The sequence below is a fragment of the Sminthopsis crassicaudata genome, chromosome 6 (genome assembly GCF_048593235.1).
Source record: "Sminthopsis crassicaudata isolate SCR6 chromosome 6, ASM4859323v1, whole genome shotgun sequence".
Taxonomy (NCBI): domain Eukaryota; kingdom Metazoa; phylum Chordata; class Mammalia; order Dasyuromorphia; family Dasyuridae; genus Sminthopsis; species Sminthopsis crassicaudata.
Genome location: NC_133622.1, coordinates 38,072,864 through 38,361,221, shown reverse-complemented (window position 1 = coordinate 38,361,221; position 288,358 = coordinate 38,072,864). Strand labels below are relative to the sequence as shown.

Sequence of the window (288,358 nt, the reverse complement as noted above, 5' to 3'; positions counted from 1 at the left end):
TCATTTATTATTTATCAAATAAAAGAAAGGAAAAACTTGCAATCTATCACTGCCTTGGGAGTGTTGTCTGTTAGTTTCATTTTTCCAGTGGATTAATGGAATTCTATTTGGTGGCGGTGACCTTTCTGTCCCAAATTATATTCCTATATTGTTGGTAGTTTGGTTCTGTTCATAATTCACTCAAGAAAGATGCTCCCATTCCCAAAACTCAAGGAAAATATGTAACTCCATTAATTGCATTGTTTGGTTCTGTATGTGACTCAAATGACTAAGTTTGAATCGCAACTCTCTCTAGATAGTAGCAGCTGGTTTACTGTTCATCACAAAACCAAATGGCTCACAATGAGCCACCCTGTGGCTCAATGAATATTAAGCTAAGCAGATTGCATAAAATTAATTTCTAATCTAGCCAAAATATCCATATAAAATATTTCATGGAGGAAAAAAGTCAACCCATCTCAATTTTCTGAACCTGGAGTTCAACTGAATTTTCTTGAAAACAGTCTCCCCTTCAAATACTTGAGATATTGTGTCTCATGAAGCATAGCATGGGGTTTCTCAGAACCAACAAAATTGTAACACAGAAAAAGATTTTAGCTTATTTTAACAAATTTGCTAGAAAATAGGAAAAACCTAAATTCTGTAGAGTTTTTATACCCTCAAATTTTGGGGGGTCTTATAACTCTTGGGATTTTTTAGGCATTGGTATAACATGCTTGCAAAATAGAATTATATAAAATAATTACCAAATTTTGATTAAGAAAGATTAGAGAGAAAATAATGAGGAACTGTAGTCTATTCTTAACGGGATGATGAACATGCCATCTTATCCAAATAGAATCCTTAGCAAATAGTCCCAAAACATGAACAGCACAATTATTTTTAAAGAGAATAGTACCAGATTATAAAAAATATTATAACAAATAAAAAGGCCTGCCTGAACATAAAAACATGGAGATTTCTTATCTATTTAAAGAGAGAGAGAAGAAGAAGCAGAGGAAGAAGCAGAAAAGCAAACAGAAGAGAAAGAGGAAGAAGAGGAGAAAGAAGAAGAGACAAGAGTCAAAAATCTTAACTAAAAAGTAAGAGGTTTTTAATTTTAATTATGTTATAGTCTTTAAAATCTTTCATTCCCTGCTCTAAAGATTATTTTAAAACTCCACCAGTGTCCTACTCTTTCAATAGTGGTCAGGCAAGAGGAAAAAAAAAAAGGAAGCAGAGTCAGAGAGCAAAACTACAGAAGCCCTGGTCACTAATTCCATTGAACCATAGTCACATGGTTTCCTACTAAGTCCTGTTTTCCTGTTGAGATCCAAGACTTTGTTTCATTTTCACCCCCAAATTTATCCATGTTACCTTTAGTTTCTCTAAGCTTGGACCATGAATGACATTAGATCATCAGAAAGCTATATACCTAAAAATCTTACATTAGCCCCCTGCAGATTTTATATAGGCCATCTGATACTCTTTACAATTTGCTCCCAATCTATTTTTCCAAACCTTACATGAATTCCAACCACAGTGGTCTCCTTATCATCTTCTCAACGTACCAGGTACTTTTTCACCTTTGTGCTTGTGCCCTCCACTTAGAATAAGACCCTCTCCCTCTCCTCTCTGATTAAATACTCTCTACTTTTCAAGGGAAAATGAAAATCTCATTCCCTTCCTGACACCCTAATGATGGCAGCCAGATGTGAGCTCTCACTTCTGTGCACTAATATAAATGATTATCTATATTATTCATGCCATTAAGCTACTGATACATTACCTTGAGCCATAAGATGGTGATTATTGTTTTGTTAAGTGCATCATCTCTGTTGCAAGATGGTCAAACTTGAAGTCAATGACCATATCTTAACACATCATTGATTCTCTTACGATGCTATCTACCTAGCAGATTTTTAACAAATGTCTGTAGAATTAAGGAAAAGAAAATGCAGTAAAAGTAAAACAAGTAGCCTCATAGATATAAAGCATGAAAACTAGAAGTCATGGTAGTTGTGAAGGAAAATATTAAATTTCTCTACAATATAACTGAAGGAACCATTCTCCCAGCTTATTTTGTCCACTGTATTATTTGTATCGTGATATGTGTGAATATACACATATATGCATATATATATATATACACATACATATGGAGAAGAGAGAGAGAGAGAGAGACAGAGAGAGAGAGACAGAGAAACAGAGAGACAGAGAGAGGTCCTTAAAGGCAAAATTATCTTCCCAGGGGCCCACCAAAAATTGCAATGAAACAGGATCTCCTATCCTGATTCCTCACGTTAGCCGTTTTCCAATGTCCAATTTCATTGGATTGAATTCCAGAGGAACTCTCCATACAGATGGCTCCTGGCTGTATTTGCAAGAGACTATCAGCTTGCTAAAAATCCTAGTCCCTTGTGGACAGTGGAAAACCTTTCTCATTTTCTGTTCTCAAAAGTAAGTTGGAATTAAAGCTGCATACATTTTTTGTAGAAGATAAAGACTAGCATAAAGAAAATTACAGCAGAGCACCAAAAATTGCATTAACTATAACTATTTTTAATTTTAATTTTTTCATTCTGAACTTAAGAAATAAAATAAGCATTTCCATAAGAAAGTAGAGAAAAAAAGAACATTGCATACTAAACTGCAAATACATTATTTACAACCTGTTTTTCCTTTTAAATATAAAATAAAGTTATCATGAATGTAATTTTTCTCCTTCCTCCCAACCCATTTTTTAAGGTAATAAAATTTTATAAATACATAGACAGATCTTAGCAGGGGTCAATCTGTTATGGTTTTTCTTGTATTGTATTGCATTATTGTTCTTATTTATTAAGATGCATACTCTATTATTTTTAATTAAAATATGACTAGTTTGGACTTTAAGGCTTTTAAGGTTTAATTTAAAATAATAAAAGATATATTTTTTCTTTTTAAAATCAACAGTTTTTGTAAGAGTAACCTACAAGCTCAGATTCAAGGGTCAAGAACTGGTTTTGTGCCAACACAGGCAGATGGCATTATTAGCATTTACTTGTATTCCTGAATAGCATGCCTTGTACCCATTTTGTTGACTTTAATTAGAAATATTCCTCCAATATTTCCTCCAATGCCCAATTTTTAAATATTCATCATATAATATTCTGCTAAATTTTTCAGCCTATCAAGATATTTTTCTCTTTCATTTTTTATCCTTCATCATTTAAACTATCATTCCTAATTCTATTTCACATAAAAATCCAATAAGCATTCTATTTATTCCTTCACTCAGGTCATTGGTGGAAATATTAAATAGAATAGGACCAAGGACAGTACTCTGTGGCATTTTTGTGTATTTCCCTCTAAGTTGATTCCAATCACTACTTTTTAGCACTGAGCATTCAACCATTTCAGAATCCACCTAATACAATGTCATCTATCCCAAAGCTTCCTAAAGTGTGGGCTGCAACCTCATATGGGATCATGTAACTGAATGTGGGGGTCACAAAATTGTGATTTATTATCAGTAAATTATTTGTATACCCATTTTATATAACTATATATCTGTATTATGTAAATATTTCTCAGGTGAAAAGGGAGTATGAATGGAAAAAGTTTAAGAAGCCCTGATCTAACCTACATTCTCCATCTTATCCAAAGCATATCACTTGAGACTTTGGCAAATGTTTTGCTGAAATACAAACCATGTTCTATTCTTTTTGAACTTTTCTTTGATATCTTCTTCTAGATCACCCAATATAATATTTTGCACACAGAAAGCATTAAAAATAATGCTCCTTAACAGGCTTCACAGAATGCAATCTTGTAGTTAAATAAATAATAATAATAATTATAATAATAATAATAATAATAATAATAATAATAATAATAATAATAATAATAATAACTACACTTTCCAGGTGTGGGAATTTTACTATTTTGTCCTTTAAAATTTATGTTGGGAGCAAAGTGTGTGTGGGGTGTGTGTGTGTGTGTGTGTGTGTGTGTGTGTGTGACAGAGACAGAGACACTGACAGAGACAGAGAAAGAGAGACAGAGAGAGATAAAGAAAAAGACAGAGACAGAGACAGAGAAAGAGAGAGAGAGACAGAGACAGAGAGAGAGAGAGAGAGAGAGAGAGAGAGAGAGAGAGAGAGAGAGAGAGAGAATTGAGAACACCTGGTATCCTAGATTTGCCATTGCTACAATTTTTTTCAAGTGAAATTATAATTTCATTTGTTTTCCCAACATTGTAGATTTTTATACTGGCCTGTACAGTTAAACTCTGCACCTGGTAATTTAAGTCAAGTATTTGCCTCTTTCACTGAGTTCAACTAAAATTCTGGTACGTTTTATACATTTTTACTACATGATTACATTTATTGATATGAACACAATTCCTCTAGGGGAATAATTTAAATAGTCAAATTTCAGTGGACAAATTAAATATGAGAACTGGCCATCTTTGTCTCCTAGCTGACTTCCTCTCCCTTCTGATCTTTACAACAAATCAAACCTTATCTTTTTTCTGTTTTATTTCATGAGGCAGCTGAGACAGTGAACTGCTAAAACATGGAATGTTAGCTCCAGGAAGTCTTCCAACCTAGCATCACTTAAGTTTGAGACTTAAAAGTGTACCAGTCCAACTTCTCTCAGCCTAGAGAGGTCCTTCGTGAATCCCTGAAGTCTTGAGTTTTAGAGATATGAAAGAATTTCATGATGATCTAATACCATTGTTTCATTTTATAGATAAGAAATTCTGCCACTAGATCCTTACAAAAAATCTTGCAAGGTAGAATAGACTGGCGTTAGCATCCACACTGTGTTTCTCAGGATTACAGTTAGGAAGCAATGACAATTAAAAGAGCATCTATTTACAGCTGGAAGGGACCATAGAGATTAATAAGTCTAAGCTCCTATTTTTATAGATAAGAAACAGAGGCCTATAGAAGTAAAGCAACTTGCCCAAGATAAGACAGGGAGATCCAGGATATTCAAAACCATGTCCTCCTACTACAGACCCAGTATCCTTTTCAATTGGCCACTTTGGAAATTTAAGCGCCATAGATTATGTTTAGGGAGCTGTGGGCTGAAGCAGACAACCTCATTCAACCTTTGCTTCTCAAGATGTTCTAATCAAGTTTCAAAAGGCTAACTTAGTCCATAAAAGATAACTAGAAATGGAGGGAAGGATAAAAAATGGAAGTGGCTTTCAGCCTGTTCCTTAGTTGGGAAAGATCAAGGATGTCAAAATGGATCCATGAACGTCTAGTTCCTGTATCTTTTCTATCTGCTCACAGATGGGTAACATTTATCTAAATTTTATTGAATATTTGTATTCAGTTCATAAAATAAAAACTAATAAAAGTGGAGAAAGCATTCAGTACAAAATAAGTCTTGGAGTTCATGAACTTTTAAAAAATGTTGATAATTGTCTTTTGATACAATGGAATTTTTTATGTAATCCTATATATTTTAGATCTAAAACATTATTCTGAGGAGTTAAAAACCTTATCAAATCATGAAATGGACTATCATCTATAAAGGGTTAAGACTCCTTTTTTCTAGAGTTTTTTTTTAAAGTATCTTAAGAAAATACTATTTTGACCTTCTATGGAACCCATGCAATGGAAGGCTTGAGTAAGGGAAAGAGATACAAAGGAACATTCAGCAAGCCAAGATACAAAAATTACCTAAGTTTAGATCACAGTGGGTTAGGGACTCACCTACCCAGTTTTGACTCAATTATATATATATTAAAAATAAATCCCTTGAGCTGGTTCTATTATTTAAATTCACACCATACATTTTCCATTAGTCTGGAACCTATTATATTTTATATAATTAAAACAATGTAAATTCTAGTCTAGGTGATATATTTCAGGACTTTCATTATTTGCACTAATCAGGACCTAGCTGAACATACTAAGTAGCATTCCATAGCAAGGCAAATTCCCTCTTGGGAATGACTTTCTGAAGCTATTCGAGGCTTACAACACACACAGGTACAAACCCACATTCTAGATTCACAGCCTTGGGTTATGAAGTATGAGATCAGGAAATATCCATGATGCACATTTTCTTTTACAATAAGACTCTGGTGTGCCCCTTGTTGATTTTTCTGTTCCTTAAGCCTGATCCTTTCTCAGCGAGTTGGAAATGCAGCAGGAAATACACCCCAAGCTTTCTTAGCTAGCTAGATTTCCATAAGCCTCTGTGGCTACTTATCACAGAAATGCTGGTTTGGTAAATATTTTAGCAAGATGGTGAAGCAGGCTGTTTAGTCATGGCTTTCTTGATGAGAAGTGTGAAAGTAAAATTACCCTGCTTGATTTTTCCTATTATACCTATTGGAAGTCTCTGCAGAAGGATAATTCATTTAAGCTATAGGAGAGAGATACTCAATGATCCCATTTTTGTTCTGAGATTTTCTGAGTAAAATAATGGCCTGTGAGCTACTTAAATTAAGGCCATTTGTACAGTTGTTAAAGTATTTATTGTGCATAAATTGTGCATTAAATGCATAATCTGTGGTTCTCTGGAGGAAAGAAAGTAAAATTTTAAAAAACCAACCAAATAACACTTCTTTCTTTATTAAATATTATTGCACTCTTCCTTTTTGTATGGCTTACACAGAAGGTCAAAATGGTGTCTTCTTGAGATTCTAAAAATTCTAGAAGGAGAGTTTTAAACCTTTTTTTCTAATAAATTTATTTTTAATACACATTACTTTATGAATCATTTTGGGAGAGAAAAATAAGAGCAAAAGGGAAAAACTATAGGAGAGAGAAAAGAAAAACAGAAAAAAGAAGGGAATGCATTGATTTATATTCAGTCGCTTAATTTTTTTTCTGGATTTCTAAAGATCACTGAACCACTGAGAAGAACCAAGTCTTTCATAGTTAATCACCACACTTTCTTGCTGTCATTATGTACAATGTATTCCTAATTCTGCTTGTTTTGCTCAGCATCAGTTAATATAAATCTTTCCAGGTATTTCTAAAATCAGCTTGTTCATCTTTTTTTTTAATAGAATAATAATACTTCATTACTTTTATGTACCACAGCTTGTTCAGCCATTCCCCACTTAATGAATATCTACTCATTTTCTAGTTCTTCATGTACCACAAAAGGAGCTGCCACAAACATTTTGCACATGTGGGTCCTTTTCCCTCTTTTAAGATTTCCTTGGGATTCAGACCCAGTAATGACACTGCTAGGTCAAAGGGTATGCAGTTTTAGCCCTTTGGGCATACTTCCAAATTGCTCTCCAGAATGATTGATCATTTCACAATTCTACCAACAATGCATTAATATCCCAGTTTTCCCACATCCTCTCCAACATTTATCATAACCTTTTCCTGTCATCTTGGTCAGATTTGTCTTAATTTGCATTTTTAAAAATCAATAGTGATTTAGAACATTTTTTTCATGTAACGATAGATGACTTTAATTTTGTCATCTGAAAATTATCTGTTCATATCTTTTGACCATTTATCAATTGGGGAATGACTTGTACTCATAAATTTGACACAGTTGTTTATATATTTTAGAAATGAGACTTTTATCAAAAACACTGGCTATAAAGATTCTTTCCCAGCTTTGTACTTCCCTTTTAATCTTATTTCTATTAGTTTTGTTTGTGCAAAAACTTTTTAATTTAATGTAATCAAAATTTCCCTTTTGCCTTTCATGTTGTACTCTAGTTCTCCTTTGGTCATAAATTACTCCCTTCTCCAAAGATCTGATAGGTAAATTATCACTTGCTCTCCTAATTTGTTTATGGTATTATCCTTTATGCCCAAATTATGTACCTATCTTAACCTTATTTTGGTATGGAGTGTGAGATGTAGGTCTATGCTGAGTTTCTTTCATATTATTTTCCAATTTTCCCAGAAATTTTTGTCAAATATTGAATTCTTATTCCAGAAGCTAGAGTTTGGGAGTTTATCAAATGCTAGATTACTATAGGTCTTGATTATTGTATCATGCCTATCTAATGTATTCTAATGATCCACCACTCTGTTTCTTAGTATCAAATGGTTTTGATGACTGCTTTTTTTATACTATAATTTTAGGTTTGGTACCACTAGGCCTTTGTATTTTTTTTTCACTAAGTCTCTTGATATTCTTGATCTTTTGTACTTCCAGATGAATTTTATTATTTTTTTCTAGTTCTATAAAATAATTTTTATAATTAACCCTTTTAAGTAATAGACACATTTGATGATTTGATAAAGCTTTTAACTCCATATCAGAATAAATTTTTTTAAAACACAAAATAAGATTGTAGAATTACATAAAAATTCAATTGTATCAAAATATAGTTATCAATTTTTTTTAAAGTTCATGGACTCCAGGGCTAGTTTTATACCAAATGCTTTCTCCACTTCTATTAGTTTTTCTTTTATGAATAACTAAAAGCAAAAACAAAAAAACCCCTTCAAACCATTTTCTAATGTTTTCAGAAGTGGAAATGTATTTGTTTTTCCTTGAAATTAGTCAATTACATTTTGGAGTAATCTGTTATATCTGGTCCTCTTGTTAGGATTTCACAATATGCTGTTTATTATTTGACTTACATTTGTGCACAGGAATATTTTATTTATTGAGTCTTGAAATATGTGACTTTCTTGAATTCATTTATTAGATCAGAGATTATCTTTTGCCAGACACTTTGTATTGGATACAATGGAGAAACAAATACATACCATTGAAAGACTACAAGAGTAGGAAATCATGATGAAATTGTCTAGAAAACAGAACAACAGAAATGTGGTAACCTTGGGAAATTATGTAAGAGGCAATAGGGCATAATCAACTAGGTTTGATGCCCTCCTCAGGCATTTACTGGATGTGTCAATAAAAGTTAACAAGTACTTATTACATACTAATTTGTTCCAGGCACTGTGGATTTGAAGAAAAGTAAAAACAAAACAAAAAAAAAAAAAAACATGGTAACTTTGGGAAATCACGTGTGAGAGGCAGTAGGATATAATAGACTGGTTTGATGCCCTCCTCAACTATTTGCTAGATGTGTTAACAATAGTCTACAATAGCAAAAAATGTTTATGAAGCATCTAATTTATGCCAGGCACTGTGAATTTGAAGAAAAGGGGGAAAAAAAAGGAACCCAGAAAAAACCAACCCACCCCCTGTTCTCAACAAACTCAGAATATAATGGAGAAAACAAGAAACAACTATGGACATACAAGATGTAAACAGGAGAAACTGGAGAAACTTAATAGCTGTCACTTAATTAGCCACAGTGAATTTCAAAAATTCTCTGAAATTTAGCCACTGAGTTTTTATCCAGGTTGCTATCCCTGTTAGAGGAGGGTATTCCCACACTGGGCTTTCCCCATATTGAGGAAATCACTGATACTTTATGTATTTAGTGTATACATCAAGTAAAGCTATTCCCCTTTCCATCTTAAATGAAGAAAAACAGATAATTGGCCTCCTCTGAATATAATTTTTAAAAATATATATTAATTAAAAGGAGGGAAAGGAACACCCCATGTGCAAAAATGTTTGCGGCAGCCCTTTTCATAGTGGCTAGAAACTGGAAACTGAGTGGATGCCACTAAATTGGAGAATGGCTGAATAAGTTATAGTTTATGAATGTTATGGAATATTATTGTTCTGTAAGAAATGAGCAACAGGATGATTTCAGAAAGGCCTGGAGAGACTGACATGAACTGATGCTGGGTGAAATGAGCAGAACCAGGAGATCACTGTACCCAGCAACAACAAGACTATCTGATGATCAATTTTGATGGATGTGGCTTTTTTTTAGCAATGAATTGATTCAGACCAGTTCCAATTGTTAAATAATGAAGAGAGCCATCTGCACCCAGGGAGAGGACTGTAGGAACTGAGTGTGGACCACAATATTGCATTCTCACTCTTTCTGTTATTGTCTGCATGCATTTTTTTTCCTTTTCAGATTTTTTTTCTTTCTAGATCCAATTTTTCTTGTGCAGCAAGATAACTGTATAGATATGTATACATATGTTGGATTTAACATATATTTTAACATGTATGGGACTATCTGCCCATCTAGGAGAGGGAGTGGGGGGGGAAGGAGGAGAAAAGTTGGAACAGAAGGTTTTCTAAGGATCAGTGTTGAAAAATTACCCATGCATATGTTTTGTCAATAAAAAGCTATAATAATAATAATAATTACACACATATATATATATATATATGTTGTTCTTTCTGGGTTTCATTTGATCTAAGTTTGCTCATCCTTACAAAATTCTTTAGAACTAAAACACTTATCTTGATGAATAATGAACAAAATCCTTGGTCTCATTATTTGAAGATTTCATTTAAAAGAGGGAATTTTCTTTAGTTTATTCCTTTTAAATAAATCTTCATCTTACACATATAGACACTTCACACATAACCTAAAAGACAATGTTAATACATTTACCAATGTGCATATTAAAATAGCACTTTTATTTTAGTAACACTTTGGTTCATAAAGTATTTGTCATGGTGAAGAAAACATCAAAAGAGTAAAAAGAAGCCAGATTTTCATTTTTCACACATATATATCTTTTAGCTCCAGATTTGAAATCTATAGTTTCCTCCTTTCAACCAAAGCTCAGGTAAGAAGGGTTTAGTATTTCATAGTTATTACTTCTCCAATCCCCCAATCCTCCTCTTTAATAAATTTCATAGAAAGAAATATGACCAAAGAAAATCCCAAACCAGAGAACATGAGCAACCGTGAGACCCAGATGGAAGAGCTGGGGCCATTAGGATCTTTTCATCATGTTCTGATGGTAAAACCAATTCTGAACATACAGTTAGGACATGAATCTGTGTCCCCAGGGTATGCACAGTGGGGCCTGAGGCTTATTTCTGTGACTCCATCTACCTGGTGTCACTACCTCTCCTTGTATATACACGATCATGGGGAAAAAAAATCTCACCTTAGGGGAAAACCCAAATTGCCTCATTTTTCATTTATTCCGTTACTGTTAGGCGTCTTTTCCAGCTGGGAGCTCCCTTCTAATCTCACTAGGAGTCAAGCAAGTTACTGTACTTTCTCTCCCTGGGATAGCCTCTTCAGTCCATTTTAGTTCTTTGTTTCTTTGAGTATCTTCAAAACTTTTTTTGAGACAAGAGATAGAAACATCAAGAGACTCTGAAAACTATGGGCAAAGTCAAGGTCCATTCTCTTCAGGGATGTTCCTCTTACATCATCCTCCCAACAAATAGCAATTAGTTACCCTTTTTCCAAGTCCCTGGGACATCAACCCAAGAGCTATGACTTGGTTATCACACTATCACACCTCAACTTCATTTAATTTGGGGTAATTAACTTGTTTTGTGCTGGGCATCCCTTTGGCAATCTGCTGAAGCCCGTGGGGACCTCTTCTCAGAAATGGTATTTTATTTTTCCAAATGTATGCAAAAACATTCACCCTTGAAAAACCTTGTGTTCCAAATTTTTCTCCCTCCTTCTTCACCTTCCTCCTCCCCTGAACAGAAAATAATCCAATAGAGGTTAAACAGGTGCAATTCTTCCATTCATATTTCTATATTTATCATGCTACTCAAGAAAAATCAGATCAAAAAGAAAAAAGGAAAGGAAAGGAAAAGAAAAAAAGAAAGGAAAGGAAAGGAAAAGAAAAAATGAAAGGAAAAAGGGAAGGAAAAGGGAAGGAAAAAGGAAAGGAAAAAGGAAAGGAAAGGGGAAAGGAAAGGGGAAAGGAAAGGAAAGGGAAAATCATTTTTCCCTTATAATTTTACACATATCCTGACATTTATCCATAGACTCCTAGGTAAAAAAAACCTGTAGCAGAGTTCTTGAGAGACTAATAGTATTTAGTGAGATATGATTCCATTCCACTTCAATTTATTTCCCCTCTGTGGCATGTGACCTGGAAATTTGGGGTCTGAGACAGGTTAAATTAGAGCTATGTGGAAATACTTTCCCAGATGTAAGCTGCACACTTGGGTTTAATCCTCATTCTAAAAAGAATTGTTAAGTGCAATTTGAATTAGTGAGTTTACTAGCTGCTGAAGGTATCCCTTGTTTATTGACAACTAATTTATGCTATAAGAGAGGCAGCTAGGTAACACAATAGATGAACTACTGGATATGAAATCAGGAAGCTCTGAGTTTAGGTCTGGCTTATGTGCCCTGGGCAAGGCACTTAACCTATATTTGCCTCAGTTTGTTCACTTATGGAATAGGGATAATAATAGCATCTGTTGTAGTAATATATATTGATACACATGAATTATTACACAATTGTATTTCTGTTTTATTATTATTTCCTAGTTACATTCATTTGGTTTTATATTGGCATTATGTATTGTAGATAGAGACAAAATTATATTTCTGTTTTATTATTTTTCCTAATTACATTCATTTGATTTTGTATTGGTATTATGTCTATATTATAGACATGTAAATGGTGATGTTGCATCAGTGTGGATTAGAACTAGATTGAAGAACTGGAATTGCCATGAAGAGATATGCAAGGTATAGTATGTGGGAAGTTTTTGTTTCGTTTTGCTGAGGAAATTGGGGTTAAGTGACTTGCCCAGGCTCATACAGCCAGGAAGTGTTAACTGGCTGAGGCCAGATTTGAACTCCAGTCCTCCTGACTTCAAGGTGCTCTAACCACTGCACCAACTAGCTACTACATGTGGGAAGTTTTGAAAGAGAAAGAGCAAGAGACATGACAACAATTAGGGGTTCCTTGTCATTCCCTAACCTGCAGTGACAGACTAGGGAACTTCTTGCTTTTCTAGCTTGCACAAGTAGGCAGATATACAGAAGCCAGGTCAGGGAGCAAAGAGTACCAGTGAGTGCCATGACTGGTGTGGGAAGACAATGGAAGAGAAAATGGACTAGGATGCTTGGCTTATGGTGACCAGTATAAACTACTTTGTCCAATAAGAGTAAAAGGATTAACTTCAAACTGCAATTTCTAGTCATGAGTTAGCTAGCATAAATGACTAACAAAATCTCAGTCCTCTGTACATGAATTTATAAAGCTTATACTAATAAATGAACCTGTGAAATGGTTCTTCTGAACTGTAGTAGTCTCAAGAGAGAGAAGATGAATCCAGCCTGAAATAATCATTTTTGCCTTGGGTTTCAGAGCTGAAAAGTGATTAGAAAATTTCATTCTGTGATACGTCTATTTCTTCTTGATTTTGCAATGATCGTACGAATCTAATTCAATTATTTATGCAACTATTCAATTCAATTATTTACGCAACTAATAGCTTGAGATCTGAAGAACTTCTAACAATCTTGTTTTATCCAGCAGAGAGTATAATAGTCAGTGTGGGTGGAGGCATATAGAAAGCAAACATTGATAAAAAATGATTGGCAATTAATTGAGCCAAGATTAGGACTGGAGCTATTTTTAAACATAGGGTTAGGTTTCAGGTTTATCATGATTTTTATCTTTCTGTTTTGGTTTACGTTGGTGTTATACAGAAATGCCAGTGGTTTTTATTAATTTATTTTTTATCCTTTTAGTTTAAACTATTATTTTAATTAGGTTTTTTGTTGATTCTCTTGTGTTTTCTGAGAAAATTATCATATTATCTGCTTGACAATGTGCCTCTTCTTTACCAATGTCAGTTTTTCACCACTGTGTTAATGTGCATGCATGAGAGAGAGAGTTTTTTCTTGATTTCAGATAAATTGTTTTGAATATATCAAAGAAAGGTACTTCCATTCCTGTTTATGATAGATTTTTTAAAAAAATATAAGTGAGTAATGTAGTTAGTTAAAGGCATTTTTTCTATATCTATCATAATAATCATGAGTTTTGTGGTTATTAATGTAATGAATTATAATAATTATTTCCCAATGTTAAATCATCTTTTCATGTCTGGTATAAATCCAACTTGCTCAAAATTAATATTTTTTAATATATTGCTGTTGTCTCTTTGTTGATGTTTTATTTAATGTTGATTTCAATCTTCATTAGCTACATTATTCTAAAGTTTTTTTCTCTATGTTTTTCCCTGGATTCTTTCCATGTCAAAACCATATTTTTCTAATAAAAAGAACTTGACAAATTACATTTGTCTCTAAAAACAATTTATGTAGCATAAGGGTTGGTCGCTCTTTAAGTTTTTGATAGAATTTCCTAGTAAATCTATCTTACTTTTAGATTTAAAGCAAAAAAAATAGAACCTGAACTAGAAATGGAATTGAGATTATGGAAAAGTCTAGAATGAGTAGAATTGGGGCTATGGTAGTGTTAGGGCTGTGGTCAGGGCAAAAGTAAGGAGTTATGCTTAAATTATGTTTAAAATTAGAGGTAGGAGTAGGGATTAATTAGGACTAGGGCTAATATTAAAATCTGGGTTGTATATAAGTTTAGGACTGGGTAGCTCAGTAAGATAATGGATAGATCTCTTCTTTGAGTCATGATTTAACTAAAAATGCTGCCTTATCCATTTACTAGCTGTATGGCCTTACATGAGTCACTTTCCTCCTCCATGCATTTTTTTTCCTCTTTAATAAAATTGAGGAAGTTAAACTTAAGTCCATAAAATGAGGAGGTTAAACAAGGATACTTTCACCTTTAAAACTTTGATCCTATAAGTAGATAAATCAGACCGGTCCTTCTTCTACCCTTGCAGAGCACATTCACTTCAAAGACTTCATAATCTCTGCAATCATAATATCTGTGATAGAATCTTGTATTATTTTGATATGTAAGGGAAAAAGAGATCTGAAAAGATTTTATGAATTTTATTAACTATTGCCAAGCAAAAAAAGGACAAAACTAGAAGTAGAATATATAGAAACTATGATCATTAGAAGAAAAAAAATATGAAAAGAGATATACAAAGAATTTGGAAGGAAGCTGGGAGTGACTGAAATAGTGAGATGTTATTTTTATGCAATGAAGTTAATTATTGTTTTTAAAAAAATGACAGCCTAATTAGCTATTTGAATTGATGTACTATGTTGTTTTTAATGAAACCTTTTCTCTCATTTACAAAAAGAATTCATACAGATTGAATAGCAAATTTGTGGATAGGTAGTTATGGATATTTCCTTTGATTGACTTTTTTAAAAAAATCAATTATAAAATCCAGATCACTTTTCAATAGTTAGAATTTTAGATATTTTGAGAACTGATTCCTTCAATAGCCTCAAAATTATGTTATCTCAAGTTTAGACTACATTTTCCCATCTTTGCTTTTTTTAAAAAAAAATGGCACTACTACACACTGGCGATTGAGTTCAGCACTTTTACTGAAGTTTTGCTATCATTGAAGGATAAAATGGCTTGTTATAAAAATTTTGACAGATTTTTTTTCAATTTTTGGTCTTTTTTATGCTCCTCATAGTTTTATCCTTAAATTCTTTAATAGAAGAGAGATTTGAAAGTTAAACTACCAAGTCAAGAAATTTTAAAAAAATCAACAGACAGAAACAGTATAATCTTATTTTTTCCAAATGCTTTTCAGGCAGTTAGATGGCTCTGGAGACATGTTTTGCTCTAAAAATTGTAAAAGAAATTCTCAGTACAAGCATAGAGCATTCTCACATATATTTTCTAGAAATAAGAAAGTCATTACTAAAGTTTCTTGTTCATTTTTTTTTTTTTTGGTAAAAATACCTTCTGAAATTACACATGTTTAACCTATATTGGGTTACTTGATGTCTTGGGGAGGGGGAAGGAAGGAAAGGAGGGAGAAAATTTTGGAACACAGGTTTTACAAGGATGAATGTGGAAAATGAGCTTTGCATGTATTTTGAAAAATAAAAATCTATTATTGATTTTTAAAATATCTTCTGACCTTTTCCATTCTTTGGAATAATATATTCCATTAATATATTTTGAAAACAAATCTCTGAGGATCACCAAAATTGTTTTATCACCAATATATTTCTCTTGTATTTTATTGGTAAGAGTAAGCTTTGCTTCCTGACTTTACCTTCATAAATGCTGTTATCACCTGTTAATGTGGTGCATCAGCTACTAAGGAACATGTTCCACATGTAAGTTTCATTATTTTGCTATCTCTGAGAATAGATCACTCTGGAAACAATAGCAGATTTCATACATTTCATGGTTCTTTGCTGATCTTCCAATTTGAACTTAGGATGCTTTTAGGATGAACTGGAATCTCATGTCAAGTTTTCTGCTGCCTCTCTTTATACTCAATTATGTGGTTTTCTTTGTATTTTTTTTATTGTTTTTTATTATATTGTTTATAATGGTTGTGCTGATTATAATTATTCTCCATAACACTTTTACAACTTATGTGCTATTGGTAATAAAATTGAGCATCTATTGTCTAAAATAATTTTAGTCACTTTTTTTGTGGTGATTATTTTTCAAATAATTTTTATTGTTTTTTTGTATTTTAAATAATCAGAATTTCTCTCAATGTTCTACCCCAGAAACTTGTCCTATTTAAGAAAACAATATTTTTAAAATAAAAAAGGAAGAGGAAATAATATCTACTGATACATCAAAAAGGTCTAAAAACATATGTACTACTTTACATCTGTATACTTCCACCTCTGCAAAGGATTACAGAAAGGGAATCTTCTCAAACCTAATTCTTTGAGACTGTTTGCCTTTTATAATTTTACAACATTTACTTTTGATTTTGTTGTGGTTATTGTTCTTTTTATTTATATTATAGTTATTGTATATATTCTTTTTTGTTTTGCTTATTTCACTCTGCATCATATCAGTTAAGCCATTTCATAATTCTTTGCATTTATAATCTTTATGATTTCTTGTTGTTGAGTTATTTCAGTCATGTCTCTTTATAACCTCATTTGGGATTTTCACAGCAAAGATATTGGAGTAACCTGTCATTTCCTTCTCCAATGTGTCCCCATTTTACAGATGAGAAATTGAGGCAAATAGGATTAAGTGATTTACCCAATTTCCAAGCCAGATTTGAATTCAGATTTTCCAGATTTATCCAGTGTACTATCTAGCTGTCCATGATAATTTCTTACATCACTACAAGATATCATTACATTCACATAGAATAATTTATTTAGCCATTCCCCAATTGAGGAGCATCTACTTTATTTCCAGTTCTTTACTATGTAGTGTTATTTTATATAGATTAAAATTCCATGTGGTATGTTAATAGGGTCAATGCCTTTATATAGAGGCCACAGACAGTGGGCAAACTCTCAGTGAGGTATAAGACCTTTCAACCCACAGGAACCTGCTGACAATGTCTGGTTCAGCTCTCATCTTCCCTTGGGGATTCAGCCTTCCTGAGAAGTCAGGGGGAAGTGACAACCTGTGTTTTACTTGAAGCAGAGATACTTGCAGTAAAGAGGCATTTACATAATAATAGGGTGCTTATAGTTAGCACATGTGCAGTGTGCTGTGGTGGTGCTTTATATTGATTTTTTAGTTATTTCTCATTTGTCATGATCAACATATTTCTTTAATAGGTTGGGTTGGAGCTATTGTAAGCATATAAAGTGCCTTTTTTTCCAAGTTAGCATTGATTTTTCTAAAGTTGGCTGATGACCAAATTGCACAGACAGCTGATTTCAAAGCAGTTATTCCTAATCTTTCTAAGACATGGTCATTCAATACTTGAAATATAAAGTATCCCCACCTTCATCTTTGAAATAGCAATATTTCTAGAACAGTGACCATAGGCAAATCACTTAACCTCAAATTTTTAAATTATAGTCAAGGTGCTTGAAATTCCTGAATTAATAAAATCAGTACTGTACTTCTTTCCCTTCATGTTTCCTATATATTGTAAAAATACTAAGTAGCTTAGTATTCTCAGGGATCCTTAAGAGCACCAATCCCCACTCTGTATTCTATTTCTCTGCTTCCCCACAACTAACCAACAAAGATAAAGGGAATTCCTAAGATATGAAGTAAAATTGACCTATTACTGAAGCCCAACTCTTAAACTAGCCCAGCTTTTCCAACATAATATTTTTGTCTTACATTACAAGGATCTTTTGACCTTTGAAACCAAGGGAGTTTGCAAATCTTTTTTTTTTTTTTTTGCCAGTGGATGAAGTAAATCCTTTTTTTTTTTCTTTAATGATAGCATGTGGTAGCAGCTATGAGTATCTCCTGACATAAACATTGGGAATTGGAAGTTCAGAAAGTCCTTTGTGTCCTGGATATTGACTCAGTTGTTCAGAGAAGCTGCATTATCATCCATCTTCTCAAGTAGCCAGCCTTCTTCACTCCTTTCTGGATGCCCCAAATCTCCAATTTCTTTACTATTTTGCTTGAAACAGCATAGGATACTTAGCCAGATGGAACAAATATTAAATTACAGCTCATTGGATCATTTAGATGAAAGTTTAAAACACACACAAATAAAAGTAATTTTTTTTCTATACAATTGTGTTTCAAACACACATGCTGGGCTTATAAACAATGCAAACTAAGGGGGAGAGAATGTGACTTGAGTCCTTTCTAGAAAACAGAGCTGCAGACCATATGCAACCATTAGACTCCTGCCAAGGTCTGCTTCATGGTGAAATCACTTACAGCTGTTCGCCTGAAGTGCCTGGCTACCCTCAGCCGGGCTCTGATGCAATTCAGTTTTGACTTAAAAACGTGTGTGTGGAGTGGGAGAGGCAAAATGTGGTGCCAAAGACTGCCTTTTTAAAAGTCCCAAACAGGGCAAAGCAAAATGTGTTCCAGCTTGCTCTGTCCTTTCAAGGAATGCTGTTGTATTGATCTCTTGGTCAGTTTTATAGAAAGTTTCAAATTAGAGAATTTCAGGCTGTTCTCCAGTTTCAGAACAAAGTGTAAATAAGCTGACAAATGTATTTTAAGTGAATGCAAATTTTTTATCTTGTGAAATTAAATAGATGATATTTAGCATCGTATGACAGCCTGGAATGGTATGTATGGGGAAGGGGGGAGATCTGGGGATTACAGAAGTAAATGTTTCTGGGTTCTGTTCTATGGGTGCAATTTAACAGGTAAGAAGGTCATTCAGAGAAGACTAGGACACTATTTCGTCTTCTAATAAGAAACAGCTGGAGAGGCAGTCGAGGGAAATGGAGAAATGACTGACCCCAGTTAAATAAGAAAACTAGCTCAAATCCTGCTGCTTGCCTATGATCCAGGACAAAAAAAGTCATTTCTTAGTGTCTCAGGAAATCTCTAGTTTTCTCATGAGTTACCCAGTCCAGATCACTGAATGGGTATTGCCTTAGTCAAACTGAGACCCGTTAAAGACCTTAGCTTAAAAAGACTAAAGTCTCCCACCTCATCTAAGACAATTTCTAGTCCTCCTGATCTCTGTTGGGCATTGGACCCAGATGACTATGGAGGAGAAAGTGAGACAGGTGACCTTGACCAGCCCTCCCTCACTGAAATGCAACACACTCATATGGCATGGCGTCACTGCCATCCCATCATGTCTAGGTCTTCTTTCAGAACAAAGGTTAAACAGCAAAACCAACTGATCTTCATTTTCATAGAAGGTTTCACTCTAGAACTTCTTCATACTAAGAGTCTTACAGATCCATTCTCACTACTTTTGTTCTCCTCTATCCTCTTCCTCCCCACACACACATGAACCTCTTAGAAATCAAAATAAAATTAGACATATTAGTGGACACATTTGAGAATAAATTTAGAATTCACAACATTTTCAAGAATACCTTTTAAGAGAATCTGAATGAACATTAAAAGTATTCCATTATTTTCTATTTACCAAGTGATATTTTCCTTGAAATAAATACAAGAAGACAAGTGAATTCAAGAATTTATTTTTTATTGAAACTTTTTTGTATTTTCAAAACATAAGCAAAGATAAATTTTCAACATTGACCCTTGCAAAATCTTGTGTTCCAATTTTTCCCTCCTTTCCCCACCTCTTCCCCTAGATGGTAAGTAATCCAATATTTGTTAAACATGGTAAAATATATATGTTAAATCCAACATAGGCATGCATATTTGTGCAATTATCTTGTTGCACAAGAAAAATCAGACCAAAAAGGGAAAAAATGAAAAAGAAAATAAAATGTAAACAAACAACAACAAAAGAAGTGCTAGGTTATGATCCATACTCATTTCCCAAAGTCCTCTCTCTGGGTGTAGATGGCTCTCTTCATCACAAGATCTTTGGAACTGGCCTGCAATTCAAAAATTTAGCAAATAATTAGTAAGTACTTCTTGTGTGCTACTCATCAAAACAACAAAATTAGAAAAAGGCTGCTTCTTTGTTCTCATGGGATTCACTGTCTAATAGGATTCACTGTCTAATATAGACTTAAGTGGTCTTTAATGAGTTTACAATAAAATGGAAGGAAAGAAGCCAAGCAGGAAAACAACTCTCCAAGAATATATGATATCAATTTGTATAAACAAGTGGTAGGAAATGATCATCTAAGTATGGGGGATATGACACATCAGACAAATGAAGTGAGGTTTGGGGAAAGAAGAAGTGGATGGGGGGTAATGGTAGGAAAGAAAAATGATAAACTTTTCCTAGTCTAACAAATGCATAAAGAAATGGAGAAAAATTAGTATAAATGAAAGCAACAATTTAGCAACAATTGAACGAATGTGTAAAAGAGCTTTTTAAAATTGTATTGTGTCAAGGAAATAAAATTTTTCAAGTGAGGCAGTCTTTGCTTTTTAAAAACATTATTTTTTTAAAAATACATTTTATTGATCTCTTTTGCTTTTCCATTCCTTACATTTCGAACATATTCCTTTCCCTCCCAGAGAATAGTACTTTATAATGAATTTAAGAAAAGAAAAACAGTTCAGAAAAACTAACCACTAACACTTTTAGGTCTTTAAAGCCAAGCTGATTTATAATTTCATTAGCACTCAATTTTTATTTTGTTGTTGTTGTTGTTTTTTCCATTTGCATTATTGTAGTCATTAGTCCTATTCATTTCCTGGTTCTATATAGTTTCACATTGCATCAGCTTGTATAAGTCTTCCCATGCTTCTCTATATTTACCTATTGGTTTTTTTCCCCTTCCAATATGGTAATAATCCATTGCATATGTGTACTATACCTTTGTTTGACTATTCTCCAGTCATTGGGAATCTACTTTGTTTACATTTCCTTGCTACTACAAAAAGCACTGCTGTAAGTACTTTTCTGTACTCCTGACAGATACAATGAACAAAAATATAAATAAAGGGACATATTTTTGGTCATGGTCAATCTGGAAATTTATTTTGCCTGATTACATATGTTTGTTGAAAGCATTGTGTTGTGTTTTTTTTCTTTCTAGTGGAGAGGGAGGATTAGGTAAAGAGAAAAATAAATGATTCAATTTTTTTTTTTCAAAAACGAAATTTAATTTGAAATAAGGTAACAATATGTAGAACTTATGTACTTTTTTTCTGAGGGAATTGGGGTTAAGTGTCAGCACTAGATTCAGAATTTTTAAAATAGCCTTTTTAAAATTTAAAAATAAATATTTTGAGGTATATTTCCCTTTGTCACAACAGCATGGTAAGTTTTCATCCCACTAATTTAAGTGTATTTTAAAAGGCTTTCAACTAAGCAACTGATGTCTTTGAATTTTTTTTTAAATTCTTTCACATATTATCAATCCTGCTAAGTTATAGCTATAAGCTCCAATGGTCAGGACAGAGCTGATCTATGTCCATCAGTCACATGCATGCAGTGTTTAGGCTGTACAGAATGCTATATCACAAAGATCAAAATAGACCAATTGTTGTAATTATAGGTTAATCACATCACACTCTTTGTGACCCCACTTGGGGTTTTGGTGGCAGAGATACTGGAGAAATCAGACATTTTCTTCTCTGCCACTTTTTAAGAGATGGGGCAGCTGAGGCAAAAAGGATTGGGGGCTTGTCCAGGATCACATAGTTAAGTATCTGGGGCCAGATTGAACTCAGGAATATATATGCTTTCCTGACTCCACATACCCACATACACTTTATCCACTGTTTCACCTAGGCAAATACAGCAATAAATAGATTTCTGACCTTGATGTTCCCTTTTGTCCTTTGTTCTCGAAGAGGACCATGACATCAGAGAGGTGATGCCAGGATATGCAAGTGAACTGGATTTAAGGGAGCTCTGGGAAAGGTCACCTGCCTCATTTTCCCCTTCAGAGTCATCTGGGTCCAATGGCCAGACATAGATTAGGATGCCTGGAGATGGCCCTGGGTGCAATGGGAGATGTTGGCCTTTTTAAGCTAAAGTCTTTAGCAGGTATCAGTCTGACTGAGCCAACATCCATTCTGTGAATAAGGCTGGGCAAGAACTGAAGCAGAGATTCACATTGGGTAACCAGTCTCACAAATCTGAGTGCTACATAAATGTTGGTGACTCTGACTTTCACCCCGAAGCTTCCCATCTGGAGTTCCTCCCCTTCTCCCACTCCCATCCTCAGTAGACTACAGAGTTTTTGTGCTGACCTTATTAATCACTTACTTTTTGTAAAGCATTGTGCTAGGTGCTAAAGACAACTACAAAAACAGAATTTATGACATTCTGTGTCTTCAAAAGACTTAACATTTCTTCATTTAGAGACAATTGGAGGTACAGTGGATAGGCCACTGGGTCTGGAACTAGGAAGATTGAGTTCAAAATTGACCTCAGACCCTTACGAGCTATAAGGCACTTAAGCTATTTCTTCAGTTGTCTTAGATGTAAAGTGAGTGTAATAATAGCAGCTATTTTGCAGGGTTATTGTGAGGATCAAGTGAGACACCATTTGCAAAAAGCCAATAGCACAGTGTTTGCTATATAGTAGATGCTTTATATATACTTCCTTCTTCCAACATTTACTATGTGCTGTTACTGGGAGTTTTCAGTCCAGATAAGGATTTTTATAGTATAGGAAATTCCTTTCAATAATTATCTGCAACTTCTAAGTCATGGTCTTAGCTAGTCACTTAGGACATGAAGAGAGAGTGGCTTGCTCGTGTCCACATAATAAGAGTTACAGGTAGGATTCTAATCCAGTTCTTTCTCAGGCTAAGGCCAACTCTCTTACAAGCATCAGGAGTAGAAGCAGAAGCGATGGTTTCGTTGTATACAGAACAACAGGATGAGGAGCTCCATCTGTCAATTCAGGTTGTTCCTGGCTCTGCAGCTCAGACACTTAGACATGTGCTTGGTGACTTTCCCTTGGTCACAAAGTCAGTGATATATCAGAGAAAAAGCTTGCACCTGGATCTTCCAGGCTCTGAAGGCCAGCTCTCTCCAGAGAGTAAGCCAATGGAACCATCAAAACAGAAAAAGGAATCTAAACCACCAACAACTCAGGGGATCAGGAGAGACCTCTTAGGACATGACACCTGGTTGTCCCTGGGATGAAGCCAGAGCAAGGTCCACTTCTAGAGTAAGGAGACAGAGCTGCCTCTGTCCTTCCTCTGTGCTCTCAGCTGAGCAGTTGGGGCCTGGGTATGGAGACCAGAGCTCAGAGCAGTGTCTGTAGATCAGCATTCTCCTCCCTCACTGCACACAGGGGCCCTGATCAACTGGTTTGTCTGCCAGGGGGCAAGTCAGCGTGCATTTGAAAAGCTTTATTGCACTTTTTTGGGGGGGTGCTTGATTGAAAGAAGATGCTCGCAAGCTTTTGTGCTCTTCTTTGAAAAGTCATCAGAATTGAGAGTTTGCAAGCTTGTGCTTTGTGGGAACAGATTTATTTCAACCTCCCATCCAAAAAGAGAGTCTGTCAGTTTTCTGGGCTTTATGTTCCACGACCCAATTTCAGATTCTGTTATGTGCCAATCCGGTGTGGTTTCCTTCTCTCCCGAGGCTTTCCAAATTTCATTATCTAGTGATACTTGCACCTGCAAGATGCATTAGAACTAAGAGAAAACAGTCCTCCTCCGGTCATTGTTTCAATGTCAATATTCTTGGCAAAGGAGAGAATAAGGTTGTCAGAGAATTTGCTTCATGCCTTTTCCATTCTGGAAATCAAGAGGTCCCATCTGGGCCAGCACACACCGGAAACTGGACTAATGTGGGAGCCAGCTGCCCTTCAGAGGGGGAGGGCCGAGCCTTCCTACCATCATGGCATCCAAGACAGGGAAACTGAGTGGGTTTTCTTCTCATTTGGGGATCAAAGAAAGGCTGTTTAGTGCTGTGGGTAGTGCATACAGGACTTGGAGTTAGGAAGACGAGTTCAAATTCTGTCTCACTGACTGTAAGGTCGGGCACATCAATATATGCCTGTTTCTCCATTTGGAAAATGGTGTTAAAATAGTACCTACCCTCAAGGGTTATTGTGAGATTAGCTCTCTGTAAAGTCAAAGAGAACAGGGGCAGGTAGGTGGCTTAGTGAAGAGAGCGCTTGGAGTGAGACACACACACAGACAAAGACACAGAGACACAGAGATGAGACAGAACAGAGAGAGAGACATAGAGACAAGACAGAGATAGAGACAGAGACAGAGAGAGGAAAGAAGAAGAGAGAGAGAGGAAGAGAGAAGAATAAGAAAGAAAAGAAAGGGAAACAGAGACAGAGAGATAGAGACAGAAAAACAAGACAGAAAGACAGAGACAGAGAGTGACAGAGAGACAGAAAAAGAGAGAGGAGAGAGAGAGAGAGAGAGAGAGAGAGAGAGAGAGAGAGAGAGAGAGAGAGAGAGAGAGAGAGAGAAACCTTTCTGTTTCCCTATCAATAAAATGGATGTGATAACAGGTTGTTTTGTGGTAGCCCCCCAAAAAGGAAATTAAGGACTTATCCTCCTACTGGGGAATGGACAAACAAAATGTAGCATACTCATGGAATAGAAAATTATTTTGACATAAGAAATGGTGAAATAGACAATGTCAGAGGAAAGTGACAGGCTTTTATGAACTGTGACAGGGTAAAGTGAGTAAAACTAGGAGAAAAATATGTGCAATGGTAACAACATTGTAGAGAAAAACCCTTTGAAACATTTTAGAATTCTAATCAATAGAATGATAAACCAGGAGTCAAAAAGCATGCAGATGAAGCCCCTTCCCTGCTACATTTCCTGGCAGAAAGAAACATGCTTTTTCAGACATGGTCAATGTACTGATTTATTTTGCTGAATTATGTAAATATGTATTAAGGAATTTTTTTCATTGGTTCTTTTAAATTATTTCTTCATCCTTTGTTTTTGAAGAGAACTACTCAGGTAGGGAGTTGGGGCGCAGATTAATTTAAAAAAGCAGTTACTTGAAAACTAAAAAAATAATAAACTGCTATTTAAAAAACCAAATAAATACAAACTAATACATCCATATGGAATAATGCCCGCTTATTGCAAGGTGGAGTGACTAGAGAGAGGGAGAACTGTAGTTTATACTGATCAAATTTGGAATGGTGTGTTTCATTCTGGGCACATTTTAAAAGAAGCATTAACAAACTAGAAACCCTGTCATTCCAAGAATAACAATAACAATAATGAGAGTAATAATAATAATAAAAAACAATAATAATGGCTTTTATATTGTTCCTTAAAGTTTAGAGATAGTTATATCCTTCGATCACTCAATAATTATTTATCAATTGCTTACTACGTTCCTTCTAGACATTGTGCTAAGTTCTGGAAATACAAAAAGAAACAAAAGACACCTTATGGCACAGATCTGTGCCCTAGACTTTTTACAGGAAGCAGAAGGGGAGAAGAAAAGTCTGTGTCTCTGTCTCTGTGTCTTTGTCTCTCTCTGTCTCTGTGTCTCTGTCTCTGTCTCTCTGTCTCTCTCTTTCTGTCTCTCTCCCCCATCTCTCTCTATGATTGTCTCTTTGTCTCTATCTGTGTATGTGTCTCTGTCAGTGTGTCTGTCTCTTTGTCTCTATCTCTCAACGATCGGGAGGATGAGGGAGAAAAGGGGGGGGAAGATGGAGAAGAATAAGGAAAAGGCTCAGAAGGAAGAAGAAAGGAGGAAAAGAAGGTGGAGGGAAGAGGAGGAGGAGGAAGAGGAGGAAGAATAGAAGGAGAAATCATTTCTTATTTTAAACGACCTTAGAAATGTAAGCTCATGTTCATTCAAGACTATCCAGTTAGTTCATTTTCCTCATCTGTTAAATGAGGGGATTGGAGCAAATGTCTTCTAAAGTCCTTTTCAGTTTAACATTCTGTGACTTTAAAAAATCATAACTAAATTCATTTTGACTTTAATTGCCATTTTCATATTTATAGCAATTGCAGCATCTTTTCACTTAAATGCATAGCTCCATGATGGCTTCTATCTGAACAAAATCTAGTCAACTAGTTTTAATCGTATTTTTTCATGTCAAATTTTGTTTACACTGCAGATAAGGTTGGTCATGTATGATCAGGTGGCAGATTTCTTTTTATTCCTCTAAGCAATCCTTGTTTAAATGGTTCTCTCTCTCTCTCTCTCTCTCTCTCTCTCTCTCTCTCTCTCTCTCTCTCTCTCTCTCTCTCTCTCTCTCTCTCTCACACACAAAGAAGCTAACCAGGATGACCTCATGAGGTGAGTGGGCCAGCTGACGCTTTCCAGAACCTCGCCTCCTTCCCGCAGCTGGGTCTCCCCAGAGTTCCTCTCCACAGCCTTGGGCCTTCAGGCTCAGGCTTGGAGAACACGTGTTTGGAGGTCTCACCAGCCTCCTGGGCGCCCTCTTTTCTACCTAAAATAAAACCATATGGTGACCCAGGGATGTCTGTTCTACAAGTCAGCCAAACTGGGGGCACGCAGGCAGAGAGGTTCACAAGAAAATAATGATATCTAGAGTGATGATATAGCTTAGCAGGATGCTGAGGGGGGAAGGGGGAAATGAGAGAGAAAGATGGAGAATAGGAGAGAGACAGAGACAGAGAGACAGAGAGAGGGAGACAGACACAGAGAGGGACAGAGACAGAGACCGAGAGAGATAAAGAGAGAGAGGAAGGGAGAAAGGGACAAAGAGAGAGACGACAGACAGATTCAGAAAGACAGGAATAGAGACAGAGACAAGGATAGAAACAGAGGAATAGAGATAGAAAGATAGGGACAGAGACAGACACAGACAGACAGAATTAGAAAATAGGAGCCTGATGCTGAAATTTTTAGTCCTACGTTGGGGAAACAGTAGAGGGAGGAGAAACAAACCCTCAATGACAAAGATTCCAATTAGTAGAAAATGGGTCCAGAAGCCTGCCTGGGCCCCCTTTACCCACAGCTTTCTCAATCAACACTGGAGTCTGTGCTTACTCCCAAGTGCCTGAATACCTAGAAATATCCCTGGATGTGGAGAACATGGTCCAGGCAATGGGGGCAGACGCTTTGAATGAAAGGATGCGGTGGGAGGACTGAGGGCACTATGGGAAAGAACCATCACAGGAGTGGTGAACTGATGGTGACAGAAAGCAGGATCCAGCAAGGGCAGAGGGGAAAATGATTAATGCCACAGGAGGTCAGGAAAGGAAATGCTCCCGGCTACATTTTGGTGGATAAGGAAAGGAAAGATACACAGCAATACCGAACCTAGCCCAGAGGCCCCCCAAGAGCAGTGTGTGGACAACTGGGAGCCAAATTATAATTGGTTTGGAGTAGTCAAAGAGAAAATCTGGCAACGGTTAGGGCACTCAGAAGAATATTAAAGGTATCATCATGGGAAGTAGAGAGTAGAAATGAATCAGTCCACAAAGAGTGGATGTTTACCTTAGTGTCTGTGGCCTTGTGCTTTGTGCCATGATAGAGGGAAATATAAAACATGGCCCTCCCATCAAGGATCTTAGGATTCAGTTGGGAAGTTAGTATACACAAAAAGATAACTTTTGACTGCAAAACATTATACAGACATTGACTGAATAGTATAATCCAGAAGGGCTATAAAAGTATTGAAAGGGAAGAGAAAGTTGATTATAAGCTAAGGTGATCGGAGGAAAATGGAATCAGAGCTGCACCTGAAGGAAAAGCAGAGAATTCAGAGGAAGGGCCGAAGGGCATTCTGAACCAAGGGGAACATGTGCTCAAAGATTTTGGACATGAGACAAAGTATTATAGAGTCATAGATTCAAAACCACAAGGCACCTTAAATGTTGATTTAAGAAATTGAAGCCCAATAAAGTTATAGGACTGTCCAAGGATAATTTGAGTAGTACTATTACAGGCATATTTCTTCTTGTTCTTGTTATTATTATGGAGAATGAATTGATGCAGATAATGAATTGATGACAAGAGATGCAGAGTAAGCAGAGCTAGGAAGCCCAATGATTACAACAATATAAGTGGAAATAACAATAATTACAAATAGGTGAAGAACATTGAGAAATTAGGAAGACCAAAGTTAGACCCAAAGCAGAGATAAGAAACCCCTCCTTTACCATTCCTTTGTGGCCATCCATGGGTGGGAAAACTAATACAGAACATTATTTTTTTTCCTAATAGTTTTTATTTACCAGATATTTGCATGGGTAATTTTACAACATTGACAATTGCCAAACCATTTATTCCAATTTTTTCCCTCCTTCACCCTCCCCCCCCATGGCAGGTTGACCAATACATGTTAGATATGTTAGAGTATAAATTAAATACAATATATGTATACATGACCAAACAGTTGTTTTGCTGAACAAAAAGAATCGGACTTTGAAATAGTGTACAATTAGCCTGTGAAGGAAATCCAAAATGCAGGTGGACAAAATTAGAGGGATTGGGAATTCTATGTAGTGGTTCATAGTCATCTCCCAGAGCAGAACATTATTTTTAATGGGTTGACTGGTTTTGTTGATTTGTTCTTCTTCCTATTGATTTTTTGGTTGTTTTTATAAGGGATGGCTCTTTGAAAAGGGGAAATGTAAGTGATGCGAAATATCACTAAAATTTTTAAGAATCTATTGTAATGGTCCCTGCACCTGGTTTTACACGTTTCCACTAGTGCGGTGGGAATGGAAATGAAGGGACAGGTATGAGGTTAGCACAAAGGAAGAATTATTAGGGCTTCATAACTGATTGAATTTGGGCAATAAATAGCAGAGTAGCATCAGGGAAAGACTAAGGGGAAAGAGGACTATCACTGAGTCACTAAACCATTGTGGAAATGGAAAGAGAAGGAGGCAATTCTGGGCCTTCTCCTCACTCTTGGGCAGAAATGTATCACTCAGACCTTAGGATAATGGGAAGCCTTTGCCATGAGCCAGCCCTGGACGTAGACCAAGAGAAAGCTCTTTTAAATGACCGGTGTGTTCAGTGTGGCAGCTGAAGACTCTCTGCTGGAAATTTAATTTAATTTAATTTAATGTTTCCTAAATCTCCCTAGCCTGGGTCTGTCTCTCACAGCCTGGTCAGATGCTGAGGTGCTGGGGCTTGGAAAAGCATTTCCTCTGATGTATTTAATGCATTTTCTGTTCTCATTATTGAACTGTCTTTTATAGAGATGAGCTAAGATTTTGGCCGTCCCGGAGAGATGGAGGCATTGGGGGACAGGATGTTACAAGATTCCCTCTGCCTCTGAGATTTAAAAACCCCAATTTAGACATGAACTGATGCATTTCAATTGTGTTGTCTGTCCATTAGAATGTGAGCCTCTTCCGAGCAAGCAGGGACTGTCTTTTATTGTCTATCTAGTACTTAGTACAAAAGTAAGCGCTTGACAGCTAGATGGCACAGTGGATAGAGCTCTGGATCTGTACTGAGGAAGTCTCATCTTCCTAATTTCAAATCTGGCCTCAGACACTTCCTCACTGTATGACCCTGGGCAAGTCACTTAATCCAGTTTGCCTCGGTTTCCTCATCTGTAAAATGAATTAGGGAAGGAAATAGCAAACTATTCCACTATCTCTCCCAAGAATGTCCCAAATGGGGTCACAAAGAGTTGGTCATAAGCTAACAACAGAATAAATGTTTTTCATTCCTAAGTCTGATGTACTACAAACTCACTTGGAAGCCACATATCCCTTAGAAGAAAAAAAAACACCCTGAAATTTAAAAAGATGAGCATTTAGCAAAGTGGATTTTCATTGAGAAACAACAAAATGATATAGGACACAGCAATGGAGCTAAATATTTGGAAGATCTGGCTTCAAATACTATCTTTGATCCTTATCATCTGTGGAGAAATAGCACAGTACAATGGAAAGTGGTTTCAATTTGAAGTCAGAGATAGCAGATTATCTCCACAAATGTTTTTTTAAATTAATGTTATAGGGTTCTCTATTTTTTAATTGAAATTCTTCTATGTATGTTTCCACAATTATAATGCTGCACAAAAAGTCAGATCAAAAAGGAAAAAAATGAGAAAGAAAACAAAATGCAAGCAGACAACAACAGAAAGAGTGACCCCATTTAAGGCCTTATAAATGAAGATGGGAATCACAAAATTTGATATATTATCCATAAATGTTTGAGTCATATACCTATTTTATATACCTGGGGGTCACATAAAATTTCTTTTTTAAAATATTTATTTAATTAATTTTTACAAAAATTTTATGCATAGGTAATTTTTCAGCATTGACAGTTGCGAAACCTTTTGTTCCAACTTTTCCCCTCCTTCCCCCCCCCTTCCTCCAGATGGCAGAGTGACCAATACATCACATAAAATTTCTTGGGTGAAAAAGAAGTCACAAATGGAAAAAGTTTAAGAATCCCTGGTGTAGTAGAACTTAATTGGTTTTGGAATCAAAGCACCTAGTCAGAGGTTTGGGATTCAGAAGAGCTGCCTCTGATGTTTATTACTAGTAGGATCCTGAGGACTCAGTTTTCTCATCTGTAGAACGAATCGAGTTGGTCTCCATGATCTCCGAGTTCCTTCCAGCTGAGTCTAAGATAACCTGATCCAAAGGAATGATCCCCCAAAGAAAGCCAGGGAATGCCTGGCTTACAGAGCTCCCCAGTTGCCATGGTCAGGCAACCACAGCTGAATTCTGAGGGGGAGAAGGGGAATTAAGGGCTGTATTTCATTTTTTCCTACAAGAGAGGCAGAGGCCAGGGGGGCCAGACAGGGAGGAGCTAACGGGTCCAGGGGAGCCAATACAGCTGGAAATGATTACCAGCCAAGCTCGAAGGCAGCAGGCAAACAGGTAATCATCTTGGATTGGTGGGACTCCAGAAAGCAACCTTTGCCCCAGAAGAGTTTTGGCTGGGGTGCTCTGTTTTGTTTTGACTCGGGTTAATGACATGGCAGGGAAAGCCTCCCCCACTCTGAATGATGAAAACTGCCCCCCCCCAGCTCTTTTAGTAGCTGGGACATGCACTATTCCTCTTACCTTCCAGACAAGCTCAGAGTCACACTCTCCTGAAGGCAGAGATGGAATTTGGGGTTTGCTACTAAGTCCTGTCCTTGCTTGGGAGGTGGAGGCTTGGGTTCCCTGCCTGTGCAATCCAGCTGAACTGCCACTTTATTCATGGGGCTTCAAGTTTCTCAAAGATGTGCTGCTGCTCCTCTCCCCTCGAAGTAGATTTGCTTTATCTTTGGTCCAGGCTAGACGGGGATCCCGAGCTAAGATCATTTAGAATTCAGCTCCTCTTTCCCAATCCTTCTATTTTTGTCCACCTGCATTTCGGATTTCCTTCACAGACTAATTGTACGCTATTTCAAAGTCCGATTCTTTTTGTATAGCAGAACAACTGTTTAGATATGTATACATATATTGTATTTAATTTATACTTTAACATATGTAACATGTATTGGTCAACTTGCCATATTGGGGAGGGAGGGGATGGAGGGAAGGAGGGGAAAAATTGGAACAAAAGGCCTGACAATTGTCAATGCTGAAAAATTACCCATGCATGTATCTTGTAAATAAAAACTATAATTAATTTTTAAAAATAATAAAATTAAAAAAAAAGAATTTAGCTCCTCCTTCATACTCATCCCCTTTGCTGACATTGAAATGGACAACTAAGGGTCAGTTTCACACCTTCCACAAATCCCTGAAAACGCCTTCTTCTTACATATTACTTTTCTATATCTCCGATTCCTGGCATTATAAACCTAAATTCTCTGCCTCCTCCACCATGACAATTCACACTGCAGAGAATCTAGCTGTGTGCTTCTGCCTTGTACTGGAAAAACGTGCTACGTGATATACTTGCAACGGTATACAGGAGAAGAATTCCAGCGGAGTCTGCAATAATTCCCTTAACATAATACAATCAAGAGGAAGGCCAACAAAAATGGATTAGGTCTCCGTCTTGCATATTTTCCCTCACAGATGTCCAAAAAGAGAGACTTCACCTCCAGGGCAGAGGCATTTTTGTTGAGGCAGTTAAGCCTACTTTGCAGAAACACATAATCTGCGTACTATTATCCATAGAAGCATAAATTGTAACTGTCCTTTAGGCCACCATTATTGTTAAAGGTCATTTTAACAGCTAAGCAATGTAAATAGTCAAATTTAATTCATGTATGTGTGGTATCTTCAGCATTAAAGGCAATGCACCAGGTTTTGGAATATAAAGATAAAAAAATTAAGCTATCCCCCACCTTAGAGCATACAAATTAATGGAGTAGAGAGAGGGACAGACTTAGAGAGGGAAAGTATTAGTATGACCCAAATAACCATGAAAAAATTAGAATGTGATAGGGCAAATGAAGGAGCCAATAGAGTCTAGAAAAATTTGAGGAAGGAAAGACCACTTTCGGTTAAGGAATCCAGGAAGGTTTCATAAAGTTTTTTTGGTTTTGTTTTATTAAAACTTTTTATTTTCAAACCATATGAATGGGTAACTTTTCATCATATTTACAATTTTCTTTTTCCTCAGTGACAAGTAAAAACAATTTAAGCATTCATTTTTAAAACTTTGAGTTTCAAATTCTCTCCCTTCTTCCCTTTCTTACCTTTTTATTGATAAGGAAAGCAATTCAATTTAGATTTTTAGATGTGTAATCATGCAAAAAATTCTATAATAGTCACGTTGTAAAAGAAAACATAGATCAAGAAAAATTAAGTTTAAAAAGTATGCTTCAATCTCCATTTGGATTCTGCCAGTTTTTTTTTTCTGGGAATGAATAGTATTTTTCATCATAAGTCCTTCAAAGTTGTCTTGGATTCATTGTATTGGTGAGAGCAGCTAAGTCATCCACAGTTGATCATATAATATTGTCACATAGTACAGAGTACATTTTACTTTGTGTAAGCATAAGCTCATGGAAGTCTTTCCAAGTTTTTTCTGAGATCATCCTGCTCATCATTTCTCATAGCACGAAAGTTATATAATTATAATCACATACCACAATTTGTTTAATCATTCCCTAAATGATGGGCATGGGAAGAATTTCCAATTCTTTGCCCCCAGAAAAGAGCTTCAATAAATATTATTTTGTACATAAAAGTCTTATTTGTTCTTGTTTTAAAATCTCTTTTGGGCTAGGTCAAAGGATATGCATGGTCTTATAGTTCTTTGGACATAGTTCCAAATTGCTCTACAGAATGGTTGATTCAGTTCAGAAATCCACCAATATTACATTAATGTCTCATTTTTTCCCACATACTCTCTACCATCTGCCATTTTCCTTTTCTGTCCTATTAGCAAATCTAACAGATATAAGGTAGTACCTCAGAATTCTTTTAATTTGTATTTCTTTAATCAATGGTGAATTAGTCATAAGGCTATAGATGGCTTTGATTTGTTTTAATTTGCATATCTCTAGTTAATAGCAAATTTATAGATATATATGGCCAACGGCAGAGGAGACAGATTTCTAATGCCAGGAATCCAGGGTTGCAAAAAAGTGCATGGAAAGATATCTTCAAGAATTCCTGAAATTGATCCTCTTATCTTCTCCTAGCCTCAATGGAAGGGTCCGGTGGTGGGTGGTAGACTGTTTCTCTCAGAACCTCTCAGTACAAACAAGATTCTTAATAATCATAATGATGTAAAGATTCTTTTTTCTTCCATTATGGCATCCTATTTTCATCTATCAAAATGTCTGACTCTCTTATTCTCCTATAGCAGATCTCATTATAATTCCTCAGTATTAGTATATAGCCAGAATAATCTAAAGTGCTTACTTGTTAATGTCAGTACTCCAATCAAAATTCTTTAGTGGTTTCTAGATCTATAAGCCAAAAGCATCCCCCCAAATGGAAAAAGAACCTATTTGTATGAAAATATTTAGAAAATATTTTGTGGCAGATAAGAATTGGAAATCAAAGAGATATCCATCAATTGGGGGAATGGCTAAATAAGCTGTGGTATATGATTGTAGTGGAATATTATTGTGCCATGAAAATGACAAATAGGATGATTTTAGAAAAACCTTGAAAGCCTTATATGAATTGACACAAAGTTAAATGAGCAGAACCAAGAAAACATTGTACACAATAACAGTGATATTTTTCACTGTGAACGAGTTAGCTAGTTTCAACAATACAATGATCCAAGACAATTCCAAAGGACTTAAGATGAAGCACACTATCTACCTCCAGAGAAAGAACATATATTATTTGAATACAGATTAAAGCATGCTATTTTTCACTTTCTTTTTTTTATTCAAGTCTTCTTGTACAAAATGACCAATATGAAAATGTTTTATATAACTGCATGTGTATTACCTATATCTAATTACTTACTGTTTCAAAAAGGGGGAGGGGAGAGAGAGAATAGAATTTGGGATTCAAAATTTTGAATAAAAATGTTTTAAGAAATGTTTAGAAAAAAGAATCGTTAGTGATGCTCTATTACCTATCAAGTAGTTTTGTCAGGAATCAAATTTTCCACTGCCTGATGCCTCCCAAGAGAATTAATTTCAATTCAACAAACATCTAGTAAGTGCATATTGTGTGCAAGGCACACAAAAAGTCCATTTTAATTTTTTCCATGCACTCCATATACACTCCAACCAAATTGATTTTTTAAACACTGACCACACCCTGCTCTCTTCTCCTTCTATGTCTCTGCTCAAATTGTTCCTCCCTTTCATCATTTGTTTAATTTAATTTGTGCCCCTTTAAAACAGTACTCACACTTGCCAGAAAGTCTTCTCTGATTCCCCTGATTATTTATGACTTCCCCTAGATTTCATGGGACATTTGTTTTACAACTGTCTAATGCATTTGCCCTGTGATATTGGGTATTATAGTTATCCATGTTTACATGATGTAAGTTTAATGAAGGCAAAGTATTAATGTCTGATAGTTATGTAATATATTAAGGTACTAAAAGCACTTTAAATACATTACCTAATGCTTAAAGACATTAGATAAGTTGGTCATGATCATCCAACCTATTAAGTGTGAACGGTAGAATTCGAGGTGGGTTTGATCTAATGCTAACTCCAGTCCATTTTCCATGATTGACATCTAACTAAATTATTTATCGTAAGCTACTAATACATACTCTGTACACAGTAGACCCTTAATAAATAATCTCTTAAAGAATGAAAATATTCCAAAATGCCAGGAAGTTACTAATTTGTACCTTATTTAAATATTACTGATTTGGTATAAATACAGGTAGAAATTCCTGCTCTTTCTCCATCCAATATAATATTTCTTCCAGCTCCTGATATTTATAAATACAAATTAGTTTTTCCAACCTGAAAAGAGATTTCCATTTATCTTTTTGCAGTTTGTCCCAATCTTGGATTCAACACATCTCACAGCATTTCTTAGAAACCATATTTGTCCTTCAAGTCACTGATGGTTCATCCCTCATTCTCTATCCTGATGTCGATAATAAGAATAGAAGTTATTAAACTTTGGAATAGATACCTAAAATCAAGTACAATCTTTCCTTCCCTATGAATCCCATAGCTCTTTATCTGTCTGGAATGAAAGTGAAACAAACTTGACTTGAAGTATAGATTGAAATGTATAGAATGCAAAGAAATATCTCATAGACTTTCCAGAAAAGGGAGTTTCAGAGCTAGCCAGAACCAATCAGTCCAAAGGGAGAAATGATACCTAAAGGTCAAAAGAGTTGAAGACAGAGATCTGTGTCTCTGCTCCTGGAATATAGATTTTTTTTTTCTTGGTCTTTCTTCTTCCATAGTTCTTGGTCTTGGTCTTTCCCTACATACTTCTAGCCAAAGGCAATCCATTTGAAAGATCTCAACTTTAACTAGTATAATATGTTTTTTCTCAGGATGGTATTTATTTTAATCAGGAGTAAGCTGATAATGGTGAGGAGGCTGAGTTCTATAGCCCTGATGGGGACTGTGCAAAAGCCCTTCCCAAATGAAGGGGAAATGGCCAATATCCTGCTTCTTCAATTTGCACGCATAAAGACCTTCCTACAATGCCAATGGAGTCCCATAAGGAAAATAAAACAAAATCCCTCAGAAGATGAAAAATTATCATTAGCTTTCAATCCTGTACATTTCCTGTCTTTTCCAAAGCTGAGACTTCAATGTCCTACCAATGGAGAGGAGGGATTTTTTTTTCTCAATCTGAAGTATTTTTAGCATTCTTTTTTATTTTTTTTAACTTGTGGTCTATTTTCTTTCTTTTTTAAAAATTTCTTTTATTTTAATAGTTTTTATTTACCAGATATATGCATGGGTAATTTTACAACATTGACAATTGCCAAACCTTTTGTTCTAATTTTTCCCCTGCTTCCCCCCCCATGGCAGGTTGACCAATACATGTTAAATATGTTAGAGTATAATTTAAATACAATATATGTATACATAGAGTTTTTTTTTTTAAAGTAGGAACTTAATTTGTTACATTCTTAAGCTAATTCCATACTTATTTCCTTCTTGGCCTGAGCTCTCACAGGTCCAGTCCTAGAGAACACAACATTCTAGGACCCAATTACTTCCATTAATTTGGTCTCTTTTCAGGTTCTTCTATTCACAGATTCCAGAGCATTTTGCAGACATTATCTGCTTTACCTGATTGAATGGAAAGACATATTATTCCCCAGTTACAGATAAGAAAATTGAGTCCCTAAAATTCACAAAGTAAGTGAGAGTCCTTCTTGCCCCCCAATTAATCACAGAAGGCCTAGGCATTAAATCAATGAACCAAAAGTAAAGTGGTATTCTGGAATTAATAAACCAAGGAATATTGTGGTGTATAACTGCATGACAAGCAGCACTATTCCTTTCCACTGGGGTGAATTTGGATATTATCTAAATCATTCCTTCAGTCTCACTCTGACCCGGTCTCCTTCAGCAGTCTGACATCTGCCAGTCTCAACAAGTCTTCTCCCCCCATTCTGACTTTGTCCCCAGTTTAAATACCCTATTACAATTACATCATTACAGTATACTGAGTATGTATGCACTAGAGAACCATTATATCACCATACTAAGTACTAAGTATATATGTGAACTAGAGAACCATCATCTCATCAATTCCACTGAATTAACGCCTTGTTTCAAGTATACTTCTCCCAGAGTTCCAGCTCTCTACAGGTTTCTATAATATTTCACAAATAATTCTTGGGTTTGAGACATAGACAATGCCAACAGGTTGATGAACCAGTTAAACCCTGAAGACAAAAAGACATTTAACAGAGATGTGAGACAATTGCACCAGGGAAAATATAAAGAAAAACTACTGCATGGGAACTAAGAAATACACATCCAGTAGAGAAATGTTGGGTCTCTCTCCAGCATGGAAACACCTGAACAAGTTGAGGAACATACAATATGGATTTAATACTATCCTTGTGATTACATTTCTGAAAAGTTCATAATCAAAACATAGATAGAGAGGATCAGAGAAGACAAATGGGCAATTTTTATTGTATAAAACAAACATTTTTATACAAATAAAACAAATATAGTTAGGTTAAAAGGTAATAGAATATTTGCAGTAAGCTTCTCTGATAAAATTCTCATTTCTAACAACCATGTTAAAAAGTTCTCCAAATCACTAATAATTAGAGATTTGACAGTTAAAGCAACATTGATGTTTCACCACAAATCCATCATATTGGCAAAGAAACAAGAGTAAAATGACAAATATTGGAAGGGCTGCAAGAAAACAAGAAAACTAATACTCACTTGATGGAGCTGTGAATGGGTCTAGTCATTCTGAAATGCAATATAATTAAAACCCCGAAGGTCACTAAACTTTATATCATTTGGTTCAGTAATACTACTAATCATATGCCTCTAAGTCCCTAGTTTTACAGGGAAAGTACTATTGCCCCCATTTTGCAAAGGAGAAAACAGATGCAGAAAAGTCAAATAATTTATCTTAAGACAGCCACTAAATAGCAAAGGCAGGACAGGCTCTTCTGATATTGAAAGCCCAGTCCCATTTTATTCTGCCATATCTCCTCTTAGCCAAGGAAAAGTTACACAGAAATTTAGCAAACTCAAAAGCATATTGCTACTTATTAAAGAAAGCTTTGGCAATAGGGTAAGTTTTTGTTTTGTGACCCTTTCCCCTCACTGCTTATGACCTTTCATATGTGTTGAATTGTAGAAAGATTTAGCTTGCTTAACTTTGTAACGCTTGATAACATATAGCTTAATCCCATAAAAGTTTATGCTTTTTTGAGGGAAAGGAATATTCTACTTTAATAAACATTACTGCCAATTAGAAGGCTGAATCCACTCTGCCAAGCCTTGGACTGGTGCAATGATATCCCCAGTGCTCGTTGTCATTTGCCTTTGACAATGTCTTGCTTTTTTTTTGTTTTTGTTTTTGTTTTTAATCTTTTATTACAGCTACTGGCACACTATTGGTTTACAGAATCCTTTCCACCTTACAAAATGAACCTCTTGAGAACATATCTGGGGAGAACTGAATTCTCTTGGACTCTTTAACTGACCATTTTCTATCCTGTCCTGCATCATTCTCCCTACTTTCCAACTCTTGCTCTGAGCAATGTGTAATCAAATCAGAACTACTGTTGTCCCTAGAAAGGGCATCACTGCCCTGTAATTTCACTCACCATTTTTGTGACTATAATTCCCTTCTCTGTCTACCATGTCCCTATATAGGATATTTCCCCCCTCCCTCCATTATAATGTGACCAAGAACTCTCTGGTTCTTATATTTTTATTTTTTGTACTTAGCATAGTACTTGGCACATGGCAAGTGCTTAATAAATGCCTTTCATTGAATATCTGCAAGTTACATGCTGCCAGCCTGGGAAGAATGTCCTGTATATCTTGATTCTTGATACCTGCCTTCCCTAGAAGGTCCAGATGAAAGAATCTGCTCCTGGTGCCTAAGGTGATATGAATAAGTAATGTTCTTAGGGACTCAGGATAATTGGAGTGTTTGACAACTTTGAAACCAAAGATGAGGGATCCCCAGGTATCTGGCTGGAAAAGAACAAGGAGATATATCCTCAGCAAAACTCAGAGAAGGAATCATTTTTTAGAGACAGAGTGGCAGAGTCCCTGTCCCCTGGGGAAGCTTTTATGAGACTAAAAGTTAGAAGATACAGTAGAAAGGAGATAATTAGAGTCAGCTATATCATGATTTTATTTTAGTCTTAGCAGACTTTTTTTTAAACAAACTCCAGAAGTTATTACCTCATTTTAAACTAATGTAGATGGGACAAGGAAACAATATTTCCATTGGCCAATATCAAAAAGATATATAAATGCAAGAACTCTTTTTAAAGATAACTGTTAATAACTGTTTCTGAATCCAATTTGAGTAAATAAGCTACCATTGCATACTGGTTTTTACAGACATCCAATGGCCTTCATTTTGTTCCCAAGATGGCTTTTGAGGATTTCCAATAGTATCTCATTCACTCAGCCCCCAAAATGATTTGAGATATTTCCTAATATGGAGATAACTGAATATGTTCATTTTTAAATGACATCCATGTGAGTAGAGAAATGGAGTGAAATTCACCTATAGCAAGGTAGCTATGTTCCAAACTTTGTTCTCATATAGAACATATCAGAATCTACTATTGGTTCAGGAGATGGAATTAGTCGGTGGGAGTAACCTTTTGTATTGGAAACCAAATCTATGTGGTTTCTTTGTTTTCTGGAGAACATGGGAACTCTGGCTAGGTTCTTTCAGACTCAGCTGGAGAAAGAAAGGATCCCATCCAGTATCTCCAACCTGCCAAATAGTCATAGAAATATTCATAATTTTTGCCTATGTCAGTAAGCACATGGGAGATAAAAAAAATCTGTGATTATCTTCTGAGGAAAAATTGCTAGGCTAGAGCCAGCACCTTAAAGAGGTCATAAATCATGATACCTTTGAAAAATAATTGGATGCTGAATCTCACTTAAGCTTTTTTCAGCCTCGTTTTGGAATTTGGACAGAATTTCTTTGCACTGTAACTTAGTGAGTTAGGACGTTTGGGGACTCCAAAAGCAGCATCTGGGCTTTGAAAAACAAACCCTGAGGAACTCATTCCAACTGTTCTTAAATTATCTGTTGTCGTGACCCACTTTTTAGTACACATGTAAACATTTCGAAGTTGAAAAAGAAATTGAGGTTACTTCTTTCATTTCAAAAAATTGAAATATTTTAAATGTTCAGAATAGAGAACATAAGTAGATTTATCTAAATCATGTCTGGGAGATTTGACCACTCTACACCAATGAGTGTATTCATTTATTCAGCAAGTATTGAACAAATATTTATTAAATATTTACTAGTTGATGGGTGTGCTAAATGTTGTTTGGATAGGAGCATGGATAGAAAGAAATATAATTAATGGTCAAAAGAACGTAGGACCATAGGATTTCACAATTGAAAGTACATCAGAGATCATCTATTGCAATCTACCTATTTTGGAGATAAGGAAAAAGATACCCCAAAAGACTAAGTGATTGTCAATTATTATTATTCAAATCCAAAGGCATTTATTAGATTTCTATTATGTGTGATGTGCTAGAAAAGAAAAAAAAAAGTCTCTGATATCAAGAAGTTTATGTTTTCATGAAGATACATAATTAAGCAAATACTACAAGTATATATTCACCTGATAAGTTAATATAAATGAATTTGCCTAAATTAATTTAAAATAATTTCAGGAGAGAGATAACACTAACTTGGAGAAGCTTGCATCAGGAATGATCTTTCATTTAAGGTCTCTGAGCTGTGCTTTGAAGGAAGATAGAAGTTCAAAAGGGAGAGAGGATGAGGGAATCCATTTATGGGGAGATTACCTCTTCAAAATTTACAAAGCAAATGAGGTAACATGGGATTTTAATCCAAAACTTCAGATTCTACTGCAGGAGTTTAGGCTACCACTAGATGATGTGGCTAGCCACGGTCTTGATTCTATTCCACAAAAAGCAGTGAGATGCTGGGATCCCCAGGCTCATCCATGAGTTTCTGTATACTTCAACCTTCTGAGCAGAAATATTGAAGGCAAAATAATCAGAGAATGAATCAATTTCCCCACTTCTGCCTCTCTGTAGGCACTTTCTAAGGCAAGTAGTCAACCTAGAGTCAGTGAATTTGTTTTTTAAAGATATTCTGATAACTGTATTTTAATATACTTGGTTTCCTTTCTCATCCCAATATTTTATTTTATTTTATGCATTTAAAAACACCAGCATGGGGCAGCTAAGTGGCACAGTGGATAGAGCACCAGCCCTGAAGTTAGGAGGATCTAAGTTCAAATCTGATCTCAGACACTTAACACTTCCTAGCTGGGTGACCCTGGGCAAGTCACTTAACCCCACTTGCTTCAGCAAAAAAAAAAATTTAGCCTGAGAATGGATCTGTGGGCTTTACCAGGGATCCATGACACATAAAATGTTAAGAACTTCTGGTTCAGGAGATAGGGTTAGTGTGAATTTTCTCAATCAGAATCAGCTCTATTACATGATCTTGGCATAAAGGAAGCTACTCCCTACAGGAATGAATATACTCAACTGTATACAGTGCCTTACTTCATCATAGAAACAATAAAAATAAGAAAATAACAGATACACATTTGCATACCTGTAGTTTCTCCTAGACCAAGGCAACTCTCAAGCAGCATAAGCTGCTCTAAACTAAAACCCTAGCAAAAAATAGTTAAATTTAGTTCCTCATAGCTACTCTCCTTTGAATAAACAGAACCACAAAATCTCATCAGTTTTATCTACTTTCAATTCATGCTTTCCATAGGAAAGATTTACATGAACTGATGCTGAAGAAAATGAGTAGAACCAGGAGAACATTGTATGTATGCAGTGATAGCAACATTGTGTGATGATCAACTATAATATACTTAGCTCTTCTTAGCAATATAATGATCCAAGACAATTTCAAAAGACTCGTGTAGGAAAAATCCTATATATATATTCAGAGAGAGAAGGGAAGAGAGGAGAGAAAAAAATTGGAACTCAGCATCTTACAAAAATGAATGCCAAAAACTACTTTTACATGTAATTGGAAAAAATAAAATAACATTAAATGTAAAAACCAGAGAAAAAGGTTCAGATTTTAGATGGAGCCTCAGGTGCTCTGTTCTCAGGATTCAACTCTTCTCCACTATACTGAGCCATGGAAAATGCTATACATATCCAGAGAAAGAACTATGGAGTCTGAATGCAGATCAAAGCATACTATTTTCACTTTTTATAATTGATGTGTCTTGCTCGTGATTTTCCCCTTTCATTCTGATTCTTCTTTCACAATATGACTAATGTGGAACTATGTTTAATAAGATTGTACATGTATAACCTATATCAGATTGCTTGCTGTCTTAGGGATGGGAGAGGGAAGAGAGGAGAGAGAAAAACTGGAACTCAGAATCTTACCAAAATGAATGTTGAAAATTATCTTTACATGTAATTGGAAAAAATAAAATAACATTAAATGTAAAAAACAAACAGAGAAAAAAGGTCCAGTTTTTAGATGAAGGCTCAGATACTCTCTTCTCAGGATTCAACTCTTCCCCACTGCACTGAGCCATGATTCAGGATCATAATACAGACTGAAGTTCCCTATGGTCAGTGTTTTTCCTTCATTATCCTGTCTCTGGCAGAAACCTCCAACTTCCTCTTGCTGTGGTTAGTTCATCCCCATGGAGCAAGGGTATTGGCAATGGCAATTCAGCTGTGGGGAGAAACTATCTCCACTCACTCCCCATATTGCCTCCTATGTTTCTCCAATTTTTTTTTCAGGTCAAGTTTCCAGTGGCCAAAAAGGACACCACATCCTTCAACTTCTTCCAATCAGCTGAAAGAGTAGGAAAGGGTGACATCAAGGCATTATACAAATAATTATAATATGTTGATATGTAAATACTATAAACAATACGATTTAAGATCCTTATCTTTAAATTGCTTTGTAACTAGTGTCTATGAAGTATCTCAGATCTGTGAAAATCCATAGAGAAAGATTATTTCTGGCTGAAATTATATGGAAAATTTTTACTAAGTAGGATATGAGGGATGGCTTGAAGATACTGGAATAATGGATAAGACTTCTATAGAACAGAATAGGCACTTTAAAAAGCATAGAAATATATTGTTGTTGTTTTTTTTAAGACAATTCTAAGTCATATTTGTATAATATATAATACTATTGGAGGTTTTGCTGCTCAGGCATTTCAGTCATGACTCACTTTTTGTATTGTTACTTCATTTGGGTTTTCTTGGCAAAGATACTGAAGTGGTTTGCCATTTCTTTCTCTACTCATCTATTATTTGACAGATGCGGAAACTGAGGCAAATAGGATTTTTGCCCAATATCACATAGCCAGTAAGTATCTGAAGACAGACTTGAGTTTAGGAAGATGAGTTTTTTCACTCCAGGGCTGGCACTCTATGCACTGTGCTGCCTGGCTTCCCCCAACCAATCTATGACTACCAGTAACGCCTAGATCCTGGGCAGTTGTGAGACACACAGAGAGGCTGATTTTCTCAGGATCATAGAGCCAGCAAATTATCAGAGATTACATTTGAATGCAGGTCTTTCTGATTTTAGGCTCAGCTCTATCCACCACACCACACTACCTCTCTACTCTGAAGATTTAAGTAATCAAACAAACATTACTTTACCTGACTTGAATAATGCTATGGCCAGTCTAGTCATCATCATTTCTCCTCTGATGCACTGCCAACTGAAATAAACAAGATATTTAGGTCCATTTATTTTCAAATCTGAAAAATACCGCCAATTAAATTGTAAAAAGCATGCAATTTTCTGAATGTTTATAATCTAAGTGGGTGTACTCAGGGTGCGGTTCAGAGGAAAGCTTAACATTGTACTTGAAGTCAAGCCAACCATGAGCAAAGAAGGTGCATGGTCTGCTTATTTTTCCCCTGGAACTGCATTCTTCATGGAGTGCATAATGTGTAGGTCCAATTTCATGACCACTCTTCCAGGAAAGACCATTTCACATGTTCCTCGGTACCTATTGTAAGTTGGACTGCTGGCTTGTGAAGAACATATTAGCCAATACAGCCATGTTCCAGAGATGGAATGGTAGCAGGACAGAGTTTATCATGCTGTAACTTTATCGTGCTATAACCAAAATTTTGCTGGATGAACTGTGTCCCACAAATGGAAGAAAATATTTTTTTCCTATAATCAATTCTATGATTCAAAACATTATTTAACAAGGCAAAGATTTCCTCAGGGGCAAACTTAAGGATGTTTAACATTTGCCAATACTTTATGAAACTTAGTAGAGAAAATTTGCTATGTGTATGGCAGGGGAGTGGTATAACTATTTAAGGAATCAGGCAACAAAGAGGAACTGGAAGAGACCAGCAAAAAGCAAATGTATCAATAACAGAGTTCCAGTGGGGCATCTTTAGATGACACTGTGTTTCCAAAGCTGGATGGTTATTTACTTCCCACAAATCATCTTTGGTAAGAGGTTATAGCTTCCTTATATACCCTTGGTCTTTTTTGTTGCCCTTTGGCAACAAATAATTATTTTTACTTTGAAACTCGGAGTGCCATAATTGGTGTTAAAATCATAATAATAACTTAAATTTATTTAGTGCTCTAGGGCTTCTTGGCACGAGTTCCATGAGGGAGGTGTGCAATTATCTCTCCTTTGTAGATGAGAGAATTGAAACTCAGAAAAGTGAAAGGACTTGCCCAGTGGCATTCAAACAGTAAGTGCCAGGCTGGGAGAGAACGAGAGAAAGACAAAGATAAAGGTAGACAAAGATGTAGATGTGGATGTAGACATTGAAATATAACTACAAAGATATAAATATATCTATTTATGTGTATGTGCTTACACTTGTATATGGATGTATGTGAAATTGCACATATGTATCTACATATCTATATCTAAATATACATAGCTATATCTCTCTACCCATCCATCCATTTATCTATTTATCTACCTACCTATCTATTCTGTATGTCTATCAATCTATCTTCTCTCTATCTGTCCATCCATCCATCCATCTATCTATCCATCCATCCCCTATCTCTCCTGATCCATCTATCCATCCATCCATCTATCTACTTACCTCTCTATCCTGTCTGTCTGTCTATCTATCTATCTATCTATCTTCCTTTCTTTCTTTCTTTCTTTCTTTCTTTCTTTCTTTCTTTCTTTCTTTCTTTCTTTCTTTCTTTCTTTCTTTCTTTCTTTCTTTCTTTCTTTCTTTCTTTCTTTCTTTCTTTCTATCTATCTATCTAATATATCCTGCCAAGTCACCTCTAAGTCTCAGTTTCTTTAACTGTAAAATGATGGCCCTGAAGCTCTCTTCTAGCTCTAGATTTATGATCCTATGAGTTTATAAGTTAATCAATTGCTATATATATTCACACACATATGTATTGTACACATACACACGTGTATAGCATACATAGTTCTTGTGCTCACACATGAATACACACACATACATGCACAATACATACTGTAAGTCCATTAGGGAGCGAGGAAGAGGAGGAGCAGATTTGTAATGGTTGTTTGAAGCTTAAAAAAAAAAAGGTGGTTCTTTCTCAGTATTATCTGAATGTAATACAGAGAAGAGTCATGGTAGTCAGTAGTAACACAAAGATTCATTTGTCTCAAACAGCCTCCTTGCCTGATACAATGTTCTTTTATGGGGTTACTTTGTCAGCTCCATCCTCTCCTCCATAATGTCCACCTCGCCCTTGCAGCTGGATCACAGAGCTCAGGAAGAAAACAGTGAGCACATGGGAATTTTCTTTTGAATACAAGACCTTCAGGGGACATTCTTGATAGAGTGCCAGACCTAGAATCAGGAAGATTCATCTTCCCAAGTTCAAATCAGACCTCAGACCCAGAGTAAGTCACTTAACCCTTTTTGCCTCAGTGTCCTCATCTGTTAAAAAAAAAAAAAACTGGAAAAGGAAAGGCAAACCATTCTAGTGTCTTTGCCAAGAAAACCCCAAATGGGGTCATGAGGAGTTGAACACAACCCAACAGCAAAACCGCTGTTTACTCTTTTCCCCTAAGCACAGGACAGCTGTACTTAGATATAGCAAATAACATGTTCGACTCATCCTTCAATTCAATTTCCCTTTCAAATTGCCTTGCAGAGAGTCATGGTTCTGAGACCTGATTGCAGGACAGAGGGGTGTACTTTTAAAATTCCACCTACTAGCTCTACCCTGGCTTTCTTCAATGTTGAATGCTTATTGAAAATTATAAATATGCTACAACTAAAACTTTTTTCATGTGAGTAAAATATGAAGTTAAAAGCCATAGACTAAATTAAATTAGTAGATTGTGGTCTATTGCCTAAACAAGCAATTAAAAATATGGAATTGCTGCAAAAACTGCTGTGATCTACAGCTCTCTGATCATTAGTTTTCTAAAGTAACTCTCCCACGGGATGTTCATGAGGCCAAATATCCATGGGCTGCAGCTTGAACTTTTGAGCCTTTTCCAGGACTAAGAGTCATACTTCCAAGAGCTCCCCACCCTTAACCCCGCCAACTTTTTTAGAGACACAGTCAGCACTTAGAAAAAAAAAGATTTTGCCTCGTAGCATTCATTTTCTGTCCCCCTTTATATTGTTATGATTGCTTTCTTCTGACTGCCAGATGATGGTAGAAACACAGAGAAAGAAAACTAATGGTGATGGGAGGGGTTTGGGATAGAGGAAAACAGTGTACTCTGGCCTAAGGATCAGGAGTGAGTGATCTGGATTCAAAACTCACTTGTTAACCATGGGGTTAACCAAAGACAAGTCCGTTAATACCCCCCTAACCTCAGTTTCCTCAAGTGTAAAATGAAGTTGAAAAAAACACGGTATGAATACCTCCCAGAATTGTTGCAAGGAAAGCACTTGAAATGTCAGTATGAGCAAGTGATGGATGATGATGGTGTGTTAAGATGAACACTGGATTTTAAAAGCATCAAATCACCCAGCCATCTTCCTGAACTGTTTCCTGAAGGCTTCCCTTATTATAATCCGATTTTCAACTTTTCTAGTGTCACAATATCTCTTTTCTTTTTCTTTCTTTCTTTCTTTCTTCCTTCCTTCCTTCCTTCCTTCCTTCCTTTCTTCCTTTCTTTCTTTCTTTCTTTCTTTCTTTCTTTCTTTCTTTCTTTCTTTCTTTCTTTCTTTCTTTCTTTCTTTCTTTCTTTCTTTCTTTCTTTCTTTCTTTCTTTCTTTCTTTCTTTAATAAACCAAGATGTCACACACACACACACACACACACACACACACACACACACACACACAAAGAAAAAAAATGAGAGAAGTGAAGGACTTGTACAGAAAATTAAGATTGGGGGAGGGATAAGAAGGGAGATAGGCGCCCTCCTTAAATGTATGCAACCAGTTAGGGTAACTTGCAAAATCCACAAAAGTCCAAAATGGTCTTTGGAAAGTGGCCCAGTTCTCCCCAGAAACAGGGCTGGTCCAAACCAGTCTGTGAGCATCAGAAGAAGCATGTGACTTTACTGACATCTAGTGGCCCCATCATGCAATATTCTTCTATGGAATAATACAGCCTTTTGCTTATTAAATCCCAGAATTTGAGCTGGAAAGGACCTCAGAGACAATCTTGTTTAATCCCCTAGTTTTACAGAAGGAACTGAGACAGATGGACTTGACTAATGTTACACAGGTATTGGATTTCAGTGCTGGTGCTTTTTTCACCATCCCCCACTTCCTGAATCAGAAATGCTACTTTTGTTTATCAGTGTGGGCAATGGAAAATCATTTTCTAGTCTTCTAGGTATCACTAGCCTTATTAGGATCAACCCAGACCTCCATTTCCATCTCTCCAGAATCCAGCAAGGTACCCTCTAGATAAGGGAGAATGCTCTCAATGAATTGGCAATCTATTGGCAGATAGACAGGCAGGTAAGTAGATAGGTAGGTAAGTAGGTAAGAAGAGAGATAGATATATAGATGATAGATAGATAGATAGATAGATAGATAGATAGATAGATAGATAGATAGATAGATAGATAGATAGATGGGAAAACAATGTTTATCATCACCAGGCAAAGATAAGGGAAGATTCATCATCCTGGCCTCCAATTCTAGACTTGGAAATACTGGTCATTTGAAGTAGAAGTAATATTCAAGAAAATTAAAGGGAAAAGACTTCAAGCATATGAAAAATTAAAATATTTCAAAGTTGTAATATAGTTCAAACTTTTCAAGAAAGAAAAAGAGAAGAAAGAATAAAAAGGAAAAAAAAGGAATGAAAGAAGAAAAAGAAAAAAAAAGGATTTAAACTTCTAAGAAACTTTCTAGTCCAAGTTATAACTAAGGTGGGATGACCAAAGCTTTGTCAAGTGGCACAAAGTTTAGAAGCTAGTGACATTATTTATATTCCCTAGATAGAAATAGTTGTGTGAAGTACATAATTAGCAAAAATAATTAGTTAAAATAAGATTATGCTAGACAAAGAACTTTCTATCTCATAGATGCTACACCTTAAGTGAGCTCCTCTCAGGATTGATCTCTGGCGGCCACCTCCAAGAGTCTCATTCTGTCACAGAGCATTCTGTTTCCCAAGTTCTAAAGCCTATGGCCAAGATGTTTTAACATCCACAACATCTCCCCAGCTGAATGTGTTTTGTTTTGGGTTTTTTTTTTTGTTTTTTTTTTTAAATATCACCTATGAATGGAATACTATTTGTTCCAAAAGGAAATGTTGAAATGGATGGTCTCAGAAAAACCTAGGAAGAATTATATGAGGCAGGATAAAGCGAACAGAACTGTAAGAATAATTTATACAATGACAACATTGTAAAAATTAATAAACTAGAACGATTTTACAACTCTGATCAACCGGTTGCCCAATCACAGTTCTAGAGAACTAATGATGAAGAATGTTTTGCACAGAAAGGTAATAGATTAAATATGCAAAATAAGACCCATTTTTCAGCATGACCAATATGGGGATTTTGTTTTGCTGAAATATGTATATTTGTTCCAAAGGGTTTCTTTTCCTTTTTCTTCAGTAGGGAGGAGGTAGAAGAGAGAGAAAATAATTACATGTTAATTGAAAAAAAAAAATTGGTACAAAAAGGTTTATTTAACTATATCCCATTCATGTTATACTTGCCCCAAAATGTTGGGGAGCATGTTTTGTTTTGTTTTTGGGTACTTGCAGATTTGCTGCTCTTAGGTCTTAAGGATTTCTTTTTTACAGAAGGAAGGAAGGCACTACCTTCTCCTGCTCTAATTGGCTTTCAATTTGTCCATTTTATATCCATAATAATAATAAAGCAGAAAAGGGGGGAAGATATAAGGAAAATAATTCCAGGAATGGGATCTTTCATATTTTGGTATGAGAAACTTGCCTGAACTAGAGATGAGCTAACGGGTTCACCCAAACATTTATTTTCAATTAAATTGCAAAAAGCATTTATTTTGGGACAGCTCTACCCACCAAATCTGACTTCATTTCTTCCAAAATAAATGAAAATTATAAATTCTTATACTAAATAATAAAGAAAGTCAACTTCTAAATAAGAACTGATTTTGACTGAAAGAGAAAATGAATATAAATTAACAAGGCAAAACTTTGGGGGTAAGGGCATACTTTGCATATTTATTTGAGAAAGAGCCATTTGTAAATGAACTTTATAAAACCTCTTTCATTGTTGAGTCATTAAATATGCCCTCAAATGTTCTAAGTAGATATGCACAGTTCTCTTGTCTGAAATTTGAGAGAACAAGCAAAGATAGCAGGCATTTGCTCTCTGTTGTTTTTGAACCAAAATTTGTATTGAGAACACATTATGAAATCTGATCATTTCTTCTTGTGATGGTCAGGAGGGTAAAGTTCTCCAGAGGGGAGTTAAAATGTGAGACAGAGGGGTCAGATTACTAAGAGTTGTAGTATTTTCCTAATCTTTTAATATTCTCAATTTGACCCACAAAAGTATGTTGTCTTATTGTGTCCTAAATTGTAAAGATTATTTTTTAACTGAAAAAAAATTATAGTTACTTGCTAAAGTAAAATGGCAATTTACTTAGCCAGGAAATCACTGTAATTGTTTAAAATCCTATCCAGTTGAAGATCTAATTTTTTCGTATGCGTTGACATTTGACACAGACAAGGATGGTCTGGAGGGCTGCTGGGAAGGGGGTCATTGGAGACTCTCTAGTGAGAAAAGAAACAATTGAAGTGATTTTCAACCAATTCCTGGATTTCTGGATTTGAGATATAGCTTTTAGCAAAGACATTTGCTAAGACAGTATAATGGAAAAACAATACACTAGCTATAAAACATTCCTCCTATAAACTAGGGTACATTTTCCCACAAAGGCAAGCAGGATTTGTGGAAATAGTAAGTTCAGAGCATAATACAATAAAGGTAACTCACAACTCCTGGTACTGAAGAACCTAGAAGTCCTTTCTCTCTCTTTGTAGAATTCTTATGCACCTCCTATCAAGTGTTCCTTTCTGCTAGGTGGGTTGCTCAGCTGTGCTCCAAGGTCTGCTCTTTTCCACAACTCAATTCTCAATTACTAAGTCCAGATCTTTTTGGTTCATAACTGGCTCTCTTCTCTACTGCCAGTTCTCCCTTGAGGAAGCATCTTTTTGTATCTGTGTCTATTTTGGTTATAAATCTCTGATCTTCCACTTGTACCTGAAGCTTTCTAGGGTCACCAATCTTTCAACTTGCAAGATAGAATATCTCTCTCTCTGGACAGGATCCTGCTAAACATCATGGCTAGAAGACTTTCCTCCAAAAAGCTCTTTTCAGCCTATATTCCCTAAGACTCCTGGTCTTAGCTATTTGAAACTCCTAAGGGTATAGTTAATTTATCTCAATTAATCAGCTTTTCTCTGCTTTATATATTGATATATATTTATATTTTGATAAATATATGCAAAATAATTTGAGGGGGAAGTAGTATGGTAGAAACTAGTAGCTGAGACTAGTAAAAGTCTCCAACAGGGGGTGATATTTGAGCTAAGCCTTGAAAGGGCAAAGTTGAGGAGAGTCTGCTTTTCTGGCATAGGTGTGAAGGTAAGAAATGGAAAATGGAATAGGTTTTATGGGGAATAGCAAGTAGCCAGCTTGGTTGAAATAGAAAGTATCTAAAAGAGAGCAATGTGTTATAAGCAGAGCCAGATAATGATGGGCTTTTAATGTAAAACAGAAGATTTATATTTGATTCTACAGGCAATACTAGAAGTTACTAGAGTTCTTGAACAAAGGAGTGATATGCTTTTGACTGCTGTGTGATAAATGAGAGAGAGAGAGAGAGAGAGACAGAGACAGAGACAGAGAGACAGAGAGACAGAGAAGAGAGACAGAGAGAGAGAGAAGAGGGAGAGAGAGAGAGAGAGAGAGAGAGAAGAGCGAGAGAGAGAGAGAGAGAGAGAGAGAAGAGACGAGAGAGAGACAGAGAGAGAGACAGAGAGAGAGGACAGAGAGACAGAGAGAGACAGAGAGACAGAGAGACAGAGAGAGACAGAGAGAGGAGAGCAGAGAGAGAGAGAGAGAGAGAGAGAGAGAGAGAGAGAGAGAAGAGAGAGAGAGAGAGAAGAGAAGAGAGAAAGAGACAGAGAAGAGAGAGAGAGAGAGAGAGAGAGAGAGAGAGAGAGAGAGAGAGAGAGAGAGAGAGAGAGAAGACTGGAGGTGGGAAGATCAATTGGAAAAGTATTGCAATAGTGCATGAGAAAGTTAATGAGGGTCATTGACTACTTACTTTCTCAAAGTCTCAGTTCCTCATCTATAAAATGGATGGAGAATTTGGAGTTCAAAGTGACCATCCAAGGTCTCCAACTAGCCCTAAATCTTATTATTCTATGATCTCTGAGCATGAGTTATCTAAATCATTTCAATTCTCCCACTTTTTGTGTATAGATGTAGCCTCACATATCCTAAATCTGAACTGAGAAAAATTCAATTGACAGGTGAGCATAGTGAAGGATCTAGAAGCAATGGTCAAAGTGGAATGAAGATGATTCTTGGTGGAAACCAAGCCCAGCAAACTTAGCAGCCTCATTCTATATTCTCATTATCCTAAACACAGCCTTAGACTTAAATCAACATCAGGCAGAATTTCCATACACTCTCCACTGAAACAGTTCCATGTTCCATGTCACTGACAGTATGAGAAATATTGCAAAGGTTCTATTTGTAGGTAGCAAACTTACCAGATCATAACCTTACAGACCTCAGTTACTTTGGACATTTTAATGATTCATCATGACTGATTCCGTGATGGCCCATCCATCAAATAGAAGGATCAGAGTGACCTGAATTTCTCATTGCTTTCCTGCTATGGTCTATTTGTTGCTGTCATACTGACACAGCCTGAATTCATTGTCTGCCCTGTAAAAACAAGAGCCTCTTTCCAAATTTCCCATTACTGTCAACACTACCATCATCCTTCCAATCCCCAAGCTCCCAGGCTCAGAGTCATTTCCAACTTCTTGTTGTCCTTTATCCCTCACAACCAATCCATCTCTGACTCCTGCCAAATTTTTTCCTTCTTCTCATAATGTCTCTCCAATTCTTTTTTTTTTAATTTCTTAAATCATCATCAGTCCAGATCTTTAACCATCTTCGCCTTGGATTTTGGCATTCTCCTACAAATTGGTTTCTTTGTTTCACTCTTCTTGCTGTCCATCCTTCACTAAGATGATAATCTGACCTGAAACTTTTTCTAGAGTATTTCTCTACATGAATCACCACAGAATCTTGGGATGATAGCTTTAAAATTGAAAGCAACATTAAAGACCGTCCTATGCAACTCCTTCATTTTGTAGATGAGGAAACTGAGACCAAGAGAGGTCAGTATAACCTTCCCAAGTTAACAAAGTAGTAAATATTTGGACTCAGGTCTTTTGATCTTTCCCCATGTACCACTCAGTCTTCCTAGACCAGAATCAGAGTTGGAAGAGATCTTAAAAATCATCTTATCCAATACATATTAAGAATCTCCTCTGTCATTTTCTACACTGAGAAACTTTCAACAATTTGAGAGCAGAGATTGACTTTTGCCTTTTCTCATATTTCCAATTCACATTACCCAGCACATAGTAGGCTTGTAATAAATATTAGTTGATTGCCAGATCAACCGACTATGATAAGCCCAACCAATGGTCATACAATTTTTGCTTAAGGACCTGAAGTGATGAGGAGCTCACTGCCTCGTGGGGTTATCCATTTCACTCTTGGAGAACTTTAATTGTCAGGAAAATTCTTTCATCAAAATTAAATTGGCTTCTTTATAATTTTCCTTTCCTTTAGGGCTCCTAATTCTGCCCTGTAGGGCTCAGCAGGAGCCTAATCCCATTTCCAAATGCCAAATCCTTAAACAGAATTTCCTTATCCCTCCTAACATCCTAAATCTTGACCATCCCTGTAGCTCACACCTTTCCAACTCCTACTCTTTACTCACTTCTTTCTCCCACCCATCCCAATCCCTACCTCCATTATGAAAACTTCCTTTTCTAGGGAGTTAGGTGGTTTCAGTGGAGAAGAAACGAGTTGGAGTGGATACTATCTGTTTGCCAATGGGCAAGTCACCTTTGGGAGTCTCAGTTTCCATATTTCAAAATTGAGACTTATGATAGTACCTACCTCAGAGGTTGTAGGAACATGAGAATAAATAAAATCTTTTAAAGACCTCAAGTGCTAAATAAATATTAGATTAAATTAAATATCATGCTCATAAAATAAATTACACACACATATAAATATATATGTATTATCATCATTGTCCTTGTCATCCACATATAGAAGTGTTTCACTTCCTCAGTTCCCATAGACCTTATTATGTCTGCCTGTCAGTGGATACATCATTTGCCAATTATTAATTTGTTATCTGTTTACAGGAACATATCTTATCTCTCTTCAGATAGGTTTGAGAAGTCTAAGGTCATCTTATTCAATTGCCTCATTTTTATAGAGGAAGAAACTAAAGCCCAAGAATTTGAATGGCTTATTCAACTTCACACAGATAGAATCAGAGACAAAATTTGAAACAAAATTCCCCAACAGCAAATTCAACATCATTTCTACTGTATCATAAGCTTGCTCTTCTCTTCCCTGAAGTTGAGCTCCTTCTGTCAAAAAGGAAGCTGAGCAATAGTAAGGGGCTAGGGCTGGGTTAGGAGGAGAAAGAGTCTAGCGCCATGCTTCTCGGAAGTACCAGAGAGCAGTCGGGGCTCCCTGGGTGTCCCTTAGACATCCATCTTGGAAAGTCTGACCAAATGATAGCTAGCTGAAAATCTGCCACTCTGCATGCAGGGAGAGTAGAAAGTTTGTGCTTAGGAAAACTGGAAAGCAAGTGGCTCATCATCACATGGGGGGAATAGTGGGATGAATTGTGGGATAGGAATTCAATAGAATATTATTGTTCCATAAAAAACAAGTAATGTGAATGCAGAGAAACATGGAATAAGATACAGAGTGAAATAAACTGAACCAGAAGAACAATATACACAATCACAATAATATAAACTAAAATAACTCAGAATGACAGCCAAAGTCTGATTACTTATAATGACCCGATAGCAATCTTAGCCTTAGGGGAGGGGGACTACAACTAAAAATGGTGGTATAGACCAGGACTTCTTGCCACTCACTACCCTTTTTCAACCTGAGAAATTTTTACGAGAGCTTGGATAGATTAAGTATATAAAATAGGTATACAAATCAAACATTCACTAATAATATAATTTTGCAACCCCCACATTTGGCTACAAAAGCCCATATTGGGTCTTAAACCACAGTTTCAAAAGCTGGGGTTGATATGATCTCATTGATTATGCTTGCATTTTTCTTGATTTTCCATTTATCCCTTTTCATTCTCACCATGAAACCCAGCTTGAGGCAGGTATGATGGCCAGGAGTGATGAGATTGAAAGTGAGGGTGCTAATTCAGGCTCAGCAGAACCCCTGGGTCCTTCTGCCCTGATATTGGTGGCCTGTGTAAACATCCCAGATAGGGAAGGGAGAAGGTAACAATCATGTGGTCTTGCCTCCCTTTTTGTGTGGTAAAGGAGTGGCAGAAAAGGGCTCATCCATGCCAGGGATATGTGGTCCAGGGGAGGAGAAGTACAGGCTCTCATTACTGCCTTCCATCTGTATTTATCCAGCCCTGAGCATCCTAGCCTGTTCTTCCACCCAGCTTTAGGAGGGATGATCTGGGATTGTTATAAGGCAGGAGGATAGAGGCTATACGGCAAAAGCACACTGGACCTGTTGGTGGATCTTTCCAGATCCCATGCCATCCCATCTGACTTGGAGACATAGCAATAAGGTACCAGGATGTTGCTGTTCCTCAGCTTTCAGTCAATATCCTGTTTCTACAACAACATCCCCATCCAGACTGAGCCACATTTCTGTTTCTATAAGGAGAAACTCCAGGTCAGAAAAACTCAGGATGAGTAAAGAGATGGATGGAATCCTGCCACTTGGGAAAGTAACAGCTTTCCTTTCCTGCCACATGCCCAGCCAGGCAAAAAAGTTTTAGGATGGGGATGGTATCTACTGTTCTAATTTCTACTCATACTTTATGCCCTCAGCTTGAGTGAAATCACAAACTAATACAGAGAGAAATGAGAAGAACCAAGAAAGTATAGTATGAAAGAACAGCACTATCATTTTAAGAATGACTTTGAGGGGCAGCTAGATGGCATTAGCCCTAAAATCAGGAAGATCTGAATTTAAATCTGATCTCAAACACTTAATACATACTAGCTGTGTGATCCTAAGCAAGTCACTTAACTCTAATTGCCCCCCAAAAATGACTGTGAGAAAATAAGTCACTTTGATTATTATAAATACTCAGAAAAAGAGCTGACAAATAGAAGTATGTATAGAATAATTTTATGTATATCTATATATTTGTATTTAATGGTAGCATCTCTACGGCAGGAGTTGGTGGGAGGAGAAAAGAAAAAAAAAGAAACTTACAGGCTAACTTTATTGTATATTCAAAAGGAATAGTAGGTTGTACATAATAGATTCTTGTGCAGTCATCTTTTTTATTCCACTGTGTTATGGAAATGCTTGTTTTGTTTCATAAATTAAAAAACAATTAATTTAATTTAAAAAACTTGAGCAGGAGATGCCCAAGGCATGGTAGGATTAATAAACTCCTATGACATAATTGATTCATGAGGATCCAAGAATTTCTGGTAGATCTGGGGGGGTTATTGATACAGGATATAGAACAACATTTACAATTGATAGGTACGTGGGAGGACATACCTTCTGCTATTACACTCTTGTAAATAACCCTTACCTGCTCCCCCATGACTACTGGAAGGGTAGATTGAGATAAAGTTCTGGCTTCCTCATCCTATTAATAGTTCTCTTTGTCCCTTACCTTCTTGAAAACCTGGCCCCAAACTCACCTCTTCCAGGAAACTTGCCATAAATGAACTAATTTGACATCTTACTCCCTCCTATCATCAACACTAATGCACTCCACTTAGTGCTGCACTGATTTGTGATTTTTGACATGTTGCTTGGCAATAGCATTCCTCAGTGATCTCATGTGAGTGTTTTCAACCTCCCCAAATGAACTTCAAAGTCCTTAAGGGCAGAGACAAGGATTCTACATATTGTAGATACTCAATAAAACTTGTTGATTGAGTCAATCTGCATTGAACTTTGGAAATTTCAATTTTCCTTTGGTGTTAGGATGGCTGATGAGAAGTATAATTAGTGAGAAAGCCATGGAAAATGTCACATTTTACCCAGCACTGCAAATAAGACAGGTCTCTAAAATATAGCCCATGCCTAAGCCATAAAAAATGACACATTTATTACCTTAAAATCAAAATATGGAGCTTATGTTTGCCATATGGAAGATTGGAGAGACTTAAATGACAAGTCATTTTTAAAATCGGCCTTTCTCCTTCATTACATAGGAGCTTCAGGTAAAATGAGAATTCTCAGTGAAAATCCTCTTTTTGAATTTGACAAAAAAAATCACTGGGATCATTAAGAAAAAAGTCTTTTCACATTTTGAATTTTTATTACATGCATTTTAATATAGAAATTGGGGAATCATCATAGAAATATATGTTAATCAGTCAAGTCTGACTTTTCATGATTAGGGTTTCATTTAGGGTTTTCTTGGCAAAGATACAGAAGTAGTTTACCATTTCCCTCTCCAGCTCATTTTACAGATGAGGAAACTGAGGCAAAGAGGGTTAAGTGACATGCCCAAAGTCCCATAGCTAGTAAGTGTCTGAGACCAGATTTGAATTCAAGAAGAAAGCGGGTCCTCCTGACTTCTATCCACAGTGTCATCTAGCTCCCCCAAGATAGCTAGCGAAGACTGAAATCATTTTAGGACCAGATGAGAAACATTATTGCTCCTGTTGTCCTTTCTTCTACTGGAGTTATATTGAAGGAGTATCGTGAGCCTGCAGAAGATGAGTTCATATCTTAATACATTTATTCAGGTACATAAAGCAGTCATTTTGACCACTTGTGCAATAGTCCATAGAATACATACACACATACATAAATTATATTATATATTATATATAATATTATAATATTATATAAGATTAAGTATAGAATAGTGATTTCTATCCCTTCAGAAAAGTTGACAAGATGACCATAATGATAATAATAACATTATAACATATAATACTTTGAGATTTGCAAAGTGGTTTATAACACTATCTCAAGGTGATAACTATAACTATCCTATAGAGCAGGGTTATTATTATCCTCATTTACAAAGGAGAAATTTTAGGTTCAGAGAGATTAAGTGATTTGTCCATTCATACAGAGCTTCTAAATATAAGAATTGAGAATCAAATCCTTAGCAAGTCTAAGACCTTTATCACCTCTGAAATAACCATAAATTCTGTTATAAGTATGAATTTTAATAAACTTTCTGTCACCTTCCTACTTCATCCCCCCCTTCACACACACATACATACACATACCCTTCTTGTAATTTATTGCTGATAAATTTACACCTTCAATTATTATTGGACTTTTTAGAGTCTACAACACTCTTTAGAAGGTCTACCGATATGTCGCCAATCCCATTTGTTGAGAATGATGTCACTAACTCTCATGAGATTCTATAAAATAGTGGTGGGATGTGCCAAAAATGCACTATAATTTCAGAAGTTCCTCCTAAACTTTTTAAGTGCAGCCATGAAGTTGAAGAAAATAGATGGAGTATTCTTTCCAAACAGTATATGTTCCTGGATCTTTCCATCTGTTGTGCCTTAACATGATGAATAAAATACAAAAAACAAGTCTGCCAGAATATGTTTTCAATGTAGTTTTCTAAAAGACCACTATTACAGGACAATGTACTAAATGTAGATTGGATGTTTGGTTCTGACTGTACTTGTTTTTTTCAAAAATTATTGTTTCCATTTTGGGGTCAAGGGGGCGGTGACATTGAGTATTTCCGCATGGATTTTATGATGTATTTTCCACCAAGGAAAACATCAACCATTTAGGGCTTTTCTCAATTCCCTTCTTTTTCTCCACATCTTCTCCAATGCTAATGACTTCTCTTTGAGATTTTTTTTCCATTTATACATATATATTTGGAATAAATGAATAAAACATTTATTGAGTACCTAATATACACAAAGCATTGTACTAAGAAGTGGGGATACAAATAGAAAAGTCAAATAGCCTCTGCCTTTAAAGAACTTACATTCTAATGAAAGAATTGACACATATGGAAGGTTTCCCCTAAAAATTAGATGGAAAGGTCCCATGATCCTTAGGGTTAAATGGCAAAGCAGTTTGATATCTCTTTTTAAATTATATTTTCCCTGATAAAACCCTTTCAGATTTCAATGTTGAGCCATTTGAGAGTGTCATGGACTTTGGGGACAAGAGCTTTTTTCTCTGTCTTCAGAAGCTATGGTTGTAGCCCCTTCCGAGCAGTTGCTGATCTACATTTTTCATGGGGATTTCCCAGGATGCCTGAGGGCACTGTTCTGGAAACGCTGTTATTCCCAAGGTTCTTAGGTTCTGAGCTCTGGGCTGTCTCCATAAGGATCTAGAAGACACAATGGTCAAGGTGGTAGTTTGATTTGCCAGGGGGGTGTTGCCTCCTGTCTCTCCCATGGGGTGACTTGCTGCTTTTGCCAGCCCTGTATGTGGAAATTGGTTTCTAGTTGGTCAGTACGACTGGCACCTTCTTCAAAGGAGATGCTTTCCCAGACTATTTTTCTTCTCCAATAGAATAAGAGCTCCTCACAAATGGGTACCATGTTTTTACCTTTCTTTGTATATCCGCTTTTTAGTACAAGTTTTAGCACCTTTAGGCTGGGAATCAAATTTGTCTCCCCTTCCAGAGTATGAGCCAGTAATTGCCATCAAAGGCTGTTCTTAGTTGCATGGGGAGGCTAGAAGGCCAAGGATGACTTAGAAGGTACTTGAAAACTACATCCCTCCATCCATTTTTGCAGACAATTTTCAAATTCCTGGTCAAGATGCCTCAACACCATGGGGTGGAATATATCCATCTTGGGTAGAATTTGCCCCTCGTGTTTTTTATCCAATGAGGCAGATATCAGTGAATTTGGATGCTAGGAGAAGACATACATTTTACATCAGTGCATTATTGTGGACATTTAATGGAGAAGGGGAAAGAAAGGAAGGAAGAATTTATGTAGCACCTATTATGTGCCAGATGCTGTTAAGTAATTTTTACAAATATTCTCTCATTTGATCCTCACAACAACCCTGATGGGTAGGTATCACTATTACACCTATTTCACAGTTGAGGAAACTGAGGTAAAAGAAGTTAAGTGATTTTCTCAGAATCACACAGCTAGTTCAGTGTATGAGGTTGTATTTGAACTAAGGTCTTCCTGTGCCCTTCCACTGTGCCTCCAGCTGACTCAAAACTCCCTCTCTTCATGAACCTTTTCTGGATTTCTTCAGCTATCACAAATCTATTTTTTCCTTCAAACTCTTATTGTATTTAGAGTTAGTCGCACCTACTTTGCCATCTAATTCAATATCAACAAGATATACGTATTTGACTCATCACTGGAGAGACGACAAGCTGACACAGAGACTACCCAAGTGTTGTATTTTGAATACAAAAAATATTAAAAGACTGAGGGGAAGGTCTTCAGGATTTTTGCTTGAAATTCTGTGAAGGATTTTTGGAAGATTAAAACCAAAAATAATCCAGTCTCGGAGGCCCTGGATGGGTTACATTATGTGCTGGGAAAAGGAACACCCATCTCTGGGAGGCCATGGCTTTTTTTCTACTTTACATGTAACAGTCTTGTCTAACCAAAGGAGGCCATAAGCTGGTGGTGAGCAAGGCAAATAGTATATATTCTTTTTCTCAATTCTTTCAAGACGCCACGATGGCCTTGGCTTATAGAAGGTGCCCAGCAAAAACAAAATTTCACTGACTATAGACCTCTCCTAGGAGGAAAAAACTCTTAGCAAGAAAATATAGCTTTCATTATCCCCCTGTCTTTGGACTTTTGAACTCATAGTTAATTTAATTGAAAGTAAGTTTAAATACATTTGCCAAGTATTTTTTTTCCTATCAATGATCCTCCTCCCAAACCTCAGGTCCCCTCTGAGAGCACTTGAATGTAAAGGGCTGGAAAATCCATGCTTGGTTACAACCTGGGAATTTTCCTTTAGCATGTTCTCTTCCTCCTGCACAAAGGAACTGATATTTCATCATTCCCGTTACAGGGAAGAGACTGACCAGCACCTGCAAGCTAACTCTCTTTTTCTTACTATAACAAATCATTAATTATTAATAAATATGGCTAAATTGTTTTAACATGCCACCAAGCTCACTGAATCCCCCTCTCCTTAACCCTATCCTTCCCTACTCTGAACTGGGGAAGATAAAAAAAGAAAAAATACTATTTTCAGCCTGTGGATGCCCCAAAAGCCACAGATCTAAATGCCATCTGTAAATGGTAGGAGAAGACTTATCATATGATCAAATACAGAGCCTATCAACCTTGGCCTTTTAGGAGCTCCTTTCAACTTTCCAGGGATTTGGCAGGACAACAAAGAGTTCACTTTAGCCCTGAACATTACCAGGAGGCCACAGAACATTGTCCAGGGTTTATCTTTTTGGATGTCACCCTAGAATTGGATCAGATTTATATGCAGCTAGAGCTTTCCAATGGAAACAATAGCTTCCTCCTACCTCGGGCTAATGGAACTGTGGTATGCAATGGAAAACATGCCTCTTCAAGTATACTTTGATGCAGTCATAGAAAATTAGAGGATGGTTGGAATATGAAATTCTGGCCATTTGGGGGTGAATGGTTCCGTGGTAGTTTTCATTTAGGGTATTCCTTGGGGGTCTGATGCCATGATTTTCCATTTGTACCTGGAAGGCTGGAAGAGCTGCTATGTTTGACTTACAGTCTTCATGTCCCAGATGGTATGAACCCTGTCAATGGGCTACCATCCTCTGTCTGATATACGTAGACATGTCAGCAAGGGAGCTTCCATAATTGAGGGGAAACCTTCAAAGAAATCAGGCTAAATGATCAGATCACATCTAGACTTCTAGTGCTCAATATGACCAAGGGTCTACTAGAACCAGCTCAAACCGGCTTGCAAGAGCTGATTGATAAATTTTCAACATGAGCATTTATATCTCAGAAGTAAGCAAATATTACAAATGAGCACTTAATTTTTTGTTTCATTGATTGTCTAGATTTAAGGCAGTGATGAGAAAATGCAAATCAAATTTAAAAGAATGTTGTTTTTTTAATTTGTAATTTTAATTTAATTTTAATTTAATTTTTTAATTTGTTAATTTTGATTTAATTAATTAATTTTTTAAATTTTAATTTAATTGTTAATTTTAATTTAATTTAATTATTCCTCCCCTCTGAAGAGCCAGTTGTTAAACATTTACAAAAGGGCAGGGACTAGCACTAGTCACTTAGGATGGCATGGCATGAATAAATTACCATCTGCATCCGTGGCAGAAATATCCAAAGCAGTGACATCACTGAAATCTTTTACTACTAGAGCACCATGTGGAGTAGGAACCAGTAGGAACAGAACAGGCTTGTTCTGTGTGAATCCACAGGACAGAGCCAGAATGGTGAAAAGTTCCATAGAGGGCAGCTTTTGATTTCATATAACTTTCTAATAACTGTAGCTGTCCACTACTAGATTGGGCTGTCTCATAAAGTAGTGAGTCTCCCATCACAAGAGATATTCAAGTAGAGACTGACTGGTTACTTGTCAAAAATGTTTTTTAAAGGATTCTTGCATTGGGTGGGGAGGCTGGACTAAAAGCTACTTAAAATCTCTTCCAAGTGTAGATTCTATTATTCTAACTCATGGCATGTTTGCAGAAATGTTTCGAATCCTTGACAAGGAGACAACTATGGTCTAATGGGACCAGTATTAGACTGATTGGGATCAGATCAGCTCTGCTGCTAGTTGAGTGATCTTTTAGCTCATGAGGTCCCAGCTTCCTCAGCTGGAAAGTGGTGAAGTATTAGTAAGGTAGCATGGCATTTTGGATAAAGGGCTGCCCCATGGAGCCAGGAGGACGTTACTTATAATGACTGTGGGCAAACTGCTTAACCTCTCAGTGCTCTAGGAAGTTCTAAAAGATGATCTTTAACAGATGAGATACCTGCTTGCATTCATGGAAAGAGCTTTTATGTCAGGGAATTCCCCCAGATGGATGAAATCACAGGTCTAAGTAGGAAAAAAAATGACAAATGCTGGAGAGATTGTAATAGATCATTTATACTCTTGCTGGAGCTGTGAATTGGTCCAGCAGTTCTGGATACCAATTTAGCACCACACCTCCAAATTTATTAAACTATTTGCTCCCCATCCCGGCTATTATTAGAATTACACTCCAAAAAAGTAAAAAAAAAGAGGAAGCTACATTCCTTCCTTGTTATTCTGAAGATCAATGATAACTGATGTTTCTATCGCATTTTGAGGTTTACAAAGCATTTGACATCATTTCATTTAATCTTCACAATAGCCCTGTAGAATAAGTGCCCTTATCTACTTCACTGTGTGGAGAGACTCAGCAAGGTTCTGTAATTGCCCAGTATCACACAGCTATTAAATGATTTCAGGAGTATTTCAATCCTGGTCTTCCTGAATCCATGTCCAGCACTCTATCCTCGGCACCCCTGTAGTGATCCCTAAGTCAAGATAAGACAATGCATGTACAGCATGAAATGAACAATTGTTTTTATTTTTATTGATGTATACTCAATATAGCTATAAATAGATATCACACATCAGCTCTTCATTCATTCGACAAACATTTACTGAGCATCTCTCATGAACCAGGCACAGAGTAGGTACAAGCTACTAGTTAGCAGTAAGGTGGGAAAAGAGATTGAAAGTCTCTACTCTCCGGGAGCTTTCTGAAATCAAGATTATTTTAGAGGTCAGTAAACAAGTTCCCAGAAGAAAGATTAATTAGCAAACATGAGATATGGGCAAAGTGATTTCTATCTCTTGTCAAAAGTGTATGGAAAATTTTCTTTGGCATATGCTAAGATCTGAGGACATATGTAACCCAAAGCACATGAACACATGCTTTCACCCTTCAGAAAGCCTCATGGTTTTAAGTAAAAACTATATGGTGTTCTATTTGCCAGCAGCATTACAACCTAATATTAAGCAGTAAAAAAACATGCCATAGACATGGGAAGAACAAAGGACGCAGTTCTACGCCTGCACTTTGTTTTGTCTCAAGGCATCCCTAGTAATTGCTCACAGGCTGTTTTTATCTGTAGTTTCATCATTATTATCCCATCTCCATCTGGACCTCATCCTATTTCTACCTTCCAGAAAGCAAAATTTCAGACTGATCTCTGAACAATCAGTTACCCAGAACTATTCAAAATTCATACCTGCTGGAAACTATCAGAATGGCTAATGAGCTGCACAGAATTTCTGCCAAGAGCTCATGCTTAATGGGTCAAGAAGACAGACTTTGTTTTGGGACCCTTTGCTAGTATTTCATATGGTTGTTCCAGATGTCAAGGACAGCATCCAGCAAGTCCTGTTGATGAGCCAGGAACAAAGCCAACAGCATTCATTGGAAGCACTCTACAAGACAGACTTCACACATGGATCAGCAGGCCAGTGGATGCCAGTGGTCCAATGGAGATTGCTGCTGTTATTATTGGGCTAAAGGGAAAGACTTTGCAGTCAAGTAACTTCACCACTTTGAAATCTGAGCAAGACTGTATTTGAATTACTCTATGAAATACAGTGGCAACCTACCAGGCAGTCTGAAAAAACAGAACATGAAAGAAAGAGATTGGAAGCTTTTTTTTTTCTTACAAATGACATTTACTTTCCTCACAAGACTTGTTGTGAGGTTCAAACAAGGTGCTTCATAAATTGAAAATCACTATAGAAGTGTCAGCTATTTTTTTCTTATACTTCTTTGTCTGAATGTTTATTACTTTAATGGACCTGAAATCTGTGAGCTTTGTTTCTGGTGAGGTAGCTCATCAATGCTTGTTTGCTTTTTTATGAAAGACCCTTTTTTTTAAATAGGAAAAGATGCATCTAAAATCAAAAGCCAGCATTATTTGCTATGAAGAAACACTAAGAGATAATATAACCATAGGTATGAAGTAGGAACAACCCCATCTATACTACATTTTGACATTTTTCTTTATGTACTTGTTAAAGCAACAAGACAAAGAGAAATAAAATAAAAAGCATAGTCTCCAATAATAAAGAGACAGAATCATCCCCAATCATATAACACAATGACTTGCAGAGAAAACCACAGAGAAGCAGTAAAGAAATGAAGTGAGGCAAGAGTTTCTATTTTTAAAAAAGTATAATAGACAATAAATCCACAAAAATCATTAGCATTTCTACATAATAACAGCAAAAACTGTGAGAATATTACTGAAAGAGAATTGCTAATTGAAAATATCACAAAATGTTCAAAATATGAATATATCAATCTATCAAAAATCACCCAAAACATAAAATATATCTATAAACACTCTTTGTAGGATCAAAAAAAGACGCAAACAATTGAAGAGACATTCATTGCTCAAGGCCAGACCACACCAACCTAATAAAAATGATATTGCCTAAAAGACTGTATGGATTTAGTGTTATACCAATAAAACTAATGGTGGGGGGTGAAGGTAATATACACATATATGTGTATATGTATGTGTATATACATATATATATGTATCTGTCTATTGTGGACATATATATGTGTATATGTATATGTATATACATGTATATATATATATATATATGTCCACAATAGACAGATACATATGTATATAATCATGAATTTAAAAAATTGAATATACTATATTCATACGTTTTTAAATTTTTATTTTGTTCTAGCCATGCTTTATCATTCTGAATGACTCTTTCTATAAGAGTTTTATCCAACATTCTAGAGATCTTCTTTTATATGGAAGTTCCAGTATATAGCATGTAGTTTCAAGTATAATACAAGGAGTATCTAATGGACCATATGATTTACAGCACATCCATCTTCCATTTGGACTCCGAACTGGCAATCTTCCATGATAGGGGTAAATGCCATTGGTAAGCATGCACTTCCCTTTATTTATATCATCAGAATGTCACTGAACAAACATGGCTCTGCTGTATCTTTCAATGAATCTCATGTTATTTTAATGTATACACAGGTAACAATTTTTAGAAGAGATCTTTTTTTTCCTGAGACAATTGGGATTAAGTGACTTGCCCAAGGTCACATAGCTAGGAAGGGTTAAGTATCTGAGACCATATTTGAACTCAGATGCTCCTGATTTCAGGGCTGGTATTCTATTGACTGCACCATCTAGCTGCCCCTGGAAGAGAGTTTTTGAAATGGCATCTTGCTCTACCAAATCAAATTCTTCCAATACTTTAAAAAATAAAATCTTGGATTCTCTTTATTTTTCAGTAAATCGTATAACTATAAAAATATGGTCTATTGTATAATATTGTATGAAAGTCCACCTATTTCCTTCTCATATTCCCATCAAAAATATCCTCATTAAATATGTAGATTATTCTTTAAAATGTTTTATAAAAATGAGAAAGTAGCCTTATTGGAAAATAGTAATTAATATTTTCATTTGTTATGGGAATTTTGACAATTCTTGGTGTACTTTGTTCTTCCAGTTTTATCCCTAATTATTATTGGAATGATCTGGTTTAACTGGGTCTCTCACTAAGCTTTCTACAAATTTATTGTTCCTTCTTACTATTTCTTACTATCTTTCACTGTGATACACTCATAATCTTCCTGGTGGAGTCCTACAAATGTGCTTATTTTCTACATTGGTGTTACTTTTGACTGATAAATCTCTTTGCTTGTCAAAGAAAAGGACTGATTTGTATTTTGATTTGTTTCATGAATTTTAGCAGTGGCTAAAGTAAAGCCCCTAGAGGCTTTTTTACTACTTTTTTTACTACTGGTGAGCAGACTCTGATCACCCTAGGATGGTCCTCAGAAAGCTATCTTTTGCCAGGACAGTCTTTCTAACATAGTAGAACTTATTCGAACTTTTACTTATTCAGCATAGTTTTAAAAACTCAAAGTCCCCTTCATCCCCTTTTATCCGAATAAAAGCTTTGTGACTCTTATTTTTTTTTAAATCCTGTCCTAATTAATTGTCTCTCTGAGCCCATTTCACTCATAAGGAGGTTGGAGTGAGCTGAATCAACTCACATTTTTATTCAGAGTATTTATATTTCATAGGCAATTAGGTGGCATAGTGCATAAAGTTCTGGGCTTGAAGTCAGGAAGTCATTTTCCTGAGTTCAAATCTGGCCTCAGACATTTCCTAGCTGAGTGATCCTGGGCAAATCAATTAACTCTGTTTGCCTCAGTTTTGTCATCTGTAAAATGAGCTGGAGAAGGAAATAGCAAACAAGGAAATAGCAAACTACTCCAGTATATTTTTTCCAAAGGAAACCCAAAAAATAGGAGCTCAAGGAGTCAGATAAAACTGAACAACAATGTATTTATAGCTAAGAAATGGGCAAACACTACAAAATAAGGGTTTGATTTATTGTTTTGCTGACTGCCTAGATTTTAAAGGTATTAAATTAATTATGTATTATTAATAATGTAGAGTAAGAGTGCATTTTGCATACATTTGTTTGTTGTTGTGATGAGGGTTGTTAAATATTCACCAGAAAACCATCAAGAAAGTATGAATTAGCAAAATAATGAACCAAAAAAATTGGACATTAGGGAGAAGCAGTTCACCTTAGGAAAGACTGGGAGAATCAAGAAGTGAATGAGAATTATCTTTGAGTCAGATTGAATTGAGGAACAAGATACCAAGTCCTCTCAGCTTTCCTACTCAGAATGTTGTTTATGCCTACCCCCTCCCAACCAACCTCCCCCCAAATGCCCTTATACTTCAGGAAAACAGTTTGTGCTCTTTAAAATAGTTCTTTGTGCTTTTGCCAAAATGCAGTAGACATCATGGTAGAAATTATTAAGAGGGAATGACAAGGGAAAAGCTGTGAATCTTTGAGATATCATCTTTGGGTAACTTCTTCTGATCTTCTGAGTAGGGGCTAAGAAGTATTATGCAATCACTTTTGGGAATAAGTTGGAAAGTTTTCTTTTTGGAGACTGTCCTGGATAATTTTCATCACTAAGGTCATTGTCTAGTCAAGAAATGTTCTTTTTTATCTGGTCATCTCACTTCTTGAAAGATTTTGATGTCTTTCATGTTTTCTCAGTGCATGAGAAAAATATGTATTAATTGTCATACTATTAAGCTTGGGGAGCCATAATGACATGCTTTCTTTATTTTTTGTATTTCATAAATAACCAATTTCTCTCCTAGGTTATTATCATCATAAATAATCAGTATGTCTAGTGGCTTTTTTCAGCAATAAGGTGATTCAGGGCAATTTCAATAGACTGGTGATGGAGAGTCATCTGCATCCAGCGAGAGGACAATGGGGCTGAGTGTGGATCACAGCATAATATTTTAACCTTTTTGTTGTTGTTTGCTTGCTTTTTGTTTTCTTTATCATTGTCTTTCCTTTTTGATGGGATTTTTCTTGTGCAGGGTGAAGATTGTGGAAATTTGGATAGAAGTATTACACGTTTGATATATATTGGATTACTTGCTGTCTAAGGGAGAAGGTGAAGGGAAGGGAGGGAGAAAGGATTTGAAACACAAGATTTTATAAGAGTGAATGTTGAAAATTATCTTTGCATAGGTTTTGAAAGTAAAAAGCTAAAAAAATTTTGACATGTTTAAAATGCAAAGTTCCAGGCTAGACATCAATATTTGGATGTAAGGTAAGTACTCATCACACTGAATTTAGTTACTTAACTATAGAAAAGAGACAAGATAAGGATGACCAGATCCATCTATTGGAAAGGGAAAAATCTATGCCCTGACAATGATAGAATGTTCCCCTGTATGCCGTGGGATCCAAATTTTAGGCTTCCTATATGGTTGTTGTGCTTCTAGAAGTTTGACAATGCTGCAAAGGCTTGTGGGAAGGCTGGACATATTATTAAACCTGAATAATTAGATGGGATTTTCTTTTCTTTGGGAAACTTTGCTTCTTCTCCATTTTTTATAACACTCTTGTTAATATGTTGCTTGTTCCTGCCATATTCCAATAATAACAACATTATTCTCCCTTCTTTCTTCCAACTGTACTGATTTATCCTTTGTCTTCTCAACCCAGTGTGTAAAAACTATAAATTGTTCAACCTTATCCACTTTAGATAAAGAGCCTGACTATTGCATCTATTAGTGTACCTGTAGTTTCCACTCTGACTAATGAGCTCCCTGGCTTCCTTTATTTGTTGTTAAATCATTTTTCAATCATGTCCAATTCTTCATGACCCCATCTGGGGTTTTCTTGGCAAAGATATTGGAGTGGTTTGCCTTTTCCTTCTCCAGCTCAGTTTACAGTTGAGGGACTGAGGCAAACAAGGTCACATAGCAATCAAGTGTTTGAGGCTTGATTTGAATTGATGAAGATGTCTTTCTGATTCCAAACCCCTGCACTATTTAGCTTTTCTTTAAATCCCAACTAAAATCCCACCTTCTACAGAAAGCCTTCCCCAAACTCTGTGACTTCCAGTGCCTTCCCTCTATTCATTATCTCCTGTTTATCCTGTATGTAACTTACTTTGTATGTATTTGTTTACATGTCATCTTCCTTCATTAGGTTGTAAGGTCTTTGAGGGCAAGGACTGCCATTTGCCTCTTTTTGTATTCCCAGCACTCAGCACAAAGTTTGTCACGTAATATGTGTTTATTGGCGGTTTGATTGAATGATAGCCTGCATCTTTCCCTTGAAGCTGTAAAAATAAAGAATGCCTTGGCCAGATAAGAAATGTAAAGTTTTGGATCCATTCTTCAACAATACTAATAGGGTTATAGAATTTTAGAGTTTGGCGGAAGTTAACTTGTTATTTAGGCCAATTCCCTCATTTGGAAGATGTGAAAATCAAAGGTCAGACAAATGAAATGACTTCTTCAATGTCAGGAAAGGACAAGGTAATATTTCACTGTACTCTCCCTTTCTTAACTGTGTGACAACTGAGACATTTTTCTTATACACTAAGAAAACATGGAAGACATCAGAGCATTTTATGAGCTTACAAGCAGTATAACAGAATAAGAATCAAACCTAGAGCTGGGAATGTAGGCTTTTTCCTCAAACTACTATCAGATGGTCTGATGACCACTGTCAGATTTCCCCTCCACTTTCTCCTCTAGGTAAAATAAACTGAGTTCCTTTGCTCTTCTCTCATAGGCTGATTTCTAAGATTATTAATTATACGCATTACTCATCAAAATTTTTCCTTATTCTCCAGATATCATTACAGAGATCTTCCAAACCAAATAAAATTGTTCAGTGAAGTTCTAATGAAGTACAAATCTAAGATTTCTTTGTAGCTCTTAAGGTAAAATGTTTATTAGTAGTAGCAGTCTCTGTAGACTGCTGCAGAGAGGCTGTAAAACTTTAGAGTGGGCCTGAACCAGATTAAAATGTTTTGGGGAAGTTTTTAACACAATAAATAACAATACATAAACACACATATAAATACGAACATATAGGTATATATACAGAGAGACATATATACATACAAATGCAAATAAAAACATAAATAACACAATGAAAACACAAAATTTTAACACAACAAATAAAAATACAATGCTACATAGATCATGTTGAGTTGTGATTTTGTAAGCCAATATGTTCCATTTCTATTTGAGTTTGACATCACTGTTTTAAACTAGGTTAATAAAAAAAAATAATGTCTTATTCATGAACTAAATCTATCTGGAAGTTTGAAAATAGCACAGCAATTTGACAAGAACTTTGCCTTTTCAGCTGTGACAATATGGCCTAAAAGATCTATTAGATTATTTTCTATCTTCTATTTTTCCATTCCTTTAAATACACACACACACACACACACACACACACACACACACACACACACCACACTTTTGCCACCTTAAAAAAATTAGCCCATCCCAATTCTCAAGTAGTCAATGATGAAGATCTGCTTTAGCAAAAATATAGGAGAAATATAAAGATCATTTTAGAGAATTTGGTGCAAGCAGTTGGGGGATAAAGAAAAAGCCTACTGAAGGATGTGGTACTTGAGTTTTCAATTAGATTAGAGATTAATTCTGACAACATTTTTATTTACTTATTCTCATCTGTGCCCAATGTACAAAGCATCTTTATCTGCATTAGTTCTAAAGGTAAGGTAAGAAAAAGTGATAAAATCTGACCAAATACTTGAAAAATGAATTTTTGATGGAATTGACATCACTTAAAAGCATTAAAAGATTAATTTTCAAAATATCTCAAGGAAGGAAGATTTCAAAGCAATGTAAAGGGTTATAGTTGATACTTTTACATGAAAAAAAATGATTAAGAGCATACTATAGCTACTGAGAGATTGCCCTACATGTAAATATACACATACATATGTATATACATGGAGTCTGATGGACAGAGAAATCTATATAGATTTAGATATAAATCGATCTAATATAGGGAGACATTACATATAATTAACATATATAGGTATAGATGTAAGGTACATAGATTATATATATTTATATAAATATATAGATAACAAATAAACAAATCTAAACCAATTTATCTATATCTATATGAATTTCTCTCTCATCTATATGTAGATCTAAATATAAATCAACCTATATTTCTATCTATATAGATGTCTCTGTCCATTGGTCCCTATGTATAAACACACATAGAAAGAGAGAGAAACCAAGAGAGAGACAGAGACAGAGACAAAGGAACAGAGCATTAGAGACAGACAAATTGATTCCAGGAAGAGTATCACAGGAGTAGGGTTGAAAAGGAGAAAATGAAGATGGACTGGATTTGGGAAATTACACAGTATTTTCATTTACCTCAAGTGTCTTGCTAGCACAAAAGCCAGTTTTTCTTACAAGTGATGCTGTATGGCTACATACAGCCATGTATGCCATGATTTGATTTCAGAAAAACAAAAACCATACGTGACCCAATAGGCAATAAAAAAGTTCATGGTCAGAATTAGCCAGACATGAGAGAATTGGATTTAAAATATTTTTTTTCTCACCGCCCAGGTGATGCAAGGATCCCACAATTTAATGTAAATAAAAACATTTATCACATTCATACTATGTGCAAAAAAAGAAAAGGATGAGCTCTAGGGTATTGGGTGGATCCTCTTCTAGAAAGGATCTAGAAAGATTAATTTTACCTTATTTCTAAGTCCATTTTTTCTTGTGCAATAAAATAACTGTATGGATATGTATACATATAAAGTATTTCACATATACTTTAACATATTTATCATATATTGGTCTACCTGTCATCTGGGGCAAGTGGTGGGAAGAAGGAGGGGAAAAGTTGGAACAGAATGTTTTGCAAGGGTCAATGCTGAAAAATTACCCATGCAATATCTTGTAAATAAAAAGCTATAATAATAATAAAAATAGAAGAGGAGAACCACACCAGTTGAGAAACCAAAGAAGTTTGGTGTTCTTTATTAATTGAGAGACCTTCTCTATGGATGAGATCAAAAACTCGTTGAAATGTGGAAGTATCAGTTGTCTTTTATCTTATAATTATAAATGAGGTTCTGTTTAAAAGTGTGTTCCATTTCTAGTAAAATATTTATACCTGGTTTTTTTCTGACCACTACCTTTTTTACCTGTATGTGGCTATCAGCGCTCTATGACCTGCAAATCTTCTCAACAAGAAATCATTTTATGCATAATTTGTTGTCTCTATATACATACTATTTAAAATCTGTTTCCTTTCTTTTAAAAGTGTTCTTCTTATTATTAAGAATCCAGTAATAAAAATTTTAATAAAACAGAGAATAAAAAGATGATTGTATAAGAAACTTCAGATTTTTGTTCCATATAGATTTTTAATATATATTAAACTTGACTACAGTGCAATAAAGCTGTCATTTGTGTTCCATTCTGATCCTGTTTTAGATTGTTTAATTAATGCTCATTTTGCATTTTTCTATCATTGTCACTGCTCAGTAGTCCATGCCATCAGACATTCGTTGTAATAAATAAGTACAGTCAACCAAAACAAATCAACTCATTGTCCAACTCATTGTCCCTACTGAAAATTCATGTCTCATTCCTCACAGTATCATTTCTCCATTAAGAGGTGGAAACGTGCTTCTGATTCCATGATTTCTTTAGGAGAGTATATCATCTCTTAATTAATAGTAATTATGCCTTCTCTACTCCTTAAAAACAGTGTTTGTGGATTATTGTGTCTTAGAGGGTCTATCACTCAGTGAATGGCTAATCTTTTGCTGTTTAATTTGTCTAAACTTAACTAACCTGCTGTTTATCAGATAGCAATAGACCATTCATTGCCATATGTATACCCATCCTTGTTTACCTCATACATTCTAGAACATGTGTTCCATTGGTCTTTGGAAATCCAGAGTCACTTATGACTCTGGCACAATGGTAGGTCTTTACTGGGGGATTTATGTGTGTACAAAATCAGAAATAGCCCAATTCTTCCCATCTGCAGCAAGAGTTGTCAGTGGAAAAAGAATGGAGGATCAAAGAAATTCTTTAGACCACTGAACCATTTAGCTCATTAGTTTTTCCACGATAAAGTTAGTGGAGAAAAAGCAAAAAAAGACATAAAATTCACATCAAACCATTTGGTTAGTTAATATTATATAAATACTATATTTATATATGACTATATAATAATAGTATGCAATATATAAATAACATAAATTTGACTATTATTAATTCTTGAAAAATTTAGATGGTGAAATGAATTGAATTCTTTCAAAATTTCAATTCTCCCCAGTTGCCCATTGGTATCAGTAATGATGAAAAATTGGTCACTCTTTCTTCTTAGTTCCATGGATCAACTTTCTATTACAAAGCTCTTTCTGTTACAAACAGCCAATGCAATTGAAAAAAAAAATCATAAAAGTATCAGATTGCCTAGTATCTCAAACTCTATATAAAATTTCTGGATTTAAGTGTCCATGACAATAAAAGGAATAGCCCACTGTGAAAGGGAGCCAAGGCCTACAGGACTGTAATAATTCCTATATTAGACAATTTACAATCATACAAATGACCTCTGAGTTGAGCACTACCATATATTTGTGCCTGGCTGTAAAAAGGGATTTAATCTGTTCTGTGGATTCTTGGTTTCTCTGGTTTCTTACTAACCAAGAAATACCACTTTCCTCCATAGACACACAACTCTTATTTTAAAAAATAGAATATGATGAAAGGAGAAGAAAAAAAACAAACTCTCTGCTCCAAATAAAAGATACTTGTTCTCTAGAAAATACCCTGTGCATGGCCCCTTTCCCTACCCCTCACTTCCAGAAGAAAATGTCTACCTATAAATCTAAATTCTCAGCACGTACTATTTCCTAAAATTAATGTCCAACTGGAGATAATGGTGGAACTCCTTCCTTTTGGTTTATAATCATTAGGAAAAACCCTTTGCTGACTATATTTAAAGCATAATAAACATAGCTGATATAAGCATCTAAATCCCTACATCTCTTTTCCCTGGGAAGGATGTGCTTTGCACAGGCCACTAAAATTGTAAAAGAAAAATATCTTTGCTCAACAACCTAAAGAAGCCTGCACTTAATAACTTGTTTGCTCTCCAGTGAGAGGCATAAAGGTTTGGGGCTATTCCAAAGTTTAAGACTAAATTAAAAGGAATGAGGAGCACCAATAGCAAAATTGGGGTCCTCTACATACCATAGAGCTCTGTCTCCCCTCACTGTCTGTATATGAGTCCCCCGATAACTCTTTGATCTCCCACTTGCTGACAATTCCACATTTGGCTTCCTTCTACATGGGCACAAAGGCAAGGCTCTCTCTGCATTTTCTTGTCCCCACCCAACAGAATGCAGACAGATGACAAGGCAGGCAGATTGGGACCACTTCTTGACTGCTCCAGGTGCAATGTAAAGATTGGACTAACTCAATCCAAGGGATTCTAACTCACTTCTTCCCCAGCTTTACTGACCAAGGTAGAGGACATGAAGATTGAAAAAGCCCTTTTCCAAGAGATACAAGAAATAAAAGAGCTGCAGGGTCCTGGTGATCATAACTCAGATACTATATAGCCCAAGAATTTATACAAGACCGCTATCATTGGCAAAGTCTCTGGAGATTATCTCTGCAATTGGGGACTTTGAACATGTGTGTAAGGATTTGTTTTCAGATGTCAAATTTCATGGAAAAAATGTTTTTAATACCCCAGGGCCCCTTGGGTAGGAATTTAGTAATGGCAATGGGAGCGAATAAGGAGGAAGAGAGAGCTGAGTAATGAAATATAGCCAATTCGTAATTAGTTCTGGAAACAGAGCCAAGGAGAGTTTGGATAAATTGTGTTCACAGATCTATAAGGCTGCCCAACTTATAAATTGAAAACCTATTAGACATGTCTAAATTGTAAAGGGCCAATGCTACAGCTGCTGGCAATAGGCTTCCCTAAGGACAGAAACTGGAAGACCAGCTGGTACAATTCAGGTAAATAATGTTGGCTCTCTGTGAATGCCATTCCATTTATTAAATGACTACTATATGTAAAACATTATGCTACATGATGGGCGAAGACTGACAAAAAACAACAATTCTTTCCCTCAAGAAATAGAAGTCATTCTTAAGGAAGAAAGAGGTAAATATAAAGAATATACAATTGCAAGAGGGCAGGGGGATTCAGAAAGCTTCATGTAGAAGCTGGTCCCTGAGCTGGGCTTTGAAAGCTTTGAAGTGAAAGATTCCACAAGGTGAAGGGGAGGAGTGAGTGCCTTCCAGGTATGAGAGATATTTAAGCAAAGACATTGATATGGGAGATGGAGTGTAACGTACAAGGAACAGGTTGCTGGACACTTAGACTCAAATGTATAGAGGGGAGATAAGGAAAATGTTGTCAAGGAGAGACTAAAAAGGTAGATGAGAGCCCAACTGTAGAGGGTATTAAATGCCAGATTCTGAGTTTTATTTATACAATCAAAGACTTGTGAGTCAGGAGACAATATGGTCAGTTAGGGTTTAAGGGATATCAACTTAGCAACTGTGTACAAGATAAGAGTATGGGCAGTTAGGTGGTGCCATAGAGTATAGAGTGCTGGGCCAGGAGATAGCAAGACTCATCTTCATGAGTTCAGATCTGGTCTCAAACACTTATTAGCTGTGTGACTCTGGGCATGTCACTTAACCCTGTTTTTCTCAATTCGTGGATAGAAGAAGGATGCTAATCTGACAAAAGAAACTGATGCGGAATGACTGGAGAAGTAGAAAAACCAAGACAAAAGTTTCTTTGATACCAAGGAAGAGACATCCTTGAGGAAAAGGTCAAAAACTGTGGAGAAATTAAGTTGTATAAGCATGAAGGGAAAAAAACTCTAGTATTTGGTAACTATAGAGAAAGAAGTTTTAGTAGGCCAGTGGTATTAGAAATCAGACTGTGAGGGATTGAGAAGTAAGTAGCCAATGAAGCAAAAGAAATAAACAAATTACTTCCTGTAATGGGATGTACCACATGAGAGTATTAAAGCACTAGAAGGCTATAGTCTAGACTAACAGACACCTGAGAATACCCTCCTCATTTCACAATAATGATAACCCAAAGGAAAGGGAATAAGGAACAAGAATGGGTGTTGTTACATTGTGCTGCTAGTCTCTATCTGGATTTCTTTATTCCTCATTAAATAATCCACTCATGCCAGTTAAACCATTCTCTGATCATCAACTCTACAAAACCAAATAATGCTTTATCTGTTTTCACCAAATAAATTGTCTATCTCCCTGGCACTATAAATATTTTGATATTCCATTGACTCTATAATGGTCTTTAGAAAGACTACATTTGAAGACTGTCTAACGTGGTAGAACCTTCAAAAACTTGTACTGTGCTCTGGTTAATCATTTTCACATCATGGTGAAGTACTGGAGAAGGACTTTGGGGTGTCCTAAATAAGCTTGCAGAAATGTAGTCCCAGCCAATCACTCTCTCACTGCAAGATCACCATAGGCTCTTTTCTTGTAGGCTGTGAACAGTAGCACCTCTGTGCTCCTCTGGCCTCTTAGCAGAATGCCTTGAGACGTCCCAACCCCTAATACTACCAGCCAAGAATCTCCTTCGAATTGGAAGTTTATATGATCATCAAAACGGTAGGCAAGCAGTTAAACCAGCTGGTTTGATTATCACCTCTTCTCTCTGTCTCACTCCTTTTCATGTGGAGATATTAAAAAGCAATAGGATTAACTATAAAGCCAGAGGAAGAAGTAGAAGGAATAGAATTAATCCCTTGAATGATCCACAACTGGACGCTTAGCTTCCGGTTAATCATCTTGACAGTAAACTCTGAACTTCAAGGCTCAGGTCATGCATGATTTTAGAACAATTCCATTCTAGGACCTCGGTTTGTGGCTATGAGCAGAGAGGGCTGCCAGAGGGAGAAGGAGGCTAGCCTTCTTTGTTTGTCTGTTGTTTTTTTCTTTCATGAAATTCTGATTTGTCAGATGTGCTTGAGCTCTTTCCAGCCCAGACTGTGTGAAAGGCGAGACGACCAGCAAAGCCGAACCTCACATCCAAGTTCCAATATCAACCTGGAAAGAGATTCACAGGAAACTAAAAATCACTTCACGTTAAGAGAAATAATACCAGGACCAATTCTTCAAAGATTTCAGCAGATCATATCTGATTTGAAGAAAGCTGTGCTGAAAATCACCATGGGCAAAATTTGGGCAACTTTGATGAGTTGATCCAACAACTTGGGGAAACTGAAACTGGAACAATTTTGTGATTTTATCTTTTTCTTTAAAAAAAGACATGGCTCATTTTCAAATATTCATCTTCTAGGCTATTTACAGAAAAACTAAGTCCTTGATCCCTTTTATTCTAGTAGAAAGTCTTCCATAAATTTTCTCTTTGTTGAAGTACAAAAAGTTGGAAGAAAGCCAATCATTCTGGTACCATAATTCCCCCATCCCATGACATGGGCCAATTTTGATTTTCAAAAAATGGCATTCCTTATTGGACAGCACTTTGTAGAATTATGTTAAAATCAAAATAAGCCTGTTTCACTGAACTCTACTAATCCTGGAGTCTGCTATTTTTTGAGATTTTGCTCTATAGAAAATTGAAGATTATGCTCCAGGATCCCCTCCAGGTAATCATTGGTGCAATGGAAAAGATGATGAACTCAAAGTCCAAAGACCATAATCCAAATCTTGGCTTCAATTCTAGCTGCCTGTTGAGCCACCCTGTGGCATACTGGGAAGTTTGTGTGTAGAGTAAAAACAAACACATTTAAGTTTGATAGATAGTTGAGATCTCATCTACTCATTCAACTACTTCAAGCCTCAGTTTCCTCATCTAAACAAGATTAATAATACTTGTAGTGTCTACTTCAAAGGGTTGTGGGGAAATCAAAGATTTGAGAACATAAAGTGCTTTGCAAACTTTAAGATCTTATTTGAATATCAGTTATTCATCTTACCAAAAGTCCATGTGTGCAAAGGCATCTGGCTCATAAACAGCAATATGATAGAGATGATAGATGGATAGATGTAAAAGTACATATGTATCAGTTTATATATAAATAAAGTTAATATTTAATATATAAATAAATATAGAGAGCTTAGCTATATGGGTGTATGTTTGTATGGGTCTACATGTAATAGACAGATAGATAGATACAATGGTGTCCAAGGCCCACTTCAACTAGGATAACTAGTGTTAATCATTTGCTGCCCAATTCTTAGGATTCTATAGTTCTCCAAGAAGAATTAATTATTGTTTATGGGCAATTGTTTCACTTTTAGTCAAGACTGTAGAAACACTGGGAAAGGCCATGAGTTCCTTGGGAAATGTCTGGATTGTTAAAATGTAACAACAAATTTGGCTTCAAACATGTTCTAACATAATCTCTGTTGGATGAATTAATGGTGTAGTGGTCCAAGGAGGACTGGTCTGATGGGGAGATAAAAGTGGAAGGCCATTGTTATTATTCATTAGATCATCAAGAGCAGCTTTCAGACCAATATAATAACCCCCAAAGTGAGGACTTCTAAATCTTCAGCAGCCAAGGCAATGAGATTTCCAATCTTCGTCTCCATAACTCATCACCTCCCCTCCCCCAATCTGTGTGAGTGTGAGAAAAACCTAACTAAAAATGTCTTCCAAATCTATGTCTACTGGATGTGTACTGGATTGTACAAATTCACACACACACACACACACACACACACACACACACACACACACACACACAACTCACTCATGGAAAATTTTGCAGCATAATCCTATACATGAGACAGCTGTTCTATTTCTATGTTCATTTTGGTTTTTATGAGGACCCCTTGTTGGCAATACAAACATTATTTTTTCTTCAGAACAACCAGCTCAGCAAGATACTACTGCTGTCATGGGTCTAAAGATGCATATTATCACCATTGTGTTAGAGAGATGGAGAAGGGAGGATGCTTCTTTAAAGAACGCTTACAATACAAAACCCAAGGAAGTCTCGACTTAGAAGAAAATTTGCCCAATTATTAATGATACTAATACCTTACAGTGCCAAGCTATTTTTCCAACAGTCCAACAATGTATATTTCTCATGATTGTTTTAGGAGACTTTTTTTTCAAACAAAGGCAAGGAGAAATAAAATGACTTATCTTGAATAATTCGGTCTTTCAATAGGATTGTATGGGATTTTGAGCCAGCTGGAAGCAATGGAAGATATTGTGATCAACCTCTTAACTTTACAGATGAAGAAGTCCAAGTCCCAGAAAGACCAAAGACTCATAGCTTGTGATTACTGAGGCAGGATTCAAACCTGGATTATCTGATTGTAGATCCATACAAAGTCATCTGACTGCTACTCCACACAAGTTTTTTACTTCTTGTAGTGGGGCTTCCTCTTCTTCACACATATTGCCAGAATGGGAAATGGGAACTCTTTGGGTTAAAGACAGACCTAACAGAGGCTGACTGCGGCAATAAGAGCATCTTCAAATTGCAGCTGCCAGTTTAATATGAGAAGCCCATGCATTATAAAATATTTTCATTATTATGAACTTAATCAACACTAGAAGAATGTTTCCACATATAAAATGAACCAGAAAAAATAATACAATATGAAAATGTGGATCTCTATTCTGTAGTTTGCTTTTTTTAAAAAGTACTAATAAATTCAACATATTGCTTTCAAAGCTATCCTGCTTATCCGTGTTCCCTTCTGAACTTCATTAAGTACTCTTCAATGCATTTTAAAATTTAAAAGTGATTCTTTTTCTTATTATTGTTATTTTATTATTATTAATATTTACAATCCTACACTTTCCCACCTTCCTATGTCAATTAAAAAGAAAAAGAAAAGAGAAAGAAAAAAAGCAAAATACATAGTCAGGCAAAACAAATGTACACATTTTCCATGTCCAAAAATGTGTATCTAAACTTTGGGGTACCACTACACACCTTTCAGATTGACAAAAATGACAGGAAAATATAATGACGAATGTTGGAGGGAATGTTGGAAAACTGGGGCGCTAAGGCATTGTTGGTGGAGTTGTGAACTGATTCAACCATTCTGGAGAGCAATTTGGAATTATGCCCAAAGGGCTATCAAACTGTGCTAAGGCATTGTTGGTAGAGTTGTGAACTGATTCAACCATTCTGGAGAGCAATTTGGAATTATGCCCAAAGGGCTATCAAACTGTGCATACCCTTCAATCCAGCAATGTTTCTACTGGGTTTGTATCCTAAAGATCTCATAAAGGAAGGAAAGGGACCTATATGTGCAAAAGTGTTTACAGCACCCTTTTTGTAATGACAAGAAACTGAAACTGAATGGATGTCCATCAGTTGGGGAATGGCTGAATAAGTTATGGTATTTGAATGCTCTGGAATACTATTGTTCTATGAGAAATTATCAGCAGGATGATTTCAGAGAGGCCTGAAGAGACTTACATGAACTGATGTGGAGTGAAATAAGCAGAACCAGGAGATTGTTATTCACAGCAACAACAAGAATAGATGATGATCAATTCTGGTGGATGTGGCTCTTCTCAACAATGAGGTGATTCAGGACAGTTTCAATGATGAACAAACCCATCTGCACCCAGGGAGACTGTGGGTACTGAATGTGGATCAAAGCACAGTATTTTCTTTTTTGGGGGGAGGGAAGAGAGGGGAAAAATTAGAACATAAGGTTTTATAGAGGTGAATGTTATGAATGTTAAAAATTATCCATGTATATATTTTGAAAATAAAAAGTAATAATTTTTAAATGCCTAATTCTGTGCCTTGAGTCTATCTTCCTTCTTTCTGGAAGAGAGGAGGGTTTATTACAAAGTTAAAGAACCTATTCTTCCTTTTTGTTACTGCCTAAATCTGGCCTCAGACACTTATTGCTATGTGATCCTGGGAAAGTCACTTAGGCTCTGCCTCAGTTTCCTCTTTTGTGAAATGGGTATGATATCTTCCAAGATTGTTATAAGGATCAAATGAGATAATAATTGTAAAGCACTCAGCATTATGCTTAGCACATAGTAACTACTATACAAATATTAATTACCATCATTATTATTTCTGCTATTATTATTATCCACTACATCACCTAGCTGTTGTAGAAATGCTGGCTATTATTATTATTATTAACCTATAAAGGCAGAAAGGCACAAGGACTAGAAATGGCAATAACACTATTAGAACAATTTGTCTTAATTGATTTTGTAACTTTCTAGAGTTACGTGTTAGACTATGATTAATATATCAAAACAAAATATATCAATACTAATTTTTAAAATTTAAAGATTAAACACATTTGAATAGTCACAAAGTTTACCAGGTGCTTTCATCAATCTATTGGTATACTTGGGGCAAATATTATTATTCTAATGTTACAGATGGGGAAATTGAGTTCCAGAGAGGTTATGATTTAGAATCATCAGTATATACCAAAAGAACTGTAAGGGACAAAAGGCCATCTAGTCAAGCCTCTTACTAGAAAACTTAGAGCCAGGGGAGTTAAGGGACTCAGTCAAGTTGGCACAAATAGCTAGCATCAGAGAGGGCATTAAGAGCTCTTCCTCTTTGCCCACACACACACCCCTAGCAAATGGCAGAATCAGGATTGGAACCAAGTTTTTAATTAGTTGGATTTTTTAAAATTTCAAAACAAAGCTATTTACCTGATTTTTTCTCCTTAAAGAAAGTATCTAATAGAAAGAAAGTACATAGACAAAGTACTTAAGTAGAAAGCCCAATTGTACGCTCATGGAAACTCATTGTGAGTTGGCCAGCTGTCTTCCACAAGAATAGGTCTTTGCTAGACTTACATGAGCTGATGCTGAGTGAAATGAGCAGAATCAGGAGATCATTACACACTTCAACAATGATACTGTATGAGGATGTATTCTGATGGAAGTGGATATCTTTAACAAAGAGAAGATCTAATTCAGATCCAATTGATCAATGATGGACAGAATCAGCTACACCCAGAGAAGGAACACTGGGAAATGAGTGTAAACTGTTTGCATTTTTGTTCTCCTTCCCAGGTTATTTTTACCTTCTGAATCCAATTCTTCCTGTGCAACAAGAAAATAGTTCAGTTCTGCACACATATGTTGTATCTAGGATATACTATAACACATTTAACATGTATGGGATTGTCTGCCATCTAGGGGAAAGGGTGGAGGGAGGGAAGGGAAAAGTCGGAACAGAAGTGAGTACAAGGGATAATGTTGTTTAAAAAATTACCCATGCATATGTACTGTCAATAAAAAGTTATCAAAAAAAAACTTCCATTAAGTTGTATATGGAAGGATCAGCATATGTTTCCTAGAAAAGCCTTCAGAATTCATGTTAGATTGACTGAGCAAATATGTAGCAATATGCTCTCTGATACTATCATTTGTCCAGTGTTTTATCTGGAAATATTATATTCTTAACAACTGAGTGTCATAAGAATAAATTTTAAAATTAAAAAAAGAATATGTCTTTGCTAAAGACTAATACAAAGTTACCCCTGAATATAGTATATATCTGCATGCACGTGTGTATGTAAATTGTCTGTGACTACTCAAGTTTCAAGGAAAAGTAAGACTTTATCACTAAATGACTAAAGTTTCTTTCTTGCTATTGAACACTCAGTATATGTATTAAAAATAAGATTGGATTATTTCACTACATATGTAAATAAAAATGTATGTAGGGGGGAAAAGGTAGGAAATTTAAGACTGGTTTGGAAAGGAGGCAACGCTGCAGCCCTGTCAGTATCAATTTTGTATAAGAAATAGCCTCAATTAGACTGTTGTACTCAATGCAGAGAGATCCCTAATTGCAATGCATATTTATGATGGATCTTTGGCAGCAAGGGTAAAACTCTCTGGGCTTTGCTCCTGGGACCTTGAGATAACTAAGTCATTAGATGTATACAGAATAGATATGGCTGTCTAGGCAGGGTCCTTGGTGGATTGAAGCATGCATTAGAAATAAAAATCTCAGTCTGCATTATTTGTCTGGGGAGGGACTAACCAAGTTCAAGGTTCAACTGAAAGCCCCATGAGCAGACTGGTATAAAGAGTGAATGGATGCCCATTTCTAAAAGAGATGTCGTGAGAAATTATTATAGGGATCACTTCAGAGAAACCTGGGCAAACTTTGTGAAGTGAGCAGAACTAGGAAAATGGTATAGACACAAACGATAACATGGTAAAGAAAAGCAACTTTAAAAGACTTAATGGCTGACCAATGAAATGACCAATTTGGAGAGAGCAATGAAGTGAAATTCAAAGGGAAAGGGCCACTAATCCATATATAAGGATGCTTGAGGGTCATATAGGGACTTAGTTTTAAAATACAATAATGTCTTAATGAAATTTTTTTATTTGCTTTGATAAATATTTCCCAATTACATTTTAATATGGTTTCAGATCCATTTGGGAATGTGGTAAACCCCATCAGGGCATTTGATATCTATTCTTTAGAGTACTATTGAGGAACTTTAACTTTGAAACTACATAACCCACATTGTTCATGGCATTTGGTCTGAATTGGGTTGAACTTAACACTGTCTTTATTTTCATTATTGTCATTGTTTATGCAGATTATTCTTTTTGGTTCTTCTTTCCTCACTCTGCATCCCTTAGTATTGTTCCAGGTCAGTTCTTAAAATATATTGCTGCCCATTTGGCTGAAAAAGTAACCTGAAAGGTCTCAAAATAGAGTTCAGGATCTTCTTTCTATTCAACTTGCTTTTCCTAAACTGCCTCTTGACTTGTTTGATTCTTTACCATGGACTAGGCTTGTGAATCAGAAATATGTTTTCTAGCTAAATATTTCCAGATGAGAATTTTAATAAACTAAAACTCACTATCTGGTCCAGGAAAATATGGATAATGGTTGGCTCTGAAAAGTTTTGCAAGAGAATCTTTATCTATTGAGGCAATTGGCAGCCTTTAGCTCTGCTGGAGACAAGTTTGTCAAGGAATAGAAAGAGAAGTGAGGAAAAAATGGGCTTTCTAGTTGCTTATCAAATCAGACTTGCTTATGGGTGCTGGATGATGGTGGGGGAGGAAGGAGAAAAGGATATAGTATGGATGAGAAAAAAAGAAAGAGAGAAAGAAAGAAAGAGAGAGAGAGAGAATGAAAGAAAGAAAGAAAGAAAGAAAGAAAGAAAGAAAGAAAGAAAGAAAGAAAGAAAGAAAGAAAGAAAGAAAGAAAGAAAGAAAGAAAAAAGAAAGAAAGAAAAAGAAAGAAAGAAAGAAAAAGAAAGAAAGAAAGAAAGAAAGAAAGAAAGAAAGAAAGAAAGAAAGAAAGAAAGAAGAAAGAAAGAAAGAAAGAAAGAAAGAAAGAAAGAAAGAAAGAAAGAAAGAAAGAAAGAAAGAAAGAAAGAAAGAAAGAAAGAAAGGAAGGAAGGAAGGAAGGAAGGAAGGAAGGAAGGAAGGAAGGAAGGAAGGAAGGAAGGAAGGAAGGAAGGAAGGAAGGAAGGAAGGAAGGAAGGAAGGAAGGAAGGAAGGAAGAGAGAAAGAGAGAGAAAGAAAGAAAGAGAGAAAGAAAGGGAGAAAGAAAAAGAGATTCACCAGCCTCATCCTTCCCAGAAATTGGGACTACAGACATGTGCTATCACACCCAGCTCACACTAAGATTATCCATTGTCCTATATTAGATTAGAAGTCTTACTAATTGCTTAAAATATTCACATCAACTTAATTTATATTAGTAAAAACTACAGGAAGAAGCATCTTTCCAATGACGGAAAGGGAAATGGTTGAACAAACCATGTCATATTAACTGATGATGTATATTATGATAATATCCAGGACTTTGTTTTCTTCAGTCTGTAGAATTCCTAGGGTAGATTAACAAGTCATTTATAATTTATAATCTTTGAAAACATTTCCTGGGCCAATGAAAAGCGATTTACCCAAAGTCACAGCTAATAGGTATCAGAAACAAGTCTTGAACCCATGTTTTTCTAACCCCTAGACCAGCTCTGTTTTGACTGTGCCACACTATTTCACATTGAGATATTACTGAACCATAAAATGATAGAACATAATGGACTATACATTTATTAAGCACCTACTATGTGCCAGACACCCTGCCAAGCTTTTTATAAACGTTATGTCACTTGAAACTCAATTCAGTCCTATGAAGTAAATTGCTATTATTATCTTCATTTTAAGGTTGAGGAAATTAAGATTAAGTGTCTAGCACAGCTAGTAAATGTCTGAGGTCATACTGGAACTCAAGTTTTCCTAATTTTAAGTCCTGCACTCTGTCCAAAAAATCACATCAGTATGCACTCTTACTTATTTCTGAGATGTCTATGAGGAGATTAATGATCTCACTGATGTGAATTTGTCTTTTAATAATCCAGATTACATGGAGAGATCCATTTGCACCCAGAGAGAGAACTGTGAGGATTTAACGTGGATCACAACATTTTCATCATTTTTGTTATTCTTTGCTTCCTTTTTCTTTTATTTCTCATTTTTCCCGTTTTGATCTGATTTTTCTTGAGCAGCAGAATAATTGGGGAAATATGTATAGGAGAATTGCACATGTTTAACATATACTGGATTATTTGCCATCTAGGAGAAGGGGTGGGGGAGGGAAAGAAAAAAATTTGGAACATAAGGTTTTGCAAGGGTGAATGTTGAAAATTATCTTTGCATGTATATTGAAAATAAAAAGCCATTATTCAAAAAAAAAAAAAAGAATCCAGATCACAATGAATGCAATGTCTTCTTATCTTTTGCAATTCTTGTCTTATATTCGCATAAAGCCTTCATGGGTCAGTGAACACAGCTGAATCTCACATTCCCATCTGGAAATTTGCCATCAGTTACTTGGTGACCATTGGAGTATAGGACAGTCCATTGGTCACCTCTCACTGGCCTCCATATCTCCTCTCCTCTCATCATATGTCGTCATGGGTCAATCCAACTCACAACTATGATTATATAATTTACAATATTGATACAAACAAAAAAACACAGAGGAAAAAGAGAGAAGGGAACATTGAATCAAATAGGATGTTTTACAATCATTTTATTAAATAATTATAATATTTTGTTACTTTTTAAAAATAAATTCTATTTTAGAGTTTATGATTTCATGTAGGTAATTTTAAACTGTTCTTTAATGTTTATTTTTATTTTCAATAATTTTTTATTTAAAATATTACTATGTAATACATGATGTACATTATATACGGAATATATAATATATGTCATATAGTATGTATTATTATATGATTATAAAATTTTTATTTAAATTTTTTACTAATTTAGAATTTTTTAAACTACTAACAAATAAAGAGCTAAAGGTCTTCTTATTCCAAGCACTGTGTGCAGCCCTACTATATCAAAGAAGGAATTAAAGCAAACCAGGTAAGGAAATTCACCTGAGAGTGGGAAGAACATCAGCCTGGTGAATGAACATTTGTCAGGACTGTATTTGAATATGTAGACTCATGAGCAATTGTAATTTCCTAGCGGTCAAGCTGGGATATTATACAGAAGAAACAAGCAAGGAAGGCTGGTCAAGAAAGTGAGCACCTGTTGATAAACTCCTCCCAGTGATAATCTCTATTCATCAGTTTGAGGTTCTGCAGGTCATGCCATGTAACAAGACATTACTTCATATGATAATTGCTTACATTTATCTAGATCCTTTCTCAAAAGAACTCAATGATGTAATGCACTGGTCTTTCTTAGCCTCTTGAAGTAAGCCAAGGAAAATAGTCCAGGGAATGTGGAAATGATTTAGTAAAGGTGCAGGGAAGGTATCTTTAGAATCCATTAAAATAGCTGGGTTCACCCTTTAGATTGCCCATAATCTGGATGTGACTTCTCACATAAGAGAAAAGTCTTCAAAGAGTAATAAGAGGCCCATGGCATTGGTTATAGGTCCGCTATCTCTGACAACTGTCTTCTAATGGCTTGGGTGTAAATGAGTTGGTAACACATGGACTCGATTTCCTGTAGACTGCATGTGGGTTTTTAAATTAAGGGGAGGGGTGCTTGCCAAAATTAGTTTCATAACAATCAGAATAATAGTGGATGGTTCCCCGAACTTAAAACATCAATGGCTCATCTGTGATGGTCATTAAATCCACTAAGAAGCAGGTTGAAATACTCAGGAAATATTTAGAAATAGATCAAAGAGTTTGCCTTGTACACATCAAGGCTTGAATAGAATTGAGGAGATGAAAAGCTTATTTTAAACTTCACTGAAGTTGGGTTTTTAGGGCCTTCTCTACAACTAGTTAGCTAAGTGACCTTAGGCAAATCAACCGGGCCTCTGTTTTCACATCTGTAAAATAGGTGTTTGGACCATATGTTCTATCTGATTTTTTCCAGCTTTTAATATTTTAAGAAATCATTTACAATAAAAATATAGCAGGGGCAGCTTGTAAAGCAGAGTTTCCATTAAATCATACCATACAGGCTGTCATCTATTTTATCTCTGAATAAGGCTAGCCTATCATTAGAAGCATTGATATTTGGAGTTCAGTTCTCCCCAATATTTAACTTAGAAAGATAATGTTGTGATTTTTAAAAAATCATCAAACTTTTTCTATTTAATTTAGATCTAAATGGAATTTTATGTCTCAATGGGTTCAAAACTTTTTAAAGCTTAATATGATCTAGGAAGGTTTTGGCCATGTCCAACTACCCTGACATGAAATTGATTTTGTAGGGCATGTTTTGGAGGAAAGTGATACCATTTTAAAGATAATTAGGGTCTGATTTTCAAGATAGCTGAGCTCAAAAGAATATACAATTAGTTTCCTATTACGTTTTTAAAAAGAAAAGCATGAAGACTTCAATAAATAGCAAAGCCTATGTGTACTTTTTCATCTCTAGAAAATCTTCATGAGAAAAATGTATATACATGGGATGTCCTTAATAAAAATATGAGATAAGGTTTTCCCAAATGACATTCTTTGCAGTTACACAGTTAACCCAAAGATGTATAAAATGCAAGATCTCACCTTACTTAAAAATCATTTGATTCAGTACAGCACAGTAATAATAGCTGGTACTTATGTAGTGCTTAAAAATTGCAGTTTTATATCTATTATGTCATTTGAGCTTCATGATAACCAAGGAAAGCAGTTCTTTAAGGGATTATTATCCCTATCTTATAGATGAGGAAATTGAAGTTGAAAGGTTAGGAGCCTTGTTTGTGCTCATAAAGTATAACAGATCAAACCTAAGGTAAGGTAGTTTGGACTTGAGATTGGAATGAAGTGAGATTCTCATAGGACATTCTTAAATTAACAAAAGAAGGTTTGTGGGAAAATAATACCCAACAAGGATGCATAAGTTGGCTGAAGATAAATATTGATCCCACCTTATCTCCATATAAAAACTTGTCTGGGCAGCAAGGTGAGATATGGTAACTGAGCATCTCCCAAGTCCAAAGCACTGACTCCTTTTGCATAGTATGTCATCAGGTGACCAGAAGTTCCCTTCTGAACTGGAGTCTTTGGTCTTGGACCAATTAAATCTTAAGTACAGTTTTCTTTCTTTTATGGGAGGAGGAAAAAAACAACAATCTGGTCTTATGATAGTGATCCAGGTAGACATTGTTCCCTACTGTATCCTGTTCCTGTTCCTACTATATCATGTAAATGTCATTGACAAACTCAAGTATTCCTGACTTCAATTCCAACACTCTAATCACCATGCCATATTGTCCTAAAAAGGAACTTTTTTTAAACAAAGTATTCCCCATGCATAGACAAAAACAAGTGTAATAAATTTGTTTGTTGATATTCTGTTTATTGACATCAAAGAGGACATAAAAGAGAGGAGACCCATTTGCCAAAGATGATTTCTGTTGACATGGAGGATATCCAAAAGAGATCTTGGTGAGATCTAGATACCTATTTGCACAGGACATGATGCTGACTGTATCATGTCCTGAAACACTTTAAAAAGCCTCCTAAATAAGATATATAATTACTGAAGAGTTCAGCCTGACTCTCCACCTTGGGAAAAAAACAGATCAATGAATAAAACAAAAATCATGATGAATCTTTTTTCACCAATAAATCATGAAATTCCACAAGGCAAATATCATTTGGGATTATACTAAGAGAGATATTCCAGGAGCAAGAAGGTTATCACTATGCTTTTACCTGAGTATTGTATTCAATTCTGTACATCATAGAAAGGACATTGAGAGACCTGAGAATGAACATTTTCGAGATGAAGGGCCTTAAATCCTAATCTAGTAAGACCATTTGGAAGAAGGAGAGGTCTTTAGCTTGCAGAAGAGAAGATTAAGTTTTTAAAGGGCCATGTTGAAGAGGAATTAGGCTTGTTTTGTGTTCCTAGAAAGCAAAATCAGGAGGTGTGGGTAGGAGCTGAAAAGAGACAAATGACTTGAGCCTAGGATTCACCAGGAGGAAGTCAGACTGCTTTACTTTTAGGAAATTACAAAGTTTATTTAATAACACATGAATACTCCCTGAAGGAAAAGCCAACCTTTTTCTTTTGCTGTTATTATACAGCTATAATTTATGAAACATTATAGTCCCTAAAGAATTGAAAATGAATATCCCCCAAAGCCTATTGAAGAGACCCATGGTAGGTGTGAGTGGACTGGAAAATACATTATGAAAAATAAATTACAAAAGAGAAGAGGGATAGAAACTCTACTAATTTGGAATCTGTGAAATTATTCTTGAGTTGAAGTAAAAAAGACTCCAGAGCAAACCTTAGGAAGCCTGAGGCTACTTTGTCTTTATTGTTAAAATTTTTTCATGACATTAATCAAATCATTTAACCTCTCTATATACTTGGTTGATGAAAATGAGGGAATTGATGTAGATGAGATGAATTCTGAAGTCCCTAGTTATAAGGGAACTTGAGAAAAAGTAGAAAAGAAATAAAATTTGAATAAGCATTACGGACCTCTGAACTTTTTACTTCCATGAGTCTATGAGTATATTATCTACAAAAAAATTAATTTGCTAATCAAGATTTAAGCAAAATTATGGAAAACTTACTTGCCTACTTAATTGAATGAACTGTTTTTATGCATTGTTAAAGCAAATTAAACAGGACCTATCCATCCACATGGAAACAAAGTGGCAGTTACAAAAGTACAAATGGTTCCACTGGTTGCTTTATTAGCCTTGACATTACTGTATTCAGGTACCAATATTATGTTTCTTTACCAATTTTTCAAAAATTCAGTTTTTTACCACTTCAGAATAATTTTCCACAATTCTTCCAAATTGGTGATTTGCACTATAAGCTCATGCTCAAAAAAAGTAAGGGAAAAAAGGCAATTTTAGAATTGGGACAGAATAAGCTTGGGGACAGATAGATAGCTCAAAGCAGGAAAAATTTTTCCATTTGAACAGTTTAAATATGCATAGAATAATTCAAGGATGAGGAAAAATATGTTTTCAGTTCTCCTTTCAATGACAATCTTTTGAGCAGAATTGTTTTAACAATTACTTTACATTCCAAAGACCAGGCCATTTCTGATTTATTAATAGTGAATACTCCAATGCATGCAACTATAATATGTCTCCCTTCACTTTGGAATGCACACTTAGAAAAGCAGGACGGGGTCAGCCTGGAGCTCTGTCTTCTGGCCTTGTTCTGGATTTAACAAGCGTTCATTCTACTTGGAAGGCTCTCTGTTCCTGTGGAAGAATGCCCACTTCCCAGAAGTGGTTGTGAATTTTGAGGTTTCTCTAGACAAGAGGAGGGAGAGGGCAAAGTTTCTGGATTAAGGTGAAATATTACTACTTATGAATTTAAAATTCCTAAGAATTGCAAAATATTATAAATGGAAGTCCACAAAAAGTAGACTCAGTAATGAAGGTTCCTTTTAATAAACAATTGACTCCTTTATTAATGTGTATCCTTCCAAAGGGTTGAAATAAACTAGTCCAGATGAAGGAAAACAAGGAAGTAGGTTTTTTTAAAGCCTCGAACCAGAAGAAACCAGAAGAAAAGAAAAGAGACAGACAGACAGAGACAGGGACAAGGAGAAAGAGAAACAGAAAGACAGACACAGATAGAGAGAGGCTGAGAGAGACAGAGAGATAGAAAGAGAGAAAGAGAAACAGAAAAAGAGAGAGAGAGAGAAACAGAGAAGGCTGAGAGAAAGAAAAACACAGAGAGAGAAACAGAGACAGAGACAAAGGGACAGAGAGAAAAAAAGAGGGGAGAAACAGGCAGACAGAGAAGGGAGAGAGAGAGAGAGAGAGAGAGAGAGAGAGAGAGAGAGAGAGAGAGAGAGAGAGAGAGAGAGAGAGAGAGAGAGAGAGAAAAAGAGAGAGAGAGTGAGAGAGAGAGAGAGAGAAGCAGAGAGAGAGAGACAGAGAGAGAGAGTGAGAGAGAGAGAGAGAAGCTGAAAGAGAAAGAGAAACAGAGAGAGAGGAGAGACAGTGAGACAGTGTCAGAGTCGTTAGAGTCCTCAGATCATCTAGTCTATTTGTAATGGACTTAACAAAGATCTCCAGTTGTAATGTCCCCAACAAATATTCATTCAATTATCCCTGAAGATCTCAGCAACTTACATTCATTTCTCCCAGATTTGTTCTTTTAGGACAAGCAAAAAATAATAATTTCTGCCATCATCTTTCAAGATCCAATCAGCCTTGTACTCATCTGAAATATATTGTACCTTCTGCCTCTATGATTAGAAGATAAAGTCATGAACTCAACCTCCACTTAAGAAAGGCAAACAAGATAACTCTCTCCTTCTTGTTTCCCACTTGGCTGCACTCATTTGAATTTCTTTAGCTTTTCCAGATTATCACCTCTCCCCCTTTTAAGTTTTCTTCTGTATTAAATTGTAAGCTCCTTGAGGGCAACAATTGTCTTTCTTTTTCATATTTGTATCCCTAGCACAGTGCCTGCACATAAGAGGTGCTTATGAAGTATTTATTGATACAGCCTTTCCTATATATGAAGACAGCTATCATATTTACCATAAATTTACTTCAGCTACAAGTCCCTGATCTCTTCCACTATAACTGTTCCTCTTACCTGACATCCCGTGCTTCATGCCTTCATGCCATACTGGTGACTCCTGATGCTTCGAGTTCCCACCCTAATTACCCTTACTTCACAAAATCCCTAGTTTCCTTCAAAGCACAGCTTAAAAGCCACCTCCCAATGATGCCTTTCTGATTTTTCTAGTTGTGAATGTACTCTCCTTTCTGAAATTATTTTTTTAAGAGCCAAGCCTTTTATTTTCAAAATATATACTTGGATAATTTTCGACATTCACCTCTCTAAAACCCTGTGTTCTAATTTTTCCTCTCCCATCTCTTCCCCAGTTAGCAAGTGATCCACTATATGTTAAACATGTGCAATTCGTCTATATATATTTCCACATTTATCATGCTACACAAGAAAAATCAGATCAAAAAAGGAAAAAAATGAGAAAAAAATGCAAGCAAACAACAGCAAAAAGAGTGAAAATACTATGATGTGGTCCACATTCAGTTGCCGCAGTCCTCTCTCTGCATATAAATGGCTCTCTTCATCACAGATCATTGGAACTAGTCTGAATCATCCCACTGTTGACAAGAACCATGTCCATCAGAATTGATCATCATATAATCTTGTTGTTGCAATGTACAATGATGGTTCTGCTCATTTCCCTCAGCATCAGTTCATGTAAGTCTCTCTAAGCCTTTCTGAGATCATCCTGCTGGTCATTTCTTACAGAACAATATTCCTTGACATTCATATACCATAATTTACTCAGCCATTCCCCAACTGATGGGCATCCAGTCAGTTTCCAGTTTCTTGCCATTACAAAAAGGACTGCTACCAACATTTTTGCACATGTGGGTCCTTTTCCCTCTTTTATGATCTCTTTGGGATTCAGACCCAGTAGAGACAATGCTAGATAAAGGGTATGCAGAATTTGATAGCCCTTTGGGTAGAATAGTTGACTCAGTTCATAACTCCACCAATAATGCATCAGTGTCCCAATTTTCCCACATCCCTTCCAACATTCATCATTATCTTTTCCTGTCATCTTAGCCAATCTAGGAGGTGTGTAATAGTACCTCAAAGTTGTCTTTATTTGCATTTCTCTCATCAATAATAATTTAGAGCACCTTTTCATATGACTAGAAATGGTTTTAATTTCTTCATCAGAAAATTGTCTGTTCATATCCTTTGACCATTTATCAATTGGAGAATGGGTTAAACTGAAATTGTTTTGCATTACATTTGAATACACCTTCTATTTACTTGTCTGTCTATATGATATATTCTGCTTCCCACCTACCCCCAATAGAAGGTAAGTTCCCCAAGAACAGGAAATGTTGCATTTTTGTCTCTATATCTCTTACATACCTTTGCATGGTGCCTTGATAGATTGATCATTGAGTCTGGCAGGAATTTGTGTCTCTTCATTCTCCTCTAAATGGGCTCCAAACCTTTTGATGTCTTTCCTAAAATAGGATGACCAGAACTGAACACAATAATTCAAAAGTAGTCTGCCCATGAGACTATACAGCAGGATTTGAGTTTTCCTTCACGTTAGACACTTTCCACGTACTCATGACTGCCATGTCATATTGATGTCTTCTTTGCAATCCATTAAAACTCTCAGATAGTTTTCATCATTTTATAGTTATATTTTATAGTTAAAGAAACCTAAGGCCAGAGATTGTGACTTATCCAATGGTGACCATAACTTAAGACTGACTTGTCCAAAGGTCAGGTGTAGAGGTGTAATGTATTTACAAGTGGTGGGTATTGAAACCAGATCCTTTGACTCTAGAGTCACATTGCCTTTGATTTGTCCAACCTTCCTGATTCTTTAAAGGTAAGTCTTTAAATTTATCCATATATATGATCTGATCTTATTAAATCTGGCCGTTTTCCAATTATCAAGAACTTTTGGGATCCTGATTTTGTTATCTGCCATATTAGTTAATCCTCCCAGCTTCATTTCATCTGGATGATTAACATCTATGCCTTCATCCAAACCATTGCTAAAAATATTAAAGAAATCGGACAAAGGATAAAACCCTACTTGACACTTCAGTGAATCATTCTCTTTTTAAGTTGACATTAATCTGTTAATCACTACTTTTTGTATCTCATCATTCAAACATTTCCCAAATCCATTATACTATTATTCCTTCTTCAATCTTCTTCACAGGGAAATTGTGAAAAACTTTTAAAATACCTCAGGTACACCATAGCTACAATATTCTTCTCATCTAGTAACCTAATAAAAAAAAGAATATAATTTTTTTTCTGGCATGAATCCATTTTATCTTCTATTGTTCTCTGATTTGGAGATCACCTCTCCCTTTCACTATCATTTTTCAAGGATCACTGAGAGTTATTTGGCAATCACATTTTCTGGGATATAGGTTCACATGAGAACTAGGGTTCATTGATGATCCTTCAGAGTTTTTTTAGTTCATTTCTTAGTGATTCTGAGCCATACCAGAGTCTTATGCATCAGAAAAATGGGTGTTCTCTTATTTGGAATTTTAAGAATATCCTCCCACCCTTCTTGGGCCAATTTCCCCTTTTCTCTGAACTCTCTGAAATATATTTTCCCCAAACCAATGTGTATACCAGAACATGTCCAGATTTCCCCTCCTTATCCATCATGAACTCTGGGATAGTTAGGTCATTTCTTCCCAAGGTTCCTATCATTTCTCCCTTGGCAAACACTTCCTGCTTGTTAATTAGAATCCAGTCCAGAGTATCAACTTCTCTTTTCACTTCTGCTTTCAGGAAAAATAAAATTATCAATAAGATATGTCCGAAAAATGTGTCTGCTGCTCTGCTCTTAACAGACAGACATCCCAACAATGTCCTTCATTACCCTTCTGCCTTTTCTAAGTGCCACTTGTGTGTTTTCCACCAAGAACTCATCAATCCATTTCCTCCTTCTAGTTGAATATTATGTAATGCACTCCCACCATACTATATTTCTCCCTCCTTTGAATCTTGTCCAAATACTTTGATGATTCCTTCATTTGTTTGGCTTTGTTCTTGAACTAAGTCTGTGTGATGGCTTATAGGGTAGGAGAGGTGCTTATAGAAGAAAAGGTAGATACAGGGCTCAAAAAGGTCTGGGATTTAAGAATGAGCTAGACTTGATAATATTTGGTCAAATAGCCAGCTGATAATCAATTGAAGATGAGAGAAGTGACCATAGAGGTAAGCTCTTAGAAGAAACAGGAGGGTGTAAAACCAAGGATAAAAGCAAAAAATCTCGAAAAGGAGAAGGACTGACTCTTCCTCTGAGATAGGAGTGAGTGAAAAACAATATAATGAGGGTTTGATGTGGAAAAGTAGAGATAAGAGTTCTGAATTAATGATCTCTTTTTTCTATTGAGGAGAAGATAGTTTTCTGCTAAGGGATAGGAGGGGAGAGATAATAAAAATATATGGCTTAAGGAAAGGCAACACAGTTTAAGGGAAAGTTCACTAAATGTGGATCAGATAATTGAAGCTCAAATCCTTCATCTCCAAAATAAAGAGATTCGCTAGGTAATCTCCAAGATCCCTTTCAACTCTTCATTCCATTAGACAGTAGAGGTCAGGACCCCAAAAATGTCATTTGGGTAAGTCATAGAAAAGACTGAACTGAGATCTATTAATCAGACACGTAGAACCCTTTTGGAATGTGATGCTGTGCCTCTAATTTCATCACATTTGTATCACCTGGAAATCTCCATGGAGATCATTAAACTACCATCACCAAGTTTTATTTTGCTTATCCTTCATCTATCAGCTTTATTCCCCATTCAGAGCTGTCTCAGAAATAGATTCAGAGGTCTGCCCCAAGCACTATGCAATCAAATTCAACTCAACATTCATTAAGCACCTACTCTGTACATATCACTACATTTTGCAAAGAGTTAGAAAGTTTAGGTCAAAGTAATCTGTCTCAGATTTCGTAGAATCTAGAACTAGAAAGATCCTTGGAGATCATCTCTTCTAATATCCTCATTTTCTAGATAAAGAAACTAAGACCTATAGAGGTTAAGTGGCTTCTTCCTGAGATGGCAGAGCTGAAACTCAAACCCAGATCTTCATTCTCCAAGTTCTTTTCATACCTCCAAGTTAGAGCCTCCATTTCAATTATTTTTTCTTATATAATCTGTATTAAAAATAAAGTGTATATTAAAAAAATACGTTTGTCTTCCAGCCAGCCTCAATCCCAATTACTTGTTTCAAAGGAAACATTCATCTGCCACCCTCAAACAACTTTAGAATGACTGGTAATCATTGTGCTAAAAGCAAATTGACTTGTCAGAAGAGATTAGCCAAACAACAATCTTAAATTTACCCTTACAAAGTCCTCTGGAAAAATCTTAGGGTAAATAAAGTTAGATTTATTCCTTTAAGCAAGATTTAAATTGTCAGCTTCCCAGCCGCATTTGTTGTTGACATTGTAGTCTTTTTCTCATAGCCTGATTTGACTTCAGTGTTTGTCAAGAAGTAATAAGAGCTCAAAGGTTTCCTCATTTGTGCTAATGATAGTCTGGGAGTCTGAAGGCCTGAATTCTAGGCCTGAATTTGTTGATAGCTAGATGGATGGATGGAAGATGAGAGGTACAGACAGACAGACAGACGGACAGACGGACAGATGGGCACAGAGGCAGAGAGACAGAGAGAGTCAGAGACAGACTTAGAAGGAGTGAAGGAAAGGGAGAAAAACAAAGAGAGACAGAAAGAGAGGGAGGAGGAAAAGGGAGGGAGAGAAAGAGAAATAGAGAAAGAACACAGATTTCTCTATAAATAGATAGACAGACAGATGGCCAGAAAGGATAGATAGATAGATAGATAGATAGATAGATAGATAGATAGATAGATAGATAGATAGATAGATAGATAGATAGATAGGTTTATTAAGTGATTATTATATGCCAGGCACTGGGCCATCCATCATCTGAGGACAAGCTAGCAAGACAGTCCCTGAACTCAAAAAGCCTACATTCTAATGAGAAGGAACAACATTAACGGGAGAGGAGGGAATGGCAAGGGGGAAGATGAATGTGTATCATTATATAGAGAACAGAGGTCTGGAGAAAAAAAAAGGCAGAAAGCTTAGGGCCAGGGCAGAAGACATGATTACTCAGGGAGCCAGATGAGGTGATAACCAGAAAGCAGGCATGACAAAGACAAGCTTTTTTAGGATTATCACAGCATTTTAGAATGGACAACCTTAGAGTTCCAGGCTAGAGTGAAACAAGAATTCTCTCTAGAACACATTGGAAAGGTCAAGCAATCTTCCTTGAAGACCTCCAGATTTGCCTCTTTGCCAATTCCACACATTACTCCCCAGAGCCAAATCTCTTAGAGCCAAGAAGAATAAATCTACCCACTTTCCCCTCTAATAGCCTTTCAAATACCTCAAGCCATTTATCATATTCTCCTCCCCCCAATCCCTATGCTACACATTCCCATTTCCTTCACTTTGTCTTCATGTGGCATAAATTGAAGCTTTTCATCATCCTGTTTGCTCTTTTCTGGAATCTTCAGTTTATTAATATTCTTGCTAAAAAAGAACCAAATCCTTCAGATGTGTCCATCTCAATGAGATGCTCACTCCTTTGTTCCTGGAAACTGTGCCTCTGTTCAGGCCGCCTAACATTGCCCTAGCTGCCAACTGTCACGTGTTTGGCTTGTATCGGCCTTGTAGTTTATTAAAATATTTTTTAGACAAATTGCTTGTGACCTTTGACAAATCATTCTACCCCTTTAAACATCAATTTCTTCATCTGTAGAACAGAGACTTTAGAATAGCTAAGGGGCCTGCAAACCACTGCCTGCAGACCAAATCAGGTCCAGTTGTCTATTTCTGTGAGGTCCTGCAGCTAAGAATGATTTTTTATATTTTTTATAGGAAAGTCTGAAGATCGTGGATCAGATTTGTCTGTGGGCTGTAGTTTGCTGATGTCTGGACTAAAGGATCTTTAAGGTCCCTTCCAGTTCTGACATCTTATAATTGCACTCTCCAAAATTTTGCTGAGAAATTGTAGTAAAATATTTCTCACCATTTCAACAAGAACTCTACGAAAGCTTTACATGGACTGATGCTAAGGGAAGAAAACAGAACCAGGAGAACATTGTACCTAGTAACAGCAACATTGGGCAATGATCAACTTTGATAGAGTGTTCTTCTCAGCAGTGCAATGATCTAAGACAATTCCAAAAGATCCATAACAGAAAATGCTACCCACATTCACAGAAAGACCTATGGAGACTGAATGCTGCGCAAAGCATACTATTTCCACTTTGGGGTTTGTTTTTTCTTCTTCATGGTTTTTCCCATTTGTTCTGATTCTTCTTTTGCAATATGATTAATGTGAAAATAGGTTTAATATGATTGTATGCCCATATCAGATTGATTGTCATTTGGGGGAGGGGAAAAACCAGAAAGGGAGAAAAAATGGAAATCAAAATCTTATAAAAGTAAATGTCAAAAACTAATAAAAATTATTTTATATTATATATTTGTACTATATAAATTATAGAAACACAATATAATAATAGCATTTCCTAAATGAATTTCTTTTATTAAGATCATTTAATTTAATAGAGATAATGACTGGGACTTGTGATTTTATTGATGCAAGGAATTTCCAGGTTTTAAAAAACTCTTTTACCAATATAAATTGACAGCTTTTTCTTTAAAAACTGCCTCTAACACTTGGGGGTTAAGTACATTGGTCCTGTATACCATATGTTCCAGAAGTCTAAGACCTCCCACCTTTGAGCTCCCTACCCACACCACCAATTTTTTTTTAAATTTCCTTTTGCCTTTGAGTTTAATATTTCATGCATTCAATGTAAGGAGAATTGGTTAGCAGAAGACCACGCTACTTCCCTTTTGATCTGGACTTGTGTTTTCATTAGTAGAGAAACTCCTGGGAAAGGGTTATACAGTCAATATGTGTCAGAGATCCGTGCTCTATCCATAATCCTATAATGCTTTTCTGTTAGAAAGGAGTTATAGCTTGTCCCATGACATGAACACACACATAAGCAGAATGAATATAACCAGTTCATATCAAAGAATCTTCTTTTTCTTTCCTTCTGTTAAAGTCACAAATTATTTCCTCACAAATTAATCCCAACAAACTTTTATTGCTTCCTGACCCAGTGCACCCAGATGCTAAGAGCATTCTCTAGGAGGAGAGTGATAAGAAAAAAATCCTGTATCACTCCAAAAGGACCACTGCCAAGAACATTGTATTGTATTTCTGTGTGAAATAGATGTTCCTTCTAATTTGATAAAAACTTGAATAATAGTGACTTGTAGGATTTGTCTGTTCCTGAATATTTAGACACTTAAAATATAAAAATTGGAGCATATCCCAGGACCTTCTTGGCTTTGAAAAGTTTTGAGGTCCCACCCCCATCTACTCCAGGGTCTGTTAAACCATTTTTCCCCTTCCAATGATTTCATTTGATGATGAGAAATTGGCACAATTTGAACTTTCAGGATTGATTTAGGATACAAAAACTCCCTAGATTGAAGGGCCCTCCATTTCAACTTTTGGCTACAGGTGATAATGCCTTTGAAGGGTTTCTCCCTGAAAAGATACTAGCTTTCTCTGAAACAAGAAGCTAAAAACAAAAGCTGGACATCATTGGATATTCCTCTGCAATAATGCCAAATAAAACTTTAATGCAAATTAAATAACAAATGTCATACATGTTAATTATTCTGTCCTCCAACATTCTCTTATTTCAGTCAGACCATTTTCACTTACAGAAGTCTCTGGAAGAGTTTTAGAGAATGCTAGCTTGTCTGGTGAAGGAAAGAAAGAATGGAACAAGCATTTATTAAGTATCCAGTATGTGCTAGGCACATGATAAGTGCTTTACAGATGTACTCTGCTGCTCACAATAATCTCCAAGGGTACAGGCTATTAATATTCCCATCCTACGATTGAGAAGACTGAATCATACAGAAGTTAAGTGATTTGCCTAGAGTTACTCAGCTGGTAAGCATTTGAGGCCATATTTGAACTTGGGTCTGGACTCCAGATCCTATTCTCCATCCACAACACAACTTAGCTATTCTAGTCTTACCTCAGAAGTATACACTGTGAGGACTCTACTCCCTTATCCAACCAGTAGACACAATGCATGGATGGAAAGTCTCAAAATATTTCTCCAATTAGAAATGTTTTATTTAATTTCCTGGTGTAATATTTTTATTATAAATTAATTAAAATAAAAAATAATAAAAAGGGAGTTTTAAAAATATTAGTCAATTAGAAGACAGAATTTTTTTACTACCCAGTGTTGAGTGATTTCAGTTTGTACTCAAATCATAAATACCTGTCACAAAGACATTTATAGGAGCTGAAATGCCTTCTTCCCCCTACTCAGTTACATATTTAACTTGACATGCCTCAGCTCCTAAGTTCATTTGCTTTTTATACACTTCTCCTTAAAGTCCTGATTTGATTTACATTGGCAATGAATAAATATGGAAATGTGAAAAACAGGAATCCCATCTCTCCCTACTTCATCAGATATTCATTTATCCTTTCAGCGTAGTGTATATGCAAGATGAGGTATGAGTTGATTAATAAGAAGGGTGAAATGTTATTTTTTAAATTAAAAAACAAAAACACAAACAAAAAAATAAGAGCTCTTTCATATCCCATCCGAACAAATGTCAGCTGATAACATGAGAACAGGACTTTTATGGGAATACAAAGAACATTCTGTATCTATCTTTTCCCACCCACATGAAGAAATTATCAGGTCAAAAAGTTGATGACATCAGAGTTGAAGAGCATTTAAATCCCAGCTGGAGGCAGCCTTCCTATCTGGTCTCAAACCCTTTGCCTTTAGGGTCTTCCTGTGACAAATTATGAAAAGGGTCACCTCTATCTGTATGTGGCCAAAATAATAATAATATTTCTAATGTTAATGTTTTTATATGCTTTTTATCTTTGGATTTGAGATAGAAACAGTTCTAGGATGCACTGTTATTGTTCGTTTGTTTAATGTTGGGCAAACTTTTGAGCAGATGGGCAAAGTAACTTTTTTAAACAGAGTGACTTAGAATGCAAGTTTATCTTCTGTAGTCTTCTTGAAAGCATCTTTGGGATGACTCCAATAGGCGATAGGATGAGGGGATCAGCACTTCTTCCTGTTCCCATATGATTTGATTTTTTTTCCATTAGGTCTCTATATTTGGAAAACTTCATCCCAGAGAGCCTGGAGGTTATAAGTATTTTATATGGTAATAACTGTTTAAAGTTCTGTTCAATTTTGGTGGGGGTTACATCTAAACAATCATAGGTTATTGTTTATGTCTATAATTATGGTCCAATTCTACTATCATTTATTTTCAAGGATATTGGGGGGATTCTATTTGTAATATGGGAATTTCCTGCCTGTTAATTTATGAAGAGTGAGTTGGGGTGCATAATTCTGAATAATTGTGTCTTTTTAGGTATTCAGCAAATGCTAGTTGTTGAGCTTTGAAGTAATGTTATAGTTTCTACCATTTATTTTTGTTGATCTATAAATGCAGAGATAGTTAAGTGGAATAATGGATAGAATCAGGACTTGAATTCAAATTCAGCTTCAGACTCTTATCAGTTGTGTGACATAGGACAAATCACTTAAAATTAGCTGTAAAATAGAAACTCAGCACCTATATACTAGAGTTGTTAGGATCCAATGAGATGATATAAAATGCTAAGCATTTTAAGAATAATATAGAGGCAGCTAGCTGGCACAGTGGATAGAGCACCTGCCCTGAAGTCAGGAGGATCTGCCACAGACGCCTAAAACTTCCTAGCTATGTGACTCTGGGCAAGTCACTTAACCCCAATTTGCCTCAGCAAAAATAATAATAACATAAATGCTAGCTATTATTAATTCAGGGATCCCTGAGGATGAATTTTCTTCAGTTTCTAGTTAGCAATGAATATTCGTGTGTTGTTATCATGAATCTATCTGTGTCTATAAACAAATCTGTTTGATTCAGCTACTTATTTGACACATCTTTCCTGACATATTGTTGGATGAGTTCCTGTGAATGTCCCAGAAGACACTTTGGTTTCCATTTTTAAACCTTAACTGTTTCATAGGCTCCATCTGCTGCTAAATCAATATGAGTTATATTTTATAAGTAGACAGCTATTATCAGCCTTTACTATTGCTCTGTAAAGTGATACCTATCTGTTCAGAAAGCATTTCTATAAAATTTTAACCTGACATGTAACCTGAGGATATCTCTCAATGCTCTTCCTCATTTTTGATGAGCAAATGTTTGTCTTTTTATAGCCGTCTTAGGTACTAATGAGTTCTCTATTTTTATCTAAAGTTTTGTTTGAATACTTCCAGATTTTTTTTTCTCTCCCTCCACTCCTGGGGGTGAAGGGCAAAATTTGTAACAAGTGTCCATCATAAAAAAAACCAAATTTGCATATTGAGCATCTTATTGGATGCTCTCTAAATCTGCTATTATTAATGTTATTATTCCAGTGGACATTAAGACTCATATTAAGAACATGTTCTACCCATTGAGTTTTGGCTCCAAGATGCTAATGAGTCTCTTGATACAAACAGCTATAATTATGTCCTTAATAACTTTGTGATCAGTATGATCACATCTGGAGAAGATCAAGATATTTGTAAATATCACTTTCATCCATTAATTCTGTTGGACCTCATGATTCAAATTCAGTGTCTTGAATTTCTTTTCTTCCATGACAGACTAACATAGGGTGAGTGTTTTACACTCATTTATTAAAATTATTATCTTGGTCTCATCTTTTTGTTATTGTTGTTGAAGTTCACATAGAATGGACCTAGAACAAGTTGCCATTTTACTCTTTTTCTTTTGTGTTTAATATTTTACATATTATTGCACAATGAATTAAATTTAGTTGAATAAAAGTTATCAGGAAAAGTATCACTATTGGCTTATGATATTTTCTGAAATTAAGCATAACAAATGTATCTTAGCCTGTTCCCTCCTGATTTTGCTCTCCTCTGATGGGTCTCTATATTTTGAAAGCTACGTGTTCCATATAGTTGGAAACTGTGAATATTTGACTCTATGACATCCATCATCATTATCATCATCATCTTCTTCATCATCCTCTTCAGCTTTCTCTAGTGCTCTATTCTTGCCGTATTGACCTCTCTACCGATACAGATCATCAAGCTCTGTACAACTTAAAGACTTAGAAAGTTGTTTCAATAACAATTATTATTATAACTATAAATTTATATGATTTCTGGTCTCCTTACTGTTCCTTGCATAAGACACATCATTTCTATGCTGTAGGCATTTTCACTGACTATTCTCCCATGCTTAGAACACTCTCACTTTTTATTCTGACTCCTGGCTTCCCTGGTTTTTTTCAGGTCCCAGCTAACATTTGACCTGGTATAGAAACCTTTTCAAATCCCCCATAATTCGAGTGCCTTCCCTCTGTTGATTATGTCCAATTTATCTTGATATCATTGATTTGTCATAGTTCTTTTCATGGTATTTCCCCCTTTAAGCTATGAGATCCTTGAACTCAGAAAGTATCTTTTGCCTTTTTTTTTTTTAGCATTATGTGTATGATCTTGGAAAAGTTACTTACCAATTCTGGGTCTTAATATTTTCTCCTGTAAAATGAAGGGATTAAATAGCTGGTGTTTGAGGTCTCTTCTATGATACTATCCTCATTTTTTAAAAGAAAAACTGCCACTTGGGGATGGGAGTTGAAAAAGATTGAAAATAAAGGGAGGAACAAAAGCAAACAGAGAGTTTGGAAAAGTAATGTCACTTTAAATTCTGGGACCCCAAAAGAAATTTCAACTAAAGTTTTCTTTCCTGAAAGAACATATCCCAGAGAAGGAAATTAAGTTATTTATAACAGTATCTTTTCCATTCTGTCCTCTAAAAAGTTTCCATTTTAATAAGCCAGTTATTCCCTTTTTCAACCTTATCTAAATTAAGGGTTACAAAAATGGTAAATTTGAAAGAGATAATATAGATGATCTAGACCCACCCCTCATTTTAAAGATAAGAAAGCTGATGCTTGGAGAAATTAAATTATTTGCTCATGGTCATATATACATAGTATATAGAAAAGTCTAGACCTAAACTCTTATCCTTTATCTTCAGACTCAAAAAAAAAAAAAAAAAAAAAAAAAAAAAAGGAAAAGGAAGGAGGAGAGACATTACTAAAAAACCCTCTCCAGACTTCTTTTCTTCTTCTCTGTCCCAAGAAGTGGAAATAAGGGTAAGGAAGAGAATGAAGGGATAAACTAAGGCAATATCAGAATTCAGGCTGGGAGAGGGTGTTTTATCAGAAGAAATAACCCAACTAAACTTTATGCAAGGATTTGTTGCCCCTGATTTCTCACAGGGAAGTAGGACTTTTCACTAAATCAGATTTTGAAAGTACTTTTGAAGATCATCGAAAAGCATTTTTCTTCTTTTGGGTCAACCTGTTTTTATGTAGAGATGCCTGATTCCACCTTTTTTCTACAATACAATAAAAATCTGTTTTTTTAATTTTTAATCTACAAATTATTTTTCCTCAATTACATGTAAAAACAATGTTTAAGATTTCTTTTTAAAAAGTTTTGGCTTCCTCTGTGCCCAAAGGCCAATCAACCTGCACTTACCCTTTGACCCAATAAAACCATTATTTCAAAAAGCATTTTTCTTCTTTTGAATCAACCTGTTTTTATGTAGAGATGCCAGATTCCATCTTTCTTTTTTCTACAATACAATAAAAATCTGTTTTTTAAATTTTTAATCTACAAATTATTTTTTCCTCAATTACATGTAAAAACAATGTTTAAGATTTCTAAAAAAAAAAAAAAAAAAAGTTTTGAGTTCCTCTGTGCCTAAAAGCCAATCAACCTACACTTACCCTTTGACCCAATAAAACCATTATTAGGTCTATATCCCAGAGATCATAAAAAAGGGGAAAAGACCTGAACATGAAAAATATTTATAGCATCCTTTCTCATAGTAGCAAAATATTGGAAACTGAGGGGATGCCCATTAGTTAGGAAATGGCTAAACAAGCAGGTATATGAGTATAATGGAATACTATTCTACAATAAGACATGACGAACAGGCAGATTTCAAAAACTGAAAAGACTTGTACAAATTGATGGAAAGTGAAATAAATAAGCAGAACCAGGAAACACTATACACACTATCAGCAATGTTGTGTGATTATCAGCTATGACTGATTCAGCTCTTCTCAGTAACTCTTCTCAGAGTACAATGGATTCACCAAAAAAAAAAATTCTAGCCACAACCAAAGAACTGATGGACTCTGAATACAAATTGAAGCATATTTTTCCACTTTATTCTTTTTATCTGTATCTTCTTTCACAACTCTGATTAATATGGAAATCTTTTACCTGATACCAAATATATAAACTATATTAATATACCTACCATCTTCAGAAAAGAGGAGGAAGAAAGAGCTGGTAAGAAGGAATTTTGAAACTCAAAATCTTGTAAAAATGAATGTTAAAATTTTTCTGGATATGTTACTGGAAGAAAAAAAATGCTAATAATAACTTACTTAGAAAAAAAAAAAGTATAATCTATGAGAGATGAGAGTGAGGTGGGGAGGAAGAACAAATTTTTAATGAGGTAAAGGAGTTCCAGGCAATACTGATGAAAAGATCAGAACTGCAGACACCTTGAAGTGCAAATACAGTGGTCACAAGAAGCATAAAAAAGTAAAAAGTAGCAAACAATTATAAGGGACTAAATAAGGATAAACTGCTAACATTCTAAGACGGAGAGATGATATACGTCTTCCCTCAGAATCATATGATCATCAGGGACCATAAAGGGAATCTAATCAAAGGACTAACCAAACTAAATTGTACAGTTGTGTTTTGATGATCAAAAAAAAAAAAAAAAAAAAAAAAAGAATGGGACAGGGAAAAAGAAGAAAAGAGGGCAAAGAAAAGATAAGGAAAATTATCTCACATAATAAGGGTAAAAAAGTAGAAATATAATCAAAAAGGAGGATTGGAAAAGTGGGTAACATTTGAATCTCACTCTCATCTGAACTAGTTAAAGAAAGAATGCATAGATGCATACATATATAAACACATACACACAAAATTGGATAAAAAGATACATTTCACTCAGCAGGGAAATGAAAGGAAAGGAAGAGGAAAAAGTAGGGAGGTAAGGGATTCAATAAGGGATTCAGTCCTAAGCCAAAATAAATTCAAAATAAAATGTACAAACATATTTTCAGCAGCTGTTTTTGTGGTAACAAAACAAGAAACTGAGAGGATGTCTATCATTTGGGGAATGGCTGAACAAATGGTATATAACTGTGATGGAATATTACTGTGGTATGAGAAATTACTACCAGGACAGTTTCAGAATAATCTGGAAAGACTTTTATGATCTGATGTAGAATAAAGTGAGCAGAACTAAGCAAATAATTCACCCAATACCAATAATCTTGTAAAGACAAGCAACTTTAAAAGATTTAGGAATAACCAGTCATAATTTTGGAAGACCCTTGATGAAGCCCATCTCCTGAGGGAGAAATGATGTACTCAGTACAGATTGAGACAATTTTTGAAGATGATCAGTGTGGGGATTTGTTTTGTTTGACATGTGTACATGGTGTACATGTTTGTAACAGGGGTTTTGTTTTTCTTTTTCAGTTGTGGGACATGTGAAATAGAAGGAAGATGAATTTGTTGTTGATTGAAAAAAATAATATTCAATTTCAATAAATATTCTAGTGAAGGAGATTTTACAGCCAACCCAGATGCTACATTGAGCACTGAGAAGACAGATATGAGGGTGATGAATGGAACCCAAAGAGGAAGTAAGTTTAGGGAACTGTGTTTCCTTAAGGAATCTCCCCAGTTCTTTGTTATAAATTTCTAAGTAGAATCTGGATATCTTAATGGAAAGGTTGTGGAAGGAATTCAGCTGTGGGTTGAACTCTCTGAGGTCTTTTTTAATGATAATATTCCACCCTAAATATTTGCCTCTTTGTGTTCAAAGTATCATTAAGTAGGGGGGATTGATTTTTGATGACAGTTTGCTTAATTTTTTTTCCTCTTTATAGAATGCAAAGATAACCTAACAACAGAAGATTCATAGTTTTGAACTCTTCTCCAAATAGAAAGTAACTTCCCTCATTTCCCACTCTGCTTCATTCATTTTGCTTTTGTTTAACTTCTCTACCATTCCCCCAAAATCTTATCATTGGGAAACCCCATCATCCTGCAAGATCCAATCAGCCTTAGTACTCAGTCTTCAGCAATACCCTCTACTCATCAAATTGGACACAAGAGATGTGAACTCATCAATCTTTGTTAAGCAAAAATGCACAGGAAAAACATCTCATTTCTCACCCAGATGCACTCATTTTGAATTTCTTTGACTTCTCTACCATGACACCTTGTGTGGGGTATTTCCCCCTTTTTTTTTCAGCTTTTTTTGTGTGTTGCTTTCTCCCACAAAATCATCAGCTCCTTGAGGGCTCAAACTGTCTGTTTCATACTTTTTTTTTCCCTCATCACTATGCTAAAACAACAAAGCACTTAATAAATCTTTATTGACTAAAACTAACCTGAGAAAGGAAGCCTAGCATTGAAAATTAGAAGTAGAAGATGAAGAGAGATCCAGGTTGTTCCTCCAGAATCATTCTGATCTCTCACCATGAGTATTTACATTTTTCAAGTGACTTATTTTTGAGGTGAAAAGGAAGAATAACAGTGATTTATAAAGTTGCCAAAGTTCTTCATTTTTCTGAATGAACTTCTCTGTTGCAGAAATTTTGACTGTTTGACAAATATTCTGCAGGAAGCTGCATGAAAATTCATGGCAGGAAAAAAAGTGTTTCTTGATATCCACTCAGGTCCTGAAAAGTGTGGAGCTGGCAAGCTTCCCCAGAACTCAAAAGATTATTAGCACAAACCTACACTAAGTCAATCTTTTGCTTCTAAATATCATAAACCTACATTTTTTCCACTTGAGCTTAAACTAAATTTGGAGGATCAGACCACAGAAATTCAAAAGAAGGCTCACATAGGAAACAAAAGACCAACTAAGGATGTTTTATAAGTAAATATTGGGAAATGCCCAAGGAAACTATTAGTTTAGGATCAAAAAAAGATTATGTTAATCATTTATCTCATTTTATTATATCTAAAATGTCATTATGTCTTGAATTTTAATATTTACAAAGTATCTGTGCATTGGATTATAGAAAGGGGATATTTATTGTGTTAATAGTTTATCTCATTTTATTATATCTAAAATGTCATTGTGTCTTGAATTTTAATATTTACAAAGTATCTGTGCATTGAATTATAGAAAGGGGATATTTTGAGGAATATAAACTTCTTGAGGGAAGGAAACATTTCATTATGATTTTTTATATCTTCAGTACTTAGTCCAGTGCCTTGCACAAAGATGGCAGATAAAGCTTGATGACTGCTTATTAAAATGCATAGTAAAATTTTAATTTCCCAGTCATAAATCTTTCACTAATATAGTATGCCATCTCTAGTGCAGAGCATTTTGCAAAGGACCCTGTGGTATAAAAGAAAAGAACCTAACTGAATAGAGGGGGCTGGGATGCAATAGCCAAAGCATCCCGGAGGTTATTCTCTGAACTGCCATGCCAAAAAAATCTTCGGGTACTAACTCAACCTGCCATAGCATTTTTTTTTATTTTTTATTTTTGCTGTCACAAAGAAGTTCAGTGTGCTCATTCCCCCAAGATTGAATGTTGGAGTCACTGTACTACTTCCCCTGCCTTTCTCCTTCCCATCGGTTCTGAAGGTCAAGTGCTATATTTATGTCAAAAATCCAGGGAGGGGGGAGTAAGAGGACACAGGAAACAGATATTGGTGATCCAGAGGCAAAAACAGGAAGAGAAAGAGGAGCCTCCAGGACTGAATGTGCAATAGACAAACTCAGCAGGTATAGAAAAGAAAGAAAGAAAACAAAACATACATCTAGCCCCTCTGACAGAGCCACATTGTAATCCCTGGGAAGCAGCAATTGCTCAGTAATAGTTCTGTCACTATTCTCTTTCCAAAAAAAGAGCCAGCCATTCCACTTGGAGCTCCGGGTCGGTAACCCCTGAGCCATCAAATTATTTTTCTACACAGGTGTCACTGCATTTCTGTCTGCCTGGTGTGCTCCCAGATGTTCCCTTTTGGCTCGGGAACCAATTCCTTTCCCTCCACAGAGATTTCCATTTTGTTTCAGGCTTTCAAGTTGTGCCTCCTATCTATCTCCCCCAGCGTAGCCTCCTTGTTTGTTGTCTTCCATTTCAGTAGCAAGATCCTTGGCCAAGAGAAGCAGCCAAGAGGTGCCAATGAAAACAGTATGGTCTGAGTGACCCACTTCTCTGCATCTCTCCCTCAGCTTGCAACCAGCAAAAAAAAAAAAAAAAAAAAGGATTGGCTAATTTCCACGGCTCCGCCTTGGACAATGATATCTGATATGTGGATCCTGATAGGGATGTCCCATAGATCATGTCCTAAGGCAGAGGAAGACTTTTAAACTACATAAGCTAGTTGCTTCATCTTGCTTTCCTTTCCATTGCTTTTTCCAGCTTTTACTCTCTCAGTTCATCCATTCTTGAAAGTGTTTCTGATTTGGGGGTGGGGATTTACAAGAGGAAAAGCATTGGGGGAAATGGGTTTGAATTTCAGCCATGGTTCTTAATGGTTGTGTGATTTTGGGCAAGTCAACACGTCTCTAAGTTTCAGTTTCCTCACCTGTGCAATTAAGATCATTGGACCAAATGGCCTCTGAGGTCGCTTCTCTGGCTTTAAATCTGTGATATTATGATGCTGTGATTTTATAGGATCTTCAAATTCTGTGAAATAAATGGGATGTGGAGAATATAAAAAGTCAGAGGACTTGAGGTCAAATCCAAGCCCTCATATACTTACAGAAAAATGACATTGAGTGAATCCCTTTGGTCTTCAGTTTTTTCTCTGAGGTCCCTTCCAGCTCTAAATCTTATGATCTATAATTGTAACTTTGGGGAAAAGTGAATCTTTCAATGACCTCAATAAACTGGGTCTCTAAAACTCATTTTCCTGATTTCAAACCCAACCTCAGATACTTCCTACCTGTATTGACTCTGGGTAAGTCACTTCACCCTATTTACCAGCAACTTCCTCATCTATAAAATGAGTGGGAGAAAAAAATGGCAAACAGCTCCAGCATAGTTGCCAAAAACAAAAATAATCTACATGGGCTCATGAGGAGTTGGACATAACTGAAATGAATGAATAACAAGAAGAAATTGCTGATGAATTCCATAAAACCTAATCAGTGCACAAACACAATGTCCTAAACACCAATAGGCCTTTACATGCATGGAATATAAGAAGGGCCACAGACATTACTCTGTAATACTCACCCTCCCTTAGATAAACCCACAGCAACAGAGCCAAAGTTACTCTTTGCAGTTACAGTTACAGTTACTCTACAGCAGTAACTAAATCCACACCTGGGATCAGAAAGAGAACCCTTGTATCTAATGATTCATGGCATGCCCAGCCAGTAGAACAAGACCCCTTTGCAAAGAGGAACAGCCTTACAAATATTGTCTAAAGTGTCAAGACAAGTTCTACTACCCTACTCCAGGGCAGCCTGGGTTTGAAGTGAATCCAGAAAAATTTTCGTTGGCTCCTCCACTTCACTATAATTACACTGGTGGCATTTTTAGTATTTTGAATTACAGATGGCCTAAGAAAAAGTTCTTGCTATTTGTCCTTCAGCTACAGTGAGTTCCAGATGTGCCTTGTCAAAAGAAAGATTTAGGGAAGGGGAAATCATAGACTTGGACTCCAAGGCAGGATCTAAAAGCTTTATTTGGACTAATTTAAGGGTCACATAATACATGACCTTGGAAAGAGTCTTTCTTTAAAATCCTTTGACCAAGAATTAACAGTCATGCCATCTTGATAAATGCCAGGATACAGGTACTTTCTTCTAAGTGGTACCCATGTGACAAATGTATAAGAATAAGTAATGGGACCAACTGGAAGAGGCCCTAACAGAGAGAAAATTCCACTTTTCTATTACGGATTCTGTTACTACCAACCCTTACCTTCTCTAAGGCTCTCCTCCACAGAAGGAAAAATAAGCTAAATCAGTGGTGTCCTCTTTATAATTTATTCTAGTCTAAATAACAAAATGGAATCATTCCACTGTTTTGTGATTTCCCCTCCTTGGGAATGGGAAAGAAGGAAACATTTCTATAGTGTCTACTTCTTGCCAGACATTTGTGCTACATGCTTTACAAACATGATCTGGATTCGATCTTCCCGACCACCCTGGAAGGTAGGTGTTTTTATCATCCCCATTTTATAATTGAGGAAACTGAAGCAGAGATTAAATGACTTGCATAGGGTCAAGGCATTTGAAGTCAGATTTTCTGGACCCTACCGGCTTTACACCTTTACACCTATTAGCTTCTTTGTGAGGTTAAGGTCTATGAACTATAGAGAAAAGGTTATCATCATCTTTCCACTACTAATTAAGCAGCAAAAGAAAAACATCATCACCTGCTGCTCCTACTCTCAAAGAATTTATAATCTAATGGAGAAGATAATAGCCAAACAGCTATGTACAAACAAGATAAAGAGATAGACAAGATAAAATGAAAATTATCTCAGAGAGAAGGCTCTAGAATTAGGGAGGACTGTGAAAGTTTTCTTATGTAGAGAAGCTGGGTGCTGGGGCCTCTGTTCTGCATCTGTCTTTGAAGGTCTATGGCAGCCTGTGCTGCCCTAATTTCCTTGATGGCTGTATCTGACCTCCAGCAGAATCTTCCATCTTTATATAACTTGCCCCTGAATCACAGCTGTACCAAACAGGAGAGCTTCAAGGGCTTCAACCAAGTGGAGTCATTGACCTTGTCTCTTTATTCTTTTACCTCATTATATTGATTCGCCCAACTGAGCTTATCTGCTTTCTTTCATTCAGCTCTTGGCAAAACCATTACTGTTCATTTTCTCTATTTTTTCTACTCTTCAGACTGCTTTTATAGGGAAACTCTACCTAGGTCTGTTTCTCACTGGTTCCTGGGGGACAGAGAAGAATGTTAGTCCTGATGCTGGATATCTCTTAACTTTGCCACTCTCTAGCTATGTAATTTTGGATAATTCATTTAATTTCTCTGAATGTAGATTTCTTCACATTCACATAGAACATTGAAATATTACCGGCCCTGCCTCTCCCCTCTTCCTATGGGATTGTTGGAAGGAAAGAAGGAAAAGAAGAAAGAAGAAGAAAAAAGGAAGGAAGGAAGAAAAAGAAGAATAGAAGAAGAAGAAGAAGAAGAAGAAGAAGAAGAAGAAGAAGAAGAAGAAGAAGAAGAAGAAGAAGAAGAAGAAGAAGAAGAAGAAGAAGAAGAGGAGAGATTGATATTTATAGATATCTGTACAACAGAATTGTAAAAATCAAAAAAGTTTAGATCATTAGATATCTACATTAATGATATATAATATAGATATGATATCTATATCATATTATATAAGTGTCTATATACATACATCTATTAACGAGATGTAGAGATAGTATTATCAATCTATATCTACGTGGAAGTCCTTTGAAAGATATAAAGTTGTATATAAATGTAAGGGATTTTACTTTTTGCCAATAATATTATCTCAAGCTTCTTTTTCTTCCCCCAAACACTTTTCTTTCTATCACATACCAGAATATTTCCCTTTCCTCAATGACATGATGAATGATATGAAGACATCTATTGTTCTTCCCTTAGTTCTCATTCCATTCCTGTCTCCCATATCTCTAGCCTCTGTTCTCAAAGATGCTTTTAGAAGCCAGCTTTTCTTGGATATTTGGGACACTGTTATGGTTCAACACTAGACGTATAAGATGGTAAGACTGTCTAATGGAAAGAATGCTGAGTTTGGAATCAGAGCAGCAAGGTTCAGGTACAGGCAGTGCCATTTTCTAGCTGTACATTCTTGAGCAAGTTGCTACTGTTTCCTAACTGTAAAACGAGATTGGATTATAAAAGGGCTTCTTAACTCAAGTTTTACGGACCTTCAAGGTCAATGGACTTGAATGACAGCTTTATTTTCATTCAAATTTAACTGAAATTTGGTATTTCTGTCAATTATATGTTCTCAGTATAATTAACATATAAACTGTGCATAAAAACACATCCCAGAAATTTGAGTATATTGTCCATCAATCATTTTCATCAGTATTTTCTGTGATTTTTATTGCTCAAAAAGACACAGAAATTGCTAACTATGATATTTTGTTACTTACATTTATAATTGAAGAATTCTCAGCACCATATGGAACTTTTACAAAAATTGACTATTTCAATTGACGTAAGGGGTTTTTTGCCCCCTCTTCAGTGTTAACAAAAAAAAAAAGTTGTTAGAGCAAGATAGAGCTTAAAGAATATAAAATGTTTCTTAACCATTTGGGTTCCCTAGCTGAGCTTTTAATTGGTCATATATAACATATGGCATTGAAATTAACACAATCTTTAATTTAAAAAAAGGAGTCTGAAATAGTAAACACATACTTTATATACAAAAGCAATAGAAATAGTAATTATTTCAGAGATCACAAAGAAAAGAGTGAGACTCAAACAGAGACTTAAAAATGAAATCCTAGATAATGATGGGTCAAAAAATAAATCACCATGGCAGCTGCTATATGAGTTTATAAGTTTAAAGTTGGAAGGGACTATCATATCTAGCTCGGGGGTTCTTATTTCAGCCATTCCCAGGAAAATAAATGCAACTGAAATGCAAATATTCATTCAGAACCAAATATATCATACCCTGCCCAGAAATCTGACTATAAAGCTCAATGTTCCAGCTGAGCCTTATCTCACAGTCTGGAAAACATGTCTTCGGGCAGCAAGAGCTCATTCTTCCAAAGCATAGATACAGATTTGTCTGTATTGTGTATTTTAGCTGCAATGCCTGCTCTATAATTTGCATCTGAGGATGAAATTAATTCTAAGACTTCTGATTGGGAAGCGCCTAGATGAGTGTCTGAGAGAAAGAATTCCCAAAGGAACAATTCCACTTTACATGGAAGAATCTCTTTTCCTTATCAATGAAAGGCTTACATAAAACAGATCCAGCCTCTGGAGTCAACTGCTATTCATGGTAAGCCTAGAAGAGAAGGGATATGAAGTTAATGAAAAACAAATGTCAGCTTTGGCAGTAGATAAGGTTGACGTAAGGGGGTTTTTGCCCCCTCTTCAGTGTTAACAAAAAAAAAAAAAAAGTTGTTAGAGCAAGATAGAGCTTAAAGAATATGAAATGTTTCTTAACCATTTGGGTTCCCTAGCTGAGCTTTTAATTGGTCATATATAACATATGGCATTGAAATTAACACAATATTTAATATGTCATTTTCAAATTAATGGATATAGTTCATAAAAACCTGTTGGCTTGAGAAGAAAACTCTTAGATTTTTTGAACAGTTAGACTTTTTCCTAATTGCTTACACAATAAATGTTCTTTTTTTTTTCCTTTTGTCTAGAGCCGTGAATTTATGGATCAAATAAGATCATTTATATAAAGAATGTTGCACAAAACTAAAAATACTATATAAATGCAAATTATTACTATAATCCACTACAACACAGGAAACTCCTGACCTGAAAACTCTCTCCACCCATGCAAAACTGCAGTTTGCCTCCTGAGGATCCTAAATTGTCAAAGGGCTTACCTTGGGGAAAATTGCATCTATATCAGAGGTAATCCTCGAACCCAAGTATTCCTGACTTAAAAGCAGACCTTCTATTGACTATGCTATTCTCTCTTTTTTGAAAAAAAGTTAGAAATCCCCTTATCTGATATCTGATTTCCTCATTTGACAGATGAAATTTGAGATACAGAATAATTTCAGAAAGCTAATTAGGATTTTATAATAGGTGGTTCCCCCAAAAAGCAAGAAAGAGAAATTGAATCTTACATGCTTGTGAGGAGATTATATTGAAACATTAACATGAAATGGTAATAAATCTGTGCACTAAAAGATGCAAATAGTCATGGCTGAGGAAGAAAGGAAAGAATTGATGGTTTTAAATTTTGAAACCCATATTGAAATGTCATAATGTTTAAAGTATCTCAGCAATAACAGCAATAACAACTTGGTTCCCAAAATAGTCTAGGCTTGTGTCTGGCCATCTTTAAAAAAAACAAAAACAAAAACAAACAAACAAACAAACAAAAACTCTTCCTGACTTCATAACTGAGTCTCTTGAAGTAACAGCACATAGCTTGAAGTTGAAGGGAAATTTCACTGCTTTTGTGAAATAGAGATAAAGAGACCCTTCCAATCAAGAGCTTGTGCAAAGATATGGAAACAGGAGATGGAAAATAATACAGGGGAAAAATAAATAGTTCATATCAGATAATTAATAATTTGCCCCTTTGAGACTTAGAAAAACTGAAGGTCAGAAAAGAGCAAAAATGGAAATATAAACACTGAAGCCAGATGCAAAAAAAAACATTCCACACCTTAGACAGAATTGGGGATTAAATAACTCAATTGCATATAAAAAGGACAAAGAAGCAATGGATAAAGACTGCATTAATAACATTTATCCCTAGCTTCTCATCTGCATAAAACCCAGTAGGATTCTTAGAAGTATAATTATGTATTGGTAGTAATATACTTTGTTTTTGTCATGCTATTTGAGTAAATGCCTTTGCTAAAGAACATCCAGTTGACTAGTTATTAAAAAAAAAAAAAACGCACACACACACACACACACACACTGATGGGGGCTTGAATGTTAGTATTAAAAGGATTAACTACCCAAGGATTTATTCTAGAAACAGGGATTTATTCTAGAAACATTTGGATTCTTAATGTGCTAATATTCCTCCATGTAACCTTCAACAAATCCTGCTCTCCAGGGACATCAGATTCCTCCTTTGTGGAATGAGGCTGAGTTAGAAGATAATAACAATAGCTAGCATTCACATAACACTTCAATATTTGCAAAGCACTGTTTATTTGAGATCACTAAAGCCCCACATAAAGGTAGATACTTATATCCTCATTTTAAGTGAAACTCAAAAGAGATGGGACTTGAATTTAAGGCTCATTTGTTTCCAATTCCCTCTTACCACTATACCACACTGCCTCTCACGGTCCAGTCTGACCATTTGCTTATTCTATCAACTACCTCATATTCTAGTCTATGTTGTTTCAGATAGCTCTGGACATTGCACAAAATGTAGTCAGATGAATGTTGTTCTGAAAATATCAGTTTTGACATCTTCTGACTTATACATCTTCCCTCAAAAAAGACTTTTCCAACAGGCCCAGCCAGAGTAACCCATTGAGAAAAGGTATAGCATGACCTTGGTGGATGCATTGCACAGCTTGTGTTTCATTTCAACTATCTCTTTCTTTCCTGTGAACATCATTTGATTTATTACTGCTGTCAGAAGACCCCCTTGGTTTGCAGTAAAAAGTGGAGATTGCACGGTCGACATCCCAGATGTCCAGTGGCTTGGCCGATGTGGCATCTGTGAAAACATTAGTGGTGTGTTTCTGTTTTCCAACTTTATATGAGAAAAAATCTAGACTGGAAGTTTTCCTTTCCAGCATGAGGTTTGGTCTCTGTTGACTTTCAAATATCTAGGTTAAAAAAAAAAAAACTTTAAAAATTTGGAGCAAATATTGCCAAATGTTACAATTATCGTTTGAGTTATTGAAGCTTTGTCAAATAGGACTAATTATCTGAAGATCTTAAAATAGTTTTAAAATGTTACCTTGTCCATAAAGGAAGTCTTCCTTGGGGGAACAACTGCTGGGCTTGGAATCAGCAAGACTTGGATTCACAAACTGCCTCTGATGTTACTAACAGCATGATCCTGGGCAAGTCAACCATCTGAATGCACTTGCAATGCCCTTGGCAGGATTTCTTAACCTAGAGTTTGCAAACTTATTTGGATTTCTATAATGACATCCCAGCATAATCGCTTTTCTCTGTTAATCCCAAATATTTTATTTTATGCACTTAAAAAAAGCACTATTCTGAGAAGGTTCACTCAAGTGTGTCCATTATATTATAGTTTCTTAAACTGTGGGTTGGAACCCCATGTGGCTGTCACAAAATGATGATTTTTAAGCAGTAAATATTTTATTTGTATACCTATTTTCTATACCTGTATCCTAGGGTAGCATATAAATGTCTCTGCAAAAAAAAAAAGTATCATGAGTAGAAAAAGTTTAAAATAAGGTTCAGAACCTCTGCTTATTTTCTAAGTAAGAGACAAGTTGCTATGGGCATATTGAAAAGTATTCCTTATCATGTGATTCCCCAATATTCGTGAGAATTTGATTCAGTAAAATTTTCTGAAAGTCACCAAAACTTGCATATAATTGGCTTTTTAAAAATGGAAACCTAAAGTCTACAGAACAGGTAAAGATCTGACATTTTGTATTCAAAAATTACCCACTTGGAGAAAAGAAAAAGTTATAGAAATTTTAAAATGTTGGATAATGTTAATGAGTCCTTGAGTAGCCTTAAAGCGTAGCTCAATAGCCATATGGTAGAATATTTAATAAATAGAATAGGCACTCAAATATTTGCTTGAATGAGTGAATGAATGAAATCTCATATTGTGTCAAAGGCGCAGATCATTTGGGGTTTAATTTCTTCCCTTTGGAGTGAGTCTCTAAGCTGTGTTTTGATGATTATTTCCCATTAATTTGGTTCTTCAAATCTACTTGATGCTATTTCTCCATTTCAAGATTTCTTCCTATAACTAAAATAGACTCAGTGTCCAGATTCAGCCTCACGTGTGCCTGGGTTGACACTGGGAACTCCTACTAGCTCAGTGTGTACCTTCCCAGGATTTGTTGACTGGAAAGATATCCAGCTTTTTCACGTTAGACCACAGTTAACTTGATATCTGGTTGACCTTGATCTAGGGGCTGGCTGACTGGTGTCTCTCAGAGCAGCCCTGGAAATAGATGGTCCCAATGAGTATGAAGAGATCAGATATGCTAAGGCTACCCCAGCTAAAATGCAGGTTCTATTCAAAGGAGAAAAACCATTGGTTCCTGAGGTTCTAACACTTGGGTTCAAATTCTGCCTTTTAACTTTATTAGCTGTGTGACTTTGAACAAACCGCTGGGTCTCAGTTTTCTCATCTGTATGAAGAAAGAGAACAAGATGGTCACTTAAGATTCCTTCCAGTGAGTAGAACCAAGAGATCATTGTATCCAGCAACAACAAGATGGATGATTAGTTGTGAAGGACATGGCTCTTTCCAACAGCAAGGTAATTCAGGCCAATCCCAATAGACTTGTGATGGAGAGATCCATCTGCACCCAGAGAGAGACTATGGGAACCAAATGTGGACCACAGCATAATATTTTCATCTTTTTGATGTTATTTTTTTCTTCCTTATTTTTTTCCTATTTGAATTAATTTTTCTTGTGCAGCATGATAATTGTGTGGAAATATATATATATATATATATATATATATATATATATATATATATATATATATATATATATATATATATATATCAAAGATTTGTACATGCTTAATGTAGATTAGATTACTAAAAGAGGAGATGGGAGAAGGGAGGGAGAAAAAATTTAGAACACAAGGATTTTGCAAGGGTGAATGTTGAAAGCTATCTTTACATATGTTTTCAAAATAAAAACTAAAAAATTTAAAAAGAAAACCATAAGTTAAAAAAGATTCCTTCCAGTCCCTGTTCTATGATGCTAAAATCCCCCCAAAAATGCCTTTGGAAGAGTCACATTCACTGACTGAGAGGAAAGAGCAGAGAAGACTACAGGATTCCCCAAGTCAGAAATGAATTTGTTCTGAGCATAGAGTCCTGTGCTACTACAAAGTCCTTGCCTATTCTCTAATTTACAAATTAGTGTTATAAAAATGTGAACGGAAAAGAGCCATGGGTTTGTAGTTTGATAATATGGATTTAAATCCTCTTTCTTCTACTCACTCCCTGTGTGGTTTGGGGTAAATAATTTTCCCTTCCTCCACCTTGCTTTCCTCATCTGTGAAGTTAATAAGAATAGATGATCTGCTCCCTTCCTGTTCTTGATGCTCTGTGACCTCTTAGGAGAGTGCTCATCCACTGTGACTCAGTCATACTCCTCAGGGAAGGCAGAGCTGGAATAGTAGAAATCAAAGACCAAGGATTTTCATTCCATCAGAAAAGTGAGAAACAGAGAACTATCCCTACTTTTATCTTTCATTACCAAGTTAGCCCAGAAAATCATGCAAAGCAACTCAATTCAAATGGAATCATAGGATAAGGAAAAATACAACTCTCTTTTGACTTCTTATAAACTGTTTCCTAAATTGGGTTTTTCCCCACATTGACAAAGTGCTGAGAGTGATCTTAGCATGCTCCAAATAAGAAGTCCTGGGTCAAAAATTAGTCATCCAACCCTAAGTATAGTTCAACAGGTATTTTGTATGGCGGTGGTTCCAGTCCTAGCCAATTCTTTGTGACTTAATTTTGGGTTTACTTGGCAAGGATGCTGGAGTGGTTGGCCATTTCTTTCTCCAGCTCATTTTACAGATGAGGAAACTGAGGTAATCAGAGGTGAGTGATTTGCACAGCATCACACAGCTAGTAAGTGTCTGAGGGTAGATTTGAACTTAGGAAGATGAGATTTCCTGACTTCAGGCTAGATCCTAACCACTGTACTGCCTAGCTGTCCCTCAGCCACTGTATCTAGCTATTCTGACTGATTACTCTTGATAACTAGGTGCTAAGCTCAGCTGTCCAAGCTAGCATGAGAATGCTATCAGCACCCTCTAAATTTCAGAATCCTGAAACAGAGACCTGGTCTTCTCTCCCTAGTTAAAAGTCTGACTGTGAACTCAGTGAAAGGGGCCCACCCAGGTATTGCAAACAGTCTTCAATTTATGTGTACACCAAGTTTTGCCATTTGATCTTAGTTCCAAAAAAGCAGAATGTCTGATTTAGAAAAATGAATAAACAAACATATCTTCTGTAGACTAAATAATGTCTCTCATATATGGAAATTAAGTTGCTCAAATATATGTAGTGTTGTGATTAGTAAAATATAAACTCATTCTAAAATGCCTATGATTTCAAAATAGCATTCACCATCACATACTTATCATTCAGCCCTAATAATATATGTAGGAGTGTGAAACTTTATTTTAACTTTAAAAAGGGGATCTTCATATTTGAAAAGCTTGGAGGATAGAGGCAGGTGTTTCTGGGAAATAAGAGGTGTTTTAAAAGGGTTCATTAAGAGAACATTTTAAAAGAGAAAAAAGGGGAGTGAGAAGGAGGAAGGGAGAATAGGAGAAAGGAAGGGAGAGAAGGAGGGAGGGAGGAAGGAAGAAACAGAAAGGGAGGGAGGAGAGAGAGAGGGAGAAGGAGAAAGAAAGGGAGAGAGGGAAGGAAGGAGGAAAGAAAAGAGGATGAGGAAGGGAAAGGTAAGGAAGAAAAGAAGGACAAGGAAGGGAAAGGTAAGGAAGGGTGGAAGGAAGAAAGGAAGGGTGGAAGGAAGAAAGGAAGGGTGGAAGGAAGAAAGGAAGGGTGGAAGGAAGGAAGGAAGGGTGGAAGGAAGGAAGGAAGGGTGGAAGGAAGGAAGGAAGGGTGGAAGGAAGGAAGGAAGGAAGGAAGGAAGGAAGGAAGGAAGGAAGGAAGGAAGGAAGGAAGAAAGGAAGGAAGGAAGGAAGGAAGGAAGGAAGGAAGGAAGGAAGGAAGGAAGGAAGGAAGGGTGGAAGGAAAGAAGGAAGGGTGGAAGGGTGGAAGGAAGGAAGGGTGGAAGGAAGGAAGGAGAGAGAGAAAGGAAAGAAGGGAGGGAGGAAGGCAGGAAGGAACTACTATTCCCAGGATCTCTTGCTGTCACACTCGTTGCATGGATGGCTTCCTTCTCCTAACACCAGACTAATACAACAGCAAACCCAGATTGATAAAGTGTTGGCTGACACCACACTTAACAACTAAATGACCAGTGTTGTAGGGACCATTCAGTCACACATAATTCAAGCAGCAAACATAAGGTGGAAGGAAGTCCTCACTAGCAGACACAGTGACCTGTTCCCCTGATAGAATAGTCTACCTCGAGTCCAGGGGGTTTCTTGAGGCGGTCCCTCATGCCTTGGATGCACCCTTCCACCTCCCACCCCTTAGAATATCTGGCTTCCTCTGCAAGGTTCAAGCTCAGCACCATCTCATATTGGAGGGTTTCCCAAGGACTGAATAATTCTTCTTCTCTCCCTTTTACTGCATAGATGTTTAAGTGCACATGCTGTATCCTTCCACTCATCCACTACCCTCTTAAGGGAAGTAACTGTTTTCTTTTTTCTGCATCCCTAGCAGAGTGTGACAGGGAGGTGATACAATGGATAAAGAGCTGGACCTGTGAGACAGGAAGACCAGAGTTCAAATGGAGCCTCAGACACTCAGGCTCTGTGACCCTGGATATTTAATATTGCTTGCCTCTGTTTCCCTATCCATAAAATGAGAAAGAAATAAGAACTCCAGTATCTTTGCCAAGAAAACCCCGAGTGGAAAAGTGACTAGACAACAATTTAAAAAGTATCTTGCACGTAGGAAATGCTTAATACATGTCCATTGAATTAAATTGAACTAGTGCTATCAGCTCCTGCATAATTTTGCAGCATGCAATTATTTCATGACTAGTTATTGCATGATCATTATATTAGGATATGATCTAACCTATCCCTGGCATTTCTAAACCTGTGTAACACTGAACCTCATTATATTTATGCAACAAATAATTTATCATTAATATATTAATACATTGGGTAGTTACATATTAATTATCAATAAATTCTATTATTATATTTAGTATTTCTTGGCAGTTCAGCTCAAGAAAGAACCTCAGTGTCCTGTATACCTTGAGAACAAATAACTACTCAATCATCTTTGGTATTTGTGTTATTTTTAAAAACTTATGTTTTCTGGCATTGAGTTATTATACTGTTTGAGTATATAAAAGCCAGTATCTTATATCCACTTCCTTTCCAAATTTGAGGAAGGCCCTAGTATCAGTTTGGAACTTGACCTTCCCCCACCCTAACCCACAGCTACTCACAGGTATTTTTTCTTATAGATCCATTTAATTTGAATGCTTGGGAAGGACTTGACTTGCTAACTGGAAAGAGATTCTACTTAGAGGAACAATTGAAGTAAATCCAACCTCAGGGACCCTTGTGACTTAGAGGCCCAGTGCAGCCAAGCTATCTGCCAATCTTGGCCAGTGCAGGTGTAGCTCAGCCCCACAGGTGCAGCCGGAGACTCCTAACAAGAAGGTGGGGGAAGGCCAGAACATTAAACCACGAGATCCCAGATGGGAAATTAAATGGGTCAAAGTAAGCAAAGCAGACCTCCCCATTCCCAATCAAAGGAAAACCATTCCTGGAAAGTCATCTGGATATCCTTAAACATTGACCCAGAGAAAAAATAGCAACACTCTTGGACCTTATCCCCCCCCCCCCAAATCCATGGAGGTTGGAAGATCATTAATGAGAAGATAGAGCAGAGAGAATTGAAGCACCATGCTATAATGGGAAGGGTTTGAGACCTGGCTTCTTCATTTACTTGTCTCCTGTATAACCTTGTACAAATAAATCATTTAGTGCAACATATACATTAAGTACCTACTTTGTATAAAGTATTGCACTGGACACTTTGGAAAATTTTTAAAAATGAGCTAAGAAATGACTCTCACAGTCTGATCACAGAGAAGTTCCTTGACCTTTTTTTGTTGTCTGTGTTTTTGAGTAAACTAGTGAAATCTATGAGTCCCTTCTTTGAACAATGTTTTAAATTCATAAAACAAAATACATAGGGAGTAAAGGGAGTCAGTTATGCTGATGTACATTTATCAAAATGTTATTTTTTAAAGATCTATTTAATGAATAGATACACGTTTTCCCGAAGCTTATGGACAAATGGGGACATCCTCTTACTCCTTATCCAGAGTATATTCCCTATGTCAGACTATCTACAAAACATCAAAAACATGAAAAAAAAAAGAAAGTAGCTTACCTGAATTATTCACTTTCTAGTTGGTCACATTAGGATCATATAGAGTCATGTGTTTTATATAGTGTTTGATTGCCATTTGAAGTTAAATTATCAGTTAATTTTTTAATAAAATGATTGAACTTTGCTCATTTGACCTTCTCACCAACCTGTATTTCAACTTCACTATTTCAACACTCCAAAAGATCTGTTAATTCAGATATTTCTTCTATTGATATAGATCCTGATCTTGCCCATTGGCCAAACTTTTTTTTTTATTGTTGTCACCAGATAATTGTGGTTAAATGATTCTCCCAGGAATAAACAGCTGATGTCTGAGGCTGGATTTGAACTCAAGTACTCCTGACTCCAGAGCAGCGCTGTATCCACTAATTTTTGGTTTGTTAATAAGTCTCTTCACAAAAAAAATTTATAATTATAATATTAAAATAAATAAATAAATAAAAATTAAAAAAACATGACAAGATTAAAATAAATAAATAAATAAATAAGTCTCTTCACACTTAACTAGTACATCAATAGCAGGTACAGAGGCCATTACCAAGCCCATATTGGATGCCATCCCAGCTTATTAGAACCTGGAAGGATTGGGATTTTGTTAGCCTTGGCCAGGAACCAAAAGGTACTTCAGAATGTTAGAGTTGGAAGAGGTCAGAAACATTCTCATTGCCAACCTCCTAATTTTATAGGTGAGGAAACTAAGATTCCTCACCTCTAGGCCCCTTGTTCTGAGCCCAAGTTGTGGGACTTGCCCCAGAGGTATAAATATTTCTAGTTATGGTTTTATCCTGGCATGATGGCTATTGTCTGTCCAACCATATTTTTAAGCAGGTGGTGTTTTTTTTAATAATATAGCTATATACTTCACCTTGCCTCTCCAATCACAATTACTATAAAATGATCCTATCCTCTTTCTCCCAATTCCCTGGCCTTTCTTTTTTGACTTCTTTCACTTAAAGTTCTACAGATCAATACTATTTCACAAAATAAATGTGTTTTCCAAGAAGAGAAACTTGAAAACAAATTTCTGCATGTAGAATCCTATTTTTCAGAGGAATTCAGTACAAAAATAACAATGGGCTCCTCTGCCCCAAGATTCTGTCACATAACAGAATATAATCATCCTGAAGCATGTTTTCATGCCTTTTAAATCATACCTTTAAAGAACTAATACTTCCCCTAATAAAAGTCCCAAATTTTGACAATTTGCAATAATACACAATTGTTTTTTATTCAAGTTTCTTTTTTGAGGCTGGGGTTAAGTGACTTACCCAGGGTCACACAGCTAGGAAGTATTAAGTGTCTGAGATCAGATTTGAACTCAGGTCCTCCTGAACTCATAGGATAGGCTGGTGCTCTATCCACTGCGCCACCTAGCTGCCCCTTCTTCAAGTTTCAAAGGAAAAAACAAGGATGGCTTGACTACAAGAAACAGTGGAATGAAAAGTCACCTATTCTGACCGCTTTCTAGCCCCAAAGATCAAGAATTCTTCAGAAGGGTAACACATCCCTAGACTGGAGCCAGTTTGTACTCAATTGTTAAACTTTAACATCTAGGAAAGGGGCAAATGCTACAAATTTGATTTAGTTTTATTTTCAAATGTCTTGGCTCAAAAAAAGTGATGGAAAAATTTTTTATCTAGATTAAACAGGCCTACAAGCATGTTACTGTATATATCTTACTTTAATTGCATTGATCACATTTGCCAGTTCTTTGTCAAGATTCCTGACTGTTAAAGGTTCTGGGCCAAAGAAATGAGGTGTAGAATTATAGCCAAGCCAATGACTCAAAATACTACAAAATCATACAAAACACAAATGGGAGTGTTCATGTACTGGAGGGCCAACAGCTAGCTGCAAGTAAATAAAAAGGAGCAGACTCACTTGCTGAAACCCAAGGCCAATGGAGCCAGAAATAGACTTAAAGTAACTTGATTCCATTCCATGGTTTACAAAATCTGTGCACTTATTTTCAGTGTAACAACTACACACCAATTTGCAGTCTCTTCAGAAATGGAGTCAGAGCTGGAAGGGACCATGCAAGTTGTTGACATACAGTGGCTCAGTTGATCCTCCCAGCAACCCTATGAGGTAGCCAGGGACCCAGACACAGTGAAGTCAAATGATTAAATAATGGAACCCAGAACTGTCCAAAGAGCACTTTCTTTGTGTTTTTTTGACATCTCAAGGACATCAATGAACCTACCTTGACTGAGGATATGTGTGAAATATCCTCAGATGAAATAAAAGATCCTTGAGAGCTGAGAATGTGGCATTCTTTTCTCTGGATCCTCAGTGCCCAGGGCAAGGGCTTGCCCATCTGTCAATGGCTCTATGATGTCATCAATTTAAGGATTTCTTCTACTGATGTAGATTCCCATCCAGCCATGTCTGCCCATATCACAGACTCTTACCCATATCTTTTTATGAATTCATCATAAGGGGTGCGCCCAACTTCCTACATGACCTTCTTTGTGTTTTTTTGACCTCACAAGGACATCAATGGATAATTGTCTTCCATTATCCTTCCCTTTGTTCATGTGACCAGACCATTTGTCTTCTTTATAGTAAAAATATGAATACTAATACAATTCCCTTCTTGCAGCTGCATAGTGTAGTAAACAGAGGACTTGACTTGGAGTCATTGATTCAGGAACTTTAGAATTATCTGGCTCAGCCTCCTCACCAAGCAATTGGAGAGAAGGATCTAAGAAGGTAAGATCAAGATCTTATTTGTTGTCTTGGGGAGCAGAGAAGTAAGGGATGGAGGGAGAAAATTTTGGAATACAAAGTCATACAAAAATGAATATAAAATTATCTTTACTTATATCTGGAAAAATATAATACTAGTGAGAAAAAATAAATCTGGAAAAAAAAGTAAGATCTAAGTTGGAATTCTGCCTCAGAAACTTACTAGTAGTATAACTCTGGGCTTCTCTTACCCTCAATTGCTTCTCTATACAATGGAGATAATAATAGTACCTTCATCACAGAGTTTTTTGTGAACATTAAATGTTATAATACATGTAAAGTTTTGGAAGTGCTATAGAAATTACTATTATACATACATCTGCATGCATATATTTTATATGCATATGTATATTCCATATATGTGTATACACATTTATATATATATATATATACAGTATTTTTATTGCTCAGTTGTGTCTGACTCTTTGTGACCCCCACTTAGGGTTTTCTTAGCAGAGATACTGGATGATTTGCTATCTCCCTTTTCAGTTCATTTTACAGATAAGGAAATTGAAGCAAACAGAATAAAGTGACTTGTCCAGAGTCACATAGCTAATAAGTGTTTGACATTGGATTTGAACTCAAAATGAGCCTTTCTGACTCCAATTCAGGTATTCTATCCACTATGGCACCACCTACCTGTATATACCGAAAACTATTAATTATTATCTACTTGTTGGTCATTGGATGAGGCTCTCATATTTATAATAAAAGCTATTACAGTACAAAGTTAATATTTATATTCACTTTATATATAAATATATATGACATATGTATAAATATTTCATATAATATATAAAAATATATAATATTTTACACTTTAAATCCAGGATTCTTAATACCCTCTCTACCCTTTTCTACCCTCATGCATACTCATTGCAGAAGCAGGAGGTCACATGGGACTGAGAAAATTCTTGTATTTATTACCTCTGCTTCATGAATTTGTTGTTCAGTCATCTCCAACTCTTTGTGATCCCTTTGGGGGCTAATTGTGATGCTCTTTGCAGATTTCTTGGCAAAAATATTAGACAGACTTGCTATTTCCTTCTCCAGCTCATTTTACAGATGAGGAAACTGAGGCAAATAGGCTTAAGGAACTTGCCCAGAGTCACACAGCCGGGAAGTGTTGGAGGCCAGATGTGAACTCATGAAGATGAGTCCTCCTGATTCCAGGTCTGGTGTTCTATCCACTGCACCACATAGCTGCCTTGTTTCATGGATTGCCACAGTCAAATGATTCATCATTAAACAATCAATAAATCACCACTGGTGATGAGCTTCTCTGTGCTTCACTAGACTGGTCCACAGAAAGCAGACTCAATCTATTCCTGGCACCAAATTTGGTGCCCTTCTCAAATCATAGGACCTCCACAGTTTATCCTTCACTGACCTAGTCTTTAAGAACTATGTGGCAGAAGCTTAACATATGTTTGCCAAATTGAATTTATTTTCCCCAAAGTACATGGGAAGATTTGGTGAGTAGAGATTGGAGTGGTATGAGTGGAATCCGTTCTGAAAAAGTCCCTTCAACCATGATCAAACAACACATCTTCAGCTGACTGTTTTTATAGACTGGATGTCACTAGGCCATCAGAAAAAGACTTGTCTTTCGCTACCTGCCTACGTCCAAGATCTCTTGGGAGGTCATTCTTCATTCACGAAAGAGACGTTTCGGCGAAGAGGTAAAAGCACTTGTCGGTGGGGGTTCAAGAACATGATTTGCCACTTACTAGAACCATCGATTGTTTCACAAAAATCAGTTTGTCCTTCCGAGCCTTAGTTTCTTCACCTGCAAAATATGAATAATAATAATATATGCACTACTGACCTCACAGTCTAGAAATATGAGGAAAGTGTTTTTAAGTGCTATATAATGTAGTTATTATTATTTCAAATAATAATAACTGTTCTTCTGTATGCTTCTACAGGGCATAAGCAACTCTGGTAATTAGCAGCTGCTTCTTTGATTTTGGGAAGCTAGAATCCACATAGATATAGGATCCCAGAATTGGCCTTGAGCTTGGGTCCTCTATGTAACTTTTATTCAGAAACCTCACTCTAAAAATACTAGAAGAATAACTGGAGAATAAAAGGAAATCCAAAACCGAACACTCTATATCAGGGGTCCTCAAACGACAGCCCGCGGGCCACATGGGCCCACTGAGGATGTTTATGCGGCCCGCCAGGTTATGGCAAAATCAGACCAGAAGTAACATTAGACCTAAACAACACACACTTCTGGCACTAGGCTGAGGCGGCGGAGACAGAGTGTCCAGCTCTCCAACAGTCTGAGGGACAGTGAACTGGCCCCCTATTTAAAAAGTTTGAGGCCACTGCCTATATCTTGGCAAATACTTCACCAACCAAACCTAGAATTAAAGCTAATTTTAAAAAAAAAGTAAAGATTTAAGGCTAAATATTAAAAAAAAAAAAAAAAGTAAGTCCTCCAGCTTTTCCAATTGTGAGTCAAGTGCTCAAATAAGTTATGGACCCCTTGTCCCATGGTACTTTGCACATGAGCCTAAAAATCATGCACGGAGAGAAGAGAAGTAAGATCCCTGGGTCTGTGATATAAACATAGCACAGCCAAAACAGTGTTTGTTTAATTTATGAGAACTTCACAATTTTAACAGCCTTAAAGTCACAGTGTAATCACTCTTGCTGGTGGATTTAATTATGTGGTTAACATTCCCTCCATCCCCTTACCTCTCCCCCCAAAAAGATATTAAATTAGTTTGCCTGCTTTTGAGTTTCAATTACATTAGCTTAAAGAGCTGTTCTTTCTGCTGAGTTTCACAGAAAGGATTTGGAAACACTGTAAAGCAGTCGCCACCGAGTTTTATAATACAGACATGGGCTCGCCAGGTCCCCATATTAAATTTGAAGCCAACTAGAGATTTAGCACTCTGCTCTCCTTTCTACTATACTTCAAGGACAGACACCCAACATAGACCTGCAAGATGAATATTTTGGCCAAATGCTATTCACCTCTTTGAAATAAGTAGGAGATAAAACTATCTATGAAGGACAAAAATCTATTCCCATATCAATCCAGTGCCAGACCCAAGGTGAGTCTGGAAAGGAAGGATGATATGACTGGTCTTGGGCACTTTCTTTAAAATGGAGATTATGGGAATAACCAGCTAATCCAAGAAAGAGGCCTTGGTGAGAAAGCCAGGGAGAAATGAATGTTTCAGAGTAGAGACCCCAGGGGCAAAGTGGACTCTGAGGGTGAAAAGGCTACTGGTGAGACAAAATAGAGCAAGTCCAGAGATTTAGCAGCAGAGCCTTGAGGAGAAAGGATGGCAGCCAGGGTCTCCTTCTGGTTAGAGAACCAGGGGATAATTGGTGTATATCAGGAAGAGGGCCATGTTCTTCTAAAGCAGTGAGAACTAGGTATGAAAAGAAAGCTAAGAACAGATCAGGTAGAATAGCAACTGAGGGCCTGATAGGAAAATGCTGAAAAATTCTGAGAACAGGAGGCTTCTTACAGCATGGTGGTAATACTGATAATAGTCACAATGATAATCATCAGTATAATGAGGAGTAAATAGATGGAGAGCTGAATCAGGAAGACCTGGATTCAGGGGCATTCAGTTTTAGAGAGTTTTGGGGGTTTTTTTGTAAATGTTCAGTAGGGGTTCAGAAATCAACAAAACATTATAAATTCATGACTTGGTTTATGTTTACTAAATTAAACATAAAAGAGTCCAATGTATACACTTGTCCCCATGGGGAACTAGTTGTTAAACTTTTTATGAACACATCACTGCCTGGATTCAAGATAAGTCCTAACTCTGATTCATAATTATAGTTTGAACCAAGGCAAGAACCCAATTTGTCAGTGTCCCAGGTCATTCTCTAAAATTGTAGGTTGGAGAGAAAGTATATACCTGCATTAGTGAAGGAGTTCCCTACATGATAACAATTAATCAATTATCAATTAATTAGCAAATATTTATCAAGTATAAATATTTATACTATGTGCCAGGTACTTTAGTAGGTGCCAGAAATACAAGTACAAAGAATAAACAAACCCCACTCCCAAGAAACTTACCGTCTAATGGGGGAGACAAATACATATATACACACACACACACACACACACACACACACACACACATTATATATCATTCAAAATAAAGTGAATAAACACAAATATATACAACATAGTTTGGAGAGAGGATACTATTAGTTAGTGAAATCAGGAGATGCTTCATGAGGAAGATGGTATTTGAGCTGCATTCCCAATGGAAGAGGACTCTGTGAAGCAGAGGTAATGGGGGCAGTGCCCTTGAGGTATGTGGGATGGTCAATACAAAAGCACAGATGGGGAAGATGAACTGTCCTGTGAGAGGAACACCGAGGCAGCTAATTTGGCTGGATCATCCAACAAGGCTAGAAAGTTTGGTTGGGAACACTTGTGTAGAAATCTGTTGTGTGTGTGTGTGTGTGTGTGTGTGTGCGGTTTTTTGGTTTTTTGTTTGTTTGTTTTTTGTTTTGGGGTTTTTTTGTTGTTTGTTTTATTATTTTTTAATTTTAATTTTTTTTTATTTTATACTTATAACTTTTTTTTGACAGTGCATATGCATGGGTAATTTTTTACAACCTTCTCCCTTGCATTCACTTCTGTTCTGATTTGTCCCCTCCTTCCCTCCACCCCCTCCCCTAGATGGCAGGCAGTCTTATATATGTTAAATATGTCATAGTATATCCTAGATACAATATATATATATATATATATATATATATATATATATATATATATATATGTGCAGAACTGAATTTCTTGTTGCACAAGAAGAATTAGATTCAGAAGGTAAAGATAACCTGGGAAGAAAAACAAAAATGCAAACAGTTTACATTCATTTTCCAGTGTTCCTTCTCTGGGTGTAGCTGATTCTGTCCATCATTGAACAATTGGAACTGAATTGGATCTTCTCTTTGTCAAAGATATCCACTGCCATCAGAATACATCCTCATACAGTATTGTTGTTGAAGTGTATAATGATCTCCTGGTTCTGCTCATTTCATTGTGTAGAGATTTAAAAGCTAATAAGCTACATTGTTGGTGGCACTGTGAATGGATCCAACCACTCTGGAGAGCAATTTGGAACTATGCTCAAAAAGTTATCAAACTGTGCATGCCCTTTGATCCAGAAGTGCTACTTCTGGGCTTACATCCCAAAGAAATACTAAAGAGGGGAAAGGGACCTGTATGTGCCAAAATGTTTGTGGCAGCCCTTTTTGTAGTGGCCAGAAACTGGAAATTGAGTGGATGCCCATCAATTGGAGAATGGCTGAATAGTTTACAGTATATGTTTATTATAGAATATTGTTCTGTAAGAAATGACCAGCAGGATGATTTCAGAAAGGCCTGGAGAGACTTACATGTACTGATGCTGAGTGAAATGAGCCAGGAGATCATTATACATGGCAACAACAAGATTATATGACGATCAACTCTGATGGATGAATGTCAACAACGAGATGATTCAAAGCAGTTCTAATTGTTCCGTGATAAAGAGAGCCATCTACACCCAGAGAGAGGACTATGGGAACTGAGTGAGGACCACAATATAGCATTCTAACTCTTTCTGTTGTTTTACTTGCATTTTTTGTTTTCCTTCTCAGGTTTTTTTTCTTTCTTTCTATATACGATTTTTCTTGTGCAACAAGACAACTATATAAATATGTATACGTATATTGGATTTAACATATATTTTAACATATTTAACATGTATTGGACTACCTGCCATCTAGGGGAGGAGATGAGAAGGAGGAGGAGAAAATTTGGAACATAAAGTTTTCAAGGATCAATGTTGAAAAATTACCCATGCATATGTTTTGTCAATAAAAAGCTATTTTAAAAAGCTAATCAGACAACTTTATAGTTTATCCTAAATAGATAAAAAAAAAAGCCTCTAGAGTTAATGAAGGAAAGAAAATCTTGATCAGATTTGTGTTTAAGGAAAATCCTTTGGCAGTAATCTGGAGGATAGACTGGCACAGGGAGAAACTTGAAGCAGAAATTCTACTTAAAAATTCTTGCAGTGGTCCAAGCCAGAGGTGATGGGGGCCAAAGCTAAAGCAACAACTATCGGAATAGAGAGAAGGAAGCAGGTTTGAGAAATGTTGTAGAGGGAGAAACAGCAAGGTTTGACAACTTGTGAGGCATGAGGGAAAATAAAAAGAAAGAAGACATAATGAGCCTAGGAGAGTAGAAGGCTGGTGATTCTTCAAATAGAAAAAAGGGAAGTTTAAAGAGAAAGACAATGAATTCAGTTTTGAGTATATTGAATTTAAGATATGTAACAAGACATTGTTTTAAATATCTAATAGGCAATTGATGATATGGATCTGAAGCTTAGGAAAAAGACTGGGAACCAGATATCTAGATCTGGGAGTCAACTGCCTTGAAATGGTAGTGGAAATTACAAGAACTGATAAGGTTACCGGGAAGAATAGAAGAGAGCACTGGACAGAGCTGTGGGGGAAGGTGCACTAGCGGTGGTGAAGAGGCTGAGGAAGAGGAATCACACAGATGGAAGGAAAACCAGAATGAGTAATGTCAAGAAAACCCAAAAAAGAGAGAGTAACCAAGAGGAGAGGATCTTTACCACCGCCACCACATGAAGTAGACACATTGAGAAGGATACAAAGTGAAGGGAAAAGCAGCCCAATTTGTCAACTGAGGGAGCAACAGTATCTTTTGTAATCTGGAAGCCAGATTACAAAGAGAGAAGATAAAATATTGTCTATGTTGGGGGGGGAGAATTTAGGAGGAAAAAGGACACATGGTTGTCTTTAAGGTTGAAAGACTGTCACATGTGGAATTAATCAATCAATCAATCATCTAGGAAAAAGCAGTACCCTGAAAACTCAGAGAATCCAGAGAATTTAAGAAAGGGTACTCAGCAGTTTCTAATATGACAGAAAGGTTGACCAGAATTAGGCTGCCCTCAGAACAATGCTGTGAGGTAAGTACTATTATTATCCCCATTTTACAGATAAGGAAACTCGGGCTAAGGTTAAGCAACACAACTACTAAGTAAGTATTTAAGGATACATTCCTTCCTGGGTTCCCAGTAATAATGAGGGACCAAAAAAATAGGCATACAAGACAAAGTTTGAGGCTTAAATATTAATTTCCTGACTTTATTTTTTTCCAAGTTATTCCAACACCAGGCTTTGCCATTCACCCTGCAAATGTATCAACTTACATGGGTTGAGCCTTGCTTTTACAATGTAAGTTCCTTGAGGGTTTCAGTAGCTTTTGCATGTATTTGTATCTATAGTTCTTAATTTTGCATTTGTGTCTACAGCTTGGTACATAGTAAGCTTATAATAAATATTTTTTTAAATTATTCATCTTCAGAAAATGTATTTAAGTAGAAAGACTTCAGATGTTCACTGCTAGAAGCAAAGCAATATGTGACCCCCAAATAACTTCATACTCAGGATTAAGACACTTAATGGGAATTATTTCCCAACAGGTAATAATAAGCAATCAATCAAAGCATTTATAATATTATAAAAATGGTCTGCCTGCAGTCCTTTTCTCTTTGCCCCACTCAGACCTCAGACAATCTATTTCCAAATAAAGTTGGTTACAAAAACAAGGGAAGAAACAAAGTGAGAATAACTTTGAAAAGATAATTTGTGTAGCACCAAAAACCATACAAAAATGTGTGGTTAGTGGTGTTTGATCTTCCTAAATGAAAAAATAGGGTGTTTTCCAAGTGTCACATAAAAAATGAAGAAATTATCACATCCCGTTTACAGCATGGTGACATCTGTAGATCCAGCTGAACAACATTAGCCTGTGGACTGCCACATCATTACGAGCAGATGTTGCCTTCAAAGAAGTGAGACAAAAGGAGGGTTTAGGGGATGGAGTAGATATTTCTAAGTATAATTTAAATATCTATCTCGTTGCCCAACTGGCCAGTACTGAGATCTAAATCGTTATCTCAACTGGTCGTCCTCCTTGATTGCCCTGACAATCCTAGGAAGTTTCAAACAACCATGACTTTCACCTCCTCCTTAAACCCAATGGCCTTTGGCAAGAAATCAGTGGAAAGGCAAAAAAACTCTGAATTTCCTCTCTCTCCACTCTTTGAATGTTGTTTGCTGTTTGTTTATATTATTTTTTTTTGGCACAATGACCTGCTTTTTACCAGAAAGCTTTCATGGTGTAGTGAAGCCTTCAGTTGGATTATCTCTGGGAAATCAACCAGAGAAAGTCAAAAGCAACCTGGGTGATTGTTTCTTGAAGACATGCTAGGAAAGGCTTCAATTCTTTTTCTTTGTCCTGCTTTGGAATGGGAAAGGAAGGTTAGGGTTAGAGATTTGTCTCTGCCTCTGGATGTGTGTCTCTGTCCGTATTTGTCTCTGTCTCTCTGTGTGTCTCTATCTCACTCTCACTATCAGTCTCTCCATCTCTCTCTTCCTCTCTCTCTTTCTTTGCCTCCTCCTTCTCTTCCCCCTCCTCTTCTCCCTCTCCCAGTCCCTAACCTCATTTGTATTTTCATTTTGTCTGTGATTAAAACAGGGAACAGTAGTTCAAATAACTTCTCTGATGAATTGAATTTTGCCAGATCCACTTGAGAGGGTGGAAAATTAATAGGGGCAGAGAATGTTTTTCTCTTTGCAAGGCAAGTAGTAGGAACTTAATAAATCATGGTTGGATTGGATTGAAGTGACCTGAAGTGAATAGCATCACCAAAGGCAAGTCTCTAGGCTTATTCCCCCGACTGTTTTCAAATGATATGTCTTTTTTTTTTTAATTAAAAGGCTTTGTTGGTTTTCCCAGATGCTATGCAAAATTTCCTGGTTTTATTTTGGAAATGAATACCTTCCAAACTCCTCTAGTTTATATAATGCAGTCATTTTAATTGGTCACAAGATCTCAAGTGAGAGAGAGATATACGAGTTAAAATATATTTATGCCACTGCAAATAAATGGTAAGAAATTCAAGGATATCCATCCATGTCTTGGAAAAACAACCAAGCAGAACCAGGGCAAATAGGAAGCCAAGAACAGCTCCTTCTCTGCAAGACTTTAACCTTTATCTGCCTGACTAATATATGAAATCTGTTTTACTTAGCAGTGTTGATGTCCCCATTGCTTTCATCTGTGGAATGCCCCATCTGTATCCTATGCATCAACTAAAGTATAAAATTAAAATTCTGCTAGGGGAACCCAAGTCAATTTCAAAGCATTGGGTGGGGATTTTTTCAATTCAATGTGAAGACCCTTTTATTTTGGTCTTAGTTATGGTGAATTCAGTTTCTTGACTGAACTGGAAAGCATTTCACCCTATAAAAACATGCTGTAGTCAACTTCTAATTATTCCACCTTCTGTCAGCAATGAGGAAAACAGCTTCTAGGCACTTCTGTTTTTCAGTTAAAGAAAATAAAAATGGAGCACTCAGCAGAAAGGAACTCCTATTTCAGAAGATATAGTGATAAATTGAGGTGAGACGTCTACAGGTTGAGTTAGGATTTTTCTTCCATACCTGTGATTTCAATGGCATGGAAAATTCTTCCCTCTACCAGAGCAGATCAGCAGATCCTGCAACACGTGGGCCTAGAGCATCACTGAGAGGCTAAGTCACACTTCCAAGGTCACTTAAACTGACTCTTCAGGTCTAGTTGCAATACCACATTGCCTCTCACAAGCCCTTAGATAGTTACCAAAGATGCTTTTTAAAAGACAAAGAAATATGATATAAAGCAAACATTCTGTTCAAAAAAAAAAGAAGAAGAAGATGGTAGAAGGCCCTGGAAGCCCAGTAAAAGGCAAGGAATTGTTTCAACATGATTTGATTTCTCTCTGTAGCTCAATCAGAGGACAATATTTATCTGTGAAATAAGAAAAGAGTTTTGGTTCTCTTCTTCACGTTCCCAATTGACTAATTCCCCTCAGCTTTTAAGAAGTTTTGTTATTATTATTATGATTAATAATAATAGCTAGCACTTATATAACATTTTAAAGCTTGCAAAATGCTTTTATATTGTTGTTCAGTAATGTCCAATTCTTTGTGACCCCATTTGGGGTTTTCTTGGCAGAGATATTAGAGGGGTTTGCCATTTCCTTCTGCTGCCCATTTTATAGATAAAGAAATTGAATCAAACAAAGTTAAGTGACTTGCCCAGGATCACATAGCTAGTAAGTATCTGAATCTGGATTTGAACTGGGGAAGATGAGTCTTCTTGGCTTCAGCCCCAATGCTCTGTGTACTATGGCACCACTTAGCTTTATATTTGCTGCATAAAGCTGCAAAAGTGTTTTCCATATTATATGTGAAGTAGGTGATGTTATTCTTATTTTACAGATGGAGAAACTGAGGGTGACATCTAGGATCATATATCCCTAGTAAGTGTCTGAGGCAAGAGCTAAAGTTGGGTGTCTTGATTCCAAGTCCAACCATCTTTCCGCTGCATCACCCTGCTGGGACTGTAAGGGTGTCCATTTGACTGACTCCATGGACCATGCTCTCCACCTATCACAATACAAATTTTAGATAAAAATCTCTGCTTTGCTAAAACTTACAGTTTATTCAGAGATATGTCATGAATCCATTTAATGAGGAAATTGAAGAAGTTTAAAACAAGATCGTTATTGAGATCCCAAATGTAATTATAGATGTGGAAGAAGACAATAACATCTTGAATCTGTGTCAGGTTTTGTTGGTTGTTTTTTTTATTTGTTTGTTTTTGTTTTTGTCCATAGAGTTAGAAATGCTTCCACAATGGGCATCTTACTCATTCTCACATAGTAAGAATGGGCTAATGTTAACATTAATCTCAAAGAGTATAATTTATTGACAGCCACAGATATGTAATAAACGCTTAAATATGAGAGGAAGAATTGATAAAACTGATGCTCTGATAGAATTCCACCTGGGAGATTTTGTCTCTTGCCTTTCCAAATCCCTTCTTTTTCATTTGTTTGGGAAACTGAAATTATCTGATCATGAGGAAAACCAAGCAACTGAAGTCTTCAAAATTCTTGGATTTATTGTTTTGTTTTGTTTTACTTTATAGAATCCTCTAAAATCATCTCTATCAGGACTTAAAAGGGCTTTTTAACCCTAGGTCAGGAAGGTTGATGGTGAAGTGGATGGAGCACTGGGTCTGGGGTCAAGAATATCAGTTTAATTTGACCTCAGACATTTACTAGCTCTGTGATCCTGGGCAAATCACTTAACCCCTATTTGCCTCCGTTTCTTATCTGAAAAATAGGGGGAAACTGGAGAAGGAAATCATAAACCATTCCAATATCTTTGCTAAGAAAACTCCCAAACAACATCCATGGGGTCATGAAGAAGTGGAAACAACTGATGAACTTGACAAAAACAAGTGTAAAGGACCTGACCTTTCTGAAACAAATGAAGCTTAAGTTTCCGAGTCGTAGGTTAAAAGAAAGTTAAATATATATATATATATACATATATATATATATATGTACATATATATGTATACATACATACATACACACACACAAACTTCCTCTTATGGAGAAGAAAAGCACTTCAGCTGAGGTTCTCAAATGAATTACAAGTCATAACTGATCAATCAATCAAGCCTTTATTGCACCCCCTCCCATGAGGTATACACTGTGCTAAGTACTGGGAGTAAAAATTTAAAAATGAAACAATCCCTACTCCTGAGGAGCTTACACTAATGGGAAAGACAGGCTATATCTATATATCTATCTATCTATATCTATCTATCTATCTATCTATCTATCTATCTATCTATATATATATATATATAATACATATATATATATACCATAAATAGATATCTCAGCATTTATCTCCTATTTATCTCAGTTAAATAGGAAGAATGTATATCCTATTTATCTCAGATAAATAAAAAGAGAAAAAAAAATACAAGGTAGTTCTGTACAGAGGAGTGAAGGAGCACACCAGCACATGGGATCAGGGAAGACTTCATGTAGGAGTTGATGCTTGAATTTAAAACCTAAAGGAAATGGGATTCCAAGAGGAAGAGGTGGAATTTTGGGCATGGGGGAAGCCAAAAGCATGGAGACCAGAAATGAAATGTTGTGCATGAGGAACAACAACGGGGAGAGTCTGCTGGGATCACAGAGTGTGGGAAGGAAAGTAATTTCTAAAAAGTTGGGAAACAGAATATGAGAAGTCGTGGCCTGGACATCCCTAGAGAGGATAAGGACTCTGCCTTCACCAGACTGGCCTCCTCAAGTCAGGGGTGATGTGGGGCTGGCCAGAACTCAGCCTTTTGGTGCACACACAGCCTTGTCTTTGGGTTTCCAGGACCTCTAGTATTTGGGATCCTTGCCCTGGAAGGATGCAAAGTTGTTGTTGTTGTTGTTGTTTTAATATTCCAAGGAACTCATAAGGAGACAAGGAAGGGTTGAGCCAATAAAGTTAATCCTGAGTGTTTTCTTAGAACTGGGGGGGAAAATAACTGGTGCAAAACTAAAAAAGTTTCTAGCTCATTTTCCCAGATTGTGGGCATTAGGGTGTATTTTCTTTAAAGATTTCCAGTAAGATTACACAAGGCTTGTCCAAAGAAGAAAACAGAAGCTCAGTCATGTGGTATAAGCCACTTTGAGGGGAGGGATGGTATGAATATTTTCCCTCCCAACATCCCTGAATTTTCTGGAATAGGATCAAGTACAGCATATAGTTAATGTTTTTCTCCATTAAAGCTCCTATTATTTTTATTTCCCATTAGCTACATATATGAGTAATATTTGGATGAACAAGAGCCTTGGAAATTGTGGTAAATGGAGTCATAGTTTCTCTAGAGTTACTGGGCAACAAAAATGCTACTCTTGGTAACCTAAAGCTAAAATTGTTGACATCTGCTTTTGGAGCATGGGATGGGCTTAATGTTTCCTTAATATGTTTCCCACAAAGTAATTGTGGACTATCTTAGTGTCACCACTAAACACCACCTCTCACACTTCCCTGTGATACAGAAAGTGACCCCTGAACTCTCAGAGGCCATGTCAATGGAACACAACTTCTATCAGGTCCTGCCATGAGAGAAAAGTTTTGATAAGCAAAACCAGAAGAATAATCCATATGTTAACATTATTTTTTAAATGAGTCATTCTGAGTAGCTTGGAGATTTTGATTAATTAAACGATTAATCATGATTATACAGAACTTTTAAGGAAGAATGTTACTTCTGATGCCAGAGAGATGATAGACCAATAAGAAATAAGAACCAATAAGAGAGGCATTTTTGCATGTGACCAATGTGAGAATTTGTTGTGCTTGACTGGGCTTAAAGGATATGAAGATTCTCTTTTTCTTTTTCTTTATTTGTATCTTTTTTTAAGTGGATAGGAGAAGTAGATAAGGGAAAACTAAACTCTCAAAAATTGAAAACACATAATAAAAAAGTAAAAAGTCTTTGAGTACGAGCCTGCCAAAAGATTGTATATGTCATATAAGGACCAGATTACCTAAATTTGGGGGGTCATCATGGGGCTGACCACAGAAAAATAAATTTTTCAACCACAGCAATTCCTACAGACCATCTACTGGGTCATGGAGGGAGTTTGGTAGAGACAGTACCCACCAATTAAATTACACGTTGTTGTGCATATATTGAAAAAGTGTTGGCTTGAGTGACTTGGGTTTATTTTTCCCCTTAACTTGGTTCAGATAAAATTCCACATGCATTTAGTTAACCAAGGCAATTCCCTCATTTCTTCAATGAGCCATGATCAATAAGCCTTTTTTGGGATTTTGATTATACCTTTCTGTGGAGGGTGTAGGTACAATCCTTGGGGCCTAGGGGAAGATGAGTTTCACTGATGGCAGCCGAATTTGTTGGCTTCATCCCTTGTGGCTCAAATACTTGTGGGAGGAACCACCTATAAAAGGGATATACAATGAGTTACTCCTCCCACAAAAAATCAATTAAGCAATCAACAAATATTTATTAAATGTATTAAAAACTGGGAATACAATGACAAAAATTAAATTTTCTTTGCCCTCAAGGAGCTTCCAGTCTAATGGAAGAGACAAAGTGTCAAAGTTTGTGGCATCAATGAAATCCATTCTACAAGAGGTACCGTTCATAGGAAGGTACAAGCAAAATCCCAAACAAGTCTCATCTCCCTGAAGTTTCTCCAGTTGGTCACAAAACTCCCTTTATCGGTTATCCATATACCTAGACTCAGACTGTTCAAGATTATGTCTGTTATTCCCTTTCAGTTCAATGAAGTAAAAAATAGAAAGGTCAGAGTACCTATCCAGAATTAATTTTAAGGATCAGAAAGTTCCTTATTGTGTCTAACCTTGATGTCTAGCACCGCAGTTTGGAGGCATTTCCTTTAAGAGGGGGCAACTCTGTGGAAATAGATTTAGCATTTGGGGCTAGTAGGACATATGGGTGATAAAAGAAGCCTTGCTTCTCTGTCTTGGTTTCAAGGCTAGAGAAATCTAGAGAATTGCTAGACAAGCACTTCTCCCCAAGAAGTGCTGCACCCCCACTGGAGGGCACAAGGTACTATACATGTGAATAATAATACAGATTATCTGGAGGGTACAAAGTACTATACATGTGAGTAATAATACAAATTACCTGGAGGGTACAGAGTACTATACATATGAGTAATAATGCAAATTATCTGGAGGGTACAGAGTACTATACATATGAGTAATAATGCAAATTATCTGGAGGATACAGGTTGCTATACTCGTGAGTAATAATATAAATTATCACAGGGAAAAAACATTTAAGCTAGAAATCAAATGAAAATAGAATGAAATTTTAAAAGTATAAGCACAGCTAAATGGCACAGTGTAGAGAGCAGTGGGCCTGGAGTCAGGAAAATTCATCTTCCTGATTTCAAATCCGGCCTCAGATGCTTCTTAGCTGTGTGATCCTGAACAAGTCACTTAAATCTGTTTGCCTCGGTTTCCTCATCTGTAAAATGAGTTGGAGAAGGAAATGGCAAACTAAACATCAGTATCTCTGCCAAGAAAACCCCAAAGGGGTCACAAAGATTTGGGACAAGCCCCAACAACAGCAAAAGATGAAGGTAGCCCTGTTACTTCCATAAAAAGATAGAGATCCTGTCCATGATGAGACTACAGGGATCATACCACCCAAGTCTTATGTTTGGGGCTATGTCAGTGCCAAAGGACTCATACAATGCCATTTGATGACCCAACTATGTCCTCCTAAGTTGTTCTGCACAGATGAGAATCTGTCTGGCCTAAAGACCACCAGAGAAGAGGATTCTACAGCTTTGTTCCAGAATGATTTCTAATGATCAGAAAATTCTTTATTATCTCTAGCCTTGGCCTCTGAACTACAGTTTGAAGGCATTCCCTTCACGTGTATAATCAGTGAGAATGAAAGGCAGCTAGCCAACTCTTACCCTGTGGTCTTCACAAGCTTTAAACTCATTTACTTCCAATCACTGTGGATGTTGATCCAAAAAGCACTAATCAGCTTTGGCCCTGGTTACCATGGGGATGATTTTTCTCCCAGTGAACTTTCACAGCAGTTGAGATCAACCAAGGCCCTCCTGCTAGAACATCCTAAGTGAATATCAGGGGACCGGACCTGGCTACCCATCTGCTCATACTTGTACTTCTCTCTGCAAAGAAGAAATATGTAAGCAGGTGTTTGCTTGGCCCACAGGAGTGCCATTGGGGATATACCAAGATGACATAAATGTGCATTTTTCCAGCAGCCTCTGTATTGGGAGTAATTAATAAATCAAAGAATTCATGAAGTGTTTCTATGAACTGAGCTGAGAAAAATGGAGCCCAGGCAAAGAACTGGGGAGAGATTCCATGTGGGGGACACCTAATGCTAGCAATTCCTTGCCCTTGGAAAAGAACTTTCATCTACAGGATGAACCGAAAGTCTTAATGTAGCCTTAATAATCTAAAATATGCTATATATTTTTTTCTATAGTGTATCTTTTCATTTCAGCCTCCTAACAATGGCTGGTTCCTGAATAGACAAAATGCTCAATAAATACTTGTTGATTGAATAAAGATGGATGATAAGTTGGGTACTTAATATTATTGTCACTTTACAGAAGAAGAATGAGGGCCAGGGCAATTAAACAGCTCTTGCCCAAGGTCACACAGCTAGTTAGCAGAAGTATCCAGGACTTTAAACTCCCAGCCCAGTGCTGTTTCAACCATCCCAGTCGGTGGAATTAGGAGACAATCATTCTATGTCAGAGAGAAACCTAACCCTCCCCTACCTCACCTAGGTAGCATTACAGTGCAGACTGAAAATCTACCATGGCCTCCAAAGCCCAGGTGAGGCTTCTTACTCCAACCCTCTCAGTTCCTGGGGATCAAAGATCCTGGGAACACAAGAGCTAAGAAGGTCACACAATCCAGGCACCTTGCCATCAAGTGTTCTTTCCATGCTTACGAATGTCAGCTGTTCTGTACTGGTGTCCACAAACCAACACCATTTCTCTTTATTTTTGTCAAGGTCACTTTCCCAAATGTCTTACCTCCCAAGAGGAGCTTCAAGTGTAGCAATTTGGAACTGATTTACATAAAATCACATAACTGAGACCTAACTTGTTAGAATATTCACTTTTTTTCCCCTACCAACTTTTCTGGCAACTCAAGGAAGCCACAAATATAGATGTAAAATCAAAATCGCAGAATGTTAGCTCTGGAGGGGAAACTGGGGATCAAATAATAAATATATGGCAGGCAGAACGTGAACTGAACTCTGCTTCCGAGTCCGATACTTTTCCCGCCACCACGTTTGCTTCCCCACTCGATCCGTTTTCTTACCAATCTAACCTTCAAGAATGTGCTTATCAAACGTCTAAGCAACTGCCAGGGACTAGAAAGAACCACGAGACTCAATGTACCTTTCCTGAGGTCCAAAGGCCTGAGCTGGGCTCCCATCACCTGGAAATGGAGAAACAGAGCTGAAATTACATTTCAGAACTGGGCTCTCCCAAAGCCTCCAGCTGCTCAGCTCCAAGTTTCTTACATTCCATGCTTACATGCCTGCTTAGTGGCCTGTCAACTCTAGTTTCATGATAGGCTGAATCTGGTCTTGATTAGTGCCGTGGGCTCAGGAAGGCCAGCTTGGAGTCAGTGATGCTTTCCCTGATTAACGAGCCTCCCTGGCTCCTCCCAGAAAACCCTATAAACTTGTCTGCCCCTCACTCCAGCCAGGCTCCAAATGAAACAAAAGCCATACACTGCCTGTGTTTATAGATTTCACTTAATTGAGTTTTTAATTATTAAAAGTGAGACCAGTCGGGAAGGGATTTAGCGAATCAAGAATTAGAATAACACATCATTGAAGGGGGAAATTTCTCCAAAGCCTCCCAAAGCCAATTAGTGTGTTTTGGAGGTGAGAGTGAGGGTCAAATCGAGCCTGAGGGAAGCCTCTTTGCTCTTGGTCTAGATTTTAATAAGGGAGTGAGGGGGCTGGGTCTCCATAAGTTTTCAGAGCAGTTGAAGGGAGAGGATAAGGAACACTGGTATATAGCAAAGCAATTCCATTGGGACTAGAGAGAACCCACGAGCTGCCCTTTGCAGCCAGGGTGAGGACCACAAACATGGCAGTCCAAACCACAACCTTTCTCTCCACCAAATTCCAGATTGTGTCAGAAATGACATCAACTACTTCTAGAGACTCATGGTAAGGGATCGTCAAGGACAATCCTGTTAAAGTGGTTGTCTGATTTAGTTAATTGAAGCCCCGCACCCCAAAAAAGTCCCTCCTATCTTGTAAATCATGGCTCTTTGGTTGTACTATGACAATGTTTCTTATTGACTGTTGAAGCAATTACTGCCCAACACTCATTTTAAAAATGGCTGCCACCTTTCTATCTCTCCAGGGGTACTTTTTGCCCAGATGTTATATTTGGAACTAGATTTCTACCACTATGTTGGAGGCATTTCCTCCGGAAAAAAAAAAGAACCACCCATGGGTTTTAACTCACAAAGTAGTACATGAGAGATATAATGTTACAGCAGGCAACTAGTGACCTTTCTATTGTGTTGTCCTGCAATGACCAATGGTGTTGCCCATGACGGTGAAGTTTCTCAATATGGCCCTAGGCTCAAATCCACAGCTCAATCAAGAGCTAGTTTACAAGTCAGAAATCACTACAGAAGGAAATAGTATTGACAGTAAGATTCATAATTAGTAGTCATAACGAAGATAAAAAAAAGAGAGCTGGAAAAACTTTCTGATTGGGGAGAGGGCAAAATAGGGGTCCCTAGTCACACACAGGGTATAGAGATCTGGCTTCAGAATCAGGAGGAACTCGATGCTGTGTGCAAAACCCAACTCTGGCATATTCTAGCTGTGGGAACCGTGGCAAATTATTGAGTCCCTCGGTGCCCCCCAGGCAAGACCTTAAATCTATAAGTTGGGGTAGTTGTTGATCTCTATTGTAGAGGAAGTTTCCTCACTGGGAGTTCCCTAAAAACAAAGACACCGCAAGTCTAAAACATTTTTTAAATGCAAAGTCTCACACTTGAGTTCAAGAAATTAATCACAAAAGTGTAGGACAAAGGAGGCATGGCTGCACCAGTTTGTATGAATAAGGGCTGGAGATTTTAATGAACTGTGAACTCAATATGAGTCAACAGTATGGCAGACTAGTCACAAAAAAATAAGTTCATATTAGGCTTTCTTAATGGGAAAATAATATTCAAAATGAGAGAGGCATCCTAGTCAGAGCACCGCTAGAATATGTAGTCAGAGGAATATCATTTTAAGAAGGCTAATAGCAAAATGAATCATGTCCAGAGGGATGTGACCAGGTCACAAGAAGCCTGGCTACCCTACAACATAAGAATCAGTTGAAGGAGCTAGTAATGCAAAAGGAAGAAAAGGAGAGAGAGGAGAGAGGAAGGAAGGAAAGGAGAGGAGGAAGAACAGTAGGAAAGGAAAGGAAAGGAGAAGGAGAAGGAGAAGGAAGAGAAGAAGGGAGGGAAGGAGGGAGAGGAGGGAGAGAAGGGAGAGAAGAAGGAAGAAAGGGAATGGAGGAAAGAATGAAGGAGAGAGAAAGAGAGAGCAAGAGAAGAAAGAAGAAAAGGAATAGAGGAAGGAATGAAGGAGAGGGAGAGAGGGAGACAGAAAGAGAGAGAGGAAGGGAGAGATGGCAGAAATAAGGGAGGGGGAGAGGAAGGGAGGGAGGGAAGGGGAGAGGGAAGGAAGAAAGCTAAGGGGAAAGGAAGGGAAGGAGGGAAGGCTGAGGGGAAAGGAAGGGAAGGAGGGAAGGCTGAGGGGAAAGGAAGGAAGGAAGGGAGGAAGGAAGGAGGGGAGGAAGGAAGAGAAGGGAGAAAGGAGGAAGGAAGGAAGGAAAGAAGAAGGAAGTGAAGGTGGGAAGAAGGAAGGGAAGACAGGAGGGAAGGAAGAGAAGAAGGAAGAAAGGGAATTGAGGAGATAAGGGAGGGAGGAAGAGAAGGGAGGGAGGGAAGAAAGAAAAAGAGGGAGGGAATAAAGGGAAGGAAGAGAGAGAGAAAGGGAAGGAGGGAAGGAAGAGAGGAAGGGAAGAAGAGAGGAGAAGAAGAGAAGTAGGAAAGGAAGAGAAGGAAGAGAGGAAGAGAAGTAGGAAAGGAAGAGAGGGAGGGAAGGAAGGAGAGAGGGTGGGAAGAAGGCTGAGGTGAAAGGAAGGGAGAGAAGGAAGAAGGGAAGGAAAGGGATGGAGGGAGGGAAAAAGGGAAGGAAAGGAGAGAGGAAGGAAAGGAAAGAAAAGGAGACAGGGAAGGAAGGAAGGAAAGAAGGGTGGGAAGAAGCTGAGAAGAAAGGAAGGGAAGGAGGGAAGTCTGAGGGTAAAGGAAGGGAGGGAGGGAGGAAGGGAAGAAAGGGAAGGGAGGGAAGGGAAGGGAGGAAGGGAGGGAAGAAAAGGAGAGAAGGGAGAGAGAAGAGAAGGGAAGGGAAGGAGAAAAGAGGGGAGGTAGGAAGGAGGAAAAGGAGAGAGGAAAGGGAGAAAGAGAGGGAAAGGAAGAGAGGGAAGGGTAAAAGGAAAGGAAAGAAGGAAGGAAGGAAGGAAGAAAGGAAAGAGCATTAATTAAGCATTTATTAAATGCTAATCATTTTTCTAAGTCCTAGGGAAACACATTGTAATCAAGCAAGACAGCTTGATGAAGTTTAAATTATAATGGGAAGAGCCACCAAGAGGACCTGGAAACAGGAGAGCAGAAAGGGGGAGGAGGGGATCCCCAAGTGAGCCGATAAGAAAATGTGGAGACCTGGGCCCTACAAGATAAGTCCAAAGCTCACCTATCAGAGCCAGCGACCCAGGGGTGGATTTCAAGTTTCCAATGAGGTGGAGATGGTCAAAAAAGGTCTTTAAGTATTTGAATGGTTGTCATGTTGAAAAAGCATTAGGCTTGTTCGGTCTGCAAGAGAAAACTAAAAGCAATATAAAAATTACAGAGGGGTGAATTTCAGCTTAAAATGTAAAGAAAAATTTCCTAACAATTAAAGCTGTCTCTTAGGGTAGAATGAACTCCCTAGGTTTGTAATGAGTTATTCTTAATTGAAGAGGAGGCTACCTGAGATTTTATGGAAGGGATTTAGGATTCCCCTCAAAAGAAAATCCTGAGCTATTTCACTGAGGCAGGAAACTAGTCACCCTGTGATTTGGTGACCATCTTTTGTATTCTACCTTCTTGAGTTTGGGACATGAAAGAACAGTGTGATTTTTGAAGCTAAAGGGCCTAGGTTCCAGTCCCATCTCCTCCACTTAACAGCTGTATAACTAGGAATATTAGTCAACATCTCTGCTTTTTCACATCGAACATGGGGGTCATAATATCTACTCTCAGCCTGCCTCACAGTCCAATTATGATGTATGAAAAGTATTTTATAAACTTTTTAAAGTTTATATAAATATATATTTAGATATATTTGTTATCTATATATCTATATAAATGTTATCTGTTATAATTATCAAAAACCTCTGGGGGCCTTAATTTCCCCATGCCTAAAATGGAAATTATAATGCTGTTCTAATGCCTTTATTGTTTTTACTTTGTAATATGGAAAGCATTAAGGGCAGGGCCAAGGGTCCTCCAGAGTGGAGAAACCTGACTTTCAGAGGTGAAGAAGATGTGGTCATCGATTTCCAATACTCTGTCCAGTATGTGCCAAGTTCAAAATGGCCTCTAGAACTTTTATACCTGGGCAGAAAAGTTCCTGATCAGGTACATGAGTCCCACAGTCTCTGTATTTCTCTCCCTCTAGGAAGGACGTCCACCTCACACACAACACCTACAACTCAGTGCTCAGTTTTGTACCTGAGCAAGTACATGCTACAGTACTAGATTTTGCAATTTTAAATTTGATATATTTATGGCCTAATGTTGACAATGGGGTCACTCAGGTCCTGGTGCTACTGTAAGAAGAGAGAGCATCCTTTTTCCTTCATGGGGCATCAGTGATTTCCCCCAAAGCTCTGATAGCTCGAGGAACTAGCCACACCCCAGACGACCCACCACACACAGGAGTCTGGGTGCTTTCTCATTTCTTTCTCTCAGGATTTTGGGCAAGCCCATTCATTTGAAAGAGGGTTGCCCCCAGCCTAGTGTGGTACATCGCTGCCATGTCAGCACCATTGGGCAGAGCAAATGAGTAGTTTTGTACATCTGCAGGAGGCAGTGCCTGTGATTTAATAGCTTCTTCTGGAGGTCAACTGGGCATTAAGAGGGAGGAAAATTTCCTCTCTGCAAACGCCCTGTCTTGTCCCGAGCAGCATCTCCAAAACAACTTCATTAACTCTCACCCTGTGCATTGCCCATAGACACATGAGGGCTGCCTTAAAGTCTTAGGGAAAAGCAAAGGCTGCCAGCTTCATTAGGTACAGCCCACTCCTGAAGAAAAATTTGGGAAAGCATTTTATTTATAGAGAACCACTGATTTTTTTCTCTTTCTTTTATCCCTTCTCTATCTCCTTCCCCATCTCTGAGATGGAAAGAACAAGGCTGCCACTTTGATTCCAACCATCCACCCAACAAATGAAGTTTGAAGTCAAATCTGGCATTGAAGTCAAAATCATTTGGCCATGACATTGCATGGGCTTGCCGTGGAGAAGGTTCTGATGTCAGGTGGGATTATGAATTGAAATGAGGAATAGGCAGCATGAGCAGGGAGAATTCTCCTAAAACCAAGGACCTTCCCCTCCTCCCCATTAGGGTTTCTAATAATAGAAGGCAGGGGGAGAATAATAGTGGAAACTCAAATCATAGGCAAGAATGACATCCAGAGGCAAGGAGAATAACGATGATGACAATACAAAGATTCTGGAGGCAGACCGACTGCTACGTAGCCTAAATGCATCATTTTGCCTAATTTGCTTACTTTTCAGAATGCACCCATAAGCCCAAAAGTTGGTTCACAACTTAATTCCTTTTCTTCCATGTCAAAAATAATAATGATTTTAGGTCAGAGATGAGGAAAAAAATCCTTTATGTTCATTTCAAGAATTTTAGGACCTTAATCTTTAGGAGAAACTAGCTAAGCTCCCTTTCTTCCATGTCAAAAAAAATAATGATAATTTTAGGTGGGGAACTAGGAGAAGAAGAACCCTTTTTGTTCATTTCAAGAATTTTAGGACACAATCTTTAGGAAAAACTAGCTAATCTCCTTTTCTTCCATGTCAAAAAAAATAATAATGATTTTAGGTGGGGGATGAGGAGAAGAAGAACCCTTTTTGTTCATTTCAAGAATTTTAGGACCACAATCTTTAGGAGAAACTAGCTAATTGCTTGATTATAGTTTATTTACAGTCCTTGGAGAGAGGTTTGTTCCTGGAGAGAAAACTGGAGTATGAGAGAGTGGGATGGGCAGGCAGGATTGTTTCCAAATGTAATATTTTTGTATGATTTCTATAAAGGATTCATTGTTCCTTGGGCCCAGAAAATACTCGTTTGTCACTGTATATTTAGCCGACCTTTGCATCATGAGCAGGTTAACTCTTCACAAGGTACAGACTCATTTCCATACAAGAATTCACAAAAAAGTATCACCAGTGGGAAAAGAATCAAGTCAGATGAGATGCGACCTTAAGAAAGCCCTGGCTGGAGGAGAGTGAGGACAGCTGGAAACTGGATGCTTTGTAGCCACCAGGGGTGCGTTCCAGACCAGTACACTTTGTAAGAAAGAAAAACAGCTTAATTGTTGCAAGGTCCTAAAAGCAAAGCTTCAGAGATGGAAAGGACCTTAACTGGTTATCTAGACAGGATTCAAATGCATTTGACATTTTCCTTTGAAAAATAAGAGGGGCCAGCTAGGTGGTAGAGAGCTCTGGGTTCAAATCCAGCCTCAGACACTTAGCAGCTGTGTGATGCTGGGCAAAGCAGTTTACTCTGCCTCAGTTTCCCCATCTGTAAAATGAGCCAGAGAAGAAAATGGTAATCAGCTCCAGTATTTCTGCCAAGAAAACCCTAAACGGGCTCACAAAAAGTCAGACATGACTGAAATGATTGAACAACAACAAGATAGCATAATAATGAATGGTGGTCCTGACAATAGCTAGCATTTATTTAACAGTGTAATGAAGAGCATGGGACCTTAACCTGAAATCTAATGTGGCCTTGGAGAATAAGCCACTTAAGCTCAGTATGCCTTAGTTTCTTCATCTATAAAATGGGAATAATAATAGCACTTAATCTCATAAGGATTTTGTGATGATAAAATGAGGTAGTATTTGTAAAGCACTTAGCAAACTTTAAATGATAAATTTAATTAAATATTGATAGTATAATATATGCTCTTATTGTTGTTACTATCACTCAATAGAGAATAGCTAGATGGCACAATAGATAAGAGTGTCAGCCCTGGAGACAGCAGGATCTAATCCAAATCCAGACTCCAACTTTTACTGTGTGACTTTGGGCAAGCCATTCCTTTCCCAGAAGATGAGGAAGACCCAGAAATTTTGCTTGAGGAGCCTGTGTTCAGATTTATATTTGGGGCCATTAGATGAATATTTATTTCAATTGATTGACCAATTCTACCCAATGTTGCCTTTTATTTCTATTCATAAGTATACACTAAAGCATAAAAATAAGAACATAAGGCAAGAGAAGAAGTCTGCTATAAATGATCTTTCAAGAAATAATTGACTATAAATTTCCATGAAAGATGATGACTAGCTTTTAAAAGGTAAATCTGGCAACCTACTATAAATTTCCCTGATTCGTAATAAGATGCAAAAAATATCAAAAAGCAGACCCAGAGAGATCAAAAAGAATTTGTATATTTGTAAGTGTCCTAGATAAAAATGACAATGAATAAGAGATAGTGAAAAGATAAGCACGTTAAAACATTGCTGGTGGAATTAATCTAACCATTCTGGAAAACCATTTGAAATTTTATCCAAAAAGTGATGAAAATATCCATATTCTTAGATTGAGAGATCACACTACTTGAAATGGATATCAAAGATATCAAAGCTAAAAGGGTCTATTATTAAATTATTAAATATAGAGAATCTTGGAAAGACTTTTATGATCTAATGTAAAGTAAAATAAACGGAACTAGGAAAATAATATTCAGAATGAATGGAAAGAAAAAATGCATGATACTTTACAAACTTTAAAGTGCTCACTATTATAATAAGTAAACTTATCCCCAAAGAAGGGAGAGCACCTGCTGCTCTTTTTTGTAGAGGTGGAAAACTATGGATGTGGCACCTTGCACATACTACAGATACTATCAATGTGCCTACTGACACACAGCCAGATTAGTTTTGCTGCATTGCTTCCCCCTCCATTTTTTATTCTTTGTTATCAATGATGGCTCACTGACTAGGAAATGGCGGTCAGCATATATTGGAAAGTGAAAATGATGCAAAAACAGAAGGCATCAGTAAAAACTTAAAATGATTTAACTGATGATGAGCTGTTGTTAATGTCAGTTCCCTAACTGCTACCTCCTCTTTGAATCAATTCTGTTCTCATTTGTAACTCTGAGAATATTCTGAGAATATGAGAGTTTGTAACTCTGAGAATATTCATTCTGTTAGAATCCTGGGATATCAGAGATGGAATTGCTATTTTCCAGGCAAGGAATTATAATTCCACAACTTTCTTTGGCATTGCATTTCATGGTCAATCCCAATGCTTTAAAGAGTTCTCTGTTATTTTCAGTACAAATTTATAGAACACCAAAGGTATTTACTAAAAAAAAAAAAAAATTTCAAATTAAAAAAAAAAAGTTTCAATAACAGCTGTGGGCTCTCATGATGGGTTTAAGTCACCTTGTTCGGTCGTTTTCAGTCATTTTTGACTCTTCGTGACCACCTTCAGGTTGTTTTAGTAGAGATACCAGAGAGATTTGTCATTTCCTTCTCCTGCTTATTTTACAGAGAAGGAAACTGAGGCAAACAGAGTTAAGGGACTCAGTAAGTATCTGAGGCTAGATTTGAGTTCAGGAAAATGAGTCTTCCTGACTCCAGTCCCAGCATTCTAACCTGTGTGTCACTTGGCTGCTTATTAAAGGTAAATAATAAGTCCTTGGCTTAGAAGTAACTCCTAACTTCCCTAATGTGGACTAAAGTACATAAATTCATTAGTAATATAATAGAAGGCAGTTAAACACTTCTGGTTTACATCTGTACCCTTCACATTTCATTCCTAAGTCATCTTTTAAGAACTGAAATTATCCTCTTATTTTATATGGGACCATCAAACTCACAATTAAGCTAATACTCCAGGAATTTGTTTTCTGTTTTGAATTTTAGATTTTTTTTCTTTTTATTTCTTAAGCAGCAGTGCCATCTTCTGGAAAAATATAAACATGACATTTCTTGCACACCAAAGTTAACGAGTTTTGTTACTGCCTCTAAAACTAGACATAGGTGGACACTACATAATATACATTATTTTTTGCATTTTCCTTTTTCTTTGTCACAATCTCCCAAGTTTAAAGTATCCCGCCCCCATTGACAAGCTAAGAAAAGTCACAGGGACTCAATCTATAATTTTATTTGATACAAAATAACACTGTAAAGCTTTTAACAAAGTGCTTGGCATGTAGTATATTTTATAAATGCTTATTCCTTTCCCCATAGTATAAAAAAATTACTAGTATTTTTTTGGGGGGACATAGACTTAAAACTTACTAGCTATGTACTATTTATGTAATCAGTAATTCAACTATAAGATTAAAAGAGTTGCCAAGGATACTAAGAAATTAATGGACTCCCCTTATCATATGGCCAGAATACATTAAAAATAAAATTTAAATCCAGATTTAACTTCAAGGTCAACCCTTTTCTCCATGGGACTCAAACATAACATCCAAACAGAAGAAAACGCTTGTTTAAAAAAATAGCTACTCTGTAACTTTTCTTTTTTCTTTTTTTCTTTTTTCTTTTCATTTTCTGTTCTATTACGCTTGATTTTCAGTGATATGCTTATCATATAGCCTATTACATACTTGCTGCACTCATATGTATGTAATTCTCTCATTCTATTATATTCTTAGAAGTATCAGAGTTGTAAAAATCTTCATATTTCAAGTTTTTGTGGCAAATTATCAAATGTCCCCAAAGCACAGATTAAATTAACATTCCAAAATTTTCCATTATGGATATGAGTGAGGGCAGAAAAAGTCTTATGATTTCTCTTCAATGAAGCGTAGCCATTTGGATCAAAATGATTGTAGAGTATATATAGATATAGATATAAAATATTTTATACATATACGATAAATGAACTCATGACGACAATTTATGCTGTAGATTTAATATGCTGTAATGATATTCCCCAACTACATATTTATTCAGAGATATTGAATCAAAAAGTGAATTTTGTCTTATCAAAACTTTTGTCCTTCTCCTCGAAGCTAGCTTCATATTCTTTTTGGGCGGGGGTGAAAAATGTTTTGATACTTTATTTTGCTGAGGCAGTTGGGGTTAATTGACTTGCTCGAGTCACATAGCTAAGAAGTATTAAGTATGTGATGTCAAATTTGAACTCAGGTCCTCCTGACTTCAGGGCTGGTGTTCTATCCACTACACCAACTAGCTGCCCCCTTGATACTTTCATTTATATCCAAACTTCCAAACTAATCACCCTTTGTAATTAAGGAGAGAGAGACAGACAAATAGAAGGACAGAGAGATAAAGAAACAGAGATACAGAGACAAAGAGACAGAGACAAAGACAGAGAGACAGAAAGAGACAGAAAGAGAGATGAGAAAGTACTTCTGCAGTTAATCAACATCTCTATGTAGTCTGAATAGAATATGTATGGCCTCCACTTTCAGTCTTACACCTCTGAATATGAGGGAAGAAGATGAAGTCTCCTAATTCTTTTTTCAGAGTTAGAGTTGGTCTTTATAACTATAAAGTATTGAGCTAAATTTTTTTTGTTCTTTCCATTTACATTGTTGTATTCGTTATATATATATATATATATGTATATATATGTAATTTTCTTGGTTCTGTGTTAGTTCACATAAATCTACCCATGTTTCTTTGTGTTTTATATTCATTAATTTATTCAGTTCAATAATAATCTAACTATATTCATGTACCACAATTTGTGCAGTCATTACACAATACACAGTTACATAATAGTTAAGCATCTATTTTGTTTCCAAATCTTTGCTACTAAAAAATAGCTACAGTAAATAATTCAGTGTATCTGGGACTTTTTTTTAACCTTCTAGGAATATATGCTAGCCATGGGATCTCTGAGCCAAAGGTTTGGGGCATTTTAGTCACTTCTTAGTAGAATTTCAAGAATCTCCAGAATTGGCTCAATTCATAGCTTCAAAAACAGCATATTAACATATCTTTTCATATCCACCTCCAACATTATTTCCACCTTTTGTCATCTTTGCTAAATATGAGGTGAAACTAAAAAGTTGTCTTGATTTGCATTTCTCTGATTTGAAAGAAACTTGCATTTGGTTAATAGTTTGCAATTTTTGACAGATTTATTTTAAAAATCTCCTTGCCAAGAAATAGCTTTCGAAGAATAGCTCTTGGTCTTTCATATTTGTATTATGTCTTGAATTTTACTGCTGGAGATAATGGAAAATGCAATGAATCGAGTTAAGTTTTTGCTAGATTATCAGTGATTAACAATCATATAATAATGTTTCATAGTAATCCTGCTTGTCATAAGCTGTAGTTATAGATCCCTTTCTTCACATTGAAGAGTAAAGGTCCTCACAATTCAGGACTCTCATGAAACTCAGTTTCCAGTGAAATAAGCAGCCACTTCAGATCTCTTCTGAAAAATGGAATAAGATGGTGCAGCACAGAGAGGGGAGGGAAGGAAAGACTTTCTTATCTCATTGTAAAATTGCTCTATGGTTATCTTCAAAGCTGTCCACAGAATGAATATAAACCTCATAGATTCTTGGGTACCAATTCTCTCTTATAGAACTCAGAAGAAATATATATTTCTAAACAAACAAAAAACAGATGCATTGTTTTCTCAATGGTTTTAATATGCAAAATCAAGAGGATTTAAAAGCAAACTAAAAGCAGTCTACAGACATAAAATTTCTTTTAAAGCCCATAGTTTGTAATCCAAAGCAGTTGTTGGTTTAGGCAATCCAATGTATTTATAGATGCAAAGCTGGGCCCTGGGCATTAGAAATACCATTCTCTAAGAACAAAGCTGCCTAATAAGTATGCAGAGAAAGGACAAGACTTTTACACCAACCGACTGGTAAATGTGTGTGTATGGCAGACAAAATTGGGACTTAAGTGGGACTTATTTGAAAAGCAAAAAAAATTCTAAAAGGATCAAATCTTATACTAAAAGAATACAGTTTTGAGCACTGGGGATGATTCCAAGAATTAGCTCAAAGTTCTTCTTGGAGACCCTAAAAGTCTGACCTCCCCCCTTCTACCCACACCCCAGTTAATCATCTACTGTGTTGGTCCTTAAAGAAAGATTGGATTGACTTCTGAGGTACTTGTCAATTCAATTCCATATAAAGGCATTTATTGAGTGCCTATTGTGTGCAAGGTACTGTTGTAGATACTAGGGATAGTTTTGTTTGTATTATTTAAAATTTTTTGTACTACTTTATATTTTTAATGTATATATATGTGTGTACATATATATACATATATATTATATATATGTTTGTATTTCTTTAACACTTGCCCTCAAGGAACTTATATTCTACAGGCAAAAACTACATGCAAGCAGACTGAGTAAATGCAAGATAATTTGAGGAAGGAGAAAATATTTTTTAAAAAATTAAGGATCAAAGAAATTTCCCATAGGAAGTGGCATATGAGTTAAGTATTCTAAAAGTCATCAGGGAAGAGGGAGTGTATTCAGGTATGAGAAACAGCCTAGTTGGACATGGTAGGTCAAATCTGAGGACTATCAAGTACGCTTTGGATTCTAAGACTGGCGATGTTGCAAGAGGGCATTCTAAAAAGCCTTTGTCCTCCCTTGTTCTAATTATGTTTCATTCTACAAAGTGAATGCAAATTCTCTTTCAGTGATGTTAGATAGATGGTCTTCTGTGCTCAGAGCATCATTTCATATATATCCACATACTCTTTAAATATTTTCTTCCATATTGAATGCTGAATGCTAGTAGTTTGGAATGGTTAAAAAAAAAAACCTGGATCTAGAAGCAGGAAATCCTAATTTCATCTTTGCCACTTTAAACAAGTGTCTCACTCTTTCCAAATCTGTTTACTGATCTATAAAATGAGAACAATATTAGCTGTAATAGTAACATCACAAGGTTATTAGGTTATTGTGCCAATAAGATGTGATAATGAATATAAAGCACTATGTAAATATTGGCTGCTGTTGTTATAGAAGAACTTCCTTAATGGCTATTTTCTGATATGTGATATTTGCTTGCTAAATTTAGGAAATCCTCTTCCAGATGGTTCAAAGTGAATGCTGTGATATCAAATGTGGATCCACTCTGCCTAAATCCATTGTTCATTTGATGGGTTTAAATCTTAAACTGTGAGAGCATAATATGCCATCTTTCAAAGATACCTTGAGCCCATCCTGTAAATGATGGATGAGTACTATTAGAGCTGAAAATGTGTCCTCCACTACTCCCCTCATTTTCCATTCCTCTTTCAATGTGTAAAATGCATTGTAGGTGAGTCACAAAATAATAGTCTAGTCTCAGATACTCATCCCTCAGATGCCTGGCATCCTCCACCACAAATTGATCCCCAAGTATCAGAATTCAGAGATGAGAGTTATAATTGCTGCTAGTTACAATCAGATTGTAAGGCACACTCAACTACTAAATATTTCTCACATTTACTTCATGTCACACTTCATTGTTCCAGAATTATTGACTAATCACGACTAATGCTGTATTGAAATAGCAGAAACCCCAACAATCATATTCATTGGCTGCTCACAATATAGAAAGGCATAGTAATAGGCTTTGTCACATGTAGTTTTATGACGAAGATGGTAGTTGTATTAACATTCAGTGGGCAACTCAGAGCCAATTTGTTTTATCATTTTTCTTAAGTGTTAAATAAATCCTTATGAGATAAACAGTTATTCTGCTTCATTTTCAAGGTCCACTCACAGGAGGATAATTTAGTTCTTTGATATTTGAAGGACAAACACCAATATCAATCTAGAAAACTTGTAATACAGCAACACTGAAGACAAGGAATACGCAATTTGTCATGGAAAAACTCATAAATATTTGCTCCTTATTAGTATTTATGAATCAAAATGATAGTTGCTAACAAATGCTCTCTCCTCTCTGCCCCACAATTGGCAAAAAGCCACTGTCTAAAGTAGATGTGATGGTCAGGATTTTCCTGTTACTTGGGGAAATAGAAGGTAGAATGTACATTTGGAAAAAATAAACCATAGCACTGATTTTCTGTGGAATTCAGGTTGTCTCTTTAATGCTTATGAATCTTATTTCAAGCCTTTTTTACACTAAAGAATAGAGATCCTCATTCAAGAGTAAGTGAGGTAATAAACAACAAAATTTGAGGAGAGGCAGAGACTTTTTATAAATTTCTAATAATTTGAGGGTTGCCTTTGGCCCTTGCATGTAATATATATAGATCTTTTGATTACTGTCTTTATTCTTTCAAAATACCGATAAAGTAACCATCTTTCACAAAATCTGCTCCCCTTATTATAAAAAAAATCCTAAAAAAAATTGGAACTGATATTTATAACATAAATAAGACTATAGATGCAAATTTCAAAAAAGAATACTTTAAAATGTCAGGATTGAGAACTCTTATCTATCTAATGATTGATAAACTAAATACAATTTTGCAAGCGATTAAGGAATTATGAAAATCTCTAGCCTATATATGATGGATGACACATTGAGTTGTGTGAAACCAGATTCAATGACCTTCACAGCAAAGCAATCATTCCCAGATAGCAGAAGCAGCGATTTCTATCTGTTCCAATAAAATCCACAATCCCACGTGTTAGTTTCTTTTAACACTGAGTCTGACACAGATAGAGAAAGACTCACAGAATCCCAGGGAAGATTTTAAATTCTGGAAAAATAGATCTTTAAATATATAAAGAATTCCTATTTTTGGCTTGTTTCTTAGCTGGATCTATGACTCCTACAGATTTTCTATTAATCTCTTAATCATATTTCTCAAAAGAGAGACAAGTGCTTTTTCTTCACTCTCTAACCCTGACACTTCTCAGGATTTCAAAGTTGTCACTTCAACTTGAGAACTGATTAATATTCATTTGGCCCTCTGTCCATGACTTTTCCCCCCACATCAGTGAAGATAGCATGCCATTAGGGATAGCTTTGTTTTGCTTTTTTTTTTTTTTTTATCTTAACTAAATAATAGTTTAAAATTCTTAATGGTTCAATACTAACCACAAGGTCCACATTTTTATGGGGTCCCAGGCACACATTGCAAAATTTGATTGCGTTAAAATATATAATATTTAGTGTTCTCATTTGAACACTAATTTGGTTTATAATATAAACTCAACATTTAGGTGAAGCCTCCAGATGATTCCCACTACAATAGTCAGGCTCATTAATGTTTAAAAGAAAACTAGATATGCCAGAGCCTAATAGGTGTTTTGATATGTGAAGGGCCTTACTAAAATAGAAAAAGATTTAGGGGAAGAACTTCACAAGAAAACACCTATTTTAACAGAAGCACAATTTGTTTGAATTGACTATCCTAGGATATTGCCAATAATGCAGAAGGCAATAAGAAAAGAGCCTTTCTTTTTCAGTGTTCCTAAGACCAAGACCAATCTAGCTGAGGATATCTGCCTATTTTAGTTATGTGAAATCTCTCAGAATTCTTTTGGAAAACTATGATCTGCCAATTCAAATATAATACAGTTCAACAGGATGTAAGACCTATGGAAGCACTAAACTATCAAGGTGGAGTAAAGTTCATATAAACTGGAATGGACATAGCTCTTCCCTAACCAGGTTAATAAATAAGTTCCTGTCTTTTTTTTTTTGCAATGAGATCTTAGATAAATGATTAGAATCAGAATTACAGAATGTGAGAACTAGGAGTGACCAGCAAGATCACTAAAATAAGCTTTCTCATTTTTATATATGGGTAAAGTAAGGCCCCAAAAGGGTGTTCGAGAGAACTTTGCTACATGAAGTTGGACCCTGGAACAATTAGGGTCTCTCTTAACAGTACTTGATGATTTACCATAAGTTATAAAAGTTAGCAGATGAGCAAAACCCAATCTTCCTGACTCCAAACTCAAATCTTCTTTCCCCTATAGCATGCTGTTTCACAGCTATGGTAACATACAAACACTTCTTAAGAAGAAGAAGAACAAAATCAACTTGGCACTTGAAGGAACTACCAAATAACTACAACTGGAGCAGAGAAGAATCTCGCTCTCCTGTCCACTACCATTTGCTCAGCAGGCTAGAGCTAGCAAGATTTTTCAAAAGGAATTTTCTTCATCATTTAAAGTACCAGGTATATTTTTAAAGAGGCTTAATACATCCATTTCTTAAGCTTTTGCAACAAGTCCATGTTCTTCTGTAAAAGCCCATTTGCCCAATAGTCAAATATTGCTTATGCTCAAGGCTGATTCTAGAGGTGAAGAAGGTAAAGAATAAAATCAATTCCCAAGAAAGCAACTGTCTATTAACCAGAGTTTTTAAAAAATTATTTTATTTATTCAGCAAATAAAGAAAAAGCTGGCCAGGAAAGAAGAAAACAACTACACCAGATTTTAGGAGCTTGGGTGATTTCATTAAAATAAAATTGGGTTTTGTGTGCCTTAAATGCTAATGAATACATATCAAATATGTCAAACTTCAGGTATGCATACATTGTCAAAATAATACAAAAAGCAAAGTAATACAAAAAGATAAAGTATTACTGAGAGCTAATTAACAGATTTTCCCCTCAGTAATAGTTTTAATAAGCAAAGTAATTCTTCACGTGACCTAATAGTTATATTTTGGAGCAGAAGACACAGAGGAGCAAGTAATGGTGTTCCCTTAGTTAAAACCTTTTTTATATTTTAAAACAAGATAATTAACTCTAGGGATAGAATGGAAGTTTTCATAGCCTAAAAGCAAACCCCCCAAAAAGCACCATATGACAATATTGTTTTAAAATTAAAATTAGTCTGATCACATGTGATGTTTATAACTGGATTATAAAATTAATGTCCTTTGTTGTGTTGTTTGGCATTGGCTGAACATTGGTTGATTAAAATGTTTTTACCTTTGTTTCTGGAGTTTGCTAAAATACAATATGGCATTTGAGGAGAGTCCCTGAAACTGTGGAATAAGCCTTGCATGAATGAATATGATTCACAAAGACCTATGAATTTTGAATTAATTTCTAAAAAAAATTTTGATTTTCTAAAAAATATATAAAAAGCAATATATGTAAAGTTATCAAAACACACTAAGCAAAAAAAAATTTAACTCTCCCTTCGATTGATACAGAATTGTCATTCATATTATCTTAAGTGAGGTTTGAAGAACTCTTAGAGTAGATGGAAGGAAGCACCACTGAAGTTGATTTGTCCAGATGTGCAGGAGCAAAGAAATATTTCCAGTCAACTTAAAACCCTAGTGGAGAAAAACGCATATGGTCAGAATTGTCTCTTCCTTCTCCTTTCTTTTAGCAAGGCTTGAAAGGAAAGAAGGGGAGGCTAGCTTTGTAGTAAATACAACTTTTCATCTTCTCCCAGAGTAGTGGCCAGATTATCTTTGCTGAAGACTCTTCATTTCTTAGAGAACCTTATGCAGCTCTAAGGGATGAACAGGATCGTCTGCTTCTGTGTCAATAGTAAATGGTCAAGAGCAGAAGATGTGGGAATAATAATGTTATTAATATAACTAGAAAGTTATATTGCAATATACAAAGTCCAAAAAGTGTTTTCATCTATGTATCTCAGGTGACCCCCAATATTGAGCTCCAAGAGCTTACTTGACATGCCCTAAGTTCCACAGCTAATAAGGAAGTCAGTGGTGGAGCAAGGACTGGAATCCAAGTTTCCTGAATTCTGCCTCTTAAGAGACTGCCTATGTCAACCAGAAACATTAGTGTCATTGCGAAATACAACTGGGCTGTGCTGTCCACCAAAGACGACACATTTTGAGGCTGACAAAATTATGAAAAGTTTGAAGAACTTAACTGATCTAAACTAATCTCCACTTACTTGTATTTATATTTCTTGGTGGAGAAGGGCTCCGACTTCTTGATACCTACAAAATAAAGAAGCATAAAAGATCAGATAAATGGGACTTAAACTTATATAACACAGTTGTTGTTATTTTTCCTGAAAGCAAATAATGGTTCTAAAATATTTTGGAATTATTGTGAATTACTATTTTGTTATGTTATTTATTTTTGTTGTTATATCTTATTATATATAAGTAGCATTCAGAATCAGAATTTTTTGTTCTAAAGTTTTTTTTAACTAGTTGCAGCTCTTTTAGATTCTATGGGATATAATAATAATTAATAATAATAATAATAATAAATTTTAAACTGAAGAGTTAATGTTAGTTTGTCTTAAGCTGAAGTAGCTTAGGGGGCCCACAGGATAAAGCAATGTAGAGAGAGACAGATCAAAGCCTACCTCAGATACTTACTAGTTGCATGACCCTGACCCAAGTCCTTTCTCTATGCCTCAGTTTCCTCATCCGTAAAATGAGGTAATAACAGTACCTACTCTCCTCATGGGGTTGTTATGAAGATCATAATAAGAAGTGCTTTGCAAACCTTATAACACTACAAAAATATTAGCTATTATTAAATTGCTTTATTATCTACTAAAAAGATGTGTCATAAAAGTATAGAATTAGGCTATTTAGATAAAAATTTTTCCAGGTTCAAATAAATAAAGAAGAGCCTGGAATGAGGGCCCAAGAAAACCCAATATTATGTAATATCTATTTTATGTATGATTTTCATTCAAAGATTAGAAGAACAGGCTTTAAAACCTAATGAGGAGGGGGAGTAACTATTATTCTTTCTAGGCTTATAAACTATTCTCTGTAGAACAATAAACAACAGTGGTCTTATTGATGATACCACAACCCCCCAAGACACCTAGGAGTAAAACTCTCGAAGTCTTCTTTGATTTTCCCCTTCTCCTCCGTCAGTCCCCACATATGATCAAATGTGAAGCTTTCTCAATGCTTTCTCAGCGATATCTGATATCCAGCTCCTCTTCTTAGTCTCACTACCAAGACCCTAATTCACCTTTAAAACTTCCCACTCGGACTATTTCACTAACTTCCTAACTGGTCTTCTCTCCTCCTTCCAATCTATCCCTAACATAACTATCAAAATGATCTTATTGTGCAGATTGGAGAAGTCATTCTCCTGCCCCAAAACTTTCATGTATTGCTCTTCATTGCCTAGTAAATTCAATCCATATTCCTATGGCACCCACTTCAGGCTCTTATCTGGACCTCCACAATGTGCCTCTAATCTGCCTTTCCAACTTTCATTCCTTCTACTGTCCTTAGCACATGCTATGTTCCACAAACTCATCTTTCCCTTTCCTATTTCTCATCTAGAACATGTTCCCTCCTCATTTCCACTTGTTGGATTTACTTTCTCCCAGCTCAAATGTGACCTCCTCTCTGAAGCCAAGCTTAATCCTCACAGCAGAAAGTGATCTCTCTCATATTTATCAAAGCATTTGGCATATATACACTTTTGCTTTGCTCTGCTCCTTTTTCTACTTTGAATGATGCATGTGTATGTGTACCTCTTATCCCTTACAGTGCCTTGTATACACAGTAAGTGCCTAATGTTTGCTGAACTGACTTTGTTGAATGCCATTCCCCATTCAGACAACCTCAAGGGTCATTTAGGGCAACACCTTCATTTTATAGAGGAGGAAAGTAAAGCTCCCTGAAGGTAGATGATGCAGATAGTATCAAAAGCAGAACTTGGACATGATCTTTGGAATCCAGAACCAGAATTTCCTGTCTTAACAAATCATCCTTCTGCCCATAGACACCATACTGATCCAAATGTAGGTTTTTCTCTATAATATATTATGCAACCCTAACATGAGAATCTTTTGGAAATATAGTGTGTGTGCAGATATACATATATATATAGACATACAAATATACATAGGCTTAAGACTGAAAACTTTACAAAATTATTATGTGAAATTATATTTCAAGGTGAAATGTATTATTTTTGTATTTCTTTCAATTCAAATAAAATGTTTTATTAATTTTTGCCATTTTATTTTGGTCTTTGTCACAAAGAATATAGTAATGATAAAAAAGGAAGAAAATAAGGACATTATAAATACAGATTTTCTACAGATCAGACATGAAGAAAGTTTAGCCTATGGTCAGATAGATATAGCTATTGTTCTATAGGGTAGCTATTGATTGCCCTATAGGAGATTGTTAAAGAAGTGGAAGCTACTGATTCTTCAAAATAATTTTTTTTCATAGAACAAGATGATTAGAGTGATAAATACCCCGCTTTTACCGCAGCTACCATGGTGATGGACAGGGCTTAGACTTCTACTTCGACTTCGGTTGACATTTCTCACAGATGACCACTGCAACAAAGGACAAAAATGGAAAAAATCACATGGTTGTGAAAAAGTAAGACTATAACTTAATGCTATGGAAGGGAATAGTTTTGTTATCCAATTGTTAGTGGATCTTACTTATGACCCAAGTCTTTTACTTCTGATTATCAGTGTAATTTCTACCACTTTTATTTCCTATTCCCTAGCAAATATTTTATTTCATAACAAGTTGTAGTATTTCTCTGGTCAAATCCTGAGTTTTTCTGGTAAAACCCTATTACAATGTCTAAGGAACATTCACTTTTTTGTGCCAGTAGAATTTTGTTCAAATGAATTACTAGAAACTATACTCACAATCTATAATATATAATATTATAATAATATATAATAATAATAATATTAATAATAATTATATTATTATATATTATAATATATAATCTATATACATGGGAACATGACTAATTAATAAATGAAAAAGAAATACTTTTGAAAAGAAAAAGGGAAGTGGTGATATCTTCAACCCATTAACCCCATATTCCTCAAAGTTTCACATATTTGTTCATATAATTTTTTTAGGAATTTAAATAATAGCAAATCCTTGATGTGGAAAAGATAAATTTTAAAACTTATTGCTACTATTTGAAGATGAAGTCCATCAAATATTTTTCTAATTCCTTCTGCAAACAAGTACTTTCTTACAAGGCAGGAATTGGAAAAAACATTTGGTGTATCTTCTAGTATATAAAGTTTATTGTAACCAGTTCAACAAACTAGATTTCTATTTCTATTTCACTAAACCATGGAAATTGTTTTGCCATCTAGGTCCCTTTACCAAAATAATGTCAACATAATGGGATTTTACCCATAATGAGCTTTATAAATCCCCTTTTAATTCATTAATTATGCAATAAACTTGTTGGGTTTAATTATCCCCGTGATATCCAGAAATACTTCTAAGTCATTCCTTTCCCCATTCTCCAGTTCACAGGAAACAGAATCAAAGGCTCTCCTGTTTGCCTCTGTGCTCTTAGGTAGTAACTGGGAGAACTTACTCTCCACTACAAAACTGACAATGCTTTCCAGGAAATATGGTGATAACAAGCTATCTGATGGATATTATTCACAATCACCAATGAAATCCATCAATGTTCTCCCAACAAAACTCCATTTTGGTAAACAAGTGTGGAATTCATGCACAGAATAGAATGTCTGTGCACAGGAGGCAATGAAACTGTGAATTACATTAGCTTCTATCCTCATACCATCACCTTTTCCCTAAAAAGGAGGGCGGGAAAGATGATCAGGTTCATGATTTCTTGGAATTGAGTGATATAAAGATTTGGACAAAATCTTTAAGATTAATTGATAATTTAAAATGAATAGGACTATACAGGGGCTCCATTATGGCAGAGGTCAAATGATTTTGCCCATATAATTTCACAATATTCCTGAGAAGGTAAAGATAAATACTACTTCTCCCATTTATGGATGAGGAAGCTTATTGCCCAGGAAAAAGTGGTGAATTGGTGGTAGAGCCAAAGAACAGACTTAGTTGTCTTCTAGCCTTATCCCTTGGACCATACACTTCCTCCCCTTTATGTGAAACCTTTTCAAATGATTGTTTTTATGAAATTCTTTGTGGAACCAATGGAACATAATTCCTCTGGATACAAAAAGTGTCAGGAATCTGTGAGGCAAACAGATTTGATGAATTTCGATTCCACAATGACACCGTACAAAAGCCCCTCTCTTGGTGACGGCTTCTCCTTTCATAATGACAATTTCATTCTCCATCAGAGCAGGCCACACATGATAGAAGACCAAGGGAGCTGTGAAATCAGAGTCACAGCTGCGGCGATACCTATTTTAAACACACAGATGAGAATTTTGTCATAGTGAAGAAAGATAAGCTGAGAATAACTTGAAACCGGAATGAATCCATGGGATGGATCACCTCCAGTTACATCTAATTCTAATTTTATTTATAATATTAGTATATTGATTTTATATTATATAAAATATATTATATTAATAATTATATTAATGATCTAGATAAAGAAAATATGAATAAGTCTTTTATTGCTAGGCCTAGATGTAAAACATTATGTACTGCTGGGTATTAACTGGAGTGATAGAATTAGCAGGATGAGCAATCTCTAAAAGTATATCCATTGAGAAATAGTTCAAATAAATGGGTATGTTTATCTTGAAGAAGAGAACAAAGCAACAGATATGAACTTATCATACAGAAGAACTTTCTAATGAACAGATATGTCTAACAGTGTCATAGTTTAAGTATCAGGGAGCTTTCTTTCACTGGGATGTATTTAATCAAAAGCCACTAAGCCTCTGTCAGGAATCCCATCTTGGAAGAAATGTACTATATTACATGGCCTTTGAGATCATTTTGTCATTTGAATATTCCATAATTTTATGCTTCTAAAAAACTTGTGGATGAATCTGGATGGTAAATTCCTTTAAGGAGAGATTTATATAAAAGGAATGGAGAAAAATGCATTTTAAGATGAAGAAGATTGCATTGTTTTGCCTTGCAAAACAAATGAAAGAAAAATTATCTGAAATTCAGGTACTTATTGAAGACTAGGAGTAGCAATGGCAGCAACTAGGAAACAGGTATAATAGACATAATGAAATCCATCTTTACTGTATAGAAGAGTAAGAACTTCTGTCTTTGCATGAATTTGGATCATGTGTGGCTAGAGAAGCCATTTGCTAAGGGTTAGCAAAACTCTAAAACCTTAACAAAAATGTGGAACTGTGATTCCCAGTTCTTATTTGGTAACAACTTAGAGGAATCCCATTTATCTGGAGAGAGAATATTATTTTAAATATTTAACTCAGATTTTAAAATATTCAAGACAAAATTAGCTTTAACTTGTACTTATTTGAAAGAAAAGTCCTATCACAGAGAACTTTTAGGGAGGGAAATTGAAATATCAAAGTAAAATAGGTAATTATAATTTTGAAAAAATTGAAGATTATTATTCTAGATGATACAGTAAATATTCAACAATACAAATATGCATTTATAAAACACTTTCCAACATACTTCATTCAGGTACCCATTAATCCATACTATCTCCCAATATGTTATAGTTATGCCATAACATTTCTATTCCATTTAATAGAGGAGATAACTCTATTTAAAGTGAAATGGCTTATAATAGTATAATCGTATTTATTGCTGTAATAATAGTAAGGAGACAGATCAAGTCTAGGAATCAAAGCTATGTCTTTGGACTTCCTTTATCAATGGTCTTTATCCAAAACATTGTCCCAAAGTTGGAAGAGCACCATATTGGCTCAAAAGCTATGCTCTAATTGATTGATGAGCTATTTCTTAGATTTCTTAATTTCTATTTTTGCACTCAAGTTTTCTTACTTGCAATCATTAAAAATCTCTCCATCAGCACCAAATGCAATATCTAGGGGAGGATCCAAAGTCTGCATTGCAAATGCAATACAGCATATTTCCTTGATGAAGCTGTTGATAACGATAAAGTCAACTTCAGGTGGAAAAGAAATCTTGGGGTTCACGTTCATGGCACGAATCACATCCTAAAAATAAAAAGAACTTATTCTCATTATTCACTTGTAAGAAGAAATTATGACCTCTTAAAGCTTTTACATATATGAGCCATAATGAAGGGAAAGAGAAAATGAATTTAGAAAAAGAATGGAAATTGTACCTTAACCACTCCCTACTCATGTAGCAAGGAACAAAGAAGGAAGGACAGTGATAAGCACAGATCATGCAATACTAAATAAAGAATACAAATGAGAGGCTTTTTATCTCACTATTATGTATATATTTTGCCATCACAAATAAGTGTTAGATTTGCAGATACTGCAAGTCTTGTTCATAACTTATCTTAAGAACATGAACTATGGTCAATTTAGCCCTCTAAAAGTTCTAAAGAAGGAAGCAGAAGTCAATAAATGCCTAGCAAACCTATGATTATATATATATATATGTGTATGTATGCATGTATGCATTATATATACATGCTATAAGTATAGTAACAAATAAACGCAAATAAAGATATTTACTTCTTTTCTTTCCTAAAACAGAGATGTTTTTAAAATAAGATAAAATTAAAATTATATAGATTATATTCTACTCAATGGCATAATTAATAGTAAATTCATCATGTTAAAAATTCCAGCACTTACGTTAACACTGCATTGAACATCATATAAATCAAGATGGCAAATTACATAATCCATGACAGCATCCTCAAGCTCTTCTGACCCAATATGAGTTGGTGATAAAGTCTTCCTCACACGTATTTTGAAGTGTCTGAATGCCATCTTAGCTACATGGAAAGATTCCTACATATTGAAAAAAAAGCCATATATTTCTTTTAATGAAGGGAATGGCAAAGCAGGGGCTACAAAACAACCTTAATTAAAGCAAAATACTTTTTTTAAACTTGTTGACTTAAACCAAGTTATTAAAAAAAAGTTTTGGGATGGGAAGAAATTTCAGGGATGATTTCAACAAAGCCTCTATCCCTGAATCAAAAAGTACACAGGGAGAGACTATATTGGATTTCAAAGCAGTTGACAGTAATTTAAAGCTATATTATAATATGGTACATACGAAGAGAAAAATAAATCACTCAGTGGCAGCTAATATTATGAACCCAAAAAAGTACCATACTATTAATAAAGATTAGGAAATCACATATCATTCTACTATTAACTAATTGGGTGTCTTCAGTCAAAATCATTTTTTCCTCATTTACATAATGGATGGAATGATTGTATTAGATAATGTCAGGTTACTTAAAGAATGAAATTCTATAGAATTATACCTACAAAAATATAAGGAAGGGAGGAAAGGAGGGGGAAAAGAGGGAAAGAGGGAGAGAGGGAAAGAGGGACAGAAAGAAGAAAGGAGAAAGAGGGGAAAGGGAAGGAGGGAGGGAAGGAAGGAAGGAGGAGGAGAAAGAAGGAAGGAAGAGAAGGGAGAAAGGGAGGGAGGGAGGGAGGAAAGAAGGAAGAGAGGGAAGAGAGGGAAGGAGGGAGGGAAGAAAGGGAAGGAGGGAGGGAAGGAAGGAAGGAAGGAAGAAAGGAAGGAGTGGGGAAGAGAGAAGGAATTTCTTTGATAATTTAATGATCTACTATCCTTTCCAAATACTGATAGTTAATACCAAACCATATACAATTGTCAGCAAAGATTATGTATCCCAGTAATTTCATGCCCTACCACTGTGGCAATATAGATGATCCTCTGCACTGTCTCCATCTTGTCAATGAATCGCTTGAGCAAGGTCTGGGCCTCCAGGCGGCCTTGAGCATAAGCATCGCTGAACCGGGCCAGGAGATTAGCTTTGCGAGAGACAGAGCTCAGCCTGCTGACCAGAGGTGAGGAGGGCACCAGCTCTTTATGCAGCTCTTTCTGCAGCTCTTTCTGCATGGGACTGCAAGATCTGCTGTGCTGGGACACAGGGCTAGGAGACCGGCTCCTGGAAAGTCTGTCAGAGAAGAAGCATTAAAAGCTTGGAGAGCTTGTGGTCCAGCACCCTGTGTCTGCACCCCACTCCCTCCATGCCTCACAGACTCATAGCTTCAGTCCATCTCATCCAGAATCCTTATTCTGGTCTTTTCCAGGGAGGGTGGGCTTGGTGTCTTTGACTCTAAGTCTCTGCTCTCTACTCTGTACCCCACCAGCCTCTAGACTTTAAATTGTGAATAAGGTCATAGGCCTCAGTGTAATCAGAATCTGCCTTATGTGGCCACATGCAATTTAATAAGGACCTATCATCTGAAAAAAATTGTTTGAGCCAAAAGAGTAATTTTACTTGTTTACAACTCCCAGTATTAGAACTCCTGTAGTTCAAGAGTGTGTTTCCACATTGCCCCTATTAAAATATTTTGAAATGGCCCTGAAAATGCCATTTCACTATCAGCATCCTGCTGATGAAGTCTATCAGTCTGGCTGGCTTGGAAGAAATGGAACCAAATGACAGGGAAAGATAATGAAGAATGTTGGAGGGGATGTGGGAAAACAGGGACATTGTTGATGGAATTGTGAATACATCCAGCCATTCTGGAGAGCAATTTGGAACTATGCTCAAAAAGTTATCAAACTGTGCATACCCTTTGACCCAGCAGCATTGCTACTGGGCTTATATTCCAAAGAGAGCTTAAAGAAGGGAAAGGGACCTGTATGTGCAAGAATGTTTGTGGCAGCCCTTTTCATAGTGGCTAGAAACTGGAAAATGAGTGGATGTCCATCAAATGAAGAATGGCTGAATAAATTGTGATATATTAATATTATGGAATATTGTTGTTCTGTAAGAAATGACTAGCAGGATGATTTCAGAAAGGCCTGGAGAGACTTACAGGAACTGATGCTGAGTGAAATGAGCAAGACCAGAAGATCATTATATACTTCAACAATAATACTATGATGATCAGTTCTGATGGCTGTGGCTCTCTTCAACAATGAGATGAACCAAATCAGTTCCAATAGAGCAATAATGAACTGAACCAGTTATGCCCAGTGAAAAAACTCTGGGAGACGACTATGAACCACTACATAGAATTCCTAATACCCCTATTTTTGTCCGCCTACATTTTTGATTTCCTTCACAGGCTAATGGTACACTATTTCAAAGTCTGATTCTTTTTGTACAGTAAAGTAACCATTTGGACATGTATACATATATTGTATATTGGTCAACCTGCCATCTGGGGGAGGGGAAGGAGGGGAAAAATTGGAACAAAATGCTTGGCAATTGTCAGTGTTGTAAAATTACCCATGCATATATCTGGTAAATAAAAAGCTATAATAATTGGGGGGAAAAAAGAAATGGAACCAGAAACAGGAGCATGAGGAAGAAATGGTATGGAAAATCTAATAATATGGGACAAAAAATTCAGAGGCACCAGAGTAGGGATGAGAGTGGGGTTCAATAAGCCAGGAAAAAGGATAAAGGCCCTAGGTACCTATGGTCAGAAGAAGAATGGAGCTTGTCAAAAAATAAAGATAGTTCAGAGACAAACCTATCTTGCTTGGACCTCAAAATGTTCTATTCATTTGACTGTACCTGAATTCAATACAACAAACATTTCTTAAATGCTTATTTAATGATACAAAACACTGAAGAAATGAAAAGATAAAGAAGAATTAGTCCTTGCCCTTAGCAAGGAAATGTGGTGGTGGACGGAACACTATATTTACAGTTAGAAGATCTGGTTTCAGTCCCAATGTCTGTAAGAAAGTCATTTACCTTCTGAGCCCACTTTCCTTATATGTAAAATGAGGATAATACTATCTGTATTCTGTATCTTCACAGGGTTGTTGTAGGGGAAAAGAGTTCTGTGAATCTTAAAGCACTATGTAAATGAGAATTGTTATTATCCTTATTAGGGGACATAAGACAAGTAAAATTATTGTAACATAAAATAAAATGAGTGCATTAAAGAAATAGAAAATGAGGTACTATGAGTGTTCTGTGGGAAAGACTGGGGCAGCCTTTGTGGATAGATGAAGTAGCTAAGTACATCTTGAAGAGTAAGGAAAATTTCAACAGGAGAAGATGTAGAACAACAAATAGAAAGGGAAAGGAAGAGATTTCAAGGCAGGGAAAAGGTATAAAACAAAGACATGAAGTATGAGATAATGCTCATGGTTCACTAAGTATTATGCTTGTCTGGACATTGTCTGGAGTATGGAGATATGAATTGAAAGTGTATTTGATTCAGCTACTAAGACTGGTTGGTGACATATAATCAAGGGCTTTGAATGCTAGGCCAAGGAGTTAACAATTTTGCTTAAGTCTTTAACACAAAGACAGGATAAGAAATTGTTCAGCTCTAGAAGGGATAGGGTCCTATTGGAAGTATGGCCAAAGGATCATCCCTTCTATAGAGTAGGATCTTAAGCCCACAGAAAGTCTCCCTGTATTTCCCAAAAGTCTTTGGAAATGGGAACCACTAGAAAAAGACCTACTTGCAGTATGAGTTCAGGCTGTCTGACTTCAAATCACAAGTTTTCCCAAAGCAGCTTCAATGTCAGCTCTTGTCTTCTTCACTCGTGCCTTTGTGAATAACTTCCTAGGCTTCCTAAACATATCAAATCTATTTGCTCAAGTAAAAAGAAACTCCTCTGCACAATTTCTGTCTTTACATTCTTCCCACTGTGCTGCCATGAACCTCCCTAATGTCCCTTGCCTTGTGGTGCAACATCTAGGGCAGGGATTCTCAAACTACAACCAGTGGGCCAGATGCGGTCTGCTGAGGAAGTTTATGTGGCCCGCAGGGATATGGCAAATGGACTGAGGGGCGGAAACAGAGTGTGAGGTTTTGTTTTTACTATAGTCTGGCCTCCAACAGTCTGAGGGACAGTGAACTGGCCCCGATTTAAAAAGTTTGAGGACCACTGACTAGGACCTAAGCAAGCTACTGTAAGAATATCACACTGATCTTGGTGCTCCTCTATCTTTTAGGTAGGATAGGATATAAGTAATAGGATATAAACAAAGACAGTCTATTATTAGCAGTTGTTTGGGTTGCATAATAATATAATATTATGAAGACATAATTTTGTTTATGCTTCTACCCAAAAGTCATGGAAGTCACCATTTTTTTTCCTTTAGCATCAATTCAAATAAAATGTGATAACAAAAAGATTTTCCCTGATATTTTTACTTTGCCAAATTTACAAAGTGCTTTAATTTATAAATTATGTTTCTTCCAACAATCCTGTGAGGTAGAGAGTATTATTATCCCCATTAAATGTAACCTAGGGCTCAGAGAAATTGTGACTACTTGTATAAGGTCACATTGCAAGTAAATAGAAGAACAAGAAATCATAACTAAGTCTCAAATTCAGTACCTACCATATTTCCATGTTGTCTCTCCAACATTAAAATCTTATTTCAAATCTAATTTCAAAATATTTTCCACAATGGGAGAATTTAGAAGCATATGTCAGTCTAGATCACAGACCTGCTCTGGAGAACAGATTTTTCTGCAGACAGGACAGCAATCTCATCCTTCAGAGTCCGAAGTTGTCGTTCATAGTCAGTTAGCATATCCAAGCTGCGTTGGCGAGACTCCTCCTGGGCTTGAAGAGACTTGAGTCTTAACCACAAAGAAAAGAAATTCAGTGAGCAATAAAGTAATGGCACACAGACTTAAACAGAAGCAGCAGCAACAACTCCATTTAACAGACTTCTATTGAATAATATGTCTATGAAGATATAGATGAGCTTTCCAAATTTAAGAAGTACAAAGAAACCCAGGAGACAGATTACTATTCCACCTCTATAAGTAAGGATGAATGGATTTTTTTTTCTACAGAGGATACTCACCTAGGTGATTAGTGTCATATCAGAATGGTGTGAGTTCTTATAGAAGTCTTATAGAGTAAAGAACATTGTGTTGTTTTGCTATTTGGCTATTTGGCTATAGTTTATACCAGCCTTCACTAAACAACCACTATGAAAGAGTTTGGTCTCCAAAAAATTATTATGTTTATCAAAATCAGTGAAAAGGAAGCTGAAGAAAAGAAGGGCATGGTTTTACCCCTGAATGAATTTTAATCTTATATTTGTTAGCCATGAAGTAACAATTATTGAAAATCTTATAATTTTTCAACTGTGTTCTTCTATATATCTAGAATACATACCTTGAACCTTCAAAAGAACCCATTTTAAAACAATAACTGCCACAATTCAAGGATAGCAATAAAAAACACACACACACACACACATAAAGGGGTGGGAATTACCAAGACTTCATTGCATAGGCATTACAATCAGAAAAGTCAAATTAGACAATGTATGAGACAACAATTAAGCTTCCCTGTGGTGGAGAGGAAGATCAAAATTGTCCAAGATGAAAGATGAAAAAGAATTTCAAATTTGTACCACTGGAGAGAATTTCCATGTCATTGTTTTCTACACCAGTGAAATAATTTATCTAAATTTTTTTTAATTTAATTACTTATTGATGGCTAATGTAATACCCTCAAGCTAAGGAACAGGAGAAATATTGCTTGATATATAAGCCTCCTAAACTATTTGATTAAATAATCACCACTTTTTTAAAGGTTACTACTCATCTTTTATTTGCTGACCATTATGCCACATGATGAGAGAATAATAAAAAACAGAAAGAGATACTACAAGAATTGCCAAGTCAAAGATTAAGAAATAGGGAACCACCAAATACAACTGAGGCAGGTTTTCTTACTGCTTTCTTAAATGAATTATTTCATCCTCTGCAGCCAAAAGGGCTGTAGCTGATCTGGTCTTGGTGTCTTCAAGATCCATCTCTGTTTCTGTCAGACTGTAAGAGAAATCAGTAACTAAGGACAGACTTTAAAAATTAATAGACCTTCCAAATTAAGCACAAGTTCTTCTAGAAAATTCACTGAATTAGGAAACAAAAAGACCCAGTTGTGAATAGATATTCGCATTCATAGCAAAAATATCCTAATAAGTTTCTGTGCAAAACACATACTAATATTCTCAGTGAACAAAAGTTACTATACTAGAAAATACCAGAGTTTCCATTTCCCCAAAAAATACTGATGGCAAGAAGCCTTTAAGAAGGATGTAGCAATAACCCTAAGAAAAACTGGCCTTGGGAGGAATATAGTTAGAAATGATATATTTCTTTCTCTTGCCTATCTGGCCCAGCTTACTCTATATGAACAGGATGCTACGGCCACAAATATTGTCAGCTGCTTGAAAACAGCCTCTTGGATCAGTGATAATAAAGTTTCTGAAGCTAATGAGCAACAGTAACGAGGTGCTTAAAGTTAATACAGGCACAGAACACTTAACCTAATGACATTTCAGGCCTAAAAACACATCTCCAAAAGGTTCCCATGAGCTCTTTCCAAAGAATTATGGGTAGTGTATCTGTGCACAAAGTCAGAATCAGACCACTCTCCTCACCTCCACCTCTAAAATCATAAAATTAGTACATTAGTAACATGAATCATCTAGCTTATCTAACTTTTCCCTATAAATCTATCTTTCTGCTTCTGGTTCTTTACGAACTTCTTTTGGAATTTATCACTCTAACTGGCATTATAATTATTATAAACTTTACCCCTTGGCCTGGAGATAGGTCCGAGCCTGCAAATTCTTTTGAAATAATACCTCACAATACCACTCTGGAACCCCAACATTTTGGGTCCCCCTTGAACCCCAACATTACTATATAATAATTAGTACTGAGAAAGAATATGACACACAGTAAAGATTACATTTGGCCAATTCTTCTACTCTGTTCATTTTCTGGCCAACAGCTTTGTTTCTAACTTTAAAATATCCATCATATTTGGCAATTTATTAATGCCTAGGACTTTTCTAGTATGACAATCCTGCTCTACTTCTCTCATGTCTGCTACAACTTCCCAGTCTGCCTAAACATTCAAACTATATATTTTTTGTTGTTCTCCAATAATGGCCTCTGTCTTATGGTAGATGTTGCTTCTCTTTAGTGTCAGGCAAGCTTCTCCCACTGACATTATCTCCTGGTTATTCCTTGGATTCCCTGTTCCCATCTAGGATCAAAGAAGGATACAATTTTTCTTCCTCTTCTCATTTTCCTCTTTCCCTTAGTTATTCCTTAAAAGTAACATTTCATCCTTACAGATAATTACAAAGATTTTTTACAGAGTGCTCTAAGAGGAAATTCCTGTAAAATCATCCTCCAATCTTTGCTCATGATATAGAGAGGATTCTTGAGTTTTCAGATGCTATTCTATAGTTGACAGTAAGTCCTAGCAAGGTCCTATGTCAGATTGCAAAGGCTGTGAATGTGGGCCTGGTGACAGAGTGCTACCTGAGAACTAGCCTTGCTAAGTCTAGAGGTTCATCATCAGTTTGGCTTCAGGCTGATGAAATTTTCATCCACAATAACCCTTGAAGATCATCTAATAAGTTACAGAAGGGTTGCAATCTGCATCTCTAAGAGTAGCACAGACATGATAGCATAAATCCTTGAAATATGATAAAAGGAAAATACAGAGTGGCTATTAAAAAAATGAAAAGGGTCACATGTATAAGTAGAATATTTTCTTATGAATAAATCTTCTTCCTCTATATCATCAACTAGTAGAATTTTCTCAACTCCTTGTATTCAGTAGACTCTACTGAATAGCAATTTCAATAGACAGGTTCAGAAGCTAGAATACAAGGAGTTGAGAAATGGGTAGCAAAGAAAATTGAGATAGTAAGGGCATTAAACTACTTTTCCTAGATATGTGCAGCAAAAGAAGAAACAAAGAAAAAATGTTAGCTTGAGGAAATTGCATTGTCAAAGGAAGCATTTTTAAAGAGACATGAACATTTTTAAGGAAAGAAGAGATATGAGGAAGTTGGTGGATAAAGGAGTCAGTAAAGAGAAAGATACTGAAAACTGAAGAAAGAAAATAATGGAACAGGACTCTAGAGAAGATAGGAGAAAATGGAATTGAAGGTATAGAGGGAAGAGTTAAATTTGGTAAGGAGAAGGATTAATTTATCCCCTAAGTTAAAAAGGGAGGAGGAGATGATATATTAAAATATAGAGGGTTTTTTGAGGTATGGAGGAGGGAAGCTGAGGAAGGTCACTGAGTAGCCTTTATGTCTTCAATAAAGTAGAGACAAGAAAGAAGAGAGAATGCAATTGAAGTTCAGGATTTGAGGGGAATCAGAAAAGTAATGAGAAATTAATGAGAATTTTCATGTAGCTCGCAGAGGTCTAGAATGCATACATTTGTAATAAATATAGTCAACCCTAAATCCATATTAAGTTGTAGAGATAAAGAAAATGGGAATTAGCAGAGAAGGAACAGAAGAATCAAAAAAAGGATTTAGGATAGAGAGAGGATGATCAAGATTTGGTAGGGAAAGGAAGAAGAAGAAGAAGAAGAAAGAAGAAGAAGAAGAAGAAGAAGAAGAAGAAGAAGAAGAAGAAGAAGAAGAAGAAGAAGAAGAAGAAGAAGAAGAAGAAGAAGAAGAAGAAGAAGAAGAAGAAGAAGAAGAAGAAGAAGAAGAAGAAGAAGAAGAAGAAGAAGAAGAAGAAGAAGAAGAGGAGGAGGAGGAAGAGGAGGAGGAGGAGGAGGAGGAAGAGGAGGAAGAGGAGGAGAGTTGTTGAGCGATTCAAGACATCAAAGATCAGGAAGAGGACTAAGAGTATAGTAGATCTTAGGAGGAAGGAGGGAGTAAGAAAGATAGAAAGGAGACTAGTCAAGCAAAGGCTTCATTGAGGAGATGGCGCAGTTGCATATAATAGTGACATCTAAAGGATAAGAAAAATTGTTTCTATGAGTTAATCAAGTAAAATAATGATAGAGATTCATGGCTGTTGAAGGATTTGACTAAATATAAGTCAAGGATGATAAAAGAACCCTCCACATGAATTATGAAATTGCCAACATTGGCTATCAAGGCCAAAGTGGAAAAGGAAGACAATAATTCAGGGGCAGAAGAAACTGGGAAGAAGAAAGTATTGAAAATATATATATATATATATGTATGTATGTATGTATATATCCTATTATATGCTCAGAATATAATAGGAAAATAAAGATTAAGAGAAGGTGGTATATAAATAGTATTAATTGTCCCCTCAATAAGTATTTTATTGTTGTTGTTGTTTGGTCTTTTCAATCATGTCTGACTCTTCATGATCCCATTTCCTTCTCCAGTTCATTTTACAGAAGAGGAAACTGAGGCAAACATGAAGAAGAAGAGAAAGACAGAAAGACAGACAGAAAGAAAGAAAGAGATAGAAACAAGAGAGAAAGAAAAAGATAAAGATAGAGCAAAAGAAAGAGATAGAAAGAAAGAAAGGAAGAAAGAGAGAAAGAAAAAAGAAAAAGAAAAAAGAAGGAAAAGGAAAGAAAGAAAGAAAGAAAAAGAGAGCAAAAGAAAGAGAAAAGGAGAGAGACCAAAAGAAAGAGAGAGAGAAAGAAAGAGAAAGAGAGAAAGGGAGAAAGAAAGAGAAAAAGAAAGAGAGAAAGAAAGAAAGAGAGAGAGGAGGAGGAAGTATATTCCAGACATGGCAACAATTAGTGCCAAGACCAAGAGAGAAGAGGAAAGTGTTGGATGTGAATAAAGAGAGGACAGAATAACCAATGAGGATGGAAAGATGGACTGGGGGCCAAGCTGCGAAGGGTTTAAAAGCTAATAGAAAATTGTATATATTGTCCTCAAGGCAACAGAGAGCCACCAGAGCTGAAGGGGTGGAGGAGTGACAACTGGGAAAGTTAGAAGAAGAGAAAGTTTTGAAGGAAGCATAAGTTCAGTTGTGTACATGAGTTTGAGATGTCTCTAGGACCTCTCATTTGAAACGTGTAGTAGCAATGATGCAAGACAGTGAAAATACTGGATCTGGATATATATGTGGCTTTAATTTAAATATAATCTCTGCGTATATTGTGAATGGAGATATGGGGGTATATACATACATTTGTACACATAGAGTTCTATATATGCAAAGTGGGTACATATGTATACATATGTTGTCAAAATATTTTAGAGATACACTGTTTCCTAGGGCTAAGGTCCAGGAAGCAGGCCGTGTCCTGAGCTTGGTATAAAAACAATCCTTTTATGCTCTGGATATCTCAACCTCTAGCAAAGTGTATTTCTTTGACCAATACCACGTGTTCATTGAGGGATTTAGGCACTTCATATTAATCAATAACTTTATAGGTTTTTTGGAGCTCCCTAAGAACCATCTATTTCACCTTTTGACATACTCACATACTCTTTCTTGTAACTGCTAAGTGAACTGAACCAGGTACTGCTCCTTCCTATTCCTGCCATGCTAACTCTGGTCCTGTATCCCACTGTGAGACAACTTGGGAGACTGTTTGCACAGGACCCAGGAACTTCTGTACTGTCCACACACAGGTCTGCCATGGGAAGTGCTCCTCAAGAATTTAGAATGATTATGTCATGGTCCAGCTCACTTATGGGTTTTTTAATGAACATAAAGCACTGCTTTGCCCCAGCATATTAACCCTTCTTCCTCATCAGGACTTCCATTTGCAAACACTTCCTCAGTTTAAAATTAAACTTCTCCTTCCTGATTCTCTTATCTCTAGTTTTTTCTGTTTGGCTCCAGCCAACCAGAGTTTAGAGGCCAGTTCTGGTTCAGTTGACTATGTACACATATATCAGAAATCCTGGTCAGATCTGAAGATTGATGCAAAGAGTTCTCTCACAATTGTATATTTAAATATGCCATATGTTTTATCTGAAAAGTGACTCCATTCCAGTCAATCAGTTATTGTTTACGTTAAATTAATTAATTTACAGCTACTTTGGAGAATTGGGACATCTTTTTCCAGGGAATTTTATCTGTTCACTCTCTCCCTATCAACTTGGATCCTCTTTCTTCTAATTAAAAATCAGATTACCTAATTTTGTGTCCTGGTCTATTTTTTCTTCTAATTGGTTAGTCTTATTTGATTGTTTTTAATATATAAAAATCTATATCTCTCTGTCTTAAGGGTTCAGTGCCAAAGCTGAGAAGACTACTGGTCCCAATTTGTTATATAATTGGTATGCATTGCTTAATGCTCAGAACTTTTGATTCCTCAGTCATTTCATCTTTTACCTGGCACAATGATAGATATCAAAGGGTTCTGAGAATTTTTAAGAGTCAGGTGGCATAAGAGAAGTAACCAGCATTGGAACATGGTAGAAAAGATGCCATACCCTTAGAGTTCTTGGTCTCTTGTGCTTCAACCCATTTCTCTACTCTCCACTTTGTAATGCCTGAAGTAAATTCTCCTTAAAAAATTATTTCAGTTGATTCTGCTCTTGAGGATGAGAGATTGTCTCCTCTTCATTGACACCTCATGCTGATATCAGATCTAGTAAACCCAGGATCCTAAAACTAGGTCCTGTGCTCCCTTCTTCCTCTCCTTTCCACATTGCTCCAAAGATGGTTTGTACTTTCTGATCTTCCCTCTAATTTAAATCTTTATGATATATACTACAGTACCTAGTACATAATAGGTCTTTAATAAGTGTTTGCTGGCCTGCTTGATTAATTGGTTAATTCCCTTGTGGACCTATCACTCACTGGCATAGTCAAGCTTGTAGACCAATCTTTTAAGGGAGAAGTTATTTTTTGTAAAATTCTTCTAAAATTTGGCTTTTCAAATAATATTCTAATATATGTTTTTAAAACCTTTATCACAGTACCATATCCTCTTTTATCACAAACTATAACTGGTTTAAAAATATTCCGTGTTCTTATCATTACATATAAGATAAGAGATTCTATAGTAGAAAGGAAGGCTTATATATATTTTATTATAATTTTTATATATTTCATATATATATGTCTCCTCATTCCCATTAAATTATAAACTCTTTAAGGCTAAAATCTATCTGTTATTTCCTTTTCATCTTTCTATAGTACTTTACAAGTAGTTAATAAATTTTGGTTGATGCTATCTAATAATTTTTCTTATATGATTTTTTAAAACTATGTGCTTTTTAAATTTTTTACTTTTTTTCAGGGACTTGACATCAATCATTGTTCTCAAAATTGGCCAAAGTGGCTAGAAAAATACACCTTTCTGTCCTCTTTTCAATTCCTTCCTGCTCTCTCACCCCTATCCCTTTAGTTATGTTTGTAATTTTTCAATCCTAACTGCTTTTGAATCTCAAAATATAGTCTTTATCCCACCCCATTTTAACCAGAGATGGCTAAAAATCCTGTGGAAAATAGTATTCCAGATAGAGAATAAATACTCCTTATAGGTGTCCTATATAGTGTTTGGGATCATCACATTTTAAGAAATATTGGATAAGTCTAAACCTCAAAGTCATTATCTCTCAAACACCTTAATATTATTATTTATCTACAAAGGTTCCAGGACACATATAATTATGGATCAAAATGTCCATTTTAAGGTTAAAAGCAAAATTTTTAATGTAATTGAATGAAAGAAAAATTATTTTCTCTTAGAAAAAGACAATACATTTTCCTCTTACTCTTGTTGAACCATGCTGAGTTGGACACGAGTTGAATTCAATTCCGAATCTAACTGTTGTATTTCCCGTTCCCGAGTAGCAGAAAGTTCTCGTAGCTGTCTGTCCTTTTCAAGTGACTCCTGCAATGAAAAATAAATCCAAAAACTGTTGGAAACTCTGTAAATATCTTCAGAAAATCATATCTAAAAAGTCTATACCATTTAGAAAAATAAAAAGTACCAAAGTTTTACTTTCCAAAATTCAAAAACATAGCTATAATCATCATAATCATTACCATTATTCACAGCTCCTTTTTATAATATGCTTTGAGAAGTTTACAAATACCTTCTTCATTCAATCCTACAAAGTAGGTAAGGAAACATAGTCAGAGAAATTAAGAGGTTTGCCCACTGTTAAATAATAGGTGGTCAGAGTCAGGATTCAAAACCAGTTTCCAAATACTAATTACAGTCCTCTTGTCCACAGTGACAACCACACTGCCTCTTCTCCTTGTCAGCCTGTTCTGTAACTGTGCAAAAATGTGCATTGTCTCACTATTATATTAACAGTAAGGTACTAAATACAATGGAACTGCTTTCCTGAGTCATTGAAAGGAAAATGCCTTTACATACCAGGGAATCTTCGATAAGTTTTCTTTTTATTTCTTGGCTCTTTTCAACAATGAGATGATTCAAGGCAATTCCAATAGATTTGTAATGGAAAGTGACATGAAAGAGAACTATGGAAATCGAATGTGGATCAAAGCATTATATTTTCATCTTTCTATCCTTGTTGCCATTGTTCATTTGCTTGGCTTTTTTCCCCTTTCTCATGCTTTTTTCCCCACTTTTGATCTGATTTTTCTTGCACAGCATGATGAGAATGGGAATGTTTAGAAGAATTGGTCATGTTTAATCTATATCAGATTACTTGCAATTTTGCAAAAGTGAATGTTGAAAACTTTGTCTTTTACACCCAGAGAAGGAACACTGGGAAGTGAATGTAAATTGTTAGCACTACTGTCTATCTACCCAGGTTACTTATACCTTCGGAATCTAATACTTAATGTGCAACAAGAAAATTGGATTTGCACACATATATTGTATCTAGGTTATACTGTAACACGTGTAAATGTATGGGATTGCCTGTCATCTAGGGGAGGGAGTAGAGGGAGGGAGAGGAAAATTTGGAAAAATGATTACAAGGGATAATGTTATAAAAAAAATTAATCATGCTTAAGAAAACTTTATCTTTGCAAGTATTTAGAAAAATAAAATACTATTTTTTAAAAAAAAGAATAAATGTAAAATACTATTTTTTAAAAAGAATAAATGTACAAAGCCTTCTTCATTCACCCTACTGTTAGCCTCTGAAATTCTATAACACATTTGCTACTTAGTGTATGAGACACTTTGTAGAAATACTTGTATATATCTTGTTGGTCACCTGAGAATGAAGACTATATATTACAATCAATTCAATAAATATTTACTAAGCACTTACTACCCATGATGGCAAGCATTGTACTAACATTTGACAGACCCTATCAGAACATTTCACTAATAATAAGTACTCAATAAATATCTGAAAATGGAAAAAATTGGGAGTCATCTAAAATTTTACTACTACCTGCAAAAGGTTTATATTGTTTTCAATGGGTTTTGCCATAGAGGAATTGGAGAAACAAGTCCCTAGCCAGGGCAGAAGTCGAGATTTGATTGTTTCCACACCAGCATAATGTCCACCTAGAAGAATAAACAAGTCAAGACATAAGAGACAACAGCCATGGACACGCATTTTCATCTAATATTTGGAAATTATGGAAGAGAAGAAAAGAGAGTAGATGTATGCTGTATATGTACAACATAGAACTTTTGCTCACCTTCTTGTGCTGTTAGACTGAGGATTGTGAAGAGCTGCCCCTGTATTCTGGAATTCATTTCAATTATTTCACAGCAGCAATTCAAGTTCTGATCACATGAGTTCATCTGCAAAGCCAAGCATCAAGGATAAGTATAGTTCTCCACTTTGAAAATCATTCCAGGTCAGATAAAAATCTCATTTTACACAACAGATGTATTTCTGAAAAAGTTGTACACCAAATAAATGTACATAAATGAAATCCTATTTAAGTGCTTTCAATGGCAGCTTATTAGCTAACGGAATCTTTCAGAAAATTCTTGCAAAGTGGAGCATTCTTTCACAAATATAATCAATCTTCAAATTGTGTTTTTCTAGTTTGCATTTTTTCATATGCTGCTGGTATAAAGTTGGACATATGTTTACTTTTATCAATAACAATAGCAATAGATTGCTATTCTTTGAGAGATTTGTGAAATTAGTAAAACAATGACCAATTATGATTTCAGAGGACCAATTATAAAGCATATTATCTCTCTCCTAACAGAGACATGATGGACAGAGCAAATTGAGATATATTTTTGGACATAGATCATAAGCAAATTTGTCTTATGACATCCTTAAATCAGGAGTTTCATGCATGGACACAGATCCTTTGTGCATTCTTGCAACTCAATATGGAACAGAGTAAAAAGTTAGAAAAAGAAGGTTGATCAGAAATGATAGTGATAAGAAGTAAGAAGAATAAAGAAGTAGCTTAGAGAAACAGCAAAGAGAAAGCAATAAGAAAAGATATAGGTTTGTATTTTATTTTAAGATCACACTAAAACCTAAAAATCCCTGGAAAAGGAAAAGAAAAAAATTAAAATCACAGAAGTCATTAGGAACCTTGGGGAAAAGTTATAAGCAAAAATAATGGTATTATACACAGAGTATGGATAGCATGATAGTATTCCATCTTCGGAAAAATAAAAGTAATCCAATAGATAATGAAGAAGTACGTGGCAAGTATGAGCAGGTAGCAACACTTTACAATAAGTTATATAGAAGTCATATGTCTCTCATCAGACATAGGAATAAAGGAGAAAGAAAAGATGGGCCAATCACAGAGCAAAGCACAACCAGTGGATAGCCTGGCACATCGACTATCATCCACAAATGTGAAGAGAAGAGTGATGAGGGAAGCCAGGAACATGTGGGTTTTAGGGGAGAACTTGAATCAAGTTATACTGTGTAGATAGGCAAGAGTAAACGACAATCTACATTTGGAGGGAGGACCCCACTTCACTGAGCTTATCTATTAGCATACAGAAGCATTGGAGCCTGCAAAGGTTATACAGGCATCTCTTAGCAATTAGCTAATTAGCAAATGCCAACATTATGTTAGCATGCCATAGATTTGTGAAGGAGATAAAACAAGGAAATTCCTTGATCAACTTGAGGAAATTACAAGGATTTTTTGCTTAGGTCTCTGAGAATATATCCCTGTAGAAGTCATCAGGGATTCCTATTAACTTCATTGAGTGAATAGAAGGGTCATCTACTTGAAATACCCATTAATGTCTAATAGAGGATGAATGATTACATCTTACTTTCTGGAATAATGCCTCCTCCATGGGCCCAAGTTCTACAGGAACTCAAGCTTGTTCAGAAAATCATTCCTGCTTTATCCAGAAGCCGGGTTTAAGGGACACCCACCACCTTAGCTATATACTATCCATTTCCTAAATCATCATATGTTTGAAAGCACACAGCTACAATACTTCACTGTTACTGCCATTCCCATTGCCTCTCCATGTCTGGCACTTGGGCCTCAGAAACTTGTGATATAGGAAGTCATGCTGCTCAACCACTGGCCTAGCTCTTCCTAGCTGTAGTCTACAGGACTAAGATGGGAAATGGTCAATCAAACCCTGGCATAGGGAGGGGCTTGCCAATGCCCAAAATGTGCCCATTTTGCAAGTCTATTCTTCGGTCTCAGGTCTCTCTGGATTGTACAGTAGCAGTGGGGAAGGGGGAAAGTAAAAAGCTTGACAATCAATGAAACTTCCTTTTAAGGTGCAGCACAAAGAGAGTGGTACAATTTACAACAGCCTGAGGGAACCAAACAGTTCCCAGAGACTGTGACTCATATAGAGAGATGCAATCAAAAATCCCCCCAAAAAATAACTCTGATGTTCTATGATGCTATAATTCTAAAATTAAGTAGCCTAAGAGCCACCAGAAATTGATGAAAATTAAAATTAAAAAAATAAGAGAGGAATACAGATATCAATTGAAATTCATTTTCCTCCTCAGGAAAACAGGTTTCAAAGGATTTAGAGAAAGAATAGGTAGGATCTCATAGAATAGAATTCTACAGGTAAGGCTAGTCTATGAGAACATAACTTTTTTAGGAACTAAATCCTGAAAAGATAGAGACAATTGTGGGGAAGAAAAAAGAAAATAATCTTTAAGAGTCTTGTGTAGACCTTAGATTCCAAAAATACATAAGATGGAAGTAAGGGAGAATGGGGAATGGAGTAAAGAAAATGGAAGCAAATGGAGGATGAATACAAAAACAAGTAAGAAAAAAAGAATGAACGTAAAGGAAAAAAATCACCAGTTTGGCAAAATGAAAGGCACTGTGGTACAGTGGGAAGATAACTGTCTTCAAGCCAAGAAGAGATGGATTCAAGTCCTTCTGATACATATTGGCTGTGTGAGTGGACGAATCATTTAACTCCTAAGTGCTGTAGACAATTTCCCAAGACTATAATTTCCAGAGATGATAACAATATATATATTGGTAAAGGAAGTTTTCTTGGTTTTTTTCCTGTTATCAATGAAATTCACAGGTTTAGGTCACTAAATCTATTGTTGGGAAATAGGAGAATCGGAGAAAAGGATTCCTTCATTTGAAGACCTTTCTAGTAAACAGGTAAAGAGAGCCATGCTAGAAACCCCTGATCCTAAAGCACTATATGCCTATCCCACCTACTTCCAAACCCCACCAAGCCCAGTCTTCTAGACCTCACCACATTGAAATAGTTCCTAAAATCAGATATTCTTCATAATCTCTCCCCAGATCAGTTCTGAGTACAAGTGGGTATAACCACTGAGATCAAGCCTCTCCTGGTTGTATTTATTGTATTATATTTTATATTTATTGAAAATTTTAAGATGAATAAATATACAGGACACAAAAGAAGTACAAGGACATAAAATAAGTAGGAGGAAATATTGAGAACAAAGCATTATGGAATCTCAGCTCATCTGTAATCTTACAATTATATAATACATTATATTTAGTCTTATGACTATAAAGATTTCTCATGAAGGTGAGAAATCTTATAAATATTTGAAGACTAAGATAATTTTGAGGTATCTTGGATTTCATGTAGTACAAAAAGGTTCCAGCATGAACTGATGATATATCAAAACCTACAATGCAGAATTGTGAGATAACAGACCACAGGTTTTTCTCCCTCATATGCTTCCTTGTCAGGTTCTCTCAACTGTACTATTCTTCAAAGAATCATTTTATTTCCTTTATCTCTTAAGTGAGATTTCTTCTATGTAATAGCTTGTAATCATCTCTTCTGTTTTCTTAAATTCACTCTCTCCTACCTTTGCAGTATTTTTACTCATACCAATCTAATTAAATTGCTCTTCAATAAAAGTCATCAATGTCCTCTTAATTATCAAATATAAAGGCCTTTTCTGGATCACCTTTTGCCCTGGGCATGCTGTAATAATTAACATTTAATTATACTGATCCTCCACTTCTTTATTGTATATCAAGACACCATGTTATCCTAATTTTCCTACTTATTTCTGTTTCCTTGGCTGATCTCTCCTTTCTTATCATTGTTCAAAATCAATCAATGAACATTTATTTATATTTTTTAATATGCCAGGTATTGTGCTAAGCACTGGAGATACAGAGAGAATCAAAGTCCCTGCCAGTTTACAATCCAATGGGGAAAACAATATGCAAATATATAGAAAGCAAACCATATACAGGACAAATAACATATAATTAACTTAGGGGAGTCACTAAAATTAAGGAAGTTTGCAAAAGATTGGATTTTAGTTGAGATTTAAAGGAAGCCAAATTGAGAAATAATTACTATATTTCAAGGCCCTTTGGGCACTTGGCAGACAAAGATTTTTAAATGGCACCATTACCTTTTCCTAAGGTAGGTAGCAAAGATGTTCAGTCTGAAGAGAGAGAAGATTCCAAATGGCAGAAATAAGGAGAAAATGTTTATTTTCCCACTAATCAGAAATAACTTTCAAAAAGTGCATGTAAAATGGCAGATGCCAGTTAAGAGTTCAAAGAATAACTAGCACATAGTCTAGTTTGGTTAGAATAGGTTAAGTGAAATTAAAACTAGAAAGGTAGGCTACAGACAGATTGTAAATAACCTTATAAGTTAAGCTAAGGAATTTATCATTTATCCTATGTTTAGGTAATAGGGAACTTCTGACAATTTTGAGCAGGGAAATGACATGATTATTTGTGCTTTAGGAAGATTATTTTGGCAAGTGCATTAATGATGTAGATATGAATAGAGATAATATGGACAAATAGTTCTCAAAAGAAGCATTACAAATGCAAAACATTTACAATCACATGAAAGAATATTCCACATCATTAGTAATACAAACCAAATATTGCAAATCCAAACAATCCTCAAGTCCCACCTTGCAAATTGGCAACAATGACCAAAAAATGGCAAGTCAATTTTGAAGAAGTTGTAAAATGATAAGCATACTAATATATTGTTGTTAGAGCTGTGAAATGGTTATAATCATTTTAGAAAGCAATTTGGAATTATTCAATTACAGAGACTACAATGTCCAAATTCTTTTGTTTTTCCCCTGAATCCAATTTTATTTTTCTATCTTGAAAAAATCATTTTTACTTTTATTTTCAATTTCAAATTCTCTCCTTCTAATCCCTCTCTCACTCATTGAGAAGGCAAGAATTACAACGTCCTGAACTAATGCTGAGCGAAATGAGCAGGACCAGGAGATCTTTATACAACAATACTATATGATGATCAATTCTGATAGACCTGGCCCTCTTCAACAAGGAGATGAACCAAATCAGCTCCAATAGAGCAATAATGAATTGAACCAGCTACACCCAGCAAAAGAACTCTGAGAGATGACTATGAACCACTACATAGAATGTCCAATCCCTCTACCTTTGTCCACCTGCATTTTTGATTTCCTTCACAGGCTAATGGTACACTATTTCAAAGTCCGATTCTTTTTGAACAGCAAAATAACTGTTTGGACATGTATACATGTATTGTATTTAATTTATACTTTAACATATTTAACATGTATTGGTCAACCTGCCATCTGGGGGAGAGGGTGGGAGAAGGAGGAGAAAAATTGGAACAAAAGGTTTGGCAATTGTCAATAATGTAAAATTACCCATGCATATAACTTGTAAATAAAAAGCTATAATAAATTTAAAAATAAATAAATAAATAAAAGAATTACAATGTCCTACAAAGTCATCCAAAACACATTTCCACATTAAGAGAGAGAAGAAAAAGAATGTGGTAAAATCTGCATTCTGAGTCCATCAGTTCCTTATGTGGATAAGACTGACTTTTCAATGAGTCTTGAAATTATGATGATCATTGTATTGATCAGAGTTACTAAATCTTTCACAGTTGATTATACTGTAATAGTAAATTTTACAAATGTAAAAATATTGTTCTCTTGGTTCTGCTCACCTTCACTTTGCACCAATTCTTAAGGTCCTCTAGATTTCTTGAAATCATCCCCTTCATCTTTTCTTACGCACAAGAGAATTCCATCATATTTCATAACTTGTTCTAGCTATTCCCTAGTTAACAGGTATTCCTTTCAATTTCTGGTGAAGAACTGCTGTAAATATTTTTGCAAATGTGGGTCTTTTTCAGTTTTCTTTTATCTCTTTGGTGCATAGATTTAGTAGTGGTATTGATGGATCAAAGGGCATGCATATCTCCCCCAGCATTTGTCATTTTCTTTTTCTTGCATCTCGACCAATCTAATTTGAGCATTAAGTGGTACCTCAGAGATGACTTAATTTTCATTTCTCTAATTATTAATGATTTAGAGCATTTTTTCATATGACTATTCACAGTTGTTATTTCTTCCTCTGAAAACTACCTATTCATGCTATTTATCAATTGGAAAATTGTTCTTATTCTTATAAATCTGACTCAATTTCCTATAAACTTGAGAAATGAGACTTTTATCAGAAAAACTTGCTGTAAAAAATTCCTCAGTTTCTTACTTTTCTTCTAATTTTAGCTGCATTGGTTTTGTTTGTATATTTATGCCCTCTGAAACATTAAGACTCATACTGAGCTTTTATGCCAAAGAAGCCATTGATGAGAAGAAATAACCATTGTACTCCAAAATATTTACAGTAGCACTTTTTGTGATAGCAAAGAATTGAAAACAAAATCGGTGCTCATTGATTGGGGAATGGCTAAACAAATTGTAATACAGTCATGTATTACATTACAAACATGGGGAATGTATTTGTAATATTACCTGTGTTATAAAAAATGATAAATGTAATGAATACACAGAAGCATGAAAAAGTCCACATAAACTGATACAAGTAAGTAAGCTAGGCCAAGAAAACAATATACATATAACAACATAACTATAGCAACATAAATAGAAAGAAAAGAAATACACAAAAGTCAAAAGTGAATGTAGCAAAATTCTAAAGATCAAATATGACTCAAATCAAGAGATATGGGGACATCTTCAATTTATTGAGGATCTTCACGGAGGTGAAAGTGTTGCACATTGTACATGTTTTCAGAATCTTTTCAATGCATTTGTTTAGTTGTGATTTTTTAAATTTCTTTTTGTCTTTAAAAATATTATTTGTTATGTGGGATAGCTCTGTTGGAGGGATATTTTGTATACCCTTTGGGAAGGGGTATTGTAATGTTTGGGCTAGCTTTCTGGAGGACCTCGGGGGATCAGCCCAAGTCCTTGATCTTAGTGGAGAAGTGATGAAAGCAGAACAGCCACCACAAGGCTGGTCAAAGATAGAATGTCTCATTTCCAGTCCTTCTTAGCCCTTATATATCTTACTGTAATTACATCATTGCAGCATACTGATTATGTGTGAATTAGTGAACCATTGCATCACCAGGCTAAGCACTAAGTAAATGTATACTAGAAAACAATCATCTCATCAATTCCACTGAGTTAACACCTTGTTGTAAGTATCCTTGTTTCAAGTATACTTCTCCAAAGTTCCATCGTTTACAGGGTATGACATTGGAGAAATGTACAATGATGTAAAACAAGACAATAAAAATTGATTTTTAAAAAGCAACTGGAAGTTGTTAATAGTTCAGGTGAAAGGACCCAAACAAAGGTGGTGGCAACATAAGTGAAAAGAAGGGCAAGAGAGATGCTGTGACTTTAGAAGAGATCTGGGAATGAGACAAAGGGAAGATTTAAAAATTACAGAACAAAACATGATTGCTTAAGATGATGGGGCCATTAACTAAAATAGGAAAACTGGAAGGAGGAGAAAATTAAGGGTGAAGATCAAATCCAAGCTAGAAAGAACTTTATTAGCCAATCCATCAAAAAGCATTTACTAACTATGTCAGTAAACGCTGGAGATTAGTTAGAAAGGGGGGAAACAGTCCCTGATTTCAAAGAAATCACATTCTAATTGAGAAGGTGAAGAGGTAAATAACTAGGTACATAGGGATGACACAATGTAGTCAGTCAAAAAGCATTTGCTTAGTTTGTGTCAGTAAGTGATGGAGATTAGATAGAAAGGGGAAAGTATATTCTAATCATATTCTAATTGGGGGGGTAAATAGGTAAATAACTATATACATATGGATGATACAATGTAGTCAGTCAAAAAGCATTTGCTTACTTTGTGTCTGTAAGTGCTGGAGAGTAGACAGAAATAACAAAGTAGTCCTCCTCCAAGGGGTTTTCTTAGCAAAGATCCTGGAGCCACCTTTTGCCAGAACTCTCCACTATGACCTATCCATCTTGGGTAACCCTTCATGGCACAGTTCATAGTGTTTTGAGCTACATAAGCCCCTCCTCCATGACAAGAAGTGATTCTGTCATATAGTAAGTGTTTATGTGTCGTTTGATTGAAGATAATCTCAGAAGAGAAGGCAACTAGCAGCTGGGGGACCAGGAAAAGACATGTGGAAAAAGGTGTAGTTTGAGCTATTTCTTGAAGGGAGCCAGATGGCGAAAGTGAGGAACTAGATAGCATTACAGATAGGGAGGGAACAAGAGCTAGAGACTGAATATCTTATTACAGGGGAAATGAAGTTCGATCAGAATTCATAAAGAGTGGTGAAATGAAAAGAAGGAAGTGGCCCGGTGAGGAAGAGCTTTAAATACCAAATAGGAAAGTTTTATATTTGATGAAGGCAATAGTTTTACTTGAGTTTATCTTCTTCTACAAGATCCTTCACTCTAGTCTTAGAGGGTCCTTCTCTTTGCCAGAACCTCCCAAATGTATGCTTGTTCCAATCCCATTGGTCTTCACCAGCAGATTCTTATCTTTCTGTCTAATAGATCCTTCCTTGTTGCCTAGAATCTGTCTTTTCCATTCTTAAAAAAAATTTCCTTTCCTTCTTAAAGTCCTTGAGAAAGTGTAGATATTTCCTCCACTTCATTTTTTTCTCACTTTTTAAATTCTCTGCAATATGACGTCTGTCCTAATTATTCTGTTCTAATTATTGCCTCTCCAAAATTACCAGTGATCTCTTAATTGCACCATCCAGTGGTCTTTACTCAATCCTTATCATTTTTGACCTGTCTAAAGCATTTTATGCTGTTGTTTTTTCTTCCTAGAGTTCTCTTTTCTCCCTAAGTTTTGGAGATTGATCTCTCCTAATTCTCCTCTTGTCTGTCTAACCACTCCTCTTCCAATCACTTTTATTTGTTCTTCATTCATGTCCAATAATGGAAGGTGAATAAACATTTATTACTATAAGCCAAGCACTGTACTTTACAAATATTACCTCATATTTCATGATAAAAATCACCCTTGGAGATGGGGGCTATTAATATCCCCATTTTACAGTTGAGAAAACTAAGGCAGAAAGAAGCTGTGACTTGACCAGAATTGCAGTTAGTATCTGAGATCCAGAGTTTTATGCACTTGTACCACTAAGTGTATTGCCAAAGTTCTACCCTGTTTCCTTTTCTATCATTATTTTGGTGATATCATCGATCAATATTTAGTAAGCACCTACTATATTCCAGACACACTAGGGATACAAAAAAAGGATCCTTCTGCCCCAGGAGCTCAGCAGGATTCAGTTTTCATTTCTATGCTAATGATTTCCAGATAGATAGATAATTATAGATATAGATGTGAAGCTATGGAAATATCTATAGTCTGTTCTTTTCAGCTCACTTTACCAGTTGCCTTGGAAATCTTATCCTGGATGTCTCTCATAAACATCTCAAAACTTATGATGTTCAAAACAGAAATAATTACCCAATCCCTCCAAGTTTTTCTCTTTTTCAAGCATCCCTATTACTGCCAATGGTGCCACCATCTTCCCCCCCTCACTCAGGCTTTCAATGTTGGTATTCTTACCATAGCAGCCACCTCACTGGTTTCAGTTGTTCCTAAAGGAGCTCTCCATTCCAAACTCAGCTGTTCCTAAGGTATCTTTCCCCTCGTTCTCAATAAACTCATATATCCATGCCAATTCATACTAAATCTGGTCATTTCTACTTGTCCAGCATCTTCCTTCTATGTCTCTTGTCTATTCATAGTTACCTTCATTTATGGCCTGCGTTATTGAAAAATAGCTATCCAATTGGTTTCCCTGGCTCAAATCTTTCTACTGCAATGTATCCTCATTTAGCTGTCAAAATGCTATTTTACTAAAGTATAGGTCTACTCTTGTCACATCTCTATTTAATATTTTCCAATTCAACCTTCTCAAATCACAGGTCTCAGAAACTGAAGTCTAGACAGGTAAAATGACTTCCCCAACTTCTTATGTGTAACTAAATATTAGAGATGAAATTTGAGTAAAGTCCTTAGACTTCCAAACTCCATCACTATTTCCACTATTCCCAAATCTGATTTTCTTCCACTTTCTCTTTAATTATACTACTACTTGAAATTTTATCCATCAACATTATTAAAAAACAAATCTGATCTCCCAAAATAGATCCCTGTCCTATAACAGTGACTTTACTACCAATACCACATTCTTGCCAAACAACAAATCTTTTTAAAAAATAAAAAAAAATTTTTAAAGGATAAAAAAGTACTGATTCTCAGGCATAGGGAAATGACCACCTTAAACCTTAAGGAATATTGGCAACTAAGTGAAATTCACTATTTAGTCTTCACCATTGTCATCATGATCTATAACTAATTTAATTGGCTGTAAATTTGTTGGTATGTTGCTTTCCTACACAATAATGAAATTTACATGAACAAATTTTGCTCTTGATAAAAATTAGAGAAATCATATTTTTGAAAAACAATATCATGTAAGGAAAATAAACCAACACTTTTATTTTGAAACTATGACTTTATTAGTCATGATAAAGTTGCTGAAGTATATATATATATAAATGTACTAACTAGATATCAAGAAGAGATTAACTAAAAAAAAAAAAAAGGCAGTGTGTTTGAACATAACTATAGCAACCATTGTGTCCTTCCATACTTTAAGAATCTGGCACCTTGTAGGGTTTAATCCATAACTACTCAACAAAAATATAAAACAAACATAGATTTATATCTCTGTAAGATCTCTTCATTTCTTTTGAATTGACAAACATTGAATGTACAACTTTAAATCATTACAGTAAAAGTGTATTACAAAATAGAAAACTGCCCCATAAAATAACCAAGAGTCTCAGTTCTTAATCTGTTATTTTACTTTAAAGAAAGATAACCAGGAACTAACTAGAAAGTTAATTTTGTGACTCTTAGCCTACCATAGAAAAGTATCTTAGAAACTCTCCCTCCCCAAATCTGGTCCTCAGTGTGGGCTAATAAAGTTTCAAGGAATACTCAAATTTGAACTTTCTAGAGGGCAAATGCAGAATAATCCCAGCCCTGTGACTAAAATTCATTCATCTGTGTACTTTATCTTTCTTAGATCCTCTTCAAACAGCAGCATTAATTTGTGAATTATCTTAATAGACATAAGAGATAACTAAATACCCAGAATTAATTGCTAACAATAAGTAAAGCCTATGTGGATTTGCCTAGCTTGTAGTGAGAATAAAAAGAAAACTCTAAATCATATGGTTCTTCAGTCATTAAATCAGATTTGAAAGATGAAATCTTTGCAGCCCACAAAGACGACAGCTGGTCTCTAAACTTGATGTAAATAAATCCACAATAATTAGCACTGTGACTTGCATAGAAGTGGTCAAATAAAATTTGAACAAATGAAACTTTTGATGTGTATATAATATTAAAACTCAATAATAGAAGACAAATCTCCTCAAGTGCTGATTGAAATAGAAAGGAAACCATTTCATCTTAATTGAAAGGTCCAAGATATAAAAGTCCCTAAATTTCAAATGAAATAAAAAATTTGAAGTCATAAATAATCCAACCATATCCTATACTCAGGCTACTTTAAAAGATCCCATTAAGTTTTCAGTGCTAAAAAAAGTCCCTCTAACATTTAACTTTATTTTATAATTTATTTGATTATCTTTTATCAACTTTTGTGAAAATGGATCAAAACATTATAGTCTTCTTACAAATCAATTAACAAACAAGTATATTGTCAAATAACAGAACATGGAAAGTATAAACAAAGCCATTTGAAGTATAAATTATGGGCAAAAAGGAAGTTGGAAATAGGCCACAAAATATAGGTTGGCATTATGGTGGGCTTTGAAGGCCAAACTAAGGAGTCTGAATTTTTTTCAGAAAGAGTTAGCTCACAACATTCCTTATCCTAGAATGGTTCCTTGACCCTATCCTTTTCTGATTCCCCAGATTTAAGGTTTTCCTTCCATGGAATTATCATCACATGGAGAGTCAGGAAGAAAAGACTTTTATTAAGTGCCTACTATATTCTAGGCATTGTGTTGAATGCTTTCACAAATATTATCTCATTTAATCCTCACAACAATACTAGGATGTATTATTATCCCCATTTTATATAGTTGAGGAAACTGAGGCAGACAGCTTGACTTGTCCAAGGTCATACAGCTAGAAAATGTCCAAAACTGGACTTGAACTTCTCTTTCTTACTCCAAATGTCTCATCTGTCTACTGTGCCACTAGTATCTCTTTTTACAACTACCATGTCCTATTGCATAATATGGAAATTTGTATATATATATTTTTTCTCCCATATTAGATTTTTTAACTCCTTCAAAAACAGGGACTGTCTTTTTTAATATTCCTCAGCATATAAACACAAAATTGATGCCTTATTCATTGAACAATGGCTACTTTCCGTTGTTATCAAGGACTTTGGGGGAGAATGGCTGACAAAAGGAAGTATGGAGAAGGAAGGGATTCAAAGATAAGGAGGAAAAAAGAGAAGGGGAGGTGGGAAGCACAGGGCATGCCCCCTAATCAGATTAGGGGCAGCTCCGACAGAGATATTTTTCCTGCAGAGAATCTCAGCAGACAACAGACACTGGGGAAAGAGAATATGATTAAAGAAGCTACCTACATAGCAATATTTTGTAGCTCCACCAGACTTCAGAATTTACACTTGATTGGGTAAGCCTGCTTTTAAAAATGGTAAGTGTTCATGTAAATGCATAAGGCTCGAGGGGGAGCCACAGTGCCCAGAGTGTAGCATCTTCCCAAGGTCCAGTCTGGCCTCAGATACTTACTGGGTGGGTGACCCTGGATAAGTCATTTCACCCTGCTTGCCTCAGTTTCTGCATCTGTAAATAATCTGGAGAAGGAAATGGCCAACTGTTCCAGTGCCTTTGTGAAGAAAGGAGAGTAGGGTACAACTGAACATCATAAGGTACACTCTCATTCCATTGTGGAAATGAGCTGGGTAATGAATTAAGATTTTTTTTTTTACTACAAATTACATATAAACAGTTCTCTATTCATTACTGGGTTTTCCTTGTAAACAGAGACAGCTAGCTGACACAGTGAATAAAGTGACCCGTAGTCAGGAAGACCTGACCTGTGCAAGACATTTAAACTTTTTGCCTCAGTTTCCTCCCTTGGAAAATGGGACTAAAAACAGCACTTACTTGGCAGAGTTGTGATTAGGATCAAATGAGATATTTATAAAGCGCTCAGAACATAGTAAGCCATATTTAAATTTATTTCATTTCTTTGTAGACTGAGGTGGAAATGAAAACTATAGTAACTTCATTAAGTAGTTCCTTTCTGGTTCTGGGATGGGAAAGAAAAATTGACAATCAGATGAGTTTTAAAATAATAAAGGGGAGGGCAGCCAGTTGGTGTAGTGGAGAGAGCACCAGCCCTGAAGTCAGGAGACCTGAGTTCAAATCTCATCTCAATCACTTAACACTTCCTAGCTGTGTGACCCTGGGCAAGTCACTTAACCCCAAGTGCCTTAGGAAAAAAATAATAATAATAGGGTCTTGAGGCTACCCACAGCCTCTGGGAGATTTGTGGAAAATGAGAGGATAAAAACTCCTGCTGTGTGATTAGAGAGAAAGGCTGCGTTTGAGTAATATTTAACTTTTAGATTCGACTGTGTCTGATGAATTGCAAGGAAGGCTTCGGTCACAGCCTACTGTAGGCCGGACGCGACGAGTCAATCGCCTTCCATTCCGGTCGTTATGGCAACCAGCGTCCTTGGTTACCGATTTCCCAGGAAATCCCACGGTTTCCTCAGTTATTTACTCAGAAAGAACCCTCCGATCCTGGGCTCCGCCGGGACGCGAGCACCCCGCACTGCCCGAAGGCTGGAAAAGGACGACTAGAAGTAGGGAGAGGCTACGGGTCAGCTGCGAGGTGGGCGCGTCCTGACCTATTTACAGACTCTCAGAACGGCACGCGAGCCTCGGGAGGCTACCGAGCGCCCCGAGATAACGCCGGCTCAGGGAAGGGAAAAGACAGTGGAGACGAAGGCAGAAGACCGGCCTGGCTTTGAGTCCTAACGGAGCACACTTTACCGACGAGGAAACCGGCCCAGAAGGCGAATCATACAGTAGGTGCCCAAAGGCATACAGGGAGCCAGCCTCGCAGGCGGAATTTGAACCCGAGCCCTCCGACCCCAAGCCTCCAGCACCCTCTTTCCGTAGGACCTCGGGCCGTGCCCCCCGCGCTCTTTTCCCGTCCGTAAGACGGAGGGAGGGGCCGGAGGGTACGTCCCCGGAGAAGGTCTCGGTAGTCCCGAAACGCACGTTCGTAGCCCTTCGAGGAGGGCAGGCAGTGTGGATTTCCTCCAAGCCCGGGAAAGTGTGCGCGCGCACGGCTGAACCCTGCGGCTCCGGACGCGGCTCGGACCCTAGCCACTCACATAGTAATCCTTGTACCAGTTCTCCAATTTGTCCTGCAAGGTCCGACAGCTTTCGTTGTTAACTAATCTTCTCAGGCTGTCCGCCATGGCTGTTCCCCGGGTTTTACAGGGATGTGGTGAGGTCACTTCGGGGAGGGCGGAGAGCAGGAAGGATGTTTTCTCCTTAAATGGGGGAGGAGGACCCTTAGAACCCAAAAGGCGCCTCCATTCTGTGCGCCGGGGTCCTCAGCACCTGCAAGCGCCCGACGCCAAGGAGTAGGGAAAGGGTAGAGGGGAGGGGAGGGGAGATGTTCCGCGGCCCTCCGGAGCCTGCATCCGCAGCCCCTTAGGGTGCCCCTCCTGGCGCTGCCCGGACCACTGGTGCATATTTATACCCGGGCGATTATTAAACAAACTTTGACGTTTGCTTTGCTCGGCTGTCAAGGACGCCGGCGCGAAAGGGAGGGCAGCTCTCAGTTGTAGCAACGCTCGCTCCGCCTTCCCTCCCTTCCCCTCTCCCCCGGCCCCTCCCCTCCCCCCTCCCCTCGGCCACTTTTGGATTCCTAGTGTAGAAGCCAGGAGGGGAAACTGTTCTGAAGGCTCCTATGATGCCGCTGCTGTCATGGCTGCTGTTAATGCTGTTGGTGCTGCTCCTGGTGCTGCTGCTTTCCGAAGGGGAGAGGGCGGAGCCGAGAGGACAAGAATACTGACACTGGTTCCGAATGTCCACGGCAGCCCACTTCGAAGCCCGGATCCGGCAGAACGGGGCGCAGAAGGACATGACTTGAGCCCTGCTGCAAAGGAGGGTCGCCTATACTTTACTAGAGCCACTAAAAGCTGAAGCACTGGAACAGAAGCCCAAGTCAGAAACTTTCAAGCCGAACTTTCCTCCACCCTAAATCCGGCCTCTCCTCCCCTATTTCAGGTTTTGGGTATTGGAAGAATGCACCATGGCCTTTACTAAGCACCAGAGATGCAAGTTGTATTTTGCAGCCTAGTCATTGGTTCAGCTCTTAAGAAGCATCTGAAAGCCACCATGTTAGGACCCCTTCTTCATCCCCTCTGCTTTAGGAGGAACACTTCCTTGAAGGGTAAGGGGGATGTGGAGAACCATAGAGACAGGGCTTTAAGGAGGAAAGAAAACGTTTTAAGCTGCAATACTAAATATGCTACCCTAGGAAGTACTAGGAGATACTTCTCCCAGAAGGTACTTCTCCCCTCCCCTCCCCCCAGAAGGTACTTCTTAACAGAAAACGTTTTCAAATCTGAGAAATCCTGACATGAAAACTTTGGCATGGAATTAAAGGAGAAAGCAGATGTTACTTCAAAATTTAATTCAAATCCCTCTTGAGGTCTCCCTCTTAGCAAATCCTCCCTCCAAATACTTAAACCAATGGAATGAGCAAGACTGTCAGTATTAATGGACTATGTCCCAAGAATCACCTCCCTGACTGATTTAGGCAAAGTTGTCAGTGACACAGGAAACCATCGTTGACCAAAAAGCTATAGCCTTACTTAAGTTTTCTCTTGCCTTGTTTTTTTGGGTGCAGATGGATGGCTTTGGGGTTTCCAAGATAAGCCCACGTGAAGAATACCTTCTCAGGTTTGGACAAGATTTTAATAGTATCAAAATTATCAAATAATGCCTCATTAATTCAGAATTTACTTAATTCAAAAGCTGTAGTAATTTAAGACAGGATTTTGGCATCATTTGTTTAAAAAGAATTTCCAAACAATAATGCAGCCAATTGTTTTAAGAAACAACCCTCAGCTCTTTAAATGGCATAACATTTTAATCTGATTGTTAACCCTGTTCCCCTGCTGAGTTAGTTAGTCTATTAATTTTGTTACTTTATGTACTTGAAAGTATTAAAAATCATTTATTGTCAAATATTTTATAATTCTGAATCTTCACTACTTTAGGCCCAAACAAAGTTTGTTTGAACTGGTGTGGTTCTACTGTAAGCAAACCCAAAGTATATTTCTTAATTTCTCTCTCTTCCTGATCTTTTTTGGTATAACACAAAGAACAGAATTATGTCCATATAAAATATATATATATATATGTACATATATATAATTAATATATACATATATATGTGCTGGGTTTCATACTACTTACTAGTTTTAATACAAATACACTTTTTGTAGAAGTAGAATGAAAGAAAATTAGAAAGGACCATAGAACCTTTTTTTTAAAGGAGAGCAAATAAGAATGTAAATTTGGTTTTTAAAAGTTTTATTTCCAATGCAACCAAAATTGACTTATTCACAGAAAAATTTAAATATTTGTAAATGTACAAGTAGCACTTCTCCCAAAAAAATTGTTTGAATTTTTTAAAAATATGCTTTCCTCCATTCCATTGTTTCACAATCTTGAAATCCTCATAAATATCAAAGTGAAATGTCTAATGCTATGATAAAGTTGAATGTCCTTTTCATTAAACTATTTTTCAGTCAAAATCTTAACATCCTCAGAAAAATAGTGAACTAAATTTCACTACATTTGCTTCATGATAAAAATCTAAAGATATGCTTTTTCTAATATTAATGTCTGAGCAGTTATTACCTATAGTCCTCAGCATATCCTTGTCAAAACAATTCAAGGGCATTCTAAAGAACTCTGGGATCTATTGCTTGACACAAGAGTGTAAAGGGCTGAAACTCTGAATAGGTGCACTGGAATCAGACAACAGAGCACTTAAGGCTAATTACCCATTGGACAATAACTATTAGCATATGCTTGGAAAAAAATGGCCCTCCTCACTATTCTGTGCTGGCTCAATTTTTTGGTGTAGGCAAATAATCATAGATTTGGGGGTGGAGTAAGACAAGCCAGAGTCACTTTGCAGGAGGATGAAGAGAAGGGAGTTCAGTGGAGAGCGTGTGGCAGTTTTGTCGATCCCCTTCAATTCTCTCCGTAAAGACCAAGGACTTTTGCTTATTCTGACTCTGACTGATTCTGAGGCCTCCGGGGAGCTAATCCAGACTTCACACAGGAGACACTGGCAAAAAATAGAATGGCATGCTCACATCAAAGAAGGCACTACACTCTATGAGGGAATTAGATTTGCAGTAACTCAAAAGAAATGGGAGATGGACAAAGTGAGAGACATCTCCACTCTAAATTTTCACATGGACTATTTGTGCCCAATCTGAGGTAGAGCCTTTCAAGTTCATATTGGTCTAATCAGCCACAGTAAGCCACACTATACCTTGACTCCAACATAGAAATACCATTTTGGATGGTCTTTGAGAAGAACACTCAGTATATGCTATCTTGTACATTTAATTGTCTATTTCTATTTTATTCTCAATTAGAGAACTTCTTCAGGCCAGGGTCCATGTTCTGTATTTAAATCATTTGGAATAGAGGATAAATGCTTTCTCAACACAGATGAAATATTCCGTATAAGTTCTGTTTAGATAATTTTGCTCCAATTCAGTAGTTTAAAAAAAAAAGATATTTGTGTCTTGGTATGGGGAGGAAGGTTCAATTCCATTTTGAAATAGATTGTGATTATTTGGGTGGAGAAAGAAGAGACTTTACAATTCCACAAATTATTATTCATCTTAGGTTCTGGATTGAGTAAATAAATACAAAACCTATTCCAATTCAAGATTGACAATTCAGTTACTGTGAAATCCTAGTTATAATGTTATCAGCCACTTGTATTTTCTAACTTAAAAAAAAAACACAGAAGAAGCGTACATATTCTGAACACCAATTATTCTATGTTGTTTAATGAGAAATTAATATTACAAACTTTGTATAAACAAGAAGATACTTCCCATCTTATTGTAACCCACCCTGTAACAAAACTCAAGATCCAGAAATACCTAAATACTTAAAACATGTAAAATCCAAACATATCCTTACACCACTTAGTTTTTACACAAATGAATGTACTGCTGAATCAGGATGAACAATATTTTAGGAATATGAAATAAATATAAGATCCAGGACAGTTCCACATATCTAAAGATATCTTGTATACCAGTACTGATGAATCCAAGCAAAGTTTAAACTTGAGTATGAATACAACCAAGACTTTGGAATCCACATTGTTTTTAGCTCAATTAAAGCTTTTTTAACTGAAGGTAATTTGACCAGTTTTTCATGTCCTACTTTTGAAGTGAGATTAGTCAAACCACATTTCTTATTGATCTCTCAGAAAATATTTAGATATACACACATATATGTATATGTATATATATATATAAACATGTGTGACTCACAAGTCACGTATAAAGTTGAAAGTTAAAATTAAGAAATCATTTCAAATAAAGAAAATATAGTATACCCCAGAGCTGTCAAATGCATTATCAAGAACCAGTTTAAAATGTAATTGGGAAATTAACAAAATAAAAAACAATAAAACATAATGTCAATATGAGGTTTCCAAATCAGTATGCTTCACCCAGGGATTTTTATGTGTAGTTTGGTGGCCCTGTTTCTATTTGACACCACTGGTCTGCACAACTGACAAGAGAATGAAAAGAATATGATTGGTTATCTTACCTCTGATGTCGTAATCCTGGTAGAAAAAAAGTTAGAAAAGATGGCATTCAGTTTTTTGTTTTTTGGTTTTTTTTTTTTTTTTTGATTTTCCAATGTCATAATCCCAACATTTAGCAGTGAACAGGTTCTTTCCCCTGTAGAACAATTGAACAGCCTTAGTGTACCATTTCAGCACATATAAATATGGCATAATTACAATGGCTCATGTTACTAAAAAAAAAGATCCAGTCTATAATCTTTTAAGGGCCAAAATTGCATGGTTCACTGCACAGCGTACTGACCTCTAGGACTCGGGAGAGCAGTCCGCGCACTACTATGCCATTCTGTGATTTGGAGTAAGTCGTCACCTCTTAGACCTTAATCTCTTTCTTTATCTGTAAAACGGACTTAGTCCAAATGGTAAAGTCCCTTCTAGTTCTGTGATAAGCCCCCTGCTGCCCAAGAGTATTTTCACCCTCGCATCTGAAATTCCCCCCTCAAGGTGAAATTAACAAGCAAAGAGCTCTGAAATTGAGAGGTTAAGGAGGCAGGAAAGGAGGTCAGGACATCAAACTGTCAGAAGCAGGTCAGAACTGAGCCCGAGTCTGGTATCTGGAGGATCAGGGACAAGACAAAGGTCTGAAAACTCGGAAATCGAATAGAAATGGAAAGAGGAGGCCCGGCCTCGGACTGGTCAGAATGAAATCCGAAATCGAGGCTGACCCTCATCTTAGGGAGAGACGCACGCAGCTGTGTTACACGGGCCTCGCGGCTGGCAAAGACCTAGAGCAGCCGACGTTCGCGCCGTGCGTGCTTACTGCCCTTCTCACTTTGTAAAGGAGGGCCACGAGATGACAAGTGCAGCTGGAAGTGGTTTGGTTTGGTTTTTTTCCCCTCAAAATTTGGTCAAACTCCCTCCTCTCCCCTGAGAAAACAGGCGTTCAGGGTCAGAACCTGGGTATCGGCCGAGCCAGGATTCAAACTGCGACTTCAAAGTTCTTCCTAGACCTTGAAATGGGCTACTTCTTCACGCTTCTTTTTCTGCATCTGCCTCCCGGGATGGATCTCTGGGGGAGGGGGAGGGGGATATATTCAAATAGAAGCAAAGGAGATATAAAAGATATTTGAGGAGCCCTTTGGGGGCTGATAAGGGGTGGGAAGGGGATATAAAACCAGAAGGCATCAGTGATTTAAGAGCCGTGGGGACTGATAAGGGGAGGAGGAGGAATATATTTGGAAACGAAGGGTAAGATGTAAAAGCAAAAGGTGCTTTTTTTTGTTTTTGTTTTTTGGTGGTTTTTTAGGAGCCAGGGACTGATACGGAGTAGGGAGAGGAGTTTATATTCGGAAGCAAAGGAAATAGAGCAAAAAGATGGAAGGAGAGGGAAGATGGGTTGAACTTGAATGTTCGTGTAGGATCCACATCGAGTCACTGGAAGGAGGGAAGGGAAAGGGAAAAAATTTGAATTCAAAATCTGACGAAATGAATGCTAGAAATTCTCTTTACTGGTAACTGAGGAGGGCGCGGGGGGGGGGGGGGCGGGGGGCGCGTTCTCATCCTCGTCAGGTCTTCCCCGGGTTCAGCATCCCCAAGGTTAACCATGGGGGCGGGAGGCTGAGTTAGGAGGGGTCTCGCTCACCGCACCCCCGCGCCTGGAAGGGGGGTTCCTCACTGGCTGGCTAGGTGAGAGGCTTCCTCAGAATCCCCCACTCCCCGCCATAACCGGCCCCAGGACCCCCTCTTCACGGCGCCTGCCTCGAAGGCTCCCAGGCCACCCGGGATGTGGAGGGACGGCCGAGGTTGTCTTTCCCACCTCAGGCATGGACCTAACGGTTTCTCCACACACTGTGGGCCCAACCTGCCACCACCCAAGCGCAGCGGGGCGGGGGAGGGAGGGGGGTCTTCGCACACGCGCAGCTCGCGCTCTTGCGGCCAGGGCGCAGGCGCGGGCACGGGGACACGGGCGCAGGCGCCGGGGCGCGAGGTGGGGGGCGGCGGGGGCTGAGGGCGCTGCCTCGGGCGGCCAGGGGAGCCGGAGCGGGAACATGGCTGCGACGGCGACGGCGGCTGCGGTAACCGAGCAGGTCAGTCCTGGAGCTAGGGGTGTGTGGAGGCGGCCTTCCCCGGAGCCGTTCCCCAGATCGGGAAGGGGGCGGGGGCTGACTTCATTTTTCCAGAAGGACAGGGGTCCCCTCCCCCACCTGCCGCGCGCCCTCCCCTTCGGGTCTGAGACAAAACCCGCCTGGAGCCCTCGGGGGAGCCGCTGTCACCCCGCGGGGCCTCGCGAAGAGAGGGAGGGGCGAGCGGGCCCGGGGTCTGACTGCGGCTGGGAGGGGAGCGCTTGCTGGCGAGGAGCTTGTAAATAGTACTCGCCCCCGGGAGGCGCCGTCCCGAGACCCAGCCGTGCCTGTCATCCTCGGTGGCCAGCAGCTGCTCCCGGGTGTCCGCGCGTCCCGGCCGCCCCCTGTCCTCAGGCCTAATCCCGGCTGTAACGGGATCCTCCCGGGCCAGAAATAGAGCCCCGGAGCTCCCGACGTGCGGCTCGGGGCCCTTAAGTCCTCCGAGAAGAGGGACATGTCTTGTTAACTTGTACCTTCCCGCGGGGGCCTGCAGGAATCTGCAAAGGGGCTTACAGACTCCCCACTCTTCTGTTTTTTTAGTCTCCCCCTTTTCCCCTTTTTTTTTTAAAGCCTCCCGCCCTTTTTTTCTTTAAAAAAAAAAAGTGATTAGTTCAGAAAAATGTAATTTTTGTATTGTTGAAAAATGCAGAAATTCTGATTGATCCCAGTTCATATAAAAGTCACACTAATCTTTAATCTGTTCCTAAAGAATTTTAAGTACTAATACACTGTTTCACTTGATCTCCTGAGCTCCCAAGGATGCAGTTATCTCTAAGCAAATGTTTGTTAGGCTCGTTTGGAGGGCCCCAACTTCTGTGCTAATCCGCAGTTTCATCTCCCGTTGTACGTCCCGTGTGGATGGCCCGTAGACATCTTGTTTCCTGGTAAATTTATTTTTAATGCACGATACTTTATGAATCTTGTTGGGAGAGAAGTCGGAGCAAAAGGGAAGACCGTGGGAGAGATTAAAAAACACAAAAAAGCGGACACAGCAGGTGCTGATTTAGTCTCCTTAGTTCTTTTTCCGGACGCAAACAGCATTTTCTGTCCAAAGTCTGTTGGGATTGCTTTGGATCACTGACCCACTGATTAAAGAACCAAGTCTTTCATAGTTATTAAAGTTGTATTAAAACTCAGGCCCATACTTGAAATCGTTCTCTTTTCCTTTAAATCTTGGTCTCTTCCTAACTCCCCTATTACTGTTGAGACCATTGTCTTCCGAGGCACTCAAACTAAACCTAGTGGTCATCTTGAATTCCTCCTCCTCCTCACCCGCCCTTACCCAATTTTTTGGTGAGTTCTGTTGATTCCATCTAAAGAGTATCTCTTGTATATGCCCCCTTCTGTCCTCCAACACTACCAATATAATGGCGCAAACACTTGCTGGGGTCTCCCCGTCCCAAGTTTCCTCACTAAGGGGCATTCTCCTCTTGGTTCTCACCCTCCTCATCAGTAAACTCTAGGGGTTCCCTATTATTTCTTCTTTTGTGTCCAAAGTCTTTCAGATCCTTACCGCTTCTTGTCTTCCCCCGCTTCTTATACCTTACTCCCCGTTCCATATTCTGGGACCCGGTGATCATTAGCTTCCTTTACTCTTCCTTAAATATGCTTCTTCAGCTTTGAACTCCAAGCTTCCATGTTTGCATGTTTGTTTAACTTATGTAGAACCCTTCTTCTCATCTCCATCCCATGGCTTTCTTCAAGTCTCATCTTGAAGCCTTTTGTTTTTACTTTAGTTTTTCCTAGCCATGCTTCCCCATCACAGTCAGTCCAGAGATATATGACTTCCGTGGCTTTCAGAGCTTCCAGTTACACAAAGTTAAAGGGGTAACTTATGGTGCTGAGGACTGGGATACAAAAAAATGGAAAGAAAAAATAGCCTGTGTCCTTGAGGGAACAGTCTAATGAAGATGACCTAAACTATTTGCAAACATGATAGGTAAGGGATAAATTATAGAGATTATTACCTCAAAGGAGAGATTAATATGGTTAGGAAGGGACTGGTGAAGGTTTTGTGCAAAGTTAAGACGTTAAGGTGAAATTGGAAGGAAGCCAAGAGGTTAAGCTGAGAAGGGGCAAAGTCCCAGGCATGGCAAATAGACCTCAGAATCTAGGGAAGAAGTATCATTGATGTAATGGCAAGAATAGCATATAAAGAAGAATGAAAGTAAAGGAAGAGTTCAGGTTATGAAGGATTTTAAAGACAAAGCATTATATATTTGATTCTAGAAATAATAGGGAGCCAGTAGAGTTTGTGGAGGGGAGGGTGACTGCTGAGTGGAGAAAGTACTTAGTTTATACTCTTTTTTTTTTTTTTTTTTTTTTTTTTTTTTTTTTTTTGAGGCTAGGGTTAAGTGACTTGCCCAGGGTCACACAGCTAGGAAGTGTTAAGTGTCTGAGACCAGATTTGAACTCGGGTCCTCCTGAATTCAAGGCTGGTGTTCTATCCACTGCACCACCTAGCTGCCCCGGAGAAATTATATAAATCGTCTACACTTGAAAATCCCCCCTCCCTGAAAAAGAGGGAGATTCATTCCATCTTCTGTTCTCTGGGGCCAAGATGATGATTACACTTGCTCAGTATTTGACTTTGTTTTAGTGTTCTTTAATTCTTTAAACAGGTATTTTTAATTTAATCTAGTTAATTTAGTTGGTTTATATGCAGTATTTCGATTCAGTCTTTTACAATTTATGACAATTCATAGAAATATTTTTATATATTCCTGAATTCCTAATATTGCTGTTTCTTTTATTATATTTACATGCCACAATTTATTTAATCTTTAATCAAAGAGCACCCACTTTTTTGCTACCTCAAAAAATACTGTGACATATTTTTACCTGTTTTCCTGTTTGATCTTCCCCCCCCCCCCCCCCCCCGGGCTGGGGTTAAGTGACTTGCCCAGGGTCACACAGCTAGGACATTAAGTGTCTGAGACCAGATTTGAACTCAGGTCCTCCTGACTTCAGAGCTGGTGCTCTATCCACTGCACCACCTAGCTGCCCCTTCCTGTTTGATCTTAAATCTTCATGCTGATTTTCTCTCAGACATGAAAGAGTGTGTAATAAACTGTCACGCCCCCTTTGAGTATCGGTCTTTTGGTTTTGGCTGGACCCCAGTTCTTGCTCCACTCTGCTTCTTTCTCAACATAAGTTGACCTTTTCCTTAGCTTCCCCAATCTCTTGAGTCCTAGAGAACAGCAAGTCTGACTTGGCTCCCTCAGTTTGCTTCCTGGTTTCTTTAGCACTCTTTCCCCTCATACTGGGAAGCCTGGATTTCATTTGAACATTCAGCTTCTCTTGTTGTTGGTTCTGTCACCAACTCGAAATCACTGTCAATCATCTAACATCAGTACCCATGTGAGCAGCATTGTGAGAGTAAGCTCCATAGCAGGGCTTCTTTGGTGGTCTTGGGGCCCTGAATTTTCAGAGGAAAAGAGTAAGTTTAAAGAGCCTTAGGAAAGGGCTTGCAAAGCCAATGCTTTAACTTGAACTTGAAGGGCCAGGAAGTGGAGCTGAGAAGACAAAGAAAGTGCTTAGAGTTCAGAAGTGAAGTGTCATGTTCAAGGAAAAACTAGGATCCATAGCACATGGAAGAGAGTAATGTGTGAAAAGCCTAGAAAGGAAGAGGCCCCGTTTCAAAGAACTTTAAAAGGGAGAATTTTGTGTTTCAATTCAACAAGTATTCATACTTACCTACAGTATGCCAGGCACTATATGCTGTTTTGGAAATACAAATTGAAAAATGAAAACAGGGTGAGCCCTCAAAGAGGTATATTCTGCAAGAACCTGATAACACTTGGATACATATTTTGCCTCTGACACTTATTAGCCTTATTACTTTGGACAAGTCACTTCACTCCAGATTTTTCAAGCAATTGCTTTAGCGTTTAATTATGATAAGTTTCTCTCACACCGATCTTTTTTATTTATAAAAGGTTAATGTACCACAAGGGCACATAAATACAAAGTCTTTTAATGAGAGTGAGGGAAATATGAACTTTTTTTAAGAACTAAGATAAACACTAGAATTTGGTCAGTAAGCTTTTAAAGTTGCCATTAGCCTTTCTTTTTTCTTTTCCAGAATTCATTTGTTTTGGGATTTAGTTTTTTGGACATTTTTTCCAGACCACTTTTATTCATCTTGGCTATATGTTTCTATTTTCATTGTTTATACACGTCTTTTAAAAATCTGAGCTTCCTAGAAAGCTTCTTGTGTGGCTACACTGGAATACTCCCTTTTTTCCTTCGTCATTTTTTTTTAACACAAATCTGTATGCTTATTAACTTGGTGGTGTTCTGCATTGTCTAGCAAAGTTCCAATGGTCCTGTAAAGAAGTCTATGCGGGAGAAGGCTGTTGAGAGAAGAAATGTTAATAAAGAACATAACAGTAACTTTAAAGCTGGATATATTCCAATTGATGAGGATCGACTCCATAAAACTGGCTTGAGGGGAAGAAAAGGCAATTTAGCCATCTGTGTGATAGTTCTCCTTTTTATCTTGGCTGTTATCAATTTAATTGTGAGTAAAACATATAGAATGTTTGATGTTTTCTTTATGTTTTCCATTATCAGCATATAAAGCATTCATTTGTTCATCTGGTTTGGGGTGACCTGAGTAGTTTCCTTAGTTTCTCCTAAGATAATTAAGGCTGAGGGAGCTTGGGTGGCATGCCCTTGTCACAAGGCTAGTAAGTTGTGTCAGTTAACTGGGATTTGAACTTAGGTCTTAGTATCATAGAGTCAGGAATAGAAAGGATTCATGAGGTTATTTAGCCCGCTTTAAAGACAAGGAAACTAAATTCAAAAGAGGTTGAAAGTCTTTTAGATAGGAAGCAGAGCTGAGTTTTGGGCTGAGTTCCTCCATTTCCAAATTGAGTCCACTTCCTTTTACTCTGGTTCCTGGTACAGTATTCTTTCCACACCATCTTATATCATTTCTGTAATAAATAAATATTCCTTGGGAAATTATTTGGTAAAAAGAGATTAAATATAATGGAACATTATTATACCATATGAAACAATGAATATGAACAATTCAAAAATATTTAGGAATATTTGTAGGAACTTATGGAGAGAAAAGAGAGAACCACCAAGAGCTCAGTATACACATTGACCACAGTAATGAACAATATAAACAAAAATAAATAAATATAAAAAGGCAGCTGAAGTAATTTTAAATACAATGACCAGTATTGGCTGCAGAAAACAAATAATGAAATGCATCTTCCTCTCCAGAGAGAGATGAAAAACTACCGATACAAAATGTTGTACCTATTGTCATATGTCATTTCTACATATTATATCCCTTACCTTTTTTCTTTTAGTATTAATACACACTTTTTTCCTATTCTAGTTCATTTAATATGTGTAGATTTCTTTGCTTCCTAATAATACTTCATATTTTTTCCAAATTTATTTCTATTATTTAAATGACATTTAAAAATATTTTATAAACCATATGTCATTTTTATGATTATAGCATTTGTACCCCATTTCTTTTAAAAAGTACATTTTTGTTGTTGTTGTTGTTTTTGCTGAGGCAAATTGGGGTTAGGTGATTTCCCCAGGATCACACAGCTAGGAAGTGTTAAGTGTCTGAGGCCAAATTTGAATTCAGATCCTCCTGAGTTCAAGGCTGGTGCTCTATCCACTGTACCAACTAGCTTCCCCTATTATTTCTTTTTAGGGGAAGATTTTTAGGATTCTTTTCTTAGTTAAGTCTGATGTTATGCTAAATGTAATGTTGAGTTTATCTTACTTTTTTAGATAACACTTGTTATCTGGGCTGTGATCCGAATTGGACCCAATGGTTGTGACAGTATGGAATTCCATGAGAGTGGTTTGCTGCGATTTAAACAAGTATCTGATATGGGAGTTATACACCCTCTTTATAAGAGCACAGTAGGAGGCAGACGTAATGAAAATTTGGTTATCACTGGCAATAACCAACCAGTAAGTTATCACATTAATTAAAGCAACAGTGGGAATGGGATATTAGAGCTAAGTTATTTATGAAAAAATGCATGCTCATTTTGATTACTAAACAGGGTGTGAGCATTAAGCCATTTCAACTCTTTGATCTGTGGAGGGGGTTATGAATAGTGTTGGAAGCCAAAAATGTTCTCTATAGGAAAACTATAAACATATTCATTTTTACCAGAAAGACTAATCCTTAATAAAGAAACATGATATTTTCTTTAAATTCCATAATTCTCTAACATTATTTAATGATTGTTCTTTCATATGGGGAGTTTCATATTCAAAAATTATTAAGTGTATACATTGTACTCATTCTCTACTTCAGGTAAAGGTGACTTCTTATATACCTTTCTGTCCAAAAAATTTCTATTCTGACATAATTTGTTATCTCATGGTTTCCTTTACAAAGCTTACGGGTACTATTAGGTGCCCCTACAAATATCTCTCCCCAATCCTAATGGTGAAGTACTATGTTATGTGTCTCGTGTTAAGAGTAGTCAATCCTGCTCCCTTCCCCACAGGGCAAGTATACAAGATATCCATTTATATCATATAGTGCAAAGTGAGAGCTGCAAAGACTCTCTTTAATCTACTAGGCATGTTTTAAAATATAATTCCATGGATTTTGTTTATGATATGTGTTGAAATTATATTCACCATAAAGTATGTTTCTAAAGATTGTTTTTCAGCAAGGAACAACGAAACTCAGTGTAGAAAAGAACAAAACTTCTATTACAAGTGACATTGGCATGCAGTTTTTTGACCCAAGGACTCAAAATATTTTATTCAGTACAGACTATGAAACCCACGAATTTCATTTGCCAAGTGGAGTAAAGAGTTTGAATGTACAGAAAGCATCTACTGAAAGGGTACGGATTTTAACTTTCCTTTTTATATGAATAACAGTGGTGAAATTATTATCCAATTCTTTAAATGGAAGTATGGTTTTTATGTAATTTAGCATTATATAAGGAAACGTAGTTTAATATAGAGAGAAAACTGGGTTATATTTCCTGTGGTAAATCACTTAATCTCTTTGTCTCTCAGTTTCCTCATTTTTAAAGTAGACAATTCATAATATATCTATCTTACAAAATGCCCAGGGACATTTTTTTCTATTGAAATAATTTATATGTCATAGTGTGGCTCTTGATAGTAATAATTCTTACACTTAATACATTTTGGGGGGGTTGTTTTATTTTCCAGATTACCAGTAATGCTACAAGTGATTTAAATATAAAGGTTGATGGGCGTGCCATTGTCCGTGGGAATGAAGGTGTATTCATTATGGGCAAAACCATTGAATTTCATGTGGGTGGCAATGTGGAATTAAAAGCTGTAAGTATATACTAAAAGAACTTAAAATTATTTCAGCATGAGAATTAAAAATAGAAAACTTCATTTCTTTTTTGCTATTGTTAAATTTCCAACTTTTAAAAAATCAAAAATAATTTGAAATTACTTATTCACAGTCACAGATTCCACAGCATAAGAAAACAAATAACAGATTCATAAAATATGTTTCTAGTTTCACTTCCATTATCAAGATGAATGGTTTTGTAAAAGGTACCTACCTTGAATCAAATACATCTACAGGAAATTAGAAATAGGTTTCAAAACTTACATTTCTCACCAGAACATATTTATTCACTGGTTCATTCAACTCTTAAGATTCCTAGTTTTCCCTGCACATGTGCTACTTTCTACCTGAGTCTTTTGGTGTTTTCCTCCATTACTGGTGCTTTTCTCCCATCCCATATTGTTTTGTATAGACTTAGACCTGCATGGGTTGTTTTCCCCCCAGTAGAATACAGGAAGTGTTTCATCTTTGCCTTTGTATCCTCAGTACTTTGCACAGGATCTCATAGAGAGTAAACAATAACTGTTTGCTCAATTCTTGATTGAGCCAGCCTTCATTAAGGTTGTCCAGGGATTGTGATGGGAGAACAAATGAAATAGTCCCTATCCTTGAGAGATTTACATTCTACTGATGGGGGGAAAGACCCACTTAATAACTAGCACAAAGTAAAAAGGAAGCAATTTCATGGGGGAGAATGCCAAGAATTAGGGGGATCAGGAAAGACCTTATATAGAAGGTAGACTTGAGCTAAGTAAGCCTTGTGGGAGATTCAGGTGGAAGTGAGAAGACTTTGTATTCTAGTATAGAGAGAAAACTGGTACAAAGATTTGGAGACAAGAGAGAAGGGTATTTTATATTAGCAGTAGTGAATTCTTTGTTAAGCAGCCATTGCATTAATTAATTATTGATGATTAGGTGCAGTAATGTTTTTGAATATATGTATTACATGTATTGTGCATGTGTAGTGTTAAAAAAGAAACAGTAAGATCATATCAGTCTTAAAATTAAAAAAAAAAGAAGAAGAAGAAGAACAATATTATAGCTAAAGGAAAGAACAGCAGGTTCTTCCTTGGGCAAAAAAGGATCAGCTCATGATGACATAGAGCTGGAAGGTAATCCAGATATCATTTAGTCTAATCCTTTTGTTTGGCAGATGGGAAAACTCAATCTCAGGAAAGTTAAGTAACTTGTCCACAATGATCCATGAAGGATCTGGGGCAGAATTTGAGTTCTAAGCTTTGACTGCTGAGCCAGTCCCTTTTCTATTATACCATATTGATGGCTGAAGTTTTTCTGTTGTGTACAAAGGAAATTTAAAAAAAGGATAATTTTATGGGACATTTGGTCATCTTGTAATATTCATACTAAGTATTTGCAAAAAGAGCACTGTGGAAAGTAATTGAAGAATATTCACCAGCATCTGCTATAGAGGATGAAAAGGTAGATAAATCTCTGCAAAGAACTCTATAGGGTTCATTTGGATCTTTCCAATTAAGTTGACATCTACTCGGATACTTGATGAAATGATGGTTTCTTTTTTTATATTAATAATTATTAAATTAAGACCAGGATTTTTTCAGAAACCTGTAGGTCCTTCAATGTCTGAAGGACAGTGTAACAAAAAGATTATCCAGATCCCTGGGATACATGCCAGTAATTTCACTTGGAAGTTTAACTAATGTAAAATAGTCATCACAACAAAGAAGCAAAAAGGTCATCTTACAATATTGTTGTTACTGTGGGCAGTGTTCTCCTGGTTCGCTCACTTCATGGGTTTTTCTGAAATTAATCTCCTTGTCATTTCTTATAGCACAATAATATTCCATTACATTCAAATACCACAACTTGTTCAGTCAGAGCACCTTGGCACATACTTGTCTTAACCTGTCAAGAAAATAAGGCATCCAAGAGCAATGCCAATTTAGAATGTGAACACATTTGTAAAATCTTTTAGAAGACAATGGTTGAAAATCATAAGTAGTATTGACTCATAGTCCAATTTCTGGATTATAGTGCTTAGTAAATGGCTTTATCTATAGCAAAGATAAGTAGCTGTGGATAAAACAGGTTTAAAGAAATCTTGGTAAGAAGATAAGGGGAAAACAAAGACATGACTTAGACCTAAGGCTTAAGCAAATTAGGAAAGTAAGGAATAGTGTCAGATTTACTGAGAAGGGAAAAATGTATGACCAAATGAGATAGGCAGCATTTATTATATTAAATTTAAAAGGTTTTACACAAATAAAACCAGTGCAACCAAGAAAAGCATAAAGCTGTAGGGGAGTTTTTTTTTTTTTTAGAAAATATATCTGATAAAGGCCTCATTTCTCAAATATATTGAGAATTGAGGCACATTTGCAAGAATATAAGTCATCCAGGTTGCAGATGCTGTCTCTTGGAAAGATTAGTTGTCCAGTTTTCCATTCTGTTCCTGGCTCCTTAAACATCTCTGAATCCCCCGGCCTCTCCATTTTTAAAAATGGAAATAACAACTTTGCTAATTTTAGCTTTGACGTATATTAGCCCTTTAAAGGGACAGGTGACAACCATAGATGTGAAAGCACATATTTTAATAATGGGAATAACAGTGAATAACTTGAAATTCATAAGATACTCCTTAGAGAACATAAAAGTTTTAAGAGATTGAACTGACCACTAGGTGGCAGAATTAGTATGGAGTTTGAAAATCACTGTTGCCTCACTTGTTCTAAGATTAAACTAAAGAAATCTGATTTGTGAAGCTGCAATAACATACATTTAAAAAACCATTATTCAATGGCTCTCCTTTGGAGAGCCAGCCCCAGAATGAGGATGCTACTATAAGAATGGCTACTTCAGCCTGAAAGACAGAATTTCCCAATGCCCCAGGCAAGTCTGGAGGCCAGAAATTGGAGAACAGTTACCAGTCTGCTTTTAGTAAAGGGAGTTTCGTAACTGAGAGTTCTCTAAATCAATAAAATCACATTTGGGCCAACATGTGTATACATCTAACTGCTAAGAGCAGCAAGAAATGGATGTTTTCTTGCTAATATTTTGGAGCATGCGTATTTCTTTTTTTGTTTAAATACAACAAAGATTAATAGAGTAAGAAAGAATTTATCAAATATTTATCTTAGACTTATGTTACAAGATTTATCTTATTGCCACAAAAGAAAGAAATTCTCTCTTTTCTGATGAAGATTCTCCAGTCACAAGAATGGTACTAAGAAAGAGTTAAAAGCTCAAATGAGTACCTCTTTCAGGTCCAAAATATTAATTGTGGTCAAAATTACATTCATGATAAAACAGAATGAATGAGACATAGGACTACTATATACTTTTAAAAGAGTAGCAGAATCTTTCTGAAACCCTGTTGTAAAAAATTAACATTATGCTTAGTTTTTATAACAGGTTATATCCAAAATAATTTTAACATATGTTACATCATCATGTTCACATCATAATGTAATACTCCAGTGTGGTACCACCGAAAAAATCATCCTAAAATACATGCATCAGAAAGTTTGGGGATCAGTGGGTGGGAAAAAAATTTGGTCTGTACCAAATTTGTTTGGAATATTGATATTAAATATATAAAACTGATGTGAATCCTATATGTAATGATGACAAAACTATAGAAATTAAATCATTCTTTTGACAGAGAAGAAAAACCTGTTTCCTCATGTTATTAATCAAAATCGTTGCACTAGTTTGTAGTCTGTAGCATTTTTAGTAATATATTTTAGTAATGGTAGCATGGCTGAGAGGCAACTGTAGGTTCTTTGCTCAAAACCACAAAGAGCAGAGTTCCAGTATGGCCTCTACATGTACTGGTCTCGTGACTCTGGAAGTCATTTATACCCTCTTGGAGTTCTAAATGCTGAACTGCATTGTAGAAAAGATTTTCTTCAAGCAGGGAGTTCCCTGTACCAGTGAAGTCACAGGTCCATTCCTTTCTTGTATGGTGACTTGGTATGCATGAGACCTTAGAAATGACAATGAACTGCATTTCATCTTTTAATCCTCAGTAGATGTTTGTCTGCTTTATAAGTCTATCACAGTCAGGAGAATTCTAGGGCAGCACTAGTGGTTGAAAAACAAAACTTTTGCACATCAAACTTAAAGTTAGGATAGAAGACTTCTAATTGAATTTGAACTCATTTGTCTTTCCCCTTTTTTGTTATTGTTGTAGTAGATTGCATTTATTAACTATTGTTCTCACTACTGCTGTTGGCAATAAATGAACCATATTTTTATTCTCTTAGGAACATAGCATCATCCTGAATGGATCTGTGATGGTCAGCACTTCTCGCCTACCAAGTTCTTCTTTTGGAGATCAGTTAAATAATGGTGACTGGGTGCGCTACAAGCTCTGCATGTGTGCAGACGGAACTCTGTTCAAAGTACAAGTGACAGGCCAAAATATGGGCTGCCAGATCTCAGACAATCCTTGTGGAAACACACATTAGATGAGCTGGAGAGAGGGAGGAAGTCATCAGTGTGTTTATACTTGTCTTTACTTTTTTTTTTAAAGTGCATGCATGCAAGCCATTGTTTTTACAGAGTTTATGATAATGCATTGTAGTTATCTTAACGGCCTAGCATTAATAGATCTCTTAAATAATCTCTAAATTTAAAATATTCTGAATGAAAATAGCCAGAACCTTAAAATTTTCCATTCAATTACACCGTGCTGAGTATCAGACAAATCTATTTTTAAAATATTATGAGAAATGAATAAAATCAAAATGAAACATTTCAAGAAATGTTTTTTAAATATCATTTCTTGTCCACAGAACAAAGGGCTGGTTTAGCTGTTAGACTCAATTTAAGTAAGTTTTTGATAATTATGAGGACTGACCACTCATTAAATTATTAAAAAGTTATATAATCTGTATATAAATATATTTTTAAATCTGGAAAAATTAAAATTTTACTTATAGACTATATGTGATTTGGGCTTCTAAGAATAATGACTTTGAAATTTCATACTGAATTAGTCATGGGCCAGAGTCTGTCTTGACATGCCAGTTAGATCAAAGGAATTTTAAACACATGTGATAAAGTAATAAGAAAACAAAAACCTAGTTAGGAGTCCTGAAGAAAATATTTTGTGATGCCATATTTTTACTTAAAGTACTGTTGAGTATAACTATACTATGACATAATACTAATAATCATTCAGTGTTTGATTCTGGTAGTAGTGCATGAATAATATAAGCAAACATTTTGATATCTAATCTGAAGCTCTAAGATGGTATTTGGTCTTCAAAAGACCAATTCAAACTAACCTTTAAGGCTTTGTGTGTGTGGTTTTTAAGAAAATAAAAGTTATTTGCCTAAATAGAACAGAAGATATAGTAAATACATTTCAAGTCAGTCAAGAAAACTTGACTTTGACATCGCCAAATTTAAAAATCAGAATTTAAAAAAAAAACAAAAAGCTGGTTCCAAAGCATTGTACTAAAATAAGCCCTATACAATTGTTTTCCATACTAGAGAATAACAAATAATTTCAGATTGGCAAAATTGGATTACAGTCCCCATTCTTAACATCCTCTTCTACTCCCCCTTCTACCAACAAGTTAATTGTTTTTAACACATTTCTTATTTGTACTATTATATATATATATATATATATATATATATATATATATATATATATATATATATATATATATATATATATATATGTAGGCCAAACAAGCCCCTTGAAGGGGCCTTTAAAGGGAATTATTGGCCTGTTAAACAGCAGTCAGTAATAAACCACAGACTCCACCTGTTTCTTTTTTTATCCAGGAAACTTAAGTAAATTTAAGCTTACATAGTGTTTTAATCTAGCAAGTTTTTTTTTTAATGATTTCTAATACCGTGTAGATAAGGAAGTCTAAAAAATCCAGTATTTGATAGTGTTACTGTTGTCAGTGTAAATAACTTTAAAACAAAGTACATATCAAAACCTAAACATTAGCTTGGGTTCACTAAATGTAATTGAAGTAACCATTGTTTCCTTTCCTAATCCTGAAAGTTTGCACTTTAAATATCTAAAACTGAATTGTGGCCTCTGTTTATTAATGCAGCTGTTTTTCTGGGACTTTGTCCTTCCATATATACTCCACTTGGAAATCTCATTATATTCAGATTCCCCCAACTATTCTTTTTAGTTATATGCTTTATTTAGATCTATTTAAATAAGTATCTTATCTAAACGGTATAAGTTTACTATATTATATTGTTATTAAGTAATCACACATGATCTGTTGTAATTCTTTTTGAAATTTTGTCATTTGTTTTTTGGTTTATTTACATATGTGTATCTGTACATATATGTGTGTATACATGCTCACCCCCATCCCAAGTGCTTTGATTAGATAGGATTCTTTGGGGCAGTTTAAAGGAGAGCATTCTAAAGTAGGTGGTCCCTGCTTTTTGCTGCAGTGCATTTGTGTAAACCACAAAAAAAAGTAAAAGGGGATTAGGGCATGTTCATAGAGCTTTGATTACATAGAAGTTGGACGTTACTCTCTCTTACCACTAGATGATGCTTGACTGTGTTCCTGAAAACCAGGTTCATGCCATCCTAGAGTTAGGGGTGGAAGGGACGCCCACAAAGGGACACCCAGGCCCTTGTTCAGCTTGAAGAGCTTCAGAGAAGGGGAATCACCTACCTCCAGAGGCAGTCCTTTTTACTTGGGGGTATGGCTTTTCTCACTAAAGACATTTTCCTTAGATTTAGTCTAGAACTTCCTCTTCTAGGATGAGTCAAGTTCTGAAACCCAGGACTGGCTCCAGCACTTTTTAGAAAAAGCAGTTTGTAGAAAAACTGTGTTGTACTGGAAAGAGCCCTGGATTGGGAGTCAGAATCCGGCTTTAAGCCCCAGGTCTTGGATGCATCCCACCTCTGAGCCTCATCATAAAGTGAGGGATTTCTCCAGATAGCAGTTAAGAACTTTTTGCTCTAAATCTGTGGTACTATAGAAAACATGAACTTCCTATGTATAATTTGCTGGTCTACACATTTTAAAATATGTATTTGTATTATTTCATTATAGTTTGTGTAATGATAGTAATTATTGTTGCCCATTGGTAATTAAATTAATTTTAGGAGGTGAGAGTTCAGTGGTGCTAAATATGACACTAAAGAGACCATTGTACCTTTGAAATGCTGATAATTTGTAATGTTTCAAAGATGTTGGTGTTTACCAATTCTGCCATACAAAACAATTAGATAAATTTGTTCCATATTGCTAACTTTAGTTGATATAACATGTTAATGACCTCTGTTTACAATAAAGATGATATAAATAAATTTCTGCTAATTTGTTAAGGGTTATATGTTTAAATCACATCAAAAGAAATACAATTGGGACAGCTAAGGGGCACAGTGGATAGAGCACCAACCCTGAAGTCAGGAGAACCTGAGTTCAAATACGGCCTTAGACATTTAACACATCCTAGCTGTGTGACCCTGGGCAAGTCACCCCCAATTGTCTCAGAAAAAAAAAAAAAAAGAAAGAAAGAAAGAAAATTAACACAATTAAATATGTTTGATAATGTAACATTATTGCTGTTGCATTTGCCTTTAAGCTTATTATTAATAATTTGGTATCTCCTGGATCCTCGTGCCTTGGTAAGCATGGGTTGGCAGGTTAGTTTGTTCTCCTACAACCCAAAGGAAAGGCGGCTGGTTATCAAGGCTGAGGCAGATGTGGTAGGACCTGGCCCCTGATGTGCCAGACTGCTACAGAATGACCAAGGAGACTCCTGGAAAGCTTCAGGGGTCAGCTGAAAACCTGTCTCCCAGTCCCTTTTCACTCCTTAGAAATTTACATTGTCTTGGAAGCAATATTATCTCCAAAATTATGTTAAAAGAACATTCCTATTATCAACAAAACCCTTCCACCTAAAGGGCTGTGGTTCCATGAATATCACCTGCTCTTTCCTTCTAATTTTTTTGTTTCCCCTTTGCTAGCATGAATACTTATTTTCTTTGCCCAGAGTGATTTTTTTTTTCCTTTCCTCTTACCTCTCACTTTAAGGCTTCATAAGGTTACTTTGTGTTTTCTCAGAACATCAGATCTCTGGCAGTAATATAGCTGTTGTAGGGCTGCTAAGTCAGCTCCAGTGTTAGGTCTAATGTGGATTGGAATAAGGAACATTTTACAAAGAAAGAAGACTAATTGTGTCCTCGGAGAAGAATAAGCAGAAAGGACACCAAGCACTTCGAACATGTCTAGTCATATGTCATGGAGGGAAGCAGCTGGCTTCTCTCGGGTACCCCTCTGAAAGGCCCAGGAAGTTGTGGCCACAGTCAGGAAAGCCGGAGTTGAAGGAGGAGGAGAGTACTGTTCTATCACAGTAAGGCACGTCTATTGACCTAGCAAGATTATTTTCAAAGGGCACCTAATAAGGACCAAAAAAGGTAAAAAGATTTTTCCCATGTTAGCAGGAAATTTTAAAACCTCCTTTCAAAATATCATTTTTACCATGAATTTCCCTTCAAAGAATTGCAGTCTGTCTTTTCCCAAGTTCTTCCCTACCCTCACAGCATTACTCGGGTGCCATATCTATGCTCTATCCCATCCCATCCCATCCCCCCAACACAAAGATCTTTCCCTCTCAAATTACTCCTAGTGCTTTACTTGGATCTTTCCTTTACACTTATCTCACTAGCCCTTGTATCATATTTATTTCTATGCTTGTCTTTCTCCACTTTAGATTCTCCTGAGAGCAGAGTATATATTCCTTCTATTCTTGTGTTCCTCACAGCTACTAAAGTGCCTTGCACATAGTAGTCATTTAATCTTAAATAAGTAAATGATGCCTTTTACTGGTCTAACAGCAAATAATATTCATATTATTCTTTGTCACTACCAATTAGTTTAATAAACATTTATATATTTAGTTATTGTATTTATAAATAAGATCAATATTTTACAAATTTTAAAACAAAATATATATATATAAATATATATATATAAAACAAAAATGTTATAAATCACACCACCATGTTCTTCCAGTATATTTATCTCTAACCACATCTAATAAATGTCCCAGATTAATAGCAGAAGTAGATTTTGATGAGTTATTTTTATTTATTTAAACATGGGGATTTTTTTTGAGGGTGGAGGGTATTTTGAAGTTTTGTAGGAAGAATTCTTTTTTTTTTAATTTTATTTATAAATTTTTGACAGTATATATGCATGAGTAATTTTTTTATAACATTATCCCTTGTATTCATTTTTCCAAATTATCCCCTCTCTCCCGCTACTCCCTCCCCTTGATGACAGGCAATCCCATACATTTTACATGTGTTACAATATAACCTAGATACAATATATGTGTGTAAATACCATTTTCTTGTTGCATGTTAAGTATTGGATTCCGAAGGTGTAAGTAACCTGGGTAGATAGACAGTAGTGCTAACAATTTACATTCAATTCCCAGTGTTCCTTCTCTGGGTGTAGTTGTTTCTGTCCATCATTGATCAACTGGAAGTGAGTTGGATCTTCTTTATGTTGAAGATTTCCACCTGTAGGAAGAATTCTTAACCTGCAATTAAACCTCAAAGAGTTCAGTGAACAGATTTGCGAGGGCCAATGAATTTCAATGGGGGAAAATTACATTTCATTTTTACTAAACTCTTAACTGAAATTCAGCATTTCTTCCAATTATTTAAAAATATTTCTGAGAAGACAGTTGTATATGAGTAAAAGCTTATAGTTAGGAAATGAATCCAGTGCAACAAACTATTACTCTTGGTTCAAATTCTTTGAGGCATTTCTCATAACCCTTTTGGATCTTCTATCTAGAATCAATCTCCTCAGTTCATTTTATTTTGCTTTGCATAATGTAGTTTCAAGTCTTTGGCTCCTATCACCCTTCTCTGGACCCACTTGTCAGTTTTCTTCCATAAAGGGGATACCCAAAGCCAAAGCAATATTACTTCAATTATAAAGAGGCAGCAGCATGACTAGTGCCGTTAAGGGCTCAACCCAAAGTTGGGTTCAAATTCTGCTGCGGACAAAAGTAGCTGTGGGACCCTTTTTGAATCCTAACCTCCTCATTTTTAAAATCAACAAATCATAATTGATCACCTATTATGTGTTAAGCATTGCTTTCTTTAGCTACAAATACTGTGTCTCAGAGGATTATTGTAAAGCCTAAAAAAGGTAATGGATCATCAACTTTGCTAGCCATAAAGTGCTACTTGCAAGTATTACTAATAGTATGGTATGAGCTCAGCCTAATGGAGCTATTTCTAGCTTTTAGTTTGTCCCATTGTTGACTCCTAAGCATTTCAGCTAAAATGCTGTTTTTTTCACATGTTACATCACATCTCCAGTACAATAATTATGCCATTTTTGTCCCTAATATTATCCAACATTCAGCCTTCTTAAATTTTACTTAGATTCAGCAGCTCATTCTGTCCTGACAGGACCTTTCCATGTCTTGATTCTTTCTGTCTAGGTTAGCCATCTTTTCCTCATAGGGAGCTTCATATTGTCTGCCAGTTTCACAAACATGTTTTCATCCAAGACATTGATGACTCTGTTGAATGACATATCCACAAAGGGATTTGTATTATGACACTCCACAAATAAGGAGGTGGGAGTCACCAACTATCTTCTGTAGCTGCTCATCCTCCCTTGGATAGTTGTGCCTGTTTCCCAATATCAAACCTAAATTTGTCTTTGTGTGATTCCTACCTGCTGTTCCTGGTTCTTGCTTATAGAACCAAACAGGACAAATCTTGTTCTTTCTTCCATATCACGATTCTTCAGAAACTTGAACTCACCTAGCAACTACTCTTTGAAGCTTTTCTTCTCCAGGTTAAACATCTCCAATTCTTGCAACCCATCCTCAATGGTAATTGACTCAAGACTTTTCACCCTCTTGTTTAAATTCTTCGAGACATTCTCCAGTTTTTTGATATTTTTCCAATAATGTGTCACCCAGAACTGAACACAGAGAAAGATACAAAAGTGAAGTCTCTACTCTTGGAGAGCTCACAATCCATCAGAATACAACAAGTCCATAGATAAGTTAACACAATACAAGATATGTGCAAAATAAATAATGCAAATTGATTGTGGGCACTAGCAACTTGGGGTGGTAGAAAAGGTCTCCTGAAGATGGTGGCTCTTACGCTGAGCCTTGAAGGAAAATAAGAACTTCAGGGGTTACAGATAAGGAAGGAGAGCATTCTAGACTCAAGCAAAGCAAACAGGAAATATCATTTATGAGGAATAGGAAAAGGGCCAATTTGGCCAGAATTTAGAATGTGCAAAGGGGATATGGACTAGAAAGGTAGACCAGAGCCAGATCATGAAGGGTTTTAAATGCCAAACACAGGAATTTAGATTTGATCCTCTAGGCAATGAGGCATCTCGGTAGCTTCTTGAATAGAAGAGTGAGATCCTTGGATATTTGCATTAACAAATCAATTTTAGGGGCAGATAGGTGGCGCAGTGGATAGAGCACTAGCCCTGAAATTAGGAGGAACTGAGTTCAAATATAGCCTCAGACACTAAACACTTCCTGGCTGTGTGACCCTGGGTAAGTCACTTAATCCCAATTGCCTCAGGAAAAAAAAAAGAAAGAAAGAAACCAGTTTTACAACTGTTTGGAGGATGAATTGACAAAGAGAAATTAATTAGAGTCAGGGCAAGAAATGAGACAAGAGATTAATGGATCCTAGCTAGAGATGATGTTGACATAAGTAGAAAAAAAGGAATGGATTTGAAAGAACTTCATAATTGATTGGCTATTGATGGTAAGAGAGTAAAGAATCCAGGAGAGTGGCCAGGAAATTGGGTGATTAGAATGATAATGCCTTCAACAGAAACTGAGGAGTTAGAAGGAATGGTAGATTTAAGAGGAAAGATTCTCTTTTGGAGTTATTGAATTTGAGATGTATATAGGAGTTTCATTTGGAGAAGTCTAACTATCTGAGATATGAGACTGGAGCTCAGGAAAAAGATAAGGATAATTTAAGAAACTTCAGTGTAGAAATGTTAATTGAATCAAAAGAAACAGATGAAATCAAGAAAGAGTGCAGATAAAGAAGAGTTGAAAGCTTCAGATGGAGTATGTTGACCTATACCTATGGCAGGGAGAGAATCAGTTATACTTTAGACCAAGATGGCCACCAATGGCAAATGTTTGTTGATGAAGGGTCCTTACTTCCCATGTATCTACTTCAGAAAAATCCTCAAATTCATGCTATATAAAATAATAATCAAAAAACTCAATGAGATATTCCAAAGGACTATCATATCTTAAGTTTTCTAAGATTCTATTAGCCTCCCTAGTTTCTTTCTTCTTTATTTTGCGGTTAGATTTATCTAATTCTGAGAGGGAAAGGTCGAGATCCCCCACTAATATAGTTTTGCTGCCTATTTCTTCTGGTAACTGGCTTAACTTCTCTAAAAATTTGGATGCTCACCAGAAGGAACACAATGGGAACTAAATGTGGATCATAACAAGGTATTTTCACATTTTTTGTTTGCTTGCTTTGTTTCTTTCTCTTTTTCCCCTTTTTGATCTGATTTTTCTTATGCAGCATGATAAATGTGGAAATTATTTAGAAGAATTGCACATGTTTACTATGTTGGATTACTTGCTATCTAGGAGAGAGAGTAGAAGGAAGGAAGGAAGGGAGAAAAATTTGGAACACAAGGTTTTGCAAGAGTGAATGTTGAAAACTATCTTTATATGTACTTTGAAAATAAAAGGCTATTATCAAAAAAAAAGAATTTGGATGCTCTACTACTTGGTATTTATATATTTAGTATCAATATTATTTCATTGTCTATGGTACACTTTAATTTCCTTCCTTATCTCTTTTAATTAGATCTATTTTTTACTTTTGCTTTTTTTTTTTTTTTTGCTTCAGCCAAAGCACAATAAATTCTGTTCCAAATCATTTATCCTTACTCTGTCCCTACCTCTGTTTCAAATGTGTTTCTTGTAAACAATAGAATTCTGTTTTCTAATCTTCTCTGTAAATCACTTCCATTTTATTGGAGAGTTCATTTCATTCACATTCACAGTTATGATTACTAGTTCTGTATTTCCCTCCATCTTATTTTCTCCTCTATATATACTTTTTCCCCTCTTTTTCCACTCTCTCCCTCCTTAGTAATGTTTTGTTTCTAATCCACCTGGTCTTCAACCTGCCCTCCCTTCTACTACCTCTCCCTCTTTCTTTTACCCTTTTCTCCTAATGTTTTTGCCCTCCCTTCTATCCAGCTCTTCCTTTTTCTTTCCTCTGTCTCCTCCTACTTCTTTATAGGGTAATTTAAATTTCTATATTCATTTGAATAAATATGTTATTCCCTCTTTGAGCCAAAACTGATGAGATTAAGCTCAAGCAAAGCTCATCCCCTTTCCTTCTTTCCCTCTTTTGTAAAAGGTCTTTTGTGCTTTTTCATGTGATCTTATTTGTCTCATTATATCTCCTCTTTCCTCTTCTTCCAGTATACACCTTTTTCCACCCCTTAATGTTCTCTTTATATCATCACATCACAGTCAATTCATAACCACCTCTTTTGTCCATGTATAACCTCTCTAGCTGTCCTAATAATAGATAAGAGTTTTATAGAGTTAGATATCATTTCCCATCTAAGGATGCAAACAGTTTAACCTTTAAATAATATATATATTTTTTTCCTGTTTACCTTTCTGTGCTTCTTTTGAGCACTGTTTGTAGATTAAATTTTCTGTTTAGTTTTTTTTTCAATAGAAATTATTGACAGTCTCTTACTTCATCCATCTCCTCCCCTGCAAGACGATGGTCAGTATCTCTGGGTAATTAATTCTTGACTGTAACCCCAGATCCTTTGCTTTCCAGAATATGATATTCCAGACTCTCCAATCCTTTATTATAGAAGCTGTCAGATCCTCAGTAATCCTGAGTGTTGCTCCTTGATACTTGAATTGTTTCCATCTAGCAATTTGTAATATTTTCTCCTTGAGATTATAGTTCTGAAGTTTTATAACAATGTCCCTTGGATTTTCCTTGCGGTATCTCTTTCCGGAGGTGATCAATGGATTCTTATGATGACTATTTCCCCCTCTGGTTCTAGAATATCAGGACAGTTTTCCTTGATGATCTCTTGAAGAATGATATCGAGGCTCTTTTTTTGGTCATGGTTTTCAAGTAAATCAATAATTTTTAAATTGTCCCTCCTAGATCTACTTTCCAGGTTGGCTGTTTTTCCAGTGAGGTATTTTACATTTTCTTCCATTTTTTCCATTCTTTTTGATTTGACTAACTCTTAATATCTCATAAGGTCATTAGCTTCCATTTGCCCCATTCCAGTTTTTAATGTGAAATTTCCTTTAGTTATCTTTTGTATCTCTTTTTCCAATTGATTAGTTCTATTTTTAAACTTTAAAAAAGAATTTTAAAATTCTATTTTTAACATTTTAAAGAATTTTTTAAATTCTATTTTTAATTTTTTTAATTTTCCTTAGTGGATTTTTTAGTATTTAGTATTTTAGTATTTTAGTATTTAAATTTTTTAGATTATTTAAATTATTTAAATTATTTAGATTATTTTAGTATTTAGACTATTGTGTTTTTTAAGAAAATTATTTCAGTTGATTTTTTTTTTTTGCATTTGGCCAATTATATTTTTTAAGGAATTGTTTTCTTCATTTTTTGTCCTTCTTTTTCCAAGCTGAAATATTTGTGAAAAAATTTTGCTCTTGCATACTTTTCATTTTTTTTCTCATTTTTTCTTCTATCTATCTTATTTGCCTTTTTAAAAAAAAAATTTATTTACTTCCAAGAAGCCTCTTTGGCATTGAGATTGATTTATATCATTCTTTGAGATTCCCATGTGGGAATTTTGCCCTCATCTGAGTATGGTGTTTTGGTCTTCCCATTCATGATCATAGCAGCTTTCTAGGATTAAGATTCTTTTTCTGTTTCTTGATTATTTTCCTTTCTTCTTTTTTCTATTTTGTGACTTTTATGGTCAAGCTTTGCTCCTGGGGTAAAGGAGGTGCTGTTTCAAGTATCTTGTGCTGCTCTGAGCCTTGGCTTTGAGCACAGGGGTCCCTTATGTTTGGTGTTCACAGCAGGGGGTATCCCTATCTGCCCTTTCCAAGAAACAGCCTGGTTTTCCAGAATTTGCTTTCTGACCTGGGACTAGATGCTGCTCCCTGGTCTGCTCTGCTACTGAGCCAGGACTAAAAGTCCCAGTTGCTGATCCGCCTGTCATTAAGAATTCTCCATGATTTTCCTGGACTCCAACTGAGCTGGGCTGAACACCCCTTATGAGACTGACCTTTCTTGAAGTCCTTCCAATATGTCTTGAGGTGGAGAGTGATTTCATTTGGCATGTAATTGAAAAATGTTATTAAATGGGGAGCTTAGGAAGGGTGAGGAAGGCTAGTAATAGAAAGGGAAAAAAAAAAAAAAAAGAAAAAAGAAAACTTCCTAATTCTGCAGGAGGGATTCAAATGGAAAAATCAAAAGGCAAAGAACTAGAATATAAGGGGATATCCATCAAATGGGGAATGACTAAATAAACTATAGGACATGAAATAATGGAAAATTATTGTAAGAATTGTAAGAAGATACAAAATAGACAATTCCTGAAAACACTGGGTAGTATGAATTGAGGTAGCATGAAGAGGGCAAAATCAGGAGAATGATGTATATACAAGGACAACAACATATGAAGAAAAATGAGTTTCAAAGTTTTAAGAATTCTGATCAATGCAATGACCAATCATGTCTCCAAAGGATCTGGGATCAAGTAGTTACCTATTCTTGACAGAGAGATCATAAATACAAAATACAAAAAAACCCATAAATTTTTGGATGTTGTAATTGTTTGAATTCATTTTTCTTGAGTATGTTTATTTGTTACAAGGGGATTTCATTTGTTTAGATTTTGGGGAGTTAGCCAAAAAAAAAAAAAAGGCACTGAAACATTTATAAAATGCACAGAAGGAAAACAGAAGGAAACAACAAATAGCATGTAGAATTCATTAGAGACTTTTTCTTTACAGCAAGTGATGTAAAAAGAAGATTCAGTTTTCATATAGAATCTTTTTTGTGTTTTGTGTCTATGGGATTATTCTGGGTTTTAATGTTTAGATTCAGAAAAAAAAACAACTATTTTTTTTTTTAAAGAAAAGAAACAGGTAAGAAAGAGAGCAGCAACAAAGCAGATTCATGAAAACCCAATGAAGAGAGAATATCCAGAAGACCCATGTGGATAACCACGACAAATACTACAGGGAGGTCAAAAAAGATGAGAGAGAATTCCAAGCCCAGTCAGTGCTCTATCCACTGCACCACACAGCTGTCCTGGGAAGCATCACTACAACCTGCTATTGCTTTCTCCTGTCTTCTGCCAGTCTTTAGCTGTAACATAGCTTCTTTGTTCAGTAATAGTTCAATTTCTAAAAAAACTCATGACTTCTGGCTACTTTTTTCTTTTGGTAAACCAGGAAACTAGCTTTTAGAGATTTAAAATCTGGATTTTTTAACTGCTTCTCTTGAGATATCTGAGTGTGGGTTAGGGGAATGTTTTTATCAGTTATCCAGTTCTTATCAGTTGAAACTCACATAACTTTCAGAGGGAAAAAATCCTTTGGATTCCTTTTAAACTCTCTTGATGTAGTTGTGGTTTATGGGCTGGATTAAAGGATTGGATGAAAAAGATCGACATGCAATTAGAAGACTGGATTTGTTTCCTGATTTAATTTCTTTCTATTTGTATGATGTCCATTTGTTTACCTCTAGATGAAGGGATTGGACAAGATTTTAAAGATTTGTAAAATCCATCCCAGTTCCAGAGTTCTGGTTTTATGAATCAATGTACTCCCTGCATCAGGATCATAGGATTTAGAGCTAGAAGGAATCTTAGCTATCAGCCACTTTGAGTGCTTCATTTTATAAGCTAAGGAACTTCCTATGTTCTTTTGCTAATTCATATCATCTCACTTTCCTTGGGTTCCTTTTTAGCTTTCTATGATACTTTACACATTTGTATAACTTAAATTATTTACCTTTGGGGGGGGAATGGTGCTTCAATGTAAAGAACATAAAAATAAAGTGAATATTGTATAATTATAATGACTAAGCTTGTCCCTTAACTCCTTAACTAGAAAGGTTGGGGATTATGGATGAGGAATCTTGCATATACTGTCAGACTCAATTGCTATATTGCTTGGTTTTGTGGAACTTTCTTTTTTATCTTTTCTTTTTCATTTTTTGTTGCATGGAGCTAAATTGTTTTATTATATAGAATAAGCCCCTGGTATGGAATAACTGGAATGATATATTTGGAAATGAAGGTGATGTTAAAACAAAAGCCATCAATAAAAATTTTTAAATAATGTTTATCTCAAATGGATCAAATTTTTTAAAAAATCATTTGGAGTAGTTATTTTCCACTGAGAATTCTTCTTTTGGGAGTTGGGGTTTATATATTCAAACAGCCTATAGTCATGTGAATACGGTACTTCACAGCTTTCTAAGATAATACTGCCCTTAAAAAGATATCTGGCTGACCTGTATGGATGTGGGAAAATCAAGTTTTTAAAACCAAACTAATGTGTGCAATGTGTTTCTAAATCTTGTAACCTGAGAGTGATATTGTTTTCCAGAATATCTGCAAAGACAAACATGCATAAACTACCAAAGGCTAAACGTTCCATTCTTATCTATTGATTTAATTTCCATATAAATTCTGAACTTCCAGGATCTGTTTGACCCATTGAACTTTCAGCCACTCAGTTCTCTAGTACTAAGCCACATGTCTCTCTCTAGACAGAATTGTAGATAAGCATAATCAACTTTGCTCCTTCCGTAGAACCAGTGAGCAAGCAGCAAAGTCACAAACCTTGATAATGTTTCACTAATTCCAAAGTAGACTACCTGGTGACTGCTTGGTGACGGGACTGCCGGGTGACAGATGTCTAAAAAACAGAAGCATTTTAAAGGTAAGACCCAGAGGAGTAAATTACTTTCTGAAAAATTAGATTAACTGTGATACAAATATTCATTCTGTTAAATATTTAATCTTTTTGAAGACAAATCTTAGCAACAAAAAAAAATCCTTTAAGAACTAAAATATTTCTTTTAAAAATACTTAAAATTCTTTCCGTTTGGATACGCATCTTTCTATTTGCTTCTAGCTTTAAAAAATATTGCTGTGTGTGAATAATAGAATTCATTTTCTTTTTCTTTTTTTTTTCCCCCAACAGGCATTATGAAAAGCTCTTACCTTATTGTGATTACTGTAGGGCTAAGTCTTTATTTTACCAGAACAGCAGCAACCGAATCAAGAAAACTTGATATTCTGTCTGACTCCAGATGCCGATGGAATGGGGACCTTTTGATGGATTGTTCTTTTACTGGAAAATCTGATATACCAAAGGCTATACCACAAACAGTGACCACAGTGGATTTAAGTTACAATTCTATTAGAGCTCTCTCAGTGTCTAACATGAAAAACGAAGATTGGACCATAAAACACCTGAATCTTAGTAACAATAGGATATCTGAGCTAACTTTCAGCTCTTTTATGTGTTTTCCCTCTTTGGAAACGTTAAACCTAAATGACAATGGAATCCACTCCATCTCATTGGATCTACAGAGACATAGCAGCTTATTAGGGAAATGCCAAAGAAAGGGTTTCAGAAATGTCTTTACGTCTCTCAAAGTTTTGTCAGTTCAAAGAAATCATCTTAATGCTACTCCAGGGGGTAAGTGTTAAGTATAAAAAAGCAGAATGCAGTATACAATAAATGCGTCCTCTTGATTTGATATGCTTTTGGGTAAACATGGGCTCCATATTAACTTTCAGTTTTACTTGTCTGGAATTAGAGTTGAAAAGAAAGCCATTTGTTTTCTTTAGAGCAGGTGCTGTCTTTAAAAGAAGAGCCTCTTGAATTTAGCATAATTTTAAACTTAGTGCTATAACTTAAAGCATTTATATAAAACATTGGTTTTCTTTCCCATGATAACTTCATTTCCTTGATAATGTTGGCTTTAGGAATTATATAAGTGCTAGACTTTAAATTACTTGTTATGTGATCATATGTTAATTCCTGAGTATACTCAATTATCCCAATGACAAAAAGCTCTAAGAAATTATTAGGTTTCGATGTGATTCATTTGACACAGAACTGGATTTAACTTTAGTATTATTATGAGAAGATAACATTTTCAATTTTCTTATCTTATTAGGATATATTTTTACCACAGCTTGTTAAAGTGATCTGGAGATAGGAGGATCAAAAATATGGTATTTCTACTTATTAGTATGCAAAGTACCTTTGATTGTTGCATTTTTTTTCCCTCTACTTGTAGAACAAACTTACAGAAATACATTGTGCTGTCAAAATGTATCAAAATCACAATCCCATGTCCAACTCTGGTTGCTAACAAGACTCTAGCCTCCTTCTGTAACAAGATTACCCCTTCCAGTCTCCTGCAGTCTGGGGGTAAATGTTTGAAGTAATAAATGGTGCTTCCACTAATTCTCGTGGAAAACCATTCAATAATGCAGGGTTTTTTTTTTTTATTCTAGGAAACATAAGTTGCTATTCAGTCTAAACTTGCCTTACCTTCTTTTCATTCCATCTTGCTACTCAATTTTCTCTACTTTGGGGGTTGGAGCGTATTTGAGATGTTTATATATTCAGTCAAAATTTATTAAGCATCTATTATGTACAAGATACTATGCTGCATATTATAAGACATGCAAAGAAAAATTACAAGATTGCCATCTTCTCTTCATCTCAATTTGTGCCTTTTTTCTCCATTTTTTCCATTGAGTTCTTATATTCCATTTTTTTTTGGCAAGGGGGAATTATGCCTTTTCTCCAGACTTGCTTTTAGCATCTTTTAGGTAGTGGTAATCTAAAATTGAAGAGGTAATTATTCTGAGGATACTATCAATAGAATTTTGCAGAAAAGAATGATTTCCTTCTTTTCCTTCCTTTTTGGACATAACCTTTTAATCTTTCTCTCTTCTATTTCGTGGAATGATGTCAGGTGTTTTGTTTTGTTCTTTTTAAATAAGATCCTAGGCCATCTCTCCTCTGTAGCTAGTGAAGGCTATATTTGTTGTCCCTTGCTAGACTGATAATCTAAGGTTTTGTAGTGTGACTATTTGGACATCTTAGACCTCAACTAGCACTTTGTTCTGCAGCAGTCCAATAGATGTAATCAAAGAGCCCTGAAGACTTAGAGGGTCTCGATTCACAAACCAACTTATCAGTTGTACTTTGAACAAGTTATTGAACTATCTAGTCTCAGTATTTTCTGCAGTAATGAAATCAAGACTTCATCAGGGCACCAGGGCACCAAGTCTATCCCTCACATATGGAGCCCTTCAAAAAGCTATCCCAAGTTCAAGGCACTTAAAAGATCCTCATCAACTCAAAATCACAGTTCTTGAGCCCTGTAAATGTAGTTACTTTTGCCAATCAGCCAGAAGACATAAGTAGTTTGAATCAAAAGTATTCAATGAAACATACAGAAAGTAAAATAATAAAAGAACTCCCCCCCCCCACTTCCGCCCCAACTAAATTAGACCATACTTTCCCACAAATACACATTCCATCAATAAGGGGGAAAGTCCAAACATCTTACTCCAGAAATAACAGGAAGAACATAGATGATAAAAGAAGAAAAGAGGAATGAAAAAGAGGGAGGAATAAAGGAAGGAGGGAAGGAAAGAAGGAAGGAAGGAAAGAAAAAAGGAAGGGGAAAGGAAGGAAGGTGGGAAAGAAGGAAGAAGGAAACAAAAAGGGAGGGAGAGAGGGAAGAAAGGAAAGAAGGAAAGAGGGAAGGAAGGAAGGAAGAAGGAAAGAGAGAGAGAAGAAAGGAGGGAGGGAGGGAAGAAGGAAAGTAGATAAGGGAATCTTAGGCTTGAGATTCTTTGAAATAATTATTTTCAAATAGAAGCCCTTAATTTAGGTTTGTATATACAATCACTCTGTCATAGTTCTGCATAGAATTCATTTTCTGACCTTTCCAATCCTTGATTTTTTGCAGTTTGAATTATTTTCCCTAATTGTACTACCTGACATTTACCAGAGTCATTTTATTGTTTTTCGTAATTGCCTTTATAGCCAAATTCTCATTCATTTTTGTGTGGCAAGGACATCTAGGGAGGCAGAGCTAGTAAGAGAGAGATGCTGTCTAGAGCCCCTTCCTATAGAGCAGTTCTTATCCTTTTTTTTTTTTTTTTTTTTTTTTTTTTGGTCTCATAGACCCTTTAGCAGTCTGGTGAAGCTTCTAGACTGTCTCAGAATAATGCTTTTACATGTAAAAATAAAATATCTAGGATTACAAAGAAGATCGTAATTATCAAAGCATTTTTTTAAAAATTCACAGACTCCCGGTAATGAATCCCAGCTCTAGAGAATAATCACTTGATCAAAGCCATCTCTGGCTTTGTCCATAAAGGCTGGTTTTTCCCAACAGCCACATACACTATTTTTAGTCTCCATCCCACTCCACCCCAGAAGTTTATAGGAATACTAAATGTTATCATAACAATGACATGCCTCCTTTACACATTTGGAGTTTCAATGAGTCAGAGGCAGAGTAACTAGTGCCAGAGTAAAACAAATGAGCTGACCTGAGCACCTTCCTTAAAAGAAGGTCCTGAAGGAGCTATTCAAACCTAATTGAACAGAGAGAAAAGCCAAAGGGTGTAGAATAGTTCCAAAGGGGTAAATTCCAGGGCTAGAGGGAGAAACTTTTAGTAGGAAGAGGTTTCTGGGTGGCCTGAGATAAATGAAAGCTAATAAGTCAATTTATTTAATTGAATTATTGTTAGTTTAACAATTTATTTAATTTTTCTTATCTTCACTTTCCTCACCTGTCAAATGAAAATAAGAATACTTATTGTTGGAATCCTTGAGGATTTTTCTCAGAAGAGTATTTGACAAACTTTAAAGAATTAAATAAATGAGAATTATTAGTTTGTGTTACAATATATTCCCTTGATGTAAGTTTGAATTAGCAGGAAGGAGTTAGAATGAAATAATGAATCTAAATTTTCCCCCAATCAAAAAATAGCTCCGAAAAATGTAAGTAAAAATAATAATAATAATAAAAGTTTTACTGGGACTTACCACCCAATCATTTTTAAACAAGTTAAATATTTTATTGTCAACTTAGAAGGGCAATGTGGAGTGGTGAATAGAGAGCTAGCCAGGAAGGTGGGAAGCTCTGGGTTCAAGTGTCGACCCTCATACATATGTAAATATGAGCAAATCACTTAACCACTTAATGTAATCAATTTTCTGAGATCATAAATTGCAGAGAAGTTGCTGGCCTACAGTTCCCTATGATAAAAACCACAGATCAAGTCTTATCCCTATTACAAAATTAACATTCAACAGCAACACAAATTTGTCCAGTAGCTAGTTAGATTTAAATTAATTTTATAATTTGTCCATTCATTCATTTCCCCTCTTCTGTAGTCATAGTCAATGTGTTACCTTGCATTTTCTCAAAAAAAAGTCTTCCTGTATTTCTGTACTTTCCTCCTACTTTTAATCACATTATAGTTTTCTCTTACATTAAGGTATGATTTTTTAAAAACTATTTCTCTGTTATTACCCAGCCATGGCCAGGTTTGAGGATGATTATTTGGGTACACTCCTGGAAAGGAACAGAGGGCAATCCTAAATCAGTTTGTTAAGAATAACTCTTCTCATGGAGCATGTACATGTGAACAAACCTTTTCCCCATAGTGTGGGGACTTACCCTTTGGCAACTTAGAGAGAAGATTAATTGGTTTTTCAGTGATTTACCCCCAATATTACTGGTTGGTTGGAACTCCAGGGAGGATAACTGGCACATAAAAGAGGCATACAATACTTCTAATCTTTTTGCCTCTGCATTTTTTTCTCTTTTGTCCCTTTCTTCTAGAGTATTATAAGAGTTTGAGGAAAGAATTTCTCTCTTCCTTTCTCTGTCCTCCCACCAACATCAATATGGTCTGAGCAATCACAGGGATAGCAATATCATGACATTGACAAAATTATCAGCGAAGCACATAGTGGAGAATAGACAAAAGAATTTACAGATGTTCCTGAGCTCTAGGCTCTTCTGGAGTGGAGAACTGTCTACTTCCAAGACAACATTATCTAGGAATCTATCCTCCTCGGCAGAGAAAGGACATTTCCTTGGTAGTGACAACCTTGTGGGTAAACCCCAATTTAAAAGTTAGAGGACAGACTTCCTGAGAAAGGGATTTCCTGAGCAGCAGCCTTCTTGGAGAAATGATAATTATTCACATGGCCCTGTAGTTGGAGGAGTTACAAGAGTTGAATCATGTCATTAAATGGAGAATAAAATTGGGATCTATCACCTCCTGCTATTTCAATGAGTTATCCAGAAATTGCAGATATAATGAGAAAGGTATTTTGTGTTCCAAAGTACGTTTTCTTTATGGAAGGAATCTTTTTTCTAATAAATCTATTTATTTTTAATTCACATTGCTTTTTGAATCATGTTGGGAGAGAAAAATCAGAGCAAAAGGGAAAAACCATGGGTGAGAGAAAAAAAAAAAAAAACAGAAAAAAAGAAGTGAATATAACATGAGTTGATTTACATTCAGTCTCCTTAGTTCTTTTTCTGGTTGCAGATGGCATTTTCTGTCCAAAGTCTATTGGGATTGCTTTGGATCACTGACCCACTGAAAAGAACCAAGTCTTTCATAATTGATCAACCCACATTCTTGCTGTTATTGTGTACAACGTACTCCTGGTTCTGCTTATTTCACTCAACAATCAGTAAATCTTTCCAGGCCTTTCTAAAATCAGCTCGTTCATCATTTTTTATAGAACAATAGCATCCTATTACCTTCATGTGCCACAACTTGTTCAGCCATTCCCCAACTGATGGGCATCTGCTCATTTTTCAATTCTTTGCTTCCACAAAAAGAGCTGCTACAAACATTGTTTGCACATGTGGATCCTTTCCCCAGCTTTATGATTTCCTGGGACAGACCCAGTAATGGCACTGCTGGGCCAAAGGGTATGTACACTTTTATAGCCCTTTGGGCACAGTTCCAAGTTGCTCTATGGGAGGACTCTAAATCAGAGTGTCACAAACCTGGGAAGGAGGAATATCAAAGTATTACCCTAGTGTCAACTCAAAGGTCAATTTCCTTCTAGGGGAGAACTTATATGGCTCTCTGTGGGTCCTTTGAATGCCTTTTGTGTTTTCTGTACCTGATAGATTCCTGCAAGTGCTATATATTTTATACATTTTCTGCACAATGAAATATAGGTTGTCCTTTATTCAAAATATATCTGTTTCAGGGCAGCTAGGTGGCACAGTGGATAGAGCACCAGCCCTCAATTCAGGAGGACCCGAGTTCAAATCAGATCTCAGACACTTAACACTTCCTAGCTGTGTGACCCTGGGCAAGTCACTTAATCCCAGCCTCGGGGGGGAGTGGGGGAAATATAAATATATATATATGTTTCCTCAAGTGCTTTTATCCACATTTGTGGAAACCTAGACATGAATTTTCCTAGAGTAAATTCCAGGGTTAATAAACCCCAAAGAAAAAAACTAACTTCTTAGGTCAATCCCAAGAACAAAACCTGGTTTTTATGAAGTCAGAATTTGGGGTTGAAGGGAGGAAGGAATAATAAATAGGGATCACAAGTCACAATCCAAAAAAGAAGACTGAACTTACTTTGATGAGTATTGTATGATTCTATGTTGTTCAAAGTAAAATATTTGTAAGGAACCACATTATAAAGGGATCAAAGGGATCGCCGCCATTTGCATATTCAATTTGAAGCCCCTCTTGATTCTCAGTTCTTAGTGCTGCCATATCAATGTCTTGTATTTTATTTATATGTCTGCATGTTGTGTCCAATTGATAAAATATAAGATCCTCAAGGACAAGGAATGCCTCATTTGTTGGTCATGGTCTGCCAGCCTTGAGCATAATGGCTTATACATGCTTTTTTACGTGTTTGGTGAATGAATTCATAAAGCTAATGTTCATGGGATAGATGTATGTGTACATGTAAATGTGTGTATTGATGTAGTAACTGGGTGTATTCAGGAGAGTGTGCTATACATTTCCAGAAAGTGGCGATGGTCTTTATGTACTAGTAATAATCATTTGGAGTTGGGGGGAGAGGGGATAAGAAGCTCTGCCCTTGAAGAAAGATAGAAGATCTAAGTTTTAAATCTTTCATCTATTAGTTATGTAACCTTAGGCAAGTCACTTAATACCACACATTTCCAAAGTACTTCAGGACTGATAAAGCACATTCCTCCCCACCCTCTCAGGTAGACAATGTAAATATAATTACTTGTATTTTTTATAGCCTCAGAGAGTAATGATTTATCCAGGATCATGCTGCTAGGAAGCATGTGATCATTTGAACTCAGCCCCTTTAATGACAAATCTAGCACACCTTTCATTATACCACAGGCTCTTCAGCTATAAAAGGAGGGTTGGACTAGACTAGTGGTGCTACATGCAAGTAGAAACAGAATTACTAAGACTTGCTAATTTAGAAAACTATAAATTAACATCTATGTTTTATAATTTTATTTATTTTGTAAAATTTTCCCATAATTGAGAATTTTCATTTTAATTAAATTTAATTTCCCAATTATGTTTTCATCTGATTCAACTACACTTCTAGACTAGATGACCCTAAGACATTTTGTGATTCTGATTCTGTAAAAAACTGATCTCACTCAACAAAACTCTGACTGTCACCTGTTCCTGACCCAATGACAGTTAGTTTTCTGAGCTCCGTGACAGCTGTGATATTGCCAGCATGTCACTTGTTTGGACCACACTCAGGGAGGGAGCTGGCAGGTGCAGACAGAGGAGAAGCCTCTGGTGAATTTAACACCAGGGATGCACCAGGCCCCTTGCATAGGCCTTTTAATTACAATATTCTTAGCTCATCTCCCCCCAGTCAATTTAAAAGAATTTTAAATAATGGAATTGATCCCAGGTCAGACTGTCCCAGCTTCAGCACACAACCCTTTCCAAGTGCCTGCAGGAGATTTGACAATGTATTAGCCAACAAATATTTTTATTATTTCGGTTAAGTTTATAATCTTCAAGAACCATCACATACACAGTACACAAGGCACTCTTAATTCCTTTCCTTCTCTTGTTCCCAGTGCTCTTTGGACCTGCTGTAATTATTAGCTGCGTCCCATTGGTTTGTGTTTTGGTTTACTAAATGAACTAATGCTCATTAGAAATAGAAATTAGAAATTAAATGGGATGACCACTTAACTTTATCCTTGAAAAACAAAAATGAAGCATGATGGCATGTTTAATCAGCAGCTCTAACGGGGGGAAAAGCATACCCATGACATACTTTTAAGTTTAAGCTACATTATTAGCATTTTCTCGATCACTTTCTTAAGTATAAACCAATAGGTCAAATTCAAAATAGAAATGGTTCCCTGGAGAATGTTGACTAGGAAAACTTTAAATTAACATTATGTTTTCATATATTTTTATTTATTTTGTTAAATATTTCCCAATTATGCTTTAATCAAGTTTTGTCTAGACACTCCTGAACATATAGGCTGCTGGACTAAATAACCAATAAGATAATAAACCAAGTGTGATTTGTAGCATTTGCTGATATCGGAGCTGTATATGCTCACACTGGAAAATTAACAATTGGCTCTTGGTCTGGGACAAGCCAGCTCCAGCATATCTTTGATAGTTCATCAAAAAAAAAAAAAAAAAAAAAAAAAAAAAAAAGGTGCAGTTTGTAAAGTTGTGTAGGCTTTTGGTTATAAGTAGTTTCTCCTTTTAAAAACCACATTTTCCTAATTGATGACAAATTAGTTTTTGTTCAGTTATTTTCAATCTTTTTTTGATTCTTCCTGAACCCATTTGGGCTTTTTGTTGTTGTTGTTGTTGTTTTGTTTGTTTGTTTTTTGGCAAAGATACTAGGGTGGTTTGCCGTTTCCTTCTCCAGCTCATTTTACAGATGAGGAAACTGAGGCAAACAGAGTTGATTAATTTCACCAAGGTCACACAGCTAGTAAGTGTCTGGGGCTGGAACTCAAGTTGCCTGATTTCAGGTCTGGCATTTTATCTACCTGGCCACCCTAGATAAATTATATTAACCTATAAATAATTGCTCCCCCAAATCAACACTGAGTTACTATTGCTTTTACTATGGGATACATGGACTATTGAATTTCAGTTCAATTCAATGAACATTTTTAAAGAATTTATTATGTCAGGCTTTTACAGATGCTGGAAATAAAGAAAAAATAGCAGGGTGCTGCCCTCAACTAACTTGTATTCCATTGGAGGACAAAGGAAGGGAGTGTAGACAAGAAGGCAGGAAGGAGAAAGGAGACCAAATGTTTCCAGAGCCTTTGAAGAGAGAAGGAAGCTGGAAAGAAGGAAAGGGCTTCCTGGAGGAGGTGACACCTGAATAAAGACTTGAAGCCTGAGGAGGATTCTGAGACTTACTTGATGAAATTCTCCTCAGTGGAGATTTCCCATCACATACACAGTACACAGGGCACTTGTAATTCCTTTCCTTCTCTTGTTCCCAGTGCTCTTTGGACCTGACTTAATTATTACCTGAGTCCCATTAGTTTGTGTTTCCGTTTTACTAAAACTATTTCTTTAATCAAATGAAATGTTGACTAAGGGAGTGTTTCCTCCTTAACAGAGAGCCTCTTGGGACATTTTTCAATTAGGTCAGAAGTAAGTGGGATCATTTTTTCAATTCAATTCAGCACACATCATTTATCCAGCAAACATTTATTTTTAAAAACAGCTACCATGGACAAATCTCTATGTGAAAGGAATCATAACACTGTTCAAGATGTCTCTTTGATATCCTCTTTTATCTTAAGTTCAGTCCTCTTTTACCTTAGTTACTACAGCATCCATTTACTTCTTGCCACTTCCGGCCTCTTCCCCATTCTAGACTGTCTTATATATGATAATCTAATTTTACTTAAATACCTCATCCACTACTTTCCCTGTTCATGAATCTGTTGTGGTTCCCTAGTCTATCAAACTGAGTTCAAATTTCTTTTTCTTACTCTGATTCCATAATCCTATGCTTTATTTCCCAATATTCCCGAATACATTCCTCTCCTCCTATGAGACAGATTTCTTCACTGTCCATTTCATTCACCATGCTTATTCCAAGTCCAGTTCAGCTCTCACCTTCACTATGATCACTGAATTTGAGCTCTCTCTTCTCTGAATTCTTACAGCATTTGTTGTCTGTCCCAGTCACTTGAAACCTTTAAAAATACCCTTTAAAAGGCATATACTGTAGTAGAGAGAATACTATACTGGGAATCACGAAAGCTGTGAGTTAACATCCTTACCCCAAAACTTATTAGCTTTGTGTAAAGCAAATTCCTTAAATTCCTGATCTTTAATATCCTCATCTAAACCATAAAGACAGTATTTCTTGCACTAGCTATAACATGGGGGGGAAGTGCTTAGTGTAAACTTCATACTAGAACATTGGAGTTCAGAAAACTTGAATCCTACTATCAATATTGACTACTGGGGAAAGTTATTAATTCTTAAAATCCCTGAGACTGTTTCCAATGTTGTAAAATGAAGATAAGAGTACTGTGAGCACTTACCTAATGGTAAGGGATTCTCAAACGTTTAGTCTCAGCTCCCTTTATACTCTTAAAAACTATCAAGGATTCTCAATGAGCTTTTTATTGTTATATCTATTGGTATTTACCATATTAGAATTAAAATGTCTTAATGTTATTTTAAAAACAGTGTGGACCTCACAGATTCTGCGGAAGAATCTCATATTCACAGGGACCCCCAAGATCATACTTTTAAAAACACTGCTTAAAATAAAAATAAAATAAAAATAAACCATTGCCTTAGAGGTTAATTTTAAGATTCTGTGAGATAATGTCTGAAAAATGCTTAACAAAGGCTGGTATAAATGGCAATGATTATCTTCAAATTATTATTATTAATTATCTTAAAATACTCTAGAAATGTGAGATTTTCTTGTCAGTTCTGGGTATCCTTGATTATCTTTCCATGCTTTTCCTCTCCATATCAACTTTATTTATATGTTATAATTATTGCATGTACTTCATCTTAGCCCCTGTTTTCTTCTCTTATAAGTCTCCCCAAGTTTCTCTGAATTTATCTGAACTTATGGCATAGTAACCGTCCATTATAGTCATGTGTTAAAACGTGTTCAGTCATTGCCCAATGGATGGTTAGGAAGCTATTTTCTTTCCAGATTTCCATTATTGCAAGTAATGGTGCCATGAATGTTTTCTCGCATGACCTTTTTTCTTGAATCAAATAATCCAGGAAAGACTTTTTACACATTAGTAAAATCGCATCCCATATATATACATACGAATCTCAAAAGCAATAGGATTTAATATACATATGTGTTCTGTATATAGAAAATAGAGTAAAAGAAATATAATTTCAGTAATAATAAATAATTATGGAAAATGGAGTAAGAGAAATAAAATTTCAGTAATTATAAGAAAGGCCATAGACACATAGGAGACTTGTACAATTTTACAGCTGGAAAGAGTTCTAGTAGTCTTCTCAGCTGAAGACTGAAACAACAATGAGAACTAACAAAGATAAAAAACTCTTTATTCTAGAACATGTGTAATGGAGGAGACTTGTAATAGGATGTCAGTCCAAAGAACACATGCAAATAGGCTTTGCCTGTGGCCGCCCTTCTGAGTTTGGTGAGCCTGTAAAGGATGGGTTTGGCCGCAGTTCAGAGCATGAGCAGGTGTTCTTGGGATTGTTTCTTGTCTGCTAATTATCTAAAGAAGAGCCTTTTTGTTCAGCTATTGAGCCAGCCCCAACTATGAGGTGCCAGCAGAGAAATCTTGTCTCTCTTCCCTGCTAGCAAATGAAGAAGAATTACAGGAAAGCTCTGTTGAGGTGAGAGAGTTACTTCTTCATCCATCCTCTCCTGCCACGTGGCCATGAACACGGGAGGTCTCTATTTGGTTACCTCCTTGAATTATTAGTGCTTTCTTGCTCTCAGGGGAATGAGTATTGAGATGAAGTTATGACTGTGCACTTCAGAAGTTTGGAAGAGCCACGAGGGGTCCTATGTTGGGAGTCCATGGCAGCCCCAAAAAACAACCTGCAAAAAGCAGTCATCAGGGAATCTATCCAGCAGCTGAGATACCCTGTCCCTCAGGCAAGTGGACAACAGCCAGGAAAGGTGAACATTGAGCTGCAACCATTTATTTTAAGCCCAAGTCCATTCTCCCCACAGACTCAAGTGGCTCGACTGACTTTTCGAAGCTCTCAAGATCACAGTCTGATCTACTCCTCCCAAACTCACTCACCTAAATTCAGAAAAGAATATCCACTGCAAAGAGGCAAGAAAAAGAGAGGGTCCAGGTATCCACAGCCATGTGGCAGCAGAGGATGTGCAGAGGGAGCTACCGCTTCCCTCACAGAGGCTTATTGCTTCCAGAAAGAGAGATTGAGGTTCTCTGTTGGAACCTTCTATATGTACGGTCAGGTCTGATTCATTAAATTAATTAATTAAATTAATAAACTAAATAATTGATAATAAATACAATAATAAATTGAATTAATAAATTAAACAAATTAAAAGGCTTTCATTCACTACACAGTAAGTGGACAGTACCATAGGCTCAAAATAAGGGCAAGGTCCCTCCAGAAGCAGGTGGTCCCCCTTTTAAAAGCAAGATCACCAAACTACCAACTTGAGCTGGCAGTGGACATGCTCTGAAAACTGGACTTCTATTGGCCATTCTCCCTCTCTCCTCCCTGTTACATATTTCAACCAAATCAGATAAACAAAATTTTGTCAAATTTTTTTTTGTAGCTATTGAGATGATCATATGATTTTTGTTAGTTTGGTTATTGATGTAGTCGATTATGCTAATAGTCTTCCTAATATTGAACCAGCCTGGCATTCCTAGTATAAATCCTACTTGGTTATGCTGTATTATCCTGGGATAATCTCTTTGCTAATAGTTTATTTAAGATTTTTGCATCAATATTTATTAGGGAAATTGATCTATAATTTTCTTTCTTGGTTTTGACCTTACCTGGTTTAGATATCAGCACCATATCTGTGTCATAAAAGGAATTTGATAGGATTCCTTCTTTCCCAGTTTTTCCAAATAGTTTGCATAGTACTGGAATTAATCGTTCTTTAAATTAAACAAAAACATTTGTATGTACCTTTGCAAGATACCAAATCAACTATTAGATCTTAAATGACTTTCTTTTTCTTTTTTTCCTTGAAAAAAGGACTCTGGAAACTGAAGTCTTTACAAATTCTGGATCTTTCATCTAATACCATATCACAGATTGGACCAACTGATTTTGAAAACTGCCTACAGCTAGAGAAGCTTTATTTACAAAATAACAGCATATCCAAGATTCACCCAGATGCCTTCAAGGATCTCAACAAACTTCAGGTTTTAAAAATCAGTTTTTTGTTGAATGTAAAATATGTGTCTGTGTTTTTAGGTGTTCAGTTATCCAAACAGCCCTCATTTCAATGTCCTCACTGTCCCATGATGCTAATTAGTCATCTAAAAAAATGAATTCATGTTTTGGTCCCATAATCGATGTAATCTTTCTAATCCAAAAAACTTAGGCCAGTTTCAAATGAAATGTGATACCTCAAAAATTTTCAAACAGAAGAAGCTCAGCAATATTCAATGTATCATAAATATTCAGAGGAAAGATAATCTTTGTGATTCCTTCAGTTTCTGTCACCAGAACAATAGCACAGCAAAAGCCAAGTTGTCTAACAAACTTCCATTAGTGTTGAGCTTGGTTATCCAAGGTCATGGAAGACAGAAATAACATAAATGTCTGGAAGCTATGACTAATCCCTAAACTTCAGATTAAGCATGAGTTTCAACCCTCCCGATTTTGTAGAACATCTTTGCTGGAGTTGGAAACAGGCAGCAAAAAGACAGAATTTAGTGTCACTGATGGGGGATATCAAGGATGATGGAAATGGTTAAAGAGAGGGAGGAAATGTTGCAACAAGCCAAGCATTTGGTCAACCCCAAAAAACAAAACAAAACAAAAACCATTTACTGAAAATTACAAAGACTCTAGAACTTAAAGAGGATGAAACTCAGCAGACTGAGATTTAAGTCCTAGCAATGTAACTTTGGGCATGCCAGTTACTTACTCTCTCTGGGACTCAGTTTCCCAATTTGTACAATTAGAATACTCACACTACCAATTTCACAATATTATTGTGAAAGTTAAATTAGAATGAAAACATCCTGAGGACAGGCACTGATTCACTTTTGTAATTGTATCTCCAGCACCCACTACAGTGCCTAGCATAGAGTAGGTGCTTACTAAGTGCTTATTGATTGATTAATTAAATGATACAATAAATTTAAAGCCCTTTATATACATATAAGATGGTAATAGGATACTGGTTTTGGAATTGATGTAATAAATTCATCCATTTATTTAAAAATTTATAATGATATATATATATATACATATATATAAAATTGTATATAAAATAAATAAGTGATGTGAAAAATTGGTAATTATGGCCAGAAAAAAAAATCCCACACCTAGAATATAAAGAACTGGTTTAGGAAATTGTGGAAGAGTAAAGTAGGGCATCATACTAGACCGTTAAACTGAATATTACTCTAAATGTACTATTTTTTAAAAAAGGCATGATTTTAGCATGTAGAAACAAGAGTTAGACATTTTTAAAAAAAAATCATGAGGCTCTCTCCCTCCTACAGAAACCTCACTGCAACAAACTCCAAAGGAGTCTCCAGAATTCTTAAAACAAAATGCTATCATAAAGGCAGTATCATACTGACAAGGAAACAAGATCTGAATTCATATTCTAATAAATTGGGTTTCAGTCCTGGCTCTGCCATTAAGTAGGCCCAGTCCCTTAACTTGGGGGACATCAGTTTGCTCATCTGTAAAATGAAGGGGTCACATCAGGTACAGTCTAAAGTCATTTTGCCTTAATAAGCTTAGATTCTTTGATTATTCAAAATAAGAGAGCCATGGGCCATGACTTCGAAATACTGTGGTTAAGTGGGATTTCATAGGATTTCATAGAACCATATATCCCAAGCTGGAAGGGACCCCAGAGGCTGTCCTCTCCAACCTCTTCCTTTCATAAAACCACAGCCCCAGGAGCTTCTATAAATGGCCCAAGTTCACACAGATGACAAGAGAAAATGGATTTAGATCCAGGTCCTCTGTCCTTTCCCCTGTATCATTCGTCATGGGAGAGTTGTATTTCCATGTTCGGGGTGAATCAGACCACATTAAACCATTCCCTGAGGCCACAGCAGATCTAGGCCCACTTCAGCTGTGTTGTCAGTCTCAGAAGCAGCAACAGAAAGCTCAAGGCTCCAAGGCTGCCATCAACTAGTGATTCATTAACAAGTATTTGTCAAGCTATCAATAAATATTAAGCTACTATACACAGCGCTGATCAGCCCAGGTCTAATGGGGATGAAGGAGAGGGAAATACATGCAGCTAAGTGACACAATGGATAGATAGGGTCCTGGACCCAGAGCGAGTCAGGAAAACTCATCTTCCCGAGTTCAAATCTGTCCTCAGACACTTACTAGTGGGCAAGTCCCTTAACTCTCTTTATCTCAGTTTCCTCCTCTGTAAAATGAGCTAGACAAGGAAATGGCCAACAGCTCCAGGATCTTTCTTATTAAGAGTCAGACAACAACAACATGTAATTTTATAGTAGGAAATTATTAGAAATTAAACAGAGTGTCCTAAGAGATAGGTCAGTGTAGCAGGGATGCTGTAACAAAGCACAACTCAAGGATTTGAAGGTCCTTAAAGGTCATATTTTTTCAGAGAAGGAAACTGAGGCTCACCAAGGGTCAATTTTTCTTGCTCAGGGTCTCACAGGTAGTAGCAGAGATAGATTTTAATTTACTCAGGTCCTATGACTTCAAATATATGGGGTTTTTTTCTATTCTATGTTCCACAGACCTTATCACTAACCCCATCTAAAGGAATTGGAGGGTTGGGGGTTTTTCCCCCACTTTGGCCCACAACTTTAGAACTTTAGTCCATTTTTCCCACCCATATCATACTTGGGTCCTAGAAGTGGCTTATTAGCATATGCTCAAAAACTTGTTCAGACACAAATTTTCTACAGTATGAGAGATTTTTGAAGGATAAATTAATGATTGTCACAAAAGCCATTTGTAGCCCATAAACACAGATGTCTGGATTAGTTATTTGTTTTGGCTTTTTTCAGGTTCAAACTATTTCACCCTCAGGCCAACCAGTACTTCTTAGCACTAGGCCTGATGAAACTAGACCTTTCTGGCTAACCTCCAAACCCAAACTCCAAATTCAAAACAGCATTCTGAATTCTCTAGGACATCATTATCTGCTTCCCTAGATTCAAATTCCAGAACTAAACTCATTCCCCAAGCATTTTCCCCATAGCTTAGGATTTCTACTTCTTCTTCTTTTTTTTTTTTTTTTTTTTTTTGCTTCGAATAATTCCTACTAACCTTTTTGGTGCTTCAAGCCCTTTTCTTCTTTATTTAATTGTCTCTAATGGTAGCTTTTATTTTAATTTTTTGCTGAGGCAATTGAGGTTAAGTGATTTGCCCAGAGTCACACATCTAGGAAGTATTAAGTGTCTGAGATCAAATTCGAACTCAGTCCTCCTAACTTTAGGACTTGTGGTCTATCCATCAAGCTGCCCCTACAATAGGTTTTAAAGGAACATATTTGGTGCCATAGACAAATAATTTGGTGAAATGAATAATGGGCTACCTTAAGATCTAAAAGATTTTCAAGTCCTACCACAGACATTTATTTATCGTCTGGCCATGGGCAAGTTCCCTTAGATCTCTAAGATTGTAAATATAGATGTTGCCAGTATGAATTTGTGGAAGAAGTTTCTGCACTGGAAGTTTCTCATTCCAATGGAATCACAGGCCCAGAGCAAATACACCAAGGGATACATAGAAAAAGCAAAAATTGGTCTTGCCCTTAAAGGCAAAACCATAAATGTTGTCTCTCCTTTTTCAATGGGGGAAGTAATATATAAATAAGTAGATACATACAAGACATGGATGATAAGTCACCTTCTTCTTAAAATGAAAGAAGATCTTGGCATATAATACTTTAAAAATAAAAAAAAACCACTTAAAACCAAGAATAGCTTGCCTTATAAAGCTAAGAATAATCCAAAGATTAAAAAAAGGATTTTCAGTGGAGGAGAGGAATTTAAAGCAATTCTGATGAAAAGGCTAGAGTTGAGAAGTTACTTTGAAATACAAACACAAGTCTAGAGAAAAAGCTAAGAAGTTAAACTTAGGAAGAGTTTATATAGAGATATAATAGTAGCATTCTAAAAGGAGAAAGAAAATAAATGTCCCTTTGGATGTTTAATGTCTTCAAAGGGTATCAAAGAGATTAAGAAAGAAAAACAAAGGACCTGGGAGTGAAATGTTTCTGTTCTGAGAAGTTGAAGAGGGGAGAAGAAAGAAAGAAATGTATTAGTGTAGAAAGAGATTGAAGAGATTAAAATATGATGTCTCATAATTGGAATATATAAAAAGAAGAGTAAACAAATATGGAAGCAGAGCTGGGAAGAGTTGACATTAGATAAACATTATTCTTATCTAAAACAGAAAAGCAGAGTGAAAATGAAACACACACACACACACACACACACATAATTTTTTGCAGAATCACATTAAACTTAACTGGGAAACAAGCAGAGATAAGAAGAAGGATAAGGTTTGAAAAGAAGGAAAATATCAGAGAAGGAATCACTTAAAACAAACTTCCTGATCCTTAAAAAAATAGGAAAAAGGTAAAAGTAGAGGGACAGAACAAGGAGAAATGAATAAAAACTGAACATAGACTCAATAGAAAGAAATATCTCCTAATAATCAAAGTGATCCAAAAGTGGAATGTGGTGCTACCTCAGAGAGTAGAGGGTTGCTGGAGCCAGATTGACCTCTTGAAATTATTGTTCAGCAGTGGATTAGACTAGATTACCTCTTCTGACCCTGAGATTCGTTTGTAAACCTGCTTCCATGCTCAATCCCATTCTTACATGGAGGTCTTTGATTCAGTACTATGATAGATCTCTCCCCTCTGTCTCTCTCTCTCTCTGTGTGTGTGTCTGTGTCTGTGTCTGTGTCTGTGTCTGTCTCTCTGTCTCTCTTTTACACACACACACACACACACACACACACACACACACACACACACAGACACCCCTTAAGGTTATGTTATTCATTTTTCCTTCTCAGTTTCCCCATTTAATAAAAGGTCTTATATGAAGATAAATTCAAAATATGATCCATAAAGCTGGAATAGGAGAATGTGATATTAAAAGGGCTGCTCTATTTATTCATTCTTCAATTAATTTAAATTTATACTGATCCGTATATCTTCCCACTTGGGAATTCTTCCTCTCCACAAACCAGGAGGATTTTTCAAGTATATAAATTAATGACCATATGAAAACAGAATGAAATATGTTTCATTGCTAATTCAAAAAATTTCTCTTTTCTTAATCTCGTCCTATTCCTCTTAGATAGAGTAGTCTGTGCCACAGTATATCATGCTTCTCTTCTTCTTCCCTTGGAGCATAAGCCCTCCAATTATTAGTCAGTGGCTAGCACATTTTCCCGCTTAATTCTATTAACATTTTCTCTCAGAATATTCTTCTCAGAAATTCCTCCCAAGCTTTTAAACCATCTTGTGTCTTTTTTCCCCTTCATCTTTTCACTTTTATTCTTAACTGTCCTATTAAAAAGTTTTGCAAGATATTGCAAGGCTAGATTGTACCAAGCCCCAGGAAAAATTGCAGAAGTAGGCAAAGTCTGTCTTTTGTGTCCCCTAAGTAATTCAAACCCTACCCTTACTCCCCATCCTGCCTTTATCCTTTCTCTAATTACCCAGTAATAGCCTTCTTAACTCTACTACCACCAAGAACCCAAATCTCTTCAGGTTAGAACTGTATCACTCTAATTTATGAAGTTTCAAATTAGTTGTGATATAATTCATAAATTTTCTTCCCAGTCACTGTACATAAGGTCCCTAGCTAGTGTTATGATGACTCAAGATTGTGGAGACAAGGACGATAACTACATTAATAATTAAATAAATAACTAAATTAATAACTGAATAAATGAATGAATGTGTCCACAAGTTGCTTTTCAAGTCTCTAGAAGCCCTCAAGTAGGGATGGGACTATGTGATCTCTAAATTTTTTTAACTTTATGATTGATTTCATTTCAACAAATATGTATTAAGGTCCTATTATATGCAAGCCATGTGCTAGGTCCAGAGAAGACAATGACAAAAATAAAGCACCTTTGCCTTCCAGGAATTCACCTGAGGAGTGTGCTACTGTCTATGTATAGAAATTTGGAAAAATAGAAAAAATAGAAAAAAAATGAAAAAAAATTGGAAAAAATTGCCTCAGTTTCCTCATCTATAAAATGAGCTAGAGAAGGAAATGGCCAATAGCAGCTTATATTTATTTGTATAACTTATAACACATGGCCATATCACCTAAGTGGCATGATTTTGGAAACTTTTAGTCTATGACTTAGTCATTTAATCTTATTGAGTCTTATTTTCTTTATGTATAAAATGGAAATCATTAAGTTTACACTTCCTAACTGACAGAGTGATTATATTTTATAAACTGGTAAAAAAAAAAAAGTGCTTTGCAAATGGAAAAGTATTATAAAAAATGAGCTTTTGTGATATATTTATTTTTTTAAAAAACTTAATGAGCTTTTTTTCTTTTTTGATCTGATTTTTCTTATGCAGCATGATAATTGTGGAAATATGTATAAAAGAATTTTATGTGTTTAACACATTGGATTACTTGCTGTCTGGGAGGATGGGGGAGAGAGGGAAAAAAGTTTGGAACGCAAGGTTTTGCAAGGGTGAATGTTGAAAGTTATCTATACATATATTTTGAAAATAAAAGGCTTTAATAAAAAAATTTAATGAGCATCTACTATGTGCAAAGTACAAAGGAAAGGATAAAAAAGTAAAGACTACTCTCTGGCTTCAAAGGATACAAAGAAAAAGCAAAAGCCTTAAGGGCAAGGTCATATATATAAGTTACCTCTCTCTCTTAAAAAGGAGGGAACATAAACAAGATGTAATATAAACAAGTCGCCTTAGTGAGGAAGACACTAGCATTTGGGCAAATAAGGAAAGGTCTCTTGTAAAGGTTGTGTTTGAGTTAAATCTTAAGAAGTGGAGGCAAGGAGGAAGAACATTCCTTTAGTGCAGAGATTTAGACAGAAGATAAGAATGCCATGCATGGGAACAGAAATGGGGAATAGTCTTGTTGGATATAGGAAGGAAAGTCCTGTGTTAGTAGTTTCATAGGGGTAGAAAGGGGCCAGGCTGAGAAAGGCACCATCTTGAAACTACAATCAGAGGAGTTGATATTGGATCTAGGGATAAGAAGAAGTCAGTGACGTTTATTGAATGTGGGAATGAAATAGTCATACTTTATGAAAGTCACTTGAGAATGGTTAGAAGTAGAAAAGACCCGAGACAGAAAGACCAATTAGGCAGTGAGGCAAGCAATGTGCCAAGATGTTGGTTGTCCAACTTGGTCACTAGATCTGATATTTTTGCTTAATTGTTCTTCCACACAAGGGGAGGTTAGCTATGGGAAAAGGAATAACATGATTGTGATAGAAAGGCATTAATAAGTGTATTTTTAAAAACAGATCCTAGACTAATAGAATCTCAGATCAGGAAGAGATGTTAGAAATCCTATTGATCATTCCATGGCATTTCCAAGCTAAGCTCCTCTGTAAAAGCGGGCTTTCTCCTTCCTTCCCAAATTACTTCTTGCCACATACTCTGGAATGCAGTGACAGTGGACTCCTTGCTATTCCTACCACTGGACCTCCATCTCCAGACTATATCCATATTTATTGGCTGTCCTCCATGCCTGAACACTCTCTCTCCTCCTAATTACCCTTTGGATTCCCTTCCTTCCTTTAAACCCCATCTAAAATCCCACCTTCTACAATTAATCTTTCTCGATCCCCTTAATTTTAGTGTCCTTTCTTTCTTGATTATCTCCAGTTTATATTGAATGCATCTTATTGGTTTATAGGTTTGCATCTCCTCCATCAGACTGGGGTCTCCTTTCTTTTGCCTTTGGATTCTTAGAGCTTAACACAGGTTTGGCACATTATTTATTGACTGGTACTCAATGATCTTTGAATTCATTTGCAGTCCCTCTTACTCAGCTGTTCCCTTCATGGTCAAATTACTTCAAAATTATTAACAAAAATTTTACTGGAAAAACATTTTCAAGACGCACAAAAATGCAACTTATATTTACTTGTATAACTTATAACACATAGCAACTCAAAGGAATAGTTTTCATTGTTGTCTTTTTCTTTAAATAAATGTCATTCACCAATTATTCCTTCTTTTTTTTCCTTTTCAAGCAGATGGTGAATCTTAGCTTTAATGCTATGGCCACTGTCCTCCCAATGATGTTCATTGCCTTAACTCTGCCACATCTGGACGCTGACTTATCAAACAACAGATGGCAATGTGATTGTAACATAACTGTCTTTCAACATTTCATTTCTGAACCCTGGAGGGAAAAGTGGAATAGAATTTGCAGTGAGTCCATCAGTGCACCTGGAGCATCTTTTCTTTCTCTGGAATGGCTCCATTTGAACTGTAAAATGCATATGGAAGATTTGATCTCCTTGAAACAAGTTACAGTCTCCCCCGGAACAACAACTGTCCTGGACTGCGACTCTGATGAACCTTCCGGTAGGTCCCAAAATAAACATGGATGTCTGTCTGTTTCTTCCAATTCATTTGGAGTTGGCTGCAGGATGGGCAAAAAGTCTCTGTTCAGACATTCAAATAGTCTTTTTAAATGGAGAAATCAGAAAGGGAGAGTTTCAGAGGTCATTTGACATTCATTCGCCAATTGTTTTATAAGGCTCTATCATGGATCATGCTTCGAAGGCTTCTGGGTTATACTTCAGTGCTGCTGTAGAGAAGGCCTTATTTTGGAGTCAGAAAAACTTAAACTTGGGATGTACCTCCGATGCACGATTATGGTCCCTTATTTTCACAGTGGTCAGGGCATCTTCTAAAATGATATCCCAATGGAGAAGTTAGTAGGGCAAAGCAAGTTTCCATGTGGAAGTCCTCACAATGAAAAAATGACTAATCCAACCCATTTTTAGTGCATAATGCTCTTTGCTGGGTACTGGAGAAGAGATGCAAAGACAAATAATATAGTTCAAGACCTCAAAGAATACCTCTCAGGAGGAGGGAATGCATAAAATAGTATAAATGTATAAAAGGTACATACTCTGCTAAGAAATCAGATATGAGGAAACCTTCTTTGTGGGAAGAAAACAATAGCAGGACAGTTTCATCTCACTTTCCAGCACAATTAATTGAAGAGAGTCTATTATTTTAAAATGTTTACTGTGATATTTGGTTTGATTCAAATCAACAAACTTGGTAGATATTAGGGCTAAAAGATGAAGAGGTGAAAAAGATAGAAAAGGATCTAGTCCTTGCCTTGAAAGAGTTTATGATTTCCTGGAAGAATGGGACAACAGGGAAGTACATATATGAATATGTATAAATAAGGGAGGTATATAGAGATAGAATGAAAAGTAGCCTATAATGGGCAAAAGGGGAGAGTCAGACAAAGGGCTCTGGGAAAATTGGGGGAAAAGGAGAAAACTCACCTGAGAGGCAGAGGGAAGGTTTTCTGGAGAAGGTGACCCCTGAGCCAAACCATGGAGAAAAGGAAAGCTTGAAAAGCATGTATTTTCATGAAGAAAGCAGATTTTTTTCTTTTTATCTGCTTATTTCTTTTACAAATGAGTACAGGTAATTGAGGGCTTACTCACTGGGACGTTTATTGATATACCAAAAGCTTCTGGGTGAAAAACAAAAAAGAAGCCAGATTATACTCTTAAGAACTGCCTTTTGTACCATCCAGATGGTGTTGTAGCTTCCAGCAACTTTAGGGAAGAAAGAACTCACCATTAGGAGCAGGATCAATTAATCAGCGAGTTTTTATTAAGCAGCTCCCAAGTGCCAGGCACTGTGCTAAATGCAGGGAATGTAAGTACAAAGAATAGGACAATCCCTTTCTTACAAAGAGTTTCCATTCAAATGCAGGAAACAAGTATCTATGAAAATATATACCACATAAATGTGAAGTTAATAAATGTACACACACAAAGTAGCCAAGATATTTGGGAAGGAAAGCATTAGCAGTAGGGAAATGAGCACGTAGAATCCTCCTCCTGACATTGCCACTCTCTGGGACAGTTTGCAGAGGTCCTCCTCCTCGAGGAAGACGTGACTCATTTAAGAAGGCTGGTGTCTGAGATTCTGGGCACAAGAAAGGGACCTGCAGACTCTCTGAGAGTTTTAGGAACCCCCCTTGGAAGTACAAGAGAACAACCTCTATCCTGACTTCTCTGACTGACAAAGGGAAACTGATACCCCAGCCACCATCTGACTCAGGGACTCCCATAATGATTCTGTGCCCAGCTCATTGAGGTTGCTGGGGCCAATCTTCCCAGGACCAGGACCTCTTCTCACTTCTGCATCCTGAACCTCAGGCTCACTACTAAGGGTACCAACATCCCCTTCCCCCCAACACACAAGCCATGGCCCCATGCCCACCTCCAGACCAGAGTCTAGGACTAACATTGCAAGATAAGAGATTATTTTGAATAAAGTCCCATTTCAATGTCTGTCTCATTCTAGTTTTTTTTTTTTCCTTCCACTTTTAGGGGACAATGAAACATACTGGTGGATTCCCTACCACAGAATTTCTGAGAACACCAAGATTCCTCATATTAGTCTAAACCAAATGAAAAAAATAGTAATAAATGAAGCAGAGAAACCCCTGGAAGGATTGTATGTTTGCTTTTCCACATCTGGAAGGAAGAAACACATCATTTATGAGATCTCTGTGAAGCAGAATCATGTCCCGAAACGGGTGAGAAGGGCCAGGGAGTTTCCTGCTGCTATCAGAGACATAGCCACATCACGAGACCTCACTTTGGCAGTTTGTCTGTCTGTGATCATTACTTTCCTTTGTGCTTTTTGTCTTGGTGCTTTTGCAAGGCCTTATATCGATCGTCTATGGCAACAAAGGTGCCAGACCAAAAGTTCTGTTTCAGAAAATGCGTATTCTAATGAAGGATTCTATGATGATGCAGGGGTTCCAGGAAACCCAAGACCCCTATCTGAGAGTCAGCATCAAGATTCATATAGTCTGAGTATCTATGAAACTACAGAGTCCCCAGATCTGTACACATCTGTCATCGATGGTGGCAAACCCAAAGCAAATAGCCTAGGGGAAGACCGAGAGCAGAGGAACAGAGCTGATCCAGCAGATAAGGAGAGAAATGAAAACTGGCGTCCGGAAAGCCATGATGATGGTTCCATTACCTCCAAAGACGTGAATGTGCTCTACAATAATGTAATTTCACTCCAAGGGAAAGACAGAGAATTGACAAGGGACCATTCTTCCCATGAGGATTCAAGGAGAGCCTCTTTTGTAGACAGAAGCGTACCAAAAACTCTTGGCTCATTCCAAAGCCATTCTTCTGAGTTAGAGCCAACACTTTCACAGGAAAAGGAATTTCCTCTTCCTCAAATGTCAATGCAGCCAAAAGCACAGAGTTTAGAAGAGAGTGGAAAAATAGGCGAGGGTGCACACTTACCATCAGAAGTTAGCGGAACTCAGAAGGAAATGCAATCGAGTTCTCCCTTGTATCCACCAACCACTCAACAACAAGTGCTTGGTAGGAGTAATTCTGGACCACAGTATGGAAAGAATGAGAACAGAACTGTACTCAGTGATGATGACCCAAGAGATTTTAATCACTCCATTCTGCTTCCCAATCAGAAAAATGATTTAGAGGTTGATTATCCTAATCACAATCCAACAGCAACTTCCTTCTCTGATCATCAAAACACAAGAAATAATGAAGAGATCCTCACAGATAACAGCTATGATTCGGATGAGGGGTCATTATTTACTTTAAGCTCCTCTGATTCAGGTAACGGTATTCAAGAAGTATCACCTGGTGAGAGAGAGCATGGAGCCACATCCCCATCAATGGAGGAGAATAGCATAATTAAGAGTTCATCTGATAAAATGGACAATATCCAATCAAAAAGTCCTGAGGACAATGCTAGCATTCAGAAGACTTTTAAGAAATATGACAATGAAAAAAAGGAACATTTTGAAAGCATTATCTCCACACCAGCAATTAATTTGTCAGAAATAAATTTACCAACTTATCAGATTGGTAGTAGCAATAAAACTAGAATACAAGAATCCCCACCCCACTCAGAATCCAGCAGTCCCATAAGTATTGAAATTCCTGGCACGTTCATATATGATAATGTTTTAGCTCTTGATCCTGAGCCATCAGAATGGCATCATTCACGGGAAAAACAAGAACAAGCCCCCATTATGAAGTCTTCATCCGGACAAACCCCAGTCATATATCCTGGAGTCCCATCAAATATTGAGAATGGTGATTTCCAAAAAATGGACACATAGAATTATTAATGTGATACCTGAACACAAATATCAGACGCCATTAAAAAGGAAACTTCTTTCCTTCAGGCAAATTTCCTGAAATATCAACCTCAGAAAAATGAAAAGTTCACAACAGAATTTTGAAGATAATGACATGGAATTAAATATAATTAACTCTACTGACCTAAAAAAGATCTTCTATTTCCATGGTTTCCAAATGTATTACAAACCAAACACAGTAGCCCCCACAATCTAATGTCCCCAGAGATGAACTTTATTCCCAGTCAGAAAGAGATGAGGAACATTTATTCCAAGAGACAAGTAGCATTACTACAAAAAAAGCTTCCTAATAAAGATAAGACCAGTTTACTAAGAATACAAACGGGCTTTAGTGACAATCAGTGGGGCCAATATTGAGAGGAAGATATGTTGGAATTAGATAAAAACCATCTTAACTTTTGTACAAATGAACCACAGCTCCAAAGTCTCACAGATCCTTCAGTGGCTAGCATTTATTCCAATAAGGAACAACATTTCTGTGACAGAAGTAGTGATCCACAAATAATAAAAGAGAAGGAAATTAACATTTTAAAAGTATATTGTGGAATATTTAAATGAAAAGACTCAAAAGTATTTCAGGAAATTTGCCACATACCAAAGATTGATAATCACAAGGACACAGGTCATTAAGTTTTCTAGGGAAAATGAGAATGTTAAGAAGAATCCCATATGCAGGTGATTTATGCTGTGTTAAAAGAAGGTTGTTTTCTTTTCTTTTCTTTTCTTTTTTGGAACAAAAAATTTTTAATTTTTTTTATTATAGCTTTTTTATTTACAAGATATACACATGGGTAATTTTTCAGCATTGACAATTACAAAACCTTTTTTTCCAATTTTTCCCCTTCTTCCTCCCCACCCCCTCCCTCAGATGGCAAGTTGACCAATACATGTTAAATATGTTAAATATATGTATACAAGTCCACACAGTTATTCTGCTGCACAAAAAGAACTTTGAAATATTGTATAATTAGCCTGTGAAGGAAATCAAAAATGCAGGCGGACAAAAATAGAGGGATTGGGAATTCTCTGTAGTGGATCATAGTCATCTCCCAGAATTCTTTCACTGGGTGTAGCTGCTTCAATTCATTGCTGCTTTATTGGAACTGATTTGGTTCATTTCATTGTTGAAGAGAGCCACGTCCATCAGAATTGATCATCATATAGTATTGTTGTTGAAGTGTATAATGATCTCCTGTTTCTGCTCATTTCACTCAGCATCAGTTCCTGTAAGTCTCTCTAGGCCTTTCTGAAATCATACTGCTGGTCATTTCTTACAGAACAATAATATTCCATAATATTCATATACCACAATTTATTCAGCCAGTCTCCAGTTAATGGGCATCCACTCAGTTTCCAGTTTCTGGCCACTACAAAGAGGGCTGCCACAAACATTCTTGCACATACAGGTCCCTTTCCCTTCTTTAAGCTCTCTTTGGGATATAAGCCCAGTAGTAACACTGCTGGATCAAAGGGTATACACAGTCTGATAACTTTTTGAGCATAGTTCCAAATTGCTCTCCAGAATGGCTGGATGTATTCACAATTCTACCAACAATGTATCAGTGTCCCAGTTTTCCCACATCCCCTCCAACATTCTGCATTATCTTTCCCTGTCATTCTAGCTAATCTGACAGGTGTATAGTGAGGGGTACCTCAGAATTGTCTTAATTTGCATTTCTCTGATTAATAATGACTTGGAGCATCTTTTCATATGGCTAGAAATAGTTTCAATTTCTTCGTCTGAGAATTGTCTGTTCATATCCTTTGACCATTTATCAATTGGAGAATGGCTTGATTTCTTATAAATTAGAGTCAGTTCTCTATATATTTTGGAAATGAGGCCTTTACCAGAACCTTTGACTGTAAAAATGTTTTCCCAGTTTATTGCTTCCCTTCTAATCTTATCTGCATTAGTTTTGTTTGTACAAAAACTTTTCAATTTAATATAATCAAAATTTTCTATTTTTTCATCAGTAATGATCTCTAGTTCTTCTTTGGTCATAAATTCATTGCTCTTCCACAAGTCTGAGAGGTAAACTATCCTATGTTCCTATAATTTATTTATAATCTCATTCTTTATGCCTAGGGCATGAACCCATTTTGACCTTATCTTGGTGTACAGTGTTAAATGTGGATCAATGCCTAGTTTCTGCCATACCAATTTCCAATTTTCCCTACAATTTTTGTCAAACAGTGAGTTCTTATCCCAAAAGCTGGAGTCTTTGGGTTTGTCAAACCCTAGATTATTAAAATTATTGACTGTTTTGTCCTTTGAACCTAACCTATTCCACTGATCAACTAGTCTATTTCTTAGCTAATACCAAATGGTTTTGAGAAGGTTGTTTTCTAAGACAAATTGTACACATTCAATCAATTAAAAAGAAAGACTTTTATAGGAAAAAATGGTACTTACTCTGGTAGTATCAAAAAGAGTAAGAAAATAATATCAGAAATATGTAATGTAATTCAGACTATGCAGTAGAACACTGAAGCTCTGGAGTCAGAAAAATAAGTTCTTATATTGCAACAAGTTATTTAACTTCCATGGGCCTTGGTTTGTAAAATGAAGGGATTGTCACAAGATGTCTTTCTCAGAGATCCCTTCCAAACTTCCAATTGTGTGATGGCTAAGTGGTTCTTTTATATAAGTTGGTTTCTAAATCCAAAATCTTGAATAGCCAATTAGATTATTCAACTCTTAGATAACAACTATATTTAGTAGTTATTACCATAGAATTTTTTTTGTTTTTGAAAAATATTACTAAATAAGAATGTAACATTATCGTATATATTATTTAAAATACATCTTTTTCTCATGCAAACCTATCAGGGGAAATACACTCCTTGGTTCACATTTCACAAATACTATGAAACTCCATATTTATATTTTGTAGTTTCCCAATATTTGGGTTTTTATGAGGAGAGAAGGCGTAGTATCAATTTTCTCAACTTCGGAAAAAACTGTAGGAACGTTTACATCTCCTTCTCCTCCCTCCTTTTCCCTCAGCCACCGCTGCCACATTTAAGTCTGGCCTTCCAGATGTTATTCTGGCTCAGCAGTCTGCCCTCAGAGTAGTTTTGAGACATCAAGGGAAAAATACTTGGTAGCAGTGACTTTAGTAGTAAGGGCCAATCTCAGAGAAACCTGATACTAAAGATAATCTATCCTTCTTCTGCCAAGTTTATGTGACTAAACCCAAAAAGGAGAATGAGGGAAATTGCCATTTATGGAAGGGGAAGTAGTGTCTGGCTGGGTAGCCAGTCTGACTTACCCTCAGGGCCAATCCTCCACATAAAAAGATTAGGTGCCCACTCCTAAAAGGTCTCCAAATATTCTGGTGCAGATCTTTGCTCTATCTGGTCTGAACTGAATACCCTTGGAATCATTCCTTTGGGCAAGGCAACAGATGCAAGGATTCCCTGTGAAAATATGTAGGCCCAATTGGAGTCAAGCAGCATTCTTTCACTAAAGCATTCCAACTGATCCGTTTATGAGATTAAATTGGGTGATTTAGAAAATGGGTGCATGCACATTAGGGGATACAAAAGACCATCATGTATATGATGAAAGCAAATATTAACACAATTTAATAAAGTGAAATTATTTAGAAATGTTTTATCGTTATCTCATTCTTTGAACTTTTATTTTATGTTTTATAATCTACATAATATATTATACATAATATATTAGTACAGTATCATTATGCATATATATATAATGTATAAATGCATATGTATTAGGAAATTGTGCCTAAAAATGGCTACTTGATCAAAAAAGTTTGGACATCATTAGATTATACTTCTTTCTAATTTAGATGGCCCAGAAAACACAAATTCAGAACACAGAAATAAAAAAAGAATTGGGGGAAGCATGGCTGTCACAATTCTTCTTGGAAAACCAGAGACAGCACCTATTCTTCATTTTGATTGTTTGTTTTTACATTGCCAAAGTTTTCTCCAGATTTTCTCTCTTCCCCTATCCCAGTGAGCCATCTCATTTAATAAAGAATATTTTTAAAGAAAAATAGGAAGAAAAGAAAAAAAACAAAGTCAAAATACATTTTTAAAATCAGAAAATGTCCACTTCTGCAACAGAGAGAAGTAGGATTATTTTTTTATATCTCTGATGCCACTGAGTCATTCTTTGCAATTTTGCAACATTCACTTGTGATTTATTTTGATAGTTCTTTCCATTTAAATTGAGGTAATCATTGTATTCATTATTTCTTGGTTCTGTCCACTTCTTTCTGCATCAGCTCCTATAATTCCCTGCTTTTTTGTATTCATATTTTTCACTTCTTACACTGAATCAATAATCCCATTAGATTTATATTCTATAATGTATTTAGCCATTTCCCAATTGATGGATATATCTTGTTTCTGGTTCTTTACTACTACAAAAAAAGTACTACTACTACAAATATTTTGGTGTATATAGTGACTTTCCTCTTATCAATTACCTCTGGGGGGGTAAATGCCTCTGAGTCAAAGGGTGTAGATATTTTAGCTATTTTATCTATAATTTTAAATTGTTTTCCAAAATATTTATACTAACCCACAGTTTCAAAACAATACACTCTTGGCTCCTTCCTGCAATACTGATTTTCCCATCTTTGCTAATTTGCTACATCACAAGATTATTTTGATTTGTATTTTTTTTAATAATTAATATTGTTTCACATAGTTATTTAGAATTTGTGATTCTTTTGAGATTTCAAAGGACCACATTCATTCTTTTGTTCCTCTCTCCCAAGATTCTTCAAGTAGAGTTTTCTCTTTGAAGTACTCCTCCTCCTATAGGTTAATTATTTTAGGAGACATAATACTAAGGTATTCCAGACAATCTTCAAGAGGTAACAGAAGACTGGTCCAAGTCTGATGCCATGTTCTAGAGTGGTGGGGACTATTTGACATTTAATTTAGCCCAGAAATTTCAACAATTCAGGTCCTTCCAACTCAGAGGATTTGTGCTCTGCTGGGCTCAGTCAGCCTTGGAGGAAAGTAGATTTGCTTCTACATTCACATGCAATCTTCCAGGGATTTGGAAGAAGATTATCACTTATCCCCTTCTTATCCCCTACTTCCAACAGGACACTTTACAGATTTCCTCTCAGAAGTTCTCTTGGTTCTACTTGGCACAGGTTGGGCCATTACTGCTGGGAATATTTATTCTTCCCAGGAAGAAAGAACACCATCATCTAACCAAATTCTCCCTTAGGAGATTTTTTTTTTCAGCAGCTTAAGTAGGATCATATTAAAAATTTTCCCACTAAAAACTAAAAAAAAAAAAAAAAAAAAAGGGTTTCCCACTAAAAACAGTTGGCCCACTCCGTGGCAACCTTATTTACAATAAAAACAGCTCTTTTCACCACCTCAGCCTTTTATTAAGGAGTGACAAAATTTTTATATACCTTATGTGACTGATCAAGTCTCATTTTCCTTAGTCAAGAGGAGATGGAGCAAAAGTAATGTGCACAAGAGAAAGACTCTCTCCCTACAATGTTTCACTATTAATCTATACAAATTCATTAAGTAACTACTTAGGAAACAGTGCCTGCCCTCAAGGAATTTACATTCAGAAAGCTTAAACTAGCTACACAGATCATAGATTTCATGGCCCCCTAATCAATACCTCTGGGACTGTCCATCAATCTTGCCAGATTTGTTTATTTATGGTTTTCATTTATAAGGAGAAGTATTACATGGCATTTTGGCCAGATGAACATCCCAAAAATAGCAGTGACACTGACATGGGTTTTAAACACTGATATGGATTTTAAGGTTTACAAAGTGACATTGAAATGGGTTTTAAAGTTTACAAAGTGACACTGATAATGGATTTTAAGGTTTACAAAGTGACACTGAAATGGGTTTTAAAGTTTACAAAGTGACACTGATAAGGATTTTAAGGTTTACAAGTGACATTGACACGGATTTCAAAGTTTACAAAGTGACACTGACATGGATTTTAAGGTTTACAAAGTGACACTGACATGGGTTTTAAAGTTTACAAAGTGACACTGATAAGGATTTTAAGGTTTACAAGTGACATTGACACGGATTTCAAAGTTTACAAAGTGACACTGACATGGATTTTAAGGTTTACAAAGTGACACTGACATGGGTTTTAAAGTTTACAAAGTGACACTGACATGGATTTTAAGGTTTACAAAGTGACACTGACATGGGTTTTAAAGTTTACAAAGTGACACTGATAAGGATTTTAAGGTTTACAAGTGACATTGACACGGATTTCAAAGTTTACAAAGTGACACTGACATGGGTTTTAAAGTTTACAAAGTGACACTGATAAGGATTTTAAGGTTTACAAGTGACATTGACATGGATTTCAAAGTTTACAAAGTGACACTGACATGGATTTTAAGGTTTACAAAGTGACACTGACATGGGTTTTAAAGTTTACAAAGTGACACTTATAAGGATTTTAAGGTTTACAAGTGACATTGACATGGATTTCAAGTTTACAAAGGTTCCCCCCTCCCCACTTTTTAGCTCCTTTCCAGTGTAAGCTTCTTGAAGGCAGGGACTAATTTGCTTGCTTCTGTTCATTTGTATATCCAATGCTTAGCACACGTTGCTGTTATTCAGTCTTCATGACCCCATTTGGAGTTTATTTGGCAAAGATATTGGAGTAATTTGTTCTCCAGGTCATTTTACAGATGTGGAAACTGAGGCAAACCGGACTGAGTCCACACAGCTGGAGGCTGGATCCAAGCCCAGTGCTTTATCTACTGCACACCTAGCTGCTTAACACACAAGTGTTTAATAAATGCTTTCTTGAAATTCATTCATTAGTTTATTTTGGCTTCTCAAGAATGATGTGGGGTAGATATTATTATTATTGTTATTATTCTAGTTTTACAAGTATGAAAATTGAGGCTCCCCAAGACTAAGTGACTTGCACAAGCAAGTCTTGGTCCCCAGGAAGTACCAGTCACTGCATTCAGTTGCAGATGTTCCTGGCTCCTGGTGCATTGTCTCCACCATGCCAATCTATTTCTGAGAGTGAAGCTTACTGGGAAACATTTGCTCCAACAAAGGGCTTGGAAAGTCATTCTAATCTGCAGTTAGCACTAAGCACATTCCAGAAGTAGCTATAAAAATGCCTGAGTCAAAACCTAGGCAATGATTTACAAAATAATAGAGACAGAAATTCACTTACACCCAAACTTAGAAAACAAAACAGAACACAGCCTTCTTCTTGTATATTTTACAAGTAAAGACTGATTAAAAAACAAAAAATAAATAAACAAAAAAAAATCATTACATCTCTGCAAAATAGCTTACTGACATAGAAGAAGGGGCTCTCCCATGAAGAGAGCCTTAGATAAACGCCCACACCCTTGGAATTTTCTGGAAGGAAAATTTTTATGAGATTTTTTCATTCTTACTTTAACAGACCTGGTAATTGGCTGCCATCTTAAATTCCCAGACTAGTTGATTCTGCTCTTAGGGATGACTTCTGGTCTGAATACACTGGATCATAGATTTTAGAAAAGTGCTTAAGAGGTCATTTATTCCAATCTCCTCATTTTACAGATAAGAAAATTGAAGCATTGAGGGATTTGAGTGAGTCATTTAAGGTTAGATAGGTAGTAAGTTGTAGAGCTGGGAGTTGAACCTTTGTCTTTAAAATCTAAACCCAGCATTGTTTCCACATTGCCTTTTAGAGGTCTGTCCCTATCTCAGATCTTGGCAGCAGCAGCTGCCACAGCTTCTGCTGTGGACCAGAATAGAGAGCAGGAGCTAGATCATGGCACCACCTCTGACGGTCTAGTAAAGCTTATCGGCCTTCTCAGAGTAATGTTTTTTAATGCATTAAATAAAGTGTTGTGGTTCATCCTTCCCTTGGAAAAGGCAATAGCATCATGAGGTAATATCTAAGCTTGCACATGAATTAGATTTAAGCAAAGAAGAAGTGTACAAAGTCGTCAGCCCATTCTCTCTTCGAGAGTCATAAATCTGGTGGTGAGACAAAAGTTAGGATGACTGGCAACGGCCTGGGAGACAGTGGATGGTCTTCCCATCTTCAAATCTCACCAAATTCCAAGTGCTCCACAGCAACTGCTTCAGCCACCTTCATGATCTTTGGAACCAATTGTTCTCATTCACCCATTCCGCTGTGGGAAGCCTTCACACACTTGCCATAGACAATCCCCCAGCCACCTGGGGTATCCACCTTTCACCAACTCTCACCTGTGGCTCCAAGAAGCTGTAGCATGCCCGGTGGCCACATCCTGCGGAAGTCATCTCAGCAGACAAAACTAAACCAGGCTGAGGATTACACTTCAAAGGAAACCAATTAAACTGAAATACAATTGTCAAAATATGTTTTAAAACCACGTTCTGGGACCTCTGGTTAAGAAGCCCTACTAAATAAGACAATTCACCCTCTGGCACATTTTCAAAAGTATAGTGGAACTATGCTTACAGTCTTTTTTCCCATCCTCCAATTCAAGCTTATGCCACACCAACACACACACACACACACACACACACACACACACACACACACACACACACAAACATACACACACACACACACACACACACACACACACACACACACACACACATCCTAACTCTGTCTTACTTGAGACTTAAAATATCTAAAGGATCTTTACCCATGTTGGGTTATTTTTAGAAAGGAACATCTAATAGATAGCCAACATTGTACTAATAGTATAAAGGGAATTAGCAAATTATAGTCTAAATTAGGGTTTGAGATTTATTTATAATACTATTGTGTTTATATCAAACATGAACTCTACAAGTTAAATCAGGATATATTCCATACTTGGTGACGTCAAGACAAAGACAGAAAAAGGTGAAAATGGGAAGGGTCATACAATGAAGTATGGTCCAGAAAAAAGGCATGAGATAATTCAAAAGGAACATCTAATAGACAGCCAACATTGTACTAATAGTATAAAGGGAATTAGCAAATTATAGTCTAAATTAGGGTTTTGAGATTTATTTATAATACTATTGTGTCTATATCAAACATGAACTCAACAAGTTAAATCAGAATATATTCCAATAACTTGGTGACTTCAAGGCAAACATAAAAAAAAGGTGAAGAAGGGAAAGAACACACAGTAAAGTGTGGTCCACAAAGAAGGCATGAGATAATTCAGAGACGTAGAAATTACACAGAAGCCTCCTGTTTCTGTCATATGCAGAACCTGGGAAGCACCAAAACAATTGCATTCTTAAAAATGAACTAGATCAGATTCCAACACACAGGAAAGGACTTGTTATTGGCGTGGGAGCTATCTGAGTCATCTGCTTGTGTACAGTAAGACCATTGACTTGTGAGAGAAGATTAGAATGAATAAAACAAGAAAAAGAAGAATGAGAAAAAAGAATATGGTATGTAATGGAAATAATCCTCATTTGTATAAACAAGTCACTGTCATAAAAGTTTTGAAAGCCTGGAAGCACAATGAAAATGCCAGTCAATATTGGCCATACTATTCTTGTCTTGATGTGTGTTCTAAGAAGAAACTGATAGCCGGGTGACGTAGTGGACACAGTTGCAGGCCTGAAGTCAGGAAAACATCTTGGACTTGGACTTTGGACTTTTTGAGTCCAGATCTGGCCCCAGACACTTACTAGTGTGTGACCCTAGGCAAGTCCCAATCTCTGTCTCCCTGGGTTTCCTCATCTATAAAATTGAGGTTATATCAGTACATAGCTCCTGGGATTGTTGTGAAATCAAATGAGAGAATGCTTGTAAAGCATTTTTCAAATCTAAAAGCACTGGGAGCTGCTACTAATAGAACAAAACCATAGGCTCTTTAACCCCAAAGGTGTTCACTGCTGTGGTGGAGGAGATTGAAAGCAGAATCCGGCAATCCTTCTGACCTGTGGTTGGTGATGTCCTCGAGATATTGTTGTTTGCTGATGAAATTGTACTGATTACCATCATGCCCCCAGAACCTGAAAAATCTTCTGGAAGAGATCTGCAATCGCCTAAAAGAGCTGGTCCTGTCCATCCTCTGAGGAAAGATAAAGCCGAGCGAAAAATAACTTTTGCTCGGATCTCAAACTGTCTTTGGAAGGATGGACACCACAAAGAACTCGTCCAATGTAAATGTCTTGAGACAGACCACAGAAAGGAAGAACGTGGCAGACGTAGATGGATTCAACAGGAGGAACAGAACAGACTAGATTTTCATTGGGAAATTACAGGGAAACTTTAATAACTCAAGTTTTCCATGAAAGTCAAGGTCTGTTCTTATAATACTAATACTCTACCAGTGACTCTATGACAAGGAGACATGGAAAGTAGATGCCTCTGAAAAATGTAAAATGAGTATGATTTGGGGAGCAATGGAGAGGTGCATGGTGGGTATAAGCAGGTTGTGACATATATCTGAGGAAGAATGGGAGAAAGAAAACTTATCTATGATACATTGGTAAGAATAAAATAAGACAGGGAGATACAATGATAGGTACCCTTGCAAGGTCAAGAGAAGGCAAAGAGGACTTCCAGCACGGTGAATGGACACCACTTCTATTATGAACTTGGGGGAGGGCATAGACAAAATGAGTTTCAATCTGCATCACTGGAGATTCCCCATACCAGTGAAAGCATAAATTTATTTGCTTATTACAAAAGATGATCCTGGTCAGTTGAAGATTGTGCTCCAATTACAGGTAGCCGCACATAAAAACACTAGGTCTGAAACTAGGTCTTAGATATGAAATACAAACTAAGTACAATTCAAACATAATTGTGGAATTCAAATATCTTTTAATTTAGTCATGGCCAGTAATGCTCTTATTCAAGGCAGGAAATCTGCCACAAAATAAATAATTATACTTGATAATAGAAATGTAAGCAGACCCTAATTCAAATATTTTCTAATTTTGTTTCCTTTATTATCATGTGCCTCTTTTACCCTTGATGTTTATGTATATGTATAGATAGATAGATATATGTGTGTGGGGGGGTGTAATTTTAGTTTAATACATAAAGGAGGGAGGGGCAGATAGGTGGTAAAATGGGTAGAATATCAGTCCTGGAGTCCTGAGTTTGAATTCAGTTTCAGACACTTGACACTTACTAGCTGGGCAAGTCATTTAACCTTAATTGCCTCAACAAAAAATAAATAAATAAGATACATAGGAGAGAAAAATATACTTTGCAAAATCCTTATGTTTATAAAAGATGTTTATGAATATTAAGGAGAAGGCAAACTTTGGGTTCAAATCTTTCCATCCACATACCTAAAATTGTATTTGTTTACTATCAAATTTTAAATAACTCATGGAATGATGTTCCCCTTTCTTTTAGAAAGCATTTCCTCTAAAGAATGACAGTACCTGACTTGGAATTGGGGAGACCCGAGTTAGAATCCAACCTCAGATACTTAATAGTTGTGTGACCCTGAGCCATTTCACTTTTCAGCTTCTGTAAAACAGGAAATAATAGCACCTATGTCAGGATTGTTGTGAGGGTCAAATGAGATAATATAGAGAAAGCACTTTTTAGATTTTAAAGTGGTATATCACTGCTCTCTCTATTATTATTCCAGATTTTAAAAGGTTTAGAAAATTTATTTCTGATATTTGAGGTAACATTTTCTTTGCTTAGAATTAGTTTTAAGTTTTCTATTTTTAATAGTGTTTGAAAATTTGAATTAACAGCTCAATTAGCTTCTGGCTTTGGAGAATGTGTTATAGCAAAGCCACATTTGAAGAACATTTGGACTGATACGACCTTTCCAAATTCAGCAAAAATATTTACCAACTTTTTCTTTATTAAAGAGGACCAGCTAAAATAAAAATTATTTTGATCCTGTTGAGCTGGCTTATGATGACCCCGGACAGGGGACTTTTTCACCAAAATTGAATACACACTCACTTTTTGTCTAGCACAAAACTTACTGCTTATGTTACTTATAAATGAAGCACATTATTTAGTATCCAGTTCCATGTTGGCTTATCATGCTGCTCACACTCCACAAAGACTAAGATTGTAGAATCCTAATGGACAGAACTGGGAAAGTGGAATGAACCAACCAAAGAACTGAGGGCCTTCTAAGCTCCAATGAATGATTTATTTCAAATCTTGTTATCCAATAAACTGTGATACATTTCTGATACGAAAATCCTTTGACTTATATACAATGAATGATAGCCAAATGACAGTTATGGCTATAAGCAGGGAATAATAATTAACAAAATTCACGAGTTGTATCTCTATTCACATTGCTATTCACAAAGAAAATGGATGTCTTACTAAGTTTTTGCTTTGATTCTAGCTCTTAGCAATTGTGAATTTGAATCATAGAATCAGAATTTTAGAGCTAAAAGCCATCTTAAAGATCATCTAATTCAGCTACTCCTTTTATTGATGGAGAAAATGAGACCCAGAGACAACTAATTGGCGCGAGGTCATATAGATTGATTAGTGGCAGATATGGAATTATAATCCAAGACTCTTGACTTCCAATATTTCCACCGCTACATGATGTTCAATGCTTAGTTTAATCAATCTTGGGTTTAGAAAACTTATATAAGGTGTGTGAGAGTTTACTGCCTGTGTAGTTGCTGTGTATCCACAAATTAGAATTCTCAGAGTAGCTTCTCACTCTTTTCCAAAAAACACTGATTCCTGCCAGGAAAGGACCAGGAAATTGGGGCCACAAAGTCAGCCACTCTACCCTCCTCCACCTCACCCCGATAAATATTGCTAATCTAGGAAGGATAATATTTAGGTTTAAGCTATGCTCCTGGTCTAACAGGGAAAGATTGCTCCAAACTAAACATGCAAAGATTTGATTCTCTTCCCACCAAATACCAATTATGAGGACAATTACATATAGTAAGTAGCAAATAAACCCATTTCTGTAAGCCAATAGCAAACAGAAATCATAAAATTTGCACAGGCTAGAATAAGTCAGACAATATATAGAATGAATGGGTTCTCCCTCTGAGAGCTCCATCATAAAAGAGATAGTCCTTGATTTCCCCCAACAGGAAATTCCCCAAAGTTTCTATTATGGCAAACTGGAAACAGGGACACTGTCTCTTCTACAGATCAGCTTCTTCTCAGTCTCTCTTTGAAGTGTTCTCTCTTGACTCCAAAAGCCAGAAGAACTAAGATCTCTTGTGTCCCAAGTTCTCACCAACTTCTCTTCTCATACAGGCTAAGAAAATCAAATAATTATTTTCCACCAATAAAAAGAGTATTATACAAATAGACTTGAACTCTAGGTTATACTTAATAAAAACTAATTTTATTCTGCTTCCACAGTTTTTAATCCTAGAAACATATAGACAGAAGCCTTATTCTAATTATAATAGATGAAATTTATATATTACTTTAAAGTTTGCAAAGCAGTTCACATAATTTATCTAATTTGATCTTCACAGCAACTTCTAAGAGAGGTACAACCAGTGACCTGGTAGTTAAAAAAAAGGACATGGTTTTAAGTTTAATTAACATTAAAATAATACTTCATTTTTCTTCATCATTTTCTTAAATATGGTCAAACAACAACACAATAAATCAAGCCCTAATTTGTACACTTACCCATTTTTGAGGTGTAAAAACTTACTTCAAAAATTAACAATCAGCTCTCTTAAGCCAACATTCTTCTGGATATAATAGATGATATTCCCGTCTTATAAGATAGCAAAACTAAGTTTAAGAAAGGATAGTCACATAGGTATTAAACAACGGAGTTAGTATTCAAATTAATCTCTTTTTTTTTTTTTTTTTTTGATTCAAAGTCCAGCATTCTTTGAATTCTGATTTTAAAGCATCTTACGTAATAGCCCTGTTCCATCTCTCCAGTCAGGGGGACCATGAGATCCTCAAGGTTTTTTTGATCTCTTACAGGCATCTTGTTTCCACTTCCTTCTAACGCTTCCTAAAAAGTCTCTAGTTTTGGAACAGTTTATATGAAATCCTGAGGAGGTCAGAACAATGTAGCTTTTCCACAGCTGGATGCTAATTGGTCCATTTTTTTTTCTGCCTTCCAGATCAAGAAAAATGAAAATCATTTGCTCTTTTGGTCTGCTCCCTTAAAGAACAGGCTGATTCAAGCAGACCAAGATTTCAGTATTGAACTATGGGACAAACTTTTTTGGTTTTAAATACACATTTTTTAAAAAGCTTAAACAGATTGGGCAACAAGAAAATTTGTCTGGAACAAGTTAGCTGTTCGTTATGCAAAGAGAAATGGAGAACTCTGTCCTTTTAATTATTTTGACACAAGATGTGAAGGAGCTTCTAATAATAATAGTTGAGATGTTTTTAAAGTGTATAGTGATTTATAAAGTGATTTATAAATATGACCTCATTTGAGCCTCCCATCAACCCTATCAGAACTATAATTAGGAATTCTTTTATTTAGATAAAAAATGGGATTGTTCAGTTTGGGGAAGAGGATGAAGGAGGCTGGTGGGAATGGAGAGAACAATCTGTTAATCTATCTACTATTATTCAACAGTTCATCTGCGTGCGTATATGCCTTGTCTCTCCAACTGGACCATGAACACCAAGTTCCATGTGTTATTCTTCTAAATGGTCCCCTTAGCATATGTGTATCATTATTTGACTATGGGCAGAGAAACTGTGTCAGTATCAAAGAGCCAGCAGGTTTTCCAAATGCTTTAACTTTTATATCTGTGTGCAAAATGGTATTTAATAATAATAGCAATTACAAAAACAATAATAGCAATACTTAGGTTGCAAAGTGCTTGACAAATATCTTCTCATTTGATCCTCACAACAGTCCTGGGAAATAGATGCTATTATTATTCTCATTTTATAAATGAGGAAACTAAGGCAGGCAGAGTTAAGTGACTTGGATAGGGTCATACATACAGCTATTAAGTATCAATAGAGCATGCAACCAGGAGTCAGAAAGACCTCTCTCTGCCTCACTTAACCACTCATTACCTCAGTTTCCTCATCTGTGAAATGGAGATGATAATAGGGTTGTTGTGAGGATCAAATGAGGATCAAATTTGTCAAGTGCTTAGCACAGGATCTGGCATACAATAGGCACTGTAGACATATATTACACATATCTACTGGACCAATTCAATCTTGGAATAACTTTGTACTATTAAACTAAGGAAAGCTTAAAAGAGCAAAAAATCATCAAAATACAAAACTTCTAACATTGCTTCTAAGTGGCCCCCTAGTATATATATATATACAAATTACTTCCCCCTTAGGATAATCATAGTAATAATAGCTGCCTAGTATACAATGATCCCAGGTTTGCAAAATGAATTACATTATTATCTCCTTTAATCCTGTCATTATCCCTGTAAAGTGGATAATGAGTGTTACAACAGGTGAAGAAATCTGTCCTGAATCATAAGCTAGGAAGTATGTGAAGTGAGAATTGAACCCAGATCTCTCCTGATTCAGTCTGCTGCCTCTCCTGTCAAATTATCTTTTTCCCCAAAGAGAGTCTTTCTAGTTTATCTCCAAATTATTATATTTGCTGGTGATGAAATACCAAATGAATCCACCTTATCAGTGGCCATGGCCAGATAAGAATGATTACTTCCTTTTCTTTGTATTTTGGAGGCTGAAAATCAACACCAGGTGGCTCTGGGGGAATTATTGTTTCTTTTCCTGTCAGTTCACACTTTGATAATTAATTGATTGTCAGGGCAATACCACACAATCCTATGTGCACTCTGAACCTGAAGTAACACAAGGCCCTTGATCCTATTTAAGAGCATGCCAGAAAAAAAATGAATTCTCAATGTAGAAATGAACAAAAAAAAAAAAACCTACGCAAGAAGATGTGTCTTCCACAATAAGCCCTTGTTCTTGTAAGTCTTTTCCTAAATCTGAAGAGAGATGGGTCAAGACAAGTCTAAAGGTAGAACTCAAGAAATGAATCAAGCAGGACTAATTCTTGCTGTTGACATGGAATGGCGAGCTGAGGAAGGATAAAACTGGAAAGTCCTGTTGACCAATTTGCTCCAACAATCCATTTTGGGGAATCCTTAGCAATTAGACCTGTTCAATCAGCCAGAACATTTCTTTGTTGATACAATGGGGTGAAAAAAAAAAAAAGGTCCCATGTTCCCAGGCAACCATACCAGAACAGGACAAGTGACAAGAAAAGCCGGTATGGGAAAAGGTGAACTGAGGGAAGAATGGAGGTGGAACTGAAGTCATAATCAGGACAACAAGCAGCTTCTATGTATGCGAAAGGGAGGGAAAGGTAAAAGGATAGGTGGTCATAATCAGAAATTGAGATACTGACATTCAACATCCTGGAGATAGTGTCATTCCTAGAGACAATGACATTCGATAATATCAGCATGGAGCTAAAATGTCTTGGAAATGAAGGTTATCAGAGTTGAACAAGTTGAGGAATTTGGAGGTCATATGTCACCACACCATGACTACTCAATGAATTCCAGTAATTAAGTAAACACCAAAGTGGGAGAAGGTCAGTGCCTACCTAGGAGTAGCAAGCACAGGGTCCAAAACAAGAGCCAAGCCAACCTGTAGCTATATCTGTATATATAAAACAATGCAAGTAGATAATGGGGTTTCTTCAAAGCACAGAAATTCAAGGGATTGAAATGAATGAGACAAACCAGATGCCAAAGTGGAAATTCAGGCCCTAGTGAGCAAATTCTGGAATAGAAGAAACAACATAGAGTGTATCAAGGAATATTTAAGCCATTTCCCCAAAGCTCAATATTTCAAGGAGGTTACTTATATTCCCTATCCCTTTCTGGACCCTTTAACAAGTGCACCCTTTCTCTTGGCCCTAAAGAAAATTGGTAAGGGTTATCAGAAAAATGACCTCCAGAATAGAGGGTACAAAGAGATTTAGTTTCCAAAGGGGGAGAGGACTACATTTCACTGAAAGTAAGAAAGTGAATGAGCTATTTGAAAATTTGGAGGACAGAAGGTTCATTTAGAAGAGGTCAGAGTTTGAAGGAGCTAGAAAAAGGTTCAAGTGATCCTTGAGAGGAAGAGAGCTGGTCAGAAGGAAGATGAAAACTCTGATGAGGTGGTAGGGCTTCAATTTGGGTGGTGAGGCGAGGTGGCTGGGAATAAAGAATCAGAGGGAAGGGACGGTAGGGAGGAATGATATGCTCCACTGACAGAATTTAAATCATAGACTATTAGCAGAATAGACCTTCCCCCCAAAGTCTCAATCAGAATTTGGAAAGCCGATCATGTGATAGATTGAAATTTTATTCCCAGATGGGCTCAGGAACTGGTGGATACCACCCCTTCACTGGAGATCTTTCAAGAAAAGGCAGGAGATATATTGTACCAGAGGTAACTGTGAGATGAACAGAATGGCTACCAAGATCTCTTAGAATTCTCTTTACCTCCTGATGTAAACTTGGAGATATTTAATGAGGAAAAGAAGAATGGCTGGTATGAAGCCTATATGAAACCTCATTCCTGGGTTTTTCTAAACATAACATTCCCTTAATAATTTCAAATTTGAATTGACAAATATTTCTTGATTACTTCCCATGGAAGAGAAGGAGGCTTGGACATAGGCTATACCAAACACCCTAACGTATTCTATACTTTCCCATTTCAAGAGTTTCACTATCAGAATGAATTCTAAGCCAGCAGACATAGCATAACTTCAAATGAACAATTCCCAGATGGGAGCATATCTGGTGACCACAATCACCTTTTGTGCTAACAATGCAAAATCCTAACAAAAAATCTTTTATCATTAACACATAATTCATGTTGATTGCTAGGGAACTGTTGAATGTCTCAGACAGTTTCTGTGCTGGCTGCTTCCCTATGACTAAATCAATATATCATCCTTTGAGACCCCAAATGCAATCTAATCAGCCTGAGGGTGTGGATTAGGGAGTTTTGTTAACAGCCAATACGGTAGTGGAAATGGCTTGACATAATCTGGGATCTGTAGGGTCAGGCAACTCAAACATTAAAAAGGGCTTTTCCAGGATTGGACTCAAACATAATCTCTCCTACTATCAATGGGCAACATAGAAGCAAAACAAATATTTTGCTCCAAAAAGCTATAGACGCTCCAGCCCAATGTCTTCTGGAGCCTCAGAGGCCAACTAATCACCTCATTCCATAAGTGAGGAAACTAGAGGAGTTGAATATCTTGCCATAGATCCCCAAAGTAGTAAGTGACAGAGGGAGAATTTGAACCCAGTCCTTCTGATTTCCAAAACAGAGATCTAATAAACCACACTGCCTCCTTTTGCAGATAAAGACACCAAGATCCAGATAAGGCTTGTTAAAGTCACATAGTTGGACTGAAGTTGGGACTATAACCCAAGTATCCTGATACTCTATTCAAAGGTCTTTCTTTTCCATTACTACTGATTAGGAAGTTATACTCTGTCCAGATTCCTCCCATCACCTCAAAATAGGAAAATATATACTAGATAAAGTAAAAGAATGAAGGTAGCTAGGAGGCACAGTGGATAGAGTGTCTAAGCCGGGACGACTTGACTTTGAATCTGGCCTCATTCACTTACAAGCTGTGTGATCTAAGCAAGTCACTTCATCCTGCTTTCCTAGTTTCCTCATCTGAGCTGGAGAAGGTCGCGGCAAACTATTCTAGTGCCTTGGCCAAGAAAATCCCAAATCGGATGAAGAAGAGTTGGATATGATTAAAACACTGAACAGCAACAACAAAAGTAAAAGAACAATCATAAGTAAAAAGGGTGAAAGAAAAGATATCTGTACAAGGAAATTCTCACAGAAAACCTTTAAAGACAATGAAATTAAAGAAATCAATTAATTAATGTGAAATGAATAAAACAAAATGTTCCCTAATATAATGAGGAAACATCTTGGTGTAAAAGAAAAAAATTTCCAGGGGAAAATCTAGAAAAGATCATGTAAACATCACCAAACACACTGAGTGATTGAAAGGGCAAACTTCTGAGTGTGTGTGTGAGAGAGAGAGAGATAAAGAGAGACATAGAGTAAGAGACAAGGAGAGAGAGAGACAGAAATAGAGAGAAAGAGGGGGAGGAAGAGAGAAGGTGGAGGGGTGATATTGGAGTTTATAATGAAAAAATTTGAAAGACTCCAAACAGAACTTGGAAAATCTGTAACAAAGTCGTATATATCTTGAAAATGAAGGGATCATATGTTTAGAGCTGCAAAGAACCTTAGAAGGCAGCTAACTAGTCCAATACCTATATTATTTTATTGATGAGGAAAAAGAATTTGCAAAACAAATTAAAAGCAAAGTCAAAAGTCAATAAAATTGGAAAAATAAGTGAGGTTCAATGATCAAAATCAATTGAATTGGAAGCAAGTCCTGTTTGTTATATACAAGAAAAACACTTAAAGCATAATGAATGATGCAAAATTAAATTGAAGAATTGGTGTGGAATTTATTATGCTTCAATCTGAATCTTTAAAAAACAAGCACAATTAGTAATATTGTTCTCTGACAAAGCAATATAAAAAATAGACAAAATCAGAGGAGAAAAAAGGTAAATACGTTCATTATGCTTAAAGGCACCATAAATAATGAAATAATACAAATAGTAATGTATACAACAATGTATACAACCCATGGCATTTAAATCCTTTAAAAACTGAATTTCAAGAAAATCTACATAAGAAAATTATACATGACTTCAATCTGCCTCTTTTGACAAACAAAAAAGAAAGATTAAATGAGAAATAAATTAAGCATCTGAATTGAATGTTAGAAAAATTGAGGATGATAGTCCTTTGACAATTATTGAATAAGAATACCTATGTTTCCATATATAACAGCAATTTTTAAAATATTAACAAGATAAAACATAAAAATAAAGGTAGAAATATTAATAATTACATAATTTATAGACAATAACAAATTAAATCTAATTAATTTGCCCTATATGAACAGAAGATAAGTCTTTGGAAAAAATAATTACAATTTTTTTTGCTGAAGTAATTGGGATAAATGACTTTCCCAGGGTCACACAGCTAGGAAATATTAAGTGTCTGAGGCTGGATTTTAATTCAGGTTCTCCTGACTTCAGGCACTCTATTTACTGTACTATCTAGTTGCCCCAATAGTTATAATTATTATGATAAAATATATACAGTGTTTATTATGTGCCAAAAAGATCTTTACAGCAACTTGAGAGATAAGTGTTATTCTTATTTGCATTTTAAAAGAAGATCTAATAGTTGGAGAGAGATTCATTATTCAAGGCTGGGTCCTTCTTAATATAGCAAAATTATATTCCTGAAATGACTCAACAGATTTAATACTATTCCAATCAAATTGCCAAAGGTAAACGTTATACTATTAGACAAAATAGTAATAAAATTAATTTGGAAAAGTGGAAGATCAAGAATATGTAAGAAAAAGATAGGAGTTACGAGTAAATTAGTGTTAACCAGAATTCAAATTTATACTACAAAAATTAAAGTGTTTACTACCATGCCTGGAACATAATAGATACATAAAAAAATGCTTATTACCTTCCTCTCTGCCCATCCGTCTCTACAAAATTATCATAATTGTTTGGTATTGGATTAAAAATAGAAAAGTATATCAGTGGAAGCGACTAAATTAACGAGATCTAGGAAGCAATTCACAAGGATAGCCAGTATTCATTCATTATAAGAGCACAAACAACTGGGGAAGGGATTTTTTTTTAATCTTTCATCTGGAACTGCTAGGAAAACTGGAAATCAATCTTAAAAAAAAATTAGGTAAGAATCTTATACCACATACCACAATAAATTCCAAATGAGTAAATGATCTGAATATAAAATATCACCCCATTAAAAAAAGCAGAAGATAAAAGGCTCCATCTTTCATAATTATGGTTGTGAAGAATTCATAAGCAAAGACTAGAAGAGATCATTAAAGAAAAAATAGATAATCTCAGTCATATAAAACTAAATAGCTTTTATGCAAATCAAATCAATGCAGATACACTCTAAAGAAGTGGAGTACAGAAAAATTTTGCATTAAATATATCTGATAAGTTTTGCATCCGACTTCTATTGGGAATTAACACAAATCTTCAAGATTAAGACCATCAGTATCCAAAAAAGAGTAACCAAATGATAGGTTATGATATGATGATAGGAACAGTTTTCTAAAGAAGAAATGTAGAAATACAAACTACCCACTTGAAAAGTGTTATAAAAAAGTCAAAGAAATGCAAATTAAAACAACTTTGAAATATCTCCTTTCAAAAGCTAACAAAGATAAGAAAGGAAATGGCTTTGAGAAGAGATGTATTCCATCTCACAGCTGGTAGAACTTTGGATTGATTCAACTGTTCTGGAAAACTATTTGGAATTATGCAAATGACTCCATGTATACAAAAATACTTATAGCATTGCTTGTGATAAAAAAGATGGTAAACAAAAATGTTCCCAAAGATTTGGGAATGACTTAACAAATTATGGAATTAATATAATGGAGTATCATGGTGAATATGAAGAATTCAGACAAATGTGGAAAGAATAGTATACATAGCAAAAGCAAAAATCAAACTCCATCAATACACATGCTGACTTCAATAAATATTCTCCATTACATTACGTCTTCTTGCTCCTATGCTTTCTGGTTTTTTATCTAAGCTTTTTCTACATGTGTTGATATGATAGAGACAACAAAACTATGGTCATATATTATGATAAATGCAAATAAAAACTATTAGACTAAGGAACACAATTCTTTTTTCTATTAACAACTGATTTTGTAAAACTCTTTAGAGAATGTATTCTGAAAGAGAGTGTTATTTGGGCTTTGAGGGGGAAATTCCTATTATTAAAAACAAAATACAATAATTATTTTAAAAGATACTTTAAATTTTATAATAATAACACCAATTCTCAGTGGATAGTTGATCAGATATTACTAAGAATTTTCCAAAGCAGAAACACAAATAATTAGTAATCACTCGAAAAATGCTCAACCTCACTAATTATTAAAGAGATTTAACACAACTATGCAATACTGACAAATCAATCAACTGATAATAATAACAAAATTAAAAAGCAAGGAAAATATTTTACGAAAACTGCAGTATACATTTCTTTTCACTTCCTATTCTCCATCTCCTCCACCACCCCCTTCAGTTATGAAACCCTGATTTAGGATTACACCAACTCTACCATTAATAGTTTCTAGATGTTAGTCTACCGCCCCCCCCCCCCATCTCCATCCTCCATCCCAACAACTTTCTGTTCCAAAGCAGTCTTTCTTTGGCTACCATCTCTGATGTGCATTGCCTTACCCATTAGATGGATCTCGAGGGTGGGCAGTTTTTGGTTTTGTATTTGTATTCTCATTTAAGACAATGTTTGATGCACAGTAATTGCTTAATAAGTGCTTTTTATTCCTTCAGTCATTTCAACTCAGCACACTTACTCATTGGTAGAATTGCAAATTGATAAATCTTTCTCATAACCAGGATCCAAAGACAATTCCCAAAACATGTTGAGTAAAGGCAGCTTTATACTTGATGTAGATATTCTAAGGATCTTGTTATTTTGTTGTTATATTGTTTGCAAGAGGAATATACAATATAGCAACTCCCTTCACCAGTGCAGTTAACAACCCATCAATTCCATTTAATAAACATTCATTAAATCCCTACTATATGGCAAGTTGAATGCTAAGCACTTTTTTGTTGTTCTTCAATTATAACTGACTTTTGGTGACCCCGTGGACCATACCGTCCACAAGACTTTCTTGGCAAGAATACTGGTCATTCAGCCCTCTTTGTAGTGGCCAAAAACTGGAAACTGAATGGATGCCCCTCAATTGGAGAATAGCTGAATAAATTGTGGTTTATGAATGTTATGGAATATTATTGTTCTGTAAGAAATGACCAGCAGGATGACTTCAGAAGGGCCTGGAGAGACATGAACTGAGGCTGAGTGAAGTGAGCAGGACCAGGAGATCATTGTATACTTCAGCAACAATACTATATGATGATCAATTCTGATGGACATGGCCTCTTCAACAATGAGATGAACCAAACCAGTTTCAAGAGAGCAGTAATGAACTGAACCAGCTACACCCAGCAAAGAACTCTGGGAGATGAATATGAACCACTACATGGAATTCCCAATCCCTCTAATTTTGTCTGCCTGCATTTCTGATTTCCTTCAGAGACTAATTGTACACTATTTCAAAGTCCGATTCTTCTTGTACAGCAAAATAACTGTATGGACATTATACACATATTGTATTTAACTTATACTTTAACATATTTAACTTATATTGGTCAACCTGCCATCGGGTGGGGGGAAGGAGAGGAAAAATTGGAACAAAAGGTTTTGCAATTGTCAATGATGAAAAATTACCCATGCATATATTTTGTAAAAAAAAAAAAAAAAAAAAAAAAAAAAAAAGAAGAAGAAGAAGAATACTGGACATTTTCTTCTCCAGTGGATTGAAGCAAATAATGAGATATGTGAGATCCAAGAAGCTACAGCATCATGCACAGTGGCCACACCCCAGTAAAATTCTCAGCAGATGGCCTAAACCAGGTTGAGAATAATCAACAGACCTCAAATCCATTGGTGAGGTAGGGAGATACACACATCAAGCCTATAAAGACTTCTCCCAGTAGAATCAAAGGATGAGAACAATTTGTTCTAAGGCCACAAATACAGCAGAAGCTGGTGCTATGGAACTTTAGAGTTTGGTCACTTAATGAGGATACCAAGATCATCTTGCGGCTGGATTTCAATAACTCTGCAAGAGAGAATGGGCATCCACATTAATCTGACCATTTGGCTACTTGCTGCAGACATAGCACAAAGTTTACTCTCATCTGAATGTTCAAGGATCAGTCCTGGAAGAACTCTACCCAGAAGTGGTTAAGTAGAGTAGTAATCAAATTAAGAAAAGAAAGAAGTCTGATTATTTCAGATTGGAAATGCAGGGGCTTTTCAGAGGCTCAGTTCCACTACTGATCAGTATGGGAGTTTTGACCTACTCCATTTTCTTTTTTTTTTTTTTTTTTTTTTTTAATTCATTTTTCCAAATTATCCCCTCCCTCCCTCCACTCCCTCCCCCCGATGACAGGTAATCCCATACATTTTACATGTGTTACAATATAACCTAGATACAATATATGTGTGTAAATACCATTTTCTTGTTGCACATTAATTATTAGCTTCCGAAGGTATAAGTAACCTGGGTAGATAGACAGTAGTGCTAATAATTTACATTCACTTCCCAGTGTTCCTTCTCTGGGTATAGTTATTTCTGTCCATCATTGATCAACTGGAAGTGAGTTGGATCTTCTTTATGTTGAAGATTTCCACTTCCATCAGAATACATCTTCATACAGCATTGAAGTGTACAGCGATCTTCTGGTTCTGCTCATTTCAATCAGCATCAGTTGATGTCAGTCTCTCCAAGCCTCTCTGTATTCCTCCTGCTGGTCATTTCTTACAGAGCAATAATATTCCATAACCTTCATATACCACAATTTACCCAACCATTCTCCAACTGATGGACATCCATTCATCTTCCAGTTTCTAGCTACAACAAAAAGAGCTGCCACAAACATTTTGGCACATACAGGTCTCTTTCCACTCTTTAGTATTTCTTTGGGATATAAGCCCAGTAGTAGCACTGCTGGGTCAAAGGGTATGCACATTTTGATAACTTTTTGGGCATAATTCCAGATTGCTCTCCAGAATGGTTGGATTCTTTCACAACTCCACCAGCAATGTATCAGTGTCCCAGTTTTCCCACATCTCCTCCAACATTCATCATTATGTGTTCCTGTCATCTTAGCCAATCTGACAGGTGTGTAGTGGTATCTCAGAGTTGTCTTAATTTGCATTTCTCTGATCAGACCTACTCCATTTTTAATGTGGATCAGTTTGACCTTCCTTTGGGAATCTGTTAGGCCCTAGACCCTAACAGCTCACCATACCGATGCCATAGTATGGGCACCCATTAAACTTAACCTACTACAATTTAGAGCCCCCAAACTTAAGAGATCCATGAGACTTAAGATTTCCTGGTTGATGAGGTAGGCCAAAAGGAGAATCCTTTAAGGAAACAGATTCCAAAAATTAAAAAGTTATTGTTCCTGTTGGATGAAGCAAACTGTTCTGTAAACTCTGAACTCTAGCTCAATGTTGACCACAGAATTTGATATCTTGTTTGAGAATAGCATTAAATCAGAACTTCAAAATGACTTCAATTAAGAGAGTAATAGACCCTCCTGCTTTGGGATTTTTTTTCTCTGTAAGCAGAATGTATATATTTCTATCAGAATAACCTAAATTAATTTTTTAAAATTGTTTCTGACAGTGTCTAAAACATAGAATACTGAATTTCCTTCCTCACCTGACGAATCAGTCCTAGGGAACCAGCCAAAACGCATAACATTTGATTTAACATGGATCCCATGACTAGAAAGTGTCAGAGGACAGATCTCGACACCAAACCCATGATTTTTTCCACTAGGTCACCACCCTACAAGTAGCAACATCATTGAAATAAATGCAGAATCTCTCAACTTTGAAGGGCTACATACATTGAATATCTGGATTCTAGAAGTGAACCCCTCCTTATTCAAACAAGTTGAATGACTACTTCTCAGGATTCATGAATCATACAAGGGATAGGAGAAAACCAAGGATCACAAGATTATGAAGGTAGAGCTGGAAGGGAGCTTACATACCGAGGCCATCCCTCTCATCTTCCAGATGAGGAAGGGCAGAGAAGCGAAGTGATTTGCTAGGATCATATCTACTTACATAAGCATGACATATAAGTGTCTGAGGGAAGAATTTGAATGCAGATCTTCCTAATTCCAAGTCTGGTGCCCTGTCTGCTACCATCATCATTAATATTCAATAATAATTTTTAAAAACGTAATCTTTTTATTGGAGATAGAAGTGTAAAATGTTAGCTCTGGAATCAGAAAGTTCTGACTTCAAATCCAATTTCAGACACTTAACAACTGTGTGGACTGGGGCAAGTCATATAATCCCTCAGTCTCCTTCACTGTAAAACGGAAATGTAATAGCAGCCCCCTCCCAGGATTATTATGAGGATCAGAGAAATGATATTTGGAAAGCACTCTATAGATATTACTTATTATTCCTCCTGATTTCTGTTTTGTTGTCTCTCCGACATTCATTTCGACTTAAAGTTTTTATGGCTTTACATATGCTTATTTAAAACTCAGCCTCACTGCTTTGTGGTCCCACGGGCCCAGGAGGTTCAGCCATTTGATTAGAGTCAAACAGGCCAGTAGAAAGAATGAGGAAACAATCCTATTTTCCCATCTCCCAGGTTCATGAGCTTCCCACAAAATTGTTTTACTTCTCATTTAAACCCACTGTGAAAGCAGCTATCTAATGAACAAGTTAATTAGTTAGAGGAGAGTTAGGAGACTTGGAATTTGGAAGCACAAAATGACTCAAGATATTGCCAACGCTCTGATATTTCACTAGCTAGGGAGAGGATGCTAAGGTGTGGCCATGGCAATTCTGTGGGTACCACATCAAGCCGGGGGAATCGGCACAGTCACCCTAAGGGGGGGGCATTGGGGTGTATGGGATGTTCTAGTTAGTTGTCCTGACCTGTATCCAGTGGCCACTGGGCTTAGATGGCTCTAGAGAGGAAAGTGAGGCAGGTGACCTTGCCCAGCCTCCCCTTCTCCCCAAATCAAACTCCCTTGCATGTCATGGCATCCCCTCTCTGATGTCCTGGTCCTCTTCGAGAACAGGGACCAACAACAAGCTATTCTATCACTGAAGACTCAAGCTGCCCTAGGAGCCAGTCTGCATTTACAAGAACCTTTTAAAATATTAATACCCATGTAATTAAATGATATAAGATGAGCCAGAATTACATCTCACTTGTCAGGACTACTGCCCAGACAAGTAGCAACACTGCAATAATAACACAAATCAATTTGGACTCTGGGAAAGAAAGCAAATGCTTCACCATCTGCTGACACCCAATTGTTACCTGAATTGAATTCATCTAGTTCACAAATATCCTGGCACCCTAAACCAGCATGAAACCCACACTTTGGGATTATTCCTTGTTTCTTTTTAAATTACACACACACACAGAGAGAGAGAGAGAGAGAGAGAGAGAGAGAGAGAGAGAGAGAGAGAGAGAGAGAGAGAGAGGAGGGAGGGAGGGAGGGAGGGAGGGAGGGAGAGAGAGAGAGAGAGAGAGAGAGAGAGAGAGAGAGAGAGAGAGAGAGAGAGAGAGAGAGAGAGAGAGAGAGAGAGAGAGAGAGAGAGAGAGAGAGAGAGAGAGAGAATTACCACAAGCACAGATTTCCAGAAAGAAATGAGTCATAAATATGTGAAATATTAAGATTTTGACCATTACAGAAGGTTCTGGACATTGTTTAGCAGCTGACTCAATTAGAGGAGGTAACTAACCTTCATTTGTTTGGAGCTGAGCTGCAATCTGAAACTCGGAGAAGGCTGGCTAAGCTCAAAGAAAACAGGGAAAGTGCCAAAAGTCCACATCTTTAACTCAGCTCAGCAGAGAGAGGGAAGCACTCAAGATTCACTTAATTTCACTTTTCTACAAATAAAAGGAGAAATTAAAGCTTGGTGCCCTCTGGCTAAGAAAAACAGGAAATGCCTAGTCGACCCATGGGGGACAGGCTGACATCATGAAATGTCCTATAGCTTTTCAGGGGTATTTGGATCCCACACTTATATTTTTAATTTTTATAATTTTAAATATACATTAAATATATATAATTAAATATTAAATTAATTTAGTATATATTTAATTAATTTAATATTTAATTATATATATATATATATATATGTATATTATATTTTTTCTCCCCCTTAAATCTGTGGTTACTTATGAGTGAGAGCCAAGCCCTTGAGAGAGATCCAAAGCAACTCCTTTTTATCAGCTTCAGTCACAACCTGGAGGACAGCAATTTCTCCTCTTCCCAGGGAACAGTTTTACCACACCCCAATATGAAGCAAAGCCTTCTCTAATCCCTTCCCACTCAGAAGTCCCACTGATCTTCCTAAAGCAAGCTTGATCCCATCTTCTCGCTACTTAATCAATCCACTGACTCCCCAGGTTCAAATAGCACATGGCCTTTAAATCCCTGCTTCCTGCCCCTTCCATTCCAAACTTCATGCATCTTACACCCCAATTATTCTGGCTCAGCAACGCTGGCTTCCTGGTTGTTTCTTGAATTGGACACTAATCACTAATTTTCACTGACTGTTCCCCCAAATTCTCCTTCAAATCTTAGTCTTACTTTCTATGAAAAACCTTTCCAATTCTTCCTTAATGTTACAGCCTCACCTTTGTTGATTATCCCTAAATGAGCTTATAAATATCTTGTTTGTACATAGTTGTTCCCCCCTTTAGAGTGTGAGCTCCTTAAGGGCAGGGATTGTATTTTCCCTCCTTTTCTTTGCATCCTTAATGCTTAGTATAGTGCCTGATACATAGTAGGTACTTTAAAAATGCTTGTTGTTTGACTGATACAGTTGTACTCAAGTCATACAACCCAAGAATAGATTCCAGAGGATCAATTCAGCATGTTAAGATATTAGTCCATGGAATTTAAAAACAAAACAAAAACAACAACAACCAAAAACCAACATTATTTTCAAGCAACCAAGACACTGACCATTTGCATTGATGAGTTACACACCAAGAATTCTCTATGTTGATGAAATCGTTAGCCTAGATTTTTAAGAAATGTCCATTTAGCTTAAAAAGAAAATTTAAAATAAACGTGTGATTTCATTGGTGTTGGAAGCTCCCAGTGAAGAACTTCCGTTACCAACAGGGTTGCCTGGAGCTCTGAAGAGTTAAATAATTCACCAAGTTGGGATCATAGACACTATGTGCTAAAGGCAGTTCTTGAATTTGATTCTTTCTGAGTTAAAAGATAGCTCTTTATTCATTAAATCACAGTGCCTCTACTTGTATTCATGACCAAATTAAGGAATTATTATTATTTCGTCTCTCCCCTGCAACCCTTCCCCCTCATATTTCTCGATTTACCTGGGCCAGCAGTATAGCCAATTTATAAATCACAGAAATATTTAACAGGGGGCTCCGTGTCATGTCAAGAAGTTGAGCCTGGATCTTCAAAGCCAAAGGTGGTAAAGGTCCTACTACTCCCATCACCAGAAAATTAACTATCAGGTCATGGATTTTTAAATTTTTATTGTATTATTATTGTTGTTGTTATTATTGTTCAACCACAGCAACCCATCATGGGGAGAAGGTTGCAATCTGTTGCATGACATAGTGGATGGAAAGCTGGAAATGGAGATAATGTGATGCAAAAGAAATAGAGCTGAATTTGAATTTAATGAATCTGAGTTCTGCCACTTACTACTTGTGTATGCTAAGACAAGCCACTGTAACCTTTCTGGGTCTCAGCTTCCCCAAATGTAAGACGAGGAATGAGCCCAAGTTCTCTCCCATTTCCAAATCTATAATCTTATATTCCTAAAACCTGGTTTCAAATCTTCCCTTTCATGCTTATTAGCTTTATGACCCTAAGTTTCAACCTCTCAATTTCAGTTTTCTCATCTGTAAAATGGGAATCATAATACTTGTATTACTTATCTCATCAAAGGCAAATGTACAAAATTTTTAGTGGAGAGAAAACCTTCATCATCATCTTGATTAACATTTATATGCCAATTTAAGATATACAAAGTGCTTTATAAATTCATTTAATTTTCAAAACAACCCTGATAGATAGGAGCTATTTTTATCCGATTTTAAAGATTAGAAAATTGAGGTTAAGTGACTTGCCTAGGGTCACACAGCTGATGTGAGGGTGAATTTGAACCAAAGTTTTCTGGATTCCAGAACCAGGGTCTTAATCATTGTTCCATGTATTTATAATCACAATGGAAGGCACAAATCTTTGGAAGAGGGACAAAATGTCTTGGCTTAGGTATCATTATTTAAGGTGTTTGCTTTCTATGTAATTAAGAGATTGACACTGAAAAATTGGGAAGGCACAGAGCTTTGCTTGGTGCTCTCAGAGGAATAGTGCAATAACTGAGGCACTATTCACTTTATGTAATTGATAATGTGCTCCTGAAAAGTCACAGATAAATTGAATTTTTGTAAAACTAATATTTCCTTCCTGACTAACCTCATTTAGGAACTGCTTTATCTTCATTTCTGACTCATTTTTCGTTGAGAATAAACTTAGAGCACAACAGCTATAAATTCATTCAGCTCTTTTCTCTGATTTCTACCCTTCAAGTGGATAATGATATGTAAACAAAGACAAACATTCCCAGGCAGCTCATTATTTAACTGAATCTTCTTGTAAAGTAAACAATCTCCTCTTAGTTTCCCATACACACACTAGATAGATTTCATATTCCTCAAATACCTATATATATATATATATATATATATATATATATATATATATATATATATATATATATATATATATATATATATATATATATATATATATATATATATATATATATATATATATATATAAATTATTTACAGATATCTATAACTACTGATCGATCAGTATCTTCATTTGTCTTAAAATAGGGTATATCTATAGAAAATACCAGTTTTAGACTTCAATAGCTTAATGTCTATTTGAGGACGAGGGATGGGATGGAGAACAACTACTGTAGTTGGAAACAGGACATCACAGAACAACACAAATTTAAACCCACAGCTGTCTAGACCAGTTTTCTGGAGGAAAAAAAAAAAAAAAAAAAAAAAAAAAGACTTAGCTGTAAGTGCTGTCTGCTGAGGAAACCTTTTGGTACCAGGCCCCACTCCCATCTCTCTGTTTCCTTTCATTCCCATAGTATTTACCAAGTACATGTTGATTGATGTATATTGTCTCTTTTATTAGAATGTAAACTCCTTTAAGGAAAGGAGTATTTTTTATTTTTATTTTTTTCAAAATCCAAGAGTTTAGGCTAGCATTTGGCAAATAGTAAGTTTTTAATAAAAGCTTGTTGATTAGTTGAATTCTGAAGAAAGTGAATTTGTTGGATTATCAAGGAAGTGAGAGAATAGTTTAGGTGGGGAAAAAAGGTAATTTAAATGAGAATAAACCATTCAATTCATCAACATTTATTATGCATCTATTATGGGCTAGGCACACACACATATATATATATACATATATATATGTATATATATATAAAAACATCTACTTTTAAAAAGATTTATTCACTAAATGTTTACAATAAACTACAATGATAGCTTTTGCCCCCATCCAAATTATAAATGTTATCATTTTAAAATAGATATATTTATTATTCCTATGAATAAAAACTAAATATAAACATTTAAAACTATTATAATGTTTTATATTGAACATTCTATAAAGTAGCAGTCCCAGAAGTAATCCAGGAAAACCTCATTTTTATTATTTTTGGAAAGACTTCATATTGTTTCTTATTTTACAAATTTCATTGAACATAAATAACATTTTAAATGAAGTTACATCTTGGAGAATACTTGACAAGATATAATAATCAAATATAAGCTTAATTTCAATGTTAATTTCAATTATTTGAACAAAGGTATATAATATATGGTTCAAGCTCAGAGAAACAAAGTCCTGAATTTGTTTCCTGGAGTTTATATCTATACTTTGAGTTAAAAACAATTGAAAATGCTCACTCACACAAATATGATTAAAATTGATAAGAGAGTTTTACAAACTCTCTTATTAAAAGCTGGAAATTTATTTTTAAATTTTTAGTCACCTAAGCAACTGATAAAAATAAATAATAAATGATAGAAAATATTTGTCTACTTGCTAATGGCTGTGTTGTGGCAAATTTACTTAAAAGTTCATATATATTGGCTCAATTTTTGTAATTTTAATAATGTTTACATATACAACTTTCATAAGGAAAGAATCTCTTCAGATGTGTCTTTCTTTTTGTCTATGACTGTCATGTTGGCTACAGTGTCATAAAAATTCTACTGAACAACTAACCCATATTGCCAACTAACATCTGAAATCCACCAGAAAGAAAAATAGTAACAAATGGAGAATTCATTTAAATTGGAAAATAGCTTTAGTATTGCAATAAAAAATAATTTGAGTTTTGTTTCTGCAGGACATTTGTAATTGTCCATGATGGTTTCAAGATGGCATGTAATTCATATTCTCAATAAAGCTTTCAACTAGCCTGAGATTTGCAGTAGAAGAAGGCAAACCTTTAAATATCTTCATCACATGATTACATAGCTATTAAAGTATGATTACAGGGTAATGATGGAGCTATGTTGATACAGGGTGTAGAACAAAAATTAGCATTGGCTGACCATCTGCTGGGAATCAGTTGGTGCTGGAATGTTAAACTCTTGTTTGGTTTGGAAACAATTTGATGACAAGAAACCTCAAGAATATGTTACACTTAGAATTGGTTAGAAATTATCATCACTCAAACACCAAAAATATTGTTTGCATGAATCATTGCTGAAACAGCCTATGATAGTTCAAAAATGCACACAATTGTTGCAGAATGAAAAATATAGTTGTAAAACAATTGGGCAATTATTTATTGCTGAAGGTCTCATTAAAAAAAAAAATAGCAAATTCCTTGGACTACTGCTATAATCTTCTAAGGAGCTGAGAATGACTAAATGGGAATCAGTGAATTGAACTTTTACTGTGTGGTAGAGAGTGTGCTAAGCACTGGAATACAAAGATAGAAATGAACTCAAATAGTTTCTATCGGGGAGACAATATGTTCATTTATAAGTTCATACAACATGATTTTGGAAGAAGAATTAGATTGCTTTTGCATGATCTCAGAGGGCAGAATTAGTACTACCAGAAAGGAAGTGACAGGGTATTTGAATTTCACTTCAACATTAAAAAAATAAAAAATATGTCTAGTCTATAATAGATGCATAATAAATGTTGGTTAATTGAATGGTTTATTCTCATTTAAATTACCTTTTTTTCTACCTGAAATATTCTCACTTTCTTGAAATGGGCAGCCTCAGGAAAAGGGCCAACTGAGACATTACAAATGTTTGTAAGAGGTATTATTACCTTATTACAGAGCACTGGTTGCTCTAGGTAGGCCTCAGTGGTCTTTACATTTCTTTGATCATACATCTCCATTAGTGGAAAAATCTCTGAATAAGCATTAATATATATTTATTTATTTATTTTTTACAAATTCTAACATGTTCTCCTATACTAAAGTTTATCGACTGGGGGAATAAAATGGTCAGATTTATATGCTTTAGGAAAATCTCTGTTAGCTGTAAAGAAATTAAATAGGTGCCAGAAGAGACTTAGAGTCAGAGATATTTCTTTGGAAACTATTGCAAAAATTCAGGGAAGACCTAATAAGGGTCTCAGCCAGAGGGGTCACTATGAACAGCGATAGTGGATAGTTAATGATATACGCTATGATACATAGAGATAGAAATAATAAGATTTAGCAAGTGATTGAATATATGGGATCCTTATCTCATGGGAGTGGGTTGTTGAAGATTAAGATTATGACTCTGACAATTAAGAGGGAGTTCCCAATGGTATTTATACATAGTTGTTGCCATGACTGCTGGGATGCCCTGAGAGGCTCTGACTCTAAGAATGGAGAAAATGGGGAGTTTGCATAGCGGGAGGAGGGAGGGAACGTAGAGATGCTGGGGGATATGGCTGTGTTGGAAACATAACCCATGACTGGTTATCACTATGAGGATATCAGGCTATCCATCTTTCCACCTCCTAATTGGTTGATCATACATCCCTTGGAGCCAGGTCACAGTACTACAGCACCCAAAATCCCTAGAGCAAGAAGCAATTATTGTTAAAATATTATCTGAGCTCTGTGTGGGGGTCCGCCTTTGTATGGAGCATTGAGGGCAGAATTAAACAGAGGGGATGTTTAGATTAGATTGATATTTGTAGTTCTCATGGGATTAAAGATTTTCTAACCAACAGTTAAGGGATCTTATCAAAACCATAGAATTTCTGCTCAGAAAGGGACACGAGATTAAGTTCAAGATCCAAGAAGCCCAGAGCGGTGAAATGAATTGCTCACAAGGACAGCGTATGTGATGTGTACTAGGTCCCCTGTGTATCCAAGAGTCCAAGGCTCTTGCTATTTGATGAAGCTATAACCCCTGATCTTTGGTTTTATCATCCTATGATCTATAGGCTGAATTTGAAAATTTTTGCTATTCAGGAAGGTTCCCAATGATACAAAGAAGGCTCTAGTTTTACTTCTTAGTTCCATTTCTTACAGAGTATTCATCTTCTTGTCAATTAGAAGGTAGAAAAAAAAGTAGCCCACTCACAAAAAGAAAATCTAGGGGAAAAAAGGTCCTAGTATATAACTATAGTAATGGAAATCTTCTGAACCAGAAAGAGTAGAAATTCATTTGCTCTTTCGTTAAGCATCCTACTTCGGATATTAGTCTTTCCCAGTAAAAGCTGTGTTGCTAAATTAACCCTGAACTTCTTATGCTGATCAATCTAATAAGTGTTTTTATAGAAGAGATAGTCTAATAAAAACCTCACTTTTGTAGAGTTTCTTCCACTGTTGTTAATGGCTTTGAGTCAGAGTACACTCAAGAACTGAAATTA

The 288,358-nt window shown here is 36.2% G+C and overlaps 3 protein-coding genes across 40 annotated transcripts; 2 read left to right on the top strand and 1 right to left on the bottom strand.

The window, feature by feature from the left end:
• Positions 1-127,332: 127,332 nt before the first annotated feature.
• On the bottom strand, positions 127,333-196,547 carry SPATA18 (spermatogenesis associated 18). 35 transcript variants are annotated; one of them, XR_012483668.1, is made up of 16 exons: positions 196,190-196,533; positions 181,738-181,843; positions 181,482-181,600; positions 179,877-179,995; positions 173,113-173,208; positions 171,865-171,999; positions 168,116-168,383; positions 167,077-167,235; positions 166,286-166,461; positions 164,620-164,743; positions 162,826-162,909; positions 160,528-160,573; positions 146,168-146,299; positions 142,785-142,824; positions 139,676-139,793; positions 127,333-127,696 (listed from the first exon to the last, which is right to left on the bottom strand). XR_012483668.1 is itself a non-coding variant. In XM_074276581.1 (13 exons), exons 1-13 carry the CDS (start codon positions 196,274-196,276, stop codon positions 127,614-127,616), a joined length of 1,599 nt encoding a protein of 532 aa, XP_074132682.1. In that variant the 5' UTR covers positions 196,277-196,547; the 3' UTR covers positions 127,333-127,613. The 35 variants fall into 35 exon arrangements, 11 of the variants coding, with proteins under 11 accessions (XP_074132682.1, XP_074132681.1, XP_074132686.1 ...); XR_012483681.1 differs by lacking the exon at positions 173,113-173,208 and having other exon boundaries at positions 181,485-181,600; positions 196,190-196,547; XR_012483673.1 differs by lacking the exon at positions 142,785-142,824 and having other exon boundaries at positions 164,489-164,743.
• A 72-nt stretch (positions 196,548-196,619) lies between these two features.
• On the top strand, positions 196,620-215,554 carry SGCB (sarcoglycan beta). Of its 4 annotated transcripts, XM_074276594.1 has the most exons (7): positions 196,623-197,259; positions 197,719-197,771; positions 207,103-207,312; positions 208,560-208,745; positions 209,450-209,641; positions 209,979-210,110; positions 214,377-215,554. In XM_074276594.1, exons 3-7 carry the CDS (start codon positions 207,133-207,135, stop codon positions 214,578-214,580), a joined length of 894 nt encoding a protein of 297 aa, XP_074132695.1. In that variant the 5' UTR covers positions 196,623-197,259; positions 197,719-197,771; positions 207,103-207,132; the 3' UTR covers positions 214,581-215,554. The 4 variants fall into 4 exon arrangements, with proteins under 4 accessions (XP_074132696.1, XP_074132695.1, XP_074132694.1 ...); XM_074276595.1 differs by lacking the exon at positions 207,103-207,312 and having other exon boundaries at positions 196,620-197,259; XM_074276593.1 differs by lacking the exons at positions 196,623-197,259; positions 197,719-197,771 and adding an exon at positions 202,638-202,754.
• A 12,312-nt stretch (positions 215,555-227,866) lies between these two features.
• On the top strand, positions 227,867-257,114 carry LRRC66 (leucine rich repeat containing 66). Its single transcript, XM_074276579.1, has 5 exons — positions 227,867-228,081; positions 228,346-228,846; positions 241,410-241,579; positions 249,618-249,951; positions 251,955-257,114. The coding sequence occupies exons 1-5, from the start codon at positions 228,054-228,056 to the stop codon at positions 253,739-253,741; spliced, it is 2,820 nt and encodes a 939-aa protein (XP_074132680.1). The 5' UTR covers positions 227,867-228,053; the 3' UTR covers positions 253,742-257,114.
• Positions 257,115-288,358: the final 31,244 nt, after the last annotated feature.

What these genes read in the sequence shown, in the direction of transcription:
- SPATA18 (XM_074276580.1), bottom strand. Translation starts at nt 196,276, where the DNA reads ATGGCGGACAGCCTGAGAAGATTAGTTAACAACGAAAGCTGTCGGACC. An exon ending in AAATCTGTTCTCCAGAGCAG is followed by an intron (nt 168,384 to 171,864) that starts GTCTGTGATCTA and finishes CTTCTCTGACAG; the next exon opens with ACTTTCCAGGAGCCGGTCTC. An exon ending in ATGTTCAATGCAGTGTTAAC is followed by an intron (nt 166,462 to 167,076) that starts GTAAGTGCTGGA and finishes TTTTATTTTTAG; the next exon opens with GATGTGATTCGTGCCATGAA.
- SGCB (XM_074276593.1), top strand. Translation starts at nt 202,716, where the DNA reads ATGGCTGCGACGGCGACGGCGGCTGCGGTAACCGAGCAG. An exon ending in CGGCTGCGGTAACCGAGCAG is followed by an intron (nt 202,755 to 207,102) that starts GTCAGTCCTGGA and finishes TGCATTGTCTAG; the next exon opens with CAAAGTTCCAATGGTCCTGT. An exon ending in AGAAAGCATCTACTGAAAGG is followed by an intron (nt 209,642 to 209,978) that starts GTACGGATTTTA and finishes TTTATTTTCCAG; the next exon opens with ATTACCAGTAATGCTACAAG.
- LRRC66 (XM_074276579.1), top strand. Translation starts at nt 228,054, where the DNA reads ATGTCTAAAAAACAGAAGCATTTTAAAG. An exon ending in AAAACAGAAGCATTTTAAAG is followed by an intron (nt 228,082 to 228,345) that starts GTAAGACCCAGA and finishes TTCCCCCAACAG; the next exon opens with GCATTATGAAAAGCTCTTAC. An exon ending in AGGATCTCAACAAACTTCAG is followed by an intron (nt 241,580 to 249,617) that starts GTTTTAAAAATC and finishes CTTTTCAAGCAG; the next exon opens with ATGGTGAATCTTAGCTTTAA.